The following is a 288,358-nucleotide window of genomic DNA, read 5'->3' on the forward strand; positions in this document are numbered from 1 at the left end:
GTGGGAATGTATTTGTGGGTGGTTGAGTGACATCTGAAAAAAACAAGGAGACATACCATCACCTACTATGGTGCACTAGTGAATGTGGCAGGTCATAGCCTTGTTGCTTTTAGTCTAATACAAGACATTTCACCCTGTTTCAAAGAGCTGATATAGCATCTGTTATGCATCACTAACAATGTAAGTTCTTTTTGAAAGGATTGACATCCGGGAGGCGTCATTGAAGTTGTGACACATTCATGTCACATTGGAGTAATTTAATAATAATGAGTTTTAGATATGTAAATGGTGTTCACATTTCAAAATTCTTTTTGTGAAAGCTGTCGTAAATGCAATCTGAAAACCAAACAATCATATATGCAAAACCTGCAGTTCTTTCCCTGCAAAACACTGATGCTATGCAAGGTCCTTCATTGCATGAAGGATCTACGGTGGGGTCTACGGTGTGTGATAATTGAGACCATTGGTGGTGATGACACCTGAAAAGGTTTACAAAGCTCCAATTAAAGAGAAGTTATGTACCTTTTGATTTAATTATATTTATATAGTACAAAATAATAACAATAGTCTAGAGTTACTTTATATTAAAAAGTTAAAAACCCTGTACCATTATAGATAGAAACCCAATAAGAAAATGATAAAAGTTTATTTGAATCTATTTAAAGGAAACTTTTGTTTTGTGATGGTGTCTCATCTGCTGACAGTAGCCATTAGCTTAGTAGAAATACTAGCACATAGATTGGTCCTGCTGGTGGTATAATGGTGGGTCCAAGGATTGATACTGTGGATGCCATCCATTAATTTCCCTTCCGCTTATCCAATTCAGAAAGACAGCCAACCTTACCCTAATGTAACCCCTCCTAACCGCATGTCTTTGGACTGTGGGAGCTGTACACAGAGAGAGAACATGCAAACCCCTCATGTAAAACCCCGGGCGAATGGTGTGTTTGAACTAAGGACCTTCTTGCTGTGAGTGCTAACCATCTCAACACTGCACTTTTTAATTTTTTGGTTAAGTTCTATTCAGTTCAAATTCATATATACAGCGCCAAATCACAACAACCGTTGCCTCGAGGGGCTTTATATTGTAAGGTTGACCTCACAATAATACACACAGAGAAAACCCCAACAATCATATGACCCCCTATGAGCAAGCACTTTGCCGACAGTGGGAAGGAAAAACTCCCTTTTAACAGGAAGAAACCTCCAGCAGAACCAGGCTCAGGGAGGGGCGGCCATCTGCTGCGACCGGTTGGGGTTTCTCAATAATAAAAAAGGAAAAAAGGCTAAAGTTTGGCCACAACATGGCCCAATACTCATGCAATTGTGAAAGCGTTATATCTCTGCAACTGCAACACAAACTGATGGATTTTTTTTTGTCATTATCTATATAATCATATGATCCCCTTTGAGCAAAGACTTTGGCCCGTACAGCAAGAGATAAAAAGATGACTTTAATATGTTACAGAGATTTCTGCCTCATGTGTAGCTGTTTCTAAATTATATGGCTCATGTTTTTCTAAATGAAGACACATGACCCAGTGTGTCTGTGCCTCATTAATAGTTTCTGGACAGCAATGGATTTTTATGGCACATGAATTGGATACATGTCTTAGATAGGCAGCCAATTTTTGTTGTTAGCAATATCAATCAGTTGACCGTAGGAAAGCTGTAAAAAAAATCATCAGTGTTACCCTTTAAGCATTAAATACCTAGTGCGTTCTGCTTTCAGCTCACCACAGCCACTGAAACCTGCCTCATCATTGCCACGTAAGAATGGCTTTCCCCCCCTTATTAATCATCACGTCATTCTGTGGTGACTGGACATTACTATTGCAGGGTCAGCGAGAAGGATTTCCCTCACAATACAGTTGTGCCTGACTTGATTATAGTGCATACACATGTCAGAAAATATTCTGGGAACAAATGAATTTCCTCTTCTGCTCTAGCTGACAAGGTGGTCAGCTCTGTAATTTGTTCCCGTCTAGCTCAAAGTGTTCAGAGTAGGCAGTCCATTGAATTCCCATCCGTCATGGTTAGTTACACGCTTGTCAGCTGCTCTCCCACTGCCCAGCAGTCTAGCCATCACCCCTGACCTGGAAGCATTATATCTAAATCACATTACATGGCCTTGTGTTCTTTAGTTCCCTTTTGAAGTCACCAGAGTGAGACATCTGTCCGGCCCTGTTTGACTTTTCTTCCCACTCAGCCACCACATCTTGATTAGCTGATCTGATTTTGTGCGTGGGTGAGTGTCTGCTTGGGTGTATCTATGTTTGTGTGCGTTCTCGCAGTGTGTGCGTCTATATTTGAGTTGGCAGAGAGGGACTTGTTTGCCGGCTAAGATGATTGATGGGCTGATGGGAAGATAATATGCTGAGAACGACAACCAAAAGGACCTTGAATTCATTCATTGTGACGATAATGAATCTGAGAGAAAATCCTTGTGTTTGTTCATTAGCTATTAAGACTGGATGACACAGCCTTCCTGGCACTGTCAGCCACAGATGTCCCTCACTGAAGGATTCTGCAGCACCTGAGTCCTTCCTGGCTAATAAGGTTGTAATTAGCAGAGCGACAAGAGATGCACAGCCCTGAGACAAGCTTTTCAATTTAAAAAAGGGAGGAAAAAATACAAGCGAGCATTTTCTGTTCATTTTTAAATCAAGAAAATCGAAGCTCAACATCTAGTTTTATTCCTATAAGTAACATGTAGCCTCAGAGTGTATGCATAACTTGCAAGTGTGGTGCAAGAGCTCAAGATGAAGTAATTTCTGCACAGAATTTAATTCGAACGAATCTGAGAGATTGTTTGTCTAAAATTTGTGACAACACTGACGGGAAACTGGTCTCAGTTGTCTCGAGTCCTTGTAACCTTTAAGTGAATATGGGTGAGTGTACATACAGGAGCATCCCCTTTCATGTCCTGCGTTTGAGAGTTTTGACCAAGAAGCAGAAGGAAGAAGAGAGGAAAAGTCAATTGAATTTTTTCTTCTTCTTTTTTTTTGCAATGTAAAAGTGAAGGTGGAGCGAGGTGGAGGTGGAAGAAAAGATCTGTGTCTCTTAACACGAGGTCATCACCCTGACCTGCAGCTAGAAACACTGTGCCGTTGGATGGTTTTACTTGTATTCCTCTGGAAAAACTAATTAGCCTCACAGCACTTGACCCCAACCTTCTTTCCACATACAGGCTGAGCACCATGTGTGTGTGTGTTGCTCAATGTGTTGTCACTTCATTGCATGCTTCCACATGGAAACACAAAATGATTTGTGTGATCAGTACCATTAGGCCAAACAAAACAAACACTGCAGATATGTCTGCTGCCTCAAAGACTTTGCTCTCAAAGGCAAAATTTGACATTTAAAAGATCAAAGCTGAGTGCTATCAACTGCACGACAAAATGAGATGCATCACTTCAGTTTCAGCTGGAACTTATTTATTGTGAATGGCAGACGGACGATGAATGTATAAACAAAAAAATACTCCAACCACTTTCTCCATTTCATGCATCTCAACGGTATCTTTGGCAGGTGATAAATATACAACCTTTACACCAGCTAAGGTAGAATGAGCTTTAAGTGGCGTCTCATATTGTGGAAAATATTTTTTACATTTTATTCCACGAGTCGCAGCGAATGGCATAAACCTGATATCATTTGTAAACTTCAGATGTTACCTTTCACTTGAGACATCTTTGATGTTTTTTATTACATCATCTGTTTTTTTTTTGTTTGTTTTTTACTGTATACATACGGTTAAAGCCGCATGTTATTGTGAGCTGGCATTTGCTGCCCCTGAGATCCCATGGAAATGTGCTGGGTAAAAAGTGAAAAATATCACTCTCTTAGTCTGGAGAAGAAGGCCTGCTAAAGATAGGCTCGCATTCCTGTAAAGGACAGGTGAGGTGAAACCAAGGATAAGGAAATCTTTTCAGTACGAGTCTGTTATTGAGAGAGTAGTGAGACTCGGGTTGTGTCTGGTTTGTTTGCATTTCTTCATCAAACACAAAAAGAGATATACTTGAATAAAAGCAGTCTCCATTTGCAGCTGAGAGGACCATGTGCCTTATGTCTGCATGTGAGTGGATTTACATTTATGTAATTGTGCAGTACTGTGCAAAAGTCTGACACTACCCCTTATTCATTTTTATTTTGCTACCGAGAAATCCAGAGTTATTATTTTTAAAGTGGTCTTGAGCTATAGTTTTCCAGGCTTTTTCCATACATTTAGTCCAGTCTTTGTTCCTGGCTTTTCAGAGGAATGTTTTTTGTTTTTCTTTTTTTTGTTAACTCAGTTAACGCTGACCTATGAGTCAATCAAGCATAAAGAAGAACCTAACAAACCAGTGTTGTGTCTACACGTCACAGACAATTTATCAAATAACAAATTCTAATTCTAAATTTTGTCTTTAGGCTTTTAATTATTAGCAGCCTAGTTACACAATTTAAAAAAATTCTTTATCTGAATCTGAACAGTTCAACAGCCATAAGGTAGTATTTTTGCACTAATGAGGTGATTCCCGAAGTGCTATTAACTGAAAACTTTGAGGAAACTGGACAAGAAGAGGACAAAAGAAGAGATGACAGGCCTATAAAACGATCTACAGCAGATTAACAATATCTGAAAGTGATGTACTCAAGAAATGGAAAAAAAAAAGTCGAGTCAGGACCTCACACGGGACCCGAGAGACTCATTTGGCCTTTCATTCGATCCATCTGCTGTCAGCTGAAGCCTCATCAGAAATGGCCCCAGTTCAGTAAAAGCAAACCTGGACAGAAAAACACACACTGGTACACTATCAGTCATGGACTGACCTCCCCAGGGCCCGGACCTCAACATTATTGAAGCTGTGTGGGATCGTCTTTTCACAGAGCTGAACAAAAGGTAGTCAACATCCAAATAAGAGCCTTGAATGTCCTTCAAGAAGCCTGGAGAACTATTCCTGAGGACTAGTTAAAGAAAGTTTGCCTAAGAGTTCAGGCTCTGTTGAAGGATACAGGTGGTCATACATTAGAACTGAACAAACTGCCTTGAATACTTTTTTCCACTTGCCACTTTCCTAGAAAAATATAAAGAACAGACGGACAGCTTTTGCACAGTACATATTTCATCATCGTAAACGAATTTGTGATAATTGTGTTGTTTTTTCCAAAACAACACAATTATGGGTATTTTTGTTCCATCTAATTTTTTTTTCATACCACATAACTGACAGGCATATTGTATAATGATTGCGTCACAACTAAATTAATGACACACTTGAGTTGAAAACAGAATCTTAAAGTAACTATTTCGAAACAATATTAAACTAAATTTCAGCAATCAGAAATTTAATATCATGCAAGATGGAAAACTTTCTCTAAGGGACAAGTCTGGAAAGGTGCTATTGTTCAAAAATTGAGATAAGTTGTTTGCAAGATAAGATATCAGATAGAAGAAATTGTTCTGTTTTTGCGTCACTGAATTGTATTTCATGCATTTGCAATGTTGTTTTTAGAGACTGTCATTCCAATGAAGTGCCGCTTAATTGAAATAGTAAGTTAAAGCTGTTTTTTTCTTTTTAGTATAATTCCAACCATTTGTCTCTGAGCTTCCTGTAGCTTACCTCCCTATGTGTCTTTATGGACCTTTGAGTATTTGCTCCTATTTCTTTATTCTGGTTGTATCTGCAGGTTTCTGTGTCTCTGTTATTTTAACTCAAATATGTTTTATGTACGTTGAAAGAATAATGTGTCACAGCCGTGACTTTCAGGTTGGCATCAAACCTTTTCGCGGTGTCTGAATGACATACAGTAGAAATTTAAAAACCCCTAGGGCACCAATCATTTTAATGATTGTGAGTTAGTATCCACATAAACTGAAAATAAACATTTTAATGAATTAAAAAGTGTCTTAGTTATTTAAAAAGTAGGAAATGTTTGCATATTAACCTCAGTTTTCCAATTATGGACAAAAAAACATTTTAACAGTTGGGGACTTCAGACACAGTATTTTTGCATGTCTTGACACATGTCATGTTTGCGCAATATTACATTTTAGCACATTTCAATTCACTTTTATGGAAATGCTGCATAGCACCTTATTGACACCAATAGCCACATTACATAATAAAAGACAATTTATTCATTTATTTATTCTTTTCTAAAACTTTCAGAAAAACCAAGAAGCACACTTTGTACAAATAAACAAACAAGATGGGAAATTATCTCAAAGTGAAAGCTATAATCTTTCAAATAGTGACCCTACAAGATTCCCAGTTTTTCCCAGACTGTTTTGTAAGCAATCAACTCTTTTCAAGGTCAATTAATGTATACTATGGGCATAAAGCAATAGTACTAAAGTTAGTTTAGTACTTCCATTCTTTGGGGACCAATTTCTAACCACTTGTTATGAAACGTGTGCAGAAAGGACTTACTCCAAATGGCCAGCAGTGGGGACAACTCAAAAAAAGCAAGTCAGGTTGTATAGATATTATGTAAACAATCCTGTAAACACTTTCATGATTAGTGTGAATTGCTATTTTTGACTCTTATCAGGCATGATGTTGATTTTGTGAATAAGGGTAATTTTTTGAATAAAATAGACAATGAAGCAGAAAATGATGCGACTACCTTGTCACTGACATGTAGCTACTGTATGAGTGTGCCGTATGCTCGGTTTCTAGAGGTGTTTTCACACCTGCGCTGTTAGCTATTCAGTCCATTTAAATTGAACTCTGATTCATTTCCCCCTCGAAGCGATTCCTTTGTGCACATGTGAAGACAGTAATCAAACTCGGGTACAGGACAAAACAAATGCACCAAGACATGTTGGATGAGGCGGTCTTGGTCTCTCCAAATGAACGCCACAATAGTTTACTTTATGATGAGATTGTTATCCAACTTCTATCCAACCCAGCTACCAGGTGTATACCTCAAGTTTGAGCTAAATGCCTTCCTGTAGCCAGGTATGCTTTGAATTCTGAGTACCACAGATGTGCAGAGTTTACAAACTAGCAACGAGCCATAAAATCAATGTTAATTCTCCATGCAACTAGTCTAGAACATGGCACCTTCTTCCCGTGTTTACTTTTGTCATGCTCGGCACACAGCAAAATTCAATTCAATTCAATTTTATTTATTTAGCAGCAATACACAATGACAGTTGCTTCAAGGTGCTTTATATTTTAAGGTAAAGAACCTACAATAATACAGAGAAAACAACGACAATGAGATGACATGTCATTAAAATTTCTCTCCTCTTTCTATTGATATGTGAAACATTAATGTAAAACACAAAGGCATTAAAATGTTACTTGGCTCAGTCCAAACAAGACCGAAAATGTTCTGTGAGACAAAGAATTCACTTCCACCTGCTTTGTAGATGTTCTCTACAAAAGAGGATTAGGGCCACTGGAAAAAAAAGTGACTTTTTTTCTTTTTCTCCAGAATTCTGAGAAAAAAAAAACAGAATTCTGATATTAAAGTCAAAATTTAATCTCGGAATTCTGACTTTTTCTCAGACTTCTGAAGAAGAAGAAAAAAAAGACTTGCCCACTTTTTCCCCCAGTGGCCCTAATCCTTTTCTGTCGTCCTCACACTACCAGACCAAATAAAAAATATATACATATATTGATTTCTATGCTTAAGCTTATTAGATTCTTAATAACCTGCTGTGATTGGTTTACTGATATTAACACGGTTTACACAGTGGGGCAAAAAAGTATTTAGTCAGCCACCGATTGTGCAAGTTCCCCCACTTAAAATGATGACAGAGGTCAGTAATTTGCACCAGAGGTACACTTCAACTGTGAGAGACAGAATGTGAAAAAAAAATCCATGAATTCACATGGTAGGATTTGTAAAGAATTTATTCGTAAATCAGGGTGGAAAATAAGTATTTGGTCACCTCAAACAAGGAAAATCTCTGGCTCTCACAGACCTGTAACGTCTTCTGTAAGAAGCTTTTCTGTCCCCCACTCGTTACCTGTATGAATGGCACCTGTTTGAACTCATCATCTGTATAAAAGACACCTGTCCACAGCCTCAAACAGTCAGACTCCAAACTCCGCCATGGCCAAGACCAAAGAGCTTTCGAAGGACACCAGGAAAAGTATTGTAGACCTGCACCAGACTGGGAAGAGTGAATCTACAATAGGCAAGCAGCTTGGTGTGAAAAAATCAACTGTGGGAGCAATCATCAGAAAATGGAAGACATACAAGACCACTGATAATCTCCCTCGATCTGGGGCTCCACGCAAGATCTCATCCCGTGTGGTCAAAATGATCATGAGAACGGTGAGCAAAGATCCCGGAACCACACGGGGGGACCTGGTGAATGACCTGCAGAGAGCTGGGACCAAAGTAACAAAGGTCACCATCAGTAACACACTACAACGGCAGGGAATCAAATCCCGCAGTGCCAGACGTGTTCCGCTGCTGAAGCCAGTGCATGTCCAGGCCCGTCTGAAGTTTGCCAGAGAGCACATGGATGATACAGCAGAGGATTGGGAGAATGTCATGTGGTCAGATGAAACCAAAGTAGAACTTTTTGGTATAAACTCAACTCGTCGTGTTTGGAGGAAGAAGAATACTGAGTTGCATCCCAAGAACACCATACCTACTGTGAAGCATGGGGGTGGAAACATCATGCTATGGGGCTGTTTTTCTGCCAAGGGGACAGGACGACTGATCCGTGTTAAGGACAGAATGAATGGGGCCATGTATCGTGAGATTTTGAGCCAAAACCTCCTTCCATTAGTGAGAACTTTGAAGATGAAACGAGGCTGGGTCTTCCAACATGACAATGATCCAAAACACACCGCCCAGGCAACAAAGGAGTGGCTCCGTAAGAAGCATTTGAAAGTCCTGGAGTGGCCTAGCCAGTCTCCAGACCTCAACCCCATAGAAAATCTGTGGCGGGAGTTGAAAGTCCGTGTTGCTCGGCGACAGCCCCAAAACATCACTGCTCTCGAGAAGATCTGCATGGAGGAATGGGCCAAAATACCAGCTACTGTGTGTGCAAACCTGGTAAAGACCTATAGTAAACGTTTGACCTCTGTTATTGCCAACAAAGGTTATGTTACAAAGTATTGAGTTGTATTTTTGTTATTGACCAAATACTTGTTTTCCACCCTGATTTACGAATAAATTCTTTACAAATCCTACCATGTGGATTCATGGATATTTTTTTTTCACATTCTGTCTCTCACAGTTGAAGTGTACCTCTGGTGCAAATTATTGACCTCTGTCATCATTTTAGGTGGGGGAACTTGCACAATCGGTGGCTGACTAAATACTTTTTTGCCCCACTGTATGTATGCGATCGAATGGAATCCACGTGTCAACCAAAAAGAAAGAAAGAAAGAGTGTCCTTAAACCCACATTCACTAGTAACAAGAATACACACACCACTTCTAGCTTCTTCTATTGTGGTGCTCTGAGTCCAAGGCCATGTGCCATTCAGGCTGAGCTCTCACGACTTTCATCCAAATCTCTGTCGTCTTCAATTAGTATTTAACTCATGAGACTCAGTCAGTGTTTCCTTGTTCACCAAAATAACTGGGAATTCAATTTCTCCCTGCCACTCTCTCACAATAGGCAGTGGACTGGGTTAAAGACAACCTCAAAATGATACAGAGTCCTTGCAATCATCTGCTCCTCCAGTCTTCCTCTGTCCTCCAGTGTTTTGTTTTTTTGTCTTTTCCGTGCTCTCCGTTTCCACTCATTCATGTCTTCATTGGGCTGTTGAAGCAGATCTTACAAATTCAATTTCCGAATCTTCAACAATGTTACAGAGTGTCTCCTTCTTCTTTTTTGTCATTTTAAACATGAAAACCTACGCCTGAAAATGAGCAGCAGGAAGAACAGAAGAACGCGCATCAGTGATTCAGTGAGAACCCTGCTGACAGATTGTGTCATGGACTCGACAAGTATTCACCGTTAACCCAAGTTTTGGTGAATTATAAACAAATTAAGTGGTGAAAGAATTAGTCGATCATAGATTATTATTATGCTCACAGATTACATTTTTAATAGGACATTTTACGGCTAACAAAGTCTCTAGTTTGAGCCTGTTATGTACAAACTAAATATTTTGGGGTTGCAGAAAGACATTTTAAGATGTTCCTTTAAGCACTGGGAAAAATTCTGTCTTTATAAACCAAATGCAGATTTAAAAAAAAAACATTGATTACATCATATAAAATTTATCTTTTTACTCTTTTGATGTAGTGCTTAAAATTTCTGTCTATAGATTTTCCATTTTTTGAGTCATTTTTAGCTAGCGTCTCAAAAATAAGTTCATAACTTTTTCTTTTTCAAATATTTAGAAATAACAACTCGTGCAGGCAGCAGAACATACTCTTTGCAAACTTGTGATTTTATTGTGTGACGATTTTTATTCTGATTTTACATTTATTTAAAAAAAGTTTCTATATTTTAGCATTATTGATGAGTTGACGGTAGATAGAGACAGGAAGTACAAGGAGAAAACGTGTAACAAAGGATCTTTTCAACTGTCACCACACATATATATACTATTACCACTGTGCCCTCTGATTTGTCACAGTCTAAGCATCATGTTCTCAGTCAAATCGAAGGATTCTTTTTCAATTCCCCTGCATCACATTGTGCAGAAAAGCGCACAATAACAGAACTATAAGCAGCAAAGGCAGCCATGAACCTGCAGGGCTGTGGACGTGTTGCCCTGCTGTTTATTTCATCACAAAATGAAGAACAACTTAGAATAAAACTTACCTATACTACCTGCTGATTTAATAGCTTCCTGTGGAAAACAATAGATTCTGTTAAGTTTAGGTTGCTGGGATGGATCATACTTCAAGTATATGTGTTCACAGTTTTGAACATACAGAGATTTATTTTGGTTCAGCTAAATATCTGCTCCACCGTCATCAACCCCACATACATGCACATATGTGACGTCGGGAAATATCACAAGTTTTATCTTCAGAATGTGCTTTCTCTTCCATATAATGTAACAAAAGAAAGAAACTTTCATCACAATGTTCAGGATTCTTGCTCTGTAATCTGGCTAATTGATGATCAAGATCAAACTAAACTGCCAACATTAATATTGTGTTAATAAATGTGTTGTTTTGGTTCTCCTCATGTCTTCTGATTGTGAGTGACTGGACAGTGTGCTGCTGCTTTTCCTCATATTGCTATATTGTTATTAAATATATATAGTTGTCGTTGTTGCCACACTGTTTTCATGTGAGGGATGATGTTGTTGAATGTCTTCCACAATACGTTTAATTTGCGGGTTAACTCCCACATAGTCCACAGTTTCTTTACTGCTTGTTTGCAGCCTTGAACACTATATAATACTCAAACTTGGTCTGCAGCAACGTTGCTGCAATCTTCTGCAAGTAAATAACAACTCGAGAGTCTTCATGTGGAATGGTCCATACTGCCATGGTTATACGCACGCTTTTTAGCGCTTTCTCCTTTTCAAGCTTTGCAGGGCCACGTGCCATTCAAGGTGAACGCACCTCTGCAGTAGGTATCTGCTTATGGACACAGACGTTACAGGCTATAACAACTGTTGAATCAGTCATTCAAATCATCTATCTAACGGAGTCCATCTAGTAGTAATCACTATCCCATTTAATCAGCAAATGATTGTCTTTAATTGCCTTGTACTAAACTATCAAAAACATAATAAAGAGTCTAAACTTCTCAAAACAAATGCATACATGTAACAAGACCACAGATACATGCACATACACACATACTGGTCCATCAAACTGCTCTCCATCTGTATATCCAAGGGTCTCCTGTGACCTTCCTCCCAACAAGGCCAAGGGATATTCATACTGATTTATTCAAAGGGACGGTTCTCATTCAATTTTCTCCATATTCATAAGCGTGTTTCGCACCCCCGCTCTCGTTTTCCTTTTCAGCTTTAAATTAAAGGTACAGGAACGAGCTAGGCCTTTCATCTAGGGCTGGGGGTGGAGGGGCGTGGGAGGAAAGCAAAGGCGTGTGTGTGAATGTGTGTGTGTGTGTCTGTGTTGGGTGAGGAGAGGTGGAGCGGCGTGGGGGGACGTCGGGCAAAGGGAGGAGAGGGATTGCTAGTGGTGAGACTCTCTCCACTCTGTATTTATTAGCCCCCACTCCCTCCTCTTTAGTCCCCTCATCCCCCACCCCACCTCTTCCCCCCTCCTCCTCCTCTCGCGACGACACCTGGCGAAAAATGATTCATTAATTCAAAAAGCAGCATTTTTGAAAGCCCTATTTCAAAGGCATCGACAGGACAGAGAGAGGAGTTGAGTGGGGCAGGGTAAGCCGGGAGAGCTGAGCGAACGGGAGGAGGATGGAAGAGGTGGAGGAGGCAGAGAAGGGCAGGGGAAGGCAGAGCCAAGGTGTTTGAAGGTGTAGAGTGCACTTCAAGTTTCTGTCATGGCAAAGCTCAAGCTTGGGAGGAAGGAGCAGGAATTAAAGAGAAGGTAACAAGGATACCTTGGATTTACTGCAAATTTTGCAAGCTTTTATTTGTAATAACATGACGGACTGTCTGCAACATTACAGTTATAGGGCTAAATGTATTCATCCAAATCTAATCAGATAGAGTAAATTACTTTTTTTTGCATTAAAAATTCATATTCCACCTATTGGGTAAATCAGAAGATTCTGAAAGTCACCGTGACTATGATGTATTCACTAACACACACACATTTATACACACTAGCAGTAAACACTAACAGCGGGATCATGTGTCGGCCACTCCCAGTCCAGCTGAATCTTTCATACGGCTGCAGATGATGTAGTTAATTATAGATGGCAGGACAAGCCGGGATCCTTAGCCTCAATTAGACAAGGCCACAGGGTTACTGACCTGCACAGCAACTGTCAGTGCCTGTTACACACTACACATGGCCGGTGACAGCGAGAGGGTCTGGGGGTGGAGGGCAGGGCTGGGTTACAAGGGTTTCTACAGTCTGCTTTTCTTTTCCAGGAAAAAAAACAAACCCAAGCGAAATAGTACCCCCCGCCACCCGCCCAACATGCACCAACACACACCAACACAAACAATCAAAAACTCACAAATGAAAATACAGTGGTCTCAAATGAAGGCTGATTTTGTAATCAGTGGAATTAATCTCATTATTAGCTTATTACTGTTGCCTGATTGTGTGTTCTGTATGTGTGTGTGTGTGTGTGATTTGTAGCACTGTTGACATGTTTTACTTTCTTAATTTATTAATTAACATCATGCAAAGAGCAGAAAACAAAACCAAATCAAATCACCACGTGGTGTGATCACCCTTTGCTGTTAAATCAGCATGCGTTTACACCTGGAATTAAAATTTGTCTCCACATGTGTCCCCTGCGATGATTTGTAGTTAAATCTGATTTTCCTGCTCTGTATGCAAATAAACACATAGCCTGCATTACCTCCATTTGCAGCAACCAGCACGGGAGTCCTGCATGGGTCCATTTTTGTAGAAAAGCAGAAATTTAAGCTTTTTGTTACAGCCAACATATCACACGTTTAGCCTTATCCATTTGTTTATTCATCTGTACGAGCTTGGACGGCACATGTGTCTACTGTGAAATTTCTGCCTGCGAAGGACCATGCTAATGCAAATTTACACGAGACAGTATTTATTACATACAGAACGCAACATATGACAAACTGTGCAAGGGTCCTCTAACCCTACCCAAAAAGGTGCTCACAGTCAAAGTACAACAAAAGTATGAAATGTTTAGATTTTTCGTTGAGGGGTATTAGGACATAATAAAAATCATCTGGTGTTAGCAGGTGTTAATATTTGGTAAATGCAACCTTGAATTAACAATAAAACATGACATATTCCAAAATGTCATTATCTATTTAGCCAAAAATGAAGCCAAAAAAAAAGCAGTATGTGAAAAATGAAGTACTCCCTTACATTGGTATTAAGAGGGTAAGTAACAGCCAAGTGGTGCTGCTAATCAAATGCAGTTTTTTAACTGATCATCAGCAAATGTAGCCATCTTTATAAAAGTTAAAGTTTGGAAAGACATTAACAATGATCTTAGAGAAGCAACAGTTGCTGCCCAACAATATGTGGAAGGTTATAAGGTCATTCCCAGATAATTTGAAGTCCATCCTTCCAGAGTGAGAAAGATTTTCCACAAGTGGAAAACAGTCGTCATTCTCCCTAGGAGTGGATGTCCTAGCAAATTCACCCAAAGGTTAGATACCCAAACATTCAGAGAAACTGTAGAACTACCTCTCAGATTCTTTTGGCCTTAGTTATGATATAAAGTATTAAAGTTTATGACAACCCAGTTAGAAAAGGTATGGCTTAAATGAACACATTTGAATACTTACGTGTTCAAATGTAAATACTTATGGGCTTATGTGTGCAAAGTTGCTTCTGAACAAACTACATGACATTTGGAATAATGTCCTCTGGACAAGCAAGACCAAAGTGGGGATGCATATTAGCACAAACACCTCATACCAACTGTGAAGCGCGGTGGTGGAAGGGTGATGATTTGCGCCAGTTTTGCAACCACAGGACCTGGGCACCTTGCAGTCACTGAGTCAAACATGAACTCCTCTGTATACCGAAGTATTGTCAAATGTGAAGCCTTCTGTCTGACAGATAAAACTGGTCTGAAATTGGGCCATGCAACACGACAACGATCCCAAACACTGCAGCAAATCTATAACAGAATGGCTGAAAAAGAAAATAATCAAGGTGTTGCAAAGGTCGAATCAAAGTCCAAATAGGTCTTTACAACTATGTGAGAGACTGATAAAGTCACACAGAAAATTATTACTTCAAGTTATTCCTGTTAAAAGTGGTTCAACAAGCTTTGGAATGAGTGTGTCTTTAGTTTCTCACACAGTGGTTCTACATTTTTGATGAATTTGGTTGGATAAATATTGCCACAGTGTCATACGTCAGGTTTTGTTCAACTCACATTGTATTAACTTAATTTTAAGACTTGTTAAGGTGGAGATCGTTTTTTGTTATAGTCTGCCTTAGTGAAGTGACAAAAGTCTTTTTGGCTATAGGTCATACAAGGCTGGGCGGTCCAACTAAAATGTTCCAAACACAAAAACACAATAAGAAACACTATCAGGAGTGGCTACTAATCACTGTATATCACAAATATAAAAGAAAATAAAGATCAAACAACTTATTTAACAGAACTAAACATTTTTAATATAAAAAAGCTCAAAAACATATTTCAAGCAAGACAATAACATTAACTCTTTACTTGCTACAATTTTTGCATCTCAAAGCAAGCAAGCCCCTCAAAAGCCTCTCATAACACATACAAATACTGCATCAAGTTCTGTTAAACAAGCCACTCCTAAGACATTTTCTGAGCTCTCACAGAAAAGAAATACTTTCCTTTCCCCCAAAGTCAGTGAGCTCACAGGAGAAAACCAAGAGCTGCCACTAGTTATTCTGTGGTGTAAGATTTTTGGATGGCACTCACTTCCACAGAAGCTTCATCTGCTTAGTAACGCTCCCCCTCTCTCAGTTTTGATCTGTTTACATAGCTTTTTCTGTTTTGTTGATCATTAGAATATGTTGACTAAGATTATTTTATCATGTAAGTGGCCTGTGTGTCTCTATTTCTAAACGTTATGTTTGTAAGTGTTAGCAGGGAACATATTTTTCCTGCTAACACAGCAATGTAGAAGATATGAAGCGAGCATCTAAAGTTGTTTCAAGCTGTTAGAATTTCCTTACCGTAAAATCCTGAATAAGGTGTAATGTCAAACATAAACCTTTGGTGTATTTATTTATTGTACAGTGATAACTATGGCCACATCACTAAAAAAAGATCAGCAAGGTAAGAAACCAGCCTGCAGTGTTGGTAATAAAGTCAAAAGAAAAGAGGCATTTTTAGTAGAGGAACAAAGTTTGGGGTGGATGGATGGGTCATGCATGATCTCTCCCTGTACCTAACCCAGCTTGTGGGTACAAATATCAAATGTTAACTACAGTGTTTGACTGTGATTTGGAAATGATTGGAAACCACAGATAAATTTCAATTTATGGGGACATCATAGCACCCTGAGTCATTCCAGGAAACAATGATTAATGACTGATTTTGTAACACATGCTACAATTTGCAGGATTTCTTCAAAGAAACATCATCATACAGACAAAAAAGCCAGTTCTGCTAACAAAGGCTAAGTAGAACTGACTTGGTAGGAGAAATTTCTTCTTATACGTCATAAATCCAAGATAAAAAAAAAAACCCACATTACTACTGACATTTCTGTGCACTCACTTTTGTACTTCTAAATAAAGAAGTTCGATGTGTTTGAACTGCTGGCTTTTGTGCAAACTGCTGAATGCGATGTCACTGTAACTAAAACAAAACCTGCAAATATGAGACCCAAGTTACAAAAGACTGGAATTTTCATTTTCAAAGGTGCAAGAAAGTCCAATAAAAGTTCCATTTAAGTTAAAAGAAGCCAAATAATTCCACGCACAATGTACAAACTGCTTTTTGTGTCATTGTCAAAACTCACTGTGTAAAATTTTCTTTTACTGTGTAACCCATTGTTGTGACCTCCAGCAGTCTGGTATGAAAGCATCCAAGTATAATCATTAGCATCTACCACACATCAGCACAGAGCATTGATATTTGCCATGTTTTTTTCTCACGGAGGTAGCTATTGGTGTAGTATGTCCCATTCCCAGGGTGTCTCTCGGAATACTGTCTCTGGGAACAAAACCAGGCAAATAGCCCTGAAATCTATCATATAATGATCCAGCCCTAATGACTATGGCTTCAGGAGTAGGACAGTCCTTCAGTTAATCGCTGCTGTCTACCTTCACCTCTGTATCTTGTAATTACCGTGTCCTCCTGGGCCCCCCTGTGTTACTTCTGCGCTCCCCCACCACTTCATCCTTCCATCTACTATCTACTGTACAGAATGAAATTTCCTCTTAAAGGGAAAGAAATAAATTGGGGTTGTGTGTTGGCAACTTTTGAGGCAATTATTTTGCTAGAACATGAGAGGACGCAATATGAGCACGCTAATTTTTCATTTCTCGATCAGAACCGCAGCACGAGCCACTGCCTCTCACGATAAAAACTGGCCTCATTCTGGCTCTGCTCCCAATTCACCTCCTCCTGCTCTCTCACTGCTGCCTTACCTGTGCTCGGCTACGTCTGTCTGTGCAGGTGAGTGAGAGCCAAACCACCTTTGGGACTTGCTGATTAGGGTATTAAAAATAAATGCGCACTTTTGGGGTGGGGGGGTGGGGTTGGTGGCACAGTGGTATATATTTCTGTTAATTTTTCTTCTCCCCCGCTCCTCCCCCCCCTCCCCTCTCTCCCTTGTAGTGACTGATCTGGCAGAATATGATAGCATGGGCTGTCACGGTAATAATTAGGCCTATTTTCCGTGAGGTCATCTTACAGGGACGCTGGGCGGCTGTGGTTCACACACAGGGTGCTCTATGCTATTCCTGCCCCAGAGCCCCCAGGATATGATCGTCCACACAGGGCAACAAAGAATCACTCCGCAGCAAATGAGCGAAACATAAAACACCTACAATCTGATATGGACTGTGGTTCTCAACGCTTAAAACGCTGGGAGAGTTTACCTTACTGGGCTTTTTTGGGAAAGGGGGGGGGGGGGTACAAATCAAACAGCCTTTTACTAAATTATCTGCAAGTCTGAAATATTAAACAAGATTTGTGGCAGGATTAAGGTGTCAAGAGAGTACAAAGGGCGAGCCTGGGTATATTTGTTGGTACACGGCAGCCGAGTAATTGAATAAGAAACTTTACATCTGGGTTTAAACAAAACCTGAAAGTGTGAGGTAGACATGAGAGTATCTGATAATGGTTTTGTTACCAGAAAGCCAACAGTGCCAAGTCAGAGCGCAACATATTTCAGTTCCATTCAAAACACTCCCTGGTTGGGTCAACAGCTGCAGGCTAGAATTAGAAATCAATTATTCAGCTTCGACAAGCTCATTAAGTCCCTGAATAGGATTTTCTGTTCTGAGTCTGCCTGCTCATTTCTCCTAGCTTGCAGTTTCTAATTAGTATTTCTCTTCTCTTTAAAGTTTGATGGGAGTTTGGGTAAAAATGTGGGCATTGACTTAACACTCACAGGGCTCTCTGAACGGTATCATTATCTGTAGAAGAGGCTGTATCGGTACATTGGAAGACCACTAAGGTTGTTTGCTTTCAGTTTGGGTACCATCTAATGATTGGTGTCATCAGGCTAAATTAGGCATTAATAATCAAAGGAGTGTAATCTGGATAAATTAAGCATTAAAAATCAAAGGATGACTGGAAATTATCACACGCAGTAAATGAAGCAGCACTAATCTGCAGTAAGAAAGAGGGCATGAGGCCAGCAAAGTCTTTGAGACGGAAAAAAGGAGGGATGTGTGCTGGCAAATGCATTTATAGTCAGTACTTGCTGAAAGACTACTCTGTGCTAAAATGATTGATGTTGTCATAGAAACATCCATCCACTCCATTTGACGGCATCCTTCGAGTGAAGCCAGACATAAGCTTGCATTTCATAATGTTGCCTACATCACCTACGCTTGCAAGAAAGCATATTTGCAAACCCATTCCCCCGTCCATCCCTTGTTCTCTTTCACCGCGCTGCCTTCTCCCATCCCTCCCTCTCTCTTTTCCCTCTCTTCCTCTCCTCCCTTCCTCTCCTCTCCACATTGTGTGTGTCTATCTGATCCCGTGGCCTTTTGTTGCGCTATGAAAGGCCTGATGCCACACTCATTATTTTCTCCTTTATCTCTCTCCCCACTGCTCTGATTAGAACAGTCGCCCCTGACAGACGCCCTCAGCCAGCTCCTATCCATTACAGTGTGTGCGCATGTGTGTGTGTGTGTGTACGCGTGTATGTGTGAGTGAGTGAAAGAGAGACATGTGAAGCTACTCACCTATATAAATCATAAGTGTTTTCAGCATACTAAATGTCTGTGTTCCAAATGAGGATATGAAAAACATACATATTACATAAAGGCTAAAATATGAGAAGAAGAAAAAATACTTTATTTAAAAATTATTTAAAGGTTTATATTGAATAAGACTGCACTTGCTTCTTCGTATGCACACTCACACCCACTCGTACACACACACACACACACACACCATGGGAAAAGTGACTGGCTCTATAAAACTGTTGGTGGGATAAAGTCTGAATATTGATGGGAACTGCTTAGCTTTATACGCCCAAGCATGCATGTGTGAATGTATTAAAAAAAACTTCTTTCAGTGACACAAACACAAGGAAACGCACGCACGCACGCACACACACACACACACACACACACACAAATATGTATCAAACTACATTCCAGTTAAATGCAATGCCTGTTATGTCACTGATGATTCCAGGGATTCTCTGTAGACATAAACGCACTCCAATAACAGTGTAATATGATGTGTCGTATACACAAAGTGAGCAGAAACTCTGCAGAGAGCATTAAATGCATCAGTCACTAATCTCTAATAAGCCGTTTACAGTTAGAGATTTAATTTATGCACAAATCAGTCCTGCTGACTTATAGGAAATGCTTTTAAATATTTTCAGATACATATAAAATAGAGCAAAATGCCTTTTTTTTTACACATATAATATTCTCTTATAGGTGCTTGTTTTCCCAGAGTAGTCTGAATATGTCATTATCTATTAAATTGTATTATTATGCAAAATGAGGCAGAAATTTGATGAAACTCAGATGGATTCACCTGAGTTAATGGAATATGGGTTTAAGAGGGAACTAATTATCCCAGTTTAGCAGGGAGTGAATGCATTTCTTTGCAAGGCCTGATTTTGAATGTAAACATTAATGGCCTCCTTGATTAGCATAAGAATGGTGCGTTATTGTCCTGCTCACTCTGCATCCTATTGGATATGCATCTGTGTTGCTCCAGACACACACACAGACCACAAGCTTTAATACACTTATTACCTGTCTTATCTACGAACAATGCCATTTTTGTTTTTATTGTCTCGCTAATCCATAAAATTCATTTCTCCAATCAAATTACAGTTTTAAGGCCCAATGACATAATTGGGAGCTTCAATTTTTGTGCACAAGACAAGACAAAAAATAAACAAACAAAAAGAACAAGTTCAAACTTTTGAGGTAAAGCATAATATTCCATATTAGTTGAAGTGGCAGAGTCATTGTGATGCTGGTCTTTCGTGTCTATGCTTCCTTTGGTTGGCGTTTATCTACAGAATGTATTAGAGGGCTAAGTGTTAAAGTATAAACAACGCAAAACAAAAAAAGGGGAAGGGCTGTTACACTCAAAAAAATAAGTCATTGGATGAACTCAATTGGACTGATGGCAGGTTTTCCACGTAATACATCTATTTTGGTCCAACCTAATCTACATACATCATGACAATTCAATTAAATTGAGTCAGTAGAACACAATTTCGTAAATACTGCTAAAATGAAAAAAAGTACATTAAAATGATGTGAAAGGTTTTGGTTGGTCCAACTCAATACAATGTCATTCACTTGAGCTAGATTTTCATTGCATTGAAATCATTATTTTGAGTTCAACTAAATCATAATTTTCATTACCAGAAAACTAATTTAATTATTAAAATAATGACAAAATGAATTTGTTTTTACAACTCAGGTTTATTCACTTGAATTAAAAGCAGAAACAGAATATTTTGTAAATAAACATACATGTCACATGGTCAAATCAACCTTAACAAAAATCAAAGTGCTCACAAAAAAGTGCTGACGTACATTTGTAATGAATGTCAAATCTGAATAGCACACACCTCTGTACTACTAGGCAATACTGAAAACAAACTGGAATCTGTAAAATCAGATTTCACTTCAGAATCATTGTATATATTTATAGTGACACTTGCAAATTCACAATGATAACCTACTAAACATTGCAATTCACACCATAGTATGGCAGTCACTGAAGATTTGAAACAACCCAACAATACATAAATACACACACATATACATAAATACACACACACACACACACACACACACACACACACACACATATATATATATATATATATATATATATATATATATATATATATATATATATATATATATATATATATATATATTAGAGATGGACCGATCCGATATTACGTATTGGTATCGGTCCGATACTGACCTAAATTACTGGATCGGATATCGGAGAAAAATAAAAAATGTAATCCGATCCATTAAATATCACGAAAGCACCTCACAAAACTTGCAACACGCCGTAACTCACCTCAGAACGTTAGCACGTTGGAGCAGTATGCATCACGTGATAGAGGCTGTGGCATGGGGACCTGTCGGTGGTCTGGATAGCATTTGGAGCTTCGCTAGCAACCCGGCATTTCATCTCCGACAAAGTTATCCCCGAGAGAAGTAAAGCAAGTGTGTAAGTCCATCTCTGAATGTTTGTAAAGCATTCCTGCGTTAAGCTTAACAAACGATATATGGAGCGACTGCCTCTCCTGCTGCTACTTCAATCATGAAACTGCTTAACGATCAGCTGATCAGCTTTTCTGTCGCGAGTCCGTCTCTCTTGTTTGTTTTTGGCCCACTTTGCACCAGAAAGAGGAAACCAGCGGCTGAACAACAGCAGCACGTTTAAGCTTGATCAGCTGTTGTTAGAATTTATTTATTATTACTTTCTACTCGAGGATCTTTTTCTACGTAGCTGACGCTGGTAACTGTGCAGGGGCGGATCTAGCAAAGTTTAGCCAGGGGGGCCGATAGGGCATTAACAGGGAAAAGGGGGCACAAAGACATACTTTTCTTTCTTATTCTCATTTAAAATGTCTAGCTTTTAATAAATAATTATCTGACACCCAAAGTTTTAATTTGATGCAAAATAAATAGAAGTCCATTACTGTATATAGTAACTATTAAGTCTAATATATATACCCTAGTAAGCTATAGTACTTTTTCCTTTGGGAAGGTACCATCTGTGCAGTCTGCAATTTTGTTGAAGAAAGATGTTGAATCTATTTAATATTTCTTGAAAAATAATTGATTTCTGTGCATTTTTTTTCACACTGCATCAAATTAAGGTTGGTTACGTCGATTAAGCATCATGAGGTGGAGCGTGAGGGGTGGTTCCCTATTTTTTATTTATTTATTTTTGTTGTTGCTGGGAGTTGGAACCCTATTAGTTAGGCTGCTTAATATTTATGCTAAGTACTCTTTAAAATACCAGAATAGGGAGGATGGTGTAGGTTTAAGTTTATTAGATTGATCAGTATTGCTGAACTATGAAATATTTTTTTTTGCATACAGGTATAACAGAATAGCTTTAGTGTAGTTGTTGTTTTAAACTTGAGTATGAACTTATACAAAATGCAGCAAGATATTTAAAAAACACTATATCGGATTCATATCGGTATCGGCAGATATCCAAATTTATGATATCGGTATCGGTATCGGACATAAAAAAGTGGTATCGTGCCATCTCTAATATATATATATATGTATATATATATATATATATATATATATATATATATATATATATATGTGTGTATATATATATGTGTGTGTGTGTGTGTGTGTGTGTTTTCATGACGAACATTTTTCTGTTACCAAGGGGGAGGTATTTTAATAAAAAAAAAATCTTTCAACTTTACTTCTCCAAAATGTAAACATTTACAAGCTTATAAGAACGGGAAGACCAACTTTAAAACACTGGAAGACACAAAACTTGTCAACATTTTTCTATTACCTTTACAAATCCCAAAAGCAATCAAAAAGAAAATGGTGGTTACAACCATGAAACTTTTTCTGAGCTAAATCCCCAGTCTTTTCATCCATCTATAGTAGTACAGATTAAAGGTCACATCACTCACAACATAACAGCAGACAAAAATAGACAACTTCCATTTGGCCAAAAAAAAGAAAGAAAAAAAGGTCACAGTTTGAACAAAAGATATAAAAAGGCCAAAATCAACTTTTGTGCTGGGTCTTGTTTGCCTAAGCAAACATCTTCATTTTCATTTGCTGCATCTTTGTACTGAGCCTTTGTCCATCCAGATTCATCAAAATCTTCTGACAGAACTCAAAAGCGTACTTGTGGTCATTTGGATAGCTCAGATCAAGTGCATAAATCAGTCCAAAGAGGACGATGAATGCCATGATGACACTACCGAGGTTGTTCATAACTGTAGTACCTTCATTGACAACTCCAACATCCTCTGGCTCCTGAATCCCTTCTCTTCTGATGGTGTAAATACCCATGACAGTTGCTGCAGTGGACCTCAACCGTTCATCCTCAGTGGAGGAGGTCTGAAAAACAGGTTGTTTCAGGTTTAAGGGCTCTGTCACTTGGAAGGGGACATATTATGCAAAACTCAGCTTTTGTATCCTTTTGTGCTGAAACATAGGTCTCTACCGCCTCTATAAACACTCCAAACATAAATAAAACCCGTCAATCTGTTTCCTATCAATAGTTTGGGTTCAGGTATTATGTACCTCCCTTTGGGAGGGGCTTGATATAGAGCAGGAGCTCCTCCAGTGTCTATCAGTGTGTGTGTGTGTGTGTGTGTGTGTGTGTGGGCTGGGTCAATTTCCCTTATTTCATCACAATTGGGAACCTTTTGAAACAGCTTGTTTTATGCACATTATTCCTGAAACCAGGAGATTGCTGTAATGGCAGTGACACTAGTTAGTGTCTTGATGCAATCTGCTGTGTTCCTTATAATGAAGACTTTTTACTAATTGGCATAATAAACTGAACTCCACTGGAGTGTTTACTTTCTGAAGTGCCTTGAGATGACTGTTGTTGTGATATACCGCTATATAAATAAACTGAATTGAAACACTGACAGAAAATGGATGAATGTTTTGTCCACATTTACTGTGTTTATAGAGGCAGTAGATACCTACATGGCAGCACCAAAAGAATGAACAATTGAATTTTTGCTGAAACTATCCCCTTAAAAAGTGCTCTCCAGTGCAAGTTTCAACAATGACTATTAAGAATAATACTATTTCACAATTATATTGTCTCTTTTGAATATATGAGGATTTTGTGTGCGATGAACCTAACTCAAATTGAATCTAGAAAAGAAGGTGTGATAAGCGTACCAGATACTCCTTGAACAGTAGGTCTGGATCTTCATTAAAGTAGACCACCAGGCTTTTAAGAGTATGCTCCCTCTTTATGTCGATGTCATCATACTAATGCAAGGGTGGAAAAAAATGGTGAAAAAAATGGAATTGATTGATTGCATTTAATTGATGGGTTTATCATTAGTACCGACCAAACTACTGATCGCCATGATATCCTTGATCTTTTGGCCCTTTGCTCCTTTGCTCCCCTGAAAATTTTGCATCAGCTTGTCTGTTAAATTGTCCAGCTGAGCCAAGAACTTCGCCTGCAGGGGTTTTGTAGTGATCTGCAGGAACTCTGCATTCACCTGGAAATAAAACATACACAAATATAATAAACTAGAAGTTTAAATACAGACTGCTGAATCAACACACTGAAAGTTGCTAAACATTTGAACCATCAGTGAAGTTTGTCAAGACCTAAACTGTTTTTAGCTGAGTTTAGGAATATATCGCCACCTGTTGCTTTGGCATGTTCCTAGCAGCGTTTTCCTTCATTTTTGCGTTTACCTGTGGACGGGATTATTTTTTAAAACGAAAACGGAAAATCTCCGTTTTCAAAAATACCTGTGTAAGTGTGGACGTAGCCGAAATCTTTTATAATAATAAATAGGTTTGAACGTCATGGGAGTGCGCATTGTGCTGCCTGCAGTTACTCTTCCGGCCACATGGTTCGCTTTTGGTAGCACCCTCAGTAAACTATGTAGTGCTTTTAAAGACACCTCAAAACGATACTTTCTACTAGAAAATGGCATATAATAATAAACACAGAATACCATATTTTTAGATTATAAAAAGAAAACAGTAAGAAAGAAGTTAGCTATAGGACATCATCTTTCATTGAGCACAATGGCTAGCTGCTAATAAGCTAGCACACGCTCCGACTTAAAAGTTGGCAGCTACACAATTTCTCCTCTAAAACAAGGCACTTTTGAAAAGACCTGGCTATATTGTCAAAAAAAAAAAATAGTATTCAAGCAGAGAAGAGAATGGTAGCACCACCAAAAGTTCAAAAAACAACTGTTACAAGCTTCTATGATAAATAGCATTATAGATTTAGCTGATAAAGAAATACACAATTGGATATATGGAAAAATAATATGTTACCTTACCTGAAGGTGTAGTTTTATCCAAAAAGTACAGAGAGGCCAAGAGCAGCTGGATTCATTTAGGTGATCCTGAAAGAGAGCAAAATTTTCAAAGAAGGCGGACCGTTGTGTAACTCAGTAACTTTGTGTTCTTGTGACAAAGACTGCTTTGAGAGAAAATAATTTAGGTTCACCACACGAATAATAATTGCAGTAACGCTGGAGTGCTACATTTGCGTTGAATGAGATTAAAAATAATGTTTAAGCTTAAAGAGGGGCTTGAATTGATTTCTTTGAGTTTACAAATACTTAAGTGCAAAAATGTACTCCTCCTACCCCCAGTGCCCCAACAAACTCATTCATTTTGTGTTCAGAATCAGCCTCTGCTGGTTTTGAATAATTTTAGGTTTACACAAAGAAAATCAAATTAATTTGGTATTTTTTAATTGCATTTGTGAACAACTAACATAATTTGCATGTGTTCTTTGAAAGGAGGACCTGAATCTGTTTTTTGAGTGTAGGGGAGTAAAGAAACATGGGACTCAGGTGAAGAGTTAAATTAAGAAATGAGGGCGATGAGGAGAGTTAAAGGGCAGGTGAAGAAGGAAGGCTTTGACTTGGGGCCTCCCGGGGACGATGACCTTATTTCAAATTCTGGGTGAGGGACTATAGTTCGGCAACTGAGGAGCCCCCCCTCTGTCTCAGACACACACACACACAAACACAATCAAACACACTTTCAAGGCTGAGTTCGGAAATAGAGAGCCCCCCTGAAGTCCTGCAGCTCCTCAAAGGCCAAGCTGCTGCTGCCGTCGTTAGTAAAGCTACACAATAGGTTACACATACAATACTCCTTCAAGGTTCAACTTCACATCCTAGTGACAACAAAGACACTAAAGTCTCCTCACTGCTCAGTTTCCAAAAAGAAAAGAAAAGCAAAGAAAAAAGTTGTGATGTAGGATGTGTAAATAGAAAAAGAATCAGAATCAGAAAGGCTATGTTTGCAAATCATTTGAAATCCATATTTAAGTGGCAGTCACATTAAACTGAATTAGCAAAAAGTCAGTAACAAGGATGTGTATAAAAGGAAGCTTGTTTCTCAGAAGTAAAGATGAGAAGAGGTTTACTACTGTGTGAAACTGCCCAGGCAAATACTTCAACAACTGAAGAAGCATAGTTCTCCATGTATGGTTGCCAAAACTTGGGGTGTTTCTTATGTACGGTATATAATATTATTAAAAGAAATCTCTGGACAAATGGTAAAAGTCAAAAAAACAATATTTAACCGCAGTAATCCTCCATCCCTTGGGCAGCACAGCATTAAAAACAGACTTGATGGTGTAGTGGAAATCAATGCGTGGATGCAGGAAGTCTCATTGTCATTGGCACAAATGGTTGCTGGATCCAGAAGCACTGCAGCCTTCTCTGGGCCCAAGCAAATAAGATGGACTGAGGCAAAGTGGAAATCTGTCCTGTGATCTGATCGATCAAAATCCGAAAATCTTTTGGGAAATTATGGATACTGCATCCTCTTGGTTAAAGAGGAAAATGTGTTGTCAGCATACAGCTCTGTAGATCAGGCTCATTTGGATATTTGTGATTTTTTGTACTGTTACTGAACAGTTTTGATGATGTATTGTCCTGCTGGGGGAGGCTGCTGCCAGCGGGGAGTATTGTACCAACTAGACAGTCTTTCTTACTTTAGCAAGTAAGTGCTAAACCACCTTCAGCAAGGCTGAGATTATGTGTAGATTTGGAGCACAGATCTACAAACAATCTTCAAGCTTCAAACCTTGTAAAACAGCTAATTAGCAGTGAAAAAAAACAAACAAGAAAATGACACAATACATTGTCAGTGATGTTTTACATCTACAAAACTGGTTACCAATGGCTCAGATGGATTAGAAGACATCATGGGATTTGTGAGTGTGAAGGAGGGAGCAGAGAGGAAGCATTCCAAGGGTTTGCTTAAGTCCTTTCCAGTGACCTACCAGCAGATAAGAAATAATAGAGATAAACTGTGTAAAAGGTGGGACTAGTCACTGTAACGTAGATCTACTGGTTTGTGCGCACCTGTTTTGAAGCCTGTAGTTGGCATTTAGGCAATTGCTCATCTAGCTTTAGTGCTTGTTTGGGTATTTTTCGTAAACTTGAATTCGGGCTGGAACCTGGTTGAGAATGCTGTGGACACCCATAAGGTAAAAACTCATCAGCCACACCATTACGGTTACGAAAATGAATGCCATGTTGTGTTAAAGAAGACTTGAAGTTTGGGACTTTGACCGTAAACTTGTAAACCCTGAAGCTTGTTTCACACACAGTTTCACAATAACCAAAATTTTTTGGAGGCGTTCAAGTCACAGACAGTCAGCGAACTAATGGGTGGATTACAAGAACAGAATGTCTTGCCTCTGTCTTACCAGTTGTACCGATGCAAAGACTAATCCACCAATTTTCACCACCATTTACACTATCAGTGATGACCTCAAATGCCAATTAACACCAGTGTGTGCAAATAAAGTGGTCGAATATCAGTGTTAACCTACAGAGGCTGGTCTTTGCAACTTTTGATCCTGGGTGAAGCAAGCACAGAAGAAAACCTTTATTCCAGTTAGCGTGGCCTATTTTCATGATTACCAAGAAAGTTACCAAGCTTGAAAACAGAAAATGTGTGTCATTAGTTCAGGATAATACTGAAAACTATGTGTATCATCCTGTGTGGTGCATCATATAGATAGCACTGTATATAAATATTGAAATAAACTACAAATTAGTGTAAAGATCTTTTTTTTTTTTTTTAAAGTTACTCATACTTTGGTTTCTCTCTTTGGATAGATGCAGTGAGCAGCGCTTGCGGCTTTCTTTTCACATCTCTCACTTTTCATTTCTCCCAACATTGGTTTCCTGTCAACCATCTTCCTTATCTTTACCTCTGTCACTCTGTTTTGCTACAGCCAGAGCAATTTGTGCTGAAAAGTGTAAAAACATGCATCAATGGCTGAATGGGACTGCGGAGTACATCAGTGCTAACAAGGTATAAGTGCCAAAGTGGTTAACTAGGAGTCTGCCTTCACCGCCGTCCTCCCTCACAGCCACGCCGGCTCGCTCTCAGTCATCTACATTCCCTGAACCAGCCTCATGTCTCCTTAATTTTCACCATTTTCAGTCTTGTCAGTCTCTATATATTGCCCAAAGTCTAGCGTGACAGATTTCACTATCATCAAAGAAAGATTTTCCATTAATGGGCCCTGACCTTGTCTGACTACTGTACTTAAAAACCTTCTCTGCTGCAAGGCACACTCTCCCTGAATCACTCCTTGACCCACACCCCCACACCCAACCACTCCACACCCCAACTTTCCATTTCACCTGTCTCCTCACCATAATCTCCCATTTTTTCCCCCCTCCTCCGTAAATTTTCTGCTCCTCTCACCTTACAAGAGCCCCCCTCTGTTGTTTGTGGAGGCTTGCCTGATAGCCATTAGTGTTACACCCTATTACATCAGTAATGACTGACTGTGAGCTCTAATTAGAGATGTGTTAGGGAGAGCTGACTTACCCCCTCCTCCTCCTTCTGCTTTTCCGCAAAGCTGTTACTGTGACTCCATCGCCGTGGCGACACCATTAGCACAGCACCTCTAAGAGTTGCAACTCCTGACTGTTAAAACCATTATGTTCATTACAGACCAATCAGAGGGGAAGGTGTTATGGCTAATTGATAAGCTGAACAATGCATAAAATCTTGTCTCTAATTGCCCTGCGGGAAAAGGAGAAAGCACCCTGGGAGAAAGAGACAGTGAGCGAATGAAAGAGAGGAAGTGAGGAAGCGGCTGGCGTACTAATTTCAAAATCTGATATTTTTTCACTTGAATAATTTAGGCTTACAATATGTCTTCATCCAAACATGCTGTAGATTCCCCCCCTCTTTCTTGAATAATGGGATGTTTCTTCTGGGTTTGTCATCTGTGATAAGATGATTATCTGAAAGGTCTGTGGCACATTGTGAAGAGAGTCTCGCCTTCTCTGCTGGAGTAGGTAATCCTGGGTAATAGCATTATGGACACAGTGTTTTCCTAAAGCCCATGATTATCCGCTGCTGTTTGCTGTGGGATTGACATTGGCCTTCTTGGTCTCTCTCTCTCGCTTGCTCTTTCTCTCTCCCCTCTCTTCTCCTCTCTCTCGCTCTTTTTACTCACTCTTTTTCTCACTTTTCTCTCTCTTTATGTCATCCTGTCTCTGACTCACCACTCCATCAAACCCTTATATGCTCTTCTCTCACGGTTCTAACAAGAGAAGAAGATGAAAATAGAGCACATGGAGCAACAAAAGAACAAATTGCTTGTAGACAAGAGTGCCCCAGATTTGAATGACATGTTATGTTCTCTTTGTCAAAAAAACAGGGGGGAAAAAAGAAAAAATACACACTTTCACTTTGGCAGTTTGGGGTTACCATCCTGCTTGAGACTCAATAAAGACATTAAGCTATTTACTGAAATACATTTTGAAATCCTACATATAAACCAGGTTAACTATTCTAAACACCGCCTCTCCACCCATGCAACAGATGATACATCACATTACATCGCTGACTGAGGTCTTCATATTTTTAAGTGCCATATGATTGCGATTCGAGATAGACAGAATGAACTGAACTAAGACCTCTGCTTTTAGCCAATTGGCTCACTTTTTTCCCTCAACGCTTTTAGGTCTGAACTTGATCTTATCTCCCTCTCGGGCTGTCTCACCCAACCTCACCCTGCACCCCACCCCACCCCCTCTCTCACCCAGCCACTTTTACTTAGCTTGCCACTCTGTGTCAATCTCCCACTTATGTGGTTTATTTGTAGTGCTTATTTGATGCAACACATCTCCCATATTATTCACCGGCGAATCGGTAAAACCTGACAGCGTGGAGAAGTTGTTTTAATCTGCAATGTGGCTTCTCTTTGTCCTGGGAAGAAAGTAGATTTAGAAAAAAGGAAATGTTGGTTAACCACCAGTGGTTTAACGCAATAAGCCAGTGGGTTATCTCACACCTTGAGGGTTATCTTGATGTTGCACACCAGGAAGAAATCTTGGCATCTATATATCTATGTTTAGGCATCTATGAAATGTATTTTCGCTTTAAAACAAATTGAAAAGAAAAACATTTTGAGGGATAATAACATAAGCGCTGTGTGCCCTTCTAAACTGATTAGGTTACTAAACAATAATGAACGTTTGTAAGAAAGCATTCCTAGAGCATTTTTATTGGCAAAGAATGAAAAAGCATGAAATTACTTTTATTAGGAGTTTTTCCACCTTGGTTCCCCCAGTAGGCAGATGGATGCCTGCAGCAAAGACACCCGTCAGCTACAAGTCAGGGAGTCTGTGAGTTCTGGCAGCCCTGGAGCAGGGATGCTGCAACAGGCATTGGAGGGAGAGAGGAGCAGCAACAGGAGGAGCAGCAGCAGAAGCACTGCTGAATCCATTAACAATGAAGGAGCTGCTCAAATGGGCTCTGGTCCTGTGTTTGCAAAACAAATGGGACATGTGAGGGTTAGGCCGGGGAAGAAATTAATCTGTGAAGCAATCAACGGTGAGTTCAGAGGAGGAGACCAAACCATGTGTGTGAAACACATGCTGCATCTCAAAACGGTAAACCTGTGTGTAGATAGGAAAGCTTTAATCAGCCCAGCTGTGTGGCTGTTGCATGTTTTTTGTATGCTATATGTGTGTGTGTGTATGAGTGAGTGTGTGTAGGCTAAATCCCTCCCCACCTAGAAGCTGTCAAAACCACATGCTTACAAGCTGTGCAGGTTACATCTAATTGGATTCTGTGGACATCACAGCATGAGACAATATTTGATGACTCCAAGATCATATTGTAGGAAACAGTGTATGTCCTGAGTAAAAACAGCCTCCAAAGTCAATACCGACCCCTCCCCACCCCTTTTCCTCCCCCCCCACCTTTGCGTCCTTTTCTGTTCCAGGATCAGTAATGGGAGTCAGTATCCAGGAGGAGGCGAAGGGGGTGCGGGGGCTCCTCGCCAAGTCCTCGCCCCTCCTCTCCGAATGCGGCACAGCTGCCTTTCAGAACCCCGCCGCTCCAGCCCATTCATCCTGGAGAGCACCCCCCTCCCCCCTCCACACACACACACACACACACACACACACACACACACACACACACACACACTCCTCTCCCCTCACCATCACACACACAAAAAAGTGGCTATTTATTAGAATACTTGTTTTGTATTGTTCTGTGCCACACAAAAGACGCTTCATTGTGTTAGAAGCAAGCCCCCTTTTTGCAGAGAGAAACAATAACTTGGAATTGTCTTTTTTAGAGTGTATAATAAATGTCATTTCTTCTTGTCTCTGCCCCTCAGTGTGTGTTGAGTGGTGGGTTTGGGCACCGGGCACGGATGGCCTTGGCACTCGAGCGGCCAGATTGTAGTGGGAGTAGCGGTCTTACATGAAGCTTTGGAGGGGTTTAGGACGGCTTTAGGAGCATGGAGGGAGAATTCTTCCCACTTTGTCTGGAGTAGAGGGAACGAGGGGGACATGCGTAAGTTTGCATATTACAATTCCTTACGCAAGAAAGTCATTTTTATATACATCTAATCTGTAGTTAAACTGTCTGTTGTGCGTAAAATCGCCTTTTTAACGCGTGGTGGAATTAATTCTCAAAATTGTTATAATATTAACAGAGTGAAGCGAATTTGAACGCTTTCTGAATTCGGCGTTTCCGCTTGCTGAAATAAATGTCTTGTTGACAGCCTTTATTTCGGAGCGTTTGTGTTCAGTGCAGTGCAGATAATATGTGTTTCCAGCTGCAGGCTGTCGTTTTATTTTGGAACAAGTGAGCTCCACAAGGGGCTGCGCAAAGCTCACACTGTGGCTTCATGATCCTACAAGTTGCTCTTCAACCAGCTCAGTTAGATTTTTCCGAGGGAAGAAGATCGGATGAGGTTCGCTGGCGCCTACATTTGTTTCGCCGTAAACAAGAATAACTGTTTGATGGTGTAAAATACGAGGGGACGCATTAGACTATCCAGGGGCAGCCTGTTTTCACTCAGGACTCTATGTTTGTCTTGGTGTTTCTACTTTTCCGTAGGTTGTGGGGAGGGCGGGGGCGGGGGGGCTGACCGTCACATCTTTAGATTTAGGATGTGTAATTTAAGGCTAAGGAGCAGATGCTTTGTCTCTTAAACTCGTTTGAATAATTAGCTCCACGTTTTGTGTCCTTGGTGTTCAGGACTCCTTTTACTTCCTTAAAACTAACGCCACCCAGTTACACGAGCGCCGGCTCTTGTGCACTGCTCGGGCACAGCCACAGCCGTGTAAAAACGCTGTCCCCGCTCAGGTTAACTGCATCAAGGGGTAAAAAAAGAAAAAAAGAAGAAGAAGATGATGATGAAAGGGAGGAAGCCAGATATAATCGGTCAAAAGATTTATTTATTTATTTTTTTGTTTAATTAAGGGGTTCCTTTGCGTGGGACTGATTCCTGGACGCAGAGTAAAATAAAAAAAATAAAATAAAAAGCATAATAGCACCCGCTGGCCGCTGCGCTCGAGGAGTCGGCACGCAAGCTGTGTGTATTTATTTAAAATTGTTCACTTATTTATATATATTTTTTATTTTCTTGTGGCCATGGAGGGTGGGAGGGTTGGATAACCGCTTTGACCCTTGGCCCCAGTCGCGCACCATCATCACAGTGCGCACACAACCCGTCACAAAGGCCGCGCACAAAAGGAGCGAGGAGGTTTGAAAGGAGGTTTGTTAAAAGAGGAGTGACTGACGGGGAATGACAGAGAAAGTAAACAGGGGCCACCAGGGTCCCAATGTCACTGTAAAGGCTAATCCTGTGCGTACAAGCCTAAAGACACTCAGCACGGAGAATAAATAACGACAATAATAGTATGATTCTAACAAGAGTGACAGTAATAGTAGAAGTCATATTTTCTCTTACTATTGGCTATTTAAGAAAGCTAACGATAACAATTCTAATCTTTTCATCAGGATGTCGACTTTTTTAAAATAACTGCTGGAGATGCATTGATGCATTGCAGCACTGGTGTGAATTAAAGCAGAGTCGTGTCAGGGCAGGGTCCAGGCAGGTTTAAGAAATCTGAAAAGCATGAAAATGTATTTAATACATTTATTAATAGGCCGGTTTAATATTAGCGGTGTTATATGTGTGCTTACACTATTTAGTTAAAAATATGTTTAAATAAAAAGAAAAAAGAAGGTTAAATGTTTTTATGAATTAGACTTTTAATATTGAGCAGATACTGACAAATCGCTGTATCTGTATAATGAGACAAGAATTGGTTTCTTATTTTCTTTTTCTTTTTATGAGTGCGTGTGTGTGATCGCTTCACTCGCACTCACCTCCCCAAAGCTCTCCGGGTGTCATCATTACATTGCCATCTCCCTCGGGCCTTAAGCCACGTTTGCCTGGACCGCTGTAACCGTTTATTGACCACCGTGACATCAAGTTAACCCTATCACCAAAAACGCCCGGATCCGCCCGAGTGATCTCGCTCCCTCTGGTCCTAAACAGAGAACCATATCAAGCTAAGCTCCAATTAAAATAAAAACAGCAAAAGAACGATAGAATGATTAAATCGTTAGTCTCGCCGCGGGAAGTGGTATTTCGTTTTCCCTTTCAATTAGAGGTTGATTGGGCTTTTCAGGGGAGGTCAGCTGTGAAATCTGGATTATATATGCGCGGACTCGAAGACACAGACCGCTTTCCCCTCTCGTGTATTTTTTTTTTTTTTTAACAAACGGAATACCTGACTGGATGTTAAATAAGAGGCGTTAACAGACCCACAACATATCCACTAAAAATGACAGTTTACGTGTAGTATTTCTTTTCATCTATAGCTGCACGCGGGCGCGTGGCCAGGACTCATTCACCATCACCAGCAGACGGCGATAATGGCTCTTTGCCCCGGCAATTTCACGTCATTATACGACTATCCATCCTCTTGGGCTTCGTCTCTCAGACCAAGAGTTTTCTTTTAACCAAATCTCTTTCAAATAGTTTTCAGCTATAAATGCGCTTAATTTCTCTATCTGACACCTGCTATTACTTCAAACCTTAATTACATACCTGGAAGGAGGAGGGGGTGGGGGTAAGGGGGCACAGGCGAGGGAGAGAGAGAGAGATGGTTTAAAATTTGATATCTGAGGCGCTTGCTCAGCATCAAGTCGTCTGAGACTAGTTTGGGGGCAGAGTGTATTGCAAATCCTGTGCATAAATATAGTGAGGCCCAGGCTTCTAGTGCGCGTTGCGAATGTGAGAATAACTTGTTAAATAGGAGAGGAAGTGTCTTTTCAATGTCAAATCTGGGAAGAAAGTTGAAGGTAAAAAAGAATTTTACCCACACTTTTATGCTTCCTAATTTATAAGCTGTCTGATTTCTTCCTTCTTTAAAAAAAAAAATCAGCAGCCATAGTCTAACCTATTTTTTTTAAATATAAATAAATTGAGATGTTTGACTCATCCTAATCACAGACTGCACCCACTGTTTGGCCGCTACATCAGTGCTAACAAATCTTCGTTATTTTTGTGGATGAAGTCTCCGAGAGCGTGTTTGGAAATTTCAAATGCCTCGTGCTATTTGTGGGATTGACCCTCCTTTCTCCCTCCTCATTCTCCTCCTCCTCCTCCTCCGGTGTGTTCTTCCTCTATGGTCCTCTAGTCACCTGACCAAACGCCATGCAAATCATTCCGCTGCTAGAGCCTCATTGGCCGCTTGTGGCTCATTTAACCGCTGTCAGTGCTCATCATATGGCCGCCGCTTTAACCAACTTCTCAACTCCGACAGGAAAAGTGGCTCAAATGCGCATTCTATCACAGTGGATGTGAACCAGCCCAGGCGAAAACAGGGCGAACTGCTGGTTGGAGAACATTTTATATGCCTTTTCGGATTAATTTTCATCACGTGTTTATTTCAATTTGGGGTAGAATATTAATTTTGTAGCCCAGTCATCTCGAGCGCACCCGTACCTGTGTGCGCCTGACCTGTTGTGAAAGTGACTTGTTTTTTCTCTGTTGGTGGCGAAGTTTAAAAACCAGGTGAATGTATAGCATGATGATGGAAACTGACCTTCATTCCCCCGGCCCCCAAACGAACACGACGACGGGGCAAACGGGGCCGAATAGCGGGTCGAAAGCGAATCAGGAGCGGGTGAAGAGACCTATGAACGCGTTCATGGTGTGGTCCCGTGGGCAGCGGAGAAAGATGGCGCAGGAGAACCCCAAAATGCACAACTCTGAAATTAGCAAGCGGCTGGGCGCCGAGTGGAAGCTGATGTCCGAGGCTGAAAAGCGTCCATTCATCGACGAGGCTAAACGGTTGCGAGCCATGCACATGAAGGAGCATCCGGATTACAAGTACCGACCAAGACGGAAGACCAAGACATTGCTGAAAAAGGACAAATATTCCCTTGCTGGTGGACTTCTTTCTGGGCCGAGCGGTGGCGGTGGAGTTGGTTTAGGGGTTGGCATGGGTTCATCCGGGGTCGGGCAGAGGTTGGAGAGCCCCGGAGGTCACGGAGGTTCCGCCAGCTCCGGCTACGCGCACATGAACGGCTGGGCGAACGGTGCGTACTCGGGGCAGGTGGCTGCTGCCGCGGCGGCCGCAGCGATGATGCAGGAGGCTCAGCTAGCCTACAGCCAGCACCCGGGGAGCGGAGCGCACCACCACCACCACTCACACCACCATCATTCACACAACCCCCAGCCCATGCACCGCTATGACATGACAGCCCTGCAGTACAGCCCCATCTCGAACTCTCAGAGCTACATGAACGCTTCCCCATCCGGCTACGGCGGGATCACCTACACGCAGCACCAGAGCTCCGGCGTCTCTTCCTCAGCTGCCATGGGGACATTAGGGTCGCTGGTGAAGTCGGAGCCGAGTGTAAGCCCTCCCGTCAGCAGCACACACTCACGGGGTCCTTGCCCCGGAGACTTGAGAGAGATGATAAGCATGTATTTACCTACCGGAGAGCCGGGGGACCCCTCAATGCAAACTAGACTCCATGCCTTGCCGCAGCATTACCAGAGCGCCACGGCTGGAGTGAACGGGACCGTCCCGCTAACACACATTTAGAACTCATAGAATAATTGAAAACTGCAAACGAACCATAACCAAATATTTACCTCTTTTCTAAAATAACCCCGGTCCTGAGAACTACCTGCATTTTGTACAGAATGTTTATGATATTGTAAATGAAGGGTAAATAGCATATTCATCTCGGCTTTTTTTGGAATAGCCACCAGTGGAATTATATAACAAATATGATGCTGAGATATTGGTTATTGTGCTATCATTTATTTATTTTTTTTGTCCTTTATTTCACAGTCTTAGCTGAGGGTTACGCCAGGTTTTCACATTGGGGAGATTTGCTTCAATTGTCTCATCATTTTTGGGGGTCGGGGGTGGGGAGGGGGGAGTTTATTGTAAGTTATTTGAAAATGAGATAAGTGTCATAATCATAAGAAAGTGCTTTAAAAGATATGGGAAAATCAGCTTCTTTAAACATTTGTGTTCATTTGCAGAAGCCTGTGTCATAATTCTTGGAAATCATCTCTTTTTATTGTAACACTCTAATTCTTGTAAATTGTGAATAATTTTAATATTTGAAAGGATGACGGGCAACCGCTGTTGTAATTTAAGTGCTTTTCCGCGAGCGAAAAGCTCTGATATTGCAATGAAGAATAATTGAATAAATTTCACAAGATGTTGCTTTGATTCTTAAGAGAACGTCTTAGATTGATTATTTTTCACAGTGGTCTTACAGAAGTGTTTTGTTTTGTTTTAGGTAACAAGAATCAGAAGTCTTCACGAAAAACAAAAAACAAAATCTTCTATTTAAATTTTGACGCTGGTGGACAGATCCCTCGAGCTTTTAAATGGTCCAATTGTTTGTGCGTAATTACGCGTAAAAGCTACAGCCTGTAGGGCTGTGAGGGAACCATTTCACTAACAGGATGCTGTTTTAGAAGCTGAAGTTTCATGTTTAGAAACGTGTCCATAAATTGTTTTTAAAAAGTTTGCTTTTCTCTATTTCAGTAGCACGCAGGCTCCAATACTATGAAAACATTTTTTTAAATATTCAATGCAGGCCCAGATTGTGGCCCGCGTTCTCCTTTAATATAAATATAAAAGGACAAGCTTGATTTTGAATATTTTGAAAACTTATGATGACATAACGCACAAGAAGAACATTTAGCATGACAGCCACCTGTTAGTGTTATGAACGAAGCCTTCTCGTTTATGAATAGAAATTTGATTATATTTGTAATAAGCACATGTCATTTTCCCCTTTCAAAACCGTATGAGATGTGAATCCTTTAATCCTTTATTAGCAAGAGCAGCTTAAATCTTTTTAAAAAAAATATATATATTTCTAAATGAAACTAGTTCATTATCTATTCTACTATTATATTAATCAGTGTGTCTAATTGCAATTTTTTTTACGGAAACTTGCGCCAGAATTTCATTTCTTTTCCGATGAAAGCAGATTTTTTTTTTAGTATAAACTGCTCTTAAAAACTGAACAACTTCTCCACTGTGTATTTCATTTTTTAAAGGAAAATATTAAGCTATTTCTTTTTTTATTTAATCACTTTTAACATGTGTTTGATCTCCTGAGATGCATTTTTTTAAAATTCCAATTTTACAGCTTCTGTTCTGAACACACTATAAAAAAAGAATAAGGCAGGGATAGCAAAGAACAGCTATCTAAAAGTTTCTTAAAGAAAGAAAAAGATTTTAAAGATAAAATTATTTGTTTCTTTAAATAAGGGGATAAAAATCGAAGTCTGGGTTTTCAGTAATCTTTCACCCGAACTGCACCATCAGTTCATCTTGCATTCACTTCTCTTATTAGCTTTATTTTTATGGTGATGTCAGATAATATATGTGAATTATTAGATTATATATATTGATTTCTACGTTATAAGCTAGAATGCGACAGAGGGTAAAAAGAAAAAAAGGGTGGGATTCACAAGAATCCTAATTTCTTTAGCTGCATTTTCATCAGCTTGCTAATCAAAGAACCGGCACTTAAAGAGGCTTGATCACTCGTCTAACAAATAAATGCAATCTATGTTACTTGGCTTTTATTCTAATTATTTACTCCCATAATGTGAGAAGCAGCAAGGTGGTGGGGGACTTGTTTGCTCCTTTTACTCTCGAGCAAAATAGCAGGAAAGTGAAAGGGGGTGTGGGCAAAGTGCGTGAGGCACAAACTGGGATTCGAACAATAATTTCATGTTCGATAAAAACCACTGAAACTTGAGAGTGAACCAACGACCCGTGATTGTAATTAAAGGAGAAAAATCTCTGTTTAGATGAAAAACAGACGCACAAACCTGACAGTGTCCAAACTGTTGCTCGGACTGAATTTTGACTTCCACTCGTCACAGCTCTACAGACAAGTAGCTTGTTGAGTTGGTGATGACTCATCAGAATTTCACAGATGTAGTGTTTTGATTTTGGACCGGTTTTGGTACCTTTGACAAAAACGCCTGCATTTTGAATAAGATGCCCGAGTCATTTTTATAATTATCATTAATCTAAAAGAAATATATGTATATATTAGGCTGAAGACAGGCCACAGATGTTTTTGAGATTTTCCGTTTTTATCGCCTGTAGGCCTCATATGATACCCTAATAGTCATACACATGCAAATGAGGGGAATTTATGCCTGCTTAGGCATAAAAAAAAATCAATTAATCTCAAATACATAGTTAAAGGGCCTATTTCACACTGATGAAGACTTGGATGGTATGTCAATTAAACCTGTTAGGCCTCATAGTAAAGCATGTAACGTCTGGCTGCGCATTAATCTTTTAGGGGGCAAAAAATCAGAGGAACAATGTCTGGAAATTAGTTGAAATTCCAAAACCCGAAAGCAATTGCATCTATGGAGACATCTCCGCAATACAGCGTGCACCGTATGGCAGGGGATGGCCTCCTCGTGTGTTTTTGCATCTGTTTCTATCTTATCTGTTGATGTGAAGAGATGCGGATTAACACTGAAAGCCCGGAGAGGCGGAGCGCGTCACGGCGCATCGCCAGGCTAAAAAGAGGAGCGTTCTGGCAAATTTAACCCGAATAAATTACACCTTGAGGTGGAAGAGGGGGTAAGTGTAGGGTGCAAAGTATACAGGCTATGTGGCGCTTGCTGCTGCTACTGCTGCGTGCGCTCGCGCGCGCGCGTGTGGGAGAAAGAGTATATGTGTGTTTGTGTGAGTGCGCGCACGTACAGCTGGCTGGCCAATAAATCTCTCCACCGTGCGATACCCTTATCTTGTAGCCACCGATATATTCCGTGCTAGGAGGCCATCAGCTCCAGCGCACACTCGGTTGTTCGTAAAGCCCCGATCCCTTGCACTCCCTGTCCTAAATGGGGATAATTAGCGTCACTTTATCACGCCTCTGCATATTTTCTCTGCGTCTCCCCCCTTCCCTAAAAAAAATTACCAAGCAGCCTGCTCTCGTCGCCCGCTCTGTCACAGAAGATTATGGAGACAGATTGCACAGAGCGAATGTGCCGGGCGAGATTAGCGCGGAATAGAGAAAGCAACTGGGCCAATGAATTCCTCGGAAGGGCCTTATCGTGCAATTACACGTTGACATGTTTAACAATCTTGCTGCCTCTTAATCCTGCAGTGCTGCTCTATCTACCCACAGCTACCACGCTATATGCCGGCACACAGACCTAATGCACCGAAACGCGGCACAAATGTACTAAAAGTTATGAGAAATTGCTTTATTTTGAAACTTTGTTCACAACATCCACCAAACGCATTTTTTTTATTTGCTTTTTTTTTCCAGATTTCACCGTTGCTGGAATAGCATCTGCACTGGAACTTTTTTTTTTAAGAGGTGAGATATTAAAATACATCTTCTTCATTTATTGTTACCCCAAATCATTGCTTTACTGTAACAGCTTCACAAAGTGACAATAATGATGATGATGATAATAATAATAATAATAATTACAATAACAATAACAAAAAAAGGGGGGGGGGGGGGGGGCGCCATGTGCATCCGGAGTGGCGACGCAGAAAGTGTCCGTCTTGTCTGGAGCTAAATGTAGACTTTTCCATGTGTCTATCCAACACACACAATCACCACCACCACATCCCGACCCCTCCCCGTCCCTCCTGCCTGGCGGTATATCGGGGCCTGTGTGGGAGTGATTGTGGAGCGCCACTGTAGGAATTTGGCAGGGTCCGCGGTTTGGAGAGCCGCCCCACGCTGTGTCCCATTCAGCGGCCAGCGCGCTGTGAGGTTGGGAAGTTTCAGTCAGCCGTACAACTCAATGGCCCCCACAAAGGCGATTACAAGCCCCAGCGCATTCCTGTAGGGACCTGGGAGCGGCGCAGGTGCGAGGGGGACCGGGGTAACCCGTCAGAGGACAGATAAAAACGGGACAGTGCTGGGGACCACACAAAACCTGCCACTCCACAGGAACCGGGGATTTTGGGGGGGAGGAAGGAGGAGAAAGGGAAGAATAAGTCTGTAGAAGATGCAAGTTAAGGGGGTGGGGTGCAGCATACTGAGTGGTCTCACTGTCCATCACTGAATGAAAGTGTTTAAGGATTCCTAGTCAAGATGGTAGCCTGGATTTTTACAAAAGTCACAAGTCTGCAGTCTCCCTTTACCAATCTGGACTTATCCCTTCTCGTTTAATAAAAATAGTCTAACACGGAGTGACATTTATGAAACTACTGCAAATTTTAAGTTAAAATCTTTAAAGCTTATTCGACCCTCCCATCTGGGCTACACCGTTACCTCTTCTGCGTATTCTTTTTTTTTTTTTTTTAAATTTTACATCTTCACCAATGCCATCTGAAAAAAGTTTCATGAATCCAACTTTGAAAGAATGTTACAAAATGTTACAAAAGACACAATCTCAGCCTCCTCCAGCCTTGCCTGTGGAAAAAAAACTCTTGAAATGTCTTGTGTTAAAAATTTCTTTAATCACACCAATACATTTGATCACTTTCTACAAAAAATAATGTCTTAATGACTTACATTTTTGTCAACAGTTTCTGTCACCACGACAGCAGCAGACCAAACTGTCAACCAGTGAATTTCATTTTCCTATTGTTCACCATATCAACATTTCAATATTGATATTGTGTTTCCATCATGTTCCACTGTGGCCACAGTATAGGTGGCTAGCATGATTTAGTCAAGACTGGCAAAGATTCATAGCAATGGGTAAAAGATACCAACATATACAATTAGTAGGAGATGTGTAATTAACAACAGTTTCCCATAATAGAGTTAAATGATTTATAGATTCTGTGTGTCAAAGGCTTTTATATTAAAGACCAAACCAGCCACCCCATCATCCTACCTGAGACTTATCTGCCATGTAGAAATTTGATACTTCGCGCACTGGAAAAAAAATCCTAATGGCAGAAATTCAGGAGCAAACTGTATTAAAGTTGTTAGGAATAAGTTTAAATCCAAGGACACAGGCAGTTGCTGTATTTAATTTAGGTTGCACAGGTACTGGCACTTTATTTTAGCAGCAGAACTAACATAACACCTGCTTTTTCCATCTGTTTCTGTTAAATTCAGAGTTGGTACATGGCATGCAGGTGGGAGACTTGCAAACAAGTGGGCATTACATCTAAATGAAGCGAAGCTATTCACTGATATTTTTGGTAGAAACCGGGTTTCTCAGCAGGTTCTTTAAACAGGGGCAAGCAAAATAGGAAGTCCAAAATAAGAAATGCAAGACACATAAAAAAACATTCCTACTGTGTAAAATTTAAATATGCATTGCAGAAGTACGGTAGAGCAGTCAGTACTTGTGAAAAACCGCCTTGGGTTACTTAAATAATATAATAAACGACCTGTCCTGTTGCCCTCTGATGGCAGCAGGGAATTATCATCAATGATAAACATACAGTTTCTGGTTTGAGAACTGTCATCATTCACAATGATCTACTGTGTTTACCTTTAATTAAACAAACTTGGAAATGAGACCAGATTGAAGCTTCAAACACATCATACTGTTGGATTAATATTCAGTAACCTGCCAGTTTGTGAAGGGGGACTCAGAGATCATTAATCCTGTGCATCATAACCCTTTTTTCAACTTTTCTGGCAAAAGCAGTGTTTCATGCTTTATTATTAAATGCAATTTTAATCACGCTAAAATATGATGCAGAATTATTTCTAGAAATATTGGATTGATGTCATGTTACTAATACCTGCAACAAATTCAAAACTACATACAGTATACTGACTGTTCTGTATATTTTTGGATTACTGTGTTGCAAAGAATAAGTGTCAACATACTTAAATAACATGACATGACTGAGCTTTCACCTTTTCCACAAACACTTTGACTGTAGATTTGTTGTGCCATGCTTTCTGGGCTCGAAGTTCTCCACCGTGCACACAGCACTTAAAAGGAATCTTTTAATGTGGCGAGCCACTCTGACTGGCACAACTTTTTTAGTGGTAGGAGTGAAGTAATGTGATTGGTTTAGAGTTTAAAAATTAATTATCCTATCTTTTATGTTAGATTTCAGCGTTGGGGTAAAGGCCTAGTTCACAAGCACCTGTGCATGCAGTGCTCTGATAATTAATCAAATAACTGCCGAACGATCATAAAGTGGCACAAAAGTCAGGCCCAAACAAAATCTGCCAGACAACAGACAACTTCTAAGTAAACCCCCTAGGTTGAAGCTATATTAGGACAAAAATAAAGACCAAAGAAAAACTTGTATAACCTTTACAGGCATTCATCAGATTGTCCTTTCAGGAGGCATTTTATTCTTTCGACTTTGCTTAAAAAGTCAGATACAGTCAATAAATTCCCATCTTCTTGAAGAATATAGTGTTCATATAATTTTTTTTTAACTCTTTTAAAGAAGTGTCAATTCAACTGTATGGTCATTTTTAATCATTCACACTGTGTCTCTGTTTAATTAAATTGCATTATACAGAGCGATATTTCTTTAATTTTTTCTCACCTCACAGATGTGACTTTGTGACTTTTACCACAACTAAAATGGATAAAAGTAAGAGCTGGCTTGCTCTACAGTCTCCCTGACTGTTTGACTCTTGCCCTGTCAGAGTTGTTTAGTGATTACAGCAGCATAAGGAGATGTAAGCAATTACTTTGGCGAGCACAGTGACAGGTCCTCCAGCTTAACCCCTTTGAACACAACCCATTAGAGCACAATATGGTTCATCTGTTTTCTGCCTATGTTTGCAAAGGCCGAGACACGAAACAACTTAGTTAGGATTATGGTAATGCAGAGGACCTTGTTCATCAAGCTTATTATATTAAACATGTTAAGATTAAGGAACATAGTTAAAAAAACAAGAGCATTTTGAAATAAAAAAGTGTTTTGTTGACCCATCCACTAACCCTGACCTCCACCCTATGTGGACTTTGCAGTTCAATAACAACAATATCTTTTTTCCTCATTAGTTCGTGTTTTCTAGCACTTCGGTTAGGTTTAGATAATAAAACAACTTGTTTGGGTTTAAGAAAATATCATTTGTATTAAAGTACAGCCCTTTAAGAATTTAAGCCCAACTTTACCCATTTGCCATATTGGTCCTGTCATACTTACTATGACCGTGCAAGGAAATTATTTCTCTTGGAGACTTCCTTGTTACCTGACATAAATCCATAATCCATCAATGGGTGAACAGATGTAGAGGGAAGTTTTTAAGGCTCTGAAATGAAGAAATTGTTCCTTAACATGAATAAAATCAGCTATTTGCTGCTAAAAATAAATAATCTTGTTCTTTAAATGAAAAAACCCCCAGATATTTTAAAAGTTAATCTCATTTTCTCAGGCAAAAGCATTGTGTTGCTTTGCTCAAATAAGAAAATACCTCAGTACCTATTTGTTCCAAACACAACAACAAGGAAAGGCCACATGATAAGTTTTAAGTGTCCTCTGAAATACTCCTGTTTGCGCTCTTGAAGGAAGAATCGTTTACTGTTAGATTTTTTTTCCCCCTCTCTCAGCAGAAGTGCTTCCACAAAGAGTTTCTTTCATGGACTCTTCAAGACAAGCAAACTTAGTGTTGTTTGGCAGCAACAGTCAGACTATTACATGTGCTCCAGAGAGAAAAGGGGATTTTAGAATGAATGTTAATAAAAGCACGGTAAGTGGCTTCCTGTCCCTCACTAAATATATGCAATAACCTTGAGTCTTTTTGGGGGGTGGGGGAATAAACTAAGAGAGCATTTGGAAACTATAAAACTCTCGAAAGCATTTTGACTCTAATAAGTTCTTTTTAATACAAAAGTAATGGTACTTTTGAGTACAATAATATTGTTTTCTTTCTAGCCTACTTATTATCTTGTTTTTTCTTCTCTCCCATTTGAACACCTTTTTTTCTTTTTAAACAGAACCTTATAATTTCAGGAGGTTGATTGAAGTCTTATTTAAAAATAAAAGCATGTACATGCAGAAGCACTGCTTCTTCTTTCCCAGCTGGTCCCCACAAAGCAATGAGACAAACTTTGAAGCTTTGGACACACATAGAGATGCTCTATGCTCAATGCTCTTTACATAGTAGACGATGTCAGGTGGTGTTCAGACACCGTCTAACAAAAGCAGTGAGGTGAAATTTTGAGAAAAAATTCATGTTCTCCGTAGTCTTTTTGTTGCTTTCTGCTGACTTTTCCTCTAGTGCACCAGCAGGTCAGAGACTTTAGCTGTCCAATAACATATTTTCATCTGCAAAACAAAATGCCATGATGCATGGTTCTCAGACAATGTATGCTATATAGACAAAAGTATTGTGCCACATCTCTGTTCCGGTGTTTTTAGTTCCATTGCCATAGGAATATAAAATCGAGCCCCTTGCCATGCAGTCAACCTTTACAAACATTTGTGGAAAAAATGGGTCATTTTAAAGTGCTCACTGAATTCAAGCTTGGTGCTGTAAATGAATGCCGCCATTGCGACAAGTCAGTTTGTGAAATTTCTTCCCTCCTAGATACTCCACAATCAACTGTAAGTGGTATTATGGCAAAGTGGAAGCATTTAGAAACCACAGCAACTCAGCCATGAAGTGGCAGACCACAGAGCGGAGTTGCTGAGTGCTAAGGCGTATAGTGCATAAAAATCACCAGTGCTCTACTGACTCGATAACTGCAGCGCTCCAACCCTCCTCTGACATTAACATCAGCACAAAAACTGTGCACAGGGAGCTTTGTGACATGGGTTTCCATGGCTTAGTAGTTGCTGTAGGTATAATCTGTAGGTTGCCCATGTAGTCCAGTGTATCTTGAGGACTTTGTTGATGTACTGAGTTTTCCTTCAGTGAGGCTGATAAGTCATGTGGCTCATATGCAATATTTCCCATCAAATAAATCAAATAATCCCCTCCCTTTTCATCATGTGCCATTAACAGACCAAATTATGTATTTAACGCTAAATAACGGCATTCCCATCAGCCTCAGCTGAAACTGTGATTCTGAAGTCAGTGAGTATTACCACCGCTTACATTATGCCACATTCATGCGTTGTCACTAAAAGTTTCTGGGTGCCTGTGAATATCCAGGCTTGAATTATAACAGGGAAAGTTCCGCTGTTTAACTTTAATATGATCCTTTAAATCATGCAAATAAGGTTGCCGCACATCAAAACTTTGTCATATTTCTTCACTTCACAGTATTTTATTATTCGCACAGCTTTCTTGAAGATGTCAAAACTCACAAGTTGGTATTAAGGAAATCTTTTTTTTCCCCTTCCCACATGACCTCAGTGCAGCATAGATATGTTAGCGGCGCGAGCATCTTACAATGCTATTGTTTCCATTTCGGTAAAACCCTTGCGTTGCCAAAGTGAAGCTAAAGATGCTTGCTCTTATAAATGTTACAACTAGCTCGGTGTTTCACAAACTCTCAGTGACTCTCACCGCCTCGACAAATGTGCAGCAGGCGATAATTCTCAAAGCAGTAGAGAGGGGTTAATGAGGGGTCAAAGAGTTCAGATAAGAAACAGCAGTTTTATGATGCTCACTGCAACCTGCAGCGCACTGATAGCCGTTTGAACCGGCTGCCCTTTGAACTCTGCTGGGTCAAGTGATCAAAACACTGGGTCGTTTAGATAGGCCAGATTGGAACAAGTGAAGGATGTGTATGTCACCGGAAAATGTCAGAGAGGTACAGATAAATTGCTCCTAATGGTTATAACCCTATTCAATTTGTTTCCGCAGCCATTAGATTGTTGTCACCCATCAGACTGTTTAAGGTGTGGGATAAATTTGATTAATTTCTCTGCAAATATATATTCTATGCATTTAACCATTCCTCAGATTAGACAATGTACATGTACTCTATGTGTTTCTGTCTGCTTATAATATATATATATATATATATATATATATATATATATATACATACACATACTTATGTGTTTTTGCTAATAACTTTACTTTTACTGACTTTTGATATCCTCTACAAATTAGTAACATATATCTGTTGTTTTTGTGCTTCTATCTGTCTTCCAGGACAATGGCCATCAAGTCTATGACCAGCTGAACTGGATCACTGTGGGGAGACTGTGATTTACAGATAGCTTCTCATCCCTTTTACTGGCAGGCCATCTTTACCATGAGCACTGGGAGATAGGTGGTGCGGGCGAAAAGACCTCTCAGAAAATGTCAGCAACTGTCAGAACCCCAAATTTCTTCCATTAACTCGTTCTTTCCTCTGTGATGCTACCTTCTTGAAACCCCTTAATTACATAACCCCTTTCTCCTGTCACCCAATGTTTTGTATCCAAGTAAAGTGTATGACTTCAGATCGTGTGGCTTTTTTTTAGCTTAAAATTGTGGATAACAAAACAATCCTAGCCCCATATTTTTGCCCATCTGAGCAAAAACAAACACACACATGCACACTCACACACACAAAAGGAAACTGCATTGACTGCAGCAGCTCTCCTTCCCTCGTGGTTTTCACTGGAGCCAGTTTCACTGTCTTAATACTCTTAGTCCCTCAGCTGGCATGTTGTCCAAGAACCCGCTGCATTTTCAGATTTGTAAAATCCGTCAAAATGCCTGTAATGAATCTTTCTACAGCCTCAAGTGTATTTAACGTGCTGTTTGACCAGCCCAAAAGAAACCTTGTAAAGATCTGCCACTATAGGAACAGAGGATCAGATGAAACAGGTCATTTTCATTTGAACACAATCCCCTATAATAAACATGTATTGTTTGGATATGCTGTTAATTTCTTATTAACATCTTTCTTGTGCATGAGTGTATACGCCATGTAATATACATATTTTTTGCTTTAGAAAAGTAACTACTGTTATTATTATTATCAGGTTTTTCCGTGTGTTTTGTTTTGTCTTTTGATGGATTAAAAGTCATCTTATGAGATAGACGTGTGCTATGCACTTGCATTTTGCAGTTTGTTTTTTCTGTTAGCTTACACAGCCACCCATGGCTGGGGAGGGGGGGGGGGGGGGGGGAATAAAGAGTACATACCAAATAAACTCTTGCATCTTATTACAGCCTGAGAATAAAAAAAATACTGTGCTTTCCGTCATTTATTTTCATATTCAATTTGAGAGGTAAATTAATACTTCAAAGTGAGGAGTTACAGAAAAGTTTTAACATTTAAACTATGTATTAATTTCAAGGCCTAAATGCGCCCTCAATTATTTTACCATTGCCCCTAAGTAATTGATTTTGGGTAGAGAAAGCGAAAGGTGCTGGGGTGATCTGTGTTGATGTGTGAAAATCACAAAGCCAATAAATGAAAAATAACTGACGTCGTAATTGCTGTGAGTGTTGTAACCTTGCTTTATTGATTTTTTTTCATCAATGCATTTTGCTAGCATCAAAGTTGGGCCCATAATAACATAAATTGTTCACTGCAGTCTGTAATAATTTATATATTTCTTTCACTCGTTTTCAGCCTCTCATTGACTTGTTCAGGTGTGTGCAGCCCGCCACACAAAGACAAACGCTCATCCAGCAGCGTGCAGCTTGTGCCGTGGTACAGACAAAGAGGGAACATGTAAAGAGACTAGATAATAAGTATCTCAGGTGACTACATGCTGTGATTACCAGGTTGCTGGTTGTTATATAGGAACTATATTACATAGACACGCAGTCCCACTCTGTGCACACGTTCAGACCCACACGTTCTGCACTTGCACACACACAAACACACACTCTTGAGAGATCCTTGGTTATCACACCCATCCAGATTGTTCTGAACTACTTATGGAAAACACACACACATCTCAAGATGTGGCCACTCTTGCCAATATGAGCCCAGTGTTAAGAACAGTTGTTGTCGTTGTCGTCGTGTGGTTTTTTTTTAGCATCTCTAAATTCCTAGCGTTGCTAAGGTGCTTTGGGAGGGGATTAACAGAGGCTGGCGCCGATGAGCAAGCCTTCCAAATTTCCAACCAGTAGTGAAAAGACAAAGAAAGAGGGGGGAGAGAAAAAAAAGAGGAAAAACAGCAGAGGGTTAGACAACGGGGAAATGGCAGTAACAGCTTGTGTAAACATGATGACTTGAGAGAGGTAAAGAGGTAGAAACAAATGAGGGATAAGTAACAGAAAGTGAGACTAAATAATAAGTGTCCTAAAGAGCAGGCCTCAATTTTCACATAGGAAAGTGGGGAAGTGCTCTCCCTTTGCTTTTCTTCCCTGTCCTCTTTGCCTATTTTTCTCCAACGAATTTCCTTCTCCTCACTCTGTGTTCCCTCCTCTCTGTTTCTTCCCATCTCTTTATTCCCCCAAGGCCTACAGTTAGATCCAGACGCTTTTGTCTCTCGTTCTCTCTGTCACAACTTCAAACAGTGCCGGTGTTCAGGTCATACTGATTTGCCCGGAGCATCAGTGACTGAGCTGTCTCAGGTGAACGTCTCCCAGTGTGTCCTTGATGACACTCTCTCCCTTTCTCCCATCTCGCCGCTTCTAATTAGTGTGGTGAGCTGCAGAGGCAGTGCAGGCAGCTGAGCCACATTTACCAATCCTCAGTCTTGCTCGTACGTACAGTAACGCAGCTATTATAATGTTTGTGCAGCACTTACACATGTGAACTGGCCTTTGTTTTCACTAAATCCCTGGTTTTACACTCAGAAGAAATCAGAATGTAGTTCTTCGCCAAAGAAAGTACACCAAAGAGAGGGAGGTCCACAAGCTTTTCTTTGAATCCTCTCCTCAGGCTCAGCTTCTCAGGTAAAATGTAACTGGATGCGGCCTGTTTGTGGAATACAAGGCACTTGACCAAGGGCCAGCACTACTCCTCCCTCACCTCCCGTCCCCTCCCTCCCTATCCTTCCCCTACCTGGGTCGGGTTACCCGTCAGCCCCCCTCCTCCCTTCCTTTCCTTGAATGGTGGCAGGTAGTCTGTTTTGCAGCCCCATCGGTGTCTGTGGATGTTGAAAAGCATGTGTCTGTATGTTTGTAGTCTACCCCATACAGGTGTTTGTGACTCTGTTTGGGCTCGTTGGCCGGGCTCCTGTAACTGTGCCCGACGCTGCTGCGCTGGCTAGTGTGACTGGGTTGGCCGAGGTACGGAGGCGGCTGTCTTTCAACCACTGATCCCTCAGAACTACTCATCTGATCAGGCTGGATCTGCGCTTCACGGCTGCCGGGGTCACACAACCCAACCCCGGGGTCAACCAACTAATTACAGACCCCTGTGTCCTCCGTCTCTGTCACCACCGGGGATATGGGGAAGGTGGGCAGGAGAGGGAAGAAGCCTGAGAGTGGTGGTGAAAAAAAAAAGACACAATATTGACTTAGACATCAAAAGGTCAACAGTGAGGATAACCAAGCAGTATATTGTTTTTTTTCCTCTTGAAAAGAGAAGAGTGTGAGGATCTGGTTTGCAGCATCTTGGTCACACCCATCATAGCCCTCAGGCAGACACAGAAGCTTAAGACCAGAGTTGCATCATTGTATGCGGATTTATGTATCAGCCTCCCACTAACTTTTCATCTAGCTGTATGCTAGGCTCTCTATATCTTTCCCCTTGTCTTTTTAAAACTGATTTATTGTAGCACCCTGGCATATTACCCTTATCACAGCTCCAAGTGAGACAGACTCTTCTGTTAAGAAAATTTCAGGTTTTGTGCATGATTTCTTCCACCCCGACCTTTCGCTTGCCACTATTGACTGAACTGGGATACCACACACAGGAACCAGTGAGAGCACACATGCATATGCACATACAAAAAAAATAAAAAATAAGCCACTATTACATTATATTAGGCTGCAGGTTCATTAATCACAAATGCGAGGGCTTCTCAGCCAACGTAGGAAATTAATCAAAAAAGGGGACATTAATCACATGCATGAACAGCAGTAGTTACACCTGTGACAATGCCATCTGATTTAAACGCGTTGCTCCAGCCTGTGTTAATGATGCCACCCAGGGCCAAGCAAAGCAACCTCTCTGCCATCACTGAAACAATAATGCACTAACTATGAAGCAATTTTCTTACATGTTGTGAAGGGTTATGCTGATGCACATTACACAGGGGTCAGTGGGTGTTGCAGCAATTACCAGGTGCAGCTTTTTCCTCACAGCTTGACCACTGGGTTTTTCACTCTGACTGTTGAAATGTCTGTTCAAATTACATTAGTCATACTTCATTTTCTCTCTCTCTCTCTCTCTCTCTCTCTCTCTCTCTCTCTCTCTCTCTCTCTCTCTCTCTCTCTCTCTCCCCACGTTGTGCCCCTGACAAATAGGCTATTAAACTGAAACAAAAAAAAAACCAAGTTGCTGTTGGAAAGGTTTTATTTGCAAAGATGCAAACGTTTATATAAAATACTACATGTACAGGTGTATTCTAACGCTTTAATATTGTTTATATGAGAGATGCGGAAATAGGGGCAAGCATCAAGGAAGCCCTGCATGTGTGGTTACACTGCCCTCTTTTGAATGCACTGCAGTGTACCCTCGTAATCTGCAGCAGGAGGGAAAGATAAAGAAATACAGATGTATAATTAATAGTTCAACATCTCACATAAAGGATGTCCCTTTAAAAAGAGTAGAACAGCTCATGTGGCACAGCCTGATACAAGGTGACTAAATCGGTAAGTAATATATCATTATTTGTTTTGTTAAACTTCTCACCTACAGCACAATCTCATGTCAAGTCAAAAGTAATGGATTACCTGTTTCTTTTTCTAATACGTTAACAAACCCATAACAAATGTAACATAATGAATCTCATGAATTAAAACATATCTCATTAATTTTAATGTTTTTTTTCTTATGCACATCTTTATTTAATAAAACAGCAAAAACTCTTGTGTAATAATATCAGTGATTATACTGATGTCAACTCAGTCCACTTTTAATATATTAGGACTATGGATGATTAAATGTTTGCATTACTCAAATAATAAGTGCTTAAAAATGTACTATCACATTAAGAAAGAAGAAAATGGTTAAGAAGATCTTGTGTTTTGAGTTCAGTGAGAGAGGCCAACCTCTCAAGTATCTATTTATAAAAGTCTTTCTAAAACTGTCAAATTAAACCTACTAATTACTAACCAAAGGAGAAAGAAAGTGAAGCTGAAGTGCTAATCAGCCTTTCATCTTTGTCTTATCTTGCTTAAATACCAGCAAAAGACATATCAAGACTTTAATCACTGTTTGTTGCAAATCATACGCCAAATTTAATAGCAAGTGTTGCAAAAAAAAAATCATAGTTTTTTTATAGGATGTATGAGAATCAGCTAAGAGGAAAAACAGCTCTTAGCTTTTGAAAACTGGTGCTCGAGCTCAAAAAGTGCTCAAAACACCTCTATGTACACCTGTGTTTTTATTTACACACATTAATGAAGCATGAGATGACCTGTAGGTTTATTTAGTTAAGTTTGGTCTAGTGCTTATAGTTCAGTGTTATATCAGTGATAATAAGGAAACAGTTACATACAGGCAGTAGCTGCGATATCATTTAGAAGTCCCATCATGATTTTTTTGTCTTCTGCTGAGGCCTTTAGCGGGATCTCTGAGCTTGAAAACAAAATGCATCAGATAGGATCTCTTTTAGTTCTGATCCGTTAGCTTCTTTTCTCTGTCTCATGGCTGAGCTAGTGCCACGGCTCAAGCTGCAGTCTGGTCCAACAACACCGTTCTCTGACCCCTGCAGCCTGACAGGCAGCTCTGATAAACTCATATCACCCATGGCAGGGAAACCGAAGACCTGGCCTAATTAGCAGGCAGGACGAGTAGGATGGAGAGAGGAGAGGGAGAGAAAGGAGGGAGTAAAAGGTTGAAAATCAAAATGAGGAAGAGTTTATTAACCGAGCTGGTGGCCCTTGGTTATTTATTCATAGGATTACTAAAGTGGACTTTGGAACAAAGTGCTCTGCAGAGTTCTTAGCAACCCTCTTTTGTGGATGTTTACTGCTTTGTTCCTGATGGGTTGCTAAGCATTACAAACTAACATAAAAACACATAGATGCACTTGACACCTTCATCAGTTGACTTACCTGTCCAGGTATTCCAGTAATCCAGGCCAAGCCTTGTCAGGTGGAAGAAAGTCTATCCTGGGGCGTAGACAGCGGGAGGATAGGAGGAGGTGGGGGAGTTGCAGTAAGCCTAGCCGGTGATGGGGTGGAGGAGGGAGGGAGAGGACCAGAGACAAGGGGCAGGTAAAGGGGATCGTATTCAGGCTCCTGGGGACAGGAGGCTTGGCGTGGCACCGCACTGCCCACCCAACATCAACACTCTCAGGTTCCCTTGCTCAGATGGGCCAGATAATCACCCTCTCTCCACAGGGACCATCTGGAGGCAGGGAGGGAGGTGTGGGCCATATTTTATTTCCATAAAACATAAATTCACTCATCTTCTAGCGAGATGAAAAAAAAAAGAAAAAAAAACACTAACTCCTCTTTTCCCCACTTCCCTTTACCTGACAGCTGATTCACACAAAACATTCACACATGTGATCAAACATGTAACACCCAGCTCAGAGAGCACATTGCGCACGTGTTCACGCTCACAGCAGTGGTACCTCTCATCTCTGAGTGTTTCCAGTTTGATTGACACTCCTATCCCCGTCGAGATCAGAGGACAGCCACTGTGATTATCATCTCACCCCGGTAACCGAGACACCCCTAATCCCATAATAATCCTCCTCAGTCAGTCAGCGCAGGAGTATACTGACCTCCTGCAAGGAGAGCACAGGCACACACATCCAGCAACACTTACAGATTTTAATGAAAACAATAGACCTACATGAACTCCTGGCGACATTATTTTGTAATATTTGCAGTTTCACTGATGAACTCCATCTGCCACAAGCCGCAGATATAACACCTCACTGCTCTTTTTTTCTCATAGCGTTTTTGGCTAAAATCCCATGTGGGCACTAATACGAGCACTATACGTTAGGCTAGGCTATGACCCATCTTTGAAACAGACATTCACCTGCTGCGTCCCATTGTGAAATACAGAATCTATTATTTGTATTTGCTGTGAGGTTTGAAAAGAAGTCAGATACACTGCTGCACAGTTTACGTAGAACATAGCTACAGCCTGGTAATAGCTGCACATTTTCACAGATTAAAACAAACTTTTGTTTTCAGTATCAAAAGCAGAACCAGAGTTATTCCTTATCAAAATCTGGCAGCTTACATTACACGCTATCAAACTTAACAGCTGACCGTTTGGTAAGTGATTCTAGTGTATCACTAGCTTTTCTATTCTTACAGGCAACTCAAAGTGCTTAAAAAACCAAGTTTACTAGCTTATGGCCATACCACCCTGAGCACTTCTCAAAATAGTCTGGTCCTTGAAGCTAAGTAAGGTTGGCCTTAGGTAGTACTTGCTGCAAGCTTCTTGGGGTGGGTGTAGCTCAGGAGGTAGAGCTGGTCATGTACTAATCAGAAGGTTAGTGGTTCAATCCCTGGCTTCTGTTTGCATGCTGAAGTATCCTGGGGCAAGATGCTGAACCCCAAGTTGATTCATTCATCTGAGCTTTAGATAGAAAGTACTTAGGTGTAAGGGAAAAAGTGCTTGTATGAATGAGCCATGTTGTGTGAAGCACTTTGAGCGCTCAAGTAGACTAGAAAAGTGCTACATAAGAACCAGTCCACTTACCAAGTCAGATTTTAACAATATATTCATATAGTGTTGTATTCTACACACTTCAAGCACTTTATCTACCTCATACCCGTTACAAATTTAAAGTCACCACATCTTTGGAGCAGAAAGCACAATACCCAGAGGGAACTAACACATGCACAGGGAGAAACTCCATAGAGAAAGGTCTCAGTTTTCTTTTGCACAGATAGCTATGCCGGTCAAGGTTATTTGTAAGTCATTTTGCATATATTTACAATGCATCCATAACTCATAACTGCTAATGTGTGGACCAGCAGAACCTGACCGCAACAGCATCAGATGATACGGGAAAGTACTGACATCCCAAAACATGTGAGATCCTGCCTGTAACCAGTCCACTGAGCTCACTTAGCTCTTTCTTTTATCTATTCTGTTTTTTAGATTAAGTCATTTCCTATGTGTCCGTTCAAGATTTCACACACTGCCCTCTTAAACTCCCCTTTAAAACTGATCTGTGTAATTTCAACATATATGTAAATTAAACGACTAACTACAGAAGGCCTATCAGCCTTGTGTGATCCTGGCACACTTGGGGTAGTGAACTGGTAAAATAAAGGCTTAAAAAGGCAGGAATAGGCTACCTTTGAACTTTCTGTGTGCTTCGATGTTTTAAATTGTGTGACAAACATTAATTATCATAATAACTGGTATAGCTTCGTGTGTTTTCTTGTTGAGATCACCTAGCTGTTATGGCGCATAAGGCTGCCACCAAAGCGACAAATACAGTGGGGCAAAAAAGTATTTAGTCAGCCACCGATTGTGCAAGTTCCCCCACCGAAAATGATGACGGAGGTCAGTAATTTGCACCAGAGGTACACTTCAACTGTGAGAGACAGAATGTGAAAAAAAAAATCCATGAATTCACATGGTAGGATTTGTAAATAATTTATTCGTAAATCAGGGTGGAAAATAAGTATTTGGTCAATAACAAAAATACAACTCAATACTTTGTAACATAACCTTTGTTGGCAATAACAGAGGTCAAATGTTTACTATAGGTCTTTACCAGGTTTGCACACACAGTAGCTGGTATTTTGGCCCATTCCTCCATGCAGATCTTCTCGAGAGCAGTGATGTTTTGGGGCTGTCGCCGAGCAACACGGACTTTCAACTCCCGCCACAGATTTTCTATGGGGTTGAGGTCTGGAGACTGGCTAGGCCACTCCAGGACTTTCAAATGCTTCTTACGGAGCCACTCCTTTGTTGCCCGGGCGGTGTGTTTTGGATCATTGTCATGTTGGAAGACTCAGCCTCGTTTCATCTTCAAAGTTCTCACTGATGGAAGGAGGTTTTGGCTCAAAATCTCACGATACATGGCCCCATTCATTCTGTCCTTAACACGGATCAGTCGTCCTGTCCCCTTGGCAGAAAAACAGCCCCATAGCATGATGTTTCCACCCCCATGCTTCACAGTAGGTATGGTGTTCTTGGGATGCAACTCAGTATTTGTCTTCCTCCAAACACGACGAGTTGAGTTTATACCAAAAAGTTCTACTTTGGTTTCATCTGACCACATGACATTCTCCCAATCCTCTGCTGTATCATCCATGTGCTCTCTGGCAAACTTCAGACGGGCCTGGACATGCACTGGCTTCAGCAGCGGAACACGTCTGGCACTGCGGGATTTGATTCCCTGCCGTTTTCGTGTGTTACTGATGGTGACCTTTGTTACTTTGGTCCCAGCTCTCTGCAGGTCATTCACCAGGTCCCCCCGTGTGGTTCTGGGATCTTTGCTCACCGTTCTCATGATCATTTTGACCCCACGGGATGAGATCTTGCGTGGAGCCCCAGATCGAGGGAGATTATCAGTGGTCTTGTATGTCTTCCATTTTCTGATGATTGCTCCCACAGTTGATTTTTTCACACCAAGCTGCTTGCCTATTGTAGGTTCACTCTTCCCAGTCTGGTGCAGGTCTACAATACTTTTCCTGGTGTCCTTCGAAAGCTCTTTGGTCTTGGCCATGGCGGAGTTTGGAGTCTGACTGTTTGAGGCTGTGGACAGGTGTCTTTTATACAGATGATGAGTTCAAACAGGTGCCATTCATACAGGTAACGAGTGGGGGACAGAAAAGCTTCTTACAGAAGACGTTACAGGTCTGTGAGAGCCAGAGATTTTCCTTGTTTGAGGTGACCAAATACTTATTTTCCACCCTGATTTACAAATAAATTCTTTACAAATCCTACCATGTGGATTCATGGATTTTTTTTTCACATTCTGTCTCTCACAGTTGAAGTGTACCTCTGGTGCAAATTACTGACCTCTGTCAGCATTTTAAGTGGGGGAACTTGCACAATCGGTGCTGACTAAATACTTTTTTTATTTTTGTGCTGCATTTTTTTGTGACGCAAAGGATGAAAAGATGATGTTTTAAACCAAAGAAACATTTTTTCAGAGCTGACACGAAATATTAAAATTTGAATACATGAAGGATCAGCTCTGAAATTTTTCATTGCCTCGTCTCCGTCCTACCTCCCTATCTCTCCTGTTCTTCTTTTTGCATTTTTGGCAGGTTTCCTGTGTTTTTCTGTATATTCCCTCTGTATAGTCACAGAGTACATGCATGTTCTGTGAGGTTGCTCAAGTCAGTCACTGTGAAGTAACCACAGCCTTGAAGAAGTGGAGTGATGGCTTATTCGTGTTCTTGAAGCCCTGACTGCAGTGAGATGTGCACAGCAGGGCGTCTGGAAGTCAATGCATGTCACTGTTTAACAAGCTGTTACAGCACTGTCCTATAGACAGGAAAAACTGAAGACAGGACAAAGAAAGTCTCTGCAAGTCAGCGTATGTGTGTGCGGTTATGGTAATAACACATACAGACTTGTGTGTCCCCTTTAATTTGCTAACATAGCAAGTTGAATGGGCACACACCCTATGCACACACAGCAGGGGGTCCAAATGGGTCATTATTTCACATCCTTAGAAGAAATTGGTTGTTCTGCTTTAAATTTCTCCTTTTTGATGGCAAGGTGTACCTCGGTGACTCACTGGACATCCAGATATAGAAAATATCCTACAATTACATTTGACAATATGGATTTCTAGTGAATTTTAAATTCTTTTATTGCTGACAACCATGTGGGCATGATTTCCATAAGTTTTTAAAATTAATTTAACAGCTTCTTGTAAGTACAAGGTTTCTTTTAAGGTTTCAACAAGTTATTACACAAACAGATTCGGCAGTAAAGCTGATTGATGGCAGAAATATGCAAAATATGTCCTACAATGGTGTGAGTCCTTACTGTTTTTCTCCTTGTACTTTTTCTCCTCATTTAGTTCATGACAATCAAACAAATGTCTCCCGATTCAAAAGCGGAATTAGTGATTAGTTTAGAGTCAGCTCTGCTTCTCAATAATACACCAGATCATAATTTCTGAACAAATATTACTCAAAGAACTCACATTTAATTATATCCAGAAGGGTTGCCATCACTGTCTGAAACAGATTTTTTTTTCCTTTGCCAGTTTTCACCGCAGGTCTCATCTCAAAACATTGACTATTAACCGAAGTGATCAACATGTATTCTATTTTTTTTATGTTATTTGAAGAACTGATTTAAAAACGAGTCATGATTATGATTGTATATAATGCCAAAGCCCTCCTTTATTTATTTATTACATTTTTTTTTACAAATCATGTAACTGAGCAACAGATGGCACCAATAATGCCAAAGTGGCAAGAAAGCTTTTGGCCTAAATAACACTTGGTAATAATGATTTGAAGGAGGCACTGATGAACAAGGACAACAATCCAGCCAAGCATATGTCACCAGTAAAAAAAACATAAACACACAGATTACATGTTTCATGTAATCATATAGCCTTACCAGATGTTATAGCTCATTTTACTGATCAAACTGTTGCCATGTCACGCAGGCTTTGGGGAGCTTTTACCACAGAAAATGACTCTTAATTACACCTATTATGCTTTTAGCCATTCTCTGTCATGTATATGTTACTGTTAGTGAGCTAGAAATGACACTTAAAGGTCCCCTTTAAGTTTCACCTGGCTAGAAATAAGGTTTTGGCACATGCTCTTGCAACTAAATTGTGATTAAGGTGATTTTGATATATAGTTAATAAATTTAAGTTGGATTTTTGAATGCTAAACTATAGCAGAAATACATTTGCAAAACTGCAGTCTTCTCCCCTCTTACTGTCATTTCGTGAAACACCTTCAAGAGAAAAGATTGTTGCAATTTTTAAATGCATTTTTGTTGTTTATATTCAAGGCAAAATTAGATCTGAAGAGATGTTATTTGGCCACTCTGATTGATTTAAGATGATACTACCATTTCTCAGCTTCAAGAAAGGCTTTTATTGTTGACAAAGTTTCATAGTTTATGCTCAGTGAATGGCCTGTAAGGTATTCAGCTGCTTCTTTTTCAATCACATTGTCTCTAAAATGCTGAAATTTCCAAACAGCCTTTTTGGGTTATTGCCTGTTTCATTAAATACCAGCTCAGTTTAAGGTTGATCATTTTCACTGGCTGGTATTCTTCTTCTTGTCACCTCAATCATCTGGAACCCGTAGCTGCTGTTCAACTGAGACTTTGCACATTAAATGTTACTTATTGTTCAGTAAATGCTGTTTGTTTGCTGGTTGAAGCCCCCTGTGCCAGCATACTGAGACATATTTTGGCACCGTGCGTAGAGTAGCCCCTTTTTTGCTGCATAAAGCAGCATGTTTTCAGCCACAGTTCATATAACTTGTGACATATTTAAGATATTTGAAAAATACACCTGTCAATGTCTTTAAATTAACATACTACAAGTTGCGCGCTCCCCTTCTCCTCTTTCTATCTTTGCGTGGCGGGTAAAAGCACAAACGGACATACTTTGGGAAAAAGTGTGCACCGGCTCTCTAACGCCACAGGATATCGCATTTTTATGACTGGTCTCAGTGGTGTAACTACAGAACACATCAGTCTCTTCGGCATTAGCGTGATAGATGTATTTTTCATGCTGCCATTAGGGTTGAAGCAGTATGCTGTGCAAGGCTTGTGTATGCTAATGTGCCCTCTCACACCTGCAGTTTCCAATTACCCCTGAGGAATGGAGCCAAGACTCGGTTTGCAGCCACCAGCAATAATATGAGTAATGGCAAAATTGCACAAGTCCTTTTGTAGAAAATTGGAGGTGTGGGGGGAAGAATGAGAGAGAAATCATTCGGGGGGGGCAAGAAGTAAGAAAAGGAAAGACAGGTGGAAGCAGAAAGAGAATAAGAAAGTGTGACGAAGACAGGGGTTTAACTTTTTTTGCCTCCAGTTTTCTTTCACTCTTTACTGATGTCCCCACTTTGAACAACATCCGTCTGTCTTAGACTGCGAGGCTTATCGAGTTCAGCTGCTTTCCTCAGATCAGATCTGATCACGCCGAGTGAGATAAATAAACGTGTGAGATGAAGTAGAAATGTGACTCCACACATCCTCAGTCGTCTGTGCTCAGGTTCCTAACTGATTTTTTTCTCTCTCTCTCTGTCTCGTACGCTGTCAAGACTGGAGACACTCTGAGCAAACTATGTTTTCTCTTTCTTCTGCTCTCTTTGCTCGATGCACGCAGAGCCAATTATGCTGATTAGATATTTGTTATGACCACGTGAGCGGGAGCGAGCGAGAGACTTGATAGACCTATTTTCAGTGCATTGAGGCTGCTCATAGCTTGTGTGTATTAGGATCCTTGTGGCTGCTGGCCTTGATAACACGGGGTGGGAAATCAATCACAGTATTTGACAGCCAAGTGGGGAGCCCCACCCCCTTATGTTGCTATCCCTCCCTCCCATTTTTCTCCGTGTCTTGTCAGCCTCTTATAGGGAATAGTCTACGCACACACCTATGCCATATGCCTCTGCGGACATTTACACCCACGAATAAGCAAACAGGAAGCACCTGGCAACACCGTGGCAGGATTAGAGAGTTGTAAGAGTTGGTTACGATGAGGAACACATGTTGAGGTCAATGTCTCACTGACTGTATGATATTGCTCCAAACGCTGTTCGTCTTCTTAAACTCTCTATTTTCTTCTCTTTCCATTCACAACCCCCTCTTTCTGCTCTTCATATATCCACGTGTGTGTGTGTGTGTGTGTGTGTGTGTGTGTGTGTGTGTGTGTGTGCAAACTAAATGTGTTTAAGGGGTGAGGAGGGGGGCACCAATTCCGTAGAGAGGACTTGGCAGTGGCTTTTCTCCCTCTCGCTTCATTGCTTCGGTCCTTCCCAAATCCTATTTCACGGTGCCAAGCATCCGTTCCCTGGGATCTCACAGCTCCCATCTCCAGACGCAGGTTTAAGCCCCTCTCTTGGCACCCAGACCGGGCATGGAGAGAAGGCATGTGACGCGCATCAGCACCGCCAGAGACACAAACACACCTATTATTTTGTTTTGCTCAGAGGGGCACTGGCGTCCTGCGGCGCGCACCGTGCGCACTGACACGATCTCAGTGTCGCAAGCCGCATTAACCACATTCATTAACCTCTGACACGAGTCGAGAGGTCACACAGAAACCCGAAAGCTGATTCACTTCTTCATTTACCGACTCACCCGAGCAATCACTCGCACACCAAACACACTCTAAAACTCATTCAGTCAAGTCAATGCACATCAGCCTGATGTTGCTGACACCGTGGAAGCTTCATGAATGAACGAACGGCTGACAAAAGACTATAGACCTAATTGTTACCTTCTGTTAATTTGCTCTCCCATGATACAGGGTTAACTCGTGCTTCAACGGCCCTCCAATTACAGCTAATCAAAGCAATTAATTAGCTACCAAATTACCTGAATCTGCACCAGCAGCGCCGTGGGGCAGATATAAGCGTGTTGCACGTTGAGGCATCTAATGTGCTTTTGCACGGCGACCCCTAGATGGCACCATATACCAGCGTTTCCTGAGTGCTCATGCTGAAGCTCTCCAGCTAACCTTCACCAGCCATCTATTAAGCGTTTGATTTTCCCAAATAACCATAGTGGATCTGTGGTAAACATTCACTGTCAAAGCTCATAATGCACCGACATAAACTGATCTTAATCCAGTCTTCATTCCCTTATGAATGTCATATTTTGTGTTGAAAACAAATTAGATACTTACAACTGAAGCTTTACAAACACTTTTTATATTTATTTAAACGAATCACAGAATTGCAATCAACATTATAAGTTTAAGGCCTGCATACCTAAAATAATGTATTATTGTTGTTCTAATTAAAATACTTATCCTTGCATCGCTTTTGAGAAGAGACTTATGTCTCAGACAAGATCCAGCCATTTCTCACAGATTGTTTAATGTCCAGTGTCAGCAAACCAATAGAACAAATTCACATCTACAGCATAATAGTATCCAGTGCTGACAACAGTGCATTGTCAGCTGCTTGTAATGTAACAAGAGCACCAATGATCAAACAACACACATAAAAAAGTTATGTAAAAATGTTTTCTATAAATATTTTAGTAGTTTGGCTACCCTACTGCATGTCAGCATATGGAAACTCGATGACTTACAGTATTTTTTGAATATTTAGCCAGCTATCTTCAGTTAGAAGCACTTATGAAACACCTTTAAACCACAAAGCCTTTAATCACACCCATCTTAGTGTTTTCATAGCATTTATCAACTTTGTAAACGATGCACTACGTGTACAAAAGTACTGGGCCACATTTCTTTATCTTTGAATTCAGGTGTTTGCACTCCCAATGCCACGTGTGTAAAATCAAGCACCTAGTCATGCATTTAACATTTACAAATATTTGTGAAAAAATCGGTTGCACTAAAGAGCTCACCAAATTTTGGCTTGATTTAGACTTCTTACTATAATACGATAAAATGTTTTCCTTCTTACATACTACACGATCAACTGGAAGCAGTTTTCATGCAAGGTGAATGTAAGGAAACCACAGCAACTCAGTCACAAAGTGGTAGATCACACAAAGTGTGTAAAAGTCGCCTCAATAACTCCAGCACTCCAAAACCTCCTATTGCATTAACATCAGCACACAAACAGTGTACTGGGAGCTTCTGGCATGGTTTCAGTGGCTGAGCAGCTCATAGGTGTATAATGTAGGCTGCCAGTAATTTTGTCCATATGGTCTATATGTCAATACATAATAACTTTGTTATTATGGCGATTAAAAACACGAAAGTACACACTGAAACTTTGTAATGAGATCAGACAACAAGAATTCGACCAGAGCTCGTGTACTGGAATAATTAGATCCTCTGTAATTTGAAAACAGTAAACAGTTATCACTTCATGAACTACTGATACTGATACTAGAACCTTCTGCTAGAAGGACTCACAAGATTAGCTGCTATTACAAGACCAACAAATATTTTTACTTTAGCAGAAAAAGATTCCTGGCAAACCTGCTGTAATTCAAATGAATCAATCAATGTGACTATGGATCATATCATCATACTTCATGATTAATTAGTATTAGAACATGATAAAAAGATACTGACATGGCAACTACTGAATGTACTATAGTGTAAAGATTGCTATATGATACAAGCATGCCTTATACTGAGCAATCTGAGCTCTTGAGCCTGTAGGGAAAGTTAATTGTTAAAGAGTTTCTGCCCACAACAGCCTGATGGCAACAGAGAAGTAACCCACTGCCCCATATGCTGCTGTCTTTCACCCACACAGAAGACAGAAGGAAGAAATGAACAATGACCTAGTTCTTCCTCTCAGATGGAACAGTTACAGCCAGTGAACTATGTGATGATATCAGCAACAACAGCAGAAATATTATCATATGCTGCTAATTTTGGTACATTTTTTGGCCCATTTACTTTAGAAATTAAGGCCAGTTACAAACAAAAACAGCAGATCCAGCCAGATGTGCTATTCGGAGAATGATTTTTGGTTTTCATTCATTCCTCCTGTTATAACAAGGGTATAGTGTGTGAACATGAAAACATTGTTTTATCAGTCAGGAATCCCTCTGTTAGCCTTATAGCACACATTACAGTGCATACACTACAGTATTTTATACCTCCCGTGGGGACATTCATAAGCTAGCTTAAACCCTTGTTATCAATGAGGTTTTTGTGGGAAAACAAAGGTGAAAAGAGGCAAGAAGGAATACTTCAATCACATAACAATGGCGTTACACATGCATATAATTGTCACAGCCGATAAAGACAGAAGACTGTGTAATTTGCATGCCGAGGTGGGCTCGTCATCAGCCATTAAGTGCCCTGAGGGACATAAACAGCCACATTAAACATTAGCAGGTCAGACATGAAAGTGCTGGATCCCTGCATTATTAATAGCGTCAGTGCTAATTGAAAGTCATAATTCCACAAATAAAAGCATCTGGGGAAGACATCATGTGTTTCTGCCCTGCTGCCAGATTTATGCCCTCAGATGGATGTGGAGCTAATTTTAGATTTTAGGTTTCTACTTCATCATATTATTTCTGCATACACCTGTAGGTTTGTGTGCTTTAGAGCTGGCTGATTTCTGCTGGGTTGTCTGCAGACTTTGTATTTGTGTGTGTTCTAGTGTACTTCTGATTTATTTGTTATTGAGCTATTAAAAACATGAAGTATGAACACTGTTCCCTCTGGCACATTTGAGCAATTATTTCTGGAAAGTTAGGTCAGGGTTGCTGACATCCTTTTAGATCACAGGCCACGTGTGGCTCAGACCACCGGCTCGACCAGTAAAACCATTGCATAAACATAACAAGGTTGTTCTCCCATCGAGTCGTTTCCTGATTTATTTTGTTATCGCTGGTCTTTGGGCATTCCTGTGAGTTTTATTTGCTGTTTTTGTTCATTTTCCTTGTGTGATTGTTCAGATCACCCTTGTTAGTGTCGCTTGTGTTTTGTCTGCCACAGCAGTCATCAGCCTCGTCTGTATACCTGCAGTTTTCTTACCTGCTTTCCAGGGTTCCTCTCGTTTGTTCTTGTGTGTGGCCTCTGGACTGATTTGTGGACTTGTTTTGTGTTGTTTGCCTACTCCTCAATTAGATTGTTTGCCCCACTGAATGGTATCCTTCTGGAGGAAAGATTTGGATTCTGGACAACATTTGGGTCTTCTTCCTTCATGACTCATTTTTCTGAAGATTTTCTGTCCATACATATAAACACATCCTCTTGTGAACAGATAAAAAAGTAAGTGGTCACAACTCCACTTACAACTCATCCATCTTACCTTTGTGTGGAATGGCTGGTCAATGAGCAATGTCTTACTGTTGTCAATAAGAGGATGGTAAAAGTGACGATACTGGATGAAATTGAGCTTGTATGACATGATCCATTTGCAAAGAAAAACAGTGAAAAAAAATGCTTCTCTGAAACGTTTAATTTCTGTATCCAGTGTTCAGGACTGGATAATTTCGCAGACCTGGCTTTGCTGTATGTTTGGCACATCTGAATTAAATGGTCTTTTTCTGAACTTAAGCTTAATTGCTGTACTTGAAATAGCTGTAAATCTGAGATAATTGCAGATTCAAATTTTAAAAGCAATAGTCAGCCAACTTTTTCTATGGGCATTGGCTGCTTTTTCATTCATTTTCTGTCTAGTCCTTGTACCTGAGCATTTTCAGATGAATGCTCTACACATAACAGACAACCTAGCAAAGAACCAATTTTAAATGGTATGTTTACGAACTTTGTTACCAGCAGCCTATTGCAAAAACACATAATTGTTCCCATTTTTTGATGAATCTAAAGTTAACATAGTTTGAGAGGCATAAAATACTGCAGCAACAAGGTGATTCCCAAAAAGCTATCATCTGACAACCTGGCATATCTATCGTTAAAAAAAGCTGTGGAATGGAGATATGCTGACAGTGGCAACAGGTCTTATGGAGTGATGTATCCAAATTTTTAATTCAAATCATTGTAAATATGTGCAGAGGAGGTCTGGAGAGGTACAGCTGTGACCATCTACACCCATCTGTAGAACACAGTGGAGGCTCTGTCCTGGTTTGGAGAGGCGTTGCAGCCATTAGTGTTGGGTATCTTGTCAAGCCTGATGGAAAAGTACCACCAGATTTTGATCCACTGTGATATAACATCTGGAAAGTGTATGCTGCCAGAGCAGTAAAAGCATACCCAGACAGACAAATCATACAATGCAACACTATCAGTCACTGATTATGCTCCCCAGAGCCTGCACTTTAACAGTATTGAAGAATTTTGTTCTGTTCTCTGTCAAGAGAACAGAACAAAAGGCAGTGTCCAAAGAAGGGCTTTGAATGTCGTTCATGTCAACTATTCCAGAAGACTACTTTGAGAAATTACAAGAAAGCCTGTCTAAGATTTCAGGCTGTGTTAAAGAATTACGATGGTGATACAAAATACTGACCTTCAAGCTCATTACATTTGTACAAAATCTGTTATTGCCTTATATACTACATTTCCATTAATGTTTGCACATTTGTGCATGTCAAAAAGTTTGCACAGCACTCTGTAATAAGCACTTGAAATATGCCATAAGTAAATTCCATTTTCCTGCATAACAGTCTACTAATGGAGAGGAGCAGCTGCTTATTTTATATGTACATTTTTACGTGATTGCAGTTTGAATGTATGAATTTTAGTAGAATATTTTCTAATTTTGATTATGCCTATTTACTTATTTATTTAAGTAAGCATTTCTTTCCACCTGAATGGTCCATCTTTAAAACAGACTGACCTAAAGTTGTCCAGGTCTAACAGGCTTAATCGTGCTGTGATCTCAGGACGTGGGGTTTATGATGTTGGACCTGTGCTCGTTTTCTTCCCTCTCGTGCTTCTGCATGTGGATATCGCTCGTTCGGTGCAGCATTCAATATAACATCCCGGGAGACGCCAGACATGCCATTGCGCACGCGCAGCGTAGTCATCTGACAGATGAGCGCTTTGGACGTTTCGCAGCACCGCTACATCGAGGGCCACCGCTGGGAACACAGAGCAGGACACAGACTCCACGAGGGACCGTCTCCTGCAAGAATAAAAGAACTCGTCACACGGAGAGCACCCTGCAAGAACACCCGCGGGTTTGGAGGTTTGCAAGCGCTGAAAATTCAGTGTAAAATGTAGCCAGCAGCGCTGGTGAGGGGTCGTTGTAATTTCTCGGGGGCTGCATGGCTCTTCCCAGGGATGCCATGAAAATCAGAGCAGCCGAGTGACTGAGAGACCGCTGCTCCTCGTTATCGCAGACACCCGGCGGCGACGGTGGAGGAGGTGAGCGATGGATCCTCGTGGAAAGATCTACACGAGGTAGCGCTTACGAAGATCCATCCAGGGAGAGCTGAACGTCTCTGTCGCGCAGTGTAGCCGTGTAAAGGATGGATTTCAGCCTGCTCCGGAATATCATCAGCAGATACGTAAGGCCCCCAGTGTGTCTGTCAACACTGTCACACAAGTGTAGCTCGGTGACTGGAAGTGCTCTGATACACGTTTTCATGGCTTTGGTTTTTGCACCTAAAACCGTGTTGCTTGTACATTTGCTCAGAGGGTTTGTGTGAGAGTGATAAATAACTTCCTGCAATAATACACATTTGACTCTAGCTGTTTTATTTTGTTTTGTTTTTTTGGCACAGGCCGGTAGCTGTGGGCTTTGCGATGTTTTTGTGGAGCTGAATGGAGAATGTTCCAGTAGCTACAGATGCAGTGATGACTGGTGAATGTGTAGAATTAAAGAAAAAAAATGCATGCATGCATACTAAACTTCCTCGTGGCTGGGACTCAAAAGAAGTGAGAGGCCGTGCCTTACACCTCTAGCTTGATAGAAGTTGCTCAGGTTAAGTTAATGAGGTTCTAAGAAAGGCGAGGCCATCAAAGCTTCAACATTTATCTCTAATGAGCAATCAGGTCTGCTTGTGAGCAGGAAATATCCACACAGTAATGATTGCAAGCTGTAATAATATTACTGGTTAGCCTGGTCTCAGTCTCTGTCATCAACAGCCACTGATTATCTATCCGGACATGAGGCAGCTGGTCGGTGGGAGCCTGAATTAGAGGAGAAAAAAAATGACTATTAGGAACCTGTTTTGACAGGCCCAGTGATGCTCATCAGACTGTGTACGTATAGAGCATTGGTAAATCTGCTACCGTCTGTGGCCCTTTCCCGTGACCTTAAATCTGGCTCAGGTGCAGTGACGTGTATCGAGTTATCTTTCTCATCATTCAAACCTGTTTCGTACCCCTTGGTGTCTATGTGTGTGCACATGTGTGCGAAGCAGGCCAGCGACAGTGTGCGTGGAGCTTGACTGATGTTTCAGCAGGGCTAATATCAGGGGAAATCAGATCTGGGAGGGAGGTCATCATCATTACGATCCCTCGCTCTTTTTTCCAATTGCATCCTGCAATATTAAATAGACACGCAATTAATCACAAATTAAATCCTCTGCATATTGATTTGCAACTGGAGGGATGGATGATGACTGCCTTGGCACCTATTAGTTGTGTATCACCTTCTATTAACCCTGCCGTATTATAACAGATGCTCGGGTAATGAGGGTGCGTAGTAGAACAAACCTTACATCCTTACATGAGATGAGGACAGGGTCCAAACCTTTTTTATTTAGTCCAGATGGAGCCAAGTACACCCAAGTTGAGGTTGCTGCCCAAATGTAGCCGGCCCTCTAATTATTTATCAGTGTTGTTTAAAGAAAGACTGTGCATGTTCTTTGGCCGTTAGAGGATGCAAATTTGATTTAGCCCACTTTAATCCACAGGGCAGGTTTTTGAGCCATTGCTTTTGCAACTAGTTTCCTTATTTTTACTGTCATCAATTCAGGATTTCTTGCTTGAAGCATTTCTGCTACTCTGCTCTTTGAGCTTCCTGGTTTTTCTGGACAGCATTGCAATGCCATATATGTGTAACCTAGTTTTGTTAGAGATTAAAAATAAATAAATACAAATTTTCATTGTTGTTTCAGGTGTCTTTGTTTCAACAGAGATTCATTAAAAACTATAAAATCACTGAAACATGTTGGCAGTTGGTCAGTGACGCTACAAAGTATTGTAGATGCCTCAAAACAATATTGCTCATTGCTTTAATAGTTCAGATCTGTTGCATACGCCTTTATAATTAGATGAAAACTCGGAATGCACTGCATTCAGCCATGCTCGTTCACCTCTTCCCTGGCTGAAAAATTGCGGATGAATTGAGCCTGTGCACCATGGCAAACAATATCGGGAAAGAAAACTGTGGTGTCATGAGATTTTGTGGTGCGTGACGTTTAAATGGGACATTTTTGTTGCGTAACAACTTAAGTCTGTTAAACTTTTTTTTTTTTTTTTTTTTTTGCATAAAAGAATGGCTGAGCCCTCATGCATTGAGATATAGAGGCTGATAGGTGCATGAGTGTGCACACAGACTTCTTCTGGTATGTTAGCAGTCGTTGCAGGAAGAGATTTTATTATAATTAAATTTATCTGTAAAAGGACCACCTGTGCTCTGAGTGTGTGTGTTATGTGTGTTCTCGATCTCCGCTCCCCTTCCTCTTCAGCGCCCTTTTCTCATCTGGTAATAATAGAGATGGAGTGATGCCTTAGACTGTTGCAAACTGTGAGAACTGCATGAGGTCATAATCTGTATAAGATAGTGCTTGTGTGTATGGGGCTGGACTTATTAGAAATAGCTGATGCCATGTAATAGCATAATTATGTCCTCATGCTTTTAACTTCCACAACAATCTATCAGGGTCTCAATATTTGAAACCGTATCTGCTTTATTGCCACTGTGCTGTATATAGCTGTAATTTACCCTTGCCCCCCTGCTATCCTAACCCTCTTCTATCTTATCTCTAAATGTAAACTGTTATTCATGCTGAGACCTCTCACAAAATCAGCAGATAAAAAGAGAAAGGCCAGCGATGTTTCCCTTTTGATTAAAAAGGTGCCAGCCGCACCGTGCGCGCTGAAGGGCTTAAGAAGGGTTTCAAGCAACTTTACAGCCCTTTGAGTCCTGACTGGTGTTGAAAGGCGGAACACAGCCTGCTAGATTACTGTTTGCCACATCACTGCTACAAACAGTTAAGGGCAGTCTATTCCTGTCTGCTGCACCCTTTGGAGACGGGGCACTGGTGGAGCAATGGCAGCTGTAGGTGACAAAAACACACAGGATTTGTGTTTGGGGTTGAGCGTTGCCCGCTGATCTGTGTGCATATCAGAGGAAGCAGTCACACATCTTTTGTGCTGGCAAATAAGACTGATTTTTTAAAAAAAAATTTTGATTCTCGCAGCATGACCCGAAGACAACGTTTTCTTTATGACACACCATTTCCAGCCTGTATTATCGTCTCAGTGTTAAACGCAGACAAAATGAGAGGGGTTTTTTTTTTTTTTTTGGGATGCAGATTAGGGTGGCAGGAGGAAAAGGAGAGAGGAGAGGGAGAGGAGAAGTAGCACAGCTGGATTAAAGACTTATGTAACTGTTGGATCACAGCGAGCTGAAGTGGGAGAGGAAGCTGGGACAACAGCGGAATACAAATGTTGTCATGTTAAAGTAATCAGCTCATATTTATCCTTTGATAATGTTGCCGGTGTTTGTGTTATGAGGTATCCGGTGGCTCTTTAATGCTTTTGAAATGCTGTGCGCGGGCTGAAGGGTCACCATTCCCTTTTTTGCTTGTTTGTTTGCGCCTGTATAATTATTTGTCCCAAACACAATTTTTAATGAATGATTAGAATCCCTAAATGCCCATATTGTCCTTAGGAGCCATGTTCTCTCCCTATTTTACCACTTCCTTTTTCATTTCACTTTATACCCCCCAAAAATAAATTTGATAAACAACAGAGTCTAATAAGTCTCATTAAACCAAATAAAAAAACACCAAGAGGATACTGTGGATATTTTCTGGGACACTAATCCAGTCTCATAATCACTTGACTAATGTTGTATCAGAGCATTAAATTGAGGAAAAAATCTTACATGTTCGATCAGCAGCCATTATAATGAAGCCTCTGTGATCTGTCTCTTTGCCTAATGAACCTGCAGACATGCTGTAGAAGTCTCTGCGTACTGTATTGCTGTGGCGATCAGTGACTAATGAGTGTCTTTTTTTTTTGATCAAGATCCTCAGGCTCCTTTTTCTTATCCGTGTTCAGTGCGACAACAGACTTCAAAGCCTCTGTTAATAGGTTATTGCATTTGTTTTAGTGTTACCACCCCAAATTTACACAGAATTACTTGCTTTGCTCATTAGAGTGCAACAGAGTCCATTAGATGGCTAATATCGATGGGTTACAGCAGCAGTAAAATTAAAAGTTGAATCGTGCCAATTAAACTAAAGAAATGCACCAGGTGATGAGAGACAGTTATGCATGGAGTCACTGTAGCATCCACATAATACTCAAAGATAACATTTCTGAGGCTCTGTAGCAATATATATTTTAAAACGAGCTAAAATTGCTTAATAATATGGTCGCTAGCTTCTGTTTTGAATAAAGCTAAACAGCATCACGTCCTGCTCTGGAGTTGTGTACGTTGTCCATTCTATGTTAGCATGAGGAGTTCATTAAGGTAAGGCTCGCTCAGAGGAATTTGATCTGTCGGTTAATGAAGGATCACTGCTAAACATGCTGCGTGCAGCACAGCATGACTCGGCAGTGGAGGAAGTATGAGACATGACCATATAATCAAGCCAGTTAATGGCGTATGTCTTTTATTGCCCCTCTCTAGTAGAAAGGCACCGCATCACAGAGGTGGCATAGATGGCACTGCTGGGGTCGAGTTGGCGTTTTCGTAATGAAAATGTATGCATTCATGGTGCCATTAAGTGCTTATGGAGCAAAGCCTGTGTGAATGGTAGGCACATTATTACACAATGCTAGATCTGGAAATACTCTCATGGCTTTCTAAAGCAGCATTTCGAATTATAAACAAATGGCAAAGCACCTACCTAATAGGAGTGCTTCACACAGTGCAGAAACATAAAAGGGAAAGTTGTAGTGGTGGTTTCTTTAATTTAATTTTTTATTCTTTGCTGTAATAAAGTATATCCTGTCATTGTTGATGATTGATGGTGATGTAAGACCCGTCGCTCTGCTGGTTGGGGTTGTTAATAAAGACAAAGCCTCCATGTCCTGCTACCAGCCACCAAGCCACTTTGTCTGTTGGAGCAGCAGAGTGAAGAGGGAGCTGTGGGACACGGGTTGATACGGATCAGTGAGGATTAATGATCAGATAACTGCACACCACAATGCAATCTCTCTGCGTCTTCCTCCATCCCTCTCCCACAGTCACGCTGTCATAATGTGACACTCGCTGCCAGGAGATGATAGGAACAAAGGGAGAAAACACTGCAGATAGAAATATGGGGGAGATGGATGGTGAATTCAGAGAGCTGTGGATTTGAAGAATGGTTGAACTAATGTAGAAATAGACAGAAGTAAATATTTAGAATGTTTAAGATGTAAGCGAGCAATTTCATTGAAATAGCAATGACCATTTTCCACATTTGTCCTGATTACAGTGCAAAACTTTAACCTGAACTCCCACTAATGCATAACGAATCTGAGGCTAGATTATTGTAATTCCTTATAGTCGGGTTTTCCTGATAGCTTTATGGAAAGTCTCCAGTTGAACCAAAATGCTGCTGCAAGAGCACTAACAGGAAGACAGATCACATTTCTCTCTTACTGACTTCTCTTCGCTGGTTCTTTGTTAAATCCAGAATTGAATTTAAAGTCCTTCTCCTCACATTTAAAGGCCTGAGCGATCAGGGTCAGTCACGTCGTAAAGATTTCATATCACCATATTATCCACAACTGAGCACTTTGTGAGTTACCAAAAGTAGAAGGGGAGCCAGAACCTTCAACTATCAGCCTCCTCTCATGTGTGTTATCAGCTCTCAGTTTAGATTTGGAAGATAACCACCCTCATACATGATTAGACTTCCTTTTCGATCAAACCTATAGTTGGGGCTGGATCAGGTGACCCAGGCTCAGACTTTTATCTACTCCTGTAGTTTATGTTTTGTCCTGCTTGGTGTCTTTATTGCTGTCAATTAAGGTGAAAAATACATATGGTTTATGCATTTACTGAAAGGTCACTGGTTCAAAAAGCCAAACTCTGTCAAATCAAATATGTGGAACTACCCCATGTGACAAGGGACCAGCTGAAAGTAGCTTCCTCTTGTCAAATAAAGTGAACCTCCCACCAAAGGCCCTTTCTATAGCAGGAAAAACCTGCAATGCCAAATTAGAAGTATTTGGAATTTGCCCTTTTAGTTGACAGTGCTTTCTATTCTCCAGCCTCCCATTTAGATCCCCGGTTTGTCCTTTGAATGGATCACATCCTTAGCTTGATTTGATGCAAGCACTATAACAAATTGTACAAAGCCGTCCTTGGTCCAATACACTGCTCTTAATATTAAACTATCAAATGTACTGTATGGTCAGAGAGTTTGATTGTAACCAAGTTTTTTTTTTGTTGTTGTTGTTGTTGTTGTTGTTGTTGTTGTTGTTGTTTTGGTATTAACATGAACATGAAATTCCTTTGCACATCGTGGTTATGTCGGGTATTTATAAGACGTTTAAAGTAAACAACTAAGGCTCAAGGTTAGGTGGCTTAATATTACCAGGACAGCTGTTTGATTTGGTCAGTTCCCTTTACAAAAAATAAATAAATGAAAGATTACTCGCACATGCTGCATCATGTCAGTGACAACTGCTTCTATTTTTGCCCTCAGCCCCACCTTCTCTCCCCGTTACTCTCCCTATACATCCTTTTCTTTGTCCTTGTTACCCTTTTTCTTCTGTAGAAATCTGTTGTTGCTGATTTCTTCCTGTTCTCTGCTTTTGCTGCTTTCGGTTTCTGCCTTACTTTGAGTTTCTTTCGGTTTCTTTCCATTTTCAGTGTTTGTCTGGGTCATGCTGCTCCCCCACCCCGTAATAGTTTGGAGGGGTCTCCAGTCGGCTGACACTGTTGGATCTGTGTCTATTTTTATCTCACTGCCAAGCATCTGATGCCAGGATCTGGGTCTCTTTGCTTTTAAGTTTTGCAGTTAGCTATTTGGGTGTCTCATCTTGCGTTGAATTCACTGTGATGCTGCATTAACCTTCATTTGATCTTAAACTTGTTAAAACTTGTGGATTAAGTTGACAGGAAACACATTTGGGACATGTACGTGCTGTGGACTGAGCACAAATGTATTAGAAGTTGGGGGGGGTGTTTTCTCACTGACAATAATGAGCTACGTCTCTGTCAAAATGTTGAGGACGTTTGAAGCAGTGAAGCGCTACTTCCTCTAAAGTGCTTGTTCCAGAACTTTTCTGCTAATGGTCAACACTTCTGCTTTGAGCTGTGTCAGGTCGGCCGCTTTGCCAAAGTCTACACTAACGGTGCCCACTCAGGCCAAAACATTAGGACTCGTGTAGACACAAACAGCCAAATCCTGGTCTCGTGATTCTTGTTTTGTCTCGGAGAGCTCTGTTACTGCAGTAGCTTTTAATGTGGGACATCTCTGAGAAAAAATGTGCTGCGGTGAAGTCCCACAGTGCATTCTGTTAAGCCCTGGGGATGGTTTGCATGCACGGGAACTGATGTGTATTTAATTTTTTAAAGTCAAGCCACTGAATCAGTTGAAAATTGTAAGAGCAACAACATAGCTGTGTTTTGGACCTGTGCAGATGGAAGAGAGCAGAGGGCTGACTGCAGAATATCCTGACTGTTCTGCAGGAAGAAAAAGATAAATGACAAATCCACTCTACCGTGACTCAGAGCCGAACCCACCTACACGCATCACAAACATTAACACATCCTTCAATTTGGCTTGTCTTGTCTGTAAAGTTGTTTGTTAAAAGAAGTCACAGAAGTCGTGTAACACAGTCTTGTGTAACATTCTGTTGCAGTTTTTCATCTAGGACTCTGTTTTTCTTGATTCTAATCAAAAAAATGTATAAATACTGTTTGCAAGTATTTTTTGATTAGTTGTATATTATCTACAATAATGTATACTGGCTGCTCATATACCGGTAAACTATGCTTCCACGCTGTGAAGTCATGTTTTAAGGAGGTGCTGGTAAAATGTTGGTGTTATTCAGCTGCATCGTTTCAATTGATGTAAGCCAGATAATAGCAAGGAGGTCATTAATTGTAATCGGACACTTTGTGATATAACCCAGTAGGGCTGTTCGATATAACGATATATATCGGATGAAGATATAAAAGCATCTATTGTTTCATTTTACGCTATCGTTTGCTTCGTGGTGTTGCAAAATAAACTGTTTACGGCAATATTTTTTTCATTATTTTGATGGTCACTGTAGTGGCTATATTAATTTCTTAAAGTTCTCTCTTTCTCTTACATTTAATATAACCACACTACAGACAGACAAGCGTTTGTTTTTATGTGTTGTCCTTAGCAACAACGATGGTAAAACCACCGCGTGTCCGCTTGTTCCACATAAACCTTTCACAATAAAGCTCAAGAGCCTGTTGAGACTTTTCAAAATAAACTGAATCACGTGAAAGAGCAGATTATTTACGGATGAGAAGTAAAAAAAAAGAGCCGCCAGGTGCTAAAAAAAAACAAACTTTAGACTCAAACGTTAGAACAGGCTTTTCCCCGCAGCACGCCGTGTAATAAATACTTACAAAGAAAACGGCGCCGTTACAACTTATGTCTAAAAATGTATAGTTTCATGCATCAGTTAAAACACTCAACTCCAGGTACACGACGCCCAGCTGGAAACACTTCACGCAAGTCGAACTGCCCGAGATTTACAGAATTTATAGAAAATGTTAAATTTTTGTGATTTATATCGTTATCGGACATAGATGTCTTAATATCGGGATATGAGATTTTGGTCATATCGCACAGCCCTATAACCCAGTTTCTTGTCCCTACCTTCTATTGCTATTTATATCTGCATGTTATTTCTTTCTTCTGCAGTGTGTCGGGGAGGAGATCTGGGTGGACAGTCGGACGGTGTATATCGGGCATAAAGAACCCCCTCCAGGAGCTGAGGCGTACATCCCTCAGCGTTATCCCGACAACCGCATTGTGTCCTCCAAGGTGAGCGGTCCTCAGCCCACAAGTCACTGCTGTAACACTTTTTATCATCACGCAATGTTAGTTTTATACTCAGGCAACCAAGTAATCCTGTTTTGTAGCTGTGTTTCTTTTATTTTTAAAGGATGCTTTACTTTTTTTGTCTTTATCATTGTTTTTTGGCACAGGAACTGTTATGATGTTTGCTTTTCTTTTCTTCTAAATGCCTTTCTTCTAAATGTTTGCTGTTACTCTCTTCCACAGTACACCTTCTGGAACTTCATTCCCAAGAACCTGTTTGAGCAGTTCAGAAGAATCGCTAACTTTTACTTTTTGGTCATATTTTTGGTTCAGGTGAGATTTCGGCTTTATTAATGACAATTATTTTTCTCTTTAATCTGCCTACTGTGCGAGCACTGCAGGCACTGCATGTTTGTGCACTCTCTGTAGAATATACTGTATGTTTATGCCAGATTTCTGTCCTTGTAGAATTAGCAAATCATTTTTTTCCAATTTTTTTTTTTTTTTTTTTGGAGGGGGGGTTGGTTTCTTTTTTTTTTAAACACAGCTTCACAAGTTCTTTGGAAACAGTAATAGTGTTCTGTGTCACTCTTTGATTTCCACCCTTAATATGGATCTCTGGTTGTTTTAGAATCTGCTGATTTTACATTTGTCTGGAATTGATTCATAATTGCCAGAAGTCACAGTGGTGCTGTCTCATTATGTGGCTGTGTGCACTGTTTAACCATATGAGTGCTGAAAGCTGTTTAGACACTCCCTTATCGTTCACATATTTCAAAATAAGAGCACTCACTCATCTGAGGCTAATGCAAATTTGCAAAGTCAACATTCTCGAATGGATTGTTGTAGTGCTCTCTCTGTACCTCAGAAGCTTTTCTTCTTCTTCTGAACTGCCACATTGTATCAAATATAGTGGCTGAATAACAATGCAAGGATGGACTAGTGATAATAGTCAGATAGTTAATAGTTCCGGTCTATTAAGGCAATTTCTCTTCCAGCAGTTGCCTTGATAGAGGAGTTTGAAACATGGCCACAGACTGGGTGCATGCATTTATTGATGATGGGGCGTGCTGAGGATGTGTTTGTAATTCATAACATTTTTTAAACTGAAATAATGACATTGCTTGCTGCATTTAATGTGTCTCTGAAACTGTAGGGGTGTATATGCTATCCCAGGAGGTTAATCCTAAAGGAAAAGATCAAATTTGATCCCAAGCTTGAAGTTTTAAAAGCTCTTCACTGATGCACATTGAACAGTGCTGTTTACTTGACATTCTACAGTGGGGCAAAAAAGTATTTAGTCAGCCACCGATTGTGCAAGTTCCCCCACTTAAAATGATGACAAAGGTCAGTAATTTGCACCAGAGGTACACTTCAACTGTGAGAGACAGAATGTGAAAAAAAAAATCCATGAATCCACATGGTAGGATTTGTAAAGAATTTATTCGTAAATCAGGGTGGAAAATAAGTATTTGGTCACCTCAAACAAGGAAAATCTCTGGCTCTCACAAACCTGTAACGTCTTCTGTAAGAAGCTTTTCTGTCCCCCACTCGTTACCTGTATGAATGGCACCTGTTTGAACTCATCATCTGTATAAAAGACACCTGTCCACAGCCTCAAACAGCCAGACTCCAAACTCCGGCATGGCCAAGACCAAAGAGCTTTCGAAGGACACCAGGAAAAGTATTGTAGACCTGCACCAGACTGGGAAAAGTGAATCTACAATAGGCAAGCAGCTTGGTGTGAAAAAATCAACTGTGGGAGCAATCATCAGAAAATGGAAGACATACAAGACCACTGATAATCTCCCTCGATCTGGGGCTCCACGCAAGATCTCATCCCGTGGGGTCAAAATGATCATGAGAACGGTGAGCAAAGATCCCAGAACCACACGGGGGGACCTGGTGAATGACCTGCAGAGAGCTGGGACCAAAGTAACAAAGGTCACCGTCAGTAACACACTACAACGGCAGGGAATCAAATCCCGCAGTGCCAGACGTGTTCCGCTGCTGAAGCCAGTGCATGTCCAGGCCCGTCTGAAGTTTGCCAGAGAGCACATGGATGATACAGCAGAGGATTGGGAGAATGTCATGTGGTCAGATGAAACCAAAGTAGAACTTTTTGGTATAAACTCAACTCATCGTGTTTGGAGGAAGAAGAATACTGAGTTGCATCCCAAGAACACCATACCTACTGTGAAGCATGGGGGTGGAAACATCATGCTATGGGGCTGTTTTCCTGCCAAGGGGACAGGACGACTGATCCGTGTTAAGGACAGAATGAATGGGGCCATGTATCGTGAGATTTTGAGCCAAAACCTTCTTCCATCAGTGAGAACTTTGAAGATGAAACGAGGCTGGGTCTTCCAACATGACAATGATCCAAAACACACCGCCCGGGCAACAAAGGAGTGGCTCCGTAAGAAGCATTTGAAAGTCCTGGAGTGGCCTAGCCAGTCTCCAGACCTCAACCCCATAGAAAATCTGTGGCGGGAGTTGAAAGTCCGTGTTGCTCGGCGACAGCCCCAAAACATCACTGCTCTCGAGAAGATCTGCATGGAGGAATGGGCCAAAATACCAGCTACTGTGTGTGCAAACCTGGTAAAGACCTATAGTAAACGTTTGACCTCTGTTATTGCCAACAAAGGTTATGTTACAAAGTATTGAGTTGTATTTTTGTTATTGACCAAATACTTATTTTCCACCCTGATTTACGAATAAATTCTTTACAAATCCTACCATGTGAATTCATGGATTTTTTTTTTTCACATTCTGTCTCTCATAGTTGAAGTGTACCTCTGGTGCAAATTACTGACCTCTGTCATCATTTTAGGTGGGGGAACTTGCACAATCGGTGGCTGACTAAATACTTTTTTGCCCCACTGTATCTTCTATTTGTGGCCACTTCTTCACCCACACCCCCCCCCCCCCCCCCCCCCACTCTACGTCTTCCTCCTCCTGTTTCTTTCCCTTGCAGCTCATCATCGACACCCCCACCAGCCCAGTCACTAGTGGCCTGCCCCTCTTCTTTGTTATCACGGTCACCGCCATCAAACAGGTAGGATGCACACAAATATGCTTATATGTCCAAGAAAAATTGCCCGTGATTATCCTCTATACGCATCAACTGCTGGCCTCAAATACCCACGCACTCTCCGTTCTCCGTTGCTCTATTATCTGTATATACACATTCCACTCCCAGCAAAGGGGCATGCCATTGAATCTGTCTGCTGATGTGAGAAATATGATCATGAATGGTCTCCTCTGTTAATCACTCGAGCTGAGGATCCCGTGACTCTGGGCGATGCATCCTCTCCGTTCCGTCCCAGTACTGAGGGATGGGGTACTATCAGTGATAGATAGAGCTATTCTCGCTCAGGAAGCCAGAGCTTTACTAGGACATAAATCTAAAACATGACACATTGGCTACAAATCCAGGAAACGGGTCACCAAGCTCAGAAAGTGCGATGCTAATTAATTACTATGTATGACTTTGACCTCGTGCTCTCCTCTCTCTTGATCTGGTGCTGGCCCCGATTCTGCTTGTACAACAGTCTATATTCTTTGTTTCCCCACTGCCAACACACACACACACACACACACACACACACACACACACACACACACACACACACACACACACACACACACACACACACACACACACATATTTATTTCCTCCTTTTTTTTTCCACCTCCCCTTACAATCTCGTTTTCTATCCCTTGCTGCAACCCACTTGCTGCATCTCTCTCAGGGCTACGAGGATTGGCTCAGACACAAAGCTGACTGCTCTATAAACGAGTGTCCGGTGGACGTGGTGCAGCAGGGGAAGGTGGTGAGGACACAGAGTCACAAGCTACGGGTAAGAATGGCCTCATTAGAGCAGCATAGCACCTGAGGCCACAAAGCAACACTGCTGTTCTGCTGCATAGCTCACTTTTTTTTCCCTGTAACTGTCGCTCTCACCAGCCCACCCCTTTCTCTTCCTCTCTGCAGTCCTCTCGAACTTTCTTTACTGCTGCTTTTGCTCTCTCTTCACTTTCCCACCAATTAATTTCCCCGAAGCTGTGATAGATTGTCCCCCGGTGTAGCACGCGAGTCCCTCGGAGGACGAAGACGACTGATGTATTTCACGATTTAGGATATTCCTGTCATCATCCTCTGATGTTCTCTTCTGTCATTCTGATGCAACAGTAAATCTCTGTTTGGTGGTGTAATTCAGTTTGCCATGATTGCAAATGATTTTCATAATTTCACATCCCATCTTTGATCGAACTGGTAGTTTTTTTTTCCATCTTTTCCATCTCAGCTCACGTAGGATTTCACGTTATTCCAGTATTATCTTCTCAGCCCACTATCCGATTCTGTTCACTTTAATGCACAAGTGAACTCTTCTTCTTTTTATAGAGCCATTACACCTCTTTCTGTATGAAAACACACTGGAAATAAGGCTCATTAATTTGCATTTATTAGTGTGGCTTTATTTACAGCAGTGCTGCTCGTGGTACCAAATGCAGGGGCGAATGCCAATATTTCTGTGAAAAATATAAACTAGTGTCACTCAGCTGGCATGCTGCTCTGCAGTAATCTGGCCTGTATCATCCAAGTATGAATGAAAACATCAGACTGCTTAATACTAGCCCATCACCTAAAATGTAGATGCATAGAATAGAGCCTGACCGATATTATGTGTGTGCTAATATCAGTCTGCTGATGAATCTGCATTGGCAGTTATAGCAGCCGATAAATTTTTAATTTATCTGCTAGAAAAACAGGAAAGAAGAGAGCAGAGAAACACGCTTCAACCGTGTAATGGGTGTTACAACTCTAAAACGTACCTGTTGGCGACACAGGAGTGCCTGTAGGTCACGAGGTAGACAGGCTGCTCCAGTCTCCATCAGTGAGATGCTGAACCACCAGTTGCTCTCTAAAGCGTTCATCAGAATATAGAAAACACTTAGAAGAAGCATAAAAACAGTGTTTGTATGAATGGGTGAATGTGGCATGTTGTATAAAGTGCTTTGCCTGCTCAAGTAGAAAATCCCTGTATAAGAACCAGTCCTTTTTCCATTACTGTTTATGTGTTTGGACCGCCACATACACAGCAACCAGCTGATCTGAGTAGGGTAGAACATAAATGAGCAATCGACAACTTGTTGAGACAATAAAATGAGATCATTTTTAAACTGCATTGCGAATTTATTATGGACTCATAAATAACGACACATTCATTCTCGTTTTGAAGCATTGTTTTTTCATAATATGTACTTGGTGCTGGTTACATGTCGTGTCTGCTGCTCTTAAAGTAGAGTTAATGCAGACTATGTGGGAACCTCAGTATATAGTTTGCACAAATCTACCAAGTGAAAGCCCAAATGCACAAATATACTTTTTTTTTTTTTCTTTTTTTTATGTTTCCTGCCTGGCTTTATCTGTCACTGTCTCTTTCCTGTCTTTCTGCCTCTCTCTAGCTGTCTGTGTCTGTCTTCTGGGGATTGTTTTTTCTTTAGTGCTAAGGTTTCTTCCTTCCATAGATCAGAGAGGATTAAAGTGTGAATTGGGAGCAGGAATAATGATGAATACATTAATCATGCAAAATCAGAGAGCGTGTGTCATGTGTATGGTCACCGTGGAGATGGGATTTATCAGAGTTTAAGCTGCTCTGCTCGCATAATCCGTTATGCAATTTCTGATTTTATTTTTTTAATTTTTTTAAAGAGAGATGGTAAAGGATTTCTAACAGGTTTGTCAGTCCCTGTCACTAATTCTGTGTTTATGTATTTATTATTAATGATATCGAAACCACTTTTTGTCCTCTTCCAGGTGGGGGACATCGTTGTGGTGAAGGAAGATGAGACGTTCCCCTGTGACCTCATTCTTCTCTCCTCTAGTCGCTCTGATGGGACCTGCTACGTCACCACCACCAGCTTGGACGGGGAGTCTAGTCACAAGGTGCCACAACTAGTGAAACTGTTTGAATCAGTCTGTTCTCAACTTGTCTTTATAGCCATCCATCCATCTTCATCCGCTTTATCTGGGGCCGGGTCGCGGGGGCAGCAGCTTAAGCAGAGAAGCCCAGACCTCCCTCTTCCCAGCCACCTCCTCCAGTTTATTCGGGGGAACACCAAGGCGTTCCCAGGCCAGCCGAGAGATATAATCTCTCCAGCGTGTCCTGGGTCTGCCCCGGGGCCTCCTCCCGGTGGGACGTGCCCGGAACACCAACCCCAGGAGGCGCCAAGGAGGCGCCCAGGAGGCATCCTTGTCAGATGCCCGAACCACCTCAGCTGGCTCCTTTCGATGTGAAGGAGCAGCGGCTCTACTCTGAGCCCCTCCCTGATGGCCGAATTTCTCACCCTATCTCTAAGGGAGAGGCCAGCCACCCTTCGGAGGAAGCTCATTTCTGCTGCTTGTATCCGCAATCACGTTCTTTCAGTCACTACCCACAGCTCGGGGCCATAGGTGAGGGTAGGGACGTAGATCGACCGGTAAATTGAGAGCTTCACTTTTACACTCAGCTCTCTCTTCACCACAACGGACCGGTGCAGCGTCCGCATCACTGCAGCCACCGCACCAATCCGTCTGTCGATCTCCCTTCTCCCATCACTCGTGAACAAGACCCCGAGATACTTGAACTCCTCCACTTGGGGCAGGAGCTCATCCCCGACCCGGAGTGGGCACTCCACCCTTTTCCGGCTGATTGTCTTTATATTTCCTGTCAAAAAAGAAGTTTACATAGGTCCTTAAATTAATCAGAGTTAAGGCCTTCTGAAGCACCAAATCACCACAAATATAAGTCTTTTATGAAATCAAACAATGCCTGTCTGCTCACAAAGAACAACAGTTGTTATGTAACAGTGTAGTATTATCCAATGCTATTATTCTCTCCCTAAACTGTTTTAGTCTCCCTAACAAAAAATGAAAGCATCATTGTTTCCAGGCATACGGAGAAAAGATTATTGTATGTTTAATGAAAAAAAAAAATCTCACATCCATGAGTTTGCATTGTCAGGACTATTGATTATTATAATATTGATTAAGAAAAAATGCAGGAAGCTAACGCAACCATGTTCATCATTCTAGTAAATATGTAATCTCAACACTATTCTGCGGTGTTTTACTGTAAATCTATAAACCTTATGGTTTATAATTTGGGAGTTTTTAATTACCTGGAGTATGAAAAGTCTTATGTGTTACAGATTTTAAATTGTGTGAATATTGCCTGTAATTATTACTAGTTATCTGCTGCAGTGCACTATTTAAGCTGCTTGACCCTGCTCACAGTTGCTGGGCTCGTGCAAGCTGCTTTACAACCCTGCTTTTCGGCTGTTTGACTAAAGGTTAATTTATTACATATTTATTACGCTATTTTCCAGCTCCCTGACTCTGCCAGTATTTAAAAGATTCATTTATTTTAAACTGTGCCAATCATTTGGCTCCCTTCTCTTAACTTAGGGGGAGTTAAACTTTTAACTTTCCTCTGACCCCACAAATAGAAGATTTGAACAACAGGTGGGCGGGCCTGCTATGCTCACAGGCAGAGCTGTGTGGCCGAGAGGAACATATTAAGGATATCTTCTCTTTTTGACATCATGAAGATCTAAACGTTTAAAAAAGAAAAGGTTGAAGTGTTTGGAGCAGTCCCAAGTCTGAGGTTTTGGCTCACAGGGATAAAATTATGCCCGTGTTTATTATGAACGCCAGTGTAAACGAAGGAAAAACAGAAATGCCATAATGACCTTTCATTGGATGACACTGCCACTGGAACACAGCAGCGAACATTCAGATGAATGAAGTATGATTGTATTAATGATTTATTGTCATTTCATACATTCTGCAAGTAGCGACCATGTAACGATGAATTTAATTGATTCACGTGCCACTTTAGGGTAAAAATCCAGTTGTCTAATGTACATATTTGTTGCTAATAATAGCAACGAATAATAATAGGACAAATATCTTTTTGGTTGGTCTGAAAAACGGAGCAGTTTAAGAAGGCACCCTTAAGGTTTAACGGGAGTGTGAGGTTTCCATTTATTCTACTTTCTCATGTTTTCTGTCAGTGATTATTCACAAAAGATAATCAGCAGATTTACTCAATAATCAGAACATTAACTGGCTGCAGCCCTGCACTTTTCAGGCAGCATGCACCTACTCATAAATTCATAATGATCGAGGTGACACACTGGCCCACCTGCATAGGTGATCACTGGTGTCACTCACATGATCTTATGCATGGATGATCATATGCATACACAAACACACACACACACGTATTACCCACAGTATAGAACAGACTACTGAACTCATCTTCCTCATACATGCCCTCGGGGCAGCCCTCTGATGTGTTCACCATCCCAGCATGCTGTCCCCTGGTGACCCCAAGAGCGCCCGACTCATCTTGCTGCCTTTTTTTTTTTTTCCCCCTCAGTCATTTAGTGAACCGGCTGAGGCTCTTCTCATTAGCGACTGTGGGTGACATTTTCCTCTTGCTGTCTTCTTCATCCCCCTCTCCGGCACCTTTTCTGTCTCAGACCTATTATGCTATACCAGATACCATGGCCTTTAGAACAGAGCAGGAGGTGGATTCGCTACATGCCACTATTGAATGTGAACAACCGCAGCCTGACCTCTACAAGTGAGTGGGAAGCATGCTCACTGATGTAGCTTTATATGCAAACCTGTTACAAGATACGTCCTCGTCACTGTGTGGGTCTTGTTTTGACATCGCACTGACTTCTTTACAGATTTGTGGGACGTATCAATATTTACAAGGACAAAGAAGAGCCTGTGGCGAGGTTTGTGTTCACTGTGTGAGTGTGTGAGTGTGTTTCAAGGGTTTAATGCCAACGGCCTTCAATTGTTTTCTCTGTAATAACACCAGCATCTTAATTGTATTGTTTCAGACCACTTGGAGCTGAGAATTTGCTCCTTAGAGGAGCCACGCTGAAGAACACACAGCATATTTACGGTATTGATGTGGATTCACTTTGCTTAATGACTCCTGAATGTTTTACAACAGTTGAAGAAATGCTGGTATCATTTCTGCATTTGTAACTCACTGTTGTCTGTGCCTTCAGCTGTTGCAGTCTACACTGGCATGGAGACCAAGATGGCACTTAATTACCAGTCTAAATCTCAGAAGCGCTCTGCTGTGGAAAAGTATGATGAATCTCCCAGCTCATTTCACTGCATGATTGAAAGTCGTTCTTTGAACTGGTTAATTGAAATGCACCCTTCTTTATGCATACTCTCTCTCCTTCTCCTTCTGCAGGTCGATGAATGCCTTCCTCATAGTGTACTTGTGCATCTTGATCAGTAAAGCGGTGATCAACACTGTTCTGAAGTACGCTTGGCAGTGGTCGCCCGATCGGGATGAGCCCTGGTACAACCACAGGACTGAGCACGAGCGTCAGCGCCATGTGGTCCGTTCATAAGTCCTCTACGTTTTTAAAAGTAACCACTTAAACCAAGCGTCTGGTGTCACTTAAAACTTCATAGCTGTTTGTCTCCCTCCCCCAACTCAGGTGATCCGAGCCTTCACAGACTTCCTGGCCTTCATGGTTTTGTTTAATTACATCATCCCCGTGTCCATGTATGTAACGGTGGAGATGCAGAAATTTCTTGGCTCCTATTTCATCAGCTGGGACGAGGAGATGTTTGACGAGGAGCTGGGAGAAGGCGCTCAGGTGAACACCTCGGACCTGAATGAAGAGCTGGGACAGGTACACGCGCACGCCCAGATGCGGACTGTCGGATGCAATCTAAACTCTGTTGAGGCATGCCTCTACTGTACCCTTCTCCTTTCTCCCTCCTAGGTGGAATATGTGTTTACTGATAAGACGGGCACTCTAACTGAGAACAACATGGAGTTTATCGAATGCTGCGTTGATGGGAACGTCTATATCCCACACGCGATCTGCAACGGCCAAATCCTCAGCGCTGCGTCAAGTATAGACATGATTGATTCCTCACCTGGTGGCTACAGGAGAGTAAGTGTGTTTTGCTAAACAAACAAGGGGAAGCTAACCTCAGTTATAAGGCTGGAGGATTTTGATATATCCTATACCCAATACATATAAATTTTAACACTTTCGTTGTATAGTGTATACTTTGTCTTATATTGGGGGTGAAAAAAAAGTCCTCTGGTACACGGAAAAGTGATGAGCATTGCACTTATGGTAGTGGCAACAAAGATTAGTTTAGATTTAATAAAAGAAAACTTGTGTAGTCAGCATAAGCAGCAGTAGCTGCCACAGATGACTAGAGCGCGCGAGAGAGAGGACGAAGGGTGCTCACTGCCAAAAAGTGCTGAAAAGATTTCCTGCTTTATTGCTGGGGGAGGGGGGGGGGGTTGTTTTGTTTTTTTGATATATAGCACAGAAATGTCACGCTATCGACTAAACAGAATCAATTGTGTAAAAAACAAAAAGAGGATTCGTTCTTCACTCTTGTTGTAATTATGCACCTTCTAACTCGGCCTGTTGCCTCCATAAGAAATGATTACGATATGTAGCTGTGCCTTTTGTCTGTCGCTGCAGGAATACGAGGATTTGTTTTTTCGGGCGCTGTGTCTGTGCCACACGGTGCAGGTGAAGGAGGAGGAGACGGTGGATGGCATCAAGAGGGGCATCCACCAGGGCAGGCCCACCTCCTTCTACATCTCTTCCTCACCAGATGAGGTAGCTTTGGTCGAGGGAATGAAAAGGTAAATGCGCTAAAACCACACAAAGTCCCCTAAAATCTTTATAGGTTCAAGTTACATTAAACTTTATTAGTGCGTATTTTATATTTTGGTTGAAAATGTATTTCGGTCAATTACCGTCCAGAACTTTTACTTTTGCCTTCAGGCTGCTCTTCCAACACGGACTCAGCCAGTAAACAGGAATCTGCTGTTTATTTCACAACGGATTAGGGGTTTGGCCGATTCATCAGTTTTATCTAGAAAGGCTTCAGTAAGGGAAACCTGACCTGGAAGTGTCTGTGTGGTAGCCATAACAGGAGCTGGTTCAATTCTCTAAATATTAAGGGAAAGTGCTTCCTTGGTTCCTTTGTTACCTCCTGTAGCAGAGGATACACAGGATAAAATAAGATATTACAGTTTGTTTTATTTTATAGGCTGTTTGTATTATTTAAAATCTCAACCTTTTAATGAATATGTTGCACCAGTATTTTATTTTTATTTAATCTGGCCTGTATGAAACGACATGGTGAGAACACATTGGTGCATTTTGGAATCCATCCTCTGGATTTTGTAGTTTCAGTATGGCAGACAGTTACTAGTCTAATGTAAGTATAATCAGTCTTTGGAAATTCTCCTTCACACCTTTTTAGTCATCTTTTCTTTCATTACTGTGTTTCACTGAAGTAAAGTAAAGGAGATCAATGTTCTTTTTTTTAAATATTTGACCTTCTTTGTACCGCAAGTACCAAAAACTGCAGTTCCACAAATGACCACTTGAGGCTGTCTCCCTGTTAGAGCCCAAATAAACAGTTTAGGTTTTCATGGTGAATTGCCTCCTTCATGATAGCTGCTTAGGTGTGAATGCTTATTAAACTGACACATTTAATTTGTATTATAATTTAAAGTAATGTGTGACACGTAGGTGCTGATACAGTCTGCTCGCTGTCCCTTCTGTTAAGTTATGACTCTGAGCTCCTCTAGATTATGTTTGTGGCAGCTTTTGGGACATTTTAATAAAATTGTCTGAAAAATATTATAACTGTGATAACTTCCTGTACAGTTGATTGTAGTAACAGCTTGTTTTCAAAGACATATCCTCCTTACCACTTGCAGTGAGTCCACTATGTTGGCAGAGGGAGGGTGCAGGGTCACCCTCTCCAACAAAATGGTCTTGGCTCAATTTTTCCTGAAGTACTATCTGGCAGTGCAAATTGTTGGTCGGTCAAGAACAATTTAAAGCCTTGATGGCACAGAGGATGATGCAGACAGGCTGCTGTGAAGTTTTCAGACTTGTATTATCCTTGATTAACTTGTGCTGTGTTTTACTGTCTGATTACTGTTGAATTACTCAAACTGGACCCCAAGAAGCACCAAGTCCACGCCAACACAGAGAACCTTTTCATTTTTTTTGTGTGTGCTATTTTAATAGTATAGTGTAGGACACGTCAACCATGCACCATCAGGGAATGCTGCTGTCTTATATAGCTTTCACAGATGTGCTCTGTCTTCGGCGTATGTGTGAGCTCAGGTTACGCAGAATGCATCAGAGCACCTTTAGCCTTTCCAAGTGGGGCATAAGCGAGTATTGGTGTACATGGTTGCTTTTTGTTGGGCTTTAATGCATCTTTTTCCTTTCACTCTTGTTGCTAGGCTCGGTTACACATATCTAAGACTGAAGGACAACTACATGGAGATCCTCAACAAAGATGACGAGATTGAAAGGTCGGTGTGCTAAGAGACTGGTGCGGTTACTCCACAGGAGATAAAATGAGATTAATTCACTTGATGGAGTTGTGGTCACACATAAGCCGTCATACAACAGCCCTCAGCTTGTGTCTCATGTTCACCCGAGGTTACAAAAAAACTACAACCACCAAAGAGCAGGCAGAGGGTTGCTTTTTACGGAACTACTCAATCGAATCAAAACGTTCCAGCTGATCAGAAAAAACAGAAGCCGAACGAGTTTCCATTAGAGAGTGGTTTTGTGGCAAGTGTTTAATGTTTTGATCCGTGGGATGTGTTTGTGTAACCGCTTTCCCTCGCTATCACTCTCTGCAGTGGCCTGTCAATAGTGAGCTATTTTAAGGAAGCAGGGGAGCTCAGGAAGGGAGGGTGGTGCAGTGGGCAGCGGTGAAGACTTTAGCGGCAATGTGAAAGAAAAAGGTTTTACAGCTTTCTTGCATTTTGTGCTTTTACCCTTTTTAAGGGATCCAAGACCACTCGAGCCAAAAATAGAATTAATTTAAGCCTCGGCCATCAATCTGCATTGTGGTCTGTTTTACAGCTTGCTAATCAGGAAGTTAAAGGATGTAATGAAACTGTAAGAGGGGATAATGTGAGTTGTTTATCTTACAAATTATTGGAAACTAAATTGAATGGAGGAAAAAAATGCAAAAATGAGTGTGTGCACTTATCAGAACTGTTGAGTGTTGGACAATTTGTAGATAATATGCAGCACTCTGGGGGAAAAAAAAAGCCACAAACAAATATCTTTGCAAATAAGAAAATTAACAAAACAATAACCGCGTCTTTGCCAATGCCGTCTCTCCATCAGGTTTGAATTGCTCCATGTGCTGAACTTTGACTCTGTCAGGAGGCGAATGAGCGTTATAGTCAAGTCGAGCTCAGGTAAGATATCGTCTAACACGGGGCTGTTTATCGGATGCAGTTCTTGCAGTTGGCTTTACGGATATTTGTTTTGCGTGCTCCCAGGAGACTACCTGCTGTTCTGTAAGGGTGCTGACTCATCCATTTTTCCACGAGTGGTCTCGGGAAAGGTGGAACAAGTTAAAGCCCGGGTGGAACAAAATGCAGTGGTAAGTGGACAGTTTAACCAGCACTGGTTATATAAGGGGATTGATGATACACTGCATCAGGTCAGTTTTAGATATCATTCAGAAATCTTTCATAGCTTCATGCTATAAACTTAAATTTTAATGTTACATTTGAACAAGAGGTTTAAAGAAAATTAATATTTCCTTTAAAAACATGAAAAGAGTACCTCTGTGTGGCATTTTTATTTTTTCATCTTTTAGCATACTAGTTTTTTGTGTGTGTGTTTTTTGTTGTTGTTGTTGTTGTTTTTTTACTGCCCTTCTTTGACGCCTTGCACCTTAATGAGTCTTACTTTTAGCTAAAGCAGTCCACTGTTCCAGCCAACAAAAAAATCTCTAAATGGTACCGATCCAGCACTCAAATTATTAGAAGACAAAGTTAGCAACTACTTAGACAGGATAGTTGAGCGTGTAGCAGTTAAAGAGCCATACATTTCCCTCAGGGGGGGTTTTTGGAGCCCAGCTAAAAAGTGAAGATTGCACCTACCTTGAAATGACAGATACAAATGTAACTACAAATAAATGCTAGTGCACTTATAACTCTGCTAGATGTGAATGAAAACACATTTTATTCTAAAGCACGTATGGCTCTAATGTGGATGAGATTGGAACACTTGCGATCAGCATTTGAATTTGTTCATTTTTCTCCATCGCTCACTTCGCTGTAACACCAGGAAGGGCTGCGAACTCTGTGCGTCGCCTATCGAAGGCTCTCACAGTCTGAATACCAGGAGGCGTGTCATCACCTGATGGAAGCCAAACTTGCCCTGCAGGACAGGGAGCAGAGGCTGGCTCAGGCCTATGACATCATCGAGAGAGACTTTGTTCTTCTGGGTGCCACAGCAGTGGAGGACAGGTTGGTCAGAAAGAGGGGAACGGAGAGATTTAAAAACAGTGCAGCAGCGGGGGGGCAGAAGGACAGAAGGGAAGATTAATGAATCATTAAGCCGCCCTTAAAGGATTGTCTTCAGAGCGTTCTCATGACTCATGAGTGCAAGAAGAATATTGTGTCAGAGCTCTGATAGGTGACTTACTATTAATACTGCTGTTTCTTTTCCACTGAGAGAATAAATATGCAAGATGTTTTTACGCTCGGAAATAGCAGACCACAGCATTGACCCCAACTTGATTGATCGCAAGCACGACAGTTTAATTTCCTAACAGATAAGCTGCTGATGGGCAGGGACAGGGGTGGCCATGCATTGATAAGTTATCACCAGTCTGTAATGGATTGATTGAAGCTTTGATGAATGCTTTAGTTCTGCATAGCTGAGTGGAGGCTGCATCACTTATTGACTTATCGATGCGCAGGCTCCAGGAGAAAGCAGCAGACACTATTGAGTCACTGCACAAGGCTGGGATGAAAGTTTGGGTCCTGACCGGGGACAAGATGGAGACGGCGGCAGCTACTTGCTACGCCAGCAAGCTGTTCCGTCGCACCACCCAAATCCTGGAGCTCACCAAGAAACGCACGGAAGAGCAGAGCCTTCACGATGTGTTGTTTGAACTCAACAGGACTGTTCTCAGACAGCGCTCCATCTCTGGGTATATGCTCATGTGGGCAATCTGCGTTATGTGTGCAACTGCCTCTTGGTCAAATCAGTAGATCTTTTAGTCCTTCTGATGTGTACATGGATTTCCCTGTTGATTAGTCTGTGACGCATTGTTTTTTTTTTTTTTCTCAGCTTGTCCGTAGACTGCCTCGACTTTGGCCTCATTATCGACGGGGCCACTCTTTCTGCAGTATTGAAGCCCAACCAGGAGGGTGCAGGCCACGGCAACTACAGAGAGATCTTTCTAGAGATCTGTCGTAACTGTAGCGCCGTACTCTGCTGTCGCATGGCACCTCTGCAAAAAGCACAGGTAAAGGAAGTATGCGTGAAGTAAATATGCCACCTCCAAAGTGGCACATTCACAGTGGTACTGATTGGAATGGGATGGGCTTTTCGCAGATTGTGAAGCTGATTAAAGCCTCCAAGGAGCACCCCATAACCCTCGCTATTGGCGATGGAGCCAACGATGTCAGCATGATCTTGGAAGCACATGTGGGAATTGGTGAGTGCATTTAAGCACCATAATTATCAGCTAATTTGCTAAATCATCCATTTAATATTTAACCCAATGCTGATCATGATATTTGATAGCAGAGCTTTAGGTTAACCTAAAGTAAACCTTTGTTTTTGACAATAATCTATCAATTTAGGTGATCACATGTGGCATAATTGTAGTAATTGCAGGATATTTGCAAGTAAAATGCTAAAGGCAGTAACTGCAGCAATAAACATGCGATTAGACTCGTGATCAGGCTGCATTTAACCCTCTTTTCATTTCTTTAGGCATCATGGGTAAAGAAGGTAGACAAGCAGCAAGAAATAGTGACTACGCCATCCCGAAGTTCAAACACCTGAAGAAGATGCTTCTGGTCCATGGCCATTACTACTACATCCGAATTGCTGAGCTCGTTCAGTACTTCTTCTACAAGGTACTAGACGGGCGCCTCATGCGCTCAAGTGGCTCATACGTTTTAATCACTTTATCGTAATTCCCAGTGAAACACAGCCACAATGAACCAGATTTTGCAGCTACTCTGACAGATTACTGGATTCATGAATCCGTGGTGCAACCTATTCCCGGATTCATGCCCATGATGATCAGTGTGGGCGGCTTCCACAGCAAACAGTGCCCTGCCAACTGATTCATTTTTTTTCCCTTTTTGGCAGGCCAGCTGCTTACGGCCCACTCAGTGAGCTTATAGCACACAATTTCTGCATAAACAGAAATGTGTAGATAGTAGCATTTTTAGAGTCTTTAATTTTTTTCATTCGTACTTGTCACAAGCTTATCACTTTCTTTGCTTGTTGTGTTGTTTTTTTTCTTCTCCCCCCCCCCCCCCCCCCTCTTAAATCTTTCCAGAATGTATGCTTCATCTTCCCTCAGTTCCTCTATCAATTCTTCTGTGGATTCTCCCAGCAGGTAAGTACTTTATACGGTGTCAGAGTTATCATTGAGAAGCACGCAGTCATATTTGCATTGGTCACATATTCTCACAGGAGCTTCAAATAGTAACTATTTCTGTATCTATCACTGATGATGAGAGAGGTTTTGCTCACGCCGTGTGCTGGCATGTCATCCTTCTTCCCTCACTTGTATCTCTTCTTTGATTCTTAACTCCTCCCACTGATGTAGGAGAGAGGGGCAAGAGAGGAGACATGACCTAATCCTTATCCAAAAGGTTCTCTTGAGGTGTCTTGAAGTGAATTTAAGTGATTATAAGAACTTCAGCAATGCTGGACAAGGAATAATTTATAGATGGAGGGGAGAGGAAGTGATAGTTCACAAGTTATTATAATGAAAAGCACCCATAGACGCCACATTTTCTCTCAGTGCTGTGTTCTCTCCAGCTCTGGGGATCTATCAACCATAGTAACAGAAAACAACATTACATGCACAACAGTATTTATATGGCAGATGAAGTCACTAATCGTCTGGCAAACTTAGCGAAGCATATAGCAGTTGAGACCAATTTAAAACCGATAGAATAAATTAGACATACACTCACAGGCCAGTTCATTAGGTACACATGTTTAACAGCTTGTTAATGCAGTTAACATGGCAGCAGCCCAGTTCGTTGAGGCATGTAGGCGTATTCAAGATGACTTGTAAGAACTCAAACTGAGCATCAGAGTGAGGAGGGAAGGGGTTGTTTCATGTCGCTTCATCAAAAGCCATCACACATTAGCCATTGTGCTTGTTTTGTTGGTGTAAAAGTTGTTTGTGCACCTAAAGGGTTTCAACGGACACCGTTAAGAGAACCACAGTAACGTTCCTAGCTCTAATAAGTCAAATATGTCAGTATGTAAATGGTTTCAGATCACTGATGCCGTCTGTTTCCTCTGCAGCCTCTGTACGACACGGCGTATTTGACGCTTTACAACATCAGCTTCACCTCCCTCCCCATTCTGCTGTACAGCCTGGTTGAGCAGCACGTCAGCATGGACACATTGAAGAGAGAGCCCTCCTTGTACAGGTGAGCTCAGAAGAAATCCGATCCCCAAATATTCTCTTTGTGCATGTAATAGCTGTTGTTCCTAATGTACGTTGTCACTCTGTGTTTTTCTCAGGGACATTGCGAAGAACTCCCTCCTCCGCTGGCCTGTCTTTCTCTACTGGACATGCCTGGGTGTGTTTGATGCTGTTGTCTTCTTCTTCGGTGCCTACTTCCTGTTTGACAACACCACCTTCACCAGCAACGGCCAGGTAAGCCTCTGTCTCCCTGTCGGCAAAAGGCGGTGATAACGGCCAGTACGCGAACAGAGCGGAAACTGAAGACTTAAGGGGTGTTTGTGGTGTTTGAGGCATCTTTTAGGGGATTAGAGGGAATAAATGGATGTAAAGTAAGTGCTCTCATTATAAACGCTCACTCGATGGGGTCTCGTTAAAGAGGAGCTTAGGTGTAGCGGTTTGACTTTGCGGTCCTGGCATTGTGGATCTGTAGTAGTAACGTGTCTGTCCTGGGTCCCCATAGGTCAGCTACATTGGATCTCCATTCATATTGACAATAGCATCTTTCTCTGTATTGTTAATTTGTATCATGTCAACTGTTTTTGATCGGTCCTGTTTTTTAAGTTGAGACATCCTGAAATTCATTTTGCCCTTTGTCCTGATTCTTTTCTCTTTTCTCCCCTCCCCCTCCTTCTCCCTGCTTCCTCTCTCTTTATTTTGCTCCTCTTTCTTCTTCTTCTTCTTCTTCTCCCTCTCCTCCTTCAGCTTATGACCACCAACACACAGATGGTAAGCCTGTCTCCCTCCCTGTCAGCTCTCTCTGTCTCTCATACCCTTTTTCGTTCCTGTCGTATTGTTTACGCCTTCAGTTTGACCGTCTCATACCGCTCCATCCTTTCTCACGTCACCGCCATCCATGCACTTCCGTTTGAATGTGTAGTTTTCTAGCGCTCCATTATTCCCCTAATCTATGTAAAGCCCTGAATCCTTGCACAGTATCCTGATCTTAACTGACATGGTAGAAATCTTAGATGCTTCCTCACATTATCCTTGTGTTTCCTTCTGGTAGTAAACAAATGAATACTAGTATCGCTGTGGCTCGAGATCCAACATCTGTTTGTTTTGTTTGTTTTCTGTCGACCTTGTTTGTGCATTTGTGTGTATTTGTACGTCCATGTAATTTCACTGATGTGGGAGGTTTATAAAGGGGGGGGACCGTACTATTTCTGCAGTTTATAAAGGAAAGAAGTAATGGACACTGGTATCAACAGACAGCTGGTTTCTTTGCCTTGATCTTCCTATCCTGTCACGATCCTCCCTCTTTCATCTTCTCATCCCATCTGTTCACCCCCGATGTCTCCTTAAACCTTTCTAGGATTTCATCAGGTAGAAATATTTGCACACTGAGATATGAAGTGAAAAAGCCTCCAGTTCAGTGCCCACAATATCCCTTTCTCTCACCTTTTATCACAGCAGATATGATGTAAGAGTGTCTGTTCCCTCCTCGGTTTACTTGCTGGAGGGGCGGGCGGGTATCGTAGGGTGTTAAGTAATCCGTGGATGCAGGGAGAACAGCTTGTGCGATTGATGTTGCCTCTAACTCTCTTCTTCCTCTCTTATCCCTGCAGATGTTTGGGAACTGGACGTTTGGGACTCTCATCTTTACTGTTCTGGTGTTCACTGTAACACTAAAGGTGTGTTTGGAAATCCACTGAGGGGAAAATATTTAAGTAAAGCTAATATCAACTACCTTTACATAAATGATATCTTAGTTTGTACCCAGCTAGCTCCTTTTCACTATGTCTATGTTCTGTTTGTTTCAGCTTGCCTTGGACACGCACCACTGGACCTGGATTAATCACTTTGTCATCTGGGGGTCGCTACTTTTCTATGTTATCTTCTCTCTTCTCTGGGGTGGGATCATTTGGTAAGATGTGCTATGATTTTACTTGAATCAGTAAAGTTTATGCTGATCAGTGTATTTCAGGAAAGTCATTGATTTTTTTTTTTCTTTCTGCCTTTTATTTCGCTGCTCAGGCCCTTCCTGAACTACCAGAGGATGTACTACGTGTTCATGCAGATGCTGTCCAGCGGTCCGGCCTGGCTCAGCATCATCCTCCTCATTACAGTCAGCTTGCTGCCAGATGTCATCAAGAAGGTCCTCTGCAGGGCCATGTGTCCCACAGCCACTGAACGCGCACAGGTACAATGTTGGCACCACCTCCACATGAAGCTGGAGGTTTGAATTGTCTCGTGTCTGAAATTAGGCTGTAGATATTTTTTCACTGTAGTGATTTCTGATAGTGTTCACTAAATGCTAACCAGTGACTAATTAACGCTTTCCCCCTTTTCACTACTCAAAATCTGAGCTCATACTACACATCTCAGTACCCTAGTGGTGTGCCATAAATCTGTTGACTGTATTATGAAAGGAGGCCATTCAGATCCTTAGTTTATTTGAATATCAGCTGGATTTACTGACTTCCCGTTCCCTGTGGCTTAGCCTTACGTTGCCGTGAAACAAGCTTCACCGTGAGTGGAAAAGCGAGTGAAAGGTCTGACAGATTTCTTCCTCTTGTGCTTTTTTCCCCCTCCTCTTCTCTTCTTTCTCACTGCACCCTAATGGATCACCGTAATCAAAATCCACACCACCTCTCATTGAGCCTTTCTCTCCTTTCCTTTCTTTTTGCCTTGTTATGCCTTATCTTCACTACTTCCATCCTCCTCTTTATTCTTTTTTTCTTCCTCCCTCCTCATTAATGTCTCCTCTCTCGCCCTCCTTTGTTTTGTCCCCCCACTCACTCACGCGCTCTTTCATGGTAACTACAGTCCACCCGCCCGTGCCTTACTGTGGAACCGTCCACCATCTTCATGCTTTCACAGTCCTCCAGCAGAATGAGTTTCTGATTGGGCCAGAGAGACGAGAGAGGAGCGGGAAGAGGAGGTGACCCTCTCTTTTAAGCCCTCATCTCTGTTTGCATGGTGGCATGCCCCTGTATAAACCACAAAGCACCATCTCTACTAATGTGAAACTAACTACTAGCTGCTAATGACGACACAGCACCCGGTTTGTAAGGTTGCATTTGTAGTATCCTTTTGCTGCCATTTTCATTACATATTTCATTGCGTTTAGTTTCCCTTGGTATGTTTGACATGTATTTTGTTGTCACCGTTCCAGCCAGTCTCATCTATATGTTGTTAAAATGATGATGTGTCGTTGTTGGTAGGACTTTTGTCATATTAGGTTTTACCTGAAACAGTTGAATTTTACAGAAATTTGCACACTGTTTCCTCTAGAAAATACCAGTTTAGCTTTCCTTATTTATTTGTAGCTGGTTTATTAGTCAAAAAGTGAATCAATTATTAGCTGTTCGGTTTAAAAATTCAAAACGACCTTTGGTTCTAGCTGCTCCAGTATGAGTAACTTTCATGTCACTTTAAGCAAGTATTCTTGGGGTTTTTTTAATTGTTTTTGATCCATTTTTAGATGTTTGTTGCCTTGGCCAACAATTCTAAAATTGAATTTAATGACAAATAGTGTAGCAGTTTATACATTTGCCTAACAAGCTAAAAATCCCCAGGTCAATCCCAGGAGGAGACACAAATCCACAAATCCGTTTGGGGGGGGGGTCTGGAAGGGCATGCAGTGTAAAAATCTGCATATCAAATATGCAAAGCCATCCACTGTGGTTCACCCCTTGTGAATAAGGGAGCAGCCAAGAGTAGCTGTATATTTAATGACAAATAGTCCTGGAGTTTTTCAAACATCACCAAACCATAGCAGCCTTACATGATAGCACAAATCTGATTTATGGAAAATATTTGCAATCCCAGACCACGTCTGGGAATTGGACAGCTGTTAAAGGGACCGTTCACCCCAAAATTAAATATCCATATTTCTTTTAAATCAGCTTAAAGTATTGAAGCATTACTAGACAAAAGACGAAAGGTTGAGCAGATTCCTTCATCAACCCCTGTCCTTTAACATCATCCACAGAGGGTAAGTTCTGTGCAGGTTCTGGAGGACAGCGTGGCTCCTGGCTCTGCTGGTGGAGGTGGAGGCCGTGAAAGGGACCCACTCCACCCTGAGAGGACCTGTGAAGGAGACAGTGGAAAAAAAGCTGCTAGAAGCTCTGACTCCTTGGTACCACATAGTCACAGCACCCTACTCAGCAAACCCTAGAGTACCCACAACAAGGGGGCTAGGGTCACCATGGTAACGGCACACAAAGGGCGTGGATAGTGGGGTGTTGGGCTCTTAATGCTGATGCCATGATGCTTCCTGCTGCTTTGCACTGCATGCGGCATGCAATTGTGCTGTGGCTCAGAGTGACGGGGGTGCAGTGCTGCTTCATGAAGAATTTCCTTCTGCCAAAGCTACTTTCAGGAATCACAATCCCCAATTAAGTCAGCAGCGCTAGTTTCACCCAGAGAGGCTACAGGTTTAATACAGATTTGATAAGTGCAGTCTGTAACTAAGGCTATATTTTATTAGGAAAGGCCCCAAGTAGGTTACTTCCAGCACTCATGTTTACAAATTAAACTCAGGGGTGACATTTAGTTTGTCTCTGGCAATTTGGCAAACCAGGTTGTGCGTCAGTGTCTGTAATAAGTGTACACTGGCGCCATCTGGTGCTGAAACATAGAATTGCAAGTGAGTTTTGTCTTCATTACACAAGCATGCTTAATCGAACATGATTGCTAATCATGATGGGTTGTTTTCAGAAGGTTTATTGTTATTGAGTATGTTCTTTTCAGCATTTAAAGTAGAGTCAAGGTTACTTTTCACATTTAAAAAATAAATAAATAAATATGCAGACCACCAAATAACTATGTTAAACCTTCTGAAAATAATTCTGCCTTTCGTGTGCATGTGTCAGATTTTCTCGCAAATTCTATAATTTCACCTGCATGTTTCTTTTCCTCCAGTTTCCTCTTCTATCGCTTGAAATGTCTTATGACGGTGGATTCTCTGTTTTTGTGCAGGATCATCAGAAGCTGTTGCCGGGTAGCGTGGCGGCCGTGACTCCACTGTCCTTCTGTCGATCCTGCAAAGGCACGAGCGCGGACTCCTCTCACCTCCACCTTGGCACCGCAGAGTCACTGTCGCTCTGCAGGTCTGACCCTCTACCCCAGAAACTCCTGGCCCATTTGGCAGAGAGCCGAGGGACAGAATTGTGTCCTCTCAGCCCTTACATGCTCCGTCTCTCTGGGGCAGGGTTCGCCTACTACGCTCCTGGGCCGGAAACCTCAGTGTGAACACAGATGCAGACTCTGAAGCTTCTGCATCTCAGAGATCCGTGAATTACACAACGCAGACATGTTCAAACACATCTGAAGCATGGACACTCCATGCTAAGTTCACCATGTGCATTTTTGGGCTACACCTGAGTGAAAAACCCTTTAGATAGTATTGCCCTTACTCCTAATTCACATACTTGTCTCATTTTTTTTTTCTTTTTTTTTTTTGGTTTGATTCAGCAAATTCCCTGCTCAGACTCTTACTTGAAAAAGTTTATGAGCAAAAGGAGAACCATGTGCGAAAATGCTTCTCGCACTGTGGAGCTGTGCCGTTTGAACTGTTGAACCTTTTTGTATTTCCTCGTCTCATTTTCAGTCTGACACTCTTGCCTGGTCCTCCACTTTTGCGTCCCCTTTTTTCGCTTCTTTGTAAATGTTTGTCGGAAACATTTATGTACATTTTGTGGTCTGGCCAAGTAAGGGGGATAGCCTTCAAGCTCAGCCCTTTAGGTGTGCGTGCGTGTGCATGAGCGTGAGTACGCATGAATTTTGCCTGTTTATTGTATGTTTGTATGTGACACACCTTTGCCTTACAGGTAACAACACAGCAGCAGGCTAGGAGCCAAAGGAGAAAGGTGTTTAGATTTAGAAAAACTGGAAAAAAAGAAGCATAAGTGATGTTTTTACAAAGCCTTACACACAACCATCAGCTGAAGGAGAGAGGCGGGGGAAATCTGAAGAGGGATGTGCAGTATTTTAGCCACCCTGCCTTAATTCATAGATGCCCTTTTTTTCCCTTTTAAACTGATTATATGTGGTCACTTTAAACACATTTGTGAGAGTACAAGGAGGTTCAAAGAGCATAGATATAAATATATACAGTACAATGAGTCTATTATTCCTCCTACTTTCTTTTACCCTCACAATTGTGTCGAGCTTTGTTTCCCTTATCTGTCAGCGTAGCATGTCAGATCTCTCTCTGCATGCTGATTTATTCTTCTCTCAGTTGTTCCACATCCCTCTTTGTCCCAGACATCATTCATCACCAAACCTTTCATGGCACTTGTGTTTTTTTTTTTTTCCTTTTCCCTGAACAGTTAGCAAAACTGCACCCTCTCCTGCCACCACGTGGTTGTGCAGGGTAACAGCAGCAGCCTGGGACTTGTTTGCGTGTTTGTGGATGTCCTAAATGACTTGCTACTCCTCCCTGTTGCATTGTGCTCGTGTGTTTGCTGCTGTGCTCCGTGTTATGCAAAAGTTAACGTAAGAATGCTAATGTTGTCACGTTATAAGGGGCTGTCTCTGTGTCACATAATTCCATGAGGCTTTTTTTTTTTTTTTCTTTTTTTGTACTGTTCGAAAATTATTGATGTCAGTCACTATTGATGTGTGGATGTAAATTTAAAAAAACAATATTGATCTATATTGTGGTGAGAAGGGGTGTTGGATAGATTTCATTTCTTGTAAGAAGGTGGGAGACTTGAATCGGCGATGTCACAATCAAATCAATGAGAATGTTGAAGTGATTTGTCCATCACGTCCTCCAGCTGAAGATTGTAGCTCATTTTCGGTGAACCTCTTTTTCTGCATTTCTAAAAATCTGAATTTTGTTGGGTTACATAGCAAGTTACTGACTCTGGAAGTCATGAATGTGAGATTTTCTTCTTCTTTTTTTTTTTTATACATTTATACAGTTTCATACACATCACCATTTGCCAATATGTATAAAATCATTAATCTGGACTCTTCCTTTCAGTTTTCACTCCACAAGCCTCCACAGGTGTGGAGGGGCTCAACATCCCGACCTCAGCGATAAAAGGAACGTACTTGGTGCTTGTAACACAGTGTCCCACCTCACTGTGCCGTTGCCATACCGTATCGAGACATAGTCTAAATGTCATATTCTACAATAATAATGTAACTTTTGTGATATGACGGGGAAGCATTTGTTGTAATTCAGACATGTTTAGTAGCAAATTCCTCCACATTTCAAATTTTCACCACTTAGTCAATTTTTGTGTTGTCCATTGTGTATATTTTTTTTGCTACTTTTGTATCTCAGAGAGAAGACTATATTTTAACTCTATGCTAGAGTATGTGGTCGAGTTTGTAACCAAAACGAGAGGAAAAAACTAAGATTCATTAGATTTACCAATAGTTATACACAGTGCACTTTGTTTTACAACAGATCTGTTTGACCATTCAAAACCAGGTCTTGTCTTGTCAGCTGGGGTTTATGGTTCACTCTTCCTCACAAGTTATTTTTCTAACAAGATTGTATTGGGTGAGAAGGGGAGGGGAAAAAAAGAAGTGACCAAATAACTTGACTAGGAATGAACTGTCTGTATGTGTCAGCTCTGTCGCAATGGATTTATCACACCAGCCTTCTACTGCTGATCAGAATGTCAAACTGCTTTTTTCTAAGTCCATCAGCACAACAGCAGGTGCTCATCTTGTCACTCCTGAGCTTGGCAAAGGTCTGATATGTCGACTTCTGTGCTCTGAGCAGCACACTTCATATCATACCTTTTTAGTACGGCACTGTTTGTATTACTAAACAGGTTTTGAGAAATTACTTTTTTTCCGTTTTGGATAAAAGATTTTAAAAGTTCACCTGTTGACTTTTTGCCAGCCTGTCTGTAGCAAATGAGGGCAAAGCACTGTATTGTCATTCTGCTTGTAATAAAGAGTGAAAACACTTGTCCTGCCATGGTTTGTGTTATAAACTATATCGCCAAAAGTATTTGCTCATCTGCCATCACACGTAGATGCAACTGAGTAACATTTCATTCTTGATCGATAGGATTGAACATGTCGGCCCAGCCTTTGTAGCTACAACAGCGTCAACTCATCTGGGAAGGCTTTCTGCAAGAGCCGAGCCCGACTCCTGAAAAACAGCCCTGTAGCATAATTCCCCCTCCACCTAACTTTTGGGGGGGAGGAGTTGTCCCAACTTACACTTGGTACAATGCAGTCACACAAGCACCGTTCTGGGAATTGCCGGACAGAGAAGTGTGATTCATCACTCCAAAGGACATGTTTCCGCTCCTCTAGAGTCCAGTAGTGGTGTGCTTTACACCACTGCATTCAGTGCGTTGCACTTGCTGATGTAATGCTTGGATGGCAGCTGCTTTGTAGAGGAAGCAAAAGTACAGAAATTTTATGAAAGTTAAAGTATTGATTCAACTTCATTACTCAAGTAAAAGTGAAAAAGTACGGGCTCTGAAACGTACTCAAAGTAGCTCTTTTGAAGATGTTTCTACCAGCTATTTCTGTGGAAAGCTAGTTGAACCTTATGTTATATTCATGTAATTAAAATCACATTAACATAGTGTGGGAATACAAATGGGAATGCAAACTTTATTTCAGTCTAATGAGTCCTTATGAATCTACACTGCTTGAATCAGTTATGGAAAAAAGGGGAGTGTTAAAGTGAAACTTGGCAGGTGGGGGAACCCTAAAATTGGTCGTAGTAGCACAGCATTGGGTAAAGAATCACAGCTGAAAATTTTTATTGTGAGCTCCAGTGGGGTTTCTTAGTGTATAGGCTGTGATCAGCCGATCTGGCCTACTGCTGCTACTATTAGGTTTACTGCTCTGTGTGGATTTGCACGACTGAATTCAACTAGATGTAAGCAGATGTTTCATGAATGGTCTTGGCTGATTTCCATCTTATACACTGACAATATTTTGTTTATACTAGATGGTATAAAGTAGCTATGAAGGTTAATTTCAGTGAATGCCACTCAGCTAAATTCATTTTTATCTCTGCTATCCTTTATGTAACCCAGCTCCACCCAGCACACTGTCCATCACACTTCAGCAAACTAACAAACTAACTAGTAAGAATTCTGAATTTAATCTCAGAATTCTTTTTTTTCCCCCAGTGGCCCTATCGTATCTCAGAATCCAGTATTCTGAGAATAAAGTCGGAATCCTGAGAAAAATGTCAGAATTCTGACTTTTTTCACAGAATTCTGAGATTTTAGTCAGAATTCTGACTTTTTTCTCAGGGTTCTGGGATTAAAGTCAGCATTCTGACTCAGAATTCTGAGATTAAAGTTATAATTCTAACTCAGAATTCCGAGATTAAAGTTAGAATTCTGAGATTATAGCCAGAATTGAGAAAAAAGTTATAATTCTAACTCAGAATTCCGAGATTAAAGTTAGAATTCTGAGATTATAGCCAGAATTGAGAAAAAAGTCAGAATTCTGACTCAAAATTCCGAGATTAAAGTTAGAATTCAGACTCAGTATTCTCAGATTAAAGTTAGAATTCTGAAGAAAAAAAAAGTCAGAATTCTGACTCAGAATTCTGAGATTAAAATTAGAATTCTGAGATTATAGTCAGATTTCTGAGAAAAAAGTCAGAATTCTCACTCAGAATTCTGAGATTAAAGTTAGTTTTCTCACTCAGACTTCTGACTCAGAATTCTGAGATTAAGGTCAGAATTCCGACTCAGAATTCTAAAAAAAAAAAAAACAAGTCAGAATCCAGAGTCAGAATTCTGAGACTAAAGTCAGAATTCTCACGTTTTTCTCAGAGTTCTGAGATTATAGTAAGAATTCTGACATTTTTCTCAGAATCCTGAGTTAGATTTCTCACTCAGAATTCTGAAATTACACTCAGACTTCTGACTCAGAATTCTGAGATTAAATTTAGAATTCTCACTCAGGATTCTGATATTAAGGCCAGAATTCCAACTCAGAATTCTAAAAAAAAAAAAAAAAAAAAAAGAAGTCAGAATCCAGAGTCAGAATTCTGAGATTAAAGTCAGAATGCTCACGTTTTTCTCAGAATTCTGAGATTATAGTAAGAATTCTGACATTTTTCTCAGAATCCTGAGATTAAAGTCAGCATTCTGACTCAGATTTCTGAGATTAAAGTTATAATTCTAACTCAGAATTCCGAGATTAAAGTTAGAATTCTGAGATTATAGCCAGAATTCTGAGAAAAAGTCAGAATTCTGACTCAAAATTCCGAGATTAAAGTTAGAATTCAGACTCAGTATTCTCAGATTAAAGTTAGAATTCTGAAGAAAAAAAAAGTCAGAATTCTGACTCAGAATTCTGAGATTAAAATAAGCATTCTGACTTTTTTCTCAGAAATTAAAGTTAGAATTCTGATTCAGAATTCTGAGATTAAAATAAGCATTCTGACATTTTCTCAGAATTCCGACTCAGAATTCTGAGATTAAAGTTAGAATTCAGACTCAGTATTCTCAGATTAAAGTTAGAATTCTGAAGAAAAAAAAAGTCAGAATTCTGACTCAGAATTCTGAGATTAAAATTAGAATTCACACTCAGAATTCTGAGATTAAAATAAGCATTCTGACATTTTCTCAGAATTCCGACTCAGAATTCTGAGATTAAAATAAGCATTCTGACTTTTTTCTCAGAAATTAAAGTTAGAATTCTGATTCAGAATTCTGAGATTAAAATAAGCATTCTGACATTTTCTCAGAATTCCGACTCAGAATTCTGAGATTAAAGTTAGAATTCTGATTCAGAATTCTGAGAAAAAAGTCAGAATTCTGAGAAAGAGAATTCTGAAAAAATGTTTAGAAATCTGACTCAGAATTCTGAGAAAATGTCAGAATGCTTATTTTAATCTCAGAATTTTGACTTTTCTCTCAGAATTCTAACTAGTCAGAATTCTAACTAGTTAGAATTCTGACTAGTTAGAATTCTGACATCAATCTCAGAATCCTTTCCCCCCCCCCCCCCCCCCCCCCCCCCCCCCAGTGGCCCTAATCCCCTCCCGTAGAGTTAGCACACTGTAGTTTGTTTTACAGGATGTCTCTCAATTTAGAATAACATAAATTCACATCAAATACATATCCAAAATCTGATTTAACAATTGAGAACTTGCATATATTTCCAGTTTATTAAATACCACTGAGCAGTCCTTACCTTTAACTAGGTATTCCTGTCCTGACCTGTCTTTCTTTCTCCATCTCTGAGTGAAGTTAGCTGGACATTAGCTAGCTAGCAGACAAGTTGCACACATAGCCATGGAAGTGATTGAATTCAATGACTTGACTTCAATGGGTGAGTGAATATTTTCAGCAATATAGTATGTCACAGTTCATCAAAACTTCACCAAAATGCTCCACCCACAAGTTGGCGCTAGCTCTACGCAGTCACTGGGCTGCATCTCCATCCTGCCTGTAGAACTTTGTATTTGGCCACACACATAGCAACTCAAGAACAGATGAGAAACAAAGTCATCTACCAGTCTGGAAATGGTTAAAAACCATTTCCCAGACTTTGGGACTCCAGTGAATCACAGTGAGAGCCATTATTCACTAATAGAGACAATTTGGAACAGTGGTGAACCTTCCCAAGAGTGGCCAGCTTGCCAAAATCACTCCAGAAGTACACTCACAAGTCATCCAGGAGGCCACAAAAGAAACCAGAAAAACATCAAAAGAACTGCAGGCCTCACTTATTTCAGTTAAAGTCGGAGTTCATGATTCAACAATAAGAAAGCAACTGGGCAAAAATGGCATCCATTGGAGACTTGGCGAAAACCACTCCTGACCAAAAAAAACACACAGAGTCTTTTAGGTAAAAATTCTGTGGACTACAAGACTAAAGTTGGACTTTTTGGAAAGTTTAAGTTCTGTTACATTTTACATAAAACTAACACAGCATTTCATAGAAAGAGCATTAAAGCAACAATCAAACATGTTGGTGATAGTGTGATGGTCAGAGGCTGCTTTGCCACTTCAGGACCTGGCCAATTTGCCGTAATTGATGAATGTTCTGTTTTCTACCAGAAAATCCTAAAAGAGGATTTCCACCAGTTTGTGTCCTAAAGCTCAAGCTCACTTGGTTTATGCAGTGGGACAATGATCCGAAACATACAGGCAAGTCCATCTCTGAATGGCTCACAAAACAAACGGTAGGTTTTGGAGTGAAAAAAGTCTGAACTGAGTCCAATTGACATGTTTTGGCATGAAGTTAAACAAGCCATTTATGCTTGAAAACTGCAATGCAATTTGCAAATTCTGTAAAGAAGAGTGGGGCAAAATTCTTCCACAACAATTTGAAAGACTCGCCAGACTTGCCAGTTATCATAAATGTTTGCAGTTCTGGGTTAGGGCAGTTAGGGTTAGTCCTCATGATATAAACGAGAAGAAAGTTCATCATGCAATGTCACAGATTTCTCTCTAGACTAACTGACAATACCACTTCTATCTTGAGGTGTCAACCAGTCAAGCCAGAATGTGCCCATCTTATTGTCAATAAGTAAGGCTGGAGTTATTCGACTGTTCAATGAATTCAGACATACCAGTGACATCGCGTCACCCCCGTCAACGAACACCTTAGTGGCTTCAGCCTCTACAGATGGCAAGAACATCCCTGCCGTACAACTATGGCAGTGTAAGAAAATGAGTGAACATCTGACATAACTGGAGTAGAGCAATGACAGATAAACAACAATAAACCTCTTGTTCTACATTAGTGCTAAAAAATATAAGGTCACTGGGGTCAGAGTCCCCAGAAGAGACCTAGTGTCACCTGAATGGAAAAGTACACAATAATGATGGTCCTCACTTAAGAGGTCTGTCTGCTAACTTATGGATTAAATGCTGTATTGCTATTGTCTGAGTGACATTTTCTTTGAATTTCCCTGGATTATCTTGTATTTTCAGCTTTTGAGTCTACACAAGACATCGCTAAAACATTAGAAACTAGATAAGCAGCAACCAGCACCCACAATGAATACAGATTTATGAAATTCATCCCTCATTTTATTGAGCGTCTTACCTAGCTGTGTCAAGGATGCATGTAATTAAAGCTCTTATATATGCAGTCTGTGAAGTTTGTTTACACATGGAATTTGCAAAGAGGGTTACCGAAGATGATCCTACTGTATTTTGTCATAACCATGTGCCGTCACATGGTGGCAATGCAGCATAATCAATGATGCATGGCCGGCATTGGTACCATTGCCGTCTCTGTTTCTGCAGATAAGAATGTTTCATGACAAAGCTGTTGTCCCTTTCCTTTACGCTGGATGTCACTATTGGATCAGCTGTTTGTGCAAAACTGTTATGCTGACCTTCACATCCCCTCCCCCAATCTGCCTGCCAGGTCTGCACCATCATGTGTGCTGAGGCAGAAGCATGCATGTGTGAATGAGGCTGTCTGCTGCTCCACCTCCTCCCCGTCTCCCTCCTTCACCATCCTTTGCGCTGCATTTTCCTGCAGGAGACTCGTCACTGTGGCTGAGGCTGTCACAGCCATAACAGCTTCAGCATCAGCATCATTTCCTCATCTGTCTCAGCAGCATCCACTCCATCCTGGAGAGCATTCATTTTTCACAAGCGCACACACCCTTTTACCTCTCTTTCCTCTAGATTTTTAACTCACATCCTAGGTTCGTTTACCCTGTCGCATCTCCCTCTTCCCTTCTGCTCAACTCAACAGTCTCCCTCACCACCATCCACTCTTCCATAGCACCGCTCAGCAAAAAGCAGGCAAGCTGTCTCTTCTTCCTACAAAAGCGTCTCTTAGCTGGACAGCTGGTCTTCCACTGTCCCTCTGGAGGATGATCCTGTGGATGAAGACAGAGGAGATGGCCCTCGGTGAGCTGCTAGTGAGACTGAGGACCGTCACCCAAAGCATAGGTGGGTGGCAACGACACAATCGGAAGCAGCTCTTGTCTCTGGTCATTGTATTTTTTGCTTGCTGAGGATGTTGCATGTTGATCTTAAACATAGACATAGGTGAAAATACTATTACTAAAATGCAGGCACAGTAAGAGACATATTATTCCTTTGCCTTGATGGAATCAAGTCCAAATGGACATCAAAACAAAAGCAGTTTACAAAGCCAATGCAGGATCACAATGTCGAAGCGTGTTGTACAGGAAACCACACAAGCTTGAATGTGCTGCTGTTCATGATCATTCTGCCTCAAGACATGCAGGTGCTTAGTCGGAATACGATTTTATCCTCTGAAATAAAATCTGGTTCATGCTGACATTAAAGAGATATTAAAGTATTTACAATGCGGATAAACAGAAATACTATTGCATGAAAAGCTGTCTCATTTTTTTACAGAAACGCAGGCTGTACACAGGGTGGTTTGTGTTGTGATACACTACCTCACTAACCCCAATTGTAGTACTCCACCCTAGAAAACTATAGTGTGTGGAATATGTCTGATTAGCAAAAGTGTTTTTAAAAAATGAGACACAATGACCTTCCTCTGTAACCGTAGAATGATTATTTAACATAACCTTTTCATTTCCGAATATTCGCACGGTTTCTTTTACTGATTTTGCTGTTAGGTCTGCCTTCCTGAGCTCCCCTCATGGTGTTTTTGTGGTTAGACGGCTTTTTTTCTACTCTATATATGACGTTCTCCTGCTTTTGCAGCTTCTTGATTTATCGCCACCAAATCAAGGACAGACGTTTCTCCTGTGCTAAATTAATGCCACTGATGTGATTTGTGATCTTTGCTTCTGGTCCCTTTTGATCCATTTATAGAGATCTCCCCTAATCCACTCACTGCCAGCACACAACCACTCTAATAAGCATGAACGCACACATGCACAGCCTGCACAGCCTGCACAGACAACCTGCCAAACACTTGGGTGTGTTAATATTTTATTTAATGTTTGTAAAACCTTACTTAGAAAAGCCTACCCTAAAGAGTTATAGCTTTCAGACCCTCATTTCATTTTGCACCTGTACATGTCAAGCTAAAGTGAGAGGAAATAATGTTTTACTAAGTGCATTTACTGGTTTCCCCTTTGCATGGTTTCATTTTTAAGATGATGAAAGCATGGCAGTAGTGAGTGGGTGGACTTGACTAAGGAGGGGGGACTTGGCTATGCCCAGGCTAGAGGAATGAAAATGCAAAGACTCTAAAGGCAAATCAAGAATTGCATCACTCTACTTAGCTAAAAATCAAAATGAAAATAAGGTCATATTGTTCCTGGGGTTTTTTAAGTTTGCAATACTATCCTAAAACTGTACATTAATCCAGTCCCTGGTAGCTGTTTATAAAGAAGTGTGACAGGAATTCGCTGTGGCAGGAGAATGAGAGCAGCAATCGGCTCAGAGAGGAGAGTAACGCTGATCACAGAAGACAGCAGAGAGGAAGGGAGAGTGAGGAAAAGGGAGATTCGGGGAATTGAGTCAGCTAAGGATGCATAGGATTTAGCATCATCTAACTTGAAGAACTGTTTTTTTCTTCTTGTTTTTCTCTGATCCATTCTCTGATGGATGTTGCATTGTACACTGTAGAAAGCTGAAGTATTAATTGCTTTTTTTTTTTGTCCCTTGGGGAATACTGCACTCCTGTCTGTTTCAACTTCTGGCTGCTGGCTGTCTTTGCAGCGCCATTAGCATGAGTGCAACACAACGTGATATAAACCAAAAACATCTATTTGGATCATAACCTGTAGCTGAGTGCATTTTCCTTTTTTGGTAAAGATGATGGGTGATCCAGTTCATTCGTCAATGTAGTAAGCTGTGGGTGGACAAGAGTCGTTTTTTACAGCTTATTCAAGGGAGAGAGAAAATAAAATATTGGGTAAATGGTAGCTTTTCCTAAATGCAATTAAATAAAGCTAACGGATTTTGATCAGATTGTTGCGAATTACACTTATACAGGTAATAAACCAAAATATTAGACACATCAAAACTTTGACCTGATGATGGTGCTAGAATACAGGTTAAAGGATCACCACGGTAATCATTCTAAGGGACGTGTGCGTGGGTCTTTGTGTAGGTGTGTGAGCCTTTATGGCAGTTTATTAAATACTTAGATGTTCACTCACAAAATCACAATTAAAGACACCTGTTGTTTTCGTACAGGAAGTCATGGGATCACTAGCTTCATGTGTAAACCATGAAATTTCATGGCAGTCCTTTTAACAATTGTGGAGGTTTTCTAGTACAATAACACTGATGAACCAATCCACAGCACCATGCTCAGTAATTTAATTGGCAGAACCATTAGTCAGTTAACTGAAAGGAAAACAGTAGGTTAACTACGAATATAATACTTAGAGCCATAATCACTGGAAACCTCTTTCTGACTTTCTAACTGGGCATTTGACCTACTTCCAGCTGATTTAAAAGGACACATCTAGTTCACTGAGTCACAGGTGTCGGCTTTTCCAGCAGGAATGTGTTCTTCTGCAGCTGGTGAAGCTTAGGGGGGCTGTTTCTTTATTTTTTATTTATCGTGCAGCACACGCATGCAAGCCAAGTGGAAGAGGCTTATTATATATTGCGTGGGGGAGTTTATGGCTTGGAAGGAGCTGACTCTCATGAACCTTTGCTTGAAAGCAGTCCATCTATCCCATGAGTATGGTTACATTTTGATAATGGTCATTTGTAACTGAGCAGATTTTTCACTGTTTCATTGATGGAACATTAACTCAACAAGGAGGTGTATAAATCAAATACTATATTGTGTCAGGTTCCTTTTTAAGCTAAAGGTCAATGGTTCATTCTGCCCTAAGTGGGCTATGCTGTTCATCCTTAAAGGCAGAGCAGGTGTATAACCAGATGGATCCAGCAGGCAACTATCAGCTTCCAGCTAGCCAGCCATGCTCAGAGAGATATAGTACCTAGGGATAGCAAGAGTGGTAGTAAAAGCATTCTAAATTTGTCTTTTGCTAGTTACAATTACTGTTTCATGTAAAACAAAATCTAATGTATCACTATATATATCCACCACTTTTATTACATTAGTCTTGATACAGCCTCTGCCACCACATCAGATCAATTGCTCTGGGCTCCTTTGATCAGCTCCATCACCTAGTGGGGGTGGGGGGTCATAGTTTGGTCCCGCCTTCACTGTTGTGATTGGTGTGGGGGTAGGGACAGGCTTAGGGCGTCGGGGGGTTCCCCGGAGGCATCTTCCTTGGGGGGCTCAACCCGGGGTAGCGGTCATGTCCGGTTAGGGGCTCTGTTGGCTCTCAGGTGACTGTTTCCTCGCGGCTGCGTGCAGCGGGGCTAGGGGAGGGTCTGTGCTGACGGACGTGGGTTACTGACCTGGTAGCCTGGCTGCCCCTGGGTGGGTCCGGGATGGGCGTGAGGTTCTGGGGGTGCTCTGTCTCTGGGCTGGGACCCGGACCGGGCCTCGGGGGCTTGGGTCCTGGTTGGTGTGTTGCCGGGGTTGTGGGCAGGTGGGTGCATGGGGGCCCAGCCCTGGAGCAGGGTGCCGCCGGTGCATCGAGCCACCTGGGGGGCTCTTCAACTGGTGGGGGAGATTGTCACATCTTGCAGGAGCTTTCCTCTCCTCAGGAGCTCCCTCTGCAGGAGGGGGAGATACAGGAGAGGTGGAGGAAGATCTCAGCCTGGGTGTTTATTGTCTTATGTAGTCTGGAAGATGAGTGGATGGTGGGGTGGGTGCAGTTTTCTCTGTGGTGGGGTTGGGTGGACTGTCCCGGGCTCTGTGGGGCCGGGCGGCGCTGCTGCACTGGGCCCCGGTCTGGATGGGCCTGGGCCCCCTTTCCCTGGCGGGTCGCGGAGTGTGGGGGTGCCTACTGGGGTCAGCGGGGGAGCTGGCCCCAGGGAGGGGTCACTTGCCCCTCCCTTCCTTCCCTCCCCATCTCCAGCTGCCTCCCTCTTCCCGCTCCACCACAACCACCCACACATGCAGGGCCTTGGAGTAGGGGTATGTCACCAGGGTGCAGAGGAGGCTACCCCCCCCCCCCCCCCCCCTCTGTCCCCTTCTGGCTGCCTCTGCCTCAATTTTATCCCACAACTTAGACATTCACATTACTCACACTCTCATTACACATACATATAGGATCTTGGGGGTGGGCACGATACACGGAGTCCAAAGTACCATCAGGGTGTACACCCCACCCCTGGCATCGTTGCCCACCTCTCAATTTTAAATACACGTAGACATTGAGGGCTAGCAGGAGGGACCATGCGCTTACCTGCTGCTCTCTGGCAGGTAGCTCCAAGCCCTCCTGGGTTTTAAATGCACCTTAAAACACACATGCATCAACACTACAATGAGCGGCTGGAGGGAGGTTTGGAGTCTTCTCTCACCCCCATTCTCTGCGACCTGCTGGAGCAGGGGGGCTAGGAGGAGGAGTTGGCCGTCCGACTGCGGTCTGGAGTGTGGAGCCTTCCTGCTGCTGCGGAGTCGGGGCGGTCTGCCTCCCCCCACCGCAGGGAAAAGGGAAACACCACCTGGGTCTGGGTGCAGTTCCCCCCTCCAGAGGCGGGGGCACCTAGACCCGGTTTGTAGAGTACGCTTGGGGAGTGTGATCGTGTGTACAACGTCTCTTTATGTCTGTCTCCACGTTGGTTGAGTGTGGAGTAAGTGCATATGAGAGCATGAGGGTGGGAATGGATGTTTGTATCTGTGTGTGCCTGTATGTCTGTGTCTATATGTCAGGTTGGGTGTCAGGCGCCACCTCTCTGGGGACATCTCAGGACCTCCAAGGTTTGGAGGCCTATCTCCCCCTACCACCACTTCCCCTGCCAGTGGCAGACCCCCTCAGACATCGGTGCGTTGGTGGTTCTTTGTGTCCGGGGATGGGCGTCCAGGTACACACCGGCTCACTCCTTGGCGGCCGCTTATCGGGGCCTGGAGCCTGGGGCTCGCTCGGGCCACTTCGGAGGTGGGGTGCCCCCGGCCTCTCGGCCTGGGGCTCGGTCACTCAGGCGCAGCTGGCTGCCGGCGGAGCTCACGGGCGCGTCACTGCAACTCCCCCTGGCTTCTGCTCCGCGGCTGCTGAGTGAGCCCTCATCTGGGACTCTCCTCAGCTCTTTCCGGGACAGTGGCGCAGCTGCCCCTCTGTTGGTCTTCCTTGGTCTCTTGTGTTCTGGGGGCCTCTGGATGTCTGGAGTTTTGATCTCCTCCACACCTGCTTCATGCCCTGGAGGACGGGGCTGTGGCCCCCCCACACCCTCTAGCAGATTATTACATGAAGGAACCTTTTAAAAAAAACAACAACAAGCGCGTCCATGCTCACAGGTGTACACACGGGTGATCACACCCACAAACTACACCCGTTTTGGCTCCTACCTCAAAGCACACTGTGTTCTGTTGATCTTATGTGCTGCACAATAATGTTTAACATTTAGTATTTACTGTCATATTCCCATATATCATTGTGATGTTGTTTATTCTATTACTCTTGTTCTCTTCTGCTTGCTTTCTTTTTTCTTTCTCAGCAGGTGACCCAGGTGATTGATATGTGCATTTTTTTTTCTCTGCCCGTTCTGTTGGTTTTTGTCTTTTGCCCTTCTCCCCCGTCCCTCTTCTCAGCTGTTTCTCTTTCCCTCTTTCTTTCTCCCCTTCTTTCCCCCAGTCAAGTCTGTCCCGTATTCAGTAAGTGAAAATAAAATAAACAATAAAAGGTGAATCAAATGGACCATTACGGCAAGGCTGGGATGGTCAGTTTGGTAAAGTAAATCCGTTGGGCATCTTTCTTTGCCTTTAGACAACAATTCTGAGGGCAAAAGAGCCAAACGGGACAGGCCAAAAAAAAAATAATAATAAATATATATATATATACACATATATACACACATATACACACATACACACACACACACACTCAACAAAAATATAAATGCAACACCTTTGTTACTGCTCCCATTCCCCATGGGATGGACGTAGAGACCTAAAATTCATTCCAGATACACAATATAACCATCCCTCCCAAACAGTGGTCACAAATCAGTCCAAATGTGTGGTAGTGGGCACATCTGCTATATTGAGATAATCCATCCCACCTCACAGGTGTGCCACATCAGGATGCTGATCTGACATCATGAGTAGTGCACAGGTGTACCTCAGACTGCCCACAACAAAAGGCCACCCTGGAATGTGCAGTTTTTGTCACGGCGGGGTGCGCCGATGTGTGTGGAAACAGGACCCAAAAGCAGATGATGACGAGTAGTTGAAAGTTTGAGCAGAAAAGTGATCCTTTATTAGATGACGGCAGGAGTAAACCAGGAAACCAAAGTAAACTGACAAAACACTAAGAAACAAAACACTAAACGGTACTGAGACCAAAACCTAAACTATGACTGTGATGGAAAATAACCAGCAAATACTATGACTAAGACTAATGATGAATAACAGATGAAAACCATAACTAAGACCGAGGTCAAAATAAACAGAACCAGGCTAGAACTAGGGCAGAATAAACAGACGACCCGACAATGGCATGAAGAAAACAAAAGGCTTAAATACAGACATGAGGTGATCAGGGGAAGTGGAAACATATGGGGAAACAGCTGACAGCCATAAACCTAATGACAGGACCAGGAGAGAAAAGCTAAATACAATTAACAGAGAACACATGACATTGTCAGAATAAAACAGGAAATACTAAAACTAAACATGACAACACAACTTAACAGACCTAATACGTGATGAATAAATACCAAACCCCAAAACATAGAAAACCCAGGAACAATAACCAATAACTGCCTAAACTAAAGGCAAAATAGGAAATAACACAAAAACTAATAACATATCAAAAAATACAAAGAAAACTCAGAGTGCTGGGTCGGAGACCCAGCCTGTGACAGTTTTTTGCGCTATTGGGGGTCTGGGGACCCAGAACCGGTCAGTATCTGGTGTGACCACCATTTGCCTCATGCAGTGCAACACATCGTCGCATGGAGTCTATCAGATTGTCAATTGTGGCCTGTGGAATGTTGGTCCACTCCACTTCAATGGCTGTGCGAGGTTGTTGGATATTCGTGGGAACTGGTACACGCTGTCGTATACGCCAGTCAAGCACATCCCGAACATGCTCAATGGGTGACATGTCCGGTGAGTATGCTGGCCATGCAAGAACTGGGACATTCTCAGCTGCCATCTGCCCTGAACAATGTGAACCATGATTCATCCGTGAAGCGCACACCTCTCCAACGTGCCAGACGCCATCGAATGTGAGCATTTGCCCACACAAGTCTGTTACGGCGACGAGCTGGAGTCAGGTCAAGACCCCGATGAGGACGACGGGCATGCAGTTGAGCGTCCCTGAGACGGTTTCTGACAGTTTGTGCAGAAATTGTTTTGTTGTGCAAACCAATTGTTCCAGCAGCTGTCTGGGTGGCTGGTCTCAGACGATCTTGGAGGTGAACCTGCTGGATGTGGAGGTCCTGGGCTGGTGTGGTTACACGAGGTCTGCGGTTGTGAGGCCGGTTGGATGTGCTGCCATATTCTCTGAAACGCCTGTGGAGACGGCTTATGGTTGAGAAATGAACATTCAATGCACGGGCGACAGATCTGGTTGACATTCCTGCTGTCAGCATGCCAATTGCACGCTCCCTCATTGCTTGTGGCATCTGTGGCATTTTGTTGTGAGACAAAACTGCACATTCCAGGGTGGCCTTTTGTTGTGGGCAGTCTGAGGTACACCTGAGCACTACTCATGATGTCAGATCAGCATCCTGATGTGGCACACCTGTGAGGTGGGATGGATTATCTCAATATAGCAGATGTGCCCACTACCACACATTTGGACTGATTTGTGACCACTGTTTGGGAGGGATGGTTATATTGTGTATCTGGAATGAATTTTAGGTCTCTACGTCCATCCCATGGGGAATGGGAGCAGTAACAAAGGTGTTGCGTTTATATTTTTGTTGAGTGTATATATATATATATATCCACCACTTTGGGATACACTGAAACATTTACTAAATGAGACCATTTTGAACAAAAGTTTCAGTCTGGACGACTGTAGTGTAGAGAAGATTTCAATCTGCAGTGGTTTATATTTAGCAGTGTGGCTGTGTCCTGTGACCTTCCTCTAATGTACATGAAACCCCAGAGGCAGGGACAGAAGCAGTAAGACCTTGACAAAGAATAGAGCATCAGTATAACTTTGATTAAATAGAGAAGAAATCATGAAAGGTGGACCTGAGGTGAAGATGGTGATATGCTGCAACTGCAGTCAGACTTAAAAAGTAGGCCCTATATAGGATTTGTCATTTGTGTAGAAGGGTATCAGCTAAGCCATCAGCTGATCAGCTTGGACTGCAGCTGAGCTTGACTTTGAGAAAATGCAATGCTCGATTTGAGGTCCCCAGACGATGAATCCTAATGGCTTTGGTGATCCCCGGTCAAAGTGTGTGGAGCACAGAAGAAAGCACCATTATTAATAAGTGTGCATTTGTGGTTTTTAGTTAAATGCCCTGACAACTTTTGGAGTTTTTTTCATGACTGTAGACTCTTTACTTATTTGTGCTCTTTGCAGGTTTTACCACATTGGGTTATTGCTTTGGTCTGTATGAAGGAGAGGAAATTTAAGTTGTCAGTTCATCAGTTCATTCCCTGAAGCTCAAGCACACTTGGGTTATCTTTGTCTGATATTAAAATGTATTTAATCTAAAATATGTTAACTGTGAGAAATAAAAAAATAAAAAATAAAAAAACAGGAAGAGAGAGAAAATAAGTTTTCACAGCACTGTATGTAAGTATGTGCCCAAACACCAAAAGGGTAATAGAAAGTTAAGTATAGGAGGTGGAATATGTCATAAATGGGGGATAAGACATGATTAATAAGAAGACAGGGATGGAGGGATGAGGTGGAGATTAGGGCTGAATGTCTGTGATGGCCAAACCCTTGTCCACACTCTGAAGTCAGTAACTCTTGTATTTTCATTTCTTCATTTGAACATAGTAACACACTTTAGTTTCCAATAACTTTATTGATTGGTTTGGATACATCTGTTCTATTTGTGAGCGCGCACATTTAGTTTACTTATGTATTCATATCACTTCATTACTTTGATTTTTGACTAACCTTTTTCTTTTTATTTCTTACCTGCCATCATCCCTGGGAGTTCCTGGACAAAAGATGGTAGCCAGGGTTTGAAACCACTAAATGCAAAAAGGGATAATTGGACCACACCGCCACTTCCTACTGAAGGGGAGAATGTGTGTTTTCTTTCATTTAAAAACAAAGTGTTTGTATTAAATTAAATATTTGAGTTTAGGGTTTAATGGTTTTGATTTTCTTCTTTAGTGTTTAGTTTATTAACAAACTAGATTGTACTGCATTGTGTTGTGATTTATGATTGTGTTTGTTTGTTACCCCCTCAGTCATTTGGTTTGTTGTTTGCAGTCGTTGCCTGAGTTCAGTTTTGTTTCTTTGACCTCTTTTATGAGCTCAACATTTATTACTTTTGTAAATATAATTTTGGGGGGTTAAATAAATGAAAACCATATTTTTTTAATAATTCCTGGGACGACTCCTGTTTTTCAACTCGGTCCATCACAATGTCACTGAATAGCAAGCTGAAGTTGTGTGTCCCATCCGCTGTAGGTGCCTCATTGGTATGTGAGAGAGTGCATCTCCCCTCTCATCTCTATTCTAAGCCTATAAAGTGCAAGCTGCCTTTTTGCTTGCCAGCCAAACACTCACACAAAACCCACAAATAAACCCAAGCCTGCCAATAAGCAACCTCCTCTCCACTGGGTTTGCTCCTCCTCGGTTTCAGGCAACATAGTAACAAGAAACTTTTTAACTGTTGCCATAAAGTTTATGGGGTTTTTTCTTGTTTTTTTTGCTGGGTTTTTTGTTTTTTAAGTCTTACAGGTGATTGGCTTTAGCGCAGTAGTTTTTTGCACTGTGAATTTAATGCATGGAGGAATCCTGTGAGATAGAGGGAAAGAAAGGGTAGATTAGTTCAGGAGCAGAGGAGTATAATTAGCCTAAACAGCAGAAGGGGATTTATGCTCTGCCGGCTGCCCTCTGCTTCTGCTGCCTTCCACCCTCCTCCCCTCTTGTCCTTCCTTGGAAAGCATTGCTTCTCTCAGTTGTCAATAGTTCCACTGACGATGTGTGTGTGTACTAGGGGTCTGTGTGCGAATGTGTGTGAAGGGACCTGGGCTTGTTCTCACCTCTAGTGTGAGCAGTGTTTGTTTCAGAGTTTATGCAGACAGTGACTCAGCTGTTTGTGATTCTGCAAGCTTTGCACTGCGCTTGCCTTGAGTCCTCAATGTGGCTCTGCAGAGGACAGTAGGCTTATCTTATATGTAGCCACTGCAAACATCTACGCACAGGAACACGTGTGAGAGCATCTCTTTGTAATCCTGAGTAACCTGGCACATTAAAAGAAGGATCCTTCCCATGTCAGCATTTGGGAATTATGCTTTGGAGTCTGTCAAAGCTTTAAAAAGTGCAGCGAGGGGTCTCTCTCTCTGGATGACAAAGTTTGTTTTAGAGGGGTGAGACCAGCAGCCAGCTCTAATGTCTCTCCATGAGTTTCTTCGGGAGGGCGGTGAGGCATCGTTCCGGATCATGAACCGCCTCAGTCATCTTATGCAGAACTTGGAATTCTCTGGACTGGGCTCGGCTTTCCCTTTCAGCCCTGCCAGCCGCAAGAACTCCTGGAGAGCCTGGGATGGTAGGACTGAGAAAAAAGAGTGTATTCTGTGTGAGAGTGAGTGTGCATGTGTGCACGTATACTCGCAACTTTTTGTGCCTGTGTGTGTATTTGCGCATAATATATTTTTCATTGAAGCTCTGGCTAGAGTATGTAGGGCATCGCGCCCAGAGACTCACATACAGTGTTTCCTGTGGGCTTCCCTTGCCCCCACCCCCTCTGCTGGGCTGTTTCTGTGTCTTGATGTGTATAACATTTTGTGTGTGAGTGCATGACTGCGCAGCTTAATCAGCTGCTTCAGTATCCAACATGCACATCTCGGCAGCTGCACTGACATTTTTCCATAGAAGCAGTGAAAAATTCTTCAGCAGATGCAGAAACTGCAGCACAGAGCAGCAGAAGAGCTGGTGCAAAGGAATGCTGATTAAAGCTGCTGAGCTAACAGTTTGGTGTCGTCTCAGCCAGATTGTTGCCACTTTTACTAACACACAGCAAGAAAAGAAATGGTGAAGAAAACCAAGAAGAGTGTTTCTCAGTGGGATAGTGGGATGCCAATGGTCCCGCTTAAGCCATGTGAGTCAGGGGTCTTTTTTCAGCGTTTTTCTTTATCTGGGACATATAGAAAGCAGCTGTTTTCAGCGATTCTCCTGCTGACTGTCTATATAAATATTTTAAAACCTTTTGTAGTCTTCATATTCTTGTTTCTCATGTTTCTCTTTGTGATTTTGTTAGATATTCATGCAGTGCTTGCTGTAGGTTTTACTTCTACATATACAATTTGTGCATATACTTTATGCACAATGTGCATGATCTGAACACACAGTATGTGCATTTTTGTCTGTACCTGAAGCTATGAGATTTCGGAGGAAGGTTTTCATTTCCTGTCCTCCCAGCTCTGTTTAAGTCATTAGCCATGAGGAGAATTTGAGAGAGGGATTTCTGTTTTTTAGATGTTATGTTTTGTAGACTGAGACTATTAACTCTGACACCATGGAAAATTCTCAGGAGAAAAGATTAGCAAATATTTTGGTGTAGTAGTTTTGTGTGATTTCTTGCATTTGCAAGTAACTCATAGTCTTCCAGTTCTTCGCTCTTCTTGTTGATCAAAGTGATTTTTGCACAGTTGTCGCAGCCTTTATAATAACATTTGTAGACAGTGAAACTGTATAAAGAAGTATGCTAATCGGCCACTTTATAAGAACTGCTCATTGATGCAAATATTTAATCTATGTGCCTACATGTGCAGAGTTGGCAGCATTTAGACATGTAGACTTGATCAAGATGACCTGCTAAAATTCAAACTGAGCATTAGAATACATACACCAGTTAGTTTACATCAGAATGAAATTTCAATGCATTTACTCGCCATCACATTGCACAATCTCAATAATAAATTAATCTAAAGGTATAAAATATAAAAATATAATCTAGGATATGTGCACATAATAATATAAGAGAAATGAGTCCATATACATTATTATTGGTAAAACTTTACAGAATATTAACAATGGAGCAGAAAACCAGAGTAAATCATTATTCCAGGCTGTCATGATCCAAGCAGCCAGGAACACACAGGCACAAATATAATCTTCAAAAAATGGGTTTATTATACCCCCAAAAAGGACAAGATGATTACAAAAATTCAAAATAACAAAAAATAAAGTTTTTAAGAACCAAGTGGGCCCATAAAAGAGGTTAACTTAACAGACTGCTACTCAAAACTCACTTAACAAAAACATAACTCAACAAACTGACCTGCCCAAATGAGAAACAGCTCCAGTTATATAGCAAATGAATAAACCATTATATACACCAAAGGTGAAAACTAAAGAGATAACAGATAACCATCATTCAAGAAGAACCCCATTCCCCCTGCATGATCACAATAGATGGTCCAGTCCACTTTATTGGCTTCTGCATTTAAACCAGCTCCACCCTCAGCCTCCTCTTTCAGCCAAACCAGGAAGGACTGGAGCGGAGGTCAGGTAACTCAGAAAGAGTAGAAATATAATCAATATAACATACCTATATAAAATAACAAACAATGCAAAGCAAAGTCTATGCCAACATTTGGGCTATAGCTTAGTGCTGTCATGCATTACAGGTAAACTCAAAATATCAAATTAGTTAACTTATGATCACAGAAACTTTAGAGCATAACGTAAACATAAGACAAAAGACCAAATGAATATTACCTAAGTATCTCAGTTGTGTGGTTGCATGCATCCATCACACAGGCATTAAATTGCCCTGTTCTAAATATACAGATGTGAAACGTTTAAAGAAATTTGCCTTGTGCAAAAAATAAGGAAGAAAGTAGCCAAAAAGGCTGGTCCAAGTGTTTCAGAAACTACTGATTTACTGGGATTCTTCCATAAAATCATCTCTAGGGAATGATCCAAAAGAAAGGAAATATGCAGAGAGCAGCAGTTCTCTGTGTGAAAATGCTGTGTTGATCTCAGAAGAGCATCTCTGAACATGTCAAACCTTAATGCAGATGGACTACAACAGAAGACCACGCTAGGGGCTATTCCTCTCAGCTAAGAACAGGAAGCCGAGGTTACAGTCTGCATGGGCTCACAAAAAGTTGAGCCTTTTTCGAGCAGAAAGGAGGGGAGAGAGAGCAAGGAAGGACATGCAAAGGGCCACATCTTCTGATGGCTGCTCCCAGAAGGTTAACCTACTATCTCACAAATCATCTCAAACTGCTTCCTTGAACATGACAGTGAGTTCAGTTTACTCAAGGGGTATCCACAGTCACCAGATCTCAGCCCAGTAGAACACCTGTGTGATGTGGTGGAAACAAAGATTTACCCAAAATGGGGGTTGTGTGTGTGTGTGTGTGTGTGTGTTAACCATTTTATGCAGCGTGTTTTCATTTATTCGACTGACTCTGTAAGCTGATTTGATGGACTGTGCCTTGTTTGACTATCTTGCTCACTTTAAGCTGCATAGTTTTCCAGTCTAGTGGCTTTAGCTTTGAACTTATAAAGTTTATGGCACTGATAACCTGCATGCCCTTGGTCATAAAGCAAATGCCCACGTTAAACACACAAACACACCGATGCAGAGGCAAGCTGCACACACTTTACACAGGTATATGTTCCCCAAGCCATTTAGCACTACTGCATCTTCGTTTAATAGATATTGGCTGAATTAGGAGACAAAGAATCAAGTCTATTAGCCTTTTTTTAACTGAAATGTATCTTTTGAACAACTCACTGTAATGGAATCTAAATTGCCACTTTGTATTAAGAGACAGCGTCTTTCTTTGAGAGGTCTCCTTAGAATTAAGTCTTTCAGTAAGTTTGTAAGAATGGGGTCTTTTGAGCGGAGTAAACAAGAATAGAGGCTTTGAATGGATCGAGTCAGTGAATGGTTAAATGGGGATGTCTTTGAATGGGTTGGTCAGAATGGAGGCTTTGTATTTTTAGTCCACATTTCCTGAGATAAGGCAGACGCGGATCGCGAGTTTTGTTGCCATAGGTAAATGAGCAGTGGAAGCTGCAGTACCTTTAATAACCAAAGTGACGCACAGCAGCTTAATGTAGAACCTATTTCCCTATTCTTGATTAGTCATGAAGAGGCATGACTACTTCCTTTTTATTGGTCAGACTGTCAGCTATGTAAAGTTGGAGGCTTTTTAGCTAGTTAGATAACTGTCCTCTTAGGGGAGGTATAAAGGTAGTTGGACCAGGAGAGAGGGTGGGGTCTAGCAGTACACTGTAGCTTTTGTATACAGGGAAGGTAACCTGAGGTTGCAATAGGAAGTCCTCTCAGTTACTGCGTCTGTGGGCTGTAGAGCACCTGCAGCCTGACCAAGAGGTTAAATGTAGTGTCTGGCGAAAGGTAGAGTCAGGATGAGAGGGAAATTGTTGTTGTGATATTGTTTGTGAAGTTACATGGAAGAAATGCTGGAGAAAAGAAGTGAAGGAGACATAGACTGGGACAGGAAGATGGGAAGAGAGGAGATAGCAGATTTGGGCTCCTTGATGGATGCAGACATCGAGGTTGAGCTAGATCCTGGGTTTTGCTTGGAAATGGACTCAGAGGTGACTCTAGCTGGACAGGTGAGTCCAGGCTCACAGGAGTGCTCTGACAGTGAGGAAGTGGACTGGTGTGTAATTAAAGGACACACAGATTCTCTGGTTGTGGTTGAAGACATGAAAGAGGGAAGGGCAGCTGAGATTGAGGCGTATTACACGTCAAAGGAGATTGGAGAGACTGATGAAAATGCAAACATAGATATGGAAGATCAGAGGAGCAAAGAGGAAATGGTAGAGGAAGTATTGGATGCATTTTTGGGGCCAAGGGAGGAAATTGGGGTTCATGTCCGGCTCACTATTGAGGAGGTGGAAAGTTACTACAGATTTTCTTGCCGTTGCAACTGGTTATGTGGTAAGTTATACCTATTCATTCTTCATCCTCTTTCTTTTTTATTGTTGTATTACATTAACAGCAGTTTAAGTAATGGCTCTCATATCTTCAAGGGGGTATCTTGTAATCATTAAGACATGATATTTTCATTCTTGAACTTTCAAATAATTCTTATTTTTCTTATACTGTGTGTTTGTGCAGGCCTCAGTTCATCCATGGTCTGAGAAAGTAGTTCCTCTCCCTTCTTTTTCTTCTGGAGTGTCACCTTTGATAAGAAAAGAAAGGCTAATATTTAGTTCTCTCTAAAAAAAAAAATACCAGAGGTTCAGAGAGCATGACAGCACTGAATTTGGACAAGGGCCAGAAATGACTGACATCACAATGTAAACCCAGTAAATCATTTGACCAAAGAAATCGCGATTAGGTGCTGAGCCACCACAAGCAGCAACAGTGCAAGCTGACAGAGATATTTGAAGATTCTGTAAATCTTCTGAAGGGATTGAACCATACTACTATTCAATTTTCTATGCATCCAGCTTTCTGCCATTTATGTCCAGACACCACTTCAAACTAACCAGTTTGCATATGCCCACAAAAAAAGTCGTTTTGGAGTAAACGGGAGCCCAAATCACATCACCTGGCTGCTTTTGAAGTGGAGGAACGACAGCTTTTCATCCTTTTTCTAAGACCTTCAGCTGAAGCTCTGTTGCTACTATCATTTTCTTTTGTTCACTACCTACATAGCCAAGGGCGAGGGTAGGAACATAGATCGACCAGTAGATTGACAGCGTAGCTTTCACATTCAGGTCTCTCTTCTCCACATCAGACCAGGTGCAGCTTCTGCATCACTGCAGACGCTGCACCAATCCATCTGTCAGTCTCCTGTTCCACTCTTTCCTTGCTTATGAACAAAATCCGATATACTCAAAGAGCAATTTATTTGCTTTTTTATACTAATAAACTTAGTGACCTCTTGTATCTTATTAATGGGAATGCTGTATAGGAACCCAAACCCAGTAGGATGGAAATGCTTCATTCTAACATGAAGTCTCAGTTTGCAGTGAATTGCAGCAAACATTTCTCCAGTGGGGACAAGTGAGCCTATATCAGCAAAACTATAACAGCAAAATGTTCCAAAAAACCATCAAGTCCCTTCACTGTAAGTCACAATGAGATAAGATAGGGGTTTTTTGTTTTGTTCTTTTTCCAGGGGTAAATATCACCCCTTGCATTCCTCCAACCATTTGCTTTATCTCTGCTACTCCTCCTCCTTCATGACCCCTTAAGCACCTTATTCCCTCTTGTTGCCCACCCAGACCCCCACTGCTCCGCTTCCTGCCCCTTCCTGATCCCAACTGTTAATTATTTAAATGTTATATTTCTTGAGTACATTACTATAAGATCACATTGAGGGAGTGGGTCAAGTAAACAGCTCTGGTGAATGAAGCAATTTCTTAACCATATAAATTAACAAGAAAATAGGCAGTTTGTTTTGTTGCATGTGCGTGTGTGTGTCAGTCACGTGGGCCTGTCAATCCAGGATTTCTTTCCTCTCGTCTACTCCTGCTTAATCTGTGTCAGTAGTGGCAGGCAGTCCAGGTGTGTCACTGTGACCCACTAAAGTTTGACCAGTTGCCCACAAACGTGTACGTGAGTGGTCGCTAATCCCAGTCGTTAAGCTTTCTAAAGAACATTAGCGCCTCACCCAGCAGGTGGTATGTGATTGTGTGTCTGTATGTGAGTATACAGGGAATGTTGAAATTGCTTGAAAATTATTTAGAGGGAATATTTTTTGTAACAGACATAGTTACTGTATCACTAAAGATCAGAATGCTCTAATAATAGCATCTCGGTCATCTTAATGTAAAGAGTGCTCTTTTACACGTACATCTTTGTCTCGCTTTAGGTTGTTTTGACACCACAGATACTCTGAGGAGAGAAAATACAAAGAAAGACAGACTGGAAAAAAAAAAAGTCATAGTTTCAGTGTCTTGTAGTATCTGATACTGTTTCAATTCACAGCCAGAGGGGCTTTTAGCATTGTGCATGTGGCAATAGTTTATGCAAGCATGTGAGAAAATTACGATTTGTAGAGTAAGGGCTATAGGAGATACAATTGGTGTGAAGACTCTAATAAAAATGTGTAATAATAATAATGCATAATAGAAAGTAACCATGCATAAGGTTATGTTAACAAATCAAAACAAAAAAGCTGTTAAAAAGGAGCCAGATCGGATATTCAGGGGGAGACTTTTCGGTAACCGAATAGCCCCTTTCTCTAAACAGTGCAGCTATTGCTGGCCTGGGTCGGGGCCGGCGTTTGATTTGATCTGCGTGGGAGATTCTGGGTGCAAGGTGTGGTTGGGCAGGTCAGAAAGTGGAAACTCTTGGAGGTTTCTGTGTGAACTTGAGCACATTAGAAGCTTGCGAGCACCTGTGAGAGCTTTCCAGATGGCTAGCCTCATGCAGCTTTGTGTCCAATGACCTCAGGCACTGCTGGCCATTATCGACGTAACACTGCTTTACCAAGTTACGAACATCAGATATGGTCATTTATCTGAGCCTATATCCACTTGCTTGGTTTCTTTTATTAAAAAGCCATTTGTGGGCGACACCCTTGCTTGAGGTTAATTTGAGAGAAAAGAGGAAAAGAGTTTTTGTTCCGATTAACATCTGTAGGGGTCAGTCAGTAGAGAACCTTTATTATCGCTTGGCCTTAAAAGCGTTGAAGGGACAAAACTAAGTCAGTTCAAAGAAAAGAGGATTTTTACTAAAACAAACTGAGGTTCAATCAGTCAGTATGTGATCAGTATGGTCTGCACACCTACATTTAGGAGGGTAATGTACAATAAATTTGTCCAAGCTTAGTGCTACAGAAACATGTAGTGAAGGAGATTATGAGTCCGATTATTTGACTGATGATGGGGACTGGGTCAGGTTTTTGCTTTTGAAATGTACACTTTACTGAACTTCGGACACATGCGTCAGTCTGGATGTGGCAGATTAGTGTAATCTTGGAGTCCACCTCAGAGGTCTCCAGCTGTCATGCAAGATTTAAAACCACCTGCTACAGTAAACAGAGGCTGTACAGGACCACGTGTGATAGGCTTCACAGAGGTCATGCCATTGAGGTGCACTCCCTTTATTGCTAATTTGGTTTCTTACACATAAGGTGGCTATAAAAACAATGCTGAAAGCCTATTTTCTTGGCCGCTTTGTTACTGATTGATTTCTTAAATGACTTTTTTTCGAGTTTGTTTAATGCTGCTTTCTCCTAACTCCTCTTAACAGCTTGGAAGAAGGCCAGTGTGTATCAAAAATCTTAACATCTGAAAATTACTGACGGCATTGATATGTTTACTTTTTGCTAGATCACAGTTATAGTCAAACACAATATGATTAAGCCAATATCACTCTACGCAATCATTCATAGTACAAAACATTTTGAAAATCTGGTGAAGAGCAGTTCTTGGTGTTTGAAATGTCACATTATCTTTCATTGTTGGGCTGTTTTAAACTGACCACGTGTTCTTTTCTTGGCTTGCATGTGCCTTGCATTTTTAGTTTATACACAGAACTTTAAAAAGATGCATGCACTGTGACCCTTTAGTGGGTCACAGTGACACATCAGTTCTATCCCTGTGTTAAAAATTTACATCAACAGCCCATTATAACATAGGTGTTCGTAACTAGAACCCAGGATTTTAATGTACTGTTGTGGCTGTGTCTGTGACCCAGAATTTTGTTTATTTTTGCATTTGTGATTTATTATGTTATATTGAAAGGATGTTAAGATCTAGGATTATCATGTGTTTGCCTTGAGTTTCGTTTCGTTTATGTTTCTCCTAAGTCTTCTGTGTTACTCTCATGAATTTCTTGTCTGTGTGCTTCATGTTGTCTAGCCGGTGTTATGTCACATGTTTCACGTTTTGTTTTTTCCTGTTTGTCTTGTGTTTCTTTGTTCAGTGTGTTTAATTTTACTCCTCCCTGTAACGTCACTATGTTCATTTGTGTCAGCTGTTTCCCCATGTGTTTCCACTTCCCCTGATCACCTCCTGGATGTATTTAAGTCCACTGTCTTTCTTTGTTCAGCGTCAAGTCGTCGGTGTTAATTCCTTCTGCGTCACGTCAGGTTAAGAGTTTTTCATGATTCTGCTCAGTTCATGTTTTTTCATCATAGTTATTTGCATGTTCCTGCTCAGAGTCATGTTCCTGTCTGTAGTCATAGTTATTATAGTTTAATCATAATAACCACAGTGTAGTTTCCCGAGTTTAGGTTTTAGTTCAGTTTTTGCCCTTATTTGCCTTTTGTATTCAGGTTTAATCAGCCTGAATAAACGGCTCGCTTTTTGTTTGAAATGCAGTTTCATCTCTTTTTCACGCTACACGCCGTCGGCTCCCCCTGGCTGTGACAATCTTTTGGGGGCAATTGTAACAGTTTATTGTTATTGTTTTCTTTAAAAGGACATATTCCACTACACTATGAAAAAGCATATTTTGTGTAAAATAGTGGGGGGGGGTTTAATGTGTTACATGTCTTACATATGGACAGGAGAAAAAGAAAGCAACAGTTTGCAGGTATATTCATGACATATACAGGTGAAGCATGTGAGAAATAAATAAATACATGTCATCCATTTATTTCGGGTGCTTTTAAACTAATATATCAACATGTTTACATGATCTTATTATGTTATTTTATCAAGATCTGTTATGCCATCTGCCATATCTGTTGTCAATACTAACATGAAATACGTTAGAAACTTGTTTCATCAAAGCATTATCATACATTTAAGTCACCTGTACTTGTATTTAGTATGTTGACTTAAAATCGAATTACCATTAGAATAGCTTCCAGGTTTTTCAAGTCTTTGTAGGCTTTGGCACATCCTGCAGTACCCAACATTTAAACAAATTTTAAAGTATTTAAGCTATATCATTAGATACAATTGCAGCAATGTGATTACCTGAAAGATTGCTTCTTTTTGAGATATAGTGGCATGATGACTTTTTATATAATAATAATGGATTGCATTTATATAGCGCTTTACAAGTCCACTATTCATTCACACACTGGTGGAGGCAAGCCACAGCTGCCCTGGGGCAGACTGACAGAAGCAAGGTTGCCATATCGCGCCATCGGCCCCTCTGGCCGTCACCAGTAGGTGAAGTGTCTTGCCCAGGGACACAACGACCGAGACTGTCCGAGCCGGGGCTCGAACCGGCAACCTTCCGATCACAAGATAAACTCCCAACTCTTGAGCCACGATCGCACCGATCATGTTTGTACACACCAAGGGAGCCATTTATAACAGTCTGACTTCCTGGATTAAAAAGAATATTGCAGTCTTGTCCTTATTAGTAAAAAAGGAAACACCTATTGTACTGCTAGTTAGTGTACATATATATGTTCCTTTTCTCAATAAATGTTACAATAGTCCTCGGGCTTCCCTGCCAACAGCTGGGAGCAAAACAGATTCAAAGGACAGACGAAGACTGCACATTTAAATGAGTCTTATCACTAAACAGTGTATGTGTGTGTGTTGCTTTGTTTGAAAAGGGAAGAGAGTGACATGTTTTTGTTTCCCACTACACTAACTCTCTGATAATGATGGTGGTAATACCCAAAGGCCAAGTAACCTGATATGACCTGTTGTCAAACAAAGAGTGACACTAAGACTTTGGTTTGTTTAAGCTACACTAAGACAAGTGTTTGCATAAAGGGAGGGTGTTAGTCACCTAAAATGCACAGCAAAGAAGGGAACACTATGGTTAACAATGAGGATTACTGTATGATGGACTGAAAGCACCAGGTCATATCTTGTCTATGCTTTGTTCTGGCGAATATCATGGACACAGGTATGGTTCTGGGGACAGACTCTATTCGTCTGACTTTTCTGTATATTTCTCTATACATTGGGTTTCTTCTGAATGTTTCGTGTGTGCATGTAGAGTCTAGAGTCTAATGTTTGTCAGCTTACCAAGTCTTGAGTTTGCTAGGATGAGCTTAACAAACCATTTAATTTACCGTTATGTTGTCTCTCTTAAGTTCTAATAATTTCCATGCGTATATTTTTTAGGCACCCCCTTCCTTATGTATGTTTATGGATGGACTCTTGCTATAGATATCAAAAGAAGCATAACAGCTTGCAGTATAGCCACAACATTAAAACCAATGATCGATTGCAGATATAGCGCATCAGACCAGTGGCAGTCTCCAGTCAGGACACTGCCACATCACAAAATAAAGAAGAGCCTGGGCTTGCAGACTTTACAGATCCCAACGCAGTCAAGCAACCAGGAGGTGTGCCAGAGCAAGCCCGATCCACAGAGGCCCCACTAATGTCCTTTTCAAAGAAAAGATCATAATGATGAGGGAATAAAATAATACTTTTGATACAGTGAAACAATAACATGTGAATCCAGTGTGAATTATGTGCTTTAGGAAAATGAAGCAAACAAAGTCAGACTGATACCAAAAGTCAATATTGCTCTTCAGTCTTATCTTAAGCAGTATGTCTGTGTTCACATCCATATTTACAGGAAACTCCCCTCCTAGAAACTTGATGGCACAAATAAATGTTCTTTCTCTCTTTTGGCTCAATATAATACAGATTTCTGTTCCTGGATAGCTTGGTGAACATGAATGTTTCTGTAGGAACTAAATAGAGTGGTGCTTCAGATTTGCCCATGTTCTGTTTTTAAATTAAATTATTAGGTCTCATTATGGACCTTAAATCCATGGCTCAAAAGAACCTGATGTAAAAGATGCCAGAACGCTGCTGCAAGAGAAAGAAAACCCAGAAACAACCACACATCTGATTCAAGCTTCTTCCCCAAATTAATCGAACCACAACTGAAAAAAGGATTGCCACTAACTTTCTACTCAACTCATAATTAATAAATAATAAACACAACTGCAAAAGTAACACAGGAATAATGCCTGTGCTGATGGAGGTGAGGGAGCAGAAGCTCCAGCTTCTTGGGTTTTATATGAGCGAAGGTGAAACTTCTGCAGCCAATCAGCACTAGGAATAAATCTGAAGCTTAAATGTAACTGTAGAAAGTTAATGACAGGATGACAGATGTACTGGTACACTGGGGCAAGTGTAACACTTATATTATTGAGCTCGTCACATAAAACACATCTCAGCATAAATAATTAAATACCAAACTGTAATAGCAAATGGCACAGAGTTCATTACAGCAGTGCCACATTTTCTCTGCTTGTTTTCCCTGCTCAAAACCAATAAAAAACTTTTTTTAAATAAAACACAACAAAGCTCACAGAGCTTGTTTAGATCTTTGATATAGAAACATGTGAATGATATGTATGGATTACAGTAGAGTACTGCTTTTTTATGGATGCTGTGGAGGTGGCTTAGTTTACATGTCTTAACAGTGGGAGTGAGTGATGTTCATTTTTTTTATTGTATGTATATAATGTATGACTATCAGTTTCAAGTTGAGCTCTGGGCAGTTGTTATTGTATAGTTTCCATTGCATATAAAATACCAGGCAGTCATAACCCCTACAGCATTCACCGCAGTAGTCCAAATCAGCTGTGAGTGTTGCTAGAGTTTTGCCCTCTTCATCACAGCAGCCTGTGCCAACATCAGTAAGTGACCCTGCCACTTCAGCCAGAGTCTTAATTCATGATTGCCCAGTCCTAACTGGTGCACCAAAGTAAGTTTCCCTGTTGAGCCCCTTCTGCTTCAAATCATTGAGAAGTGTTGAAAAGAACACCGAAACTCTTATGTGATGCAACCAGAATAGTTCAGCAGAAAGTAACATGTTAATTTAAGAGTTGATTACTCAAACTGTAGTGAGAGGCCAACCGAGGACATAAAGTATGTTTTTAGTCCCTTTTAATACATATTCATGAGGGTTAAAAGCTCAGAAACTGGAATCTGTAAAGCTTTTTCAATATGTATTTAATCTGTTTCTCTGTGCTTTGTGGTGAAGATTATTTTGGAAAGTTGTCTGTTGCGTGATTAAAATCTCCTTCCACTTCTGCATATTATGTTACAGCTTGTCTAGCCTACAAGGCTCCCTAACCTCTAGTTTGATCCCCAGTATAATTACAATCTCTATCTCCAACTGGGGGAATGACCTTTAATCTGATTAATTTAATCTGTATGAGGCGAGCACATGGGCAGATCAAGAACTGTTGACAAAGCCTGTTAACATATCAGTACTGTTTGTTTACAGCAAAAGTAACCTGCGTTTTGGTGAAATGAAGTATATATGAAAATGCACCACAATATACTGTTTTATTAATGAATTATGTGTAGAGATGGTAGACATATTTTTAGAACCATGACAGTCTAAACAATCCTCAAATTAATCTGTCAGACTTTGCTAAACTTTGTGTATTCGGTTCAGATGTATTGCTACTTATAATTTTGTAACTTTTTTTTCTCCAGATGAGATCATGCAGCTGGACAGCTGTCCTCTCCGCGCTGCTGACATCACTCCTGACCTGCAAAAGAAGTTTGCCTTCCTTTCAGGTCAAATTGCCATGTCTTTTTTTTTGTCTTCCTTTTTGTTTTGTCTGTCTGCTTCACCGGATCTGGGTTCTTTGTCATTTTGTTTGCTATTTTTCAATGATCAGCACTCCTCTTAAATTTTTCATAATTCAGCTGAACAGGACAGCTTTAATTTGCCATTCAAATTTCCCCTCTATCGGTTTCCTCTTCACGGTTTATCACGTTACGGCCCATGCTTCATTGATACTGTTACCTGGAATTTTTGGACTTACCGCCTCTGCATGTTAGATGTTTTCACCTCCAAAAAAGTGTATTTTTAGCATCATTTTAAAGACATTTCAAGCTACAGCAAGTCCTACAGTGACAAAAATCCTGTCCAAGAGGCGACCTTGTGGCTGTGGCAGAATTGAGAAAACATTTTGCAGACAAAGATCTAAGCAGACGTTGAAACCATGACCATGCACTTGCTGTTGCTATAGTGATGAGGGAAGGAAAAGGCAGAGATTTATATTCTAGTCATGAGTGCTGACAGAGCAGCTGTTTCACACAGGGACAGGCATGCGCGTGCGTGCGTGCGTGCGCGTGGTGAGACTGTTGTTGTCAACGTTATTCACTGTGTGCAAACACTGAAGCATCCCTCTGTCTCATATCATTTTATTATTTTACTATCCTTCCATCTTTAATTGTTATATAATCTTTTGTCATCATCTTATTGAGAGTGAGAACACTCGAATATTTCTTTTTTGTCATTATTTCATGTAAATGATCTCTGAGTCTCAAAGTCTCAAACCTGAGGCAACATTTAAATCATGTGCTGGAGATCAGTATTGGAGAAAACATGTATTTACATGAAACCAGTGGCTTTTTGCCGATTGTCTGTTGAAGAGAACGAGAGCCTACAAGACTATATTTTTTATGTGAATATATAGTATTTTTTTCTGTCCAGTCTCCAGTATCACAATCTAGTCTTCACATCAGTGCCCCCTTGTGACTGCATTTTTCGTTCTATTCTTATGTCCTATTAAACAAAAAGCATTCTTACAGAACCCCCTATTTTATCTGGAAAGTTTCAGTGTATCTTGTTTTCCTTTTCTTAGGAGGAAGAGGAGATAATGGCAGCCCCATCATTGTGTTCCCAGAATTCCCTGCATTTGGGGAGATCACAGACAAGGAGTTTCACAACGTGTTGACCTACCTGACAAGCGTCCCAAGGTAAAGTCTGAACTTTTTCACCTCTAATTAAAGTCTCATCTCGCTCACCCTGTGTCACCTTTCCCTTGGTTTCTCTACGGTCATTGCAACAAAGTACTGCTGATGAACATATCCAGGTTTATGGATAAACCATGTGGCCCAGACAGTATCAGATATTATGTAATAAAATAGAAAGGCTTTGAAAGTGGCTCAAACTAGGGAAGTTTTCATGCTGATCACCTGAACTGAAACTAGAGGAAGGATAGTGATGTACTGGAAGGAGTGTATGAAGTCTGCCAGTAGATGGCAGTAGTTAACTTATTACAGCCTCACTCTAGAATTGCTCAAAGAGGAAGACTCAATTACCTCATAGCTTTGTATAAAAGAAGAGGGCCAGTTGGGATTCCTGCGGACACTTTATTTTATAAGTGTTCTTCAGTTCAGTCTTTGTCCACATGGGCAGAGCAGATGTCAAGAGAAGAGGAAAAAATTTGCAGGAGCAACCGTTTCTCCAAATTTCTTTTATAATCAATACCTGGCTCTTTAAATCATGATATTTTTTTATGTTTTTTGATTTAGCTTATCATCTTGTATGTCCTGCTTTCCCTTCATTCTGCCTGAAATTTCTCATTGTGTATAAATAGAAACCAGCAGTGATTCTAGCGGGTTGAACCTGAATAATGCATACAGCTAACCAGAGGGGTGTGTGTGTGTGTGTGTGTGTGTGTGTGTGTGTGTGTGTGTGTGTGAGACATGGCCACTTGCTCACTGAGGCATGTCTCTGTATCCATCCATGTGCCTTTAGTCACAGCACAGCTTTTCTTCCGTTAACAGTGGAGCTTTAATCACTTGAAGTAAATACAGAGTTAGTTGGCCAATGTTTGGCTAACTTTATTTCAGTATGGGCTTAATTTTCCTAACTGGATACAATTTAGGTAATGCACTTACTTGTTGGTCACTCTGTCAAGTGAGTGAGGGTCAGCCACAGGGTGAGATGGTGCTGAGCCAGCCTCAAGCTGTTCTGAATGCACAGACAGATGGCTGGAGATACCTGAGGGACTGACACCACGAATGAGGCACACAGAATCCAGGGACAAATGTCTGTTCTGACCTTGGACAGCTGCTGCTTGTTTGAAATTAATACCACAGGATCGATATTAATTGTAGACATAATTTCTTATGTTGATACTCTCATACATACGTACGTGTGCATGCTTGACTGGCTGGTTGCTGGGATGTGTTGACTACTAAACTAATTTGGGTCTTGTCTTGTGAATGAAGGAATCTAATTAATTGACTCTATTCTTTGCATCCACCAACACTCAGTAAATGAACCCGTAAATGGTTTGTGTATCTTGGGGAATACAGTCAGCAGACAGACTGTGGGGGGAGGGGCATTAAGCTGGTGCACTCTTAAAGTGGACATGAAACACTACGTATGAAGGTTAAGACCATGGAGCTCTACTCTTAAAAGAATTGTGATAGATTTAACAGTCTGTGACTGTGAAGTGTTTAAAGCTACAGGCTTTAGCAAATGCATTGCAACATCTTGTGCCAGTACAGAATGTGATGTCACAGGGTTGGTGGGTTGGTTGCTGCTAATAGACTTAGATTAGTTTATGTAAAATAACTAGTGAAAGAAGCGATAACTCAGTGGAAAGCAAGGAAGCTAAAACTAAAAAGCAGTTTATGGTGGCTACTTTATTTTTACTGTCTTTTTCACTTTCTGCGTCTTTTTCACTAACTGATTCTTTATCGTTGGCTAGCTGCACTGAAACAGGAGAATCCACTTGTTAGCCGTAATGTTAGGGTTTGCAGAGTACTTTATAAATAACGACTGCATGGAGGAAATCCAGTTTACAGCATATAACATTTACTACATGCACATCACAACACAAGCATAACTACGTTTTTTTACCAAAGCACAACTGGGAATGCCAATCTCCATCAGAAGGTCCGCAGCAAGGTCCAGATATAAATGAGGTCACTTACATTTGGACCTTGTTTTTCCTCACTACTTGTATGAATTTCTAATATGGCACATCCAGTGTCTGCAGTGGTTCCACTACATAGGGGACCTACCAATGCTTGCCAAAATGAAAAAATGCCTATATAACAGCAAATATGATCTTGGATTTAAGCTCATTTTGGGTTTAAACCCAGTAAATAAACACCATGTCCAGCTTTCACTGAAATCTGCTAATATTTCTAAGTAGAACAGCAGTTCTTGTGCCTTATAGAGGGATGGATGAACAGATACGTTGCCATCACATAACTTCATCAGTCCTTCAGCCAGATCTCGTTACACTATGTTGACACAGACAATTTGAATACAAGTTATTGTTTTGCATCGTGTTAAATAAACCAGTATTAAGCATCAAATAATTATAGTTTGTAATTCTTCAAAAACCATGCAAGGACCTTGAGAACTGGCCTGAGGAAATTGAACTCTCACCTTTAGAATGAGATAATCAGTGAACAGAACATTCTACATTCGTTATATTACTATAGTAAGTACGGAAGTAATTATATATGACTTTTAATGTCTTCCTCATATCACACTTTGCAGACTGATGCCGAAAATAAAATGAAACCTCAGTACTTCCACAGACAGTTTCACTCTAATGTGACCATTCAAATAGTTAAATGTCTAACGTTACATGTGAGAATGTTCAATACTTCAATTTTCTTGAAACAGGAGCTTTACTGACCTCTTGAAATTCCTCATAAAATGTTGTTCACTGTTTTAAATGTCAACTACCACTCATGTGTTCAGCTGCTAGTGAGGGGAGGGGCTCTGTGCCTGCTCTATCCACAACTGGTGGACCCAAAGATCGCACTGTTGGTTTTGGTAATATTTTGATTGAGTATCTAATTTTGTAGTCATTTTTAGTAGCGATTAGCATCCGGATATCAATTTTTGTGACAATACTAATGGAATGCTCCCTCAGACACATTAGCCAGGTGCCTATAAGCAGGTCAGCTATGTTTTGGCAGTAGGTCTCAAAATTGGTGTGATTGGTTTTGTCTGAACATACACAGATTGTGTGATATTCCAACAAAGACACAACTACAATTGTTAGTGTGTACAATCAAATTGTAAGCTTTTTGTTGATAATGAAAGACCAAAGAAAGAAAGAGAGGCCCAAATGACTTCTCTGAAATCACACCGTCTCTGATCTAAGTCTATATTAATTTGGTCTTTGCTAGAGAAAATCATTTCAACTTCATAATACATTAAATTAACATGGATACAATCACTGCGAGAAAATCCCCCTTAGAAGTCAGGCGAATGGTCTTGTTTTCATAAGCATAATCCAAATTAAAGTTTATTTTAATTTATTTTGTTTCTTATAGATTCACAAATTAACAATTTGATTGCTTCTTATTTATTATATAACACAGATGCACATTTCTTTGCCCTGTTAAAAGACAAGAGGAGGCCAGAGCTGTACCATGCGTGTTATGTGTTGCATATCCACTAAACCAGGAGACTCATCCCATCACTGCAGTGGCTTTGGGCAAAAGCTTTTTCACAGCTCGACTCACAGCTCGAGGTGCTTCTGTACCCTTTGTCATAAGAAATCCAATTATTAGAAGGACACTCATGGATGCGCTGCCCCCAAAGCACCAGAAAATATCTATGAATATTTAAATGAGTAGTGTTTGCAAAAAAATTTATAGCTACACAAAAAACTGTACATCCACTTATTCACATTTACCTTCAAATTTCTGCTAATACTTTACTTTAAAGTTGTGCTACTACTTGATAGGCCAAATGATTAAATTTCCCATCCCCTGGCAGTGGATGTTCAGCATAAACCACCCTCTTATTTTACGAGTCATAAATGTCTGAAAGGATGAAAAGCTCTTGTCTCACTTTACCTCTGCACATGAGTTGTAAAGCAATGACTGTGTGAAACTGCAGGGGTGAAAAGTGAGGATGATAGAGGAGGAGAAAAAGGAAAAGATGAAAGGGGAAGGAAGTGTCATGAGTAATTTAATGTAAATGATACAGTAAGTAACAGCATTAACTAGAGAGGCAGACATGAATAGATTTACTAATACTGCAAGCTTTGGGTGCACACTGTAAATGCTCTTCAGAACCTCACATCTGTTTTGATCCGTTGATTGGCTAATAAAGCTGCCCATTGCTATGCACCCTTGGTTTGGTTGGCTCTTATTCCAGCAGCTCTCAGCTCTCATTGGTTAGCGCACAGATGCAGTGAAGGGGGTGCAGAGTCTGGATCCTGGAATGGTCTTAAACATTTGGCTGCCTCTGCTTCAAACAGCACAACACACTGGGATCTGCATCTACTGTGTTTTCATTTTGCCTTCATTGTTACACGGACCGCTCTTTTTTTAACTGCTGCCACCTTGTCTACGCAGTCAATAGTTGCAGAATGAAAGATGTGAAAACAAATACTTGAAGCTTACTGGAATATTTCTGCTTGAAAGGTAATGACGGTGCTTTACCACTACCTGAAACAGGATGCACATGTTTCAGGTAGTGTAGATAGGATTCTGCTGGTAAACTGCACGTGCGGCCGTCAGTAGTTGTTGTCAGTGTTTACCCATCCCCTCCCCATTTCTACTGGGACCACAAAGGAGAGCAGGGGAATGGGGGAAGTGAGGGCTGGGGGCTGGTGGCCAAGAAATCTGGAGGCGCTTCACAGTATCTCCTTTTATTGATGGCGCCAGCTGTCTAAGAAGATAAAGAGCAGCACAACAAAACTGAAATCTGTGAACAGGCACTTGGCTTCACTTCTGTGCCATAGAGGATTTTTTCCCACCTCTTAAAGCTCTTGTGTTTAAAGAATTCCCTACTTGTCTGTCGTTTGGTTGTAGTACAGGCTGTTTCCATGTAAAACAAACAAACAAACTGATATGACATCCTCCACATTCACTGTGCTGCTAACTTTCTCACCCTTGAACCATCAAGCTGGTCACAACAGATCTGTTTAGTTTGTGCTGAAAATGTTTCCTCCTTGTGTGTTCCAGCTTGTCGTCAACAGGCGTGGGGTTCATCCTGGTGATTGATCGCCGGCAAGACCGATGGGCAGCTGTAAAGGGGACCCTGCTTCGTATTGCAGTAAGTTTGTCTTTGCCTCTGCAGATCTGAGCATGCACTTGCCTTCTGCATGAGTCTCACTGGGACAGAAACAGATATTTCATCAGCTGTGAGAGTGAGGGGACCGAGGTTTGACAGGAACTGTCCGTACACCATCACCCATGGGAGGATGAAGCTTATTAGGCCTCAGAGAGATGTTGTAACTTCCTCTACTTAACAGCTCCACCACTAATATATGAGAAAGCACAGCCATAAGCTCTCGACCATTACCATCACAGCCAGTGTTTTCACAGCTATGGGGAAAAATAAGCTGAAAATACAGCAGAATGTGTTTGTTTTGTTCACACATTCGTTTAAATCTTTCACTCATCATCTTGGCTTTACATTGATTGATATTTGGGCCTCTATTATAAACAATTGAGTAAATTAGTATAAATGAGTCACTTAAATGCTGCTCACAGTGGCTTAAAGGACTCCTGCACAACCTACTAAGCAAAGTAGCCTTTTGTATGTTTTTCAGCTGCTGCATGATACATCAGGATAGAGGGAACTTCTGATATAATCTCTTCCATTGCTCATTAATCCTGCTTCTTTTTAGATGGAAAACTGACACTAACAGAATAAGGAGAATGTTATTTTGGAGCATGTTTCATTTGTCCCAGGCTTTACTTGTGCACAGTGAGCCAGAGTGTCTATATGATCATCCATGTTTCAGGCTTTCTGTAGGGAGTTGATGAAGCACTGGCAGCGCTCCATAGTGTATATAGATGGGGGTGGGAATCACCCTCTTACACAATCTCTCAGTATTGTTTAACTGGAGCTAAACCAATGGACTGCTGACAAGCACCATGATTCATATACTAATGAAAGAAGGCCAGTTTTCTTTGGCTTAGTAGCTTCTTTATGTAACAAAAATGAGCTACTGTGTTGATCTCCAGTATCATAGAATTGCTCCACTGGAATCAAAAGAATCTCAGGATTTTTCAGACACGGCAGATGACAAAGATGGTGTGTAGGACAGTTTTCCTTAAGGAAATCTACATAGAACAGCATTTTTTGTGTGAAGCAGATCCTCACGTGTCTATTGAAAACACTGAAGGAGGCAGATGTATAAAAAGATGAAATGCCTGAGTGGGAGAGCAAATGATGGCTATTACCACCCACTGTCTCCAGAGATATGGGAGACCCACTCAGTCATTTCAAATTAAATCAAGCTTTATTAATCCCACAAGGCAGACTTTTACAGGTTGACAGGCTGGTAATAAGGGGCCATTCAGTCAGCCCTGTACTAATACTCTGCTTGAAGTGATTCCACCAGGCTGTTAAATACGTGGTGATGAAAAGTGGCGCTATCTGTAGAGTGGAGGTTCTTCCGTCTGTGTGTTGGTCTGTGTCTGTGAGAAAATAAGGCGGCTGAGGAGTGATGCTCTTTGTCTTTTGCTGTGCATGTGCATGTCTATGTAGATGTGTGTACTCGTGCATATGTGGGCTTGTGGGCCTGAATGTGGGTCAGTGTGTTTTTGAGGACAGCTGAGCTGAGTCTTATGAGAGAAAGTGTTTGTAGACTGGTCTTAATTAAGTCTGTCACTACCTAAAGCTTGTCATTTATCAGGCTCCTCCTGAGGCGTGTGTGTGTCAGCCATTGTCAAAGAGCAAGTAGTGCATGACTGCCAGAGACAACAGATCCAAGCAACATGGATGAATGCTTGGAAGCTAAGACTGGATATATAATATAGTGTCAGCTCCCAAAACTGTCTGTAGCCTTTAGCCTATGAGAACTTTAATTTAAAGAAGATAACCTGCTGCACATGAATATATAGTTATATTTCTAAAAATATATATTTTTAATTCCTGCGACTGTTTTAGAAAACACACTGTGTTAGTTGGACTATATTTAGCTAGTGCACTAGGACTCACAGCAGTGCCTTTGTTCAATGTATTCTCTGAAGGTTTAACAATACATTACATTAAAGTTCCTAACAGCTATTCTGGATTCTTACCAGGAATCGGATATATCAGGCTTTGCTACACACAGGCTCAGATATTAATTTGCATATATATTTCTTAGGATTTTGGTTTTTTGATGGTGATAAAATATAGAATCTTACCAGATTTACCATTTACTCGTTTCAGATTTGTTTCTGCACAAGACTTCCAGATCCATTAATCATAAAATAATTAATAACAGGCCTGTTTTGTGATAACACCTACCACTAACGAACAGAGCCATATGTTCTGCAGATTGCATGATTCATCTCTGCAGATGGTGAATGACCATTTTAACCAGTTATCTTCCTTCTTCCAGCAGGTCAGTAAGGACAAACAATGGATTGATTTATTAATCCCATTAATAATGCTGCTCCCAAGAGGATTTCTTTTATGAACAATGTATTCGCTCTCACTTCTGCTTGGACCAGCATTCCCCAACTCACTCGAGGAGGATGGCCAATCAGACAAACCATCCATTTAGGTCATTAGCTAATTAAAGCTGCATTATCTATTGTATTGCCTGAAGAAGGGAGATCAGCTTGTGCCCTCCATGCTGTCAGTGGGTGTCAATCATGACATTTTAATTAGCTTTTATTGGGTCTGTTGGCTGAGAGTGTGTGGTAGATGGACAGAAAGATACATATGAAAAGGATTTATGTGGATGTTCTGAACACATGAAGCAAAACTGTTTTGCTTAGTGAAATCTGTTTTTGTGCTGAGTATGTTGTTTGAAGCAACTGTCTTTGTTTTCTTTTTGCAAAGAAATAATCAAGTTAATTATAGACGTGTCCCCTAGTGTTTATACTGTGCAGCCAAGCTGTGAAAAGGGCTAAAAAAATACTCCTCAGATACAGGGATAAGATGTGAAATAGATGTGTCTAAAAAGGAGATAAATTGATAACTTCCTTGTCACCAAACAACTCAAAACTATGCCAGTTCAGCTTGACAATGTCAACTGAGTAAGGGGAAACCCTGATTGAATGTGCCTCCACACATGTGTGAATACGCCGTCTGCCTCATTATTCATGCAGAAGCATCTCAGAGACATGAAGATTAATGTCCCTGGCATGCGATGGCGCCCTGCACCCTCCACATTTTCTTCATTCTCTGGTAGTCTACTAGCTTCTTCACATCGGTGTTATCACGTGGGAGATGGAAGGAGAGACAAAGGGGGAGAGTAATATATGAGAAGTCCATGCTGTCAGCAGGAAAACAAAAGAAGAAAAAAACAGAACATGTACAACTGAAGTGTGATGACTTGCTTGCCTTACTACATACTCGGTCTCCTTTCCTATGTCAGGGCTCCTTCCCAGGGAACCTCCAGCTGGTTCTGGTTCTGAGGCCCACTACCCTTCTGCAACGCACACTCTCCGACATCCTCTTCAAGTTCAACAAGGATGAGTTCAAGATGAAGGTGCCGGTGCGTGCGCTTTGGGTCTCCTGTGCAAAAACACACTTGTGTCTATTCCATGAGTGACTTGTGTTCTCCTCTCAAATAGGAAAAAAAATGAAGAAGAAATATAGTTGCTCAAAGATGTTGATGTTTGTCTCTCTCAGGTGATTATGTTGAGCTCTATAACTGAGCTGCACTCTTATATTGATCGCACCCAACTGACCCAGGAGCTCGGGGGAACACAGGAGTACTGCCATGAGAAGTGGATCTCTCACCGCACAGTATGTACTGTTCAGTACTATCCATTTAGGTCATTTAATAAGACAATTTTTAAAAAAAAAACCTTTTTCTGCATGCCTGTAAGCAAGGGTTAAAGTGGGTTTTGGTAGAAGGGAGAACTCTAGTATTCAATGCAGCTGTAAGGATTAGGGGCGGGATCATTTAAAAATAATACTTTAAGATCTAATTTAAACTGAAATGTGCTACCCTTGACATAACCACTTACAATGAACACCACAACCTGCACTGCTTAGTCTGTGTGCCACAGTGCTGTAAACTAACCACTACAGCCTGCACTAAAATCCCCAGCATTTTCATCCAGCACATATATACAGTATGTACCATGTACAGGTCCAACATCTGATGACCAAAGAATAAGCATGGTTACATAAGCTTTAAATTTCCAGTTTATCAGATGCCTTTGAAAATAATTTCTCATCTTCCTCTCCTGTCCTCTTTGTCTTATACCTTTCTCCATCTCTTTGAGGGAACTTGCTATACCACACACAATTGGCTCGCAGCCACACTGTGGTCCAAACGGTACAGAAATAGTTTGTATTTGCTGATATTTGCTAAACTTTTTGAAGCATTTGAAATTACCTGAAGGTTATAAGTGTTACTCTGTTTATCCATGAACACCTTACTTGTGTTTAACGTGGAAGCTGGCTTGTAAGTTGGCTGCAGCACATGAAAAATAAATTTTTCGGTTCTATTAGATATTAAACTGCTGATAAGATTTGATCACTTATTAGCTAAAAGTGCCAGAACTGGATCCATCCAGTCTACTTTAACCTCCGCCTATACAGTAAGATCAAAATGTAAAGTGATATTTGCAAATTGAGTACTGACTATATTGTCATAAAGTATTCTACTTACAGACTGCAATTCGGAACTAGCCAATCCCCTCAAAAGTGCACTTTATGATTTGTTTTACATGTTACAAGAACCCAGTGCATTTTATCAGCATCACCTGAGAATGAAAATTTGGCATTTTCTCGATGAAAATCTCTGTTGTGTCTCCCGTGACTCAGGCTATTGAAGGCTTTGCACTGATGGTAAAGAAAACGGCACAGACTCTGCAGTCATTTGGGACTGAGCTGGCAGAAACTGAACTCCCAAATGAAATACAGGCCACAACCATCCTTCTGAGCACACACACCAGCAAGAAAGAAAGAATGAAGGTAATACCTTCAAATATAAAAATGCATTCTTTGAAATTACAAGAGTAATATGATATGCATTAATTGCTTCATTGGTCTGTTCAGATAATGCATGCTTGCCCCATCTGTCTCTGTATTTCTAGGAGGATTTACTGGTGGCTCTGGGTCAGGGCAGCAGGCTGTTGGAGAGCATCAATGAGCCTGTAGTGCGAGACCCCGACCACAACATGAACCAGGATGAACTGGAGAATCTGGCTACAGTTCAAAGGTTGGAACCAGTTACGCCAGTGGCACAGCTGCGGGACGGTGACTGAAAACTAAAAAACTTCCAGTCATGGCACATTAGGAGATATTAGAGGAGCACTTTTTTCTTTGCTGATTGAGACAGAACTTTTAACTTTTTGTGGGATGAATATTTGTTTGAAATTCATAAATAATGATTCCCTAGATTTTTTCGGACATGCTTTGAACTAAGTTAAAATTAAGAGCTAAGCATATCAGGCCAGCACTGAATTATAAAGGCATTTCACATCCTGATGTATTTACGTAACAAAAATTAAAGCCTTTTTTAAAATGCAAGATATTTTTTCCTGGCCTGTTTCATCTCTTTTCGCTATTTTAGGAATATTGTTTCAAGTCAGTATGCTTTGAGGTCACACGGTATTTTAAGGCACATTGAGAGAACCGATCTCCACAATAATCATAATAGTTATTGCCACTAAATAGCATAAAAACATGCAAACACAATAAACCAAGAGGATCTGAAAACCTCAGTCAGCATTCTCTGCTTCATTAATTTTCCCCCTACGGCTTTAGCTCGATTTAACGCTGGCTCTTTCCTCTCCGTCTTTCTCGCCTTGCCTGGCAGATTGCTGTCTCAGCTGGACGAGACAGAACGAGCTTTTGATGAGTTCTGGGTGAGACATCAAACCAAACTAGAGCAGTGTCTTCAACTGCGCCACTTTGAGCATAACTACCGAGAGGTGAGCAGGACTTTTTTTATATATTGAAATCCCGCATACTGGATCTCTTCAAAACTTGTGTTTCTGGTGCAGGTGAGGGCTCTGCTGGATCAGGTGTCTGAGAAACTTGCAACCTTCTCTGAGGTTGGGATCAGTCCAGCCCATGCTGACCACATCTTCATTGAGCTCACGACCTACGAGGAGAAAGTCTGTGTAAGTCACACCTGAATCATCACAATTAAAGCTTTGTGTAATCATGACCCAAACAGCTGCATAAGATGCTTTATAATATGGATGGGGGTGGAGGGGAGGTGTTCTGCTTTCTTTTTTGTCATTTCGAAATTACATTACACTCCAAAAACAAATCACCGGCTGTGTTTTAGCAGATGATTGAAATTAAATGATATTTAAATAAACTTTCATGTAAGAAAATTTAAAAAACGGAGATGTGCTTCATTTTGTTCAAAATGACTAATTTGTTTGCGATTTTATGTAGTAAGGTTGATAGAACAGATAATAGTGATCATCATCATCATGAAATGTGATTAAACATCTTTATATTTCATATTCATGTGTAAAATGTCTAAAGTGCAGCAATTTTCTCAAGTTTTCTTATTTCATAATGTGCGTTTATCTAATAAAGTACTGCACAGAGGACGCAGGGATCACTAAAAAAGTCCAACTTAAGGACATCAAACTAGATGAGTTTCTCCCAAACTGTGAGAATAATTAAAGTCCATAAAGATAAAGATAATAAGGAAAACCAAAGCTTAAGGAAGGTTAGCAAGGAGCAAGGGAACTCAGATGACATCAAGGGTGGAAAAAGAACAAGGTTGTGTCTAAAAATACAACAATCTACACAAAAAATTAAACAAATTTAAAGTAAAAGCGTAAGTAATTCAAATTGAAACATGCTATGCACTGACCAACAGAACCACATACTAAGCAAGAAAGACCTAAATAAAAAAGTAGTGCAATCAGCTTTAAATCAAGAACCAAAACTACATCAGCAGCTTCATCTGGACAAAATCCCATTACACTCTGCAGGAACTCTTAAATATGAGCTTTTAGGCTTATATTTCCTAAAATTCGTGTCACAGCTGCACAGTGCATTCAAAGCACAATACCTGTGTGCACAACAACCCCATATATTTTTGACTCACTCAGTGTCTATAACCCAACTGGACCTCTCAGGTCATCTCAGTGTGCTTTCAATAACTGTGGTCCTGTTCTTTGGAACAAACTGTCCGCTGAGCTGAGGTCAGAACTGAACTGTTGCACTACACTGGTCCTCAGGAGGTTCTGGTCAGAACTGCAGCCTTGTCCCAGGAGGGTGATGAACTGATCCAGAAGTCCCACTACGCTGAGGACTCCATTCAGCCCAAATGCAGTGAGCTTAGAACAATCAGTGAAACTGTGAACAACAATCTGAGAGCCAAGAAGGACCATCTCCTCAAAGCCAGGGAGCTACACCACCGGCTGGAGCGGGTGAGAAGACAACTGCATACATGCCCCCATTAGTCCCTTTGTCTTGTGTTGTTTCTGGTTTTTCCACTTTCATCCTCCTCTGCTCTCCTCTGCAGGCATCAAAGTGGGTTGATGATGGCATATACCTGCTGGCTTCTCAGCCGGTTGATAAATGTCAGTCACATGAGGGCGCAGAGTTGGCCCTGCAGGAGCTGGAACGTTACCTGGATAATGCAGGCGAGAATCAGCTGACAGACCTCAGCACCATCTGGAAAGACTACGAGGCCGTGCTGAACCAGCAGTTTAGGGTAAGAGGACTGACATGAGAGGAGAACACACGTGTTGCATTCAAACGTCACATCGCTGAGGTTTTCGCCAACAAAAATGACAACATTAGTGCTAATGTCTAACATTGCATAATATCTCATCTCAGATTATTGTGTTACGACTTTACTGATGTTGGCATACATCAATAACACATTTAATGGTGACACTTTTCCGGTGGCTTCCTGTGCATCAGGACCAAGTGGAGAAAGTTTTCCAGAAGCAGGCGTCCATGCAGGAGATGTTTGACAAGAGGAGAGTCAGCCTCAAGAAGCTAGCAGCTAAACAAACCAGGCCTGTGCAGCCAGTAGCCCCGAGACCCGAAGCCTTCATCAAATCCCCTCTCAGCTCACCTGGTCAGTCTTCACACGGCCGTACATTACACTCGTCATGCAGTGCAGAGCCTTTTCAGACTTTCTCAGGTTTTTGTGCTCTTCAGTCTTAGCATTACTTGAAGCCTGTTGATGCTGTCTCTAGCTCTTATGTGTGCAATACCTGAGACCATGCATTAACAGTCCATTTTCCACTGTTCAAACACAATAAGGATACATAACTTATTGCAGAACAACCTTGTAGAAGGAAATAAAAAAAATCTTATATTTTTAGCTTGAAATCACTATTTTCACGACAAAAAAAATGTATACATTTTCTTTATTTATCCTGCATCCTACACATTTACATACAAGGGCCTTTACACACTCTCCAGTTAATTTATAGTTTTTCACAGCTATTCTATTAGTCAGTATATTGAAGCATTGACAGTAATAGAAACCACATAACCTCTTTGTATTAATTGTACAAAATTGCCACACAATGTATAATATACATGTTGCAAAAAGGATGTTTCAAGCTGCAAGCATTACTGAGCTGAAACCAGCTTCTTACAATAATAAAGTATTTGGAAACCTTGAATGCAGCTTTTCTAATATCATGCCACATTCCTCATGACCAGCTAAAACGATCAAAGTTATTAATAGTTATTACATAGTTTAATAAGTTGAAAATCATCCCTGTATTTTCACATCCCCAGCACGCAGAGCAAAGCTGGAGAAGAAATGCTCAGAGACAGACTCCGGCAACTGTGAAAAAGTGAGACTCAAGATTCTGTTTGTAAACTGTTGTACAAGTGTTTTCTGAAGACTTTGGAGTCTGTTCCATATCCAATGTTCCCCCCTTTTTTTTAGGGAAATGGCCAACTGAAGAACGAATACAGTAGCAGCAGACATACCTCTCTGTCAGAGGAGGAGGAGAACCTGGCAGTGCTCAGGCGGTGAGGGATCAACACTAACTCTTTCATCTGTAATCAAATTACACAGCAGATGGGCTGTGTGAAAAGGGTTATCTGGGGATCTAAAGCTCCGTGCAGCTATCTGAGTACACCAAACCCCTTACTTGATCTCTCTGCCTTTGCCTTTCTGCAGACATGTTATGAACGAGCTGCTGGAAACTGAGAGGGCTTACGTGGAGGAGCTGCTCTGTGTCTTACAGGTGTAGAATCACTCCACAGAAGGTTTTCTGCGCTCTCTGTTTTTCCTGCTCTGGGTATTTCATATTGTGCTTTTGTTGGTTTGTTTCAGGGATACGCCTCTGAGATGGATAATCCAGCAATGTCTCACCTTATCCCTGCGCCTTTGCAGAACAAAAAGGAGGTTTTGTTTGGCAACATGCCGGAAATTTACCACTTTCACAAAAGGTAACGGAGCGCCATCTGGTGGTCACTGATCATATCTGTCCTGTGTTGGACATCAAGGCCAATAAACACATTCAAAATCTTTTTTCTTTTTTTTTTTGTTTTACCAGAACTTTTCTGAGGGAGTTGGAGCAGTACACAGACTGCCCAGAGTTGGTTGGTAGATGCTTCTTAGAGAGGGTGAGTAAAGGGTGAGATAGCCGAGAGGCACACAACAAATTTTACTGAAGGAAGGGACTGTGCTGTACAAATCTTTTTCATTGCTTTCCCCTCAGATGACAGACCTGCAGATCTATGAGAAGTACTGTCACAACAAACCTCGCTCTGAGAGCCTGTGGAGGCAGTGCTCAGACTGCGCCTTCTTCCAGGTGAACAAATCAGCCGTCAGCACATTTGTGTTAGCCTAACCCATTTAACATTTCATTGCTTGGGGAAATAACAACCTCCCAAAAAATATTTTTAAAAACTCATTTGTATAAATACTTAAATTCAGTTGCCTAGTTACCAAAAATTGCAAACTGATTTTTCCAGCGTCCAGTGGGAAATTAAAAGCTATAATATTTGAAAAACACAGCATTATATAACAACTCAAGTTACCAAGTTAAACACATTTTTCAGTGAGATACAGTAGCTCAAAAGAGATTTACGCTCAGGTGGGCAGAGTAAAAAGGTGTTAATGTTTTATTTGACATCATTTTCTTTTTATTACATCAGGAATGCCAGAAAAAGCTGGAGCATAAACTGGGTTTAGATTCATATCTCCTGAAGCCGGTTCAGAGGATTACCAAGTACCAGCTGCTACTGAAGGTGTGAATCTATCTGTTGGCCAAAAATCAAACAGACTCTACAACTGTTTTTTTCTGTTTTCGTGTGGTTGCTATGAGCTGTTTCTTTGGTTTTTTCTAACTTCAGGAAATGCTGAAGTACAGTAAGGGCTGTGAAGGGGCTGATGACCTGCAGGATGCGCTGACCTCCATCGTGGGGATCCTCAAGGCTGTCAATGACTCCATGCACCTTATCGCCATTACAGGATTTGAGGTGAGACATTAAACAGGCGCAGAGTTTATCAGTCGCCTAACAGATGCTTGGCATCCACTACATGGACTCTCAGAGCCACCATAACCTACAGTTTATAGTTAAATATCTAGAAGGGAAGAAATTTCACAAACTGGCCTGCTGCAAAGGTGCCCAAATATCTGTGAAGGTAGACTGAGACTGCATGGCTAGGTGCTTGATTTTATAGGCTACACCTGTGGCAATGGGACTATTAACACCTGAATTCAAGGAATAACAGTTGCCAGCCAATACTTTAGTGTATGTCACTGACATGTCATGGACGTCAGATAGGTTCTGAGGTGAAATTGTTCTTTTAAATGATATAATAGAGCTTTTTACAATCCATGAAGCAAAACTGAAAGCTCTTTTTTTTAAATCAAAATGTAAAATCAGTTCAAACAAAGACTCGAGTAAGAAAGTCTACATATTTTGTGATATTTAAAACATTAAAGAACTGCACTGCAACAACATATCTGTGGCCCAGATATGCAAATCTGTAACACTCAAAAATAATGTGCAAACTGTGAAAACTGTTGGGAGAAAAGAGCTGACATGATCCTTCGACTTCCTTGATGTCAAAGGATCAAGTGTTAACAGATCATTTGAGATATAAAGGTCCAGAAAGGTGAAACTCCTTTTGAATTCCACTGTTACTTTCATCTAGCAGATGGAAACATGATGATAAGTGACGTGAGAGCTTTGAAATTAGGATAAATTAGACAAGTGTTCTGCTCTTGCGCCTGTTAAAACTTGGCAGCCACTTACAAGTGTATATATAAATTATTTAGAAAGATATATTTGTCATAATCGTGACACTTCAGATAACTCTGGCATACAGCACAAAAGAGAGCTACATTTGGCATAAAGACTGAGGTGTGTGAAAGTCAAACTTGGGCATCTGTAAACTATTTTAGAGCATATCCAGCGTGTTTTTGTTTTTAAATTAAAGTATCTCTTCCCTTCAACCCATTCATTTCTCAGGGTAATCTGAGTGAGCTGGGTAAACTGCTTATGCAAGGGTCATTCAGTGTGTGGACCGAGCACAAGAAAGGCCATGCCAAGGTTAAGGATCTGGCCCGTTTCAAGCCCATGCAGAGACACCTCTTCCTCCACGAGAAGGCCCTGCTCTTCTGCAAGAGGAGAGAGGAGAACGGGGAAGGTTATGAGAAAGCTCCTTCATACAGCTTCAAGCAGTCCTTGAATGTGAGCCCATCTAAGGTTGCAAATTGCATTTGATTCTTTTTTTACTGATGTGGTAACAAAGATGCATATTTCTCTTCACTGTTTATTGAACAGATGAGAGCCGTGGGCATCACTGAGAATGCAAAAGGAGACAACAAAAAGTTTGAAATTTGGTGCAACTCCAGAGAAGAAGTCTATATTGTTCAGGTAAATAAACAAAGACTAATAAAGAACAACTACTGAGCAAATACTCTGATAATGGTTAGATTTTGAGGGGTGTACATCCTTTTTGTCTCAGGCACCAACGGCTGAAGTCAAAACCACTTGGGTAAATGAGATCAGGAAGGTCCTGACGACCCAGCTGGAGGAATGCAGAGGTACATTCATGTATTATGAAAGCCATTATGAAAGTTTTTCTATAACTTATGCCTTAGCTGAAGTGATGTTCCAGCATCGCTGTTTTTCTCTCATTTGTGTCATTCAGAAGCAAGCCAGCAGAGGGCACCAGATCAGGCCACCCATGCTCCACCTGTTCCCACTGGAACCGTAAGTCTCAGGTAAGTCCGAACTCCCCACCTCATTTACTTTCTCTCACTGGTGTTACGAACATTTTCCATGTGATTGCCCTTTGTAAACTTTTAATAATCTGGGCCAGTTCTTTCAGAAATTGTTGAAGCTTCTCATGTTGCTCTCTTCTCCACTTGCAGCCCATTCAAGACAGGCCAGAAGAGCATTAAAAAGGGAGAAGAGAAGAAAGCTGAGTCCTGCAGTCCTGATGTCAATTCCTCCTCTTCTGTAAAGGCTGCAGGGAAAGGTGAGTGAAGAGCGCACGAGGGATACCCGCCTTGTTTCTTGTTAAATTTTAACTGTAACATTTGCAATGCATGTGTTGCATCAACTCTGTTTTACCCTACCTCTGTGCTTTCCCACTTCTTATGATTGGTTCGTGTCTTAACTTCTCATTTCCCAATGAATCAAGTTCCATTTTCCCTCCGTATTGATTCCCTCTTAACCCAACTTACCTTCTTCCTTAATTCTTTTTGTCCGTCTGTCTTGTCTCCTTGCTTTCCGTCTGAGTCAGATGAGGGTGTGACAAGCCCGACCTCAGACAGAGCTGCTGTGGCTAAAAAGCGCTTTACTTTACAGGGCTTCAGTAACCTCAAAGCTCAGAAAGGTAACTGCAAGCCAGAGATTTTCCATTATCCACCTGATATGTCATCTTCTGCATCTGTGAAACAAAAAAAGGATTTTTCCATTTAGTGTGACGCAATACATTTTTGTTTAATCATCTTAAGACACTAATATTACATCAGTTAGAAGCTGGATCACTCTCATGTCTTTAGGACAAGAAATAATCAGGCTCAAGTGAGTTTGCAGGAAGTTATTGCTATAAATCATCATAGATCATATACAATTATGTTTTTAACCTATTTCCTGACTTTGTCACAACTTCTGGGTAAAGCTAACTTCTGACAGCACTCTTTTCACTTTTACCACAAAGACATGAGTGTGTGACTGTTGCTCAGTCTGGAGAAAGTATCTGGGGGATTTTATTAAAGCCTTTTAGTCAGAAATGCTGCATGCTTCCCTCCACAGAGCCCTCAAGTACTGATGACAAAAGTTTTACATTGCCCATGACAGTCTTCCCATCATCAGGTATCGCACAGCTCTAGACCCCAGTTTTATTTCATCCAATGTAATGGCATTTGCACAGTTGACATTTTGACTTTGTTAAGAAAAGCATGTGAATCTGAGCAGGTGTTGAAAGTTATGTCAGGGTAAACAGAATAAATCAGCATGCAGAATATCAGAACCACAGAAGTGCAAAAACCTTACACCTGCATACTGTAACATGTCAAAATGTCTCCCGTGAGCGGCCTCTGTGTTGCTGAAGCACTTTTTCTATGGCAGCAGCTTCTATTCTGAAATCTTGCAGAGTTCAGCTACTTTTTGCAGGTGCTGTTTTAGTTAGAGTTACTTTTCTACCTCTGTATTAGTTGACTTTTGTTTGTTTTATTAGTCTGAGCTGAGAAAGTGCTGTTTTCTATGCCTCCTTTATACCTTTCCTTCATTCCTTTCATGAAAATAGGCCTGTTGAATATTACTTTTTGATAATTATGTCTTTCTTGATTTAACTTTCAACCTCATCTCTTCTTTTTACTTTTTTTCCCCAGGATCTCCCACCAGCCCAGATCACAAGACGAAACGCCAGAGTGATCCCACACCATTTGGCTTTAAAGGTAATGTTCAGCCACTGCATAGCCTCCTTGCTGGGTTAGTTGTTTTCCATAATGCTTGAATACATCCAAGGTCTTACACAGGTTTGGTTGGCTGCAGCTACAGCAGGAAAAGTGACTAGCTGTGTTTCCATTGCCTCCTGTCCCTCAGATGCAGGTCCTCCAGCCCTCCACCTGACCAGAGCCAGGTGGTTCAGCACCTCTAGTCTCTTACAGACAAAGTGGAGAGGTATATTGGCACTAACCTGCCACAGCTGGCTGTGTCAGGGTGTTTCACTGCTATGAACCTTTTAAAGGCAGCGCGTTTGTCTTTTCCACATCCCCTTCAAGTGCAGAGAAAATCATAGAATACCCTCTGACACAGAGGCATGTTTGCCTGCCCACTTTATACCTCTGTTTGAAGAAAGTTTAAAATATGAAGTTGCATGCCAGTCTCCACCATCTTGGAGTTTTTCTGTAGTGCATAGTTGTGGATCTGATTGTGTAATCTGGGATTCCTGATTTTAGCCACTTTTGTTCTAACAATGGGGACCTTATCGTGGTTCTTCCATACTCATCACTCTCCCTTCAGGTCACGTACATGTTTGACAGTAGCTGAGGCTGAATGTTGCTGCAAACTAAGCACCTGTTTTGTTTTGTTTTTTGCCTCTTCTGTTCAGGCTGGAATAAAGCCTCCCTGTCACTCGATGCCTCAGGGGAACATGACGGCTACTCCAGCGCTGAAGATCCTCTTAACTCTGACCCAGAAGATGAAAATGGCAAGAAGCTGGTGAGTCACTGTGTATGACTAACAGATAGCAGGCTTGTAATCACAGTGTTGGTGCTATGGTATCCAGTATTTATATCTAAGGTTACATTCAAAGTTTTCAGACATTTGATATCATTGTTGGTACCATAACACTGCCAGCAGAAATATAATACACTTTTATGTCAGTGTTGCTCATAGCTTCAGACAACAGTGATGGAACGATTCCCAGTATTCGTGCTATATAGGGAGTGCAGAATTATTAGGCAAGTTTTATTTTTGAGGAATAATTTTATTATTGAACAACAACCATGTTCTCAATGAACCCAAAAAACTCATTAATATCAAAGCTGAATGTTTTTGGAAGTAGTTTTTAGTTTGTTTTTAGTTTTAGCTATTTTAGGGGGATATCTGTGTGTTCAGGTGACTATTACTGTGCATAATTATTAGGCAACTTAACAAAAAACAAATATATACCCATTTCAATTATTTATTTTTACCAGTGACACCAATATAACATCTCCACATTCACAAATATACATTTCTGACATTCAAAAACAAAACAAAAACAGCCTCCCAGACACTGTTCAGAGAGGTGTACTGTTTTCCCTCCCTGTAAATCTCACATTTGATGATGGACCACAGGTTCTCAATGGGGTTCAGATCAGGTGAACAAGGAGGCCATGTCATTAGTTTTTCTTCTTTTATACCCTTTCTTGCCAGCCACGCTGTGGAGTACTTGGACGCGTGTGATGGAGCATTGTCCTGCATGAAAATCATGTTTTTCTTGAAGGATGCAGACTTCTTCCTGTACCACTGCTTGAAGAAGGTGTCTTCCAGAAACTGGCAGTAGGACTGGGAGTTGAGCTTGACTCCATCCTCAACCCGAAAAGGCCCCACAAGCTCATCTTTGATGATACCAGCCCAAACCAGTACTCCACCTCCACCTTGCTGGCGTCTGAGTCGGACTGGAGCTCTCTGCCCTTTACCAATCCAGCCACGGGCCCATCCATCTGGCCCATCAAGACTCACTCTCATTTCATCAGTCCATAAAACCTTAGAAAAATCCGTCTTGAGATATTTCTTGGCCCAGTCTTGACGTTTCAGCTTGTGTGTCTTGTTCAGTGGTGGTCGTCTTTCAGCCTTTCTTACCTTGGCCATGTCTCTGAGTATTGCACACCTTGTGCTTTTGGGCACTCCAGTGATGTTGCAGCTCTGAAATATGGCCAAACTGGTGGCAAGTGGCATCTTGGCAGCTGCACGCTTGACTTTTCTCAGTTCATGGGCAGTTATTTTGCGCCTTGGTTTTTCCACACGCTTCTTGCGACCCTGTTGACTATTTGAATGAAACGCTTGATTGTTCGATGATCACGCTTCAGAAGCTTTGCAATTTTGAGACTGCTGCATCCCTCTGCAAGATATCTCATTATTTTTGACTTTTCTGAGCCTGTCAAGTCCTTCTTTTGACCCATTTTGCCAAAGGAAAGGAAGTTGCCTAATGATTATGCACACCTGATATAGGGTGTTGATGTCATTAGACCACACCCCTTCTCATTACAGAGATGCACATCACCTAATATGCTTAATTGGTAGTAGGCTTTCGAGCCTATACAGCTTGGAGTAAGACAACATGCATGAAGAGGATGATGTGGACAAAATACTCATTTGCCTAATAATTCTGCACTCCCTGTATTATATAGGCCTTGTAATCAGAAGGTTGCCGGTTCGAGCCCCGGCTTGGACAGTCTCGGTCGTTGTGTCCTTGGGCAAGACACTTCACCCATTGCCTACTGGTGGTGGTCAGAGGGCCCAGTGGCGCCAGTGTCCGGTAGCCTCGCCTCGGTCAGTGCGCCCAGGGTGGCTGTGGCTACAATGTAGCTTGCCATCACCAGTGTGTGAATGTGTGTGTGAATGGGTGGATGACTGCATATGTAGAGCGCTTTGGGGTCCTTAGGGACTATTAAAAGCGCTATATAAATACAGGCCATTTACCATATAATGTGTGCAAGTCTTTCTGCCATTGTAGAAAAGTATTGCTGTACACTTTAGTTAATAGTAACAGTTTAAAACTGTAACTTTATAAGTACTTGATAAAGTTGCCACTGTTGTGCTCGTAGGAGGATGCTGCTGCTTTCCAATACTGATAAATTCAGAAGAAAGACTTCCACAAACAGCTGAAAGCTTAAAGCTGATTTCAACTCTTGCTAACCTTTTGTCAAAACTCTGATATCAATTACTGCTGAGTCTTATTAATCTGAGCTGTCACAGAATGACTTCAGAACTGTCATAAAGCCATTACTTTCTAATAGATCTAAAACTGTAGTGTAAAGTGAAGAAGAGACAATTCAACACGCATGAAACATGATTTTGGAGGTTTGGAAGAGCCTATGGTAACTGAAGGCATGCAATTGTTTTTTGTATTGTGTGACATTAATGGAAATCCATTTATGGAATTATCTTAACGTGTTACTCATGATCTGGAAAGATTGCTGAATTTCTCTTGAATCCGTCTCTTATCTTGACTATGAACAGTGTGCTGGAAAATACACCGTCACGGCTGAGTATGAGATCGGTGGCGCTCAAGAGCTCTCTGTGAAGAGCGGAGATGTAGTGCAGCTGGTCAAGGAGGGGGACGATGGACAGTGGTGAGGTTACAACCTTATATTATCTATGTGAACTAATAAAAAAATCTATAATTTAGAAGCATTGGTTTAACTATACTTTTGTGTCTAGGCTTGTGCGTAACTTAAACACATCTAAGGAGGGTTGGATTCCTGCTGCTAATCTTATCAACCTCATTGGAAAATCAAAGTCTTGTCAGTCTCTCACCAGCTCAGGTATTCTAAGAAACAGTCCCAAATAAATCATGTCAAAATCCAACATGCATTTGTTACACATGCATTAACTCCTCAATGTGGCTGTGTTTCAAACAGAAGGCAGTGGCTCTGGGAACCTCAGCACATCATCTAGCTGCAGTGAGACCTACACAAGCTTCTCTGATATCAAACCCTGAAAATACTCTGCACTTTCTTCATCATCAAACTGCCATCATTCCTACATCATGTGGCTATCTGTACCGTTTTGCCAGCATATGTAATCATGAATTTTGTCAATTTTCCACAGAAAACAGAAGTTACAAAGGTAACTATAGTTTTATGAATTCTAGGATCACTGCCGGTGGCAGTAAACAAAATGTCTCCTCATAGTCTGCACGTGTTGAAATCTTATGTAAACAAAATCATATGCATGATGTGTAGGCTACCTGTGCATATGCACTATAAATAACTTGGTAGGCTACATATGAGCTCTATGAAACTTCTCATGCTGAAATTTTCCAAGTGACCAGCATGACTGGCAATCATCTTGGGTTTCACAGAACCACAGTCATCAAACTTCTGTACTGTTTTACTTCTTCCTTACTGCCAGTGGCAGTAAACAAAGTGGATGACTTAAAGCAGCATCAAGAGGAACAGACAACTTCTAGTCAACCAGTGGCTGGTAACGTGAATCCACAGGCTGACAGAACCTCACAAATGTACAGGGTGTTCCCCAAGATGCCGCTGCACAGATTACACAGATGGGACACCCCACATTGCTCTCCAGGAGGTGGCCGCACCCCTGGTTGAGTGACAGACGACACCTGAAGAATGCAGGCACATCTGCTATTCCATATGCCTGTTTCATCATGTTTACAGCTCAGTGGGAATGCCCCAGTATGAACACATCTTTTCTCTTGTTCTTTTCATTATAAGAAATCAAAGACAGGTCCCATGTTGCAGTGCCCCCCATGTCCCAATGTTCAAGGTCCTAGCACACCTGCCATAATAGGAAAAGACCAGCAGAGCTTCAGCTCTTCCAAAAAGCTCTTCTTCTGAGTTGCCAATAGCAAATACAAACCAGCCACACCTTTAAGAGGGCAAAGACTGCACTCTGACAATGACAGTCTGAATGACAACCTCCTACCCCTTACTCCAAGGGATGCTTACCTCCTGAACATAGATTATAGATCATTAATTATCAACCTAAAGAACAATTAACCAAGAAAAAACACCGGGCTGACAGCATGAAAATCAACGGGGCTGGGCTACCAGGGGGTATTTCCATCACATTTTAGCATATAGGATCTCACCCTGTGTGGCATATGAGGAGACATATTTGCTGTGTTTTCCTGCCATTGGCAGTCATGAGTTAATGAAACAAAACTGCATTTTTATTTAATTTTTCTAACCTCTCACATACACTGCACATTCAGAATGTTATACATTTACTGTGAAGGAACAAAACACATGCATATGGTAATTTCACTGTATAGATCTGTCATGGAGACAGAAGATCCACGTGCTGATAATGTAATAGATGTATGAATGGGCCAGCAGGACTGATCTCAGCAAATGCATCTATTTATGCTCACACTAAAAGCGGGGAGAGGTTAGTGGACAACAGCTGTCTTTGTGTTCACATGCACTAATTTCTTCAGGAGTTCATATTTTAACTCTGAATGAGAAAGAGGGCAATGTCCACTTTCTTTAGCTTGAATGAATTTTTCCTGAGAGCCAACTCTCTGTCCACTTTAAAAAAAAAAAAAAAAAGTTTATTTATTTGTATGAAGCACCCACAGATATTCATCCACTCTTTAATTTTATTGTTGTCTGTAAACTCTCCTCCTGTCTGCTGTCAGTCTGTCATTAGAAACCTGTTCTGTCACCAGCTCTCCAGAGTTTGTGTGTGTGAGCTTTTGTCCTTTTGCTTTTGTCTCTGATAGCCTGGTCAAACTCTTTGTGCATTTTCATATATGCTACAGTTTTACAAATGTATCCATGTGAATAATGGGAGATCACTGTATAGGCTAACTTATTCCCAGCAGAGGGAAAATGTTTGGAATGTAGATATTGTTTATTAATATGTGTCTGTCATGTTTGTTAAAGGAGATGCTATATTGTACATTAAGTATGGTGATGTCACTGCTTTGTGACTTGTCCAGTTTTGTTTTGTTTTTTACATAAATGACTTGTGACAATTCACTTACTGTCTCTCTCTCTCTCGGTGCTGAGATGTAATCTGAAGCCTTCTGCTTTTGATTTCTGAGTCATCCTGAAACATTTCTGTAACCAGCTGTTTCTCAAAGAGCTGTGGTCGTAGGCTAACAACAAAAAGCGAGAAACGAAACTGAAACAAATTAACGGGTTGCCAGGTCTTTTCATAGCTTTCCCCCCAATAAATAAATAAATCAAACAAACAAACAAACAATCGTAGTAAGGAACTAACATACCCCTTTCATTGAAATGTGGACTAATATAGGTTGCAATGTAGGTTGCTTTTGCCTCCACTTTTTTCCCCCAGCCAGAGAACATTTTTATTACTAATTTTTTTTTTTTAAAAAACTTTAAAAAATACAAAATATTGTATTATTATCGATTAATATCATAGCTCTATATTCACCGGAAATAATAAGCCGACAATGAATCTTATTTGGTGAGCAGCCAAAGGTTAGTTAGTTTTTTTTTTCTTGTCGGGTATTAAAGTGAAGGTAACCTAAAAATAGTTATCCAAAGAAGATGGATATTAGTCGCAATTTCGCATCAGTTTCTCTCTCCGTCGATTGAAATGCGTTTCCATGCGGTGGTGACTGAAAGGAGGATGTTTCTGATAGAACCTGGCAACCCCAAAGAAATGGGCGGCGAAGTAGATAAGAAATCGTTTTTGAACAGCAGCGCTGATTCAACATGGACGCATGCGAGCAAGCCTGATAGAAAAAGTGGAAGCGGTGTGTTTGTCGGTAAAAAATGAGCAATAGCAGAGTGGCCTGCATACTTTGTCAGCGATCCAAAGAGACGAAGATTACCGGAACCTTGTCGACTAAAGATGAAGTCACGGCTCACCAGAACTGCCTGGTAAATACAAGCACGCTTCTTTTGTTCCTCGTCTTTATTTCGTGTGTAACGACGAGGACTTGATTCACCGCTCAGTGCAGCGGTTAAGTCCACAACGTAACTGTGGACAAGAAGTGTGGAAAAGTTATAAAAATAACGCACACGAGTAATTTTTCCTGACGCCTTTAATTTCCTTATAGGCTACCACCTTTGATAAACGTACAAATTGATTCATGCATATAAACTTTCCAGCAGTTTAAAGATGAGTTCTGTTGCAATTGCTGTAACATTAAAATGCGACGATTAACACTAATCGGCACAGTTTGTGCCGTATATGCTTCTAATGGCATCACAGTGGATACAGATGAAGGTGGTACGTTCTTAAAAAGCAGGAAAACACTGCCATAACTGATTTCCAAGGGTTCCATGTAGTTCTGCTGTCCTCCTGGATCCTCTTAAAGCTATTTTTGTCAGTGTCACTGAGACTTTTTATGTGGACAAATAAAAGATATAGAAAAGTCATTTTGCCAAAAACTGATTGCAGCTTCTACCTTGTGGCTCAAGATGACTTTATATTATTCATGAGGGATACTTTTTTTTTTTTTGGCAAATACTGGAAATCTGTTTTTGGTAGGCAATCGCTTTTTGGCCCAGCAGCATCAAAAGGCCTGAAAGACCACAGAAGACAACTAAAGTGTGTGATCACACAAATTCTTTCTTTGGTTGAGAGAAAAAAAACAACTTGATAACATGTAAACAAGTAAGTTGGCGTAGTATTGTCTAGAGACTCCTTCATGAATGGAGATGCAGACGGTTTACGAGGTGCACACCGCGGTTTACACTCAAGAACATGAAGGTCAGATTAGACTTTGCCAGAAAAAAGTCAGCAAAAGAGCCTTCACATCGTGAGCTGAAGCATACTACATTATCTATGTTTTGTTGTGAGCATGGCCAGCACTAGTGTTTACTGATGATGGGATTGCCGATAGACGCGGCAGGATAAACGGTGAAGAGTACAGAGCTACAGTCTCAGCTCAGATTCAGCCAAATGCTGCCAAAGTGATTGTACAGCCCTTCTCAGAGTGAATGAATAATGACCCAAAGTGTTCTGCCAAAGCAGTATACTTAGTGTCAAGTCAGTCACCTGATCTCAGCCTGAAGACACAGCCACGCACAAGGTGTCTGCACTCAAGGCTTAGCAGAGGATCTTAACCGAGGAAACATGACATTTGGTGGCTAGTTTATGAATTTTAAGTATTGGCTTACTTAGTCTAATAAACCAAATCTATTATTTTAACTGATTATATCGAAGTGTACAGCCATGTTTTTATTACTTTTTTTAAAAAAAAAAAAATACACTTCAAGAGGGGACACGTGCACAAGCACATGCATTTACACATACTTACCTGGATTACCTTAACCTCTTTTGAGTTGCTTTAGGACAAATGCCATATTTATGAACTCACAAGTTTAGGGTAGATGTAGCTCAGGAGGTAGAGCAGGCCATCTACTAATCTGAAGGTTGGTGGTTCAATCCCTGGGTTCAATCGCGGTTCCTCCAGTCCAAGTCCAGGGCCCAATTGCTTCAATGTGTCCCCTGAAGTGTCAATGTTGGATAGAAAGTACTTAAGCATAGAAGAAAAGTGCTTGGGCGAATGAGTCATGCTGCATAAAGTGCTTTGAGTGGTAAGGTGGAGTAGAAAAGCCCTCTATAAGAACCAGTCCATTTACCGTTTTTCTACTTCATGCTCATTTATGTCCTTCACGTGAATTTCGTGTTGTTTGTTATTTCCAGTTATTTTCTGCTGGCATCTTTTGCCGGGATTCACCACAGTTCGATGACCTGTTTGGCTTCTCGGTGGGGGATGTGCTGAATGAGGTGAAACGAGGAAGCAAGCTGGTAAATATATATTAGAAATTGTGTGATTTAAAGTATAGCGCGCACTGGGAGCAATGTTTAAATGTCTTACTCCTTTGTTTGCTTTAGACCTGTAACCACTGTAAGAAAAGGGGAGCCACTGCTGGGTGTGAAGTCAAACGCTGCAAAAAGTCCTACCATTACCCGTGTGCTCTTAAAGAGGGAGCGACGACTATTGAAGATGATGACCATGGGCGCTATGTGTCAGTTTAACAGATCTGCTTAATTGCCTGTCGAAAAAGATATTCAGTTATCCTAAAAATAAAAACTCCTGCTGTGCACTGCTTGGGACAATTGTAGTTGTCTAAAAATGTGTTTTATGTGTTTTTCTAACAGGATATACTGCTCATCTCACTCTGAGCAGCAAACACGTAAGTTTTGAATTTTTATCCTTTATTTATTCAGTGTATGACAGACTTTGATTTTCATTTTTATTTCTCATGACCAGAAAAAAGCGCTTCCACAAATGAGTTTGCCTCTTCCACCAAAAAGCCCAGAACCTCCAAAAAACTCAAAAACTCCCCAAACCCCAACGCACCCGGACCATCTAAGGTTAGATTTATGGATTTACTAAAACAGACTTTTGGGGGGGAGAGGCCCAGTTTTGGGTTTGTTGTTGTTTTTGTGTGTGTGTTTTTTTTTTTTTTTTAGTAATTTCAACAAAAGGCCAAATTTTGCTATGTGAAGCAATGTAGCATGGATCGCAAGAATGCACAGATGGTAGTTGATTGACTAAGATTTGCTAACAATGCACTAACTGATAAACACAGACTCGAACAGTTAATTTCTGTAGTTAACCAAATGGGTCAAAATTAGTAGATCCCATGAGGAATTAAGCAAAATAACAGTGTAAGCGCAGACTTTACACATGCATGTCTGTGCGATTTCCTACATCAGCAGTTGGGGTGCTGAACATACTCGAGTCAGACTCAGTCAAAGACATGACCACAAGTCTGATGATACCATTACAAAATCAATCATCAATTCAGCCTTATTTGTGTATCACCAAAGGACAACAACGTTCACTTTAGAGTATTTTATATTGTAAGGTAAAAGTGTGTACAGTAACACATAAGCAAGCATTTGGTGACGGTGAGAAGGAAAAACTCCCTTTTAACAGGAAGAAACCTCCACCAGTGGAATGGAGCCAGAGATTATCATCATTAACCTGCGAGCTATGTGGTGCATTTGTGTGTGCGTTCTCCTCTGTTATAAATAACCAATCTGTTTTGTTTTCATGAGGTATGTTGCCTAACCTGTGAGAAGAGAGAAGGTAATATCAGCTTGGAAAGTTTGTCTAATAGCATTGTTATGTGAGTATTTACAAACATCTTTTTCCCCCCCTTTTTTGACTTATTTGTCTGTGGTTTAATTTTTCTGTTTTTTTATTTTTATGTATCACATTGTAATTAGCAGATGTGTGTTTTTAGGTCATATTGTGACAAACATGCTCCTGCGTCACTTAAGAAGAACACCGACGGTAAGTGTTGCTCAGAGAGATTGACATTTACTATGAAGTCGTTATTTTTTCCATTGTGCCAAATACTAAATTGCTTTGTAATTGGCAGGAGAAGGTACTGCAGCTGGATCCTCTGTACACAGCTATGACTCCAGCTCATCTAACAGTACAATGTGTAGTTCTTCCAAGGTGTTGTTCACAGTCACTTAAAGTTTTTTAGTTCTATTTTCAAGTTTGCTTGTTATTTTTACAGTTTTTTGTCTTTGCTTTTTAAACAGAGACAGTTGAGTGACTGTGACAAGTAAGTATGGGATGCTCGCTATGTCTTGAACAATAATTTTACGTTCAGAATTTTGGCTAGAATATCACCCTTATATCTAATATGGTAGCTTAAATACTCATTTTAAAAGTCTGTACAGTTCGATCCATCGTTCGTTCTTACTTTAAACAACTTCACACTTAAAACCCCAGTTGTTGTTTTTTTTCACCCACAAAACAAGTCAGGAACTCAAGTGGGTCTATATAGTCTTAAGTCATTGCTCATTTCTTTATATTTTGCTAGGAAATGGGAAATAGGCCCATTTTAGACCCGCAATATTGGATAAGGAAAAGAGAATGAATAGCTGGAAATGTCAATGTATTCTACAGGAATAATTCTCCAGGCTTCTTGCCAATCAGAAACCTTCCAGGTGGTATTGTATGGTGGATGAAAATCTGCCTTTTCTAGATTTATGTTCCATCGTTTTTGGCAAAATCCCCAACGCCACTGGCTGAAATGCAGCCACAAATTATGACCGACCTACACCAGATCAGTGTAGACTGCCCCTCTCTCCTGACCTCCTCCAAACATACTGGACAACATTTTACCAATTTGAATTCATTACTCCATAAGACCTGTTAATTTCCTTCCTGTTTCGCATCATTAATAATGGCTTTTTGATAGCCACACTGAAACTATTTCTGATGACGCTTTAGTGAACAATAGATGGATCATCTGGACCAGATGCATCTCTCAGGTCTTGATGTGACGTGAGATGTTTGCAACAGGCAGCTAGTAACAAAGTGCCTGAAAATACAATTTCAAATGGGTTCACTGGTTTATCCCTTAAGGTAAGTGCACTTTTTAAGCTTGAATGATTCATAGATCAGTGTTAAGGGGTTTAACAAACAAAAGAAACATTCATCTGAAAATGCCCAGGTTTAAGGACTGGACTGGAAACGAGCGATAAAGCAACCAAAACTTTGAAAGACTTCAGAAAGCCTGGAGAGCTATTGCTCAAGATCACTTTAAAAAAATAACAACAAACAACAAAATAACATTTCTGCTTGACAATATAAAGAAATGAGAAGAGCAAATTGTGTCCTGTTGGTTACAATAAAAATGGTGCAAACCTTGCAAACAGCTGTGATGATTCCTTACCTTTGTTACAGGCGGGAGGAGACCCTCTTGAAACCTAAGCTTCGCCGGAAGAGGAGACTCTCCGATTCTTCAAATTCAGGTCAACCCCGTTGCAAGGGAAGAAAATGTAACCTCTGTGGGCTTATCACTCTAGCTAACAAACCCCTTTCTTTTATCTTATATATATAGTTGACAATGACAATAACACTCCAATGGATATATACGCCCCATTAGAGTCTGATATAGATGAAAATGCAAACTCCGTCCCAGAGCTCGAAGTACGCCTAATCATTCATCAATTCTTCAATAACATCACTGTATGCTGAATATGTCTAATAATTTGAAGTCTCATCTTTGTCCTGTCACGTGTTGATTTCTCTTCTCGTGATGGCAGACTGTGCCTGAGGTTATCAGGTAGGTTTTGCTAGTTTTGGAGGGGTTTCTGCAGGGGGGTCTCACTAATATTTGTAATTCTAAATTATATGTATATAAAATTATGAAAAGTTGTCCAGAGTTAACCAGTAAAGCTAATTACCTGCAAGTTTCAGTAAACTGCAGCCTATCAAAGCACCACCAAAAGGCACAAACATGTGTTATGAATGCAATTATCCCCTATGAAAGCTTAGTTTTTCCCCAAAGGGCTTTTGCATACATACTTTTTCTTTTCTTGGTCTGTAAAAAAATGTCAGCAGAGGGTCGTTTTTTGAAATTATATTCTCCACTTTACAGAAGAGACACCAAGAGTCCTGCTGTGTCTTTATCAGGTAAGCAGTTGTTGATTCAGTGTGTATAGTTTGCTAAATATTTTTTTAAAGATATAAATATTTATTTTTTCAAACTCCTCTTGTCTGGTTCTTTTAGGAAATCGCATTGAGGATGAATTTAATGATGAAGACGACACAATCATAGAATCAGTGAGTTCTCTGATATTGTGTTAATCGTTGTCTTTAGCAGCTATAAATGGTCTTTTTTTTGTTATACATTTAATGTTTGGTAATTTAGAACTATGAAGATTTGGTCTTCTATATATATCTCTCGCTCTCTTTATTTATCTCTCTCTCTATCTATGGATAGATATAGATATAGAGAAATATATATAGATTTTGTCACTAAAGGAAATCCCTCTTTTTTGCATGGGATTCATATGAGGTGTGATGAGATGTGTTTTCTTTGTCTTCTGAGGATGCTGAGTCAGAGAGTCTGCTGCTTCCCGTAAAGATCTGCATACAGACCCAGTCACTTACAATGTCAGCTGGTGAACTCTCACCTCAGACTGAATCTGCTCCACCTGAAGATGTTCTGGTTAATGCAGATGTAGAGCCGGTCGTAGATGAACACGAGGGTAAGGTTTCTCCTCCTGGGACTGATCAAATGTTTTATAAGAACAAAGAGCTTTGATAATGATTACACAGCAGTTAGGCAAAACTTTTATCTGACTATAAAGACACCTGCATAGTACGGAAGAGGATTAGGGCCACTGGGGGGGGGGGGGGGGGGAATGGGCACGTCTTTTTTTTTTCCTTTTTTCTTCTTTTCCTGAATTCTGAGAAAAAAGTCAGAATTCTGACTTTTTTCTCAGAATTCTGAAAAAAACATCATTTTGATGAAAAAGTCTGACTTTTTTCTCAGATTTTTTTTTCCCCAGATTTTTTTTTTCCAGTGTCCCTAATCCTCTTCCGTAGTATAGTCTGGGTGGGCTACTATAGGGAACAAGAATTGCCTCTGAAAGTTGATGCATTTGAATTTGAAAAATGGGACGTTTAAGGACTTGATGGCTATGAATTGCAGTTACAACAGCCATAGGCTATATATAAAAGAAGGAAGTAGCTTTGTGGTGTAAAAAGGACTATCCTGATTGCAAAAAAAGAGGAATATAAAATTTGTTTTCTAGAACTTTAAGCACTTCTTGGTGAGTTTATGATCTCAGCAAGTAGTTTAACACAATTGCACATCTATGGGATCTGCTGACAAAATGAGACCCATCCATGAGGCTCTGCCTTGCAGCTTAAACGAGCTGCTACTGTCATATTAGTTCTTGATACCTCAGGAAACCTGCTGAGGGCTTGTGGAATCCCTGCCTTGACAGCTCAAAGGTGTTACTGTGGCACAAAGCAGATCTAATATTAAGGCAGGTGATTTTAATCTTGTGGCTGATTAATCTTTATGATTTTTATGAATGAGAAAGAAGTCGCGCTACGAGAGTATTTCACATTTATAAAACGCAAAGTGAAGGTTATGTGCAAGCTTTGTTTGAAAAAGCACACAATGAAATTATTAAGACACATTCACTGAAAAACGTAGAAAGAAGAAATGTGCCATGTCAAACACTTATCTAGAAAGCTTAGGAAGTTGCTGTTGCATGAAATGTGTAGATTTTTTAAGAATCAGACAGGAGTAAGGGTTTTGAAATGATAAAAAGCTGGGATTACTTATAGAACTAACTCTCTTCTTAGGGTCCAGTCCCAAGCAGAACGCTGTCCAAACCCCGGGTCAACTCACCGGTGGATCCTCTGTCTCACCCCCTCCCTCTCCTGGCCAGTCCAAATCTCCCCCTCCATACTTCACCTCCCTGAAGTCTCATACTTCACCTCCCTGCACTAGCTCGGCCACAGCCCTGGCTCCGCCTGAATGCGCCAGTGTATCCATTAACTCCTCCTCTTCCTCTCCTGTGGCACTTCCCTCAAGTCCAGAGCCCAAAATTGACTCCAGCAGCTTCTGGAAAAGCTGTAATGCAGCAGGATGTACAGAGGCCATCTTCACTGACTTCCTTGATGGGATGAAAAATATCTCCAGCAAAATCCAGTCAGATCAGGCCAGCCAGGAGGGTAAGGGTGCATGACACTTATGAGACTCTGTCTGACCTTTTTTAATGTTTTAAACTGGGGATTGTGAAAATTTTATTTTTTTCTCCACAGAATATGATCTTGCACTGTCGGTGATGGCAGCTTCTGGAAAATTGTCAGAATTTGTGGCTAAGCAGCAAGAAGGTAAAGTACACAGTACTGCTCTAGGGGTGTGGTATTAGTTGGCCGATTAACAGAAGTTAATGTCTGCTTCATTGATAGCATTTCAAGAGGTTTCAACAGATGACCTATAGATACTCATAGCATTTACAATACCATGGAAACTGTGTATTGATATATTCTGTAATTCAATGAGAAAAAAATGAAACAGCAGTGGTCAGTGGAAACCAAAATCTACAACCATATAAGGGCATAATTCAAATATCAAGTTAATAAAGTTAAAAATTGCAATGACAGGCTGATCCAACTTCTGTCCTAATGTGGCTGATTAGACACCATCTGACATCTGGGCACGATTATTAGACACTGGGGTTTGTGTCACTGAGCTCCTGGACACTTTGCAGAGATATATGGCAGGACCAGATGCACCTCTCAAGTCCTTTGCCAGGTCTTTGATTGGGTTTTTTTTCTTAATGATGTGACTTTCAGATACTGTTCATCTTCTGCAGGTTGTTTTTTTCCCCTTAAAGCCTGCAACAGTTTTTGTCCTCCACTAGTCACGTTTCTGCAAATCTATTAAGGACACAGTGCACAGCATTACTGAAATGCCAATTTTCCAGCTAAAAGCTCTTTGGGAACTATTTCAGAAGTTTGGGGGGAAAAAACATACTGTAGAAATAATTGCTATTAAGTCGTTTTACTTTTTGTTGTTTTATTTTTAAAAGATGTTTCTCCTTTTTTATTGTAATCACTAAATGACAGTTCACTGTGGTTACAGAGCTACAGAAAAAACAAATGGAACTGCAGAAGGCAGCGGCAGCGATGAAAGATGTCGTCTCAGCACTGAGAAAATGAGCTGATGAGCAGCTACTGAGTGTTAGCTATTAAAGCTAGGTTCTTTTGTCTGTGATTACATTTTATAAAAAAAATTTATACTTTTATATGGAGTAGGCCTTAATATGAATGATATTTTAGCTGAGTGATTAACTGAAATGATTCAAGTTTTTTTTTGTTTGTTTTGCTGTATTTGAGTTACTAAAAATGTTTGTTTTTTTGGAATTCAAGACTGTTCTTTTTTTTCTATATTATTGTACAATACAAAGATTTATATCAAACTATATCCCACAAGATTCTTAAACTGTAAAAAAAAAAAAAACACTGAAAAAGGTTTACCATATAATGTTTAAGGAATTTCTATGTTCATAGTGTCTGTTTTTTCTTATGTTATTTATCAAAGAGGAGTTTTAAAAAGTAAAATGTTTTAAGACGGTAATGACAGTATGCCAGAGATGTGTTGGATTAATCACTTGAAGTTAAGTTACTTGAGCAGTTTTATATTTTTTTTCCCCATACTCTGATCATTTTATATTTTTCATTTTTGCAGAAAGTGTTAACATGTTCTAGTTTACTGGCACCCCAAAGAAAAACCTGATGTGCTGTTTTTCTGACTTTACTATGATTTAAAAAAACAAAAAAAAACAAAACAGTTTTCTTTCTCCATTTTGTCTCATTGAGAAGTTTACAGATAAGATGATCAAGGTGTTTTTTTATTTATTTGCATAGGTTAGATAATTTAACTGGCACTTTATAACCCTCAGTTTCAAATATCTTTCAAAAATATTCACAGCAGTAGTGCAGAAGTTACAAAAACCACTTTATAAATGCTTATACTGTAAAATTCTCTTTTCAACATACAGACTGAAATCTAAGAAAGGTCACATGCCTTAAACCGGATTCATACGTTTCTGGTTTGTGTGAACTGACAACCAGGCATGTTTAACTGCCTGTAAATATAAATTATGGTGCTTTAGCTGCTTATAATAATTCAATCTAACATATGGAATCTGATAATCAAGAATGAAATGCAAAAAATTGTAAAGATTAAACCCAAGTTCCCATCTTACAATCTAAACAGAAAACTGGAAGCCTTGAAGTTGACCTACACAGATCTAATCAAGCCTTTAAGGCTTAAGGCTCAGTGTCCTGTCTTTAAATACTGTAAGGATTTAAAAAAAAAAGTTTAGATTCTCATACTTCAAACCATTCAATCTAAATGACATCCAAACTATGATGACCTCTTATAGTAAAGAGAAGTAAACTCATCCTGAAAGTACACATGCAAAATCTACAAGTAACTTGGTCACTTAAACAGAATACTAGAAATAGTAAAGCCGTCACAGGCAACTGGCAAGAATAGTTTTAGTTCAAAACAAATAAGTTCAAGCATTGTCATGTCTCTCCATTAATCTGAGCTCCTACTTTACACAATGTGTAAGTTAAAAGTCAGGCACTGTTGGAAACAGCTACTGTAACAGCATTATGGAACAATGCTGCAACCTTACAGCTCTGATTTTAGTAATTTAAGTAATCTGGAAGAAGATGAACCACAAATCTAACAGTGATGGTAAATCTAAGGATTTCTACTGAAATTATGTGCAAATCTCCATCTGATGGTAACGATGTATTAGGCAAAATCCTTCCTGGAGTCCAGCCGTGTGTTTTGCATCAGCCCAAATCTGTACCTTGAGACGTGGTCAATTTTTGAAGGCTCCGCAGCGACTGGCTCGACAAATGAAATCTTTGAGCAGATTACCGTCAATTTGCCAGAAAGCAGCAGTCTGAGTCACCTCAGTCAGGTGATTTACGCAGAATTTGAAGCAGAATTCTTCAAGGTCCTGAGTAACAGAGAAGAGAACAAATAAATAAACTGTTCTTCAACTTGGTCAAACGCTCCAACAACAGACAGTCTGAGTGTCTCGTAGTGCTGACCCAGCTTCCTGCATCCTGGTGATCCTCCCAGTTCCACTGTTCTAAGCCCCAGTTGCTCACACATGGTTTGCTTTTTTCTCATGTAGCACACAGCTGCCAACAGTCTGCATCAGATGTGTTTTATTCACTACATGTAACTTAGTGTTGTTAGGTGAGGGAGACGGAGTGGATGCATGAAGGGTGCAGGAGGAAGGAGGCAGCACACATGATGCCCACTCTGTAGTGGTGGATGCATCAGACTATTAGTAGCCCTGCTGACATGTCAGTACAATATGACATCAAATAGTCTTTGTATTGCTGAGCTGGTGGGTTAAAAGCAGATTAATGTTGAGTCTGACTGTGTCATGCATTCTCACTTCTGTTGGATAAAAGATCAAAGCAGGGCTGCAGTGCATGTGTGAAAATGGCTAAGGAGGCAGCTGCGGATCAGCAGGTGGAGCTGGTCATCCACCAATCAGGACTGCTGGGTGTTTTCATTAGCTGTTTTTTTTTTTTGAAGGTCAATGTTTTAACAAAGTTACTTTATCTTTTCTCTGCTGCCTCAAACAGATTTGTTCTGAAAAAACAAACAAAAAAACAAAAAGTTTTTCACCCCAGCAAGAGCAAAATCTACTTTAAAGGGCTTCAAGAATGAAAGATTTCAATCATTCATGCATGCAGTTATGAAGTCCTTCATAAGAACATGAAGAACTGAGGTATGAAATTAAAAATTCTTCATTTTAATATTGCAGCTTAGTATTTTTGCAAAAACACAAAAGCACAATTGACTCTCTAGGCTCAACAAACGCTTGCTGAAAAAAAAAAATGAATCAAAATTTTAGTGGATTTTATTTGAAATTAAAAAATTTTATTTAACCACAAATACTTAAAAGACAGGACAAATGATTAAGGGGATAGCAATTTAGGTTTTTACTGGAAACAAAGGAACAGTAAGTACACTGTACTTTTCAGGGTGAGGGTCATATTACTGAGTGGCCTAACTTTGTCTAACTTCCAGGTATTTTATTTTCCTCTACACTTCTCTTGAAAGTTTGAACAGTGATTTATAAAAATAATAAGTTAGACTCGGCTGCATTGTTATAAGGTTACACAGGCCTGAAAATTTTGATACATATTTTTTCTGTAAGTTGGTAAGGAAGAACAGTCTTTATGACATTTATATTGGTAAAATAAAACGACAGTTGAATAGCAGAATAGTATAAACTATGAAAAGTGTATAGTAAAATTATACCAAACATGCACTACAAGCAGAGGCAGTTTCACTGTGACTGGCAGTACAGAAAGATTAAACTTTTGGGATGAGCACTAAAGCACAATAAAAGGCTCTGGAGACTCGTTTTTCAACTTTTTGAAAAACTTTGGTTGTAATAGTTTAATAGTTTAACTATACTTAAGAATAATTCATCATTAATCATTACTAACACTGCATTTAACTATGCAGCGTTATTAATTTGTTACATCGATGGATTAAACACAACTTTGAGACAATTTTCTTTTCTTTTTTGGATTTGGTTTTTTTTTGTGTTGAAGAATTTTGTTTTTAAAACAACAACAACAACAACAACAACAACAACAAAACACATTATTGGGGGAAGAAAAAGTGGGTAGTTCAATTCCCACTGACTTTTCCTTGGACAACATACTGCAAATTGCAACAAAGCAATGTATATAAAGAATTAGCTTGATAACAATGTGTGTGTGAATGGTTAATAATGTGGCTTGTAGTATAAAATTCTTTTGAGAGGTCAGTAAGCCTAAGAAAGTGCTTTAAATACCAGCCCAAATACATTCATTGTCTATATTTATCCACCACTTTTTCCCCCCACTGTTTAAGCTTGCTAGCATCACTACCTAATGTGAATCACTGCCTGATTTGAGTCATTTTCCTGCACATAAGGTTCACCTGCCTGTGGTGTCTGTCAGGTTCACATATGTGTGACTCACAGTGACGGTGACAGCTACTGTTGGAAAACCAGATGCTTTAGCATTTATGTTCTGTCTAATTTGTAGCCTAACTGATTAAAGAAGTGTGGGAGCATTTTCAGGATTTCATATTAATGCTAATGTAAATGTAATTAACAGCACACAAGTCATAATAAAATGAATTTCAGACTTTATTGGTAGGTCCTATTAAAAGTTCCAGACGGCCATGTCTGGCTTTGAAATTGAAACCTATGCTAACAAATACGTTCTATTACCTCTGTGCAGACAGGCTAATAGTTTCCCTCTTGTTTGCATTATTTATGCAAAACAGGCTGCTGGCTGTAGCATCATACTGGCTGTACAGGCCTGTGAGTGAAATCAACCTTCTTACTGCATTCTCAGTAGGAGTGAATAAGCTTATTTAGAAAACAAAGATTTTCACAAAACAGAACTAAGGGAGCCAGCATTCTATGATTTAATCTAAAATATCAATTTTACATGTGTTAAAGTAAAAAGAGCTTTCAAGGACATTTGCATATTATCACACATGCAGCTGATAGTTGGTAGACTAACCTCTGCATCATAGCGCACAGCGGCAGACAGCAGAGAAAAAGCATTTTCGACGATGATTCCCCTCTTGATAATGTGCTGACACAGGCGTTTTAGGCGGTTCTCACAGTAGGAGGTGGCCAGATCCAGGAGCCCTGAGCGCACACAGAACCACACAGGACTGGAATTATGATTATATTCAAGAACTTTTAGTTGAAGTCCCTTTCACAGAAATAAATAAAAATACAAAAAAGTAATAAACTCATGACAAATAGATATCGTTGTTACTAATATCACTGATACTAGGTCAATGGGTAGTACTGAAATCACTCAGAGATCATGTGGTGAAGTGTATGTGAGACTGACCAATAGCATCCTCGGGAGGCAACTCCACACTGTCTGTGTAGAGGAACTCCAGAAACGAGCGGTACACAGGGTACGAGAACTGGTCTATTTCAATCACCTCCTTCATGTCTTCGTTCCAGTGAGACTGGAACATTGATCTGAAATGTTCACACCTGCACAGCAAACGATACAGACACAGGTGTTACAAGAACCATTTCTTCCCCCAATAATGTGTTTTCTTTTTAAACGGTTTATAACTCCCATAACCCGATAAACCAGCTTGGCTGTTAAATTCAAACCTGATCTTGAGAACTGCTTTGTGGACATAGATGTATTTTCCATCAACACAGAACTTGAGATCCGCTGTCTCTGGGTTGTCAAACTCCTTTTTCAGAGACTGAGCCACAGTCAAGAAGTCATCGTGTTCTGGAGGGGGAAAAAACAGCACACATACAGGTCCCACAACACTCAAGCTCTGGCAACAGAAAGATAACAACTATAGCAATGAGACCAATCCCGCTTCCAAAAAGGTGGGAAGCTGTGTAGAAAACACTGAAAGATTTTCAGAACCTTTAAACCCTATATTTGGTAGACAAAGACAAGACAAAGACAGCATTACACATGTTGAAACTGAAACTTTTATTACTTTTTGATAAATATATGCTCATTTTTAGTTCGAGGCCAGCATTACACTTTTAAAAAATGGACAAGGACAACAAAAAACGTTGTAAGGTGTTCTCTAGTTAAATAAAATAAAAAAAAATTTTTAACAGCGATTTGGATTTGGTCTTATCCAGCTAACCTCAGGGTTAACTCTGGGTTCTCTGTATTATGTAAGGCAGTTTACTTCTTTCCAGGATACATTGCCAGCTTACACTGTAGAGATAACCTGCTACACAGTAAGTTTTCCTGTTTTACTTTAGAAAGCTAAAAATGTTTACTTTAGTTTTTATTAGTTTGAGTGTTAGTTTTAGTCTTTCTTTAAAAATTTAGTTTTCAAAGTTCACAACATCATTTCATTTTTTCCAAAAGTCTATATTTTATTTGTATTTTTTGTTAACTAAAATGTTTTTACATTACATCTTTACCTAGTTGTGAACCACCTTTGTGTGACCGCTTAGCCTGATTCCAAGTGTTGGGATAAGGAAAGCCAGATAATGGAATGAAAGCCTGGGTGAGCTGAACTTGTTTCGTAATACAAGCCAGAGATGCGTTGACTTCAAGATTGGACTTTCCAAATGAAAACTGCTCTTTGGTCTCCACGTTATAGCCAAAGAACCAACTTTCACTTTTCAGTGAAGGTCAGTTTGACACAAGTTGGCATGTAAGACTTCCAAGGAGAGGTGCACAAGAAGATGACATTGAAGAGAACAGTGGACAAATAAGGGAAGGTTTTTATCTTTTATGGACGGAGTCAATACATTTTATAATTGCACATCAAATAAAAAGAGCTTCATAAAACAAACAGTGATCAATAGCCATACATTTGTGGTTAATGGAATGAAATCCAAAAATTAGTAATACTACATAATTAGTGCTATCCTTGGACTCTTTCAGATCATTCTCTTACCCACTGAAAGAAGCCTCCACATTACTGAGGGGGTGGCAAAGCAGGCAAAGACATCATCTGTGCAGGCAAAGTGTGTCAGGTGAGGGAGCACTATGGACTGGCCCCTGCACTGGCCCCACATGTACACCTGACCGCTCTGGGTTTTAGCAGCTGACGTGTGTGTGGAGTGACAGGAAGCAATCTCTACAATTCTGTTAAAGGAGCAGAGAAGTCAGTGGATGGTGGTGCAGGGACAGGATGAGTTAGATGTGTGATGCTTTACCTCACCTCTCTTTCTCAGTCAGAATCTGAACTGGGCTCAGCTGGTTGCTCTTGTTGCCAGTGCCCAGTTGTCCATATGTGTTGGCACCCCAAGCGTAAAGCAACCCTTCATCCGTTAGTGCCATGGAGTGTGCATATCCTGACACGATCTAGAGAGGGGGAAAAAAAATCAAACAATTTTCAATATAACGTAGTATTTGAAACTCTTGTCTACAATAAATAAAATAATTCCAAATTATTAGCAACATTTTTTATACATTCTATACTACAGATGTGCTTATTACAGCCTCTTAATTGTGGTTTCAATTCAATTTTATTTATACAGCACCAAATCAAAACAATAGTTGCCTCGAGGCGCTTTATATTGTAAGGTAGACCCTATAATAATACAAAGATTCCTGTGTAAAATATTGTATTTTGGGAACTTCACTCCTTTTTGGACAACATACAGCATCACACTCAAATTCTGGTGTTTTATAATTACTCTGGCAGTAGTTTTACAGGAGTGCTAAGATTTTAAATCATTACTGTAAAGAATGCTCATTTAAGGGAAAAAAAACAAAACATAAAAACAAGTGAATATAAACCCAACTACAATTTAAATAAATAAAGTCACAGGCCCTGCATAAATGTCCATATCTAACATAGAGCTACTTATGCCATTTATTCTGCACAAAAGAATATATAAAATATAAAAGCACATATAAACTGTAATCCAAAATGTACAGTCTTTCATACATGTGCAACAAACAGTCGTTCGTACAGAACTCATGCATGACGAGTTCTTCACTGTGAGTGAGGAAGACACAACGGTGGAAGACCAATAAAACGAAGCTAAAGCTAAAACTATCCAGAGCTCCAAGCCTGCTATAATCCAGCAGCCTCGGTATGAACAGTCAAAGGACTGAAACAGTTACAAGGACAATTTTGGAGACAAGCGAAATAACAGAAACAGGTCAATATCCTGCTTTCTGTTGAAGTTTAGTTAAGTATATACAGTGGGGCAAAAAAGTATTTAGTCAGCCACCGATTGTGCAAGTTCCCCCACTTAAAATGATGACTGAGGTCAGTAATTTGCACCAGAGGTACACTTCAACTGTGAGAGACAGAATGTGAAAAAAAAAATCCATGAATTCACATGGTAGGATTTGTAAAGAATTTATTCGTAAATCAGGGTGGAAAATAAGTATTTGGTCACCTCAAACAAGGAAAATCTCTGGCTCTCACAGACCTGTAACGTCTTCTGTAAGAAGCTTTTCTGTCCCCCACTCATTACCTGTATGAATGGCACCTGTTTGAACTCATCATCTGTATAAAAGACACCTGTCCACAGCCTCAAACAGTCAGACTCCAAACTCCGCCATGGCCAAGACCAAAGAGCTTTTGAAGGACACCAGGAAAAGTATTCTAGACCTGCACCAGACTGGGAAGAGTGAATCTACAATAGGCAAGCAGCTTGGTGTGAAAAAATCAACTGTGGGAGCAATCATCAGAAAATGGAAGACATACAAGACCACTGATAATCTCCCACGATCTGGGGCTCCACGCAAGATCTCATCCCGTGGGGTCAAAATGATCATGAGAACGGTGAGCAAAGATCCCAGAACCACACGGGGGGACCTGGTGAATGACCTGCAGAGAGCTGGGACCAAAGTAACAAAGGTCACCATCAGTAACACACTACAACGGCAGGGAATCAAATCCCGCAGTGCCAGACGTGTTCCGCTGCTGAAGCCAGTGCATGTCCAGGCCCGTCTGAAGTTTGCCAGAGAGCACATGGATGATACAGCAGAGGATTGGGAGAATGTCATGTGGTCAGATGAAACCAAAGTAGAACTTTTTGGTATAAACTCAACTCGTCGTGTTTGGAGGAAGACGAATACTGAGTTGCATCCCAAGAACACCATACCTACTGTGAAGCATGGGGGTGGAAACATCATGCTATGGGGCTGTTTTTCTGCCAAGGGGACAGGACGACTGATCCGTGTTAAGGACAGAATGAATGGGGCCATGTATCGTGAGATTTTGAGCCAAAACCTCCTTCCATCAGTGAGAACTTTGAAGATGAAACCAGGCTGGGTCTTCCAACATGACAATGATCCAAAACACACCGCCCGGGCAACAAAGGAGTGGCTCCGTAAGAAGCATTTGAAGGTCCTGGAGTGGCCTAGCCAGTCTCCAGACCTCAACCCCATAGAAAATCTGTGGCGGGAGTTGAAAGTCCGTGTTGCTCGGCGACAGCCCCAAAACATCACTGCTCTCGAGAAGATCTGCATGGAGGAATGGGCCAAAATACCAGCTACTGTGTGTGCAAACCTGGTAAAGACCTATAGTAAACGTTTGACCTCTGTTATTGCCAACAAAGGTTATGTTACAAAGTATTGAGTTGTATTTTTGTTATTGACCAAATACTTATTTTCCACCCTGATTTACGAATAAATTCTTTACAAATCCTACCATGTGGATTCATGGATTTTTTTTTCACATTCTGTCTCTCACAGTTGAAGTGTACCTCTGGTGCAAATTACTGACCTCTGTCATCATTTTAAGTGGGGGAACTTGCACAATCGGTGGCTGACTAAATACTTTTTTGCCCCACTGTATTTGAAGAAATATATTAGTAAATGATGTAAGTTCCTGACATTTGGTTTGTTATAGAATTTTGTAGTAACTGCTTTTGTACACCACGATAATATGACAGCAATTCATTTTCATTAGTTTCAGCGAAAGAAACAACTCACTGCAGTTTGGGAGGAATAGTAAAATTTACTAATTTATTTATGAAAGTACTTTTCTGCATTTAAAAAAACAGTAAGAAAAGGTCTAATCTTTGATATTTTGGATAGAGATGTTATTATATATCATTTTAGATACTGGTATGTGTGGATTTTTGTTTTCTATGATTAGCATACGGATTATTGAGTTTCTGACACAAACAAGTCTAGTGATTATAATCAGTTCATTCCTGAGTCCTTGTTTTTGCCAAATTCCCTCAAGGCATTCCTAAGAGTTGCCCAACCCAAAAACATCAGGATCTAGCTGTAGTTGAGGCATATAAAAACATTAGAATATATGTCTTTTTTTTTTTAAAACTTCATACAAATTGTTTCACAGTAACCTGACGTGTGTAATCTCACACCTGTTGCACACATAAACCCTGCAGACCAACAAGTCGACAGGGGGTCAGCTGGTTCCCATTGTTTCCAAGTCCAAGTTGTCCGTTGCCGTTATAGCCCCAACTGTACACCTAGAGAGACAAAAAGAGAACATGAGTGCTGCTTCAGTGAGAGTAAGCCAATACTGTTTCATAAAGCTCCAGGATAAGTTAAAAAAAAAATCACCTCTCCATTGTCCACTACTGCCAGGGATGAGGTCTGACCACAGACGATACTCACAGCCACCTTGTTCTGCAGGCAGCTGGACACCCTGCGGGGTGTGGGCTGGTTCGCTGTGGAGCCTGAGCCCACTTGACCACAGTTATTGTAACCCCATGCATACACCTGCCGGGCAAAAAGATAAAGTTAAGAATAAGAACAGGATGAAATTCTCTATGAAAGCCAGATACTTTAAAAATAATTTGAAAAGGTTATTACCCCCTCTCACTTCTCCTTCGAGTCAACAGATTTATCTTAAGGTCAAAGTGACAATGTAATATAAAGCTACTTAAAATGATAGTTCTTACTGCTTACATTGTTTGTACTGACAACATAAAGGCACACAAGGAATGATATATGGGAATTATAAATATCACATTATGGTTTGCATCCAAATATCATGTCACATTTGATCTCTGACCTCACTTTTATATTTCACATCTTTTTTTAAGCCGACCCCATAATGTGTTACATCTTTAAAGAAAGTACTGTAGAGAGAAAGAATGAGCTGCATGGTTACTGTCAGAGATGAGGTATACTATTATATATGTGTGGAAATATGTGTGTGTATGTATGTACGGATGCATACATGTATATATACACATATATGTATGTATGTGCATGTATGTATAACTTGTACATATCTTTCTTGTGTAAATGTAAATTTGTCTGTTATTGTGTAAATACTTACGCTAATGTGTACTTCACACACATGGAGAAATGCCAAACTGCCTTTCATTGTTCTTGTAACAGTGACAATAAAAAGCTATTCTATTAAGCTCAAGTTATTCGCGTTATTTAAGTCATTTACAAATCAATACCTATAATCTTTTACCTACTCCTCCATAATGTTTGAAATCAAAGCAAACATGTCATGCTACCCTTATCTCATTTTTAGTGTACTACAAACGTATGCATTTATATTTTATTTTTAATAACATCATTTATGAAAGTATGTGTAAAACAAAATGACATGTAAATATATTACACTAAATAATATAAAAATATCCCCTTAAATGTAAATACTGTACAAAGAGTGAGCTGACTTGGCTCATGTTTTATGGTTATTACTGTTTTTTTGTTTGTTTAATTTTTTTGTAAGATTTGCAAGAACATGTCAGCCATGTTCACAGCAGTGAATGATGGATTTATTAAGATCCAAATGTGATTATTGTATCAGCTGTATAACAAGAAAAATACACAGACTCTCTAGCTACCAGGATAGCTGCATCCCTCATATTAAAAACAGGGGAAAAAAAAGTTTGACCAGCCAGGCCAGGATCTAACGGAGCTCACTAACTGTGTGAAGCAACTCGAAGCACAATACATTCCTTGTGGCTGGGCTTATTTTTCTAGGTTCTTAACTCAGGGGGCTCAAATGTAGCTGTGACTGGAATACGGGTAAGTGTTAGGGTCCATTAACTAGGTAACAGCTTTAGTCAGAGCAGAGTCACCTGTGTAACTAGAAAAGTTTCAAACAGGCGTCTGTATTTCCCTCTCTGTAAATCTGCTGTAAAAGTGAATTATTTTTGTCTCTCTTCTTTAACTCCTACAAACTCACTTCTCCTGTATCAGTTAGAGCCATTGAGTGGTGAGAGCCACAGGCCACCTCTGTGACCTTCTTATTGAGCAGGTTGGCAGACACGAGCACTGGAGCTACTCCTTGGTTGGTTGTCCCATTTCCCAGTTGGCTGTAGCCATTATGGCCCCAGGCAAATAGCTCTCCATCTGAAATACAAAGAGTTTAGTCATTCTCCTGCACTTTTTAATCCAACTGTAAAGAGGAGGATTACATCTTTTGTTAAGCTACCCTCTGTGGCCAGCAGGATGTGGGGTCCACTACCGTAAGTCAGGCTAACCACCTTTCTGCCACTCAGGAAGTCCAGTTTTTTGGGTACAATTGTGCTCAGGCTGTCCCCTGTTCCCAGGCAGTTACTGCAGTTCAGCCCAAACACAAACACCTGAGTGTGGAGGTCGGGGGAGAGGAAAAAAGAAAAAAAGAATTCAGTGTTGATTGGTGATAAGGAGTGCTAAACAGACAGCGCCAGTCAGCTGAGTAGGGAACGGGTCAGAGTACAAACACAGAAACATCAACACCAGCAGGCAACACTGAGAGGAAGATGTGTGTTAATTGTGCAATAACACAAATATAAAAGATCATTTTAAAAGAAAGTTGCATTTTCTTTCCTGACTTAAATTCATTACAATGGTATGAAAAATCTTTTTACACTTGACAAAGTTCCCATTCACAAACCTCTAAAAAGTGTTTTTCTTATCACAGTGGTACCACGATTTAGCCACTTAGCATGTGTTAAAGCAGAGGTGCTCACATTTCTAGGAGCCAGGGAAAGGACCCCCCTTTCTCCTAAAATCTTAACATTGATTTAGCTGGCTTGGGTTTCGCATCACCTGATAATGTAGACTGACTCAAATATTTGTTAACCCTTGTGTGGTGTTCGTATTTTTGTTACACAGCCAGTGTTCATGGGTCTGGTGGACCCGCTAGAGTTTTGGCTTTCCAAATTAACACTATCAAACAATTTTATGTTAAATTACTCAACAGATGTTTACTTCATCCCAATTACAAGACATATGAACAGCAAACATGGTTAATTTTTTCCCTTTACCTTTGTTAGATCACATTTATGAATTAATGTGCTTCTCGTTTTTCTTTTATATAAAATGTTATAAATAAATCAGTTATAATCAAGTGGAGTGAGTGGAAAGACACAACACATTTACACGTGAAAAAATAATTAATTGTTTAATTTTTCTTTTGAAAAAAACTGAACACGGGTCTCACAGACCCGAACACCATACAAGGGTTAATGCTTATGAGCTAGATAATGTGCCAAGATACAAACCAAAAGGAGTGATTTTTTGCAGCCTAACATAGAATTTCTTCTGGCCAAACAATAACATTTTTTCTTATTCATTTATTTATTTAGTTGGTTAGTTAGCTAACCTTTATTTAACCAGGAGAATATGACTCACAACCACATCCTTGCCAAGAAAGACAGCAATACAAACAACAGAGGTGTGTGTGTTATGCAATGTGATCAATGTAAGTCAGTAAGATGGGAACAGACCAAGATATTATCAATAAGACTATATCGGTGGTTGAGTCTTCAAAATGACAAAGCAGATCACCCGACCTAAGCAGGCAATGTACAGCATGTGACTCTTAAAAGCTTTAAGGTTTGTAATAAATCTCAGTGCTCCATGATAGACAGAATCCAGCATATGTAAGCACAGTGAAGATCCCCTTGCATCACCATAATCGAACACTTTCACAAGAGTGGAATCAACATCTTAAGAGGTAACGACACACAACACGGTATAAACTGTGTATATAAATTTTATTTTAAAAAATTTAAAACCCCTTAGCTGGGTTGCAGAATCCTGGAGAACCACTGAGCTAAAACACCAACAACATCAAAGTAATTCAAATCATCTAGGTAGCTACTGCAAGTTTTAGTACTAATTAAAAAAGGATGAAAGGACCAGAGATCCATCCTTTTAAACAACTGTCTTGAACCCTTTAAGCTTATTTTGTAATTTTGGCTGTAAAATTACAAGATAATTCTCATCTTTCAGGAGCATCTTTTCAGTGTTCAGACAGCAGAACTTGGGAATGCTTTGTGAACCGTGATACACTGAATATCCCTGTAAAGCCTGCCTTCTTTTCTTTCCGAAACTTTTTTTTTTTTTTTTAACAAAGCCTTTGCTAAAAGGGGTCATCTGATTGTTGGGGGTTTCTTTGTTTTCTCTGAGTTATTGTAGGGTCTTTATTACCTTACAATATAAGGTGAAGCGCCTTGAGGCACCTGTTGCTGTTCTGTGTTACATCATGTGAATAAATACTTTTCAGCAAGTCTTAACAGTTTTGAGCTTTTTTAAAATGGCAAATAACTGATTTTCAACACTAGCATTCAACTGCAATCTTTACACATCAGGCTGTTACAATACAACATTTAAAATTGTTATTATTGTTATTTATTCTTTAACTTTTGGTTCTCTTTATGGTCTCCAGAAGAAAAATCTGGTTCTTTCCCTGGAGCTATTGTCAGAAATATTGAGTACTACAGCTTAAAACACACAGCTACTGAGAGGCAGTCTCTGTTTATCATGCTACAATAACACTGACATAAAAAAATGCAATGCAGTGTAAGCATGCTCTGTGGTGGATTACCTACTGTAAGCATGTTTTCTTCTACCACTGATTAAAGTTGAATGCGCTATAAACTGAACCCAACAGCTGTTTTCAAGGTAGGACACTCAAACAATCCACACTAGGCTGAATGAAATTATAATAATGTAAACATGAAATGTAGCTTAAAGGCAATTATGCAACATGAAGCAAGCTTCAAAGCTTTCAGTCATCTTGCTCTTGATTAACACACAACCACAACCCCGTTTTCCCTCTGACCCCTCACCTCATCATCATTGGTAATGTAGATGGCCTCATTAGCAGATGATCCAAACACGCATGCTTTCCGTATGGAAGCGAGCTCCTGAGGCCCCATCAGGCTGAACATGGGCCACTTGGTTACATCCACCATGGTGTCCTCACAGTATGTGGCAAGGGCGGCAGGCTAGAAGGATGAACTTCAATCCACAGGTGGGACACGGGACAGGGAGAGGGGGAAGGTCTGAAGAGGCAAGGCTGCCAGCGCTGCAGTCACTGGACACAAACACAAGCAAAATTGTAATGTCTTCCAGATAATCATCTTTTCACAATATATTGTTAGTTCAGTGTAGCTTTAATTCAAAGGGCTTCAGGTTTAAGTCAAGGGTTTTTGGCTTGTTTAAAAAAAAAAAAAAAAAAAAAAAGAGTCAATGGCTGTTTTGGAAGTACAGCCATTTTCATACATATTCAGAAGTTTTATGGCCAGATAAAGGCTATTCACTTGTTATTTCATGACAAAGTGTTTAATTTACATTTTATTGCTTTTTATTGTAATTTTAAATATGAGGTCCAAAGAGACATCAGTGCAAGTGGAGGAGGTCAGCATTAGGTGGAAAAAACAAAATAAAACATATCAGAGATTTAAAAGAAAAAAAAACTTTAGGTGGAGTCTAATCAACAATCTGCTACATTCTTTAAAAGAATCAGTGCACCAGGAACCTCAGCAAGACCAAAAGGCCTGCATCTGATTCTAGGAGTAAGGAGCTGCAAAGTTTAATGCTCTTTCTCTAAGTTCAGTGGAAATCTTTAGAGCATACGAGTCTTGGGACCTAAGGCAACAAGTTAACAAACTTTCTGATCAATGTAAGTGGCGTGGCTACGTCTACAGCCTGTCCGCAGCTCGGACACAAGCATTTCACTACATGTTGTGCTCTGTATAATTGCTTTGTTTGTTTAAGTTTATATGGATGCCAGTGGAGCTAGGCCACTACCGTTCATTGGTGATGTGACTGCTCACAGAAGCAGCAAGGTGAATTATGACGTGTACAGCCTTTACTTCTTGCTCAGATTCAAGCAAGTGCTACAAAAATGATCATTTTGCTCTTCACAACCGATATCAGATGACACTGCGAGCTGGGCAAATGTAACGTTGCATCCTTACTTTTATTTTCCCCGTAGCTTACTCTAACTCAGTTTTAAAAAGTATAATTCTGCTTTGGAGAATCTTCTACTTTATATTCATCACAGACATCACACACACACACATGCTGTTTTGACTCTCACTTATATGGTTATGGGTAAAGACAGCTTATGATCCTCAAGGTCTTAAGGTTTTCTGATAAAATGGGTGTTAAAAGCGTAGTAAGCCGGGTCACAGAGGTTCTTTGTTTGGTAACAACACGGTTAAATCAGTGTTGTGCTAAACACTAACTAAAACTTTAAGTGTAATATCTTTGCTTATTTTGGTAGACTGTAATCAACAGGATTTATAAAGGGGTCATATATAAAATAAAGAAATGACCTTTGTTGCAATAATCTTTATGACTCTGTGTTATGCACCCACATTACAATTGCTCCGCACCTTTAAGGTGACTTTAAATATCCCAAAAGAACTGTGATGTTCTATTTTTTTTTTTTTGCTGCCCTCTTGGCTAGCTTTTTCTTGAAAAAGCTATTTTAAATGTCAGTTAGACTTTCTCCCTGGATAAGTAAAGGATATATAAGAGCCTTTTTCCCCTGTTAAAAGCGTCTACCTTATGACATGAATGTTCTTTCTGACTAAAACTAACTTGGTATCATTCAGAAGAGATACGCTTGACAAGTCATTTACAACACTTTAAAGACGGACTATTTATTTGTTTATTTTTGACAAATGCCGGAAATCCCTTTTTGACACAACACAGGCGTCATCCCGTAAATACCCACCCCCTCCCACCTGCATCATGTGTAATGATTAAAACCACTCGTAGTTACTGTTACATGACCACAGCTTGCTGTTTAATGTTTGCTATTGTTAACAAAGGGATTACTCAGCACAGTGAGTCCAGCTGACGCATCATAACACACCGTGAATGCAGCTGGTACTTGACGCACCCGCCGGGAAAATCGGTACTAACTTATCTTTTAATTGGCTACAGCTAGCGTTTAAGATTTTTTTAAAAAACAAACAAACCACATTTCAGTTCGATTGTTTGTTTGTTTTTTAAAGCTACAACATTAATACGTTCTCGTTGACTCACCCGTTAGGCAGGTCCGCTTCTACGGCCGTTGGCGCTTGCTCCTGGCCGCCTCACCATGGCACATAACGGCTGACAGTCCGTTTTCACTTTCTGCCGTGGCCGCCGTGCTCAAGTGCGTTTATTTGCGGAAGTGAGGAGAAAAATAATGTCACGTGATTCTAAGACCAGCACAGTCGATTGCAGATTTCACCAATATTTCCCTTTCGCCTCTATCCCCACCTCGCATTTTCCTACCAAATCTAGCTGTGGTTTTCAGCTAGATTAGTATGCAGTTAACCGCCAAGTAGTACACTAGATTTCACATTCATTCGCCGAAGAGGAATATAGAGGAATATTTGGTCAGGTTTAAGAAAAATAAGACTTTTGTTAGATAGTTATTCTTTTATGCCGTATCCAAAATGCAACATGGATATAACCAGAACTTAATAAACACCTAGGATTTGAAGTTGGAGACATCTGGTCTTTTGAAGCCCAAATTTCAGAATTAATATTTTTATACTCAGGGAGTTTTTTTTTTTTTTTTTTTTGATGCGGTGGGGAGACTAGTAGTGCGTTTGTGTCTGTTATTTGGAAGTGTAAAGAACAATCCTGACGCACAGTTTAAAGTACTGTATTCTTTAATGTCTTAAACATCAGTTATGTACATTGCTTATGTCAGACTACATAAATAAAAATCAGATTTTACCCAGAGGTACCAGAATCAGCAGGAAAAACATCTTCTGAAAATAAAGTTTGCCTTACCTCTCTATAATAAAAGGTCGTTGTTTCTCTGATTGCATTTTCTCATCATTGAAATATACTTTTGAGTGTCTCTCCCTCTTTGTCAGGTTTTTTTTAAAGTTTCAAGACAACTGAGTGCCCGGATCTGCAAAGGAAGCTTTTGTAATGCAACCAAAACCTTCAGATCTAAGTGGACATTTTAGTCGCCTGCTCTTCCAAAGGTCAAGAAAGAAGTTAGCATCCTCACTCAAGAGATGATCCATTCTCAGATTTGCTGTGTGCCTCTTTAGAGTTATTGATTACATATTCTTCCAAAATGCACCATGTTATGTAAAATACTTGTACTTTACTAAAAAAACAAAACAATTCCCCACGCGGTTAACTTGGTGCATTTGGATCTGGGTCAAGCAGGATTAACGTTCCATTTGGAGGCCTCTTATCTTATTTTGCTTCTTTTTGTACTCCACAGGAAATCCAGATTCAGTGTTTGCTGTCCAAGTTAATCATTGAGTGAGCCAGTGTGTTCATCAACACTCACGTAAGGATTCGGCTAACGGAAACATTCACAGCACAAATGAGGCATTTATTCCTCTAATCTAGTTTTCAGTTGTGAATATGTACAGCAGAGCCAAAAGTCTGGTATAGTCTACATTAGGGTGGCAGAGTAAAGTCTAAAAATTACTTGAAAGACAGCCATGAACCACAAATAAATATCATCCAATTAGCTGCTGAAATGTCTGACCTATAAAAAGGACAAGCCAAAGAAAGGAGAAAGAGTACTTTACATTTGCTTTTTCATAACAAGGTGGTCAGCCTGCTAAAGTCACATAAAGGAAGCGATGCTCATCTTTAAAATATATTCAGAGCACGTAAAAACTGAGCTCAAAGGGAGTTCAATCTTCCTCACAAACACTTAGATCAAATGAATCCCTGCAGAAAGCAACTCGCACCCATACAACTTAAAACAGCTACCATATGTGTGAGTCACAAAAGCACGAAAGATCCAACGGCTAAACAGCAAGTTTATTTTGGTTAGGATCAGAAACACAGATCATGTCCTGAGGGTCAAAGATGAAGAGGAGATATCAGAATCCCCCCCAACTGAAAAATGGCAATGATGGCTTGTGGTTTTTCCAAGAGAAGGGGGGGGGGGGGGTGTAAATGGTCGGGATGCATGGTGTCATACAATGTTCAGTGAATGACATTAGAAGGGAAGCAAGTTACTCTCCAACAGCAGGGAGCAGCATTGACCATTTCTACTGGCAAACTCCAACAACAAGGAGACTACGCGTTACTAAAGCCACGTCCCCTATTTAGAGATTCTCCAGTCACTCAGTCTCGTTTCTATTCGATAAAACCTAGCTGTAGTTGAAATGAAAAACAAAAGGCACAATGATTTTCAACTCATTCTCGTCTTTAATATGCACAAGAGTTGAAAGCATCAGTGAGCCACCTTAAAGAGAAGAATTCAATCTAAAATTTATAAAAAGATACAAACAATCAGAGGCCAAAACGCTGTCTGTTGCTTTTCTCCTATTATTTTATTTAAAACAACTTTTCATTAGCAAGTAAAAATCTTGCAACAAACATAAGCTTGTATCCAATGCGGATACAAGGCAACGAAATTGTAAATCTTTAAAGTGGCTCGGTCTAGTCTGCTAGTTCATGACTGTACACCCTCTCTATAGTTTTGTTCAGTAATAAACAGCTAGTCCCAAAAAAAACCAAAAACAAACAAACAAAAAAGCCTGGGCTGCTCATAACAAGCCCACTCAGTATTTAAAGCCCCAGTGTGACCCCCAGCCCCACCCCCCCAATCCCCACCCCAAACCCCAGCTCTGAACCCCTCTAAGTAGTTAGCAGCCAACCGGGGGGGTGGGATCATTAAGTCTTCCAGACCAGGGCTATGATTGGGATTAAAGTTTGACACATTTACCCCAAGCCTGCACATTAACCAGGACACAGGATGGTACATTTTAAACAGCCCGTCACCACTACAGAGAGGAGGAAAAAACAAAACAAAACCAGCCTGTTCCAATTTATCAGCATGTCATCACAATACATATGCAAGTCGAAAGTAAAAACAATAAAAGAAATATTGCTTCAAAAAGGAGGAAAAAAAAAATAGAGACCCTCCCCAGCCATCTTTGACAGTTATCGTCCATCCAATGACTGTCAGCTGCAGCAGCTTTGTACAGGCTTTATGTAAATATATATTCATTAGACGGCAAGGAGAGATACACATCATGTTTTTGTACAGTTATTCAAATTGAGTGATGACATGTGACCTCTTTATCGAAAGTAGTTAAGTAATGTAAAGATCAGGACCTGCACTCGTTGTACAAGTCTAGTCTTCAGTGAGTGTAGGTCCTTTTTGTCGTTTCTGCAGTCAGACATCGTTATGCCTCTCAGACGTGTGCATAAGACTGAAGAAAACCTAAAAAATAAAATAGTAATACAAAGGAAGCTCCACAGACCCAACCAGTAGAAGCGGAAACATGAAACCAATTTGTCTGTAGCGAAATTTAAAAAAAAAAAAAAAAAAAAAGGTCATATTGCAATTAGGATGATTTTAGCTTTAAGTTGTTTTCTTTCTTTTCGTTAAACCCCCTCCCTCCATTCAGAGTTTCACATTACAGGGGAATCCCGAGCAAATAGTTTACTGAATCCCAGGACGTGGCTGAGCTCAGAAGGAGGATGTCCTGTGGGTGGCGGGGGGAGATAAACGCTACAGCTGACGTGTTCCTCTTAAGTCTCTGTGCCTTCGCCCAAAGGTGATTCCTCCCGTGACAGGTATTCACATCCGTTAAAATAAAACTTTTGCCGCTTTGCTTAATCAGTAGCAGGCAATTAGCAGGTCTTAACAGTTGTATTGGGGGAAAAAAAAAAAAAAAAAAAAAAAAAAAAAGAATTATGGCATTTTCTTCACATTTTTGATGATTTTTTTTAAAACGAACAGTAAGTTTGATAATTCAACAGAGGTCACATTAAAAAAGTGACGCCATTGAGTCAGAAGTCCCGTCAGTCAGTTTGCCACGGAGTCCTCTTGTTGCCTTAGAGCCCTTTCGCCCCTCCACCTGCCCAAGGACTCTCCTGGGAGGGCAGTGGGGGTCCGTGGTTAATCATGGCTTAGCTCTGGGATTAACTCTTTAAACTGGGCGAGAGAGAGGATATTGGTGTGCCCTGGCTATCAGGAATCAGTGTCACGAAATGTATTAATGTATGTACTTGTAGTATGTCAGTGTGCATGGGTGAAGTAACACTAGAGGACAATCCAGGGAAGGGGAAAGCACAAAATAAAGCACAAACAAACAGCAGTATTTCTTCCCCATGAGTGATATGATGGCTTCTAACTGAAGTATGCACACAAATTCTTCTAAGTGTCAAAAAAAAAAGTGCGTGTATATGCATGCGTGTTCATGTGTCTGAAAATGTGCTTATATTTTTCCGTCTTTGTGAGAACTTGACATTTGGTAATTGAATCTTTCCGTGAAGGCTTTTCCTTCCTTCTGGTTTCCTTTCTGTGTGACATTTTAGAAGCACTGGCAGAAAATACTGACAATCTTCCTGATGCAGGTTGCCAGATGGTGAATATGCCTGTTGGATAACAAGGACTCCTATGAAGGGTTGCAGTGTTCTGTGAACGATGACCATTTAAAAGAAGAAAAAAAAAAAAAAACACCCCATAGTGCAGAGATGGGGGTGGGTAAACCCTTCAGTGGTGAGTTTCCATGTTGACGTGATGCTAAGTATATCCTTCTGTACCAGGTTGCCAGATTGGAGGAGAGATGGATGAATGTCTGGGGTGATTACAGAGTACCCGTGCAACTGGTTGAACCAAACATCCTGGTTTTTAGAAATTAAACTCCTTTGTTTGCATGTTGGAAGCTGGATCAAAATTGAAGGTTCCTCCTTGAGTAGTTTCAGGAATCAAGCTAGGATCTTCATCAATCTGAAAAAAAAAGAACAAACATTGTAAGATCGAATGCTAGAGTAAGACATTGCCCAAAAAGGAAAACAAATCCAAAAATAACAGAAAGTGAGACGCATGGTGGCGGTTAACTCACATCGTCTCCTGAAAAGTACTGATCAATAATCTCAAAGGCTAGTTTGTAGATATCCTCATTCTCATGCTGCTGCAAATTTTCTATCTTCTCCAAACCTGAAAAAGACAAAACAACAGTTTTAGAAACAAACATTATAAAAAACTTCAGTAAGATAAACAATCCAATTACACCAAGTTTCTAAGAGGGTACAAGGAAACCATCAAACACAGACCTCCACACTCCTCTATGATCTCAGCAATAGTACTGGCTTCATCTCCTGCCATGATGAGAATATTTTTCAGGCCATCCAGGACGACTTGCACCACCTGGGAGTCCTTCACGGACAGCAGGTTACAGAACGGAGGGATGACATTCTGCTCCACTAAGAACTCCACCTACACAAACCCACACATACACCACATCCATACTTGATTACAACATAGGTACATGGTTACAAGTGTGGAAAGTGCACTCACAGTGACCTTCATAACTTAAGTCAATGTTGTGTAGCTTCAGCCTACAATTATTATTTTTCTGCTTCTTGAAAGAAACAATGAGGCAAACATTTCCTACTGCAGTGAAGAAATGCAGTTTGTTTTTTTCATTAAAACAACATATACCCATTTCACTGTAGCAAATCTTTTTAAACCAAGTACAAAAAAAAAAATCTTGTCTGGTCCACAAGCCAAGCTCACCTGGTCTTTCCTCCCACTGATGGTGAGGTTGCTGATGGCCCATGCTGCCTCCTTCTGAGTGCCAAAATCACCCTGTAGAGAGCCAGGCTGTCACCAAAATGTACTACACAGCAAATTGCCAAAATACACACAATATGTAGGCCAAATATGCATTCAGTCTCCATGTCTTCTATCAGAAACTGTTCTGCTTTCTGGCTAGAAAATATAAAAAGGTGTCAGTGCAACTAAATGCCAAGATGAATTTACACATCGTGTGTCTGGTACCATGCGGGGACAGAACTGAACAGAAACTAGAGAAAATCTTGAGCTTCCCCCCCTTCCTCCAATTTCTAACCACACACAAACCTTAGCCAGTTGGTGAATGATCATAGGAATCAGACCAGCATCAATCACAGCTTGGACTTGCTGCTGGTTCCCAGCTGTAATGTTGGACAGGAACCAGACTGCTTCCTGCAAACAGACCAATCACAAATGGTCAAAAAAAAGACTGCATTCAGTGTATTATATAGAATGAATCTGCTTCAATAAAAAATATTTTAACATTTCACCTAAATAATGGATTTTAAGTACAGATTAGTACCAGTTTAACTTACAACTCTCAAGCTTTGAGTGTAATTAAATAAAATAACTACATACAACAAAAAACTTGCTCCCGTTACATTATCTGTACAATAAATACTACTTTACTCTCCATTTACTTTAATGTAAAGCTATAAGAAACTAGAAGAAAAAGCATAATGAGCTTAAAGGCTGAGGATCTCATACCTTATTAATTTTTTCTTTAGGATGTGTGAGCAGGTTGGGGAAGTGTGACAGAACGTCACAGTTGAGAACCACCTGTGTCTGCTCATCTGTCCCCGTCACAATGTTTCCCACTGCCCTCAGAGCTGCCGTCTGTAGTTTGTGAACAAAAGAGGAATACAACTTCAAATAAAAATTGGCTTCAGAGTGTGGACCGGGTGGGAGGACTGAATTAGTCTTACCTGAACTTTCACCTCCTGATGGCTGAGGAGAGGCACAAGAAATGGAACAACTCCAGAATCAATGACCATCTGAATCTGCTCGTTGCCTCCGTCCGTCAGATAGGACAAAGCCCACACTGTGTCTACTAGGATCTATACACAGAGTCAGAACACGTAAGAATTGAGACAGTTACTATACTGCTAGAACTGAAAAAACTAAGCACTAAATTTTGTCTTTATAATTTATGTACATTAGTAAACCGATAACTTGAGTAATCACAGCACAGCCTGATACTTACATTTATGTCGGTGTGATATATTAGCACACAGAGGGCAGGCAATATCTGTGGGGAAAGAAGTAGGTTGTGAGTGGGTTGGAAGTAGGCAAAGGAATAGATGAAGGTAAAAACAGGAGAAAAAAAACATCACAAGAGGAACAGCTGTCAAAACCAGACTTCAATTGTCAGCAAAAGCTTTCTAGTCAGAAGTTCCCCGGGGTGAAGAGGCTGATTTGGCTACTGAAAATGTGCTGTAAAAGCTCAGCGTGACTCAGCCTGCTGTGACAGAGTCAAATGCAAAGAAACTCAACCATCTGTATGGCACATGAGAGCTGGTACACACACGCACGCACGCGCACACATACACATGCAGTCACACCCACCTCTTGCACAGTCTCCATGGGTGGTGGTGGATCCTTGTTGCGGCAGAGGTTAACAATGACCCAGGTAACATTACGGAGGAAGGTGATGGGGATTGATGGATTGATGAAAGAAAGCAGGGGCTTGACCACACCCAGAGAGATGACATAATCCCTGCACTGTGGCCCATCACCTGATTGTGCAAGGGGGCAGAGGTCAACAGAACTCTGGATGGTTGCTTCCAAGCAGTATTAAAATAAATAAAAACAAAATAAAAAACAAGCACATCTATCATAGAGGGACACTCACCTATAATGTTTCCTAAAGCCCACACAGCCTGTTCACATACGTTCTGGTGAGGAGATTGTAGCAGTCGCAAGAACAAGGGCACTGCATCTGCAAGCACAAAGATTAAACTATCAGATGTGCCCAGGGTGATGGACTGTTTATTTTGCCACCTTAAATGATCAGAATCTAGCAAGGGGGATAAAACCAAACAAACAAAACATGAGTCCAAATGTCCACCACTTGTCTTGCAGAATGAGCCAACAGACTTTTGCCTTACGCACAGTAATGTGTTGAACTATCATTACATCTGCTCCAACCATGCTGGACCACAATGGGTTAAGACACTTGTATTTCTATAGAGACTAACAGAGATGAAACTGACACAGACACCTGATTTGTTTAGGACTAACAGTTATTATGGAGGGGTGAGATGAATGGTCATTTTTCACATACACCCCTCATACAAGCAGGTCCTCTCCACTTTAGAGATGGTTCTGTATTATGAAGAAAGCTTTCAGCTATACTCCAAGTACTACATCTTCTAGACAATAGGCTTCTATGCTAATCGATACAGCTTTCTACAGGGGCACCGTAATGGCTCAGGTGTTAAATGACTATAAAAATAAAAAAATAAAAATAGCTGTAACACATGGTGTAATGTGTTATGGCTATTAATGAAATGGTTTGGTAACTGGCTCTACGCACTCACTCTCAAAATGCTGAGGACCTACACTCACTTCTGTTTCTTTATGGTCACAATCACAACTTGGTGATGTGAAATCCAGACATTTGATTCAACTTACTACGGGAACATAAACATGCATGTGTTACAATCATTACAGTATGATGCTATGACACACTACATTGTGTCAAACGTATTTGCTCATCTGCCTTCACATGCATATGAACACGAGTGACATATCATTCCTGATACATAGGGTTTAAAATGATGTTAGCCCAGCCTTTGCAGCAATAACAGCTTCAACTCTTCTGGGAAGGCTTTTCACAAGGTTTAGGAGTGTGTTTATGGAATTTTTTTTTATCATTCTTCCAGAAACACATTTGTGAGGTCAGACACCGATGCTAGATGAGAAGGCCTGGCTCAGTCTCCACTGCGATTCAACCGAAAGGTGTTGTGTCAGGCTGAGATCAAGACACTGTGCAGCTCTTCCATGACAAACTTGCTCATCCATGTCTTTATGGACCGTTCTTTGTGCACTCATGCGCAGTCGTTTCGGAACAGGAAGAGGCTGCTCCCAAACTGTTCCCACAGAGTTGGAAGCATGAAATTGTCCAAATTGTCTTGGAATGCTGACGCATTAAAAGTGCCTTTCGCTATAACAAATCCTAAAACACAGCCCCACACAATAATCCACTAACCCACTACACTTTACCATTGACACAGTGCAGTCACACAAGTACGGTTCTCCTGGCAACTGGCAAACCCAGACTCATCTATCGGATACCAAATGGAGAACAGTGATTTATTGCTCCAGAGAACACGTCTCCACTGTTCTAGAGTCAAGGGTGGTGTGCTTTACACCACTGCATCCAAATCTTTGCTTTGCAATTGGTGATGTAAGGCTTGGATGCAACTGGTAGGCCAGGGAAACACATTCCATGAAGCTCTTTCTACACACTGTTCTTGAGCTAAAGGTGATGTAAAGTTTAGAGGTCTGTAGTAACTGACTGCAGAAAGTTGGCGACCTCTGTGCAGACCATCATGTGTCTACCACTTTTTGGCCGAGTTGCTGTTGTTTCTGTCATTCCCAGTAGCTTCCACTTTGTTATAATGCCACTAACAGTCAACTGTGGAATATTTAATAGCAAGAAAATTTCACAAGTGGACTTGCTGCACTGGGTACATCCTATTATGGTACCAAACTGGAATTTACTGAGCTCTTGTAGCAACCCATTCTTTCACAAATGTTTGTAGAAGCAGCCTGCATGCCTAGGTGCTTGATTTTATACACATTAACATTGATGCAATTGGCACACCTGAATTGAATGACTGAGTGAATACTTCTGGCAATAGTGTACATTATATTGTGTGACACACTATTCCAATCCAACACTCCATTTGGTGCTTAACTGAACTCTCAAATGTACAAAAAAAAAAAAAAAAAGATGATTGTGGGATCTGTATAAAATGTGTGTCATATAGATGTTGGCACTCAAAATGCCTTGGCAGTGTTTATGCAAATTTTGTCAAGATTGGCCCACTCATATAGAGAAAATGGAAGTGCAATGCAAATATATACATACGCTACAACCATTATAGTTTGATTCATTCGATGCACTGGCTGGACCATAAAGAAACCTTTTGTCTAAACCAATTTGTTCATGGTCTTCAAAATTTACAAATTTATCATTAAAATATGTTAGACCGATAGCAAGTGAGCACAAAGCTTTCCCAGCAACAGAAAGGGATGCTGTGTCTTTTTTTTTTTTTTTTTTAAATGCCAACATGATTAAATGTGCCATGTAGACGTCTAAGCATAAATTACCCCTCATTATAACTCTCAGCAAACATGCATGTGTTTAATATGGGGCTTTCCATAATTTCAAACTAAGTTGTTCCACATCTCTAACAGCCATCTTATCTTTTGAATATTAAACATGGTTTTAGCTATAGAGTCATGTTAGTTTTATTAGATAACCATGTTTTACTTTGAGGCAGAAAAAAAAAAGCATTATCCCAAGAACTAACTAAGCCTTACTGGGTGAAAAAATAAATAAATATGCTTGCTTGGCAAATTGCAGACAGAATATAAACACAGACTGAAGGGGTAACACAGGGGAACATGAACCGTGGGGTCAGCTTACTGGATTTAACCACAGCCTGGGTCTGTGCTGACGTCCCAGAGGCAATGTTGGTCAGAGCCCAAGCTGCCTCAAACTGAAGCGACGGGCTGTAAGACAGAGGGAAAACAAAACCAGTTAGAAAACAAAGTAAGCTAATTTATTCTGCAGTAGACGAGACAGAATGGAAGGAGCAGGGATTAATAATATCCATGTGCAACCCCCCCCCCCCCACTTGCCATTTCAAATTCTTAACATATTTGTTTTGGGCCTTCTTGAACTAATTAGAGCAAAACATGCTTTAACCAAACTGTGGTGCTCATTTAGAGAACAGAGTTTTCAACGGCTGGCTTTTCAAGAAAAAGATAACTACAACAGCAGAATTAATACAGGTAGTCCAAGCTCTTGTGACAGATAACAAATCTGACACCAGAAAGGTCTAGAAACTGTGTCATTCAGTTTAACTGCACTCAAAATGGAGAACCATCATTAAAATGAGTTTAGGAAAACTGATGCAACACAAAATAAAAATCACACACATAAAAGTGATTCTCACGCCACCCACCAGCCAAATGCTAGCTAATTGTAACAAAGGATGGTAATTCCGTCTTCCCAAAGAAATGTTTCATCAGACAACCTGCCATGATCTGAAGTTTCTAAGTTTCACCTTCTGGGATTTAAAAGAATAAAACAGCTTCTTTTTGGGAGGTATCCAGTTGTGAAGAGACCCGCTTTATTTCCTGCCCTGCCAGGCATTCACAGATAATTTATAGACCTCCAAAGGATAGGTTGTCCATTTTTAATTGGCAGAGGTTTTCATGCTGTAAATTCTATTGTGAGGCTTTACATCAAGCTGAGCTGGCTTGGGTTTCTGCCACAGCGCTATGGCAACATATTAAGGGCTGCCCTGAATACGATTTTTGGGTTCAGGAGCTTCAATAGTAATCAGCAGTGAATATTTTAAGGGTACTGCTGCTAGTGCCACTCACTGAAAACAACATACACAAAGCAGTGCTGTGTCTGCCATCCGAGAGCAAAAGCTTGTCATTGTAGTGCAGCACTATTGAGCGTTTATTCCCTAATTACTTGTTTGGCACTTTTGGGGAAGAGGGGGAAAAAAAAGGAAAAAGAAAAAAAGGGGTGTTTAAAGCTGCTAAATATAGCCACAGCATTGGCAACAATTAGGTGAAGTGAAGTGTGATGATCGCTGGCGTGGGGAGGAGTGGAGAGGGGTAAAAAACCCAAAGCCCCCCTATCAACTAGTTTAATAGTCCAGTCCTGATGTACAAATATCTAATAATGTCAACATGATGCTATCAGCTGTTAGTTGTCATGGTAAAATCTTTACAATTACTTCCTTACAAGCTCTTTCACTCGAGTTTTTCATTCCTGCCCCCCCCTCAGTGAACACAAGGTCCTGGGAATTGGGGAACTCCGAGAGACAGGAATGTTGATATATTTGGCTTGGTTTGTACTGAGAGGATGAGCCAGCTGCCCTGCATGCCTCCACACACTCTAACGTGTGGACACAGTGGGAAACACTCTCATGCACACAATGATTCTACTGCAGCAGAGAAATGATGCAGCAGGATCAGTAATAAAAGTTATTACATTAACAAAAAGCTAAACAAAATAATAATTTTAAAAAACTTTAATAAAAAAGTACTACTTAGGAAGCACACTTACTTGTCATCCCTTTCCAGGCATTTGACTAAAATAGGCAGGATCCCAGATTTTATCAAATCATCAATGGGAGGATTTCGGTCACTTGAGAGCAGTTTTCTAAAAAAATCGAATGCAAAAAAGTTAACACCAGAAAACACAAGGAAGAACTGGTATTTATACAAAAGTGTTTCATCAGCTACTCACCTGGCTGCCTGTACAGCACTGAGCTGTACAACCGCATTATCGCTGGTAGCGTTCTGCAGTGAACAAGAGCCATAACTGACATCAGCATAACTAGCCAAAAGTTAAGGTAGCACTGCTGGTACATTTGGGAAAGGATTCAATATTTGTTAAAAGGCGTGAACGAGATAAACGTACCTGTAGAATGGCATCGAGCGTAACATTTTGCTAAGCAAAGAGAAAATGAAGAATATTAGCAATGTCGTAATTTGCTAAGAACATGCAATCAATAGCAAGTGAAGAGCTAACGCTACACATTGTCACTATGGTGCATTTTATTCGTTATTCGGGGTTAATATAACAAACTAACTAACTTCATTAAATTTACTAGACTGGACAGGAAATCCAAAGTGTGGGATCATTTTGAGAGGAAAGACTCCAAAAAGATGAAGAACATTGCAGACCAACTGCAAAGATGGCTCATCATGTGAAGACAAAAATTAGCCATTTGCATTAACGCTGCATAGCCTACTTGCTGTTTTGTTGTGACACATTCAGAATCACTACAGATTTTGCTCGTATTGTTAAACAGTTGGCTTGGTTGTAAGATTTACATTTTACAAAGTAGTGCATTACAATTTTGTATTTCTTGTTACTGCAACACATTCTTTCTCTGCCTCACAAGTCAAATAATAAACTGGTATTGTAAATATGCACCTGCTAGTTCATTAGGGAGCACCTCTAGTGCACATATGTGAAATTCCTGGTTGCTTTCAGATAATACTGATGAAAACAAAACAAAACAAAAAAAGCAGAAAGCTGCACATTCGACCTTTATATCAGACTACCTTTGTTTCTGACAATCCAAAGGGGTAAACGGTTCTTCTGGGCTTTGGTATGGGGTGAATGAAATGTTTTATACCCAACTACAAGACTCTAAACAATGTTGCAAAATTCTTGCAATTACAGTGAGTCAAAGTCTGTACTGAGATTTTATAAGACTGGGATCTTCTATGGCATTAGTCACTGTTAAGTCTTAACAGTGTGATGAACCCTCCCTGCTTTTGACACCTAGTGTTCAGGCTTCTGGCAAGATATTACACAATGTCATGCTTTTTATTTTTCATCCTCCCCTGGTTGTATGAGAACTATGCAGGCTGAATAATAATAATTAAAAAAAAAAAATTAAGTGGGGGTTCCTCTCAGTATCACCTGGCATACTAATTAACAACCTCGTCATCTAAAAAGATGAGAGATTAAAGTGATTTTTTTTTTTTTTAACTGGAATCCTATTGACACATCCCATACGCGGTACATTGCCCACCTTTTTAACCCTTCTGACCTGATATCCATATAGTCCGGTTTTGCTACATCTCGCTCACTCAAATCAAACCCACCACACACCCACACTTACCCCTTTGAAGTCTGAGTCGACATCAGAGTCCTCCAGACTCTCCTCCTGCGGGACATTTCTCTTCTTCAGTAAATGTTCGTCTCGTTTGTTCTGACAAGAGGAAAAAGACAAGAAGACCAATGAGAGGAGGAGATGAAAGCATTCATTAATGCATTCATGAATTCTTAAACCAACAGTGAGTCTAGGCAGAGCGTTTTTCTCTTTGCCAAACTTTTTCATTTTCTGCAGGATATCCAGCATGCCAGATGAAAAGAATCTCGTATCATAGGGGTTAATCCAGAAAAGAATGCCTGCAGGAGAACCCACAAAGCAAACAGACGCTGAACCTTTACCCTTTAACCCTCAACACACTCGGCGTCCCCAACAAACGTTTTCATTTGGTATCAATCTACAGGACATGCGAGTCAGTGGTAGGAGGAGATTCCCTTGCCCTACATTCCAGCTCAGAGTGCCGATGTGCGTCACTGATGACTAATCAGCTAGTGCAGTGCTTCTTGTTCCTCTGATCCAAATGGAATGTACCAGACTTGAGACCACCTCAGCAGTAATATTTTATGTTTCAACATCCCCAGCTACTGAAGGCTGTGCTGCTTTATGCATTGGTTTACCAACATTCTCCGACTCTCCCTGAAAGCACAATGCCACAGTTTACCACGTGTTAATTTGAATTTCAAGTTTAGGTCTTATACATCTTATACGCTTCTTTTTCTAAGTGTGGTGATTATATATGGCAACTGTCTTAATAGTGTTCAGTTGTTCAATGCTGTGTTGCTAAGAACAGATTTTTATAGAAATGTTACTTGGAAACAGTCAATATAAATTTCTCTCACTTTACACTAAATTAGAGTAGAGTCACTTTCACCTTCCACTAACCAGATACCCCTCCAATATGGGGAGACTGGGAACTACAAAAACACAGGGACAGTGTGTCAATTTCACACACGTGGTTAAAATGAACATGACATGAACATGAACAAAAACATGCTTCTGGATTTCTTGCAGGTTCTACAGAACCCCATTTGCCCTAACCAACTGGCCTAGGGTCAGTTTAAAAATAAATAAGCAGTCAATATTTTCACATTAAAATACCAATAAAGGTCCTCTATCAAACCACATATGCAAAGTTTAAATGTGAAGAAAATGTTTCTAGCTCCACTCACCCACTTCTGGTTTGTTTTACACAACGACAAACACAGCTAAACTAAATAAAGAAAAAAATAAAATAAAGTTATCTCTATTTGCAGACATTAATTTGGAGCTTTAAATATGGCAGACTTCCTGTACACTTTGCTCAAGCTGAGAGCAGCCAGCCTCCCTCTTGCAACATGCAGGTGATTCTAAAGAGCGGCACAGCATTTACTCCACTACATTTATCTTAAAGCTTTAGTTTTTTGTTTTGCTTTTTTAACATGAAATATACAGTCCTGCACAAGAGTCTTGAGCTTTACAAAAGGAAAGAAAGCAGCCAGGCCATCTTCTATAGCATCTGAAAGTCATGTCCTTAAGAAGTATCGTCAGGGGGGGGATCCTCCCACAGAACTGAGAGATGCATCTGACCCTTCAATTGATCATCAACTAGACTGAAAGTTAGTGCTCAGTTAGAGAAATTAATCCAAATTTGAAATTTATAGTTCAAATGACTGTCAATTTGAGGCATTTGAAAACCACGGTGCAGCCACCATCATGGTTTGGGGCTCCATCTTAGCCAGTGGTGTTGGAGGTGTTTGCAAAATTGGTGGAATTATGAACAGAGAAAAGTACCATAAAATTTTAATCCACCATGTAAAACCATCTGGAGAGAGTCTGCATGACAAACCCAAACACGCTGCAAAAAGCACACCTGGGTGGAGGGTGGGGAAACAAACATACACATAAAAACAACAACAAAAATACAAAAATGACTCTTTCAAAGCAACAGTATTGAAACTGTGTGGGATCATTTAAATAAATAAATAAATAAAAGCAGGCAACATCCAACGAGCTTTAAATGGTGGTCATACAAAATATTGACTTCCAAGGTCATTAGAATTTCACTCATATTCTGTATGTTTCCATGCATATTTGCACAAGTTTCAATAAATTACTCCACCTACTTCCCATTTTCCTAGCAAGTCGACCATTAAAACCTGCTATATTCCTCACCAAGCTAGCAGTGGCAATAAATTGAAATCAGCTTCCAACTACATAAAAGTGAGAACAGGCTCTGACACATCAGTAAGCTTAAAAGAAAGTTTCTAAGAAGTGGTTTCACTTGGGATTTGGTTTCCCTGCTGTAAAGACTGAACTGTTGGTAAACAGCTCAAATCTTTAAGAGCCACAATTTCAATTAAAGACAAATTTCAAAGTCTCAATGCAGATCATACAGATCTTGTTTCTGATCTAAAGCTTCTTGAGGACCGGCTTCCAGTCATTTAAAATCATAAAATATCTACAAATGACTTTGTCCTCATGGTGTTAATTGCAGGATCTGTAAGGAATATCTATCTGGCACTTTAAAGTGTCCACAAAGGCTACATTTGTAGAAATCTACATATGACTAACAACTTGTGCAACAAAAACAATGATTCTTCTCAAACATGTTAAAAAGTTTAAAAAATAAAAAAAATTTAAAAAAATCAGATGCAAACTTGGGATTACTTAATAACTCAAATTAACAGATTAGGAGCCCACTGTCAGAATGGCTTCAACAACATAACCTAAATGGATTCTAGTTCTTGTATATAGAACAGCCAGGGAGTTGTCTAAAGATCCCCCCCCCCCAAAACAAAACAACAACACACAAAACAAAACAATAGAAAACACCCATACTAGAGCAATGCCAATAGAATCACATACAGAAAAACATGATACAAGCTGCAGCACATCACTTGTGATCGGGTAGAAAAGGTATTGTTGAGACACGCAGACTTTTCAGTGAACTCATTTATATGTGTTCACTGATGAAGCCACAACAGAGAGCAGAATGAATGCAATACTTCTTTTCAGTTAAGATCAGTTAACTGAATCACATCTCTTAATGACTCCACACCCTAAAGAAGCAGCACAATTAGTTGAAAATATTACCCAGCAAATGAAAAGTGATGCTATACCTAGAGGTTAACGATTGGGCCAATCCTTGAAATACCCCCAAAAATATGGATTCAAAGCTAAACATACTAGCAATGAATAAACTGATTCGGTAAAGTGGATTTAAAAAAAAAAAAAAAAAAAAAAAATCAGTTTGCATTTTAATAACATCATACTGATTTCCTTTTGTGGTGCAGGACAAAATAAATACCCAAATGACACCTTATGAACGGAGGTAGAGGGGGATCTACCTCCCCTTCATATGTTAAGCTAACACTCAATGCAGACAGGAAAGGAAGAAAAAACAATTAAGGTTATTTTTGCCCTTTCAATGTAATCTCCGTATTTAAGTTGATCAAATAAACTTTAATCCAGAACCATTTGTTGTTGCCGTTTTACATAATTTAGCAACACAAAGTAGAAATTGAATATATTCTGAAGCCTCTGGTACTTTTGTTGCACTGGCGCACACTGCATTCAATTAAGATCCAATTTTACTGCAAAAATACATTTGCAGATGGCATAACAATTATCAGAAGTAATCCCAGTCCTTTTTGAGTATGCAAATCTCTTGGCAGAACCACCTGAAGCAGACCTACAGTGCAGATCATCTTCTATTAACAGCATCAGGATGTTCACTGTGCTCTACAAAATATAAATATAGAAGTTTCATAAGCTACATTTATTAATACAGCTATTCAGCTCTGTTTTTCAGTTGCCCGTCTCACATCTCTGACAGAACACACAGAATCCTATTTTAATCAATCCAGCTGCGTTAATTAACCGCATAATGGCTTGTAATTTACTCAGTCTACACACCCGGATGTGCATCTAACCACAGTGATTGTGTACTGGACAAGGGCAAGCATGCTATAGCTCAATCATGTGCCTGAATGCTTCTTAGGCAGACAGATGGCGCAGAGAATCTGCTGCTACTTTTTGGTTAAAGCACTGCTAAAGCTAAACCCTCAGTCTATGCAATTTCAGGTTGCAAAGGCAGATTTCTTCCCAAATGTCCCAAGCGTTTGTAGAAACTCTTAATGTGAAACATCCATATGAAGCATGTTAAAGCCCAATACGCCCAAATCCATTGGTTGAAAAACAGAAATAGGTTTGCAATACTTGTGTGTGTAGATGAATGGGGCATTGTTTCTCACCTTTCTCAACTCAACTGTCACTTCATTTCGATGTCTTCTCATAGTCTGCAATGAAAACAAACACAACAGGAAATGAGAAATTTCCCCCCCACTTTTTTTGAGAAATCATGTCATTTATTGTGGTTAGAAAATAGAAACTGTAGCCTTTTACGCCAAGTGATTTAATGGATATATATTTAATAAAAAAAAATTAAAAAAACAACACTAGTCAAAAACAGGTGACACAAAATTGATGAAAAACCAAGATTCTGTATCTCACAAAAGGCAACCATCACCAATCCAACTGAAAGTCATAATAAAACAACTCAGAAAGAGAGTAACTAATTGCTGTATTTGTGCGTCTGCTGGGTTTCCAATTCATCCAGAACAGTTTGAGATGGTCTCAGATCTTGTGACTATTTGAAGAGGTTCATGTTGCTTTCCTAAATAGCCTCTTACGTAATTTGGGAAAGTCATAACTTGGGAGGCTGCAGAGCAGAGGTGTCTCCCAACCGTGGCAAAACAACAATAACGACGCGTACGCTGAAAAATGTTTTCCTTTGCCGAGATGAAAAGTAGCCGCCCAGCCTGACTATCAAGAGAAATTAAACTAGACCAAAACATTTAAACTGATTCATTGCTGAAATTCTGATTGTTTGATGGACCTAAAAGATTTAAAAGTTCCTACAATACTGGTACAACAATTATGTTTAAATAAAATTAAAATTGATGAGGGCACACAGGTGCTACCAGACACACCAAAAGAGGAGGAAAAAACAACAACTCTTTTCAGATTTGTTACTGGGAGTCAAAAAAACAAAACAAAAAACAACCTGTCCAATAGCCACACTGTGTATGATGTGCAGTAAAACAAAAGGAGGGTTTTATGGCCTGTAGCAGCGAGACTTTACTGCTTTGCAATTCATTGCTGTTCCAAATGGTGTCAGACATGAAGAGCAATCTGTTATGCCTGACCTAAATAAATAAAACCCCAAACTGGCTTTTTCCCCCCCCCTCTGCTGTAGTCTGAGTCATCCGTTTACAAAAACTCAAATTCACGCCGAGACTCTTAAGAGGACCCAGGTCAAACAATTTGTCAAAAATAGCATCCGGAATTCACTTGGCACAAATCTGCCTGTCATAGTAGCCATGTGCTTGTCAAAGTGACTCTGAGTTTCAAAACAACCACCCAAAGGTCTTCAATCTGTGTTTTTAGAAACTGGAGTTTTTCTGGAAACTGGTGGCTTTTGAAAGGCCATTTCCAGACATACCTTTGTTTGAGGATTATCACAGGATTACCAATAGATCAGAACAACCCAGCACAAGTGTGTCTTTGTTGGTGAATGCCATGGCTGAGCGTTGTTTTCTGATGAAACCCAAAAAAATAACATATGTAATCTTTAAAAAAAAAAAAAAAAAAAAAAAAAAGCTAGATATCTGGTACTTCATTACAGCCTTTGGTCCCAGCTTCCTTTATCTTGACTTCTCTGAACCCAGCCTTTACCCAAATGGTTTGGTAATCATGTCAATGAGCATTGCAGTCAAATGCTGTCAGAGAAATTTATAATTAGACTCGTTAGATGAATGATGCTGCAAAATGCCCAGCGTAGATTTGCCAGCTGTGCACACAGACTACTGATGGCGCTTTCTAGAATGAGTCTTAGCAGCGAATCTGATATGAATGTCCTCACCATTTATTCTGTAACAGCACTGTTTATTAGGAAATATATCTAAGATTAACTTAAGAAATTTCATAAAAAACCGCAGTGTCAGAAAAAGTTATTATTAACAGCAATGCAAGCTTAATGTTGTGCCTAAAGTGACTCTCCTCACTTCATCGTGGTGTTGTAGCAATTTCAGTGTAGTTTGCTTTTCTGATTGAAAATGTACCGTAAAGCTAAGGTCACCGCATCACTACCTTTCAGCTAACCATTTAGTGGCTTAGTTAGCAGCCCTCTTCAGCCGCCTCACCTGGCATCGCATGCTAGTCATTTGCTTGACATTAGCAAGCTAACAAGGAGGGGCAATATTTGGTTAGGGTGGATATGGAACAGACATTTAATTACACACGCACTTTCTTTTTGCTTAATATGGCAATTGTGTGAGACAGCCGCGAGTTAAAACGGGTGTCATTTGAGTTCAGCTGGCTGTAAAACAGAGCGAACATCAGGATTACGGAGCCGGGAGGGCCCAGCCTTGCTTGTGACCGGTGTCTCTGCAAGTAGCTAGTCAACGCTAGCTGGCACTGACAGCTACATCGTCTGCCTTTAATTCCCCCAGTTCCAACGATTCAAATAGAACACAGTTTGTCGTTCACAAACATTACAATATTTGCAAGCCACTGGTATGCACTTGATAGCTATCACCACCTTTGGTTCATTACGAGGAATTTTACCGGTAGCAAGATAGCACCTTTGATGGCGAACTCCTCACGATAGCTCGCATTAGCCAGCTAGCTTGCTAACTAGCAGGCTGGCTGGCTGGCAGGGAGCTTTGCCGGGGCCAGGCTCCCCACGGAGGCCCAAAGACTGTCGTTTTCTACATAAAGCTAATTCGAGTCGTGTTACGAAGACTAGCGTTTATATGTCAGCTCACCTCGACATCACGCCCCTTGTTTTTAAAGCTCTTGATGCGGTGGTTTTCTAAGCCGGCGTTTTCTGCCATGGCTGTATGGGGTTTAGCTGTTACTCCGGCTTTCGGGATCTCCTCCGTGAAAGACGAGGCACGGCAGCTCCTGCGCCGCTGCTGGCTCCGAAGAGAGGGAGGAGTACGTAACAGATCGCAGAGCGAGGGGAGGAGTTATTGCATACCTCCTGTCTGGGCTGCCCTGGTTTCCACGGCTTTCCTCGATGCAGTGACAATAAATTCACCTGCGATTTACTGCGCACGACGACGACTTTCGGACGTAAAAAAGCTGCGAAACCGCTACGTTAACAGCGAGGCAAATGAAAAACACTCAGCTTCATGATCTACAATCTCAAGACATGACAGTGGTCCAGAATGATGCCGCCAGACACAAAACTTTAATGAATCAACAATATTTGGTTTCATACAATAACATCATTAGTGCAAACAAGGACAAGCATTTGAAATATTTATTCGTCACACTTCAGCAGCGGATATGCGATATCTGTACATAACGACAACTCCACGTTTCTGATGTATCTCTAATCAGAGACGACCAACACCAGCTCTGGAAATATTCAGATACTTAGAATACACACAATCTATATTTTTTAGGGTGAAAAAAAGGCTGCTCAAAGAAGTGATTTATATATATTAGTGTTTCCAATTTCAGAAATATGTCAGTCTCCAGCACCATCACCTCCTGGAATGTGCACCGATTTATTGTTTGTATTAATCTCCCTATCAACTCTAAATAATGCAGTGACATTAATCATAAAAGTGTTGCGGTACTTCCATGTTTTCATTGCGTGATAATTCAAAAAGGCAGCGCAATAGTTAATGTATTAGAATTATAGCTGACCCTTCATTGGGTCACTAACTTCTGCTGCCAAAACAAAATACATATTATATCAAAAAAATAAGATGCCAAACTTTGATCTGGAAACCAAATAAATACAAATAAATACAGGGTGTATGCTGAGATGTTAGTATGATATTTTGGATGATATATATATATATATAAAGCAATGTCAATAACACATGGCTTCTCATCCTCAAAAACAGTGAACATACCATTACATCCATTGTCTGTTATCTACACACATGTATTGTGGATTAAAGCAGCAACTGAAAGGTTTTCAATTAATACAGATCGATTATTATTTACATAAGTTTGTGATTTTACAGCTTTCCATCATCATGGACTGTGACAGCCGATTGTAGTCGAACAAGGAAGAGAAATCCCCACTTCTTCATGGGTACTCTAAAGTCAATCCAGAGCAGCAGTAGAGAGAGAGTAAACAGGGGGAACGAAACAAGATGCCTCCAAGCCACGCATAATGATACTACCAGTTAAGGTCAAACTGTAGTGATACAGAGGTTGCTAAGAGATATAGAGGAGGGCGACAACATATAGAGGGGCTGAGGCCGAAGTGCTCCTTTAGAAGATTTGTTGTTCAAAGAGGATCTTCTCAAATCCTTGTGGAGGAGTGTGATAGAAGTCATTAAACTGGCAGTCTAAGATGGCACTGTCATCCACTAGAACAGAAGATAAAGACACGATCAATCATAAGTTCAGACACTGTATTCTTGTTCACGTCTTAACTTTTCTATAGTTGAATTTCACCTTTAAAGACCCTGAAAGTATATACTCTGTGAAAACAGCTTTAGGTTTTCTTCTGTTTATAAGATAAACTCTCAAAACCTCAACCTGAGCCTGTGTACGTGTGTTGTCTGAGAATGTTACCAAACACAGGGATGAAAACAGCACATTATACATGTGTTTGCGTATGCAGAATTACAGTGGTTGGGATTGGGGGCATAAATGAAACGGATTTCATCAACTTTTACCTACAACTCTCAGACACTCGGGAAATGCTAGCGAATTAATTCTGATTTGGCTGTTTATGCCACAATATTACACCAAGATCTGATTTACAAGTACACATGGAATCAGTCCAAATTAAAGGTGATGTGATCAGGTTCCAGGTGATGACACCCCCCCGGATGTTAAATGCAATTTGGGACACTTGCGATTGCATTCTGATCACGGCTTTAGTTAGAGAGTTCAGGTCAAGAGCAAACATCTTACATGTGTGCTGTCCAACATAAAACCGCCAGCTGATTATCTGGACAAGCTCCACACATCAGATGGAGAACTGAATCAAGTCACTGAAATCATTGCAGTAACTTTTTACTGGACGAAATTATGCATGTCTTGATTCTCCGTGGCAAGGCCACTGCCTTCCGATGAAAGCTGTGTTTGATCAGTTCAAATAGAACACTCTTTCCTGTGTGTGGCGAAATATTCACATTAAAAACTCTATTAAACTCAATTCAACTAAAACTGTCAGCCTGTCTGTAGAACAGCTGTGCAAAGATGTGCAATACAGCCCTCTAGTGGAATCAAGTTGTAACTGCTGTAACGAATACAAAAAGATCCATACATTTTTTTTTTGTTATATTCAAGTAAGGCAACAATGATCATATAGTTAGCAATCATTGGTAACTAGTGAACATATGAAATCAACTTACCATAAACAACAGGGTATACGGTGCCTCGGATCCCTGAGGCAGGACAATGCATGTTCTTTCCGTTCAGATATAAATTCAGCTCCACGTGGTCATATGTGATTCCCTGAGGAACACAAATACACAAGCTGAGAAAAGCATGAAACTCTTGTTGAAGTATCTTATCTCGGGAGGTCACAGCTTACATCTGTGCCATGTTTAAAATCTTTCCTATATTTTAAAAGAAGCAGGAAAAGTTGTTTTTTTCTCTTTTAAACAGAACTTTTATCAAATAAACAAAGACAAGAAGACAATACAAGACACTAAGGTTCCCATCTCACAGACTTCTTTGCTTTCTCCTCTTATGGCAAATGAAAATGGGACTGACAAAGTTGGATTTAAAAAACATGCCAAAGCATTTTTTGATGAAGACATGCTAAATCTCTGCCACCAACACAGTGTTAGTGTCTAATACAAAACCGGTTCTACGCATTTAAAGCAAAAACAAACAAACCCACCAACACTGTAGCACAAAACTGCTGCTCCCAAAGCTGAAACCACTGACATCAAAGGGAGGGGCTACCCCCAAAAAAGATGATTTATAGCCCGCATACTGAATGTGTTCATGACATTCTTCCCACAGAAATCACCCCAACTTCTTCCACACACAGCTGGTTTTCAAACCTGTCAAAATGTGGGCTTGTACTCAAAAGGCGCCGAGCGAGAACTGACTCAAAACTGCACTGCATCAGCGGAAAAGAGGCAATAATCATCAGCACTTAGCCGATTGAACCCGTAAATTAAATTTTAGCCTTTGTAATCAAAGGCTTAAGAGTTTAGAAGTATGCCTAAGTAGCCTGAATCACTCAAGAAACACTAGTGAGGGCCAATGTCAGTTTGTTTAGCTGCCTAGTGTTCCAGTAAGAAGTGATAAAGAGAACAGATGATAACGTACATGTGTGCTCCACCACAACCTTACAAGCTAGTTAGTTACAAGCTGTGTAAAGTTCAACTTACTTACATAGAAACAACTGTCGAAAAGCATCGACTGCTAATGAGCTGTCCGGTTACTGTCCCTGAGAGAGGCCGTGCACTTATATTCTTTTTAACTTTGTGACTGCATCTGTCTTTATGATTATTTGATATAAATAAAGGATATTAAATGTGCAGACTCATTGCACATGGGCTGCAGAATACCATCATATAGGATAGAACAAACACCACAGATCAAATGCTGGATCTGATAAATCCTATTGCTTTTTGAAAAATATAAGCTCATCTTGAATTGTGTGTATGGTGAGCACGTTCACAGTCACACACGTCAAACAATCTCAGTATAGCAACTCAGCGATCAATCACAACTTTCATACAAGTTGGTTTCTCTAGCAAAAATATTTGCAGAGATGGATCGCTCCGTGTGTGTCAGACAAGATTCAAACAGCTAAATCTGAAACACAGTGCAGAGTGAGTGACTGATCTGAATTTGATGAAAATTAAAATACTTTGTGTCATAATAAAATTAATGATAATCACTTATAGATTTACTCTTTACCCCTTTAAAGCCTACTAAGAGTCTACTGGGATCTGAGTGGTTTCTGTCAAAGTTTAGGCCTGCTTATAAAACCAAATAACTGGGTTCACATCAGAAATTACGAGGGTGGTCTCAGCCTATGCAGCTATCCTTGGAAAAATACGGAAACTACTCTAATGGTCATCAAACCGTGTCTTTATGGGGAAAAGAATCAAAAGGAGTGTCTGAGGTGTCAAAAATCGCCATTAAAGGGTACAGGGGAGGTCATCAAATGTCTTTATGGGGGAAAGAGTTCATAATTCTCTTTGCACAAGTTTCTTCCTTTGCATTTACGTAGTTCCAGTATGTCAAGTTAATCTGTAGAAATAGCTTCTTGCTTTCTTTTAAGGCAGGTGACTTTGGTGCACTCGTACTACTATTAAGAAGGGGTCAGCACAGAGACTACAAGCCCATTATCATCAATGGAGTGGAGAGGGTGCAGTCCTTCAAGTATCTTGGTGTCCACATCTCCTCAGACCTGACATTGGCTGCCCACATTCAGGTCCAGACCAAAAACGCTGTATCACCTACGACAACTGAGGAAGTTCAGGGTCTCTCCAAAGATCCTCAGGATTTTCTATACAGGCGCTGTGGAGAGCATCCTCACACAGAACATGACATCGTGGTTCGGGAACAGCTGTGTGAAGGACCAAAAAGCTCTCCAGAGAGTGATCCGTACAGCAGAACGCTGCTGCAGGATTGCTCTCCCCCCGCTCCAGGACACCTACACCAGGAGATGCCGGACTAGAGCAGCGCAGATACTGAAGGACCCGTCCCATCCTGGCAACAAACTGTTCCAACTTCTGCAATCTGGTAGAAGGTTCTGCATCATCCAGGCAAGGACAGAGAGACTCAAGAGGAGCTTCTATCCCCAAGCCATCCGGGCCCTAAACACACACATCTCACATCATCTAAACTCACATAATCTATAATTGACTGAGACAGGACTCTCTTCCAGACACTCTAAACCCAGACACATTTCAAATTCCTTTAATTTTAAATATGTTTATATTGTCTATTCTGTAAAATAAATCTGACTGATTTATTTTACATTCTTATTAATGTACAGAATTCACCTGCCTCCTGCTACTACTGCACATTCACCCAATGTGTATGTGTATGTATATATATATATATATATATATATATATTTATTGTTCTTCCTCTATCTCCCCCCCCCTTTTTTGCACATGTCGAGAGCGTGTCAGGTTACATTTCACTGTGTGTTATACTTGTATAACTATGCATGTGACATATAAAGAACCTTGAACCTTTAATTACTAACAGACTTGAAGGGTTTCCACGGTGACCAAAGTTTAAATTATGGTAAAACTGTCTAGTAGTGGCAGAACCAAACATTGCCCTATAAAGAGCATGGTTGGAATTTCTACACCATCAATCTGCTTTTAAAAAATCAATTTGTTCCAACCTCAAGTCTGAACTCATTAAACTTGTATCTTTTTAAAACTTATTTCCGAGTCCTGACAGTTTTGTGAACAATTCCAATAATATGTAATAAAAAAGGGATGATCAGCAGCTGTGTAGAGTATGTTCTCTGCAATGAATCGTTTCGGTACTTACAACAGAAGATATTTTTATCTCTGGAACAGCCTTTAGGATAAAAGTTAATGTTTTTAGTTCCCACCCCAGTTCTAATTGATTCCACGAGATTCCGAGAAAACCCTCTCCCCAAAAAACAGTTCTCCATTTTTAGCTTCACAGCCCAACTAATAACACTTAAACATTTCAAAGATCAGGGCATCAAAATTAAATACGTAATTAAGCCCAATTATTTTTGTGACTTACCACAATATCCCCCTCCTGAGGAATGCTGTTAGCGGGTAGACGATTCTTCTCTTCATTATTGTGGTAAATGGAGCCATCGTGCCTCAGGACTAGGCTGTTTGTGTCTCTGCCCATAGGCACTTGGTTGAGATTCACTTTCTGGGTTGCCACACCTACCCCCCACACACCTACACACAAAGCACACCACTCAAGTACGAAGATGTGAAGGGCACACACACCAATAACATGTTCATTTTAAAACGTGTATTCCAAACTATCCTGATATTTGATGACCTCCAATCTATGTTACAAACTTTACTACAATGTTTTTCTGGACTGAGATCCGATTGTTTGTTTTAAAACTGTTGAGAATGTCATCTCAATCACTCTTTTACCACAAACTACATGTACAAAAATACAATGTGTGCTTTCAAATATGGTCATTGCAAGAAGAAGTAAGCATGAACCAGTGAGCATGCAGTCACAAGACCAGTGTGCATCTAAAAATAGTGTGTCAATAACTCCCAGCAGGAACGCAGAAAATTGCAATCATGAAGGAAAAGAAGACGATAACTAAAAGGCTTAAAAACCAAGTGCTCACCAGTGGACTGGATCTTAAACTCAAAATAACTTTTGTTCTGGTGCAAAGGAGCGTTGGCCAGGCAGCCTCCGGTTCCACATATCCTTCGGCCGCTCTTTACAATGACAACATCTGTGCCTGCAAGACAAAGCAAGGCTCGATTTTACTTTCAACTTATAATATGCACTTTCTAGATCACATGATACCCGTGAAACAGCTGAAAAGACTTTTACATTATTAATATTGTAATCATTCTGATCCAGACCATCACCACTTTAATAAAAATAGCCTTTAAGTTGTAATCCTATGATGAATACAGGCGAGGCCATGCATGTAATTTTACGGTAACAACTACCATTTAAAAAATATCATAACTTTTAAATTATGATTGTATCTTCTAAAAATTACTAGTTCTCTTCCATCTTAATGTGCAGAGGCTGAGACAGGTGAACATGGTTTTTTTCCCCCTCAAATACAAAAGCACACGTATCGTGATTTCTACTGTCACAGCCGGTTGTGAAGTCTACTTAAGTAGATCTTCAGGAAGCAGTAAGTCATACTTTACAATGTTGTGGGAAACATGTTGTGGCCAAGATAAAAATGGACAAATGTGTATATTTCTCCATTTATCAGTGAACATTGAAACGAGCTGATTAATCCGTTCTGTCCAAAGATACAAAGTAAATACAGCTTTCTGCTTAAAATCACAGTAATTTAGTGTGTCTTAAATTCTCTTTGGGGCGCAAAGAGGGGGATTCTGACAGCTTCCATCCATGAACAGTTGTAAAAGAGCTCAGGTTCAATTTTCTGTCCGGTCAGTTGTTGCTGTCTTTGTCTTGTGTCATGTCAAGCTGCGGTTAGCAACAACTGAAAGCCCTGTTGAAAGTTTACCAAATGAACGTTTTAGTGCAGCTCACTGCAACACACAGAAACACTTAGCCTAGCAGCGCAGAAAAATTTACTAGCAGCTATCGGCTAGCGAGCTAGAAGTAGCAGCGGAAGTAGCAAACCACCTTGCCACACACATACACGGAGAGAGGCAGCTGGGCGTGTGTAGACATAAACTGCTCCTATATGAGCAGCAAGAATTACACGCAAACTTCACTTACCCATGTGATGAGTATCTAACTGAACTGTGGGCATTTCTTTGAGGGGAATATGCCCCGATCCGCCATCTCCGCAGCAGCCTAGACAACACGTAAACATCGCAGCCATTATTATTTTTTCCACGACACCAGCCGAACATCCGGAAACAAACTTAGACCAGAAACCAAAGAGCGCTGGACGTCAAAGCGTCAAGAGGTCCCGCTGCGCAACGGCGACACCCAGCGGCAGAGGGCGGTGCAGCATAAGCCCCTGCTACCCCTGCTGTATCCAATCACAGCGCCTAAGATAGGCAGTTGCTCCTGATGGCATGGAAACAAGGGAAGAAAATCAAGGTCAACATTTCTACACGTGACTAAGTAACTATTGGATATCGATGTTACATAACCCGAAACGAAGAGAGAGTGAATTTTGGAGGGAAAACATCAAAGGTTTAATGGTGGATACATAGCCTACTAATGTGCTGATTTCGCCCAGCACAGTGCACCTGATGTACTTTAAGTTAATATTTTTTCAGTTTAGGTTCAAACTTGAGGCTCCATAATAACAAAGCATTTAAATGTAGTTTGTAATATATATATATATATATACACACACACACACACACACATATATATATATATATATATAAGCTAATACAGATGGGGTCCACACGTGCGCCTCTTAGCGTGTAAATCGTTTGCAGGTATATATTGACAAGTGCCAACACGAGGGACAGAAGTAGTCCACTGCAGGAAAAAAAAACGTGCAACGGCAAAGCTGCTACTAAAACCTAGTTGACAGTTTTTCACGCTGGAATGTTTTGCATAGCAACAGCCCCTCCCCCAACAGACAAGCAGGGATCCTCTGCAAATTACCCGCAGGGCTAAAAACGTAAACATCCCGATCTTCAAGGAGAAACCTGTCAAATCGCTTTAAAACGCCAATAGTTTTCATTTCGGTATGGATTTATGTGCAGTTTGAATTATAAGTGCGCTGTTATAGAGGAGTTTTTATGCTGCAGAAAATATTTGGCACGCCACTGAAATGGTTAACTCCAAACCCGGAAAAGGGCGAAGTCTGCACAGCAACAAGCGCCATGATTGCGTTGCACTGTGCGTCTCAGCAGTCAGCAGCTGGTGAGTGAATCTTTTGGTCCAGTAGTTGCATGTTACTATGCGCTTGCAAAATCTGTCACAGCCCTCCTTCAGTACCTTGCCAACAGGATCGACTCTAACGCAAGCGCTGTTTGTCGATAATTTGTCGCATTGGATTGGTTAGACGACGGGGATTTTAGGGGCTCAGCTCAGCTCAGCTAACCACCGTCCTATTTTGCAATACACAGCTAGGAGATAATGATTTACTGTTAACTATAAAGTTACTGATTATTCTGATTCGCATCCAACCTGCAGAGATCTCTCTCTCTCTCTTTTTAAAAGTTTCTTACAACGCCAACTGGCAACTGAGATACATCAAAAATCAGGATGTTGCATGACCCAAATTGCTCAAACGGAGCTTTTGGCAGAGCTCAATCCAAGCTTTTACGCGCGTACAGGGATCCGAGTCGGTTTCACTTTCGGGATGGGGATATTCCACACACATTTGGAACGTGACAGCCAAATCTGTATCCTTTGCGATGCTGCATCATTGTTTTTCGTGTTCAAATATTGCATCTTCTGCCTTATGGGGAGGCATCCCTTAGTGGGTGCGTATTGTGTAGTGCGTTTTATCGTGTCCTTTTTTTGCTGTTGGGTTTTTGTTTTGTTGTTGGTTTGTTTTTTCATTTGTTTTCTAAATTGAGTATCGATTTGACGCCTGGATGATGTGTTTGCAGGGTGCAATGGAGCAGCTAGAAGAGGAACTTACATGCCCAATCTGCTGCGGTCTGTTCGAGGACCCGCGGGTCTTGCTGTGCTCACACAGCTTTTGCAAGAAATGCTTGGAGGGACTCTTGGAGGGGAATCGAGGTCCAGCTTTTAGGACACCTTTCAAATGCCCCACCTGCCGCAAAGAGACCCCCCACAACGGCGCAAACAGCCTGCAGATCAACTACTCTCTGCGCGGGATAGTTGAGAAGTTCAGCAAAATAAAGGTTATACCCAAAATGTCTGCATGTAAACAACACTCCGGTCAGCCTCTTAACATATTTTGCGCCACCGACTTGAAATTAATATGTGGATTTTGCGCAGCGACGAATGACCACGAAGGGCACAAGTTCTGCTCCTTGGAGGATGCGTATGAACGGGAAAAGAAGGCGTTTGATGAGCTGCTTTGCGGGGTGAAGAACTGGCGTAGCGCAGATTACCTGTCCTGCCTGGATACACTACAAGCCAGTAAGAAAAGGGCGCTTCTGTCGGTCAGTAAGGACGCAGAGAAGGTAAAAAACTATTTCGAGAAACTCATCAGTGCCCTTGAATGCAAAAAGAATGAGATCCTGTCCGACTTCGAAACACTAAAGCTGGTGGTGATGCAAGCATACGACCCGGAGATCAGCAAGCTGAGCGCAGCGCTGGAGGAGCAGAAACGCGCGCTCAGCATCGCTGGGTCTTTCGGGAGCGTTTCCGACACCCTGTGCTTTCTGCAGCAGATGCAAGAGTTCCGGGACAAGTTAAAGCTGCTTAACAATACTCCACTGCCGTCTCGGAAAGACATGGACGTCGGTCCCCTTGTGCGTAATTTCGACGTTAAAAACTGGGATTCATTGAGGCTCAGGGAAGTGGACAGGATGTCGGTCCCCCACGAGAGTGGCTCCTACCGAATAGGGAACAAACGCATGGCAGTGCCCAGATGGATCAGCATTCTTATCCTCACACTTATCAGCTCGGTGGTGCTGTCTCTGCTGCTGCCGCACACCTTCACAGCGTATGTGACCAGGGAGGCTGAATCACTTCTCGCTGCACTTTTCTCTCTCTTTGCACATACCGGTGCGTGCCTCCAGGAAATCAAGGACATTTACATAGATGTGGTTGATGCAGGTCAGAAATATATCATGCAGTTAATCGACTCTACTGCCCGCTTTATTGACAGTTATAAATTACCCACTAACTAGATAGCGTTAACTCACAGCTGTCAGATAATTTACACATGACAAGTGAGATGTAAAACTCTAGCGAGTACTTTAAAACATCTAATTGTTTACATTAGTTGTTTTTGTTTGTTTGTTTTTTTGCCTTATTGAACAAGCTGCAACCTCGATGAAGCCATAGAATCAAACGAATCAACCCTTAATCCTCTGAGGTTATAGTCTTTTCATCAAGTAAACACCAATTCACTTTTTTCCCATGTGCAATCGATTCCTTTTTTTTTTCCTAAAAAAGAAAAAAAATCATTTCATATTTGTTCAACGTGATTTTCACAAATAAATCTGAGAATTTTGAGTCAACTCTTTGTTTTTATTTAATGCGACAGCTCAGAACGGGCTGCTTTTTCCAAATGTATACATGTAAATGCAATTCGATGAAGTAAGCAAGTGCGTAATGAAAGAATGCAGTGTGATCCACGGCCTCTCTCCCACAGAGGCTTCTGCGCCATAGTGATGCTGCAGCCTCTTCAAGGTTATAAGCGTTACATAACAGGGCCCGTGTGAAAAATTCAGCAGGCTGCAGACACCGCAGCTCCCGGTGATCACACCGCTCGTTGACGTGTGTGGATGAAACCTTACATCCTTATAGGTCTCTGTCAGAGCATAGATCTGCAGGCAGTCGTGCATACTATTTTTTGTTGTTGTTATGCGACTCATTCATTGCATGACTGTGTCCAGACAGTGAAGTCAATCCTGCAGAGTGGGTAATTAATAGAAGTGTGTATATTCTCTGGTTTTCTGCTGTGCGTCTGAATAGAAATGAAAGTAACTTTGAGGCCTAAAACTCAAAACACGTGGTTAAATTGAATTAATCTGGGTTAACTCAAATCAGATACTTGGCTTTTTTTCTTTTTTTTAATGGATCAGAGTAAAAGGACAGTGGATTGTGACTAAAGATCAGTTATCCTGTTGTTTATGTATTCCCTATATGCATTTTGGAGAGGGAGACTCCATAAGATCACGCCACAAAGCGAATCAGTGATGTCAGCACTGACCATAATTCAGGATCTACGTCATGGCACGCATGTACATATATATAGCTTTCTGTTGCCAGGCAAATAAAGCATGGGTATAAAAGTAGGAGTCTCTATTAATATTTAATTTTAATCTCACGCAAATATAAACACAGCCTGTTAAATGTTAACTAGATAAAAATGAAACAAAACTACTGGGCGGCTGTATAACTGACTTTTTAACACGGCCATAAAGACAGCGCACGGTCAGCCGCTTTATACCAAAAGTGAGAATAAAAAACTCCAAGCTCTCATCTGGACAATCGGCGGTCACTACATACTCAAATAATTTGTGAATAATCTTTTCAGTGTAGCAAATATCACATTTCTGGAGCATTTCCAGCACTCTGGGACGTTTTTAAACCCCATTGTAATTTTTTTAAATTGCTGTTTATTGAATAATGAGTTTTCCCATTATTTTTCTCATTAGCGGGTACAAATTTTACCCAGGAACCAATTTCTCTTGGTGTGGGGGTGGATATGGGAACTAATGTACAGCCGTATATTAATGTAGGCAAAGGTAATAAAATGCGTCGAAAGGTATAAGCAGGTAAATATGCATTTTTTAAAAATACCAGCAGTGATAAAAATGCATATATAAACAATTCTAAGTCACTATAGGGAATTTCAGACTGCACATCGATTATCGCTGCTTCCACATTTTGATGTGTGCGGAGTCTGTTGCTTTTCCAATGCGCAAAATAATGGAATTTAAATGCAACACTGAGCATTTAAATCATAGCATTTAGAAAGACAAGATATAAATATTTCCAAAATTATAAGTAACATTTTTCCCCTTTCCCACCTACCCTGTCAATATACACACACACACACACACACACAGCTGTTTTATGTCCACCGTATAGTCTTGGCAATATTAAAGATTAAGATATTATAGATAATTTAGTAAATCCGTATGAATGGTATAAAATATGCTTAATGTGTATATACAAGTAGGAGGGTTATATTGTTTGTATAATTTCGTAAAACTCAAAAGTTCTTGCAAAGAAATAAATCAGGGATAATAAAACCCCTGAAACTTTTATTAAAAATTCATAAATATCACCCTTGTTAAATGCACCAATTCAATTTTTCTCTTAGTTTCATAAATACGTGATTTTCTGAACTTTTAATAATAATAATAATAACAACAAAAGGCGCATAAGGCCAAATGGAAGGAAACTGCTGCAGCTGCGTTTCGTCAGTAAAAGGGGAAATGTTGGACTAGACAGAATTCACTGTTCCCAAGGAAAAAAGAAAGAAAATGCAAGCACTTAGTTTGTGTTTCATACAAACTTTAAAAAAAACGGAAAGGTCCGGTATGTATAACTTTACAGAGGAGTGTAACAACGCACTCAACTTCTCTATTAATCTTTTCTAATTTATACATTCACATAAAGCCTACGTGATGTTTTGAAAGAATACAGATATTAACCAGCTTAAACGATCCTATACCAAAGGCCTGTAAATCGAAGTTAAACGCTTTTTATTTATGAGAGTCTGAATCTGGATCATCGTCAGCATCATCCTGGCAGGACTTAAAATGGAGGGCTTAGCCCGCCGCCCGAGCACAACTGCAGATTTAGTGCACAAAATATATCGCTATAGATTAAAAATATAAAGGCAGTTATAATGCAAAAGAATATAAGGTAAATTCTGACCGCTATAAGCAAGTTATTAAAAAAACAACAACTATCGAATAAACTGAGCCCAAATTGTATTAAAAACCGTATTTTCTTTTTCTTTATTTAATTTTTTAAACACACTACAGACAGTGAATTCATCTTGATTTTTCAGAAGCACTCCTGGTGTTTGGGCGACAATCCAAGCATGATTGTAACGATTTGAATCCGAAGCAAATCTGTCGCTGCGCTTTGCTGAATAGGCCCAAATATCCCAGCAGCGCTGCAGAAAGGCCACGCAGGCCATTGTGAGCATTTCTTCTCCAAGGACGGCGGCGCTTCTTAAAGCCTCCTTAATAGTTTCCGCTATCAGGAACACAAACGCTTTTCCTGTCCCTTAAACTAAAGACTACTAAACACACCACACCGACAAAAGTTTAGCATAACAACTTGAAAACACACTGCAGACAAAACAGAATTAAAACGTTTTTATTCTCAAAAGGTTTACACATAATAGTGAAGTGTAATAAAATGTAGTATACATATTTTACATGTCAATACAATATGGAATAGACATTAAGTAAGAATCAGTGAGTCAACCTGTACCTGTAAACATTTCTAAAGGCCAGCCTCTGTTTGCCACCACCTGAGTGGTCTGAGTACACTCAGTGGTGGTTAGTTGCTGTGATTGTGAGTGGCCCGCTTTGCTTCAGCAGTACGATCAATACTGGAGACTTCAGCTAGAGTGTTAACTCCAATATTTACGTGCTGCTACAGTAAGGCGACCAGAAAATGAGAATGGGGAAGCCCAAACAACTTTCTCATCACAGCTGGGGGGAGGGAGAAGAAAGGCTATGAGAAATTAATTCAAGTCAGTAAAGACTACTGTTTTATGCAAAAGTGACAGTACGTTACCTGTTACCTCAAGCTTTCACTGCAACAGTATGTTTGGTGGAGAGACTGTGAGATAATAGCTATGTAGTATATTCAGGCTTTAGTGCGGCAGCACAGTATGGCCTGCATCTCAGTATAACCCACAAACCATTCCGTGCTGCTACAACATCACCAGAACTGCTGCTGCGGTCCTTCCATTCAAAACAGTCTCTGCTTCTGTGTTATTTGCGCTGTCTTCATCTTCTGGCCTTCTAATCCTTAGCACATGTTTACGGATGGATACAGAGCCATTACCTATTATTTAAACCACCTAAAGACATTCAGGTGATCACCAGAATCAGATTGAAGTTTCCAGTCTTCTCCTAAAGTGGCCATGGAGACTCAGCATCTGAAACACACAAAACAAAAAGAAAAAGAGAGAGAAAAGGTTTAATATAATACAGAAGTCATTCTCAAAATATTAACATTAAGTATTAAAGTGTTCTTTGTGCTGAAAAGTATGTGGACAGGAGAGCTTCACACTCTTGCGTTTGTTGAAAGCCTCATCTCAAAAATGTATGGGCATTACTAAGCTGCTGCACTCTTCCAGGAAATCACTTATCACAATTTCAAAGCCTGGCTGCCAAGATTTGCACCAGTTAACCACAATGTAAGGTCGGACAATGATGCTGGATGATAAGGCCTGGACCCTTGGCTAGCTGTCGGCCTCCAGTTCATCCACAAGCTGTTCAAAGGGATTGAGGTCAGAGCTGTGTGTAGGCCAGTGGAGTTCTTCCACACAAAACTTGGAAATATATTTCTTTATAGATATTGCTCAATGCATGAAGCACTGTTGAAACTAGAAGACGTATTCCCCAAACTGTTGCCACATTTAAAATACAGAAATATTATTGTATGCTCTACAATTAGGATTCCCCTCAACTTTGAGCCAAGCAGCTTATAGGCGCACCAATGTCCACAGACTTCGTAATGTACTTATAGTGTTACATCTGAAGTTTAAAGATTTTGCAATCTACTTTTATTAAAAAACACAAGTAGGAGTCAAAATTAAATGACTATTTATTTACACCCTTGCAAATAAGGCATGGACTGATTTATGTCAGCAGTGTAAAACTATTTGACAAGGCACTTTTCTAAAAGTCAGAAATCATTTCTCCCTAATGTAAACTTGCAAACTATTGTTGCATTTTCATTCCACTCCCATTAGTGCTACTGGCAGATGTTCAAACATCCAAGTGTAAAGCTAGCATATAGTGCAGTTCACTGTTCATGCTCCATAGAAACTACTGAAAATAACTTAGGTTTAAAATTCATCTTAAAATTGGGAAAAATCAAAAGAATAAGAATAATAGCTTACTTTAAAAAATTAAAATTCAAACAAAGAAAAGGGGTCATATGGAGAGACCACAAATATAAAATTCACATGAATACTAACAGATATTTTGCCTTTTCAGGAGCCAGCACACAATAGGTCATCTGAAATGTAGATGAAAGCAAATGCAAATGCAAATGCAAATGCAAAAAAAAAAAAAAAAAAAAAAAAAAAAAAAAAGCAGCAATTTGCCCACAACAGCTCAGCAAATAAAATATCTTCCAGTTATTTCAACTGAAGAATGTGCCACCCTTGATGTAAAAAGTTTTAGGCTGCTGTAGTAAATGTCAACAAAACATTTAAATCTTAAAAACATGTAGAAGGTGTTAAAACAAACATTATTCCGATAATAATCCCATGGGAGATTTAGGCCAACAATTGTTACCACTAGAGGTCTCAATGGACCTGTAATTATGACCTTAGTCTGAAATGGACATGATAGCCTGAATCTGATAGTCTCTTGCATACTTCCTCTCCAAAAAGACACTGATAAGTTCGGCAGTTGTTTTCTTTCTCACACAAACTCCAGTCTAGTTCACATGAAAGACTAAAAAGAAAAGAAAAGCCACAAACATTTTTCTTCATGTGATAATGAAGGTGTGAGTAGGGATAACAACAATAGTGGCACAAAGGCACTGCTTTCATCTGTTATACTGTAACAGACAAAAGTCTTTAATTTGAATTTGACTTTAAAAATCCCCAAACATGTTGTATTTCTCAATAAAGTGTTAAACAGATGCAACTTGAACTATGATGACTGGCAAACTAAAACTTGTTATACCAGCCTGCAAAGAAATGTTGATTTTACCTCCTGTGCCATTACCGCAAAGTTTCTGATATCTAAAGGATATCGCGTGATTCTGACTTCAGGCAAATTAAACACCTTTATTAATGAGAGGCATTCATGATTACAGCCCAATTGCATAACCCAATGTAGTCAACACAGGTGCAACAGCACAACTCAGCCAGACCTACCTGAGAGTGGCAGGTGGGTGGAAAAACAGTGAAGACCACTTAGTGTGGTGTATTTTTTTTTGCCCCCTTTCCACTTTCCTCTTCTACTTACCCAGTTTATAAGTAGAAGTCTAGCCTGTAATTCACAGATAATGTCCCTTATTGCCTAACATTAAAAAAAACACATGGGGGGAAAAAAAAAAAAAAAAAAAAAAAAAAATAGTACAAGCCAAGTCAGTATGAAATTAAACACTTCCTCAATTCTAATTTTACAGTTGATATCATGCATACCTAAAAAAAATTTTGCACCTAAATGACAAAAAAAAAAAAAAAAAGAATAAAAATAAGATTGTTACCAAGAAAACAGAGTTTTAAGACATTTGAAGCTGCTGTTAATTTAAAACTACAAACCAGGACTGTGCAATTGCCAGATTTGTGGGGCAAATTCTTGTTTTAGTCCTAGGCTAATAAAGTCCACACTGCCTGTTAGGAGTGCAACAAAAATTAGACACTAGTCTTCAAACAGAAATGCTACACACACTTACTTCCCGATCACAGGGATTTGCCGTTTTTAAGCTTTGTAAACGGAATAACTTGCAATAGCCATTCAAATAAAATAAAATAAAAAAAATTGACAGAAGACATGAGTGTGCTCTGCAAAGCTGCAGGTGAGAAATGACATCAGACATTGTTTTTAAAATCATAAAAAATAAATAAATTTGTGAGAAAAATAAATTCACTGATTTACAAAAAGGTTTTGCTAGTTATAAAAACAATGACAGCCCACTATTGTTACAGTGGATCTACTTTCCTGCAGAATAATCATGTATAATTTTCTCATCTCATATTTAGTTTGTACACACCATTTTTTTTGCAGAACAGCCTGATCTACACTGAAGTTGCAATCAAACAAACCTAAAATACTTAACAAAAAGCACACAAAGAAACAAACCAGGTAAGTTGTGCAATTTCCTTATAAGCTGATCATTTCTTTCCAAGTCCAGGTGGAACTGTTCACATCACTGACTCCAACCTCTCCCTATTTTTCTCTCTCTCCTTTAAAGGAAGCATGCCCGGACATGTCATCTTCTCTGCTCAGCCTTTTTAACCCATTCCTACAGACACTTGCTACCCATACAATGACCTTAAAGAGTCACCTGACCCCAAGGTTGAAAGGTCAAGTAACCTCCTACACCCAGTAGGGCAAAAGGGACATGGACATGACAACCCATCACCTCCCCAGATCAAGTGGTCTGGGTTAGCCTCTTCTGGTCTGTTTTACAGAGTATTCTGCAAGTATAAGCACAAAGTAAAGGGAGATCCGCATTGAAATCATCAACTGCGAAAAAACAGGGAACAGCAATCACATCCATCCATCTTTGCAAAAATATCACTGATTAAAACTATTTGGCCATCCCAGAGTTACAGTGCATGGAACCACACTAAGACATTTTCTTCTCCATTTTACAAGCAAGCTATATCCTTACCCAATTACAAATCCGTTTCATGTAGCATGTAAGCCAGATAAACATCAGGGATTAGCCTAGCCAAATCATTGTTGTTCTGCATATGGCAAGACAACTGCACAGGGTAAAAATATACTGTGTTCACTGTGCCACAGCTTTACAATTAATGATGAAATGTTTCACCAACTACTGGGCAATATTTACACAGCATGAGATCTTTTCATCATCTCCACACAAAATAGATCAGTCCACAAAATAACAAAGGTATCAACTGTCATGGGGGGAAGAAAAAAAAAAAAAGGCAGATTACCTTTAAGAGCTGTTTAAGAGCAACTCAGAAGGTGATGAATAGTTTTACTGTTCACAGTAGTCCAAGGATGCGACCAATAAAGAACTGCTTTGTTCCTTTCTAGAAAAACAAACAAACAAACAAAAAAAAAAAAAAAAAAAAAAAAAGCACTGTAATGACAGTATGTGTTAATTCAAGAAAAGCCAGTTACATTTGCATGGCCACTCACACATGTAAAGCAGTGACTGGGATTCCCTAGAAGCTCCAGCAATATTTTTTCAAACAAACTAATTTGGTGCAAACAACAATCAACTAATATGCAAAGCTTAATTTGACTCATTGTTCCATTCATTTATTTTTTTAAGTGTTTTTTTTATAGTTAAAGCCATTTTTAACCACTTCCAGAGAAAGTACGGACCACACTGTAAGACTCCCCCATGCCAAACAGCAGTGTCTGTCATCTAAATATACAAGTACGTCCACAATGTGTGGTGAAATATTTAATCCAAACAACTGCTGTACCTGAACTACAATATAAACAGTAATTCAACTGAGTACCACTAAGTACTACCCAAATACATTTCTGGTCTCTCCAGTTTTTTACTCCTATACTTGAACTCTCTCAAGTTTGCTCCTCCTGTCGCAAAAGACAGAGCAGCCATAAACAGGATGCAGACAATGCTGTAAACTGTGATGCAATATCAAAAGTTCGACCTGAGAACCCGATTTATAGTTGACCAACAGCATGAGGTTAGTTAAGAAAACCTTGGGCTCCAACTACCCTGAAAAAAAATAATACTAAAAAAATGAAAGAAAAATCCCAACTACCACAACCTTTAAAATGGCTGCTTGAAGTTTTTTCATTACACTCAAGCAGTACTTACAAATCGATGAGTAAGACTGAAATTAGGATCTAAGTAAGCATGTATGTTGAATGTGCATGCTTACATATGCAAGAGGGGCAAAAAGAGGAAGGAAAGGCAAAGTGAGAGAGAGTTGAATCACACACCCATACACTCATGCAGCAATTACACAAACAGACTATACTTGTTTTTGTTGTTTTACTTATTAAAGCACAAATGTCTAGGTGAAATTTAGTAACTTGTCCTAGTTCAGTGTTTAAAAAAAATAAAAAGTTAAGCACACAACACAAGCAAAAGTCTTATCTGCCAAAAATAAGGCTTTTAAAAAATGTAAAGTTTTGCTACAGTTGGCTGACTTTAAACAACACAAATAAAAAAAATAAATACACAAACAGTGTATTATGATTATTGTGTGTTTTAAGTCTGTTAAAAAAACAAAAACAAAAAACCCCAAAACATTACAAGAATGATTGTCGTTTTCACCAGGTTCCTTATTAGGCTCGACTTATCTGCTTACAGCTAGAGTGACAGTTACACACCAGTGAATCGACACAAGATAAAGCAGTAAACCCAAAATTACATGGGTTTATATTACTGTTGGAAATAAACCAAAATAGTTTTAAAACTTAACCTTAACTAAATAAGACACTGTTTGTCACACTGTATGAAAATATCTGGTCTATGTGAACACAAACACATCCCCTTACTGGGGGTAGTGGGTGAGGTGTAATTTGTGTTAGAGCAATAAAATAAAAATAATAACATAAAAATGCCTTGAATATTTTTGGATAATTAAATCTTTTCAATCTGACGGCATACTAGTTAATACCGTGAGATACTCTATAACCCTTGTGTGGGGAAAAAAAAAAAAACAGAAAAAAAAAAGTTTGTGCCACAGAAAAACACCAATGAAAACACCATGTGTCTAACCAGGAGGCAGACTCTTGCCATGTTTAATCTTACTGGTGGTGCTGCAGCAGGTTATCATATTACTTACCTAAAATCTAAAATGTAATCATCAAGTAGATTATTCCCTAGCATTGTAACAGCTGATACCTTTCTAAACATGCTGTCTGAGGCACAACTTCACTTAAAATAAATAAATGTATATATATATATATTTTAAAGATACATGTTTTAGAGAGCTGTACCGGACCATTTAAAATGACTAATATTCTGAACACAGACCAGCCTAATCACTTCAGTGTTCGAGACACATGACCGTACTTTAGGATGACCTCAAAAGTGCACTTCCCCACTGAACAGATTTACAAAAAAAATGTGATGAAACGATAACAATTATACATAAAACTGACAATTTTTAAAAAAAAGTCAGATTAATTAATCCTTACACTGCTTAACCTTACAACTTTTTAGTTAAAGAAATGTAAGGCTATATGCACTATAGCACTTAGTGTACGCAAAAATACATTTTTAGAAAATAATAATAAAGCCAATAGAAGGGCAGTATTTAAAGATGTGGCAAGGCAATTAGCAGCTGTAACTAGTACCATCAGCCTTAAACTATATGCTTTGGAGGATGGAAGAGAGAGAGAGAGCGCGAGAGAGAAAGAGAAAAATCATCATGCAAATCAGCACACATTCTCAAAAGATCACATCTAAGCTTGAGGCTTAACTAGAATGACCAGTGCTTAAAACTGTTCCAGAAAAGTGACTGACCATTTGACAGCTTCTATTTAATGGTGCAGAGCTGAAGCCAAGGCCAACTCCTCGAGTAAGTGTTTAAAAAAAAAAAAAAAAAAAAAAAAAAAAAGAGAGAGAGAAAGAAAGAAAAAAAGAAAGATCGAAAGCTGTCCCTATCACAGCAAATTTGAATACTATCAACTTTGCACTGCAAGAAAGAAGAAAAAAAAAAAAAAAAAAAAAAAGAGAGAGAGAAGGGTGGGGGTTCTCTGCAGTCTGGCTACAGCACATGTGAGCAAGTACAAGTAGAGAGTCACAGTTTATCAGGAAATGGGGGGTGGGAGCCTATTTTGCCAGAGGGGTCTGAAGAATGATGAGTCACAGAATGTCTGAAACAGCACATCGGTGCTCTGCAAAGAGTGTGAAAAGGCAAATACCACAGAACGGAGGAAACATAAACCTGTAGCTTTTAATAGAGATCAACTGAAGGCACTGCATTAATATTTTTTAAGGGATTGTGAGGGGTGGTAGAATAATGCTGCATTGTAACTCTAAAATGAAAAAGAATGAGGTAAATATTTACACCCACTTTACCTATATGAGCACATTAGAAACATTTTAAAACCTAGTTACCAGCAAGCAAGAGTCCAAATATTACTTTGATACTATATTTTGATCATAAAATTTCACTTTGACAAGGTGCTGCCTGCTCTCTTCTAGACATTAGAGGTGCAATTTCTCACTTTCCCCCTTCAATACTAATATCACAAATAACTACTCATGCTGCAGCTAATATAGTAACATTAAAGCCCACTTCAACTAAACTAGACAAAATTAGATATTGTAAACACTTCATAATAATCTACACTGAAACAAAGTGTCATTTATAATCACTATCACTTTTCGATTTTTGAAACAAAACATTTTCAGTGTGACTTTGTTTTATAATTACACTTTAACAACCAAGTACTCAGCAATACCCTCATCCACCTAAAGTATTACAAACATTTGACTAAATAGCTTAAAAACTTACTGCCTCTCTGGCTAAACTGACACCACGACAGGCTGACAGTTTCAACTTTTAGTACGAAATAAGCAGATAGACAAATGTTAAGAATCCCATTAAATATTTACAATTAGGTGTCTAAATGCCTACATTGTCCAAGCTCTACTTTACACCCATTCTTTAATTCTGCTCAAGTGTAGTGACCCAATTAGCCTTTTTGACACTGTAGGAGTAACATATGGTTTAATTATCAATGAAACATTTTTAAAACCTGTAATTTCAAACTGGCAGTTACAGTAGAATGAAATGGGAACTTGGTTTAAATATAGAGTTCCAGTTTTTCGTACACTACGTGGTACTGCATTATTCCCAACACGGGTGATCACATGCCTGTCACATTTTAAGTCATACTATTCAAAGAGTTTCATAATCCCACAAATTCTACTATTCTTGTAAGCCTGACACACCAGATGATGCTGTACAGTAATTTTCTCCTCCTTCACTTCTTTGCTCTGATGTCTCTTTGAAAGGGCTTTCCCTCATTTCCACAACCCAATTACCCTTAAAAATATACAAAATCTTGGTTTAGAAGTTTCACTATAAAAATAAATAAATTAATAATCATTTAAAAATGCTGCCCCACTTCTACAATAATTATCATACTATGGGTGTAATATGCAATTCCACAGAAGACAACTTTGTTGTTTCCAACCATTTAGTTACATTTTCATTCAAAGTCATGCAAACCTAAAACAATTCTTTACTTACTGCTGCAGAATATGTGTGACAAAATAAAAATCCAGGGAAAATGCTATTAGTAAGACATGGCCCTAGAAAAAAATATGCATTTCAAGAAAAATGGAAAGGGGTGCCTACACTCTGTAGATCCCTCATCTGAAAGAGTTTTTTTTTTCCCAAATAAACTTAAGCAAGATCACCTGTTTACTAATGTGAATACGTAGTTGTATGAATAAAGGCTACACTGCAAAAGATACGAAGGCCTCACATTATGTAACATATTAAACCGATCTCGACTTGGAAGGAAGTAGAAGGGCGGGTTCAGACGCGCAATTATATGGAGCCTCTCTTTTCCTTCAATATGCTTCATTTCTCGAGTAGTCCTGTTCGTTTTTAAAAACTAAATAAATATAATACTGAAAAAAGGTCACAAAATAGCCCCTACCCGTCATGATTGGGCCCATTTTTTCGGTCACTCGTTAGAGGTTAGACCACGCAGTTTCCCCTCCCCGGTTCACTCTATTTGAATTAAATCAGGGTCCATGGCACACAGAAACTGCTGCGACGCTAGTAAGAGCAGAAAGGAAGGGGCAAAGGGAGGCAGCGAGCAGTGGCTCCAAGTCTTTTACATCAAACTACAATGAACCGAATACCCTAACATTACAGCATGCCACGGGAATCACCACAACTACCAATTCCTCGTTTTTATTTTGTAAATCTAACCTTACCTCAACTTTATTGCTTCGTTAGTGGCTGTGACAGCCATTCGTCAAACCTTTAACACAGCTATTAAAGTAGAAACATCATGTCGCGAGTTATGATTGTTGTCCCTTGGCTAAGAGCCACACGGATCATCTTACATTAATCTAAGGCATTAGAATATATTGACAGGCACAAATTTAAAGCAAGTACTCAACTCTAGATAAGATAAAGTCATATTTTTAGTCATCGGAGTTGCATTATAACACAACCTGTCACTAGTAACGGCCAGAAACAAACAAACAGAAAAAAAACTCTAGTAGCCACTTCATGACAGAGATAGGGAAATAAAACAAAACTCCGTCATTATTATTGCGGGCATTACAGGGATATAGGTCATACAGGGATATAATAATAAACTTACCAGGTGTTTTTTGTCTAACGATCCACAAAACACTTCCAACATCACACATGCAGTTTAGCAGCTCGGAAAAAACGCCTGTCTTAACTTAAAAAGCTTGGTCAAATTAAGTTCCTACAAAAAGCACTGTGTCTGTTCCGGTCTCCTTTCGGGTTTTTTTTTCCCTCCTAAGCCAGCGTAGGTGCCGTGTGCATTTGTTGACACTGCCGAATGCAGTTCGCCTCTGTTCCAGCTTGGCAGCTTTTACACCTCCCGCTCAAAACTGAGCTCCAGTGCAAAATAAATAGTCCATTATAGTTTCACTTTGATTAATAACAATCGATTGAAGCGCGTCTTCAGTGTGGTATAATTTCCCATCAAGTCTTTTTTCACCCAAATAATTCCTCCTCATCTCCTGACTAAAACGACCCGCTCTCGTTTTTTTTTCACCGTTACAGTGCAGCAAAGTCAGATATCCCTCTCTACGTGCTAGCACGCTAAGCTAGTAGGCTAGCTGCTAAAGAAGTACAAGCTGACAAAGCTGGCCAAATGGCTAACGTCTCCCCTCCGCGGTCTTTTTTCCACGTACTCCTCGCCTTAAGTCCGTTCGTGCACTCCAGTTAAATCAATTTAAATATTTTGAGGCTACAATTACCTGTGTTTCCGTTGAAATAACACGACTCCTTCTCTAAAAGCGCAGTTTTTGAGCGCTTGGTTTCTCTCCCCCCCCGTCTCGGAACAGCTTTCTACATTCGCAGCATCCTCTACCCGCAGCTGTCGAGGCAATCGCTGTTCACTCGAAAATGGCGCCGAAAGACTTGTCTCATTCAAATTCGATAGAGCCTTCCATTCGCCCTATTGGCTAAATACGGTGTCGAGTCTGCCTGCTGATTGGCTGCTGAAAATGCACTCTCGAATGATCTCGCAGCCCACCGCAGCGATCAACAAATTAACTCTTCAAGGCCTCGCAGTGTCTTTTACGGCAGCAACTAACGGGAAACCCTTTTCGTTCAAACTAGTTCATACGAGGATTTCTGATATGACACGAATACTCTTAGTAGAGACTGCGCACTATTTACAAAACATTGCAGTCTGTCTAAATACATAGTAAAAGTGGGAATAAAAGACTGTGTGTAAAAAAAAATCAACAGAATACAAGCTGGCCTATATTCATAGAATAAAATCTATATCGTTAGAAATACACGCATAATGTGTCCTACCAGGCACGATTGTACAGGAATAAACATTTACTGAGAGCTACAGTTATTTACACCTGCAACTATATCCATTTGTACTGGCTACACTGAGCAAATTCAGTCCATAGTGACCCACAACAAAATAGCAAGGATGTTGCACTTATGCTTGGGGTTACAATAGTTTGCTCTTTTCCAACTCACTGATTATTTCTTCTTAAGGCTTTTGCCAGTGTATAAGCAATCTTTCTAATTATACTTGCCATAGAATATTGTATATAGGAGGATCGATCCCATGCAAAGCATGTAAAAGCATCTTCCTACGGATGCATAAGAATTTGAAATACTTCTCTACTTCTCTTCTCCCATGCTTCTCTTACCATCTTTCATATAAGCACTATGAATGTCTATTCAAATTCGGTTAGTCATTTATAGGATGGTGTGGTTATCTGCCGTTAGCACTAAAATGCTTGCCTTGGAGTGACAGACCTATCAAAGACAAGAATAGCCAAATTAAGCATACTGTAGACAGAAGTCTAACATCTGTGTTATAGGTCAACAAGTAACAGTCCCGAGGCTATGGAGATGCAAACCAAATAATGTTAATGTAACAATGAGCAAAAAAGAAAAGCACTGACTGAGTAAGGTAACACAGGCTCAGACAGCAGTTAAAGTCCTCCTTCCTAACTCTTTTCAATCACACTCTGAGGTTGGCTTTGTTTTATTTTCCACAGTTCAAACATTGCTTTCTTATCTTAAATTGCTGTGACATCATATTGCTGTGCCTAATTTTAATTAACTTTCCTTTTTAGCGAGGCTACACTTTTTTCTTTTGAACTTTTCACTGATTTATTTCTACGCCTTTTAAAGTGGGCTTGGACATTTCTGTTAAAATAACACCTTCTATAAGTAAGTAATGGGATTACCGTTTTCTCTCAATTTAGGATTAGATTGGCAACACTCTATAACTTCACGTACCATTGTAGTATACATGCGGTAGCCAAAGCACGTACGGGTTGGGCTCTACTACAATAACCCCACTGTTATCACATCTACTGTAGCATAGTGTACCTCAGGCAAGATAAACAGAGACAGCCATTTCATCCCAATGCACACATAATAACAACACATAGCATTCACCTGCTATGTGAGCAGTTGGTTCCACTGGAAAAAAGAATTAGCGGCAACGGCTATTAGTTTTTAACTGTGCCTTAAGTCATTTTGACTCGTGCTAATGACCTTTAAATACTTAATATGTCTTTAGAGCATTTCAGGAAGCACATAATTTCTTTACATTGCAGTATATTGTAGTAAAAACATAATGCCTTTTACTTTTTGAGTACAAAAGCAGACCAGGAGAGAGAGGGCGCCCATTGTGTATGCATTCTGGTGTAGTGTGGACAATAGGGTGGAGAGGAAAAAAACACACTTGTTTACAGATAAACTGGTTTGGACAGGAAGCCAGTAAGGAGGAGCTCTGTGTTGTTAAACAGGCATGTGGAGAGGCAGGGATGAGCCAGCAAAAACACCACTATGACCATGGGAAGAATAGGATGCAGTACTCATAGACATTACAAACACACACACACAAACATACACACGAGTGCATGCATGCATTTCTGCAGTGCTTCCAGCTTTGATCCTTAGTGTACAAACAAACAAAAAAGCGTAATCATCATCGCCCAAACCCTAAAGTGACCGACACTGTGGTTTGTTTGGTTTCACTAGGATAAAAATTAACAAGACCCTCATGGGTCTCTATTAGCAGTGCCAAAACAGTAGCCAAGCTGAGCTCTGGTGAACACTATACAGTTCATCCTGCATTGTGTCACCGTCACATGAGCACACACTGCCTTCCATTAGGCAGGAGATCCTTATGACTCACGAAAACACAAGTCACATGTCACTACACAAATGAGCCATGCTACTCAGACTGCTCCGTTATCTACGGCAGCTTTTTTTTCTTTTTTTTCTTTCCCCCTTTTTTTTGCAGGCCTAAATGAAATCCACATCATAATGCATCTCTTCATTTGAGGGTTGAGACAGAGTGGAGCTCTCCCTTGTCCTCTGGTAGACGCGCCGAACAAGAGCCACAGTGTCACGTATCATGGTGTTTGACCACTGCAGGCAAACCTGGCTGCAAAGTTGCTACGCTGGGGTAATTTTAGTTCAGCATAATTTGATTTCAGTTTAGATGACTCGTGTGCATGGTTGGCTTTTACACTCAACCGCTACCCACTCAGTGAGGGGTTTTTACACATTATTTTGGTTCTTTCACTTGATTCATGTGCTTCAAAAACAGGCCCACCCCCAAAACCACCACCACCAGACTTGGGGCTGCGTGATATGAAAAGGTGGGGAAATAGGCAGTAGTAACAGACTGAATATATTGTTCTTTATTTAAAAAAAAAATAAACCCAAAAGACAAAAAAAGCACATTAATAGCACCCAAAAGGGGTGAGTGAGGGTCAAGGGTGGTATTAAATCAGGAATAAACACCTATGTAGCACAGAAAACACAAAGTTTGCAGCATTTCTGTCAACTTTGGGCAACTGCAGGCGATTTAACGTCGCTCAGGAGCATTAGGTGTTTGCAGATCGGAGAGTGTACGCACATTGTCAGCTCTCTGTGGCACATTGCTGCCTGCTGGATTAAATCAACCAACACAACAGAGCAGGTTGTGAAATTAATTCTTCTTTTTTTCCCTTCTCCCACTGTATCGGTGTAATTTGGATAATCGTAATTTTTAATTACAGTCTGATCCATTCACACTGTAAAATCAAAGAAATATCACCTCATCCTAGACTCGAGACTAAACAGTACTTTTAAGGAGAGAAACCGCTTATTCTGCCACTCTTCTTGGTAAATATCAAGCTGTGTAACATTTAGGAACATTTGGCAGCATGGATCAACGTAGAGTGCCTTTTGAAAGCAGCATATGCACGAGGCAGCCCTATGACCAACGCAGCCTGAAACGAAGCTGAAGATACCATAGGCATACTATATTAACATGGCCCTCGTCTTGGTCTTTAGAGAACACAATGAGCCCCACAGAAAACTCCATACTAGAGACTCTCCATTGATGTCTCCTTGGTTCCCCTCCCCCTCTAGACATCTGTAGCAGCTGCCCCCTTGTGCTCCTGTCAGCAGGGCAGAGCGTGTGTGTATGCACTAGTTGAGGTGGGGTTGGCTCGGAGGTTAGCGTGGGGCGTGTTACGACACCTCCCCCTTTGGAGGGGTCCGGCCCGCACACTTGTGGGACATCACATTTGTCAATGGCTAATAGTCACTAGCAGGTCATCCTGAAAACACAACAGAGACCTCTGACCTTTTTTTTTTTAGCACAAAGGCTGAAAGGTGGTCACATTAGCCCTTGGGTGCTTTAAAATTTGGCACACACACACGTGCACTCCACACATGCATGCGACTCGTTTGCATGTAAATAATGTTTCTTATTTTGCTTTATGACAAACTTTCGCTCAATAAAGTTACTTGACAGATAACTTGCTCAGGTGAACGCAAAATTCACTTTAAAAAAAGAGAAAAAGATGAACTCTAACAGCCAGAATTCTTCTAAACACTATCACATGCTTGGCCAGCAAGTTCAGATGTTACAGCACAAGAAGCCCTTTTCACTTGTTCACTCCATAAGCTTACACACATTCTCACAGCAATCAAATTAAGTGGGCACAATTCATTGGACAGGCTAAAGCGACATCACTAACAGAGGACAATTATGGGGACAAACTATACTTGTCCTGGTGGTAATGCAGATAGAGTAGAAAAAGGGATTTCACAGAAGGCTAGGCTAAAGCAGAGAAATTCTCTATATTAGCCAAAGGATAAGCAAAGACTTCCATGCAGTCTGCAAACAACGAGCATCAGTCATAAAGCCAGCACAAGTCGCCTAATTTTCATCCTAAAATTGTGTTCTTGGACACTTTTTCTGTTGATACCAGTTGATGATGAGTACACTGTGTTTTCCAGACTAAATGTGAAGTCATGTGCCAAAAGGCCAAATGATCCCATGCCTGATGGATGAAAAATAAAAAAAATAGAGCATAACCGCATTGACATGTGTTATTGCATCCTGAGTCAAAGTGGCCTCGTTGGTGTGTAACATAATGAGAGCCGTTTTCCATTCAAGGTAGGTTTAAATATAAATCTGACAACAAAACATTATTCATGCTGCTTCCTGAACTTGTAGTTTGTTTTTTAAAAAATCTCAACTAAACTGTCCACACCCCACACCACCTATTTTTATTTATTTATTTATTTTCAAGGCAGATTTGTGAGAGGGATAACAGAGAAGTCTAAACAGAAGCAAGAGTTAATCTTAGGGCAGTAGAGTTACCTTGGGTGTTACGAGCACTTTGTCTAGGTGTGTTTTCTTCTTTTTTTTTGGGTCATTGCCTCAAGCTGATGACTGCCGATATATTTGGGCTTATGTTCTTTATCATTAAATTTGAGGATGACAAAAAAGATAAAGCCAAGTACTGTTTGAACAGCAGGATCAACACAGGTCTTCTAAGACCCAAACTATACAAAAACAATGTAAACAAATCATTTTTATATGCATATTTGCATGCCCCTTAATCAAATTAGCACATTAAAATCAAAATCCTGTAACAGTTAGAGTCACTAGAACAAGAAATACACCAAAAAGTCTCTGCGAAAGCTTCACAAAGCCAAGCAGACGGTTTTAAAATGACTATAGAGTGTCTAATATCATTTATGAACTCTAGTGGCATTCAAAAGACTAAAGGAGACTCACATAATAAAAACATCCCTCTGGCCAGTCCTTCTTTTATTGACAGTCTATTGCGAGCTCTCTGCTAGATGCTATCTATGACATTTAACTGTGTTTAGGTAATGGCATGTATCTAAAAACCACTACTGCCTCTGACAGATTTCATAAACTGTATTTACTGGCACTGAGCAATATTCCTACGCTCACACTGTATAAGTCACGGCGTTGAGATTATGTTGCTTTTATGTCTGTCTCACTTTTTTACCTGTGTCCAGAAAGATTTCAATTAAGCCTATTTATACGAAAATTTTTAACTTTTGATGCATGCAAGACCACATTTGAAAAAAGCTGTTATTTTACATGATGTATATTTGTGAAACAAGTAAATACTGGAATGACAGTAATATATTGAAAATGATATACACACAGTGGTGGAACATTCTGTTTTTTAATGTGCTTTATTTATTTATTACTTAATCTTCAAGTACCCAATGTGCTCGGAACATTACCAAATACTGTTCTTGCTTTCCATACCCGAGAAAATGAGAATTTACACTATTCACATACTGTACTATACTTTGATGCCAAAACACAGGCCTGTAGGTTTATGGGAAACACACTGAAGTCACGGCAGTCCTTAGGTAGCATAATGCTTTCTAGCTCTGAAAATAAGTCAGTTTAGTTAGATTAGTGCAGATTTTAATAATTTTTTTTGTTTTGTTTTCTTAACTGCTGTAAGCTGATGAAAGGGCAATATTCATTAAACATGATGCCATTGTTTACATTAAAGGGACATACAATCACATCTAATTCAAGTTACTAATAAATGACTTTGTGCTATTATAAAAACAAAGTGTCTAGATTTGAGTATGAGACGCTTAACTCAATTAAATGTTGGTTTCAGGTTGACTGAATGATATCAGAGAACGTATCACTGGTACTAATGATGCCTGAAATAAAGAAAATACTCATCTAACATTACATTTGAATACATTAAATACTCAAAGGTTACCACTGTGTACAACAGTATAGCAAGTGGAAACCAGTGATGCTGCTTGCCACAAAGCAGATTGTGTGTTATTGCAACAAAGTTGCTCTATGCAGCCGATTTGGAGTCCACAGCTTTCTGAGTACTGTGTAGCATGTAGTAGGCTTACCGATGCTGATCTGTATATAAAATCTGACAAAATTTGAACAAATTTCTTTCATTTCACCTCAGGCACTTTAGCTATGGATGAGGAGACTGAGGACAGGCAGCAGTTAATCTGCTTATTGACGTCTGGTGGTCACTTTGCTGCTGTGTGAGAGGAGCAATCCTTATATTCAAGTTGACTTAAAAAGAGGTGCAGGTATCATAGCAATACTACTACTACTACTACTACTACTAGGGAACCGTTACTTACTATGTTGGGGGAGTAAACATTACTAAGTAGGCTGGAAAATATTATTCACCAATGCAAAGTCAACTTCGGCCTCGCAAGCCTTCCCCAAACCCCCAATTTTAGCAGATACACTGGAAGAATGCCGATCGGAGATAGTCTCCTTACATTTTCCATTGAGATGTTATGATTCAATTATATGTTACCTGAACCTACTGGTATTGTAGTACCACAGTCATAAAGAGTGTCTAAGGCACTTCTCACACCATCTTAGAAATATGAGAGTGTGAGCAGATTATGGAAATCCAAAGAAGGTCTGAAATAATTTGATTTCACCCTGCAAAGACACAACTGATGTAGGCCTATTCATTGTCTTGCTTCTGGACTACAAATCGAGAATTCCTGCGGAAGTCCCTCCCCCCACGGGCCACTGTTGTATCCCGATGATGTAACCGCTTTCCAAATATAGCGTGTTGCTGATGGCTACGCGAACTCCGCACTGGCCGAGGCTGCTGTCAGTCTGCGTGACGTCACCGCTATCGTGTTATTATTGTAAACAGCCCGCCTGCTCTCCACCGACGCTCTGTGCCGAGCCGACTACTCCATCCAGTCCTTTGTTCATGCAGTAAAAAACAGCGACGCGACAAAGCGGAGTGATCGTCCGCCCCAAACTGCGGACCGAAGCTTTAAAAGCAAAGTTAGACACATCATCTGAAACGGTGACAGCAAATCGAATCAATAAAAACACTCGCATTGCTGCTCCGTTGTGGACATGTTTGAAGATCACCGGGATCTTCGTGCAACCGGCGACAGCTCAAGGCTGCTGCATGAATAACAATAATAAACTGGTAGCCCGTGTTCAAGACTTGCTAGTGCACAACCTATTTCTAATAGTGCCCCCGTCACATTTGCCTCAAACAAACTGATGTCTCGTTCACATTTGACGGATCTTTTTTATTTATTTATTTATTTATTTATTTATTTATTGACAGCAGTGTAGTTAAAGCCTTGTTGTCACTGGCTCCTAAGAGCCGGATTGTTGAAAAGGAGAAGGCTATAAACTTGTCATTCGTGCACAACGACGTCTGCCACAATATATAACTTATACTCTACCTCGTCAGGTCGCCAACATTACCTCAGAGAGACTTTACTTTGTGTCCGGCGTCGCGGAGAATCGACCAAAACGACTCTTTATTTTTGCGTTGACTGACAGCGTACAGCAAACTCAACTAGTCGAGAGGTCACACAGCAAAAGTTGAAATTACTCTACTGAATGTTTAATAGCACTTACTGGATAAGCCTGGGCGCGTTTCAGAGGAATCGACTGCATCTCTCTCGTTGCCAGCCGGCCACTGGTGACACCCTCACATCGACATTTTCATCCAGGCAAGTTGACAACAACCTTCTATTCACCGACTAAGTGCAGTTTCAGCAAAGCTTCAAGGAAGTTGTTTCTTTTGTTCCAGTATTTTTGGTTGCGTCAATGTTGCGAAAAGGGGGGAGGAGGCGGAGCGGTGGATACACAGAGCGACTGAGGGAGAGAAAGAAAAAAAACACACACACACACACACATACATACGCACACATCTGAGCGCACTATAGCCTAGTTCGCACGCCTGGCCATTAACGCACAGAGAAAAAAAAAACCCTCATCCAAATCCGCCACAAAGTCTTCTCAACAGCTCAGCTCACGTGTCCGGGACGACCAGCATCTCTTCAAAGTGAAGCAGACAAGGCTACAAGGCACACGGTGCCCGGGTCCGATAGGCTGTCCAAGATCAGGCTACTACAGGTCGGTGCGCCCGTGCGCGTGTAGAGGAACGGGTGCATTTGCATACAGTGCGTCTCGGTAAATTGAGTTCCTGCACAGAGCCGCACAGCAGAGACGGGCTTTCTCTTTGTTACTTCGCCGAGCCACGGTCTTCAAAAGCAGAACGCGTGCAGCCTACACGCCTTTTCAACTTCAAACTAGTTTCCGGACAGTGCAGGGCGGTAACGCGTTGCTCAGTAACGCGTTACCCCCCACAGCAAGGAGTAGGAGTCCTCCAGTTTTCTACCACTCAAAGAAAGAAAGAAAAAAACAACAACCCTGTGCTGTCAAACGAATTCAGCTTTCCTTCAGCGTAAAAGCTGGACTGCATTTGAGCAATAATCCCATCCACCATTTGCTCTCCCTCGATGTGTTATTTTCTGTCATAGATTTGTAGAAAAGTTCACTTTCTCCGCGCCAACAGAAAAGATTGAAGAATAATTTTGGGGCACACTTGAAACCCAGGTAATCCGATTTCCCGTTGTCCAACAACAAAGGGGATCGCAAAGCTGTGCAACAAGTACGGCGTAACGGATGGCACTTTCTATGATGTGAAAAATATAAACATAAGCAGACTATTCTTTGGTGCAACGAGCCCGCCGCTGTTCCTGGAACGGAGAGGAGAAAAGCAGCTGAGACGGCTTACTATGCAGAAATAGGATCATGTTGGTTCATCGGATGAAAAGGTGAGCTGTTTTCCCCGCTGCTGTTACAGTAGCGTTGCGTCAGGAAGTTGTTGGTGTCAGTGAAGTCACCATCAAGACGCCCTTCTCTTCCTCCAGCTTGACGACCATACCAGCATATGCTTGAGACAGTCCGCTTGGTTCATTTTTGCGTCAAACCCCAAATCAACTTCTGCCTTCAAATCCTCAATGTCCTTGAAAATACGTTAACCTGACAACGTGAGAGGCTCTGATAAAGTGGATAACACGATATAAGTAAAACGCTGCAGAGTTCGGCGAAGAGGAAGTAAATTTCAAAGGTTGCGGATGATTTCTTTTTTTCTTTTTCTTTTCTTCTTCTTCTTCTCTCTTTTTCTTAAAAAAAGAACAACAACCCTGAATCACAAAACGCATCTCTGATGAGTGCGACAAAGTTCTCACAACAAAACAACATTATTAAACAGGTAAAGATATTCCTAGTGCAAAACAGGCCTGTAGTGTGAGGCCTGCTCTTATGGTTTCACAAAACTCCCTTGAAACTGAATTTTCGCTGGTAAACAAGTATAGCATCAAAATGCAGGCCCGTGACAGATGATTTGCCAAAGCAACACAACAATAAACGCATGACCTCACAGACTGTGAAGACTGCATGAGTGGGTTAACTTGGATCAGAAGCACTAGTCCAAAAGACAAACAACACGACTGGAAAGATTTGACGTGGGTAAAATGCTCATGATGATGATACGAGAACTGAAGTTTGAAAGAAATCCTATTTGTGGGATAAGATGTTACTTTCATTGCGTGGAAAGAGATGTGTTGGAAAGCCAACATCCACTTTGTTAGAGCAGCAGAAGCAAGAGTAAATAAGAAGTATGCATTCGAAAAGTTGTCCAGTTGCATAGCAGAGGAACTAATTCAATTCAATTAACACTGGGCCAAGCATCCAGAATGAAAAGGTGAGCTTAACACGTTTAAAACAATGCAATGCAATGCAAGAAGAACGTTTGATTTTGCTTGTTTAATGCGTCATCCCTATTGTCTGTCTGACAGGTGGACGTCTCGCACGCCCCGCAAGGCATCTTGTACTGCCTAAGAAATGGGCTGTAAGTTCATAGTGTTATTAGAAAACAATATTAAAAACCTACAGCAAAAGGAAAAAAATGTGTAGATTAAGGTTTATTTGCTTGCTTTACACCCACAACATGTTGTTTCTCTCTTTCTGCCTTTGGACTTAATGAGCATTTGCGCAGCTCTTGTACAGTATTTACTGTGCTGGGATAACTATGAACATTTATGTAGTGAGTTTAACCAAATGAAATACCCGAATAGTTTCGTATGGTTGTGAATACTTAAAACAGGCGATGACTCGTTTTTCTTCTAGCAAAAGGAAAATTAAATTGAACATTCATCAATTACATTACCACGTTTCGATAAATTGCAAATATTCAGATGAATAAGAAGTCAGGAGAATCTCATAAAGATGCTATACAGACTCTATTTACTGATCTTGACGGTGCCAGTATATTCTTTTAAAAGGCGAACTGCCTTGCAGACAAAAAAAACAGAATGATGAGTGCTCAGTACACAAAAAATGAAACAATTGATACTTGCTTCCATTATAATTTACACAGACTGACAGTGTAGAACTTTAGATTCCGGCTTTCTGTGCGCAAATTGAAGTGATTAGCTGATAGTGAAGAATTGTTAAAACGCTTTCTCTGCGTCCGTGTGTGTTTGGGAGTGTCACGCTCACAGTTATACAGCAGTATTTGAATATTTGCCCGATGTGTGGGCTGATGCAGAGTCAGAATGCAAAGAAGAAACCGTAATCATGCACAATTATCTGACAGGCTGCGGTTCCTCTTAAAGGTCATCGATGAAGTAAAAGGCTGCAAAGAGAGCGCCAAAATATTTGTGATATTTGTGGAGAGATTTATTTATTTACACACTTTTTACTTTTGAATCAACGAACAACTGGTTCTTCTGAATAAACGCACGTGTTGCTCGAGACAGTTTGTGTGGGTTTGTGATCTCTCTTTCTTTTTTCTTTCCTCTTTAACACTCGATCGCGGACCCACTGAAAATAAAGCTTAGAAAGGTGCGCGTAAAAGGCGCGTTTGATGCGTTGTGATCAACTCCAAGCCGATCAAAACCCGTTAGGACTCACAACTCCCTCCTCAGTGCCTGGCAAAGAGAGGTGTAACATACCTGCTTTTAAGATTTAAATTCTGGATTTTAAAAATAGAAACAAAGGGAGCATAAACGCTCCTTAACTCACTGAAAACCGGAAAATGGTTATAAAAAGAAGTGGAAAAGCAAACAAAGCTAAACCCACTGCGTCCAAGTTTTCCCTCGTTTTGCACTTTGTAACACTTGTTTTCAAAATGTCACTTTGCAATCTATTATTTATCTGAAGCATTTTTTTTAACAGGAAAACATGACCAAGCGCATTAGAGGAGCGCGCTCAATTGCGCAAGAGCATGGCAGTTAAAGCACACCTTTTGTTTGACTCAGTTTAGATATTTAGAATATGAGCTGCAACAGAAAGGTCATATTGTGTGGGAGGAATCTATATGACTCAAAACGAAAAAACACACGAGCCTTTTTCTGTGTTTGGGTGTTTGTTTGTGTGGTGTGCGTCTGGGAGCGAGATCAGCGTCTCAGCGCTTCTGCAGCTTTTCAGACTGTGAAGACGTCTTTAGATAGTTGCTTATGCAGCCAGTGGACATTTCAAAGCTCTCTTAAACACTCTGTTTACACATGTAAACAAACCAGGAGATCAATATTAGCCTCAACTCAAATTTAGACATCAGTTTAGTCACAGTGCTGGTATGATGGCTTCAGAATAACTGGGGTTTTCTTAAAAAATATAAATAGACACCAAAGAACTTGTCAACACTTTAAATGCCCTCCACTCATTTCATATAAACTGAAAATGCACTGCCAGCATGCAAACACTACTGTCACTCTGTCAATGGTATCCTTGTCAGCTGGGGACACATCCAAGATCAATGATGTTCACTCAATTAACCTGATGGATAAAATGTCAGAGAGGTTATGGATGGGAGTGCATATAGCATCTCTCTCTCACTATGTTTATGTACCAGGCTGTGTGTGTGTGTCTACGGCCCACAGTGGAGACAGAGGGTGAGGCCTGGCCCTTCTACAGCACCCTGTGTCCAGAGCAGAACTAGGTCAACAGAGACCGCTGGTTGGTGAGTTGGAACGATGCTGTGCTCTCACACACAGGAAAGAAAAGGAGGGAAAAAAGGAGAAAATCCTTGCCTTCCATTGAGGGATAATTAGAGAGTGTTTGACCTATTTGTCCCCTTAAATAAACCGTTGGCCATTTAGTCGAGAGCATGCCCTCCACTGGACCCCTCCAATTATGTTTTTTTTTTTTTTTTTTAAATATTGGCAAATTGCCGAAGTTTGAAGGTTTCTCCATCTTTTTGTCTCCAATGAAACTTACATCCAGAGATGTCCTGTATGCAGTAACTGTCAGTTGGTCGGAATCTGAATATTTAAGCATCCCGCTCATTAATGATTCGACTGGATTTAGGTTTTTCTACAGCTGTATCCATAACTAAATGAGCATTATATGAAATAAATTGATGTAGTAAATAGAATAAACTCACAATGAAATGAAATCCAAGGATTCGATAAAACAAAGTGCTATGTAGTATAATAAACTGTGATTTTAAAAGATTACTAACTAATTTTAAAAGATTGTTCTGTAAAAATGTATCCTTTTGCAGAAGTCTTGCATAATATAGAGGCAAGTTACAGTGATTGCACTGTTTCCAGCTGCTTTAAGAGGAGTTTTTACAAACCCATCTTACAATAGTTACATGCACATCTGGCCCTGTAACCAACTCCCCCTCCTCCAACTGAAGTCAATGCACTTTAAAAGCCACCAATAAAATCTTAATATCAGAACTTATATGCAGTCCCTGAAGAATTGCTAAAACAAAAGGTCATGAAGCTGAGTTTATTTGTAGCTCACGCTTTAACTGAAACAACTTCATCATAGCTGTGAGAAGGAAATTGAATTCAAGGACAGATGAAGTGTAATTCAATACTGTTACATACTGCGAAGGGTTGAGCTGGCACAAGGAGCACAGCGTAGTAGTTAAAACAAACTGGTTTTATTTGACCCAAAAATGCTGAGAGTCACAGTTCTGGGCCTTTAAAAGAGGACAAACTAACCTTATACTGGTGTTACAATGTGACACCAGCATAAGGTATCAGAGTAACATGACTAACTGCTCACCAACTCATCAACTGACTGACTAAGGGGAACTTAAATACTGGCTGGCCACACCTACAAACCAGACACACAGATAACACACAGTAGCAGATCATCTAATTACAAACAAACAAAGCTTAGTTTCAATGTTACTTTAACGTAACTGCAATCGAATCCACAACAACTTTTGGATTAAACGAGACAAACAAAACTTGGTATGACCCAGTCAGCACTTCCTGTATTTAGTAGTGCTGTTTAATTCAGAAGCGCAGCTGTGCGGGGCTCTCCCACACAGGTACACACTCCATCACAGGAGCAAGAACTTCATGCAAAAGAAGATGAATTTAAGAAAGGAAAGTTAAAAGTTAATGTATGAGCTACAGAAACAAATGCCAAATAAGCATGTGTGTGATATACAATATAAAGGACCATGTGTCATCATTTATGTGTACACATGTGTACCGAAAACAAAGACTTCAATATGCTGTGTATGGTATTGGTGCATGGGATTACCCACTTTATAGCTGTGCGAGTGTGAGTGCAACTATCACGCGTACATTGCAAAATTTCCAGCATTTCCTTATTACGTATGTGTTTTATATTTCAAAGGGGGTTATGTAATAGAAAAACGCATAATGTGACACAAGCTGACAGGAAGTGGAACACATGTAGACCCTCAATGTGTCCCATATTCAGAGTACGGGGTTAGTGAGGGTTGGTGCGGGGTGTTGAGTTCCATGTCCTATTCTCTCTTCAGTCCATCAAAACATTCTGAATCAACAGATAACTTAGACCCCAGAGAAACATAAAAATGTGTTACTGCAGGATTGTATGCGAACCCAATATTACACAGATGCATGCAAAAGTAACTTACCCTCTGAGCTGGCTCAAATTGCCCTAGACCGAATCGTGTTTCCTCTTTATTCTCACTCGGGAGCAGGACTCAGGCGCCATTTGCATTTGTACAGTAGTGCTTGTGTGCGCAAGATTGATAAAGGCACAGAGGGAAACTATACGGAAGTGACCAAACATATCAACTGTTGGAGGACTTCAGCTGGTGCCTCATGAGTGAGGCCTATGACTAAGATCGGAAAAGAGTAGGAGTGTGTCTTTGCCAATGTTGCCATACCAATACTGCGGAGAAAAGAAAGAAGGTAGGAAAGAGTGGATGGCGATTGGACCGGGTAAGGGCACGCCGAACAGGATCAAAAATAGGCTGTGTGTGTGGAGTGGGATGGCAGTGGAAAACATGCCTATTGAAGTAAACATTTACGTTTTCATAAAGTCATTGACACCCAAAAGTAGAATTATATTTAAGTGCTGTTCATACATTAAGTACAGTATAATACCTAGCATGCAAGCAGTCATTCCACAGACCACACAACAACTTGAAGGGGAAGTAATCACTAAATTTGCCGGCTTCCTCTTCTCTGTTCCAAGTGTATCTTAATAAGTTAGTTAAAGCTGAAGTTGAAAAAAAAGAGCACAAGACCATCCATTCTGTGTAGCCCATTGCCCTTGAATGCATTTGCTGGTCTTTATTGATACATGGCTGTGAGTAATAACCTTGCCAAGAATAGATGCTCTTCATGGGGAAAAGAGAATTTTACAATTTCATCTTTGCCAGTTATTTTGTTTGATAATCCCTGACCAAATTTTCTCTGCCATTGTGTGGACTCACACCCTCACATCACGATGAGCCCTCCCTCCTATCTCTCATCCCTGCTCTTCTCTGTTCCACACTACGTGCCTCTCTATTTATACTGTTGAGTCAGTTTCCCTCTGACAGGACTGAGTGATAAGGAAGACTGAATCATCATGTCTTAGAAACTCAAGCTTTCATCTTTTGATACTCCCTAAAAAGTAAACACAGCATGGTTCATTAAAACCTCCAAAAGAACTGACCAGAAACAAAGTTCTGATAATGACAACTTTGCTAACAAACAGCAAGTCATAGATTAGAAAAGCATCAGTGTGTGCCCAGTGGAACATCCCTGGCATCGGTGGTGGCTCCAGAGATGGAGAGTTGTATCACTCCAGCAGGATGCTGGTCCATAGGTGTCTGGTTTCAGATGGCGGACATGCTGGGAGCACAGTGTGGAGCACAGCACAGCCAAGTGGACGACAATGGGAACACGCAGAGACACAGGTGTCCCTACCAAGAAACACAATGTGTGAAAAGACTGTGTTTATTTGTGAGCCTGAGTATGTGTGTACACATGTGAGCATACTGTCATGCATGTAACACGTGTTGATTTACTGTAAATGCACTTCTGCAATGCACGGGCTTGTGTGTGTGTTATGTATTTACGTGTGTTTGTGTTAGCGCTCTGGTATTGATTCACTTGCACTCAAGCTGCACTTTAGCAGCGCTCATGCATACTTCCCTCAGGACGATAACACCTGCAAATGGAAATGAAGAAAATATTCCTAAAAGAGAGACGCGTGGCTCTATGAAGACTGAACAATAACAAGAAGCAGTCTTGTTGCAGACAAAGAATGGAAATTCACCTCACTGTGACAATGTGTATTGCAGCGCCCATTACTGTTTTTCTTTTTCTTTATTTACAAGTCTGTGTGTGTGTGTGTTTGTGCGTGTGTGTTTCTTTCTAGCTCTCTCCCTGTAACTCACTGGAGGATGCTAACCCATCAGGTCCCTTGGCTCCCTTCCATGGGATGATGTCATTTTAGATGACATCACCATGCAGTGTATGTGTGTGTGTTTGTGCTATGTGTATGAGTGTGTGTGCAGCCCCCTTCACTACAACCCCCCACACACACACACCACCTCCCTGCAGCCCTCCCTTTGCTTCTTTTCTCAGAGGGAAGGTGCTGTTTGACACACACCCGCTATACCATCGTCCAAACTGCCGTGCTAGCACAAGTGCTCGCAGAAGGCAGAGCAAGGAGAATAAGAGAGACAGACTGCCAGGAAGCCAGAAACACACACACACAAAAGAAGGAGGCGAGGTAGTCTTTAAAGTAGTAGTGGTGTGATCTGAGGGCAGAGAAAGTGGTGTGGAGAGAGGGGATGGGCTCTGAGGGGCAAGTCAGTTTAATTACACAATATTGGTCCTACTATAACACCACAAAGCCCATGCACAAACTGTCATTAGTATAAAAAAACCCGTGGACTGGGGAGTGCCACAGTCTGTGTGAATTGGTTTTTGGCTCTATTGTCTATTGTTAACATGGTTATATATAAGACTCAACAGTCTGGTCCAAAAAATTCCAGTAAACAAATGAGTTAAAAAGGAATAATTCAACGTTTTGGAAAATTTGAGCCTTTGCTTCCTGCTAAGAGTTAATCTGTAACCGAACATTAAATAATGGGTTGCAGCCAACAGCTTAGTGTAGTTCCCTTTCTTCCAGGATTGGAAGCAAGAGGAAACAGCTAGGGTAACAAAATCCACATTCCGAAACCTAGAATGCAAACAAAAGGACATACTTGATCTTCTTTATTTAGTATGATACATATAAAAAAAACCCAAAATGTTAAAATGTGGTGTAATAGTAATAGCTTGAAACATTTCTGCACACCACGAGTTCTCATTTTTGACTTTTGCTTGTATTTCACTAATGATAAACCTTTTGTCTTCTGTGTTAATCATATGTTTTGCTGACCCATCCATATACCTCAGCTTCCTTTTGAAGCTTAATATTAATGCAGTATGTTGGAATATCCAGATTTACAACAGAAAACCCCCCAAAATCTTTGCAGCATGTTACAAAACCCTTGATTTGGTCTCTTCAGCTAGTCAAAGGAGCTTCACAGACATATCTCTTCAGCTAATTTACCCCTTCATGGCAGCAGTATGTTTTTTTTTTAAACTCGCCTTTTTATTTTGCATTCAGGCTTAAAATCATTAGAAGCGTGGCTGCTTTGGGTGTCAGCTGGATGCCTTGCTAACTGTCTGCTAGGCTTCACCTCAGCTATTTCAAACTGATCTCTTGCCTTTGTCGTCTTGGTGCCTTGTTGTGTAGTTAATTCTACTTACAGCCTGTCCAAGAAGTCTGTGCACCAGTTTTGCTCAGTGAAATCTGACTCTTTTGTCTTTAGTGTGTCTGTGGGATGCACCAGTAAAGCTGGGTGCTAACCAAGCACGATAGTGTTAGCGGATAACTTACCCATTAACACGAGCTTCAAAATTTTCACAAAGCATTCATTAGCCAATAGATGATGTCAGTGGATAAGTTCATCTTCTATATACAGTCTACAACTGCCTATCGCTGTGAAAAGCCTGTTATTTGAAAATATAAACTATATTGGTTTCAGATTTGACTGATGATTAAAGTTTTCACAGAAGAACTACGTGAGCTACTGTTATCTTTAACACCCACAAATTATGAATGCATACATTACAAACAGCATATCAACATTGCGAGCTGTTTTACAATAAATACTATCGCCATGCAGCAGTTGACCTTTTCTAATTTAATTTTACAATTACAGGGTGACAAGAACGCTCTCAAATTTTTGCCTCGACTAATTTAGTACAAAGATCTTCTCACTCACGTCTTTCATATGAGTCTCAGAGCAGCAGAGGCACTCCCACACTGAAACACGCCTGCTCTTTATTGAGCACAGTTGGCACTCTGAGCCAATGATGTCATCCTGGCGAATAGGGCAGCAATATGGGGATCAGCAAGTTTCTGAAATAAGACACAATGGGGATAGACATCATGTTTAGTAGTAGATATTCAAACTATCGGGACAGAAAGGTGAAGTCGCTGCTTCTTTTGTGTTTTCCTGTCTTCTATAGAGGACAATAAGGAACTTTGTAGACTTTCTGTCCACAATGGCTGGTCTCAAATTACATATTGCAAGTCTCAAAATATTGAGGCATGGTTAGAGGTTTTCATGTGGTGATGCGGAAGAGTTTTGATAAGTGGTTTTACAGTCTGGCAGTGAAATCTGTTGTTTTCAGCTGGGGATTGTTACATAGCGTGGCACAGATTGTAACCATCAGTTTGAAGCAATAACAGTCTCATTTTTAGAGGTTTGTATATGTGCTGAGGTGGGGGATTTCATTATCAGCTCCATAACCTATAACTAGGTTGTGAGGTCCGGGGATTTGGTCATGGCGTTCACCCGTCTGTCCTGTGAGAATAGGCCAAGGCCCCCGTCACCTCCACCTGCTCCATCCTCCAGAGGGGACCAAGGCTAAATTTAGTCCAACAAGGAAGCTCGTTTGTGGACGTGAGGCAGGAAAGAGATCCTCCAGATTGTTGGAAAACTAGGGCCTTCATTTTTGTGCCAAACATAGAGGGAGGGTATTTACTGCAAAAAATATTCCTCTTCAAGACCTGCAGTGTCAAAAGCAATATTTTTTAATATTAATGTGACATGACTTTAATCACAGACTGTATAGAAAAGATGTAACCACTTTGATGTCATGGCCTCACTCACATGAAGCCATTAATTTTGAGGATTTTGGCTAACTTGGTGTTTTGACCAGTTAAGGGGTGTCTCTGACTGAGAACCCACACATCCTAGCACCTTGTTAATCACAAAGCCCGGTTTTCTTTATTGGACCAGTATTTGCAACATGAATGTTGTCCCGTATTAAATTTGCCTTGATACAACTGAAACCGTAAAATCATCAGAAAAAGTGTGGTCACAGAACAAATAAGAAATAGGCAGGTTTTCCTCAAAACTGCTGGCTATTAGAAATAATGTCAGATTAACCCTTTAAAGCCGGTTGGAGCAGGCTCTGTTTTGTAACTATTTTTAAATCCCGGTAAAACTGCAACCATGTAAGCTAGCGCAATAATGTTTTTGCATATGAAACCGGAGGAGTTGTACTTACATCTTATGCCATCAGCTTGTCCTAGGTCACGGTTTCCTTCCACGTATAGCTTTGCAAAAACTGCATAAAAAGCACTTGCAGCAACAAAAACATAATATTCCAGAAACACGCTTTGCCAATCCGATCAGCTGCTCATAACACCTCCTACGTTGGAATAGACGTCAGCGCGAACTATCGCATGTCCGCCATTACCTGCCTGAAACCGGAAGTGATGTTGTTTTCGAGGAAATGTAGTTTTTTGTTTTTTTTTTTACCTTCAGGTCCTTATAAGCCTATACTGGTGTTTTTAAAAGTTATGTTTGACTTTATGACTTTCTGTGTCGTTTCTGGGATGCTTATTTTCGTTTTTCCTGCAGTATATAAAAATTGGTGTATTTCAAAAATAAAACTATGAAGACACTCGAAATAAATTTCCTGTGGTGGGAAACTATTTTGTGTAACTTTTTTGTATTTACAGTTTTGCGGGATAAGCCTCTTAAATTTCTCTAACTAGAAATATATGTTAAAAAAACCAAAACGATTTTAAATTTTTTTGTAGTTTATTGCACGTTTTTGCAATTTATGTAATTACTATGCTATGCACTTAATGCATATTATTAAAATTTGGGCTATAATGGTTGTATTGATGTATAGCAACTTGAAATGCTCCAAAAAATGGTACTACAGCATGTAAAAATATAATATAAGCTCTGGTGGACTTGGTTCTATGGTAGGTCTTAAAGCATGTCTGCACTGGCTTCACTTTTTCTTTTTTTAATAGAAAGCGTGACTAAAGCCTAACTTGGTTGTCACTTCTGTGACCCTTAATACAGATTATAAAAACTCGGATTAGATATCTTATTATTTAGCATTGCCATGGTAAATAACTTCTCTATACATGGACAGCCAAATTCAGCAGTAAGTCAGTAAGGATAATATACAGAGAAAACTCCAAAATTCAGATGAACCCCTATGAGCATTCACTTTGGCGACAGTGGGATGGAAAAACTCCCTTTTAACAGGAAGAAACCTCCAGCCGAACCAGGCTCAGGGAGGGCCGGCCTGGTTGGGGACAAGGAGACAACTGGGCACAAAAGGCATTTTGAAAGAGAGTCAGTGATAAATAATAACTCATAATTAAATAATCAGAGATGCTAGCATTACTGTGGTCTAATTATCAGAGCAACTTTAAAATATTTAATAATAAAATCTTGTGTGTTTTAAATTTTTATTTATTTATTGTTTATCTACTTTTTATTACTCATTTTGCACGCTTCTACAGTCTCTCATGCAACAAACAATGAAGCATGTGAAGTCTGCAAAAATTGGTAGCGCATAATGCCCTATAAATGCAGTGCCAACAAGCAATGCTGTTTTGTGTTTCTGTCATTTATATTATATGAAAGCTCATTAATGTGAAAAAGAGCGTACCATGGCAGCATCCTTGAAACCTTTACTTCCTGTCTTGAAAAACAAGCAAACAATGTGCTGACCTGTTTTGGTAAATACTGACACTTCTGCCCCCCACACCCATTTTTTTTTGCACATTTTACGAAGGGAATTCATTTATTGGTGAGAAAGGATTGTGAGAAGAAGACTAAACAGGGTGGACATTTTTTTCAGTGTTGAGGAGGCTGGGCACGGAGTCCACCCAGAGTGAGATGTGTGTCCGAGCCAAAAGCTCACACTCTCTCTGTTTCGCTGCACTTCTCAAAATAAAGAGTTGTAGTGTGAACACGTGCACAGGCACGCACACGTCCATGCAGACACACATGCACATGCTCATGCGCACTCCTGCCTTGAATGCACCTGTTGTCCTATATGGCTCATGCAGCTCTCCCTTGAACAGGAGGTGGAGCACTGAGAATTTCCACCTGTGCGTGGGAGGTTGAGTACGATTGCTTCTGACTATGTGTGTGTGTGCATTAAAATAAGTGACAGATAAAGAGGGAGACAATAAAAGAGGTTGGATGACGGGATAACTTGAGTCAATTTTCCCCTTTTAAACACACCCTCTTTAACACAGTCCTCAGCCACTCTTTGTCCACCCTTCAAAACCCCCACCCACCAGCCTTCACCCTCTGGGCCTTAATGTCACCCTATCATTGACATGTTTTGGGTCATTTCATCTGATGGGATCTCCTGGGAGAAATTAGCATGTGCAAAAGAAAAGTCCACAGTTTTAAAAGCTCAGTGTTTCCAATTTGCCGCCACATGCTTCAAATTAGCCACGTATTTACTAAGGTCAGGCACTGGGCGCAGAGCCCATTGGGGAGCATGTGTGGAGGTTTGAGAGGGAAAAAGAGAGAAAGTGGGAGCCAGAACCAAGTTAGTTTGACTGACATGCCCCACCGTGGTCTTATTTACTTATTTAGCTCAGTTTACACAAACAAATGCACAGAAGCATAACTGTATCAACAAATTGTTCTCTTGTGAGTGCAGAGGTTCAACACAGGTCCAGAAAATGAAATCATTTTATTATTCAGATCCCACAGCCACATCCACACATCCTGCTAAGTGAAGACACCAGGCTCTGATGAAAGCATCTTCCTGAATGCACATGGCTCGTGCTCTTGACGCTGAAAGGAAACATCTTGCTTTTCCGGTTAATTACAACAAGTATTTTTTTGTACTTACCAAGAAAAAGAAATATACATAAGAGCCACAAAAGATTAACACAATGGCTTGAAATTGTATTTAGAGTTATTTTAAAGTGGGTTTTAAAGTTTTTTGTTATTTGGGGTTTTTTTTTGTGTGTGTGTGGCACAAATGAATATGAGATTCTGCGGCATGGCTTTTGTCAGAAACCTGAAGGCTTGCAAGCTTATTATTAGGCATTTTTAGTCCTGGAGACTTGTTTTATTAGTTCTGCGGCCAAATGACATCCTTATCGCATCTGTTGTGTGTTTGTCTTGTTTGTATCACGACTCAGTCTTGGGTGAGGCTCCTCAAATGGTTTTATGTGTGCACATGCCAGTTTGTGTGTGTGTGTGTGTGTGTGTGTGAGCAAAAGCATGTGCACAAGCACACGCCTCATTGTGTGCGTGTGTATACGTGAGTGTGTGTGTGTGATGTGTGTGTGTAGCCAAGCCTAAAAGCATTTAAGCAGGAATGGGAGAGGGTCTGGAATCCTGGGATGACATCATTATCCATGATGTCATTTCTGCAGGGTGACTTTGGCACATGTGATTGCCTGGGTGAGGTCACACTTTCTCGTCTAACTCTCTGTAATTGACAATGAAACAGCGGGTCACTTCTGCAGATTGAGCCATGCCAATTAGGTAGTCAGAAGTTAAAGTTTTAAAAGGTGCTATCAAGCTTTTTGTTTAATTTGCCGTTACAGACATTTCTGTCATTTTCCTTTAATTGACCAGCACATGGAAAAATTCTGGATCGAGATCTGGATTTAATATTTACTCAGTTTTGATTTCGACATAAATGTTGTGTTAATATGAGAATTTATGATGTGTGTTTTTGTGCTTTGTGCAGCCTGCTGCTTGTGCGCAGTTACTGTATGACAGTGGGCGGTTTCTCCACGTGCTTTCTGACACCAGCCAATTATTACTATGGGTTTATTAGAATGGTAACAATCTTTGAGCTGAAAGAATTTGTAATTTACATACTGTATGTGCAGTAAAAGAAGAAGAAGCGAAACTAAAAGGGGAAAATGTGCAGATAGCCAGTTAGGCCTTTGTCTGTATGCGATGGTCTAATTTTTTGGTCCAATGTTCATTTTAACTTCTTTAACTTGTGCATTTCTACAGACTAAAAAAACAAAACAAACATGTATACTTTTTTTTGATTGACACGTTTTCCACTGTAAAGTTGTTCGTAAAAAAAGAGTTAGATCAGTTTTATTCACATCACCCCGATTCTTCTGATCGGGGTGAGTAAAACTAACCTGTCTCACGACGGTCTAAACCCAGCTCAAGTTCCCTATTAGTGGGTGAACAATCCAACGCTTGGTGACTTCGCAGAAGGCAATTTTTGGCATATCGCCTTCTGCTCTTAGATCAGCAACGTCTTTAAGAGGAGAAAGATATAGGAATGAACCCTCTAGCAGGATAGACGTACATGCATTAGATGTTGCATGTACTGAATATAGAGAGAGACACATTTCACGCATGAAACAGGAAGTTTCCCCACAGATCGAGTGCAACCATATATGGTGAACAAAATGCTGACCGTGCTTATAGCCAAACCCTTCACATCTACATTTAATTCTTATACCTCATTCTCAAATTGAGAATGCAAAGATTTCAAAACTAGGAGATCCTTTGATTTTACCAACTAACTACCAGAAGTCAGAACAGCAAATACACTAACGCTTAACCATTAACTTTACGAGACTATTGTGGCAGTGTGTAAGAGGCTGCGGTGATTGTTCAGGCCATAAAGCTTAAATTTGGAAACGGACTCAGCCGTTGCTCATTCAAACTGACTTAGTTCACAGCGATACTCATCTGGTGAATAGTTTTGTGTTCTCTTAAACAAAATGTGTCAACGGAAGATGAATCAGAGTCGTCTAAACCTCGAAGACATAGAAACTCACACACAGGGCTTCCCGGTGTGTCTTTCTCTTGTATGTATTGTTCTTCTAGGTCATTTGCATCCCCCTTTTCTTCAACACATCAATTTATCATAGCATGAACTCCTCACACACACAGAAACACACAGAAACACACAGACGCACACACACACATACACACACGGATCGCTCGAGGCAGACCATCCATTCTCATTAGTGCCCTGTTGCAGTCGGCTGACGGTAAACTGAGCGTGTGCCAAAGTCATAAACCTACACCTACACCCTCCTGCCATTACCTCATAATTATGATATCACACAAGTGTCTCAGAGTGATGACATCACGCCACCACATTCACGGTCTTGCCTTTTTCGATTACATTACATTTGGCTAGTTCATGCCCAGACCCCTACTCCTGAAAAGCCAAGGACAAAATGCAGACTATGCGACTGAGTCCAGTCTGGAGAATAATGACCATTTTTACTATTGAGGTGAAAGCATCTGGTTAAGCCATTGTTGTCCTGTGACAGAAGCTTAATGGTGGGATTAAATTTTCTTGTTCACGCTCTAAGATAACGATGTTGGCTAATAAAGCAGTCATTACCTATAGTGTGGAAATTTGCCAGAATTCGTGCGTCACATGAGTAATGTTTTGGTCTTTCTGGTCATAAACGATGACACACACAAACTGTCTGTCCATGCGTGTCCCAATATAAATATTTGCTGAAGCAGACAATTTCATGCATTACTTAAAACTGATGCCAATGTGTTTATTGATGGTGTGGGTTTCAAAAATCTTGCTTCGCTTCAATGTAAAGTCCTTTAGAGAATATGAAATCATGACAACTTGTTTTAGTTTTGTGGAAAATGGCAGTTCTGACATAAAAGCATAGATCCATCATGAGAACAATTTCACTAAAAGACTGGCTGGTTATTTTATGAAGCAGCAGGGTCAATCTGTCTTCTGAGGTAAGTTAAAGGGTCGGGCTTTCAGCCATCAAGTACCTGTCACTGCTGCAAAGTCTCTCTGCCTGCTACAAGACCTTCACATGCCCTGTTTGAGTAAAGTAAAGTAAAGTAAAGTAAAGTAAAGTAAAGTCACCCTAAATATGTTCACGCCTCATACACATATACTGATTTCACATAGTTAAAGACACATTAAAAAACCCCATGGCTGCATTCTGTAATGTGTTCGTTGAGTATGCACACAGACACATAGTGTACTACACGGGTCTGACATCTTTCACTTTGCAGATTTATATGGAATGAATACAATGACTTTGCTCTCAAATTATCCCAGTATGCCTGTGAAAAATCCAGATAATCTTTTAATGGCCTGAGTTTTCAACTGCCTCATTGGGCAGTTCATAAATCTGGGAGTGGAGAAAGCGCCCCTCGGCAGCTCCGGGTCCCCTTGCCCAGACTGTGTCTGAAACTGGATCCCTTCAAAGTATAATGGAATAAGAACTGCTAAGATGGAAGAATTACACTGCTGGTGGACTGGTCATCAGGGGAAATAGCATATGTTAAGTTTCTGAAGAGAGTCCCAAAAATGTTCACATGCCATTCTACCCCTGCGCAGTTCATCAGCCATATAAAAAAAAGAAAGTTTTCAAAGACTAAGTGCCCCCCCCCCGCCCCCACCCAACCCCTGTTGCTGTTTTAATAGTTTCAACAATCCATAAAACCTGTTGAAACTGGATCATCCAACAGGACAATGATCCCATGGTTGGTGCTGTAACAATGTTGTAAGAAGAGTGGGCCCCAATTCCACCACAACAATGTGAGAGATTAATAAAGTCATACAGAAAACCATTACTTCAAGTTATTTCTGCTAAAGCTGACTCTACAAACTACTCAGTCCTGGGGTGTACTTAGCATTTCACAGGACTGCACAGAGTACAGCCTCTGGGTTCAAGGGCTAGCTAAGATTTAAGCTCAGAATCATTACTCTTTGCAGTAAAAAAGGGTTAAACTAAACAGCACAGCAGTTTTTCTTTTCTTTTGGTTTATTTTGATTTCATTGAGAAAATTAAAAGCACTTTTCAGATCTCATAAGAACAATATGAAAGTATGAAAGCGAGACACACGCTGAAACGGTGAGTGCCATTCTCTGGTGCTGCAGAAAATGAACTACGATTACAGTTTTCTTCTCGCAACTCCTCAACAGGGGTTCTGGTGCACATGCGCCTGACATGACATAACCTTCGAGAGCAGAAGTGCAGGGCCCTGGAATTTTGGGGTCTCATAAATAAACAAATAAACACATTTCATTCGTAGAGTACTTATTCTAATTACAGCCCTGGACTTGTGCTGAGCAGTCTCTAATTTTTTCTCTGAGCACAGGGACTTGCGGAGCCGTCTGCGGCAGACCAGCAGTCGGCAGATGTAATTACCACATCATCTCTGGTCCCTTGTACGCTGAGAGAGAGAAAGAGCGAGAGGGAGATGAGGGACGGATAGGGAGAAAGAGATTGATCTTGGTAAACAATAATTAGGGTTGGGGATGGTGTATTGTGGGACGTCTACTAGGCGGGACAGAGTAAAGAGGTAAAGAAATGGGAGCGAGTAGACAGGATCAGTCTCTGGGACAGATGGGAAAAGACAGATAGTTCAAATTATTATCAAACCCCGCAGAACACTATTTCACGTATTTCTTTTCAGTATTAAATCATCCACTATCCAAATTATCAAGTAAATATTTCTTGATGAAAGTCACTTAATCTGGATAACCAGTTATCCAAAAACCCAGTGTATACATTTACTGTGCTTTAAATGATCATGCCTATGTCCACATTTGCCAGCTTGCAGTCGTCTTCTTCCCTGCAATTTACTGGCTCAGTCCTACTTTTCTTGGCGTATTGTCATCACCCGCAATCAGCAGACTAGTGTGAAACCATTGGCAGGAACGTGTATCGTGCGATTCCTTGTCCTCGGTGAAGTGCAAGAGACACAAACAGAAAACACTCCTCAAACCGGGGCTTCACAGTGCTGCATTCATTCACACATTTGATTCTCAAACATCAGCGCTACGCAAAAGTAAATAGAGTAATCACTTATCTAGTTCATTTTTCATGACGGCCTGATTTTATTGCACAATCTTTACTGCTCCCACCTCAGTTCTTGAAACTAGCTTTCGTGATTCAATGTTTCCTGGAACTTTTTGGTTGAAGAGAGCTAGTGATTCAAAAAAATTCAACTTTGTGGGCTAATGATTCAAAGCTGTTTGGCTAACTTTTCTCAAATGCCTAGGGGCCAGAGACTTTAGTAGCCCTGGTTTACATTGTTTGAATTATTTGTGATGAGGCCTGATTCATCAGATTACAATCAAAGTGTGAATTTTGTTGAAATACTCACTCTGGATACTGTGATTGGCCTCAGAACTACCTTAATTCTTTATGGCATGGATTGAATAAGATGTTGGAAACATTCCTGAGATTTTAGTTCATACAGACATGATAGCATCCCACAGTTGGTGCAGATTTATCAGTGGCACATCCATGATGTGAATGTCCTGTTCCAGTACATCCCTAAGGTGCTCTTTGAACTGAATGTGGAGGCCATTTGAGTACAGGAAACTCATTGTCATGTTCAAGAAACCAGTTTGAGAATATTTGATCTTTGTGACATGGAGCCTCATCTTGCTGAAAACACCAATCAATATGACAGGCATGCTGTGGTCACAGAGGGATGGACAACGTCAGCAATAATATTCAGGTAGACCTTTGTGTTCAAATGATGCTCAGTTAGTATTGAGGCTCACAAAGTGTGCCAAGAAGATATTCATGCACCATTACAGCACCAGCAGCTTGGACTGTTGATACAAGGCTGGATGGACCCATGCTGTTATACTGTCTGTGCCAAATTAAGAAATTAAGCAGAGCCCGTGCAAATTACAGCCTCAGTTTCCTGATCTTAGCTGATAGGAGTGAAACTCAATATGGTTCTTCTGCTGGTCTAGCCCATCTACTTCAAGGTTTGATCATTTGACTTACTGTTGCCTCCCTATGAGCTTGAAGCAATTCTGACCTCTGGAATCAATAATACATTTTCTCAGAGAGAACTGCTGCTATTTTTTGCCTTTTCAAACCATTCTCCCTAAACCCTAGAGATAGTTGTGTTGGAAAATCCCAGTAGATCATCCATTTCGGAAAGACTAAGAAGAACCCATCTGGCACCAAAAGCCATTCTAACGTCACTTCAATCACCTTTCTTCCTCATCTTGATGCTCAGTTTTAACTTCAACAGGTTGTCTTGGACATGTCTACATGCCTAAACGTCATTTGCTTATTAGATATTTAACAAGCAATTGAACAGGTATACCTAATGAAGTAGACAGTGAGTTTATTTAGCCAAACACATGCTCAAATATTTGATCCTCACCGATGCAATAAACACCACAATGAAAAATAAGCTTTTTATAACAAGTTATTACGCCCATTAAGCCCATTTTAAATCATTGCCATATCATTTCAAAAATAACTGCTATTATTATTATTATTATTATTATTATTATTATTATTATATTTGTTTTAATTTCTACGGTAAATTCTTGTCTCGCTAAGTCAGACTTCAGTCTCACTGGAGTCTGCCTATAACCAGTCTGAGCAAAATCATGTCACATCAAGTCTTACTACCTAATTTAGCTCTCCATCAACTTAAGAAATTACAGCGTAGGTGTAAAATATTGCAGCAACCAGAGAAGGAACGTGAGGCAAGATGCCCAGTCCCGGAGGCAGTAAAGCAACCCCAAACCATAACATTACCACCATGCACGAATAGCTGTCCCACACATGTCTACTGTTACTCTGGCCACATAGCTCTATCTTTGATTTGTCCATACAGACCATGCTTTTCCAAAGTGCCTGGTCTGTTCCTGTTTCGGCACTCCTTCCATGCAGGTCAAATTGATACAGGCTCTTGCCGACTGTAGACTCGTTTACTTTGACTTTACTCAGTTGCAGATCCCTTGGTGAAATGTTGGGCTTCTTGAAGACATCTTTTGAGCATCAAAAAAACTACTCCTTGGCTGATTGTGCTGTTATCACTTAAAAAAAAAAACCCCTGCTCATTTTTTCTTGTCAGAATGTCAGACGTTTTGATAAGAGCTGGTCCACATGTCACTCTCAATGGATGTTCCTGCACTTAATCAGAATTTCTGAAAATCTGAATTTCACAGATTTGAAGGTGCAGTATATGTAGGAGTGTGATTTATCCAGGTGCCTAATTTCTTTATTTAAATCATGAAAACAATCTTTGATTCATTCTAATTTAGTGCCTTTTCCCCCAGTTTTTCTCAGTTTCAGAGACAACCAAATGTTCAAAAGCTGCATGCCAAATGAATGACATAGGATGTGATTATTATTTGAGTGTCTTTCCAGATCACACAGCACTCAGCAGTCAATGTTCAAGGACTTTGTTCTCACACAGGGAGAAGGAAAAACCCACTTTCATCCAGAGGCCTCACACAGAGCAAATGATGCTGGGAATAAGGAGTCACATCTTGTGAAACAAGTAGGGGGAAGAGGAATAAGACTTTACGGGAAAGAACGTCTCTCCGGAGAGTGGACTGGCCAACAACATTATGGGAGTGTGTGTGTGTTTGTGTGGGAGTAAAAACGAGACATGTCCACTACAAGTCAGGTTTTACCAAGATGTAGCAGAGAATAGCATTTCGGTGATTCTTACATTCCCGACATTCCTTCCGGTGAATTTCCAGGCAGCGTGAGGCTCACTGTTCCACAGCTCTGACATCACGAGGGGGTTCCACTGCCTTCCACATTCTTCCTCGCGCTCTCTCACAATCCCACCCATATTTGGAAGTGAGAGGAAGGGAATCCCAGATGATGACTCAAAGGCTTGTGCTGCAGAGGGAATTCTCCCCACATCTGTTTCCATGTGTGTGCATGGCATGTCTGTTAAAAATGTGTCAATGTGCACATTACATCTCTGAGCTGAAAATTGAGTGTTGATCAGCAGGATCGAGGGGTGGGGCATTCAAAGTGGTTACAGCTGCATGAAATAACGGCACAGCCTACGTACAGAAAAAGTGACACCCTAAGTGACGCTCCTTTGCTATTTATAACTTACCTCACTTGGCAGCCATGACAGACAAAAATGCACTGTAGTGAATATGTACATTCTTAAAATGGGCTCTTTTCTCTCTATAACTGCTTCAGACAGATGATGAAAAGAGTAAAAAAAAGGAAAGAAAAAAAAGCTCTCTGTGATGTGCAGGACATGGCGACATGGCGCTGAGATGAAAGCTGGAGGGTGAGTCGATGTAAGCTGTAACCAGCCGCCATGCATTGGACCACCAAATGAGGCCACGGCGATAGCTAGGACCATGGGCTGTTCAATGTGCTCAGCAGAGTGTGACCAACTATCTACAGCCTGCTAGCTCCAATAAACTCCTACCTCTACTGCAAAGTTTATTGGAATCATATTATTTTTAAAGACATAGCAAGCTTGAAAGTGAATTACACAGAGGAGGAGGAAGTAGAGCTTGAGGTGGGGAGACATAAAGAACAGACACGGCTTTTGGTGTGTTGAAATTCTCTTTGTTGGATGCATGATTGATAAGGATTGTGGAGCTGGGTTTGGGAGAGGATAGTGGGGTCTCGTACTTTGGGTCTAAAGCCATATAGAGGCCTAAATTTAGACCCCGCTTTGTTCTCGTCTGCATGCTGGTGACAGAGGACTCGGCTCTCTGGGGTTGTCTATGGTCCAGAGTATCAGAAAGGCCGCTGTTGTTCTGCCTGGCTGTCAGAAACACAGACATTCCCTCAAGCAGCCCAAAATGAAAGAAAGCTTTCATGGAATATTCTGTTTAGCTGCACAGACTGTTGTGTATGATACTCCCGAGGCCCATAAAACAAGTAATTCACAGACAATATCTCACCCACGCTCTCTTTGCCACAGACTACAGCAACATAAATCTCACTGATTTCAAGGAGGAGCTGAGACTGGGTTTTAGAGCATGTGTTGCTCAAATCTGGGCAAATGGGCCTGTGAGGCAACATTATTTTTAAATGGACCAAAAAAGGAAAACGACACAAAAGAGCAGAGAATGCCCAAAGAGGTGGCACGAAAATGCACAAGCAGGGAAAAACATAAACCCATAGGTTACCATGTGGAGACTCAAGTTTTCCCCTACATCATGCTGCTCCCACAGGGACGCTGAGCGGTGATGTTTTAAAAGCTCAGTCACCCAGCACACAAATCCCTCCCTTCCTCATTACCAAAACAAGCTAATTAAAAACCTGTTAATGGGCTGTGCTGTGGGTGTCTTTAGAAGACAGGGAAATCAACAGCTAAAAAAAACCCCTACATAAACATATCACAGGGACCCCTGAACAGTTAAACAAATCGATGACGCAGCTATTGTTAACTAATAAGAGGGTTGAAAACACACACTAGCATCCTACACATCCCCATCTGAGGATGCTCGCAAATAGTGTAAAAAAAAACAGAGAATCAAAACAAAACAAGTGACTCACTGAAAACCAACTGGGACACACACTGTCATATCCTGAGAGAGCGTGAGAGATGCCTTCCTCTTATTGAAGGACAGATGGATCGCCCAATCTGTTACGTGCCAGTGTGCCAAAGGACAAACCGGCCACCAAACATCTTGCACCTGAGAGCAGAGGCTCAAAACTGGAGAATTTCAGAAACAGCCCATCAGGTAAGGATCTGGTAGGTAAACTGTGGAAGACAAATATCATCTTATTACAGGAATTCTAATAAAAGTTGTTGGGCGACCTCTAGCGGCTCTACCGCGAATTTACACGCTGGTTGACGTCACCGCGGAACGTACCACTACTACAACAGCAAGTGTGTAAAAGGTTAAAGTTAAAAGTCTACGTTTCACTGTTTTGAGGTCTTGACACCCCGGCATCCATTTATTTTTTTTAACGACCAGACTTTCCCTCCAAAAGGGACAGAAAATAAGCCAACTGCGGATAAACAATGCAATGTTTTGTCCCGTGTGACACAAACCGGAAGTGAACGCAGAGAGGCGCCTTTTCTGAGCTTTCTGAGCACGCTCTTGAGTAGGCCATCACTGTTTTTAAGTAAAAAAAAAAAAAGTTAACTTACGCGCTTAACACAACTATACGACATGGCTACTAAAAAGAAGCGAACGTCAAACGTAGATAATGACAGCTGGGTTGTCATCGCTCCAGGTGGGTTAGAGAGTGTAGTATGAGCTAACTGAGCTAGCTTGCTGCGCACTTTGCAAGCAGTTATTAAGCGTTGATAGGTGTAATAACTGATGTAACTGCTGGTGGTGTTGTGAGCTTTTATGGAGGCTGCCATGCTCTTGTCTTAAACTACATGCTATAATAATAAATTAAAGCTTGGCATATTTGTTATAAGAAGAATAAGAAAGAGAAATAGTGGTGAATTATCATGTGGTGTCTGTTTTGATGTCTGCAGACTCTGCCATCGACACACACAAGCACGACGGTGATCCAGTTTTTGTGAGACTAAGGAATCCATCAACAGGTCTGATTGTGTCTTTATATACTTTGGTCTAGCTCTGAAACTTGGTGTTCATGTCATTATCATTAAGTGAGTAAACCTTTAGATGAAATTAAACTTCTATCATATAAAATGCAATGGAAATAAGAGAAACTGGCACACCGAGAAACTATGTGCCATTAGTCTAGGCACCCTGGACTGTATGCTTTATCAAGTTTTGAGCCTGATCTTAGAAGTAGATAGGGTGTCTGTCTCCTAAATCCAAAGCTAGTTCCACAGAAGAGGGACCAGAATGCTGAAGGCTTTGCTTCCCATTCTACTTTTAAATACCCTAGGAACCACAAGTAAATCATCAGTCTGAAAGTGATGTGCTCAATTTGGTTTATATAGTACTACGTGGCCTTTAGGATAAGATGGGACCTGATTATTTAAGACCCTGTATGAGAGGAAAAGGATTTAAAGTTTGATTCTTAATTAAACAAGGAGCCAATAAAGAGAAGCCAATGTGGGAGAGATAAAAGTCTCTCTTTTTAGTCCCTGTCAATACTCTTGCTTTGGATCAAATGAAGGCTTTTCAGGGAGCTATGAGATAAACCTGATAATGAATTACAGGAGTCTAGGCTAGAACCAGTAAATGCATAAATAAATCTTTCAGCATCACTCTGAGACAGGATGTTTTAAATTGTCAAGATACTGTGCAAATGCTAAGAAGAAGAAGAAGGCTGTAACTTATCGATAACAGCAGATTACGGGCTTTACAAGCCTGTGTTTCTAAAGTAATGCTGATCACTGAACGTATATCAGTAGATTAAAGTTTTGTGTGGGTGGCTCTGGGTTGACATCCTGCTATGTTTGGTTTAGTTTAAACTCTTTCTGTTCTTACTGTGTGTTACCATCACAGAACATAGTGTGCAACCATAACGTCCAGCCTCACTGCATGCTCTTTCCCGACTTCTGAGATCAACACGTAGCTGCTGCAAGAGATTTGAGAGCAGTTAAACTAACAAAGGAGAAAACTTTAACATCAGCTCTGAGCAGCTTTGTAAAAGAAAATCTGACCACTGTTTGCTTCTTTTGATTTAAGAGAGTCATAGTTACTCCCGCCGTTTACCCGCGCTTCATTGAATTTCTTCACTTTGACATTCAGAGCACTGGGCAGAAATCACATCGCGTCAACACCCACCGTGGGCCTTCGCGATGCTTTGTTTTAATTAAATATTAACTTAAAATTCAACAAGATGTCACTAAATCATAACCTGTGCCAACCCAGAACACTTAGCAGGGTAATGTCTATATTCACACACTTGTTTTGTTACTTGTTGGTTTGGACTTATGGATTATGCCTTTTTGTTTTCTAATGTGTGATTTATTTATTTTTTTAATTCAGTTGCAGTTCATTGATTTTTAATTGATAATCAAAATTGCTGAGGCTGGACTGACACACACACACACACACACACACACACACACACACACACACACACACATGCACTCCTTCATACACCAAGTGAATTTTTGCACAATACTGAGTCTTTTGCAGATTTCTATTGCACTGTTGTGTCTGTGTCGTTCTGTTCTCTCTGGTGTTGCACTGTCTTTGTTTTTGTTGCAATCTTTGTACATTGCACTTCATGCAGTCCTGTGTTGATTGTCTGTTATATGTCATATGTAGCACCATGGTCTTGGAGGAATGATGTCTTGTTTCACTGTGTACTGTACCACTACACATGGTTCGAATGACAATAAAGCCACTTGATCTTGATTAGCATGTAGTGTCATGTCTCAATATACTGTGAAATTAAAAACAAGTATATATCTTATAAAAAGAATGATAGAAAATTAAATTACAAAATTTTCACTAATTCTCCAAGCAAACACACAATAATGTTTGAATTTTTGTTTCAGTGCTTCTGCAGGTGTGTTGCACTTGCTAATTTGTGTTGCTTTTGTCCAGATGAACCCAAAGCAGGTCAGTCAGGCTGAAATCTTGAATCTGGGCCAGTTTTTCTGCTTTGAAACTCATCATTCTGTCTTCTAATCTTTTGGGTCATTAGCTAGCTATAGACTGAACTCCAGACCAAGCAGGATTCTGGTAGCAATAATGTATTCCAGCAGTACCTCTTGGAATACAGTATTGTCCAAATAGTGGACAAAATAGTTACTGTCCCTTCAACAGGCAGAAGGGTTGGAAGTTAGGTGGTGTACATGTAGGGATTGATTGTATTAACTTTTTTAAGAATTAAAAACAGTGGTGTAGAAAAACTGCTTTCTGTACAATTAACATTTTTTTTTTTCAATTTTTGGTCATCTAAAACTTTTCTAATCCTTGAGATGTTTCCCACTTTCCTTTGTGTTATTAAGGGCTAATCAGTGGAGTGGGAAATTGGGGTGTAAAACTGTCTCACATATGGAAACCCATTTCCACCACTAAAAAAAAAGTATCCATAACTTGAAATTTCGAGTTATCTTTTGAGTTAGTGCTGCCAATCAGTTATCTACGTGAATGACGTCATTTCCTTGTTATCCGGAAGCTGAAGCCCTCAGCTCCAAATGCTACAGTTAAGCTACCAGTATTACAGCCAGTCATGAATGCACAAATTGCTGATTATTTTCAGTGTGGCTTCACAAATTATGAAATCCTGGTGTTATTAGCTGAATCACATGCGTTACTATCAGCAAACGTACTCTTGAAAGCGCCAATTTGTTGCAATCCAGTTTTGAGTGCGTAGATTACTGATTGGCAGAGCTAACTCGAAATTTCGAGTTACTACTGTTGAAATTATGAGAAAATAAGTCGAAATTTCGAGTTATGAATACTTTTTTTTAAAATGGCGGACACAAGCATCCATACTCACATTTAAAACTCACATTGATTTATTTTTATCTTCTTTTTCAATTATATATTTATTTTGTTTATTGATTTCATTGTATGCTTAATATATGGTTTTTAACTGTTATCTCTGTTTTATTATTGGAAAGCACTTTGGTCAACTTTGTTGTTTTTAAAAGCGCTATATAAATAAAGTTGGATTGGATTAAAACAGAACCTCAAAAATAGATTTTTTTTTCACGTTTCCCATCAGGTGTTAAACTGGGCTAATTCTGTGTTTTGTAAACTGCAGAAGCAGAACTGAAATAACACATTTCCTCCTTTTTTCATTTTTTTTTTAAATCCTGCAGATGCAGCATCTCTGTACATGTTGGGTTGTGGGGATGTGATGCTGTATGAGGTCAAAGCATTTGAGGATGATTTCCACTCTTGGTTTGTTGGCCAGGCTGTGCAGAGAGGTGGGTCTCATTCCAGAGTAAACTGAATCAGTCTGATCATAATTACACAGCTATGATGTCGGTTCATTTTATCTTGAATCTGCATCAGCTATATTTGTCTGATGGGAAGAGTTTTGCAATCAGGGCTTATTCCAGCTTGGTTGAAGTCCATAGAAGCCAAATGATCTATTCAGAAGCTCCTTTTACATTGGACATAAATACTGACAAATGGATTCAACATACAGCTTACCTATAACATGACATCATACACCAAGCTGACAGCTCAGGTCTGTGATTCACAGGTTTGCATACTGCGATGCAGTTTAACTGTATTTGTAATAGTTTTCTTTTTATTTAATCAACAATTTATTGATTAAGTCATAGAAAAATTTATGAATTTTCAGCTGATGTCTCGCAGTTATTTAGTTTGCTGTCCTATAGCAAAATTTAATCAGATGCTAATTACGTGTCTTTGCTTTACCAGTTGTCTTTCTCTCTTTTTTTAATCAGATGGGAGACTGATCTTTGTAACACCTTTGGATCCTCTCTTTCTAATTTTGCCATATTTGATCAAATCTGGCAAAGAGGTAAGAAGAGGCTTACATACAATTAAGTGAAACATTTTTCAATTTCAGCATAGCATTACAGAGACATTAGATATTGTTTCATAAGGCACAGAACAGTAGAGCAAGTTCAGAAAAACTTGCTTGGATTTAACTATATTGAATACATTATAAGTTTTTGTGTACAGAGGCAAAATTACAAAAATTATGTCATTGTCAAAAAAACGTGTGGACCTGACTGTTTCATCCCTTAATGTGTTGCTCAGGAAAAGTTCCAGCGTGTGGATCAAGTTGTTAAAGATGAAGAATTCCCAGCTTGCTCGAGGCTGCTTAGCTGCGCTCGTACCCTGGCCTCCTTGCACCACATCGCTGAGGAAAAAGGTGAATTTTACTTTTAAAGATACTGGGATTCATGAAGCTACAAGGTCAAGCTGGATGCTTTGTCCAAATGTTGTGTTCCAGAGGTGGAAAGCCAGATGTATCATCGATACAGTCAAGAGAAAACCATGAACTGGTTAAAGAAAAAGGTATTTATTGAAAATCTATTTTTGCTCAATGCAATACAACACTGAAAATGCATGCTTATTTTTTGCACATGCTGCACATTTTCTTTATGTATGTATTTTTAATAGGTGGAGAGGACAGTTATTGCCTTAAAGAAAAAAAATGTCTCTGTGGGAGAAGGAGTGAAGTCCTCAACATATGTCAGAGTAAAGTCAGAGACAGACAACCAAGAGGGTAACTTAAGACCACTTAACGCTTTTAAGATGATTCCCATTTCTCAACCATCTGAATTTTCTGCCTCATTCTTAACCCGAGAAGACATATTTGGGCTTAAATAGTTTCTTCCTAGGAAGACTGTTGACCAGCAGATGGCAGTAGCGCTGCAAAGTTTTTGTTTATAGATTATGTTGACTCACAGATCACTTAAACAATTCCCTGACCTTAAGTTTTTAAATCTCTCGGTCATAAAGAAATACAGAAATAATCAAACAGGGCGATTTTGGTTATTTGTATCTCTTATTTAACGATACAGAGGACTTCATACGGTATTCCCACGGCCTGATATCAGAGTATATCACTGAAGACCTGAGCAAAGCCCTCCTCACACACTTGGGGTAAGTTGATGAATGATGAACATCTTAATGAGTAATGGTATTAACGCCACTGCAGATCAAGCACATCTCTTATTGTGCTTCATAGGTTACCAGAGCTCACAAGCCCAAAGGAGACCGAGCCTCCTTCTAAGGTATGAGCTCTTCCCACTTAGGTGCAAATATATGTGGTGTTGCATGTTTTCAGTTCTGCTTGCTGTCGTAGATGCCGTGCACTCTTCATGCACTCATCCACCTTACTGTAAAGTGTTGCATGTTTCACAGGGGAAATCCTCTGCCTGCGCTTGTGTGGGGTTAACTTGGCTTATAGTGTGAGGACATTAGAGCTTGTAGTGGTGGTTCTGTGGAAAAATAGCTCGGTGGTTTTAGTCATGAAAAGCCTGTCTTACTTCCTCGTTTGGCAGAAGCGGAAACTTTCAGACAAGCCGGTGGAGGCTGGAGAAGACTACACCAAATTCAACAGTGCAGATTTTGCGCGCAAAGTGAGTGTATGTCTGCTGGAATAGACTAAAGCATGTGGAGCGTCTGGTGGTTTTATCTTCGTTGTAATTACATGATAATGACCAAAGCTTGCTGTTATTTTAGCTTTTTCTATTTCTTTTTCTTTCTTTGTGTTTTTTTTTTAAGACGCTGATTGTTCGTGCAGTTTTTGTTTGGCGATCGCTTTCTTCAAGCCTGGTGTACATCGTGTATTCACAAGGCTGTGGCCTTTACCTTGTAGATTTAATTGAAGTTGATGTTATGTAATTAATTTCCTGCTGTCTCCACACAAGGGCGTTGTGTTATATTGATTTTTCTTTTTTGCATTTCAGCCGCCCAAGAAGATGACGGCAGCTCAGAAAAGTCTAGCTAAGGTGGACAAGACAGGCATGAAGCCCATGTCGTCCTTTTTCAGCCCCAAGGTCAAAGCAGAAAAGAAATGAATGCTGTTTGTGTTTGATTTGTGACATTTCTAATAAAGAAAAAAAAGTATTTGAAAGTACTTTCTTTTTAAATACTTTGAAGGTAAAGGGATCGTGGCACGTAATTTAGCATTCCTTTTAAACGGATAAATATATAATATTTAAAAAAACATTTCAGATGATATGGGTTCATTTAAGTTTCTGCATACTTCTTTTGCAACAACCACAAACTACACAAAGACTTTCTTTAATCCTACTTTAGTACCTAAACATTCATTCAGATCCTCTGTATCCTGAAATTGAGTGACAGGTATTTGTAACCCTGGGAAAATAAAACCAATAATGCAACACTCGCTGTATACCATAAAAGTTAGGTCAGGTAGATTGTGTTTTATTGACTTTTCATGTTTACAACTATTTTAACTTTAGCAATGATAAATACAATAACTTTGGCTGGTTTTGAGCTATTCACACAGCCCAGTCCTTGGACTTGCTGAACTTCTCTCTCACATGAAGCGCTCTGACTTTGAAAGGAGCCATTGTTACATTTTTCAGTTGGTTTTGATACCTCAGAGGACTCCAACCTTTCCTTGGGTCTTACCTGTACACTACTGTACAAAATTCTGTATCAAACACAATACTTAACCCTCACTTTGTTCAGTTTAAAATAGACATTAAAAGATAGGTTTAAAAAAAAATTCTTCACGATATCAAAAGAATTTCCTGATCTTTTATTTTAGAGTATACAAAAATGATCCAAGTTGGATCTTTAGTGTCATCAAGTGTCATCAAATTGATATGTATCTGAAATCAGTACTCACTTGGACACTATTACATGCATTTTGCTGGTACTAGATCGAAGCCCATTTTGCCCTCCGAAGTTCCTAAATTCTCAGTGGCATCAATTCAACAAGGTGCTGAAAAGATTCCTCAGAGATTTTGGTCCGTGTTGATGTGATTTTGTCACACAGTTGCTGCAGATTTGCTTGCTGAATATCTGTTATTTGAATTTCTCGTTCCACCACATCCCAAAGGTGCTCGAAAGGACTGGGATGTGGTGACTGTAGGCCGTCTGGTACCTTCATTTTTAGTCTTTTTAACATAATTGCTTTCAGAGGATGGGTAACTGAGGTCACAAAGTGATGGTCAATAGCAATAGTCCTGTTAAATTGTGGTGTTTAAAGCAGCAGGAAAAAATATCCCCCACACAATTACACTACCAGCAGCTGTTAATACAAGGCAAGATAGATCCATGCTTTCAGATTGTTTGCACAAAATTCTGACCCAAAAATTTAGATGTGGTAGTGGAAATCAAGACCAGGCAACATCTTTCTAAACATGTTTTGATGAGCCTGTGTGAACTGCTGCCTCAGTTTCCTGTTCTTAACTGACCGGAGTGACACCTGTTGTGGTCTTCTGCTGCTTTAGCACATCCAATGTTGAAATATAAATATGTAATGGCCCTGATGTCATGATTGCTGTGTTTTTCAATATGAAGTTATTTGGGGTTGACACTGTAATGCAGAGGTGCACCAAAAGGACACTTTAACAGAGTGAAATCCTTATTAATATGAAATATTATCACTTGTGCATTTCTTACTGTGACATGTTCAAGTCTCTGCCAAGGAAAAGCGAAATTTTAGAACACAAGGGTTAAAATATATTTCAACAGCTGGCTGCTTTTGCTTTAATAAAATTATTTTCTTTATTAAAAACTAAGTAATTGTCTGCACAGCTTTATTTATTTATTTTACTGGTGTCAAATGATCAGTGTGGCAGTGCTACTGATTTCAATGTCCACTAAGCTTCATTGCTTCTTTAATTTGGACTTGAAGCGCAGTGTCTGGAATGCGCTCTCCACCACTTTGGGCAGGTGGATCGGGTTTCTCTGAAGTCGCAGCCTGCTGCTCGTAGACCCGCTCTGTTTCTTCTTCGTGGGGATCCTTTCGTTGGCACAGTCAGGAACTGCTGTCTGGTCCGAAGCATCTGAGACTCGAGGAACTCGCAAGACCCAGTTAGAGTGGAGGTCATGTTCGGCCGAGCTGGAGGCCACTGTGGGAGGAAATGACAAGAACCCGAGGAAGCATTTAGTATATGTGCAAGTGGCAGCCATAATTAAAGCTAGTTGAAAGAAAAGCTTTGCTGTTAGCATCGATGCGCTGTCTGAAAGGAGCTTTCAAAGCCTAACGTAAAATAATCATTATTTTCATTATTTCATACTTTCCCTGTGAGGTTGAGTTGTCAATGGGGTGAGCTCAAGCTGGAATTCTCAGTGTTTCAACTACTTTGTTTTACTGTTTTCTTGACTTGTACTCATGGCTTTTATTAATGAGAATATTTTCACTGGGTTGTAGGTGTTTAAAGAGCTGCTTTTAGCTGCTCCCTTCACAAGGACCTGCCACAATAGGTAGCTCTGCATATTTGATTTGGCAGATCTGTACTCCAGGTGCCATTCATGACACAACCACACAGGGGTGTGTCCTCCTGGGAATGAGCTGGGGATTTTTCCCTTGTTAAATAAATGTGTAAACCAATACACTGTGGAGCTACTGGGTCACCCATGTTTACCGGGTTTAAACAGCCTCCGTGAAAGGATTCACGAAAGCCTGATATTTGATATATTTGTTTTGTAAACCTCTCCAGGATGAATGAATCTAATCCTTAGCAGCAGCTGAACTGAAATTATGGATCTGGCCTCAAACAGCTCAGTCAGTGTATATTTATATCTCCCAAATTATGTCTACCGGTCTAATTAACATAGTTTAATAACAATTGCTGCATTTAATTCAGTGTGGCACCACTGCTCTTGTGTTTAAACTCATCAGATAAAGATAAACAAAGATAAATCTTTAGAAGCATTTTTCTTTACTGCTACAAGCAATAAGCTTAATACTGATACCAATACACACCTTTTCTGATTACATTGTTTTTACATGTCTGGAGTGGGCAGAGATGGGCCTTTTTTTAGTGCCATCAGTCGTTCAGCAACATAATGCGGAAAAAAAAGAAAAAAAGTGATCATGGGTAAAGGCAGACCGCATTTAAAATTGGATCCGTATCATTTAATTTGAAAATAAGAGATTGGTGAGGCCTTGGTGGAGGAGTGAACCTAATAGTTTATCATGTTTTGTATCTAAATCTGCAAAATACACGACGTCGACTGTTGAATTAACCTTGTGTAGTTGAGGAGGGATAGTGGATGTTGAACATGGAGCTGCCAGGCAGGAAGAAACCAGGAAAAACCCAGAGAGATTCATGGATGTAGTGAAGACATGCAGAGGGTTGGTGTGACAGAGGAGGATGTTAGGGAAATAGGGAAGATGGAGGCAGATGATCTGCTGTGGTGAAGCCACAACAAGAAGACGTTAGGGTAGCCTACTTAAAGATCAAGCACCTTTGACCATGTGGTGCGTGCATTCAAAAATGGCATAAAAGCCCTTTTTACATGTTTAACTTAGTCAGCTGCATCAGTGGCTTATGAATGCATGAATGTAAGCAGGGCAGTTTGCTGTGAAACAGAAAGCCTATATCACGTTTAGCAAATCACAGTAAATATTCTGATTTTGACTGAACCAATTTAATCATTGCTTTTGCAGTTTAAGTCTCACATCACATCCAAAACAGAATATCCAAACAAGCTGTTGGTGGCTTTATCACGTAGGTGACTTCACTGCTCGTAGGTTTCCAGGTTGTCTTAAGGTTCAATGATCCTCTCTCACTTCCAGCATTACTCAAATTAAATGCTGGAATTTCAAACTCACCAATAAAATCCACGTCTGCGTGCCCATCATCCTTGTATGGCTTGCGCAGAGGTTCGCTGTCACAGCTGGCAATGACCGCATCAAAGAACTGCAAAGTGTCGTCCTCAGTTGGAACTGGGGGTGCTGAGGGTTTGGCTCTTGATATCTGTGGTGTAAAATGATAGAAGAAAAAAGAAAACATTTTTGATATTTCCTTCCATGTGATATTGGCTGCTTGGTTTAAGCTTACCGGTCCCTCCTTTTTAGGCGGCGAGGGCGCAGGCTTCTTCTTGGAAGAAACTGTGGCCTTTGCGTCTGTACCCTTCAAGTCGCTCACACTCTTCATGTACTGCCTCCTCAGAGCCACAAGCGCTTCCAGGTATTCAAGGCAGTTCTGATTCTGTGAGTACAGCCATATCCTGTCCTCTTGTCTCTGATAATAGTACAAGGTCGACTCGATGCTCACTGTGCTTTTGCTCCGTTTTAAAGTCGAGCCCGCAGCTGCCTGAGTTTTCTCTCCTACAACGAGCATGGAGGTGCTGCGCACCAGCCTGACAGTGCAAGCGTTGTGGTAGTCCTGCTCTTCCCGACACCCACTACCACCACCACCATCCCGACCTCTCTGTCCATGATGGTTGGGACGGAACACATTATTGATCTTTCTGAACATTCCTCTAAGGACAGTATGTCATGTTGACAGACCTGCTCTCCAGTTCCCCTTTGCACACCATTTATCCATATACAAAAAAAGTACAAACCAACAAAAAACAGTTGTTGTCCTTTATGGGAGTCCTTATCACATCTTTGCTGGAGCTGTTCAACGGGACCAGAAGCTGTCCAGGGTGCTGAAATTGCCAAACTGCTACCTTGTTGTGCTACAAGAGCAGACGTGAGACAGGTGTCTAACCTGATCTCAGCATGTCCTTAATGTTATCGGATGTTGCTCAGCAACATTGCTGTAGCAACGGGTTGGTAACTCTACACTTTGCGCTCCCATTACTGAGCAGCAGACCTGTGTCAGATATCTTAACCCACAGGAGATTAAGTGGACAAAATAACTACAGCCACCAATGAAACTCTGGACCTTTTAGTTTTAGCGACTATAGCTGTGAAGCCACCTGTTTACACACCTGATACTAGAGAAAACGAAAGATAATCAGAAGCAGAAAGCTGCAGTTACACATGGGTTTACTCGTTTAGACTTTGGTGGTATTTTGTGCTTTCGAGACTTATAATTCAGCTGCATGAACAACCTAACAGCCTCATGAGTTTATGCTGTTATATATTAGGTTTCCTTTCTTCATTAATAAGAAATAACTTTCTCTCATGTTTCATGCACTGCTATTGTTGGAGTTCCCTATCACAAGCAGAGGAAGTCTGGACAGAAAGGAGTCCTTCAAGCCGACAAGGGGCTTTCATCTCGAAAAAATCCAGGCCATAAATAACGCCTGAAACCTCTCAACACTTTCACCACATATCTGATTTAGACTTCAGTGTATAGCTGCACTACAGCAAAGCTTGAGTCAAGTGAGGAAAAAGAAACTATTTCACGACCATCAAAGCCTCTGGGCTCAAGTGACTTTGACAGTTCAGTGCCTGAAGAATAGGCAAAGCATCAAGGAGGAAATGATTATTTGTGGTCACATAACTGAGTGTGAAGTTACCAATTCTGCTTTGCTGTGAACTCAGAGGATGGGAAAAAACTGTTTAAGCTAAAAACAATCAACAATTAATAAAGAAACGCTGTGAAATTTTTGAGGTACTTCAAACATTTGTGGTGTGATCTGCCATAAAACGAAAACAGGAATCAGTTATCTGGAACTTTCTGTTTCCTTGTATTTTTATCATATTAAACACGACTTTCTTTTCTGCTTTTATGCAAAGCTCAGTTGCACACCTGCTTTGTGAGGAAATGAAACATCAATGGTTTCTTTTTACAGCGCACATCTCGCCTTGCTGTCATCCAGCATCTACCATTTTACCTCATAGTGCAAGAAGGAAATCTGATGTGGAGGTAGGCACGTCTTATTTAGGTTTGCCAGGTATAAAGGGTTTAAATAATCAGGGAAAATACCAGCTAAATCCAGTGAAAACAACATATTAGTTGTAAAGATTACAAGCTGAAATGCATTAATGATGAGAGCAGAAGTTTGCAGACTTGGGATCAAGGTGAAAAGGGATAGTCCCACTTCCTTTTTGGGTTGTATAAAACAACAGCCAGGTTCAGACTCCAAAACAGACTTTTGAGAGAACCGCTTTAGGACGTTTAGTGCCAAAATACAGGTTTTAAGCTTTTCTGTGACTCAGATCTGAGGTAGGAAGATCATTCTTTTTAATAGATGAACAGTCTTTGGAAGTGTTAAACCAACATATTCTTCTGTTACATGTAACTTCTTAAACTCCAATTAAATTTTGAAATAGTTTGCAAAGACTTTTCAACAGGGATCAATTGTGCAGCAGAAATAGTTTGATGCTTCTTATAATGCTTATGCAAAATGTTCTCTCAGTGTTGCTTATGTCCCGTTTTGGTGCCTTTATTCAAATGCATACTGTTTGTATGCACTTAAATAAAAGCCTGTAGGGATGTGTGCTGCAAATATATATATATATATATATATATATATATATATATATATATATATATATATATATATAGATATATATAGATATATATATCCGTATCACATGTTAAATTCCCTTTACTCTCACTGCATACATCTTCTGAATATGTGCTCTTTCTTGCAGCCATGCTTTGTGAAGGCAGATTGCTGATCATGACCTACTGTGAATTTGAAGAGCTGGACTCCCTTCCTTCTAAGCCAGCTTTCCAGAATTCTTATGGGTCACAGAAAGCAGCTGCTGCCCTCATACCAGGTTCCACCAGACATGCTCCGCTTGTTCATCACAATTCCCCGGAGCAGATAACTACAGACAACCGAAGGGCTTCAGCTGAGTTGTACATTTCTCCTTTGCAGTCCTTAAATCTTCAGAGAGCTCATCTAGGCAGGCAGATCTCTCGAGAGATAGAGATCCCGGCCCAAGCTCACTCAGGTGGCGATACCCCTTTCTTGGTTCCCTCGTTCTGTCAGAGCTTTTGCAAAAACTACAGTGACCTTCATATTGCAGGTGACCAAGTGCTGCCTCTCTCAGCTAATAATTGCGAGCTGAGGGTGTGTGCCAATGTACCGGATGTCGGTCCCTTTATCCAGTCTTGTGATGTGCCCCCAGCTGTGGAAGATTCCCTCCAAGGACACGAAGCTCGGGATGGGATGCTGTTTCCACTGAGGGGAGGTTCGAATCGGTGGAGACTGGGGAGCGGCCGTGATCGGAGCTTTTTGCTCCAGGAGCATGAAGGTCCATTTTCCAACTCCCTTCTGAATCACTACCTGGAGCAAAAACTCCTGGATCTGTATCAGCAATACATGATGGAGAATATGGCAAGAGAAGGAGCCCCTGGTTCAGACTCTGACGCAAGTGCCATTTGCCCTTTACTGGGCTCAGAGCTGGTCCTCACCAGCCTGGACCAAATCACTTTGCAGCTCAGCCGGGAGGGCAACATGGAGGCCGGCTTGGCCAAGGACATGGTCCTGAGCTGCTTCCTGCGAGTCGCTGGTGATATGCAGTCAAGTGAGATCAGTACTCCCTTTCTGCAGATTTCTAATGAGGCATCCAGGGAGCAACTCACAGAGAGTAATGAGTGACCCCACTGTCAAGGAACTCCTTCATTCAATACTGCCTTTCATTTCAGTACAACACTGAAAAAACCCAGGATTGGACTGAAAACCACATTTTTATTTTATTAGCTCTTGAGAAGATGTTAAATGAGAGTTCTACGTGGGATTATGCAGTAATTACCTGGAAAATGTGCCGTATTTATGCATCCTAAATTGAATTTGCAGTGATGACACTGGGATCTGTGTTTACCTGTCTTTAGTGCAGCTTTAACTTTCTAAAGAAAATAAAAACAGGAACTGAAAACTGAAACCGCTGCTTCCCGTTTTTCAAAAGAACATCGATGGTCTAGCAGAACAACATGAAATCAAAAACAGCATGCTGCCTCATTATGTATTATGTGCAGCCACATCTAAGATCATTTTGCATGCTTAATGATCACTGATTAATTAGATTTGACTTTTTTTTTTCACGAAGGAAACAAGGCTGTTTATGATGAAACTAGGAGGGAAGACACTGAATTTGCAACAAATATCCAAAAGTGCAGCCTTGAAATGCCCTTCGATCAACACGCTGTCATTCTAGGCTTCACACAGCAACTTCATCGGCTCTGTTACCTAAAAATGTAGCTGTAACCAAGTGCTGCATGAGTCGTTTGTTACCCCAGTCTCCCCATCAGGACTGCAGATGTAAAGAATTTGATTTCATGATGTCTGAGCAGCACATGAAAAGAGAATACATGCTTTAACGAAACAGATTTTCTATTAATTCAAAAGTCATCATCCAGGAGTGTAATTGCTCCTTAAGAATGAAAAGAAAACTCCACGAGCTGACTATTTCCGCCTCCTCCACTCTTCCTTGAACTCAGCTGTATGATGAGGACAAAGATGAATCAAGACTGCTGAAAATCATTGAAAGAAAACAAAGGCACTTTTGTACATCTCATGTCATTTATTCTCTTGTCTTGCAGATCACCTTTCCCCTTACTGACTCATCCACAGATTAATATCCCACCCTTGATGAAATTACTTATATTATAATGTGACTTATGAATGCTCCCTCTATCTCTATGTGTCATTTTATGTGTTATGTAGCCAATTAGAGACATTTAATAACCCCTAAGGACTCTAATTAGTTTATATAATTGTCCTTTTGATCGTCTGACTCTCTGATGTTAGCATGAAATACTATAGATCATGGTTTTGGAGGCTACTCTGAAATCCATTTAAATGATGACTTTAGGGGGGTCGGATTCTTGCCTCCTTAAGTAATTAGAGAGAGGATCCCTCTAAAAATCAGTCACCTGAAGCACGATTCGGAGTTCCTCTGTGAGCTGTAGAAAAAGGCTTTGACCGTCTAACTGCCCGCTGTTCTGACCTACTCCCACAAACCTTTCTGATCTTCTGCAAACCCATTCACAGCCAGACCCAGCGCTTCATCCTCCATCCCCGCCGCACTGCCGTTTACTGATAACCTGTTGTTTAACCTCGGACTTCTCTTCACCTGCTCAAATAGATGTTATCCAGTATCCTCGGTTACTGGCTTCTTTCAGGAAAAAGTTGTTTACATCTCTGAGAAATCATACTTGGATTTTTTTTATAGCTCAGTCCTTTAGGTCATTCCTCTTTTATCATGTTTCCACGCCTCAGTGTCTTTCGCTTATTATGTTTTATTTTAAATGAGCTGTTATTGTAGCTGAATGTAGTTATAGTTTCTCATCTTGTTGCGTGCTCATCACTCCTTGCCAGTGCACGGTGGAATCATAAGTAATCGTCCGCTGAGAGCCTACAGGTGGGAGCTGGGGTGTTAACAGTAGGTTTGATTTGTTGGAGGGAGAGATTGGAAAATGGGAGAGTTTGTCTGGAATATGATGTGAGGAGAGTGACACATGTTGCCGTATGTATGCAGTTCAGCTCGAGCTGACTTGAATTAACTCACGGGTTTGGCTCCATTTGTGCTGTTTTTGAGTTACTGCTACTCTTTTGTTCACTTCTCAGTCTTTGAGTTGAATAGTTTGCTGTCTTATTAATGGATAACTTACTTCTGAAACTCTCCTTGAGAGAAAATCTGAGAAGAACGGGAGTCATAAAGCGCTGATAATCTTATCTAACTGTCAGGCTGAATCAATGGTAGAGCAAGGTTGTGTAGGAGCTTTACATATTTATTTCTAAAGCTTCTTTAATTCAGGGTGGTTTAATAAAGTCATGATGTGAGGTTAAAGTTCCCCTTGACTTAAATCTGTGCCCATGTATTTTACTCAGATGTGCTTTTTTGCTCATTTTTATTCCTTTAACTTTCACACTTTGCTGGGTGAAAGTCAGTAAGCGATCAAAAATTGATATCTGGTGTAAGAAATTGTTGCCCTTAAAAAGCAACAGTTCTTTGAGGTGGACATTGAAAGAACTGGATAATTGGCAGGTAGGTTGTTCTCTTCACCTTGGGGTACTTGTACACAGTTTTTGTCGATATCTGCCCTCATGTAATCCCAGACTAAGTGATGATCACGACGCTATGAGGGGCATATTCTTCTGTCAGGGGCACATCCTTCTTTGGAGGGGTACTCGAGCCTGTGAGGGTTTAGCTGAGGGTTTTTTTTTTTTTTATATGGCTGTAACTGTATTTTTTTTTTGGAGTTGTTGTCATGTTGCAGAAAGAACTTGAAGGCTTTTTGGACATTTATCTGTTTGCTCAACTTAAAATGATGTTTGAAACCACACATGGGAATGCTTATGATCACATTTAGTTTGAAAACCAAATGTTATCAAGTATTAATTTCTTGTGCACTATTCATATAATGTGAATTTCTGCATGTTTGGAGTATTGAGTGTTTCCCATGCATCTAAGCAGTATATTTCAAAGCCCAGGACAATTGTTTAAATTCTGAAATTAAACAAATTGGGTTTCATGATATAGCTCCAGGCATTCAAATCTTTATTTATTCTCTTACAAAAAAAGAGCTTCACTGATTTTCTTGTAAGTCTTGCAGTTTGATAGTCAGTCACAAGGGGGAAGCATTGCCACCTAACTTAATCCTCATGGCTTTGCCCCTCTATACCTTTTATTCCCCCTTTTCACCTCCTCCTTACAGTCAGTGTCTATCCAGCCAGTTAATGTCCTCTATCTTGTGCACCCTTTTACTCTGACTCTATGATGTCATCAGGACTGGGGTGTAAATCTGTTCAGATAAGGATAAGCATATCTACACCACAAGATTTATTTTTGGAAAATATTGCACATGTATAATTTTTAGCAGGGCTGGACAATGTTTTTGCACATTCTTTTCACCCTTTTTTTCTCCACTTTCAAAGACCAGCGGCTCCAGTGTAGCCATGGCCTTCTGATCCAGTGTTTGATCAACTTCCTTGTTTCCTTTCCAAACAGAAAGCCACAGGAGGAAAATGTGTTTACCGAGCTGAGTGCCGCAGTCGGAGCCCTGTGAAGTCTCAAGGCCAGAGAGACACATGTTTGGTATTTCTGCTTCTATCTGGACTGAACATTCCAGGTACATGTTAAAGGAACAAAGTTCTTACAGACCTAAACACAAACGCTCACATATAAATATGATTCACCCAATGCCAAGCCCGGCAGCGTGAGCACATTCAAATAAACTAATTTCCACAGACCTTGGAGGAAAAAAAAGAAGAAAAACAGACCTGTTGTTCCAGCAGAGGTTATAAGAATTGTTTGAAGGGCTGAAGGTAACACCACATAAAGCAGTATCTCACAGTCTGTTTACCTAGAGACCCTCAAATTCACCGTTCACATAAATTATGCACGCTATTTACATTTTCTTCTCAGCAGATTTATAATTTACAGATTTTATTTTACTCGTTTGGTTTCAAATGCTTTACAAGTAGAAGGACAAAGAATTCAAAAAAATTGCTATGTGGAGTTTTTTTTTTCTTTAAGGGAAGGAATGGTTTTTGGAGAAAACATGAATAAAGAAGACAGACGGAGAGTGGTGAAAACACATGCACGCACATGCACTTCTCTCATGGCCTAGCAATGAAACTAACGGGGAGGTTGAAGTGTTGGAGTGTCTTTCAGAGGTTCATAAAGTAATTTCCTTGTCACAAAGAGCTTTTAACATGGAGGGCAGTGGAGGCAAGGCCATGGGATTTTATATCAAAACCAAGGTCCCGGATACACTCTCACTATTGTGGCTTTAATGCCTTTCGCACTCTGTGGCTTCCCTTTATTTAAAAAGCTTTTACTATGCGGCCTTGTTAATTGGAACAGCCACGTATGTTTACATTTCTTTTTGTGACTTTTCATAATTTGTTAGCGCCTACTAAAAGTCAAGATCTTTTGGGTTCTTCAAAGATTTACACACAGACTCACACGCATGCAGGAAAACACGTAAACGCACACACAAGTGGAAGCATTTCAGACTACAGCTGGTGTATTGAAGCACTTAATTCGATTAACATTTGTTCAGAAGCTCAACTTCGCTTGAGCGATTGCCTTTTTTTTTCTTAGATTATATTCAGTGGATTGACCTAATGAACAAGAGGCAGCATGCAGGAACATTAAATGGCAGCCCTGCTCTGTAACTGTCTGATTGACACTGGGAGATATACGTGGTGGAACGGGAGAACACACATTTCCTGGTCGGTTAGCTGCTCAAGGCTGCAGAGAGCCCGCAGTGAAGCGGGTGACCTTGGTTAAGCTGGAGCAGACAGAGAGCGACCTTGAGAGACAGCGGTGCAGCAGGATCTGGCTCTCAAAGAGCTGGAAAACATAATGCGTTCATGTTTGAGTATATATCACAGAACTCAGAATGTGGACAGCATGTGGCTCTGAAAACAGATTTTCCCCCACACGCTGTCCTTTACTGGATAGCTTATTATGTATTTCTGATTTCCGAGACATAACATTCATTTGTGGACCCGATCCTTGTTTTTCATCTTTAGATTCCTCAATTTCACAGATAGAGTAGCTTCAAAGTGTTTTTGGAGGTTCTTTTTTTCTTCTCCACTCGTCAAAGCACTACTGTGTTCTCATGTGTTTGTCTTTGATTACGACTTTGATCACTGTCAGTGACAGCACGCGCACACACTGACCTGTCCATCTGGAGATTTTGATGAACATTTTCTTTCACCCCTTCTTATATCATCTCTGTTGTTATCAGTTTGTGCAGCCTTTGTGTATTTGTTTGTCAGATGGTTTAGCTTACAGAGCAAAAAATCAACAGTGTCTTTTTATTATCTATCCTTCCACACAAGTCCAGTAACATTTGACTTTAATGAAATGGGGAAAAAAGTATACATAATTTCACTTTTTGGTTTGTAAAGAGGCTACAAACAATAGGTTCTCAAACTGGCATGTAAAATAATGCATAAGACACACGGAAAGAAATACAAAGTGCATTTTTTATTTGAAACTTGTACATTTTTCATGGACGGTATTCTTTGATTGATTAATGTAAAAAGTAACGGAAGCAAAACACAACCAAAAGTTTGGCCATTGTGCTGAATATTTACTTTCTGAGGGCAAACCCCATCAGGCTACATCATGTGCAAATAAATACTGAAATTCGCACATAAACAAACCATACAAATCTCATGCCCTATCATGTGTGTAACGGCTGCTATACACACACCTGTGTCTTACTATGCTAATGCACATGTTGGCAGACAATACACAATATACAAGCAATATACAGATAATAATGAATAAGATAATGAATACAGAGTGCAGCTGTGTGTGGCGGCTCACATAGCAAACACTACACAACTTGTCAGACACTTTTTTTAGGCACATGTTGCTACTACTTCAGAACAACCTTAATTCTTTATAATAATAATGGATTGGATTTATATAGCACTTTTCAAGGCACCCAAAGCGCTTTACAATGCCACCATTCATTCACACACTGGTGGAGGCAAGCTACAGTTGTAGCCACAGCTGCCCTGGGGTAAACTGACAGAAGCGAGGCTGCCATATCGTGCCATCGCCCCCTCTGGCCAACACCAGTAGGCGGGAGGGTAAAGTGTCTTACCCAAGGACACAGCGACCAGGACAGAGAGCCCGGAGATCGAACCGGCGACCTTCCAGTTACAGCTGCTCATTTATCAGTTTCACAACATCCATGATGTGAAACTGTCACATCTCTCCACCTCATCTCAAGATCTGGTGACCGTGTAGGCCATTTAAGTACAGTGAACTCATTCACATGTGGAAGAAACCAGTTTGACATGGTTGGAGCTTTGAGACATGCAGCCATCAGAAGATGGGTACCACCGTGACCATAAAGGAATGCACATGGTCAGCAATTATACTATATACAGTGACCATATAGTGTACGTCATGAATGAAAGTGAGCCTTCAATGTATAAATCTTGATACTGGTCAGTTATGTATGAGCGTGATAGTTTAAGGATAGAAGCTGCTGTATCTGGTAGTTTTGGTGTAAACAGCTCTTCAACCTTGGCTGGAGGGAAGGTGAAAAAATCCCATACAAGATGTTGGATATCTGTAACGATGCAGTTTTTTTGTTCTTACATAATACCTTAATCACAGGTGATCGAATGTAGCCCCCCTCGTCCTTGCTGCTCTGTTTGCTCTCCACTGTTTGCTGTAGTCAGTTTCTGCACTGCTTTCTGGCTGCGCCACATCAGAGTATGATGGATGTGCACAAGATCCTGATTGCAGTTTAGAGCTGGCTCAGCAGCTCCTGTGGTAAATCATACTATGCAGTCCAAGTTCATGTGAATACAATCTGATTTTCAAAACAGTCCATGAAATGTGTGAAAGCTGTTCTGGGAAATGTTATTCAGTGACTGCTGTTCTGGAAACTGTCTCATAAACGATGGAATGAGCGCTCTGTGGTCAGTATCTGGTTGACGATAAAGACATAGTGCTTCAAGTTTAATTCTGCATGGCAAGTGTTGGTACTAAGTTGTGTGATGAGAGTTTAAAAAACACAGATGTTTCCATGCTTGCTTTGACTGGCTGATGACACAGTGTCCTCCAAATCTTCTTGTCTCTGCTCAGCCATATTTCTTATTATTTTTTACATTTTATTTTTTGAAGTTGTAAGCATCCTTTGTGTCAGCTGACATTGTGCTTTCATCTGCTTGAATCTGCTTTGCTACCAGCGGTATACTGGCAGGTATCACCACAGTCGTCTTCATTCACTGCTGCTTTCAGGTTGCGCCGATGCACTTGTGTTTCATAAAAATCTTTTCTTTTGTACTTTTCCTTTGATCAGGCACAAGTATTTTCATGGTTACATGAAAGCTGGAGGCAATGATGCAATATTCTGCGCATGCACAAATTCATAAATTGGAAGCTTTCTCTTTACCAGATAGACAACTTTTCAGTTTTTCTAGTGACAACCAAGCGTGCCTGTAGTGCACCAGGGCGTGATGTTTCTAATTAGGATGTGGTTGCCTTTCCTCTTTTCCCAGAATGCCTTACTTTGTTGTCATAACTCTTTTTTCCTCTCTCTCTGCAGACGTCTCTAGCACTATATTGGCTTTTTGCTTTCAGTTTCCCCCCCTTTTTTCATGTATTTCAATAGTATGGGGTTCTACTTTCTTGTTATTCAGAATCAGAGGTTGTAGGTCCCTCCGGAATAGGCAGTAAAAACTCACTGGCTCACATTTTCTGAAGTTGCATTTCACAGGCTGGCTTATTAAGCAACACACAGGTTTCCACAATCTCTGGGAGAATGTTCACCATCAGCAGGGGAGCCTTTGACCAATCTCCCTCTGGGTGATATGGTGTTCTTCTTGAGCCTACAATGTTCCAGCTGGATGAACAGCTGATTTTCTAACTCAAAACTTAGGGTATAGTCATCAAATATCTTGATGTCTTCTATCTTGTCTGATTTTAATGTTTTATAGATTCGTACAAATCATGTGAAATGGGATATTATCAATATATTTTCAACACAACATTGTTTTTTTTTCTCCTGGACAGATCATCCAGACACTCTGAGTGCCGAGTAGTGACACTACTGCTAGGGGATGTTTCATTGTGTCTGCTGGGCCTTTAAGGAGCTGAGGATGACTTGCTAAAAGCTTTTTAATCACCGTGATATGGAAAACAGATCGTGTCTCTCAAAGGTCAAAGGTATATTCAAAACACTATTCCGATCCTCTCCTGTGGGTCCCAAGTCATAACAAAGGCTGTCAGATGTATTCTCTCAACTAAGAAGCAGTAATGACAGGCCTTACTTGATCCAAGAGAGAAAACAGAGAGTTGCTTCCCAAACCATCCATGATGGAATAAACAGGCTTCTTTCTCCTGTTACGATGGGAGTCTGTTTGTTCTTGGATCCAGCCTCAAGTACAGGAACAGCTGGTTTCAGCGCTGCCAAGCTTCATTTTTTAATGCTGAAGGTTGCTACTTTGTTGCGTGAAGTCAGTGACGCTCTGTTGTGAGTGTGTGAAAGACAAGGTTGGCAGTAATCAAGCTACTGAAATCTGCGACAGGTAGACAAGCCCATAGTTGAGTATAAATGGTAAGTGGCCTGGTACTTATATAGCGCTTTTCTACTACAAGCTTCGTCACCCAATCACACACACACACACATACATTCATACAAGAAATCCCAAAAATCCCAGTCTCAGCTGACTGCAGGTTTCCCCAAACTTATAAACAGTAGATTTACATGATGACTGAAACTAGCACCACTGATGAACAATGGTTTGTGAGGTCTCTTGGTCATTAATATGCAAATTGTTATGACCATTGATCAACAACCACTGATCAAACAAACAAGAACATCATATCAAGAAGGCCCTGAGTAAATATCATTATCCTAGCTGGACATTTGTCAAAGCTGGGAAGGCACCTGAAGAAAGCGCCAGATGATCCAGCAGAGAAGAAGGACAACTGCTGCCTAAGTAAGAAAATCCTGAGTGACGCCTTATGTGTTGGAAGTATTGGAACAGCTAAGATGCATTTTGTCTAAACACTACATCTCTTTGGCTTTCAAACCCCAAAACACGCTGCGCCAAAAAAAAAGATCAGATTCCCCGACACAAACAGAGTAATGTAGCGTATGCTGGTAAGTGTCAGGAGGATTGCTGTGATTTATACATCGGGGAAACCAAACAACCTCTGTTTAAGTGGATGCCATAACATAGAAGAGCCACCTTGTCAGGCTAGGTCTCTACATTTACACCTAGAGGCCAGTGGACACTCTTTCAATGATGAGGATGTACACAGGAACGCTGGTTTGAGCGGGGAGTCAAGAAGGCCATTTACGTGGAGAAAGAAAGGTCTGAATCAGGGAGGGTGCCTAAGGGTACACCTTTCACCATCTTAAAATGCTGTGATTGCAGATATTCAGATATGTTATAATACAAATAAACAAATTCTTTACTTGAACAAGGAAAGACACAAGTTGCAGCGATTATTCAGCTTCACATTGCAGGAATAGTATAGATGAACTGTAAGATGAAGAAAACTTTATTTTACAGTTGGCAGTATGAAAAACATGCTAAAGGGGTATGCTTAAGAGGTATCCCCGTGTGTCAGAAAACAATGCTGTTGTCTCTTGCATTTATATATAACATCTTGACATAGTATGCACCAAGCTGGGAGTGAGAATGAGCTGTCTTTTCTAACCCATAACATACAGAGTCAAAAGCTAAAATAAGATATGGTGTTTACTACATATAACATGTAGCGACCAATGTAAGAGATGCCAAGGTAGCCTGGCAAAGATTGCCTCATATAAACAGGAAGTTCATCAAGTTCAGCAGGCATTTAGAGGAGGCCTTGGCCTTGGCAAAAGAAAACATGTATAGAAAGCAACACCCTGAAGAGCGAGGAAAAAAATTACTGATACAAATAAAGTGTGGAGAGGAGGCAGAATGATGTGCCAAGCAAGGCCAATAGATGAACTTGAAAAGGCAGAAAAGAATAAAGGGTAATTGGAAAGAACTTCTAGATATAAAATTATATTAATACAGGCGGAATGTGGCTTGCTTTAAAACTATAGCCAGCTGTCGTAATTGAAGAACCAAGAATGTTTGTTTACATGCATGTTGTCATGCTATCAGATGGGGTTAATACAAACGGATATAGCCTTGAATAAACCTTTGTGAATCAGGGGCCCTAAAGTGGCTACAAGACAACCCCTGCAAGGGGAATGGTTTTGCAGGTGGTGGCCACGGATCATTGCTCTCTGCTTATCCTTCCTGACTGATTTCTTGCTAGTTTTACTTTTTACTTGAGTCCTTGTGATTGTTGGTAGCACGGGGCAGTACTTCCAGCCCATTCGTGTTCCACCAATAGTCCAACTCACCCATAAGTGACATCATAAGAAGGTCTGCTGTGTCTCCCATGACTTTCAAGTGCGTAGAAGAGATGCCAGGAGATGAGGTGTTACATGAGAAGACGTGGAGAGGGCCACAGAAGACCATTAACCTGGCAGCACAATATGAGGAGCATTGCCAGAACCCTACAAAATGACTGGGCTGCTCATGTGTATGTTTGTGACCAAACTGAAATAATCAGATGAAGGTGGGAGGTCCTCCGGTGGAGCCAGTTCTCCCAGCCCCGCGCTCTTTAGCTCGACTGAAATTAACTAGAGAACACCAGAACTGGCAGGTTGCCCACTGGTACCCTGTTCACTTCATAGATAATGTTGCAGGCATCACATCATTCATCAGACTCTTAAGTCTGAACCTGCTCTTACCTGTAAAGAGAACGGGGCGCCAAGTTTGGCAGGTAGCAATCACCTGCCAAACTCGGCACCCACCCCCATATAACTTAATTAAAGACAGTCCCTAAAAGTTAAGAAATCACAATAAGCAATAGAGCTTAGGATCTCATGCAGGGTAGAGAAAAGTATTTAAAAAACAAAAGACAAGAAAATTCTACAGCTAAGGTGTCAGCTGCTTGAAGTCAGGTCACTTTCCAAGTACAGATACACTTTTTTTCTTATATATTTTATTGAAATTTAACCCATTTACTCAGTGAAGCGGGCAGCCATTGGGCGCCCGGGGAGCCGTGTGTAGGGACGGTACTTTGCTCAGGTGTACCTCATGGTAGCCGTTTAGTGGATTTGAACGCCCAACCTTCCGATCACGGGGCCACCACCCTACCTACTGAGCTATCCCTGCACCTTTTCCTTGTTTAATTAACAGCAACACTAAGTCTTTATCTGCCAAATGTAACTACAGCCGTTGATAAAAGAAAGAGAAGGAGGGTGATTAATTTTGATGCACTTCAAAAAAGAAAGTTTAATGCTTTGAGTTTGGAATATTGAAAGATTGAAAATGTTGCATTTTCAAGGCCTTGCAGATCTTTAACTGCACAATTATCAAGGAAGCAAAGCAAAGTCAGACAGCATGACTCACTGCCTGCCGGCGACTCACTTACAGAAATTTGAAAACGTCTTTGTTGTTCAAGGTGAGTAAGTTGAAGAAAAGAATGCCTCGCTGCCAAATTTAATGAGAATTTTTAGGGATGTGAATAAAAAATAATGTGTTTTATCTCTCAAACAGGAAACCAATTTCTTTCTAAATGTATTTCACCTATCAGCTACATTTTACTTGCCTTGATCCGTCCAACATCTCAGCCCCTCTACCCTCACCCACTCCTACGTCTCTTTGTGGCACGCCGGCATTGTTATTGGTGTCATAATTTACCTCTTTATGCAAACATGACCCTGTCCCCGATATGCCGGCAAAATATTCATACTGTAGTCACCGTGAGACCAATAAAGAATGAGATAGGAGGGACATAAATTATTTCTTCTTTGCTACGGTATTTCATATTTCACTCAGCTGCATTTCCTAGTATTGCAATATGCACATGCATTTATGCATGCATGCCTTACCTGCGTTTTCTTTATAGGCTCTACATGTGAGACAAAGGAGTGTGACATTGTTATGAAATAAATAGATCAAAGGACAGACAGAGATGAAAAGCAAGGACAGGTGTGCGGTGCAGGCATGAAGGCGAGTAAATGGGATACACAGGAGTCATGTGAGGCATTTATGCATTTGTATCGCTGGTAATTTAAGATGCTACCTTTTAGACCAACTACAGGAGTGCAGGCAGAGATAACTAGAATGAAGGCGTGTATTGCTGAAGTGAAGATGGTCTTAAGTAATGAAGAGACTGAATCGAATGAACCCCTCAGAGTGGCACAGAGGGACCATTGTGCTGTATGGATTTGGTAGCACTCATGGGTTTGACCTTGGCTGCCTCTCCCTCTTCTCCTCCCTCCTCCCTACACGTTAACCCACCCCCAGGGTCCCACTCAACCTTGGCTAATTAGCTCACATCCCAGTGGCACATGTTCAACACGCAATTTATCCACAGCAAGGACATAACAACTGCAGCGTCCCGCCTCTGTGCTGTTTCTCGTTTATTCTCTCATGTTACCGGCGCTACACTGTAGCTTGCTTATCTGTTTTTATTTAAGTATTATAACACAGTGCTGTAAAAAAAACAGTACAGCTTTCTCCCCAGTTTTTTTTTTTTTTTGCATATTTGTCACTCGTTTCAGGTCATCAAAAAAATGTTGTTATTAGACAGAGATAACCTGAGTAAATGCGAACGGCAGTTTTTAAAGGATATTTAATTTATTTAAACCTATGTGGCCCTGTGTGAAAAGGGCCACATGTGGGTTACTGTGTGAAAAAGTAACCCAAACCTTATAACTGAGTGTACAGTGAGTCTTTCACATGGCTGTGGAGGAATTTTGTCCTACTCTGCAGATTTTTTTTTTTTAAATTTCAGACACATTTTTAAGCACGCTTCCTTGTCTCGTCAGTTCTGATTTGCCCCAGCTGTGTTTCCCTCCTGTTGTCCATTCCCCGATTGCTCCCTCTATGTATTTAAGCCCTGTGTTTCAGTTTGTCATGGTCGCGATCTTCCCCCCTGGTTGTAAATAGTTTGGTGTTTTGATGTAAATAAATGTCTTATTTTGCTCTCTCTCATCGTTTGCCTTCGCTGGAGGGTCCGAGGGAGGGGCCGCTTCAGCCTTCCGTCTGTCTTCGCTGGAGGGTCCGAGGGACCGCTCCAGCCTTCCGTCCGCCTTCGCTGCAGGGTCCGGGGGGACCGCTTCAGCCTTCCGTCTGTCTTCACTGGTGGGTCAGAGGGAGGGAGCGCTTCAGCCTTCCGTCTGTCTTCGCTGGAGGGTCCGAGGGACCGCTCCAGCTTTCATCCACCTTCGCTGGGGGGTCCGAGGGACCGCTCCAGCCTTCGTCGTCTTCGCTGGGGGGTCCGAGGGACCGCTCCAGCCTTCGTCGTCTTCGCTGGAGGGTCCGAGGGACCGCTCCAGCTTTCATCCGCTTTCGCTGGGGGGTCCGAGGGACCGCTCCAGCCTTCGTCGTCTTCGCTGGGGGGTCCGAGGGACCGCTCCAGCCTTCCGTTTCCACTGGAGGATCCAAGGGGCCTGTCCAGCCATCAGCGTCGCCTGCAGAACAGCAGCCGGTGCCGTATGCGCTGGGCATGAATCAAACATTTTCTTTGGGGTTACATGTTTTAAATGTTTGATTTTTGGGTGGGGGGAACTGTTACGATTCGGTGTTGTCAGTGTTTTGTTTTAGGCGTGACTGTTATGTTGCCTGTTTTACTTTGAAGGTCTGTATCTCAGTGTGTTCAGTTTACGCTTCCTTGTCTCGTCAGTTCTGATTTGCCCCAGCTGTGTTTCCCTCCTGTGGTCCATTCCCTGATTGCTCCCTCTATGTATTTAAGCCCTGTGTTTCAGTTTGTCATGGTCGCGATCTTCCCCCCCGGTTGTAAATAGTTTGGTGTTTTGATGTAAATAGCTGTCGATACTTTCGTTTTGGTATATCTTTGTGGAAAACCGTAGTAGTTATTTATCTATTTATTTCCCCTCTGCGAATTGCTGCCTTATTGTGGTAGAAGGGTTTGTATATCCCAGGGATCCCAGGGGCTATGTTTTCTGGGTGCTTTTGCCCATGGCAAACTGGTCCTGGGTGAGGGACCAGACAAAGAATGATTCAGAAGACTGGGGCCCTGCCCTGGAGCCAGGCATAGGTAGGGTGCCTGAGGCCTTATTCCATGGGGCCCGGATGGGCGCAGCATGAAAAGGGACATGAGCCCATCCTCCTGCAGGCCCACCACCTACAGGAGGTGCCATAGTGTTTGGGTGTCTTGTGTGCACCGATGGATGGATGTTTATTTATTTATTTTTTTAGCCATTAAAAGTTGGACTTGCTGGTGTGTTTTGGATCATCTTCCTGCTGCATGACTCCAGTGAGCTTGACTTTTAGAGCACAAAATGATGGTCAGACATTCTCCTTTACGATTTCCTGGCGGAGAGGAGAGTTAGTGGTTCTAATAATTACAGCAAGTCATCCTGAAGCAGACCCAGACCATCACACTACCTCCACCTGTTGTTAAGGTTATCTTTATATGAAATGCTGTATTAGACTCAAACCTCCCAAAAAGTTCAGCTTTTGTTTCGTCAGTCCACAGAATATTTTACTTTTAGTCTTTTCTTTGGAAGATGTGAAACAAACCTTTGGGGCTTTTTTGGTCAGTAGTGGTTTGGTCAGCTCTCCTGAACTCTGGCCTTAAACGAGGCAAGTGAGGTCTGCATTTCTTTGATGTTGTTCTGGGTTCTTCTGTGACATCCTGGATGAGTCATTGATGAACTATTAGAGTACTCCACTCCTCAGCAGGTTCACTACTGTTTCAAGATTTCTGTAATTGTGGGTAATGGCTCTCACTGTGGGTCACTCTATACCATAGGTGTCAAACTCTGGCCCGTGGGCCAAATTTGGCCCACAGCCTAATTACATTTGGCCCGCGAAGCCATACCAAATTATTATTAGAGCTGGCCTACTGGTATTATACAGCTAATATATATATTGTTTAGTATTAAGCTTTGCTTGTTCCATATTCAGTTTTTCAGCAAAACTTGTTTGAGTCCATAAGAAAAGAATCATTCTTATATCTGGAGGAAGATTTTTATTTCAGTAAATATTAATGTTAGCCCACGACTTTGTTCCAGTTTAGAATTTTGGCCCACTGTGTATTTGAGTTTGACACCCCTGCTCTATACCAAAGCCTTAGAAATGGCTTTTTAACATTTTCGATATCCAGGCCTGGCCATATATAGTGAAAGAGTGATTTAATCAGAGTTAGTTACTTTTCCACATAGAGTCGTATGTGTAGATATTTATTTAACATGAACATTGAATGTTAGTTTCGTATAGTCAGCATTTTATACATTTGTTTTCCGTAACAAAGTTGATAAGTGGACTGCATAGCACTATTATATCAGTAAAGAGCCAATTTTAGGAGATAGGTGCTGGTGTCGAACAAGATTACGCTAATTGTGCAGAGCATTATGCTATCAGCTGTTTTTGAATTTTTTAAAAAAATGTTAAAGATGCTTAATCCATAGCAAGCAATTTTTCCATCACGCAGTGGAAAGACTTGCATAAATTAGGGTTTTTCTAATAAGTTTAATGGAAGAAAAATAACCTTTGTCATTCTTAGGGGCGGGAGAAGACTGTAGTGATTAAACACAGTTTTTCAGGCTTTTTCTCTCCTTTAATTTGATCTTAGTCAATACAGAAAAGAAGACCTTGCACAAATATGAAGCTCATTTTAACTGTACTGCTGCTGCCTTTCAATTACAAGTCCATCCACCAATTTTCTCCACCACTTATTCAACTTCAATTGAAGGGAAGTTGAAAGCTTAAAAAGGCAGGGTACCCCTCGGTCAGTTTGCTCGTCAATCACAGGGCTGAGACAGATAAGTGCACACACTCACATCAGCACCAATTTAGAATGACATTTGACTACACAGTGTCAAATAACACAAACACGCTAGTAGGCAGTCCTCAGAGGAGAAACTTTATTTGCATGCTTGAACCAACTTACGGGCTTTTCTCCATTTAATTATTTAATTACTGCTCCATGAGCATGTATGACCATGCATGCTCATAATTAATGCACAAGCGGTTGGGAAAAGGGCTTTAGATTTTAGAGGTCATGTCTCTCCTCACAAAAAGCCAATAGCAACGACAAAGTGACTTACATGGTCACAAGAACGTTCGGCTTCGGTCAGAAGCTTACATTACACTCATTTTGAATTTCATGTTAATTTTGGGCTTTTAGTGATTTCTGTGAACTGTTCTTTTTTCAGAATGAAGTGATTGAACAGCATAAAACTTTAATGACTTAAAAAACAACAATTAGTTGAACAAGTTTGAAATTTGGTTTTATTTGCTCCCAAGTTTCACCATGACCAGATGTTTTTGATAGTCGTCAACAACCTTCTGGCTGGATATTTGATCACTCTTCGAGGAAGAATTGGTAGTGTTTATTTAAATTGGCTACTTTTCTGGCATGGACCTGACTTTTAACTATAGTCCACAAATTTTCCATAAGGTTGAGGTTGGGGCTTTGAGAAGAATATTCCAGAATCTTAATGCTATTTTATCCATTCCAAAACCAGTTT

General features: G+C 40.5%; 12 protein-coding genes and 2 long non-coding RNA genes across 31 annotated transcripts; 7 read left to right on the plus strand and 7 right to left on the minus strand.

The window, feature by feature from the left end:
- Nucleotides 1-22,745: 22,745 nt before the first annotated feature.
- On the minus strand, nt 22,746-25,252 carry LOC309690372 (uncharacterized protein). Its single transcript, XM_082507413.1, has 4 exons — nt 24,549-25,252; nt 24,242-24,397; nt 24,066-24,158; nt 22,746-23,264 (listed from the first exon to the last, which is right to left on the minus strand). Exons 1-4 carry the CDS (start codon nt 24,585-24,587, stop codon nt 22,953-22,955), a joined length of 600 nt encoding a protein of 199 aa, XP_082363539.1. The 5' UTR covers nt 24,588-25,252; the 3' UTR covers nt 22,746-22,952.
- Nucleotides 25,253-31,716: 6,464 nt separating this feature from the next.
- On the plus strand, nt 31,717-46,998 carry sox1a (SRY-box transcription factor 1a). 2 transcript variants are annotated; one of them, XM_082507885.1, is made up of 2 exons: nt 31,717-31,730; nt 35,242-36,583. In XM_082507885.1, exon 2 carries the CDS (start codon nt 35,258-35,260, stop codon nt 36,290-36,292), a length of 1,035 nt encoding a protein of 344 aa, XP_082364011.1. In that variant the 5' UTR covers nt 31,717-31,730; nt 35,242-35,257; the 3' UTR covers nt 36,293-36,583. The 2 variants fall into 2 exon arrangements, with proteins under 2 accessions (XP_082364011.1, XP_082364012.1); XM_082507886.1 differs by lacking the exon at nt 31,717-31,730 and adding an exon at nt 46,707-46,998 and having other exon boundaries at nt 34,815-36,100.
- An 18,962-nt stretch (nt 46,999-65,960) lies between these two features.
- On the plus strand, nt 65,961-100,723 carry LOC309690983 (phospholipid-transporting ATPase IH-like). 7 transcript variants are annotated; one of them, XM_082508482.1, is made up of 32 exons: nt 65,961-66,302; nt 66,396-66,624; nt 75,145-75,267; nt 75,508-75,597; nt 78,242-78,322; nt 79,020-79,127; nt 81,089-81,217; nt 83,797-83,900; nt 84,010-84,060; nt 84,169-84,233; nt 84,343-84,424; nt 84,537-84,687; nt 84,790-84,987; nt 85,081-85,254; nt 85,804-85,970; nt 87,597-87,668; nt 88,501-88,574; nt 88,659-88,762; nt 89,455-89,636; nt 90,092-90,325; nt 90,466-90,643; nt 90,733-90,835; nt 91,117-91,262; nt 91,694-91,753; nt 92,680-92,807; nt 92,902-93,037; nt 93,548-93,571; nt 94,411-94,476; nt 94,606-94,709; nt 94,820-94,985; nt 96,780-96,998; nt 97,769-97,877. In XM_082508482.1, exons 2-31 carry the CDS (start codon nt 66,586-66,588, stop codon nt 96,963-96,965), a joined length of 3,525 nt encoding a protein of 1,174 aa, XP_082364608.1. In that variant the 5' UTR covers nt 65,961-66,302; nt 66,396-66,585; the 3' UTR covers nt 96,966-96,998; nt 97,769-97,877. The 7 variants fall into 7 exon arrangements, with proteins under 7 accessions (XP_082364608.1, XP_082364609.1, XP_082364610.1 ...); XM_082508483.1 differs by lacking the exon at nt 96,780-96,998 and adding an exon at nt 95,612-95,726 and having other exon boundaries at nt 65,962-66,302; XM_082508484.1 differs by lacking the exon at nt 97,769-97,877 and adding an exon at nt 95,612-95,726 and having other exon boundaries at nt 65,962-66,302; nt 96,780-96,797.
- Nucleotides 100,724-106,431: 5,708 nt separating this feature from the next.
- Nucleotides 106,432-156,012, plus strand: mcf2lb (mcf.2 cell line derived transforming sequence-like b; the record flags this gene model as incomplete). 8 transcript variants are annotated; one of them, XM_082507292.1, is made up of 34 exons in its annotated part: nt 106,432-106,662; nt 130,179-130,262; nt 131,339-131,453; nt 136,434-136,524; nt 139,793-139,912; nt 140,050-140,166; nt 141,196-141,345; nt 141,468-141,592; nt 142,193-142,307; nt 142,380-142,499; nt 143,583-143,774; nt 143,870-144,061; nt 144,274-144,433; nt 145,108-145,166; nt 145,262-145,347; nt 145,499-145,565; nt 145,655-145,770; nt 145,878-145,947; nt 146,043-146,135; nt 146,482-146,574; nt 146,680-146,805; nt 147,805-148,026; nt 148,120-148,212; nt 148,304-148,382; nt 148,490-148,562; nt 148,713-148,819; nt 149,087-149,179; nt 149,602-149,661; nt 150,180-150,245; nt 150,394-150,471; nt 150,902-151,011; nt 153,520-153,632; nt 153,721-153,824; nt 153,921-156,012. In XM_082507292.1, 34 exons carry the CDS (start codon nt 106,584-106,586, stop codon nt 153,998-154,000), a joined length of 3,648 nt encoding a protein of 1,215 aa, XP_082363418.1. In that variant the 3' UTR covers nt 154,001-156,012. The 8 variants fall into 8 exon arrangements, with proteins under 8 accessions (XP_082363418.1, XP_082363419.1, XP_082363420.1 ...); XM_082507290.1 differs by lacking the exon at nt 106,432-106,662 and adding an exon at nt 115,871-115,924; XM_082507293.1 differs by lacking the exon at nt 150,394-150,471.
- Nucleotides 156,013-156,627: 615 nt separating this feature from the next.
- On the plus strand, nt 156,628-166,080 carry phf11 (PHD finger protein 11). Its single transcript, XM_082508271.1, has 18 exons — nt 156,628-156,878; nt 158,653-158,757; nt 158,845-158,978; nt 159,112-159,146; nt 159,224-159,327; nt 160,018-160,088; nt 160,206-160,255; nt 160,344-160,423; nt 160,513-160,535; nt 161,666-161,733; nt 161,823-161,911; nt 162,028-162,047; nt 162,363-162,397; nt 162,495-162,547; nt 162,816-162,975; nt 164,087-164,458; nt 164,549-164,620; nt 165,375-166,080. Exons 1-18 carry the CDS (start codon nt 156,771-156,773, stop codon nt 165,449-165,451), a joined length of 1,656 nt encoding a protein of 551 aa, XP_082364397.1. The 5' UTR covers nt 156,628-156,770; the 3' UTR covers nt 165,452-166,080.
- A 149-nt stretch (nt 166,081-166,229) lies between these two features.
- On the minus strand, nt 166,230-182,173 carry LOC309690870 (RCC1 and BTB domain-containing protein 1-like). The gene is made up of 12 exons (XM_082508272.1): nt 182,036-182,173; nt 179,824-180,071; nt 177,198-177,348; nt 176,949-177,115; nt 175,355-175,513; nt 175,153-175,260; nt 172,020-172,162; nt 171,753-171,943; nt 170,482-170,608; nt 170,204-170,355; nt 169,862-169,992; nt 166,230-167,271 (listed from the first exon to the last, which is right to left on the minus strand). Exons 2-12 carry the CDS (start codon nt 179,947-179,949, stop codon nt 167,131-167,133), a joined length of 1,596 nt encoding a protein of 531 aa, XP_082364398.1. The 5' UTR covers nt 179,950-180,071; nt 182,036-182,173; the 3' UTR covers nt 166,230-167,130.
- A 1,586-nt stretch (nt 182,174-183,759) lies between these two features.
- On the minus strand, nt 183,760-202,496 carry kpna3 (karyopherin alpha 3 (importin alpha 4)). The gene is made up of 17 exons (XM_082508273.1): nt 202,243-202,496; nt 199,669-199,713; nt 195,446-195,535; nt 194,230-194,259; nt 194,056-194,108; nt 193,873-193,968; nt 192,211-192,296; nt 189,406-189,492; nt 189,120-189,289; nt 188,758-188,802; nt 188,480-188,611; nt 188,262-188,390; nt 187,842-187,946; nt 187,497-187,568; nt 187,034-187,196; nt 186,823-186,917; nt 183,760-186,707 (listed from the first exon to the last, which is right to left on the minus strand). The coding sequence occupies exons 1-17, from the start codon at nt 202,309-202,311 to the stop codon at nt 186,609-186,611; spliced, it is 1,566 nt and encodes a 521-aa protein (XP_082364399.1). The 5' UTR covers nt 202,312-202,496; the 3' UTR covers nt 183,760-186,608.
- Nucleotides 202,497-202,648: 152 nt separating this feature from the next.
- Nucleotides 202,649-210,116, minus strand: spryd7b (SPRY domain containing 7b). Its single transcript, XM_082507297.1, has 5 exons — nt 209,828-210,116; nt 208,740-208,856; nt 208,160-208,326; nt 204,808-204,910; nt 202,649-203,811 (listed from the first exon to the last, which is right to left on the minus strand). The coding sequence occupies exons 1-5, from the start codon at nt 209,931-209,933 to the stop codon at nt 203,714-203,716; spliced, it is 591 nt and encodes a 196-aa protein (XP_082363423.1). The 5' UTR covers nt 209,934-210,116; the 3' UTR covers nt 202,649-203,713.
- Nucleotides 210,117-210,833: 717 nt separating this feature from the next.
- On the plus strand, nt 210,834-213,183 carry trim13 (tripartite motif containing 13). Of its 2 annotated transcripts, none has more exons than XM_082507295.1 (2): nt 210,834-210,940; nt 211,636-213,183. In XM_082507295.1, exon 2 carries the CDS (start codon nt 211,642-211,644, stop codon nt 212,848-212,850), a length of 1,209 nt encoding a protein of 402 aa, XP_082363421.1. In that variant the 5' UTR covers nt 210,834-210,940; nt 211,636-211,641; the 3' UTR covers nt 212,851-213,183. The 2 variants fall into 2 exon arrangements, with proteins under 2 accessions (XP_082363421.1, XP_082363422.1); XM_082507296.1 differs by lacking the exon at nt 210,834-210,940 and adding an exon at nt 210,947-211,506.
- A 2,808-nt stretch (nt 213,184-215,991) lies between these two features.
- On the minus strand, nt 215,992-226,739 carry LOC309690302. Its single transcript, XR_014271699.1, has 2 exons — nt 226,499-226,739; nt 215,992-216,800 (listed from the first exon to the last, which is right to left on the minus strand). It is a non-coding gene; the product is annotated as an uncharacterized lncRNA (long non-coding RNA).
- A 14,061-nt stretch (nt 226,740-240,800) lies between these two features.
- Nucleotides 240,801-245,877, minus strand: LOC309690303. The gene is made up of 3 exons (XR_014271700.1): nt 245,697-245,877; nt 244,403-244,539; nt 240,801-242,041 (listed from the first exon to the last, which is right to left on the minus strand). It is a non-coding gene; the product is annotated as an uncharacterized lncRNA (long non-coding RNA).
- A 12,195-nt stretch (nt 245,878-258,072) lies between these two features.
- On the plus strand, nt 258,073-264,609 carry rnaseh2b (ribonuclease H2, subunit B). 2 transcript variants are annotated; one of them, XM_082507738.1, is made up of 11 exons: nt 258,074-258,387; nt 258,641-258,709; nt 261,866-261,973; nt 262,463-262,539; nt 262,782-262,896; nt 262,978-263,042; nt 263,148-263,253; nt 263,552-263,633; nt 263,719-263,764; nt 264,035-264,112; nt 264,443-264,609. In XM_082507738.1, exons 1-11 carry the CDS (start codon nt 258,324-258,326, stop codon nt 264,551-264,553), a joined length of 921 nt encoding a protein of 306 aa, XP_082363864.1. In that variant the 5' UTR covers nt 258,074-258,323; the 3' UTR covers nt 264,554-264,609. The 2 variants fall into 2 exon arrangements, with proteins under 2 accessions (XP_082363865.1, XP_082363864.1); XM_082507739.1 differs by lacking the exon at nt 264,035-264,112 and having other exon boundaries at nt 258,073-258,387.
- A 1,730-nt stretch (nt 264,610-266,339) lies between these two features.
- On the minus strand, nt 266,340-268,990 carry c9h13orf42 (chromosome 9 C13orf42 homolog; the record flags this gene model as incomplete). The annotated part of the gene is made up of 3 exons (XM_082508060.1): nt 268,523-268,990; nt 268,294-268,438; nt 266,340-266,584 (listed from the first exon to the last, which is right to left on the minus strand). Exons 1-3 carry the CDS (start codon nt 268,940-268,942, stop codon nt 266,340-266,342), a joined length of 810 nt encoding a protein of 269 aa, XP_082364186.1. The 5' UTR covers nt 268,943-268,990.
- Nucleotides 268,991-270,209: 1,219 nt separating this feature from the next.
- On the plus strand, nt 270,210-272,256 carry LOC309691479 (TLR adapter interacting with SLC15A4 on the lysosome). Of its 2 annotated transcripts, none has more exons than XM_082509125.1 (2): nt 270,210-270,286; nt 271,018-272,256. In XM_082509125.1, the coding sequence occupies exon 2, from the start codon at nt 271,020-271,022 to the stop codon at nt 271,971-271,973; it is 954 nt and encodes a 317-aa protein (XP_082365251.1). In that variant the 5' UTR covers nt 270,210-270,286; nt 271,018-271,019; the 3' UTR covers nt 271,974-272,256. The 2 variants fall into 2 exon arrangements, with proteins under 2 accessions (XP_082365251.1, XP_082365250.1); XM_082509124.1 differs by lacking the exon at nt 270,210-270,286 and adding an exon at nt 270,304-270,586.
- The last annotated feature ends 16,102 nt before the right edge of the window (nt 272,257-288,358 follow it).

This window comes from Aulonocara stuartgranti, assembly GCF_965226115.1.
Source record: "Aulonocara stuartgranti genome assembly, chromosome: 16".
NCBI classification, from domain to species: domain Eukaryota; kingdom Metazoa; phylum Chordata; class Actinopteri; order Cichliformes; family Cichlidae; genus Aulonocara; species Aulonocara stuartgranti.

Bases quoted from the DNA above. Each gene is read 5' to 3' on its own strand.
- phf11 (XM_082508271.1), top strand. From the start codon at position 156,771: ATGAGCAATAGCAGAGTGGCCTGCATACTTTGTCAGCGATCCAAAGAG. The intron at 160,424-160,512 runs GTGTTGTTCACA...CTTTTTAAACAG, and splicing joins CAATGTGTAGTTCTTCCAAG to AGACAGTTGAGTGACTGTGA. The intron at 162,548-162,815 runs GTGAGTTCTCTG...TTGTCTTCTGAG, and splicing joins ACGACACAATCATAGAATCA to GATGCTGAGTCAGAGAGTCT.
- spryd7b (XM_082507297.1), bottom strand. From the start codon at position 209,933: ATGGCTGCGATGTTTACGTGTTGTCTAGGCTGCTGCGGAGATGGCGGA. The intron at 208,857-209,827 runs GTAAGTGAAGTT...TTTGTCTTGCAG, and splicing joins GTTAGATACTCATCACATGG to GCACAGATGTTGTCATTGTA. The intron at 204,911-208,159 runs GTAAGTCACAAA...TGTGTTCCTCAG, and splicing joins CTCAGGAGGGGGATATTGTG to GGAATCACATATGACCACGT.
- trim13 (XM_082507295.1), top strand. From the start codon at position 211,642: ATGGAGCAGCTAGAAGAGGAACTTACATGCCCAATCTGCTGCGGTCTG.
- sox1a (XM_082507885.1), top strand. From the start codon at position 35,258: ATGTATAGCATGATGATGGAAACTGACCTTCATTCCCCCGGCCCCCAA.
- kpna3 (XM_082508273.1), bottom strand. From the start codon at position 202,311: ATGGCAGAAAACGCCGGCTTAGAAAACCACCGCATCAAGAGCTTTAAA. The intron at 195,536-199,668 runs GTGAGAAACAAT...TCCTCTTGTCAG, and splicing joins TGACAGTTGAGTTGAGAAAG to AACAAACGAGACGAACATTT. The intron at 192,297-193,872 runs GTAAGTGTGCTT...TCTGTCTTACAG, and splicing joins TGCCTGGAAAGGGATGACAA to CCCGTCGCTTCAGTTTGAGG.
- rnaseh2b (XM_082507738.1), top strand. From the start codon at position 258,324: ATGGCTACTAAAAAGAAGCGAACGTCAAACGTAGATAATGACAGCTGG. The intron at 263,765-264,034 runs GTATGAGCTCTT...CTCGTTTGGCAG, and splicing joins AGACCGAGCCTCCTTCTAAG to AAGCGGAAACTTTCAGACAA. The intron at 264,113-264,442 runs GTGAGTGTATGT...TTTGCATTTCAG, and splicing joins GTGCAGATTTTGCGCGCAAA to CCGCCCAAGAAGATGACGGC.
- LOC309690983 (XM_082508480.1), top strand. From the start codon at position 66,586: ATGGATTTCAGCCTGCTCCGGAATATCATCAGCAGATAC. The intron at 92,808-92,901 runs GTGAGCTCAGAA...TGTTTTTCTCAG, and splicing joins AGAGAGCCCTCCTTGTACAG to GGACATTGCGAAGAACTCCC. The intron at 94,986-97,768 runs GTACAATGTTGG...GTTTTTGTGCAG, and splicing joins CAGCCACTGAACGCGCACAG to GATCATCAGAAGCTGTTGCC.
- LOC309690372 (XM_082507413.1), bottom strand. From the start codon at position 24,587: ATGAAGGAAAACGCTGCTAGGAACATGCCAAAGCAACAG. The intron at 24,398-24,548 runs GTGGCGATATAT...TTTTATTTCCAG, and splicing joins GGAACATGCCAAAGCAACAG to GTGAATGCAGAGTTCCTGCA. The intron at 24,159-24,241 runs GTCGGTACTAAT...CCCTTGCATTAG, and splicing joins TCATGGCGATCAGTAGTTTG to TATGATGACATCGACATAAA.
- LOC309690870 (XM_082508272.1), bottom strand. From the start codon at position 179,949: ATGGTGGATGTAACCAAGTGGCCCATGTTCAGCCTGATGGGGCCTCAG. The intron at 170,356-170,481 runs GTTTGAATTTAA...TTTGCTGTGCAG, and splicing joins AAAGCAGTTCTCAAGATCAG to GTGTGAACATTTCAGATCAA. The intron at 169,993-170,203 runs GTCAGTCTCACA...GTGTGCGCTCAG, and splicing joins GCCTCCCGAGGATGCTATTG to GGCTCCTGGATCTGGCCACC.
- LOC309691479 (XM_082509125.1), top strand. From the start codon at position 271,020: ATGCTTTGTGAAGGCAGATTGCTGATCATGACCTACTGTGAATTTGAA.